General features: G+C 36.4%; 3 protein-coding genes and 2 non-coding genes across 18 annotated transcripts; 3 read left to right on the forward strand and 2 right to left on the reverse strand.

Annotated features, from left to right (window-relative positions):
- The first annotated feature begins 17,152 nt into the window (after positions 1–17,152).
- Slc10a6 (solute carrier family 10 member 6) lies at positions 17,153–40,040 on the forward strand. Its single transcript, XM_020184041.2, has 6 exons — positions 17,153–17,855; positions 29,221–29,339; positions 31,141–31,229; positions 34,620–34,795; positions 37,108–37,265; positions 38,778–40,040. The coding sequence occupies exons 1-6, from the start codon at positions 17,479–17,481 to the stop codon at positions 39,002–39,004; spliced, it is 1,146 nt and encodes a 381-aa protein (XP_020039630.2). The 5' UTR covers positions 17,153–17,478; the 3' UTR covers positions 39,005–40,040.
- Positions 40,041–40,090: 50 nt separating this feature from the next.
- Ptpn13 (protein tyrosine phosphatase non-receptor type 13) lies at positions 40,091–238,754 on the reverse strand. 14 transcript variants are annotated; one of them, XM_074041816.1, is made up of 50 exons: positions 238,308–238,754; positions 209,064–209,164; positions 208,623–208,739; positions 196,331–196,450; positions 178,618–178,796; positions 162,748–162,813; positions 161,802–161,987; positions 158,072–158,159; positions 146,816–147,382; positions 133,294–133,389; positions 132,717–132,810; positions 128,472–128,694; positions 122,568–122,642; positions 122,270–122,444; positions 118,286–118,439; positions 117,288–117,426; positions 116,436–116,588; positions 114,210–114,392; positions 110,992–111,154; positions 105,567–105,984; positions 105,332–105,426; positions 103,737–103,793; positions 96,402–96,491; positions 96,007–96,114; positions 95,717–95,848; positions 89,635–90,098; positions 88,540–88,686; positions 87,247–87,340; positions 86,480–86,565; positions 85,590–85,746; positions 83,102–83,316; positions 82,885–82,983; positions 80,047–80,408; positions 78,984–79,164; positions 76,759–76,917; positions 75,711–75,882; positions 75,405–75,615; positions 68,114–68,184; positions 65,676–65,737; positions 63,251–63,341; positions 62,425–62,562; positions 61,853–61,941; positions 58,881–58,924; positions 56,019–56,122; positions 54,464–54,612; positions 52,860–52,950; positions 51,172–51,533; positions 50,321–50,536; positions 49,266–49,328; positions 40,091–46,024 (listed from the first exon to the last, which is right to left on the reverse strand). In XM_074041816.1, exons 4-50 carry the CDS (start codon positions 196,443–196,445, stop codon positions 45,929–45,931), a joined length of 7,479 nt encoding a protein of 2,492 aa, XP_073897917.1. In that variant the 5' UTR covers positions 196,446–196,450; positions 208,623–208,739; positions 209,064–209,164; positions 238,308–238,754; the 3' UTR covers positions 40,091–45,928. The 14 variants fall into 14 exon arrangements, with proteins under 14 accessions (XP_073897917.1, XP_073897916.1, XP_073897918.1 ...); XM_074041815.1 differs by lacking the exon at positions 208,623–208,739; XM_074041817.1 differs by lacking the exons at positions 208,623–208,739; positions 209,064–209,164 and having other exon boundaries at positions 88,555–88,686.
- Positions 93,842–93,950, reverse strand: LOC141411118 (U6 spliceosomal RNA). The gene has a single exon (XR_012435959.1). It is a non-coding gene; the product is annotated as a U6 spliceosomal RNA (small nuclear RNA).
- Positions 157,121–157,632, forward strand: LOC109699379 (small ribosomal subunit protein eS24). The gene has a single exon (XM_020184039.2). The coding sequence runs from the start codon at positions 157,156–157,158 to the stop codon at positions 157,555–157,557; it is 402 nt and encodes a 133-aa protein (XP_020039628.2). The 5' UTR covers positions 157,121–157,155; the 3' UTR covers positions 157,558–157,632.
- On the forward strand, positions 230,626–230,766 carry LOC141411103 (U4 spliceosomal RNA). The gene has a single exon (XR_012435945.1). It is a non-coding gene; the product is annotated as a U4 spliceosomal RNA (small nuclear RNA).
- Positions 238,755–288,358: the final 49,604 nt, after the last annotated feature.

The raw sequence follows: 288,358 nt of genomic DNA on the forward strand, positions 1-288,358 counted from the left end.
TGTGTCTCAGAGGTCTTGGATATTGTGGTTGTAATTGTTTTTCATTTTTCTTTCTGTCTTTTTTTTTTTTTTTCCTATACTGGGGCTTGAACTCAGGGCCTTCACCTTGAACCACTCCTCCAGCCCTTTTTTGTGATGGGTATTTTCTAGATAGGGTCTCACAAACTATTTGCCCAGGCAGGCTTCAAACCATGATCCTCTTGATCTCTGCCTCCTGAGTAGCTAGGATTACAGATGTGAGCCACTGGCACCCCGCCTTTGTTTTTCTTTATTGCTATCTGAATGTAAAAATTCCTCAACCTTGTCTTCAATTCCTGATGTTCTTTCTTCTGCCTGTTCTAGTCCATTGGTGATGCTTTCCATAGAGAAGAATAGATTTTTTTTTCTTCTGTACCATACGTTTTTTAGAGCTATTTTTCTGTTTATCTCTGCCTGTCATTTAAAAAACTTTCACAATGATCTGGGAGTGACAAAGTACATGACTTAAGGAAGTGAAGGTGGCATAGCTAATACAACTCTAACCCAGGAACCTGGAAGAGGTAGAAATCATAGAAAAGTGAGTGGAAAGGATGCGAGTGAGAGAGAAGGAGGAATCTAGGATGACTTCCAGATTGTGGGCTTGGGACATGGAGTAAATAGTATTGTCACAAAGTAATGTAGAGAATCGGAAGGAGGAAATATATTTTGTTTTAAATATGTCTGTGTTTGAAGCTCTTAGCACTCGGCTTTTCAGGTATCTCTCAGCAAGGAGAGAGTAGAGAAATGAAAGCTTAGACTGCCTTTGAGCTCATCCAGGGACAGTGCACAGATTAAAGGGAAGGGACAGTCAATATTCTAAAATATTGCTTGTCAACATAGAAGAGGTAGACCTTTTAGGAAAAAAATGGACTGAATACTAAATTCCAGGGAAATTTTGTGCTATGACTTTTTCAGTTAAAAAAAATTCAACATAGAAATATACTAGTGAATGGTTGGGTTTTTATTTATTTTTATTTTTTTGAGAAGGGTCTCACTGTGTATCCAAAGCTGACCTTGAACTTGTGACCCTCCTGCCTCAGCCTTCCCAGTGGCTGGGAGAATGATCAGAATTTATGGAATTTTTTCATTTTCAGTTGACAAAGTGTATCAAAGTTCCCTTGGTAAAAACATTTTATGTAGAGACAGAAAGAAGAGAAGAAAGAAAAAAAAAATTAGTAGGAACTCCTTTCAGTGTCCTGTTTTTATCCTTCAGTCGTGATAGCAATTCTGCAAGGGAGAAAGAGCAGGGTCATAACAGCAGAGTTCTAACAGTGGAAGGGGTCTGGAACAGGGCAGGACTTAACGTCAATTGCTGATAAGTCAATAAGGAGGGAGAAAAAGCCCCTCTCTTTGCTTGTGATAAACATTTTAGGGGCGTGCTTTCACTGGATTTCCTTAACTTCTTCAATATTCTGTCTTTTTTTTTTTTAATTTTTATTTTATTCATATGTGCATACAATGTTTGGGTCATTTCTCTCCCCTTCCCCCTCCCCCTCCCTTCCCCCCCCCAGCCCCCTCCCTCTCCCCACTTACCTCTCGCTACCAGGCAGAAACTATTTTGCCCTTATCTCTGATTTTGTTGAAGAGAGAGTATAAGCAATAATAGGAAGGACCAAGGGTTTTTGCTAGTTGAGATAAGGATAGCTATACAGGGAGTTGACTTGCATTGCTTTCCTGTACACGTGTGTTACCTTCTATTTTCCGTCCCATTCCAGTAAACAGTGCCATTTCCATTCCATTGCTTAGGCCAGAAACCTAGGGGTCATCTGTGATTCCTTTGTGGCCCCCACCTCCTCTTCAGTCCAGTATGCCTGCAACTCTCCTGGGCTCTACCTCCTGAATACATTCCAACTGTAATTCTCCCTCCACCTCTGTCACCTTTGTCCACACTTCCACCATCTCTTGTTTGCAATATGGAGAAAGACTTAGTCAACCTCTGAGATCCCATTCTTGGTCTATCCTCCTCAGCCAAAGTGATCTTTTTGAAATGGCCATAATGTCAGTGCCAAAAAGGTTCTGTCTCTTCCCTGAGTAGCATCCCTTCCGATGGCCTATGAGCCCTGTGTTCTCTGTCTCTTGCTTGCCTCTCTGATCAAATTCTACCTACATGTTATCCAGCCCCATTGGGTCTCCTGCCACAGTCCTCTGCCACATAAATGTGTTCCTGTCTTGGAACCTTTGCACTTGCAGTTTATTTCTTCCATGATTCTCTGCCCACAGAGTTTTACATGCTGCCTCCTAATCATTGAGGATTTTCCTTGAATAGCATCTTCTGAGGGAGGCAGATAAATTGACCTTTTCTTTACATAGTCAGGTAAAGGAAAGGTGTTGTCCTTTCAGTGACAACAGCTGGATTTTTTTTTTTTTTTTTGAGATGCTGGAGGTAGAACCTGGGGCCTTACACATGCTAGGCAAGTGCTCTATCAGTAAGCTATACTCTCAGACCCTAAGTTAAAGAATCTTCTTTTTTATTTTTAGGTTTTTTTTTTTGGAGACAGAATCTGGCTATGATGCTCATGCTGACCTGGAACTCCTGGTCTCAAACTATTGTCCCATCTCAGCCTCTTCAGTAGGTAGGACTACAGGTGCCACCACTGTGCCCAGAATCACCCTACTTTAGTTTCTTTATGGCACTTCAATCACTATCTGCAGTGATTTATATGCTTACCTGCTTTTTTGATTATTTCTCTGAGCTGTTTTTACCCATAGTAGCCACCCTTATTACTATTTGTTGAATGAGTAACTGTATTACCTTAAAAATTACCAAAATTGGGTTGGGTATGTGGCTCAGTGGTAGAACACTTGCCTAGCATGTGCAAAGTCCTAGGTTTGATTCCCAGAACTGCAAAAAAAAAAAAATATATATATTATATTATATTATATTATATTATATATATATATATATATATATATATATATATATATATATATATATATATATATATATATAGTAAGGTGCCACTTTTGGAAGGAGTATTTAGGGAATTTGATTCCTTCCCTATATACATTCGACATGCATATTTTCCAGCTTTATTGAGGTGTAATTGTTACATAAACTTACATGTTGAAAGTATATGATTTGATGGGTTTTGACATATGTCTGCCCTCTAGGACCATCTTCACAATGAGGCTAACGAGTACATCTGTGGCTCCAAGTTTTCTGTGTCCCCTGTAGTCTTATCCCCTAACACTACTCTTTCTCTTACCCTGGCCTCCAGGCAACTATGATCTGTCTGCTTTCTGGTACCATAGGTTTCTTTGCATTTTTGAGAATTGTATAGAAATGGAATCATTCAGTATGTGCTTCTATTTATTTTTTGGTCTGGTTTCTTACGCTCATTCACATTTTATGTATGTTCCTTATTATTGCTGAGTAGTATTCTATTGTGTGGATATGTTACACTTTGTTTATCCACGAACTTCACCCTAATTCTCAACATTTCTGGTTAAATGTGCCAAATATTAGAATTTTGAGGGGTACCAAAAATAATAGCCTTGCTCCTTCTGTAGGGTACAAAACATATGGGATAAGACAAAGGCAAATAGCAACCCCAAATAATCAGTTTGGTTACTGAGCAAGCTAAGATGGGATAATAGAACTGGTTTGGGGTAGGTAGGCTCCACATTGAAATTTGGAGTAATATAGATTTCCCTATAAATCTCTGACAGTAGTGGGTTATGGCAGCCTTCTTGGCTCTAGGGCCACTTCTAGGAAGTATACTAAAACCTATAAAAAGACCCCAATGATCTTAGCTTACTTTATTTATAACAATGGGCATTTTCTATTACTGTTTTTGTTTTTTTTTTTTTTTTTGACAGGGTCTCCCTTTGTTGCCCAGGCTGGCCTTGAACCTGGATCCTCCTGCCTTAACTGGGATTACAGGTACGGGCTGCTGTGCCTGCTTGTCTATTAGTCTTAATTGATCTCTAGAGAAGGAAACAGTTTTATAAGACCCTCTCACACAGGAGCCTCAGGCTCTATTTTGAGATTTTGTTCTCTAATAAATTCCTGCCTTCCATTCAAATACACTTTTAATGTCAATACCCTTCCTTTGCTTTTAGTGGTCCACTTCCACTCTATAGACTTGCTTTTTACTTCAGAACATTCACAGCATTGGAAGGTAATGATGTCTAATCTCCTTTTCAACTCTGTCAAAGCAACTTCTTCCAAGCAGCAAGCAGACTCTTTCTCTTATTATTTTACAGATTGCTCCATCTGGATACTTCCTGTTGTAATTTAGCTTGCTGCTCTCACCAACTAGGTAGAGCAGGTAAGACAAGGAACCCTGAGCCCAACAAATGAACAAACATTTCCTGGCCTAGGTTACCTATACCACCTCCTTGCCCAGGTGCTCTTGTATCAAAACTGAGATATCTCCAGGAGAGTGACTGCCAGAATTCTGCTACTGCAGTTTAACAATATTGAAATTACTTTACACAAGTAGTGGAAATAGCCAACATAATTTTCTTCAAATAATAGGAGGGATATTTCCTTTCTGCATGAGATAGTCTGATGATGAATAAATATATATTTTTTATTTTCTCATGACCTTTTTAGTACCTGAAAGGACTTTCTAAGTTTTATTAACAAAAGATTTTGAGAAACAAATCAGAAAATTGAAAGCAGGAGCAGAGGAGAATCTACTTTTTTTTTTTTTATTCTGACATTACTTTTTTGGGTTCAATGTAACAGATGGTATTAATAACAACAAGCATTATAACAGCTAATATTTATTGAACACTTAAAAGGTCCCAGGCATAGTAGTTAGAAATGATCAAAACAGAAGGCTGGGGTCATGGCTCAAGTAGTAGAGTACTTTTCTAGCATGTGCAAGTTTCTGGGTTCAATCCCCAGTACTGGGGGAAAAAAAAAGGGCTGAAAGTTTCCACCAAATGCCTGGGATTTAGCCTGATTTTCCTATGAAGTCCTGGGACCCATAAACACTCTTTATTCTGATTAATTTTGTCTACAGTATAAGCAGCATGTATTGAAAGTGGAAAAAAAATAGTTATGATCCTTTGTAGCCTTGTCTTTAGGGTTTAACTTCTGGTTGAAAGTGCACAAGGAAAGGATTGAGTGGCCACTTTCACAGTATGCATTGCCAAATATTTGACTTGCTCTGGTTCCATCTGTTGTGTTTGTTTGTTTTTTTTGAGTAGTTGGTTGACTTGGTCAAGGATCTATTTTGTTTATGTGTTTTATTAGGGAGGCCACTATAAAGTAGATTAAATTCTATGGAATAGGAAATACTTTTTACGTTTAGGATCATGAATGTTTGACATAGGTAATTACTCCAAAATAAAAAGAGTTACTTATGGTTCTTTGAAAAGATTAAGAAGATTGATAAATCCTTATCCAAATTACCCAAAAGAAAGAGAAGATACTGGGTGCCAGAGCCTCACACTTGGAATCCTAGCTACTTGGGAGGCTGAGATCAGGAGGATTGTGATTTGAGGCCAGCCTGTGGAAATAGTCTGTGAGACTCCAAAATAACCAGAGGAAAATGGACTGGAGGTATAGCCCAAGTGGTAGAGTACCTTTGTAAGTGTGAAGCCCTGAGTTCAAACCCCAGCCTGCATCCCCCCACAAAAAACCCCAGAAGACCCAAAGTAATAAAGTTAGAAATGAAAAAGAGGACATTATAACAGATACCAATGAAATCCAGAGAATCATTAGGGAATGTTTTGAAAAACTTATATTCCAGTAAATTGGGAAATTTAGAAGAAATGGATAAATTTCTAGACACATACAACCTACCAAAATTGAACCAAGATGAGGTAAATAACAAACAGATTTACAATCAGCAAGGAGAGGGAAGCAGTTACAGTTTTCCAACAAAAAAAATCTCAGAAATCAGAGAAGAGGGTGGAACAGGTTCTGCCTGGAAGCACGGGGGTGGGCTGGGGGAGGTGGCACAAACAATGTAACATATGTAAGTAAATATAAAAATGATAAAAGGAGAAAATAAAAAAAAAGTAAATCTCAGGACTAGTTGAATTCGCAGTTGAATTCTTCTACCACACCTTTAAAGAACTATCCCATAAAATAGAAAGAGAAGGAATGCTACTAAACTCAGTCTGCAAAGCCAGTTGTCCCTGGAAAAGGACACAACAAAAAAAAAAGAAGGGTAGAGACCAATTTCCTCAATGAACATAGATGCAAAAAATTCTTAATAAAATACTTGCAAACCAATTTCAACAGCAATGTGCCATGGGCAAGTTGGTTTCATTTCAGGGATATAAGGATTGTTCAACATATGCAAATCAATAAATGTAATAAAGCACATAAATAGAATGAGGGACAAGAACCACTTGAGCATCCTCATAGCTGTGTAAAAGCCCTTTGACTAAATCCAGCATCCCTTTGTGATAAAAGCCCTGAAGAGACTAGGAATAGAAGGACCACAACTCCACATAATAAAGACCATATGTGACAAACCCATGGCCAACATTGTTCTAAATGAGGACAAACTTTAACCAAACCATTTCCCCTAAAATCAGTCAAGGGTCACCACTCTCTCCATTTTTATTCAATATAGTGTTTGAATTTTTAGCCAGAACAATAAGATAAGAGAAACAAAGGGGGATACAAATAGGAAGGGAAGAAGTCAAATTATCCCTATTTGCAGATGATATGATCTTGTACTTAAAAGACCCCAAAGACTCTACCAAAACACTTTTGGATCTAAAAAACACTCTCAGCAAAGTAGCAAAATACAAAATCAACATACAAAACCCAGTAATTTTCTTACACACCAACAATGAACTTTCTGAGAAAGAAATCAGGAAAACAGTGGGGTACAGTTGCTCACACCTGTAATCCTAGCTACTTGGGAGGAAGAGCTCAGGAGAATCAAATCTCAAAGCTAGCCTGGGCAAAAAGTTCTTGAGACCCACCCCCCATCTTAATCAACAAAAAGCTGAATGTGGTGTCGTATGCCTGTGATCACAGCTACATGGGAGGTATACAGAGGAGGATTGCAGTCCATGCTTGGCCAGGCATAAAAGGTAATAAAGCACATAAATAAAGGTAATAAAGCACTATTCAAAAAATAAAACCAAAAAGGGCTCGGGTTATGGCTCAGGTTGTAGAATGCCTACTTGGCAAGCATGAGTTTAAACCCTAGTACTGCCATAAAAACAGGAAAAAAAAAAAAAAAGCAGGAAAAAGATCTGATTCACAAGAGCCTCAAAAAATATGAAATACTTAGGAATAAATCTAACCAAGGAGATGAGAAACCTCTACATTGAAAACTGTGAATCATTAAAGAAAGATAGACTTCCCACGTTCATGCATCAGCAGAATTAATAAGGTAAGGGCTACAGATTCAGTGCAATATTCATCAAAATCCCAATGACGATCTTCACAGAAGTAGAAAAACCAATCCAAACATTCATATGGAACCACAAAAGACATCAAATAGCTAAAGCAATCCTGAGTAACAAAAGTATTACTGGAGGTATCACATTACTTGACCTCAAATTATACTACAGAGCCATAGTTACTAAAACAGCATGGTACTGGCACAAAAACAGGCTAATGGAACAGAATAGAAGACACAGAAATAAAATCCATGCATCTATAATCTCTTGAAAAAGATGTCAAAAACTTATGTTAAAGACAGCTTCTTCAACAAAACTGGATATTCACATGTAGAAGACTGAAACTAGATCCCTGTATAATAATCAATTCAAAATGGATCAAAGACCTTAATATGAGACCTGAAACTTTGAAACTACTAGAAGAAAAAAAATAGGGAAATCATTTCAAGATATAAACACAGGTAACTATTTCCTGAACAGGACCCCAACAGTTCAGGAGATAAGAGCAAGAATTAACAAATGGTATTGAATAAAATTAAAAAGCTTCTGCATAGCAAAGAAAATAATTATCTGAGTGATAAGACAGCCTACAAAAAAGGGAGAAAATCTTCACAAGCTATACATCTGAGAATAGATTAATATCCAGAATATATAGATTTCCAAAATTAAACACCAAGAGAATAAATAACCCAAATTATAGGCAAATGGATTAAACTGGTGGTTTACGTAAGAAGTACAAATGACTGATAAACACCGAGGAACTGTTCAACATCCTGGTCACAAACAGAGTGGAAATCAAAACAGCACTGAGGTTCTGTCTCCCCCTAATCAGCATGGCTGTCATCAAGAAAACAGCAAATGCTGGCAGCCGTGTGTGTGTGTGTGTGTGTGTGTGTGTGTGTGTGTTGCATGGGAGGAACCCTTTTATACTGTGGGTGGGAATGTAAATTAGTACAGCCACTGTGGAAAGCAGTATGGAGGTTCCTGAAAAATTAAACATAAGAACTACCTGCCTACCTGCTCTACCACTCCTGGGAATATATTCCAAGAAATGAAAGCATACAACAGTCATACCTGCACATCCATGTCTATTGCAGCACAATTCACAATAGCCAAGTTATGGAATCAGCCAAGGTGCCCATCAACTGATGAATGGATAAAGAAAATATGGTATATATACACAGTGGAGTATTACTCAGCCATAAAGAAGAGTAAAGTTATTTTATTTGCAGTACAGCATATGGAACTGGAGATCATCTTGTTAAGCAAAATAACCCAGACACATAAAGGCAAATACCACGTGTTTTCTCTCATATGCAGAATCTAGATACATAACTGTAAACAAAAAGTCATGAACCTAAACAGAGGAATATGAGAGGGAGAGGGGATGAAGGTGGGAGGGAGACAAAGAACATTATTACATGCATGTGTGGAAATGTCATAATGTAACCCTTTATTTTGTACAATTAAAAAAAATGGAAAAAAAAGTTACTCAGACTCATAAATCAGGAGATTTTTCCTTTTTTAGCATGAATATTATCTTTTAGAATGTCAGCATATGCACTGTTCACCTGCATTCAGCCAGCGTGTCAAAGGTTTAAAAAGGATGATCAAGATGTGGTACCTAGTTTGAATAGCAGGAATTATACTTTATAAAAGTGAAACTCATGAATTCTGTGGGTTTTTTTTTTTTTTTTTGGTGAGACTGCCCTTTGTGTTTACAAAGCAGGAGCTCTACCACACTTCTGGTCCATTTTGCTGCATTATGTTTGAGAAGGTGTCTCAGAAACTATTTGTTGGAGTTGGCCTTGAACCTCGATCCTCCCAATTTCAGCCTGGCAAGTAACTAGGATTACAGGTGTAAGCCACCATGCCCATCCTCGAAATCCTGAAATCTTATTTATTTTTGGTAGTGTAGAGTTGGAGTCAGCTTCTATTGTCCTGCCTTGCTGTTCCCTGGCATAGCCCATGGCAGGCTGTTGAATCTCCATGATCATTTCTACACTTATGGGAAATGAGAGTAATAATGGCACCTGCTTGTTGGGGCTACTGAATGAGATGCACAAGGGACCCATCACAGGGCCTGGGACAGGAAAGGAATCAATAAACGGTGGTTGTTATCATAGAAAATCAGGATCAATAGTTTGCTCTCATGGTTGACAAACCTGACTAACCTCAATTACTACAACTTGTCATGAAGTTTCTTCCCATAATTCCTGGAAAATTTGTGGTTATGATCTTAATAACATGATCTGTAGAGCTGAGGCCACACATAGTTGCTGGGTAGATGACAACAAATACTGTTATGATTGGTATGCTGCCAGTGCAGAGTGAGCTGGCTGGTTTTGTTCACAAGGTGCTTTCTCTGTCCTTGGGGTTATTTTGTCCTGAAGGTGGAACAGGTGCTTTTTCAGGGGAAACACCTTGCAGTCCATTACCACCCTCTGTAGACCCTGACCTGGCCTATCAATCCTCACATCTTTGCATTCCATTTTTCTGCAGGTGTCTCTTACCTGGAAGCATTGGTATTTGTTAGTCTTCCTTGTAAAAATGTAAGAACAAAGACAACAATTGAGTCCTTTCAACAGTCTGGCTCCTCACGACTTATAAGTCATCAGGTTGTTATCAACTTTGAGGGAGCTACTTGAAATAGCTACAACTCCTCTATTTTTACTCCTTTTCCTTCAGTTCCTTTTCTCTTGGTTATAAAAATAGTGATGGATAACTATTTCAAAGATGGTATATAGTATAAGAAATACAAAGAAGAAAAGTCAACCAGGTGCGGGTCACTCAAGCCTGTAATCCTAGCTACTTGGGAGGCTGAGATCAGGTGGATTACAGTTTGAGGCCAGCCCAGGCTAATAGTTCCTGAGACCCCATATCCAAAAACATGAGGAAAATGGACTTGAGGTGTGGCACAAGTGGTAGAGTGCCTGCTTTCTAAGGATGAAGCCCTGAGTTCAAACCCCCAGTCCCATCAAAAAAAGTCATCAGTAATCTTTCAGGTTGAAACACTCACCATGAATAATCTGGACTCTTTCTATTTTATTATTAATATTACTTGTGTGTGTGTGTGTGTGTGTTGCTAGGAATTGAATCCAGGGCCTTATGTATGCTCAGCATATTCTCTACTACTGAGCCACACCCTCCTCTCAACCTGTGTTTATTATTTTAACAAAATTAGGAGATTCTGCCCATATAATTTGATCTTGATTTTTTTTTTGTTGCTGTACCCTGGGCTTGAACCCATGGTCTTTACCTTGAGCCACTCTGCCAGCCCTATTTTTATGAAGGGTATTTTGAGATAGGGTCTCTCGAACTATTTGCCTGGGCTGGCTTCGAACCATGATCCTTCTGATCTCTGCCTCCCGAGTAGCTAGGATTACAGGCGTGAGCCACCGGTGCCTGGCTGATCTTGATTTTTTATTTAACCATTGGCAATCATAAACATTTTTCCTTGTTAAAATTGTTTCCTTTTTTGTGTGTGTGTGTGTGTGCACAAGATTTCACACTTGCCAGGAAAGTACTGGACCATTTGAGCTCCACCCCCAGCCCACAGTGTAATATTTATATTTAGACCCATGGTATTTCTCAGGCTAGTTTTGCCATAATTAGTCTGCATGTGGGCATTTGTTTCCAATTTTCTGGGGGTTTTTTGGTGGGACTTACTAGGATTTGAACTCAGAACTTCATGCTTGCAAAGCAGGTGCTCTACCACTTGAACTACACTTCCATTTTGCTCTGGTTATTTTGGAGATGGGGGGGTCTTATAAACTATTTGCCTGGGCTGGGCTTGAACTGTGATCCTCCTGGTGTTAATCTCCCAAGTAGCTAGGATTATAGGTGCAAGCTACTGGTGCCCGAGAGTTTTTCTGTTTTTTTAAATGCAGTGCTACTATAAATGAGAATGTACTTTTAAGTAAAAATAATATTATAAAAGGAATATCTGCCTCAAAGAAGAACAAATACATGTTCGGCAATATTGGAACTTAAATTTATTACGACAGTTTCTTAGACTTATAGTAACAAAGAGTACAAGTACATATTTCCAGACTCTTAAAATATATGAGTTTTCAGTCCTGCTTTATTATATGGCAATGTCTCATTTATAATAGGTACTTAAAATTGCTTTTGCTAAAATGCAGTGACTCCTGACTTGGGCCCATGAATTAATGAAAAGCTTGACATCTCTGTCTCCAGTTTTGTGTCTTTCTTTGCTTTGAGCTATTCACCTTATAGCCGTTTTGGGATCCAGGTAGGACAGGACTGATGAATAACATCTTTACAATGAAGGATGGAGGATACTGCTCCCAAGGAAAAAGAGCAGAGCTTCCACAGGACAGGACAGGCTTCCCGCCAGGCAACAATGATTTCCTTATCCAGACCAGGTTGCTCCCCTCAAGTACTAACAGCAATAAGACCTCTCTAACCACTTGATAATGATCAACCATGTCACTTTGACCAAGGCTATTTAATAATTATGTATACCTTTCACCACCTGTCTCAATTCTTCCTCTATTTAACCTAAAGCCCATGCCTGAAGATGGGCTGAGATACTTACTTTGCCTTTTCCTATGGACAGGAAGGCATAATAAACCTTCTTTCTCTGCCCTTTACCATTACTTCTCTCTGGCATATTGGGGCAAGTGGCTGGTCCTGACATGCAGGGCCCCTGGAATTTGGGCCTGGGGCTTAAAAACTCCAAGTTCGTTTTCACTCAACTCTTCCCAGCAGGAGATATTTACCTTAAAGTTTTCTGAGCTGCATCCTCAGGCCTGGTTTTGGTGAATTTTCTTTTCAATTATCATGTCCTTCTCTCTTGTGAGGTATTCATATTTCCATTTCTGAGGTTTGATTTTTTTTTTTAAATATTGAATTAGGCTTTCTACTTTGTGTCCTATTTGAAAAAACCAGTCTAGTTTTTCTATTACTGCCAATTTCCTATGAGATTTATCTCCCATGAATTCACCTAAACTCATTTTGAACCTATAGGGTTTTTATGTTCTTCAGTTTCTAGAAGTTTCTCCTAGTCTGGCTAACAACCCCATGGCCATGCTTAGTCTTCCTTTTTGCACTTTCCCATCAGCCTTTGCTTTCCCATCCTGAAGAGCCCAGCCCTTCTGTTGGTTTTCCTGAGGACTATCTTTCACTCCTTGTTCTATTTGCAGAGAAGAACAATACATGAACTATTTCCTGTTATTTTTGTAGAACTGGCTTCTCAAAATTAAGGTGCAAATACATTGAACATATTTTATGTGCCCTTTAAATTTGTGAATCTAGAAGAAAAATTAGGGATTAGGGATTCGTTGGTTTATTTCTCCCTCTTTGTAGACATAGGTGTTTATCCCTGGGTCCTTTTCAATATGATCTCTTAGCGACTATTTTTCATTGCTCCTACTTCATATGCTTCAGGGGAATTTGGATAGTCTGAGAATTAGACTAATATTACAATTTTCTTGCTTGATAACCTTGGACACAACCCCTGGGCCTTTGTTTCCTTATCTGTAAAGTGGGGAAATGCAGTATTACAGCAGAGCCTAACTCTAGGGTTTCCACATGTCAGGTCTAGATTCTTGTCCCAACATGCCAAATAAAGAGAAGTAGAGAAAGGAGATTACGTGGCACAGGCATGCCAAGGGAAAAGGCAAAGTAAGCCCTTCTTAGGGGTGCAGACATAAGCTTTAGGTTTAAATAGCGGAAGAATTGGGGCAGGGGAGAGAGGTATGCGTAATGAAACAGTCCTGGTCAAAGTGTGGCCTGGTTGATGATTATGTCAGTTCTAGTTCTGTGTGTGTGGGGGTGAAGGGGTGGTCATCTAGAGAAGTTATCTTTGTCATCACTTGAGGGGAGCAATCTGGTTCCTATGAGATGATTACTCCTGCTCCAGGTTGTAGCTGTAGCCTCATCACTGTAGATAATTGTCCTCATTTGAGGGGTGGTCTGTCTTTTGGAGGCTCCGCCAATCCTTTCCTAGAGGGTATTTTCAGCTCTTGTAGTAAGATGTTATCCACTGGTCCTGTCCTTCCTGGAACCTGAGGTGAATGAAGAGAGAGAGAGACTTGAGGGTAAAGGAGACAGATGTGAAATGGAGGCGGGGGTGCCAAAATTTTTTCCTACTTTTAGTTAACTTTTGGGCTCAAGCGTGGAGTCAGTATTTTTTTTTTAGAAAAAACAGTTTCTAAGGACCTGTTACAAGGCCTTTGAAATTTTTCTCATTAATCATGTGAAATCCTACATGCCCATAGGGGCAACAAGTGTAGGATCCCCTCTTTGAAGTCTCCCTTACAAACTACCAAGAGTAGTTTGTAATCTCTTCAAGGAGATTCCTCCCCAGCCCCAGATGGGGAGAACTTGGAAAATGATGGGCCCTGCTTTCAGCTCCTGGTTTGCGGTACTGGAGTGTGAACTCAGGGCCTCACTTTTGTTAGGTAGGTTCTCTACTACTTGAGCCACTACATCAACCCTGTTTTGTGTTGGGTATTTTCAAGATAAGTCTCGGGGCTGGAGGTGTGGCTCAAGTAGTAGAGCACCTGCTTTGCGAGCACAAGGCCCTGAGTTCAAGCCCCAGTGCTGCCAAAAAAAAAAAAATGTTGGGGGCGGGTTAAAAAAAAAAGATAAGTCTCATGAACTCTTTGGGCTGGCTTTGAACAGTGATCCTTCTGATCTCTGCCCCCTAGTAGATAGCATTACAGGGTGGGCCACCTGCGCCTGGCTTTTTTTTTTTTTTCTCTCTCTGTGTGTGTGCATTTTTTTTTTTAAGTAAATCTTTTGTTGTTGTGATCCTATTAGCCCAATGGGCCTTTACCTGTTGTCATTAGCCCCTGTGGTCCCATCCTTGCACACAACTTAATGGTGCCCCAGTTGGGCTCTCAAGGTTACTTCTCTTCAGGTCACATTCTCACACTCAACAGATGTGCCTTGTCTCAGCCTGTGACGTCTGTGCCAATGTGACTGGGTCCATGGGAACTTGCATCTGTCAAGACAACCCTTTCACTGATAACCAGAATATACAGGGAACTTAAAAAACTAAATTCTCCCAAAACTAATGAACCAATAAAGAAATGGGCACGTGAACTAAACAGAACTTTCTCAAAAGAAGAAATTCAAATGGCCAGAAAACACATAAAAAAATGCTCACCATCTCTAGCAATAAAGGAAATGCAAATTAAAACCACACTAAGATTCCACCTCACCCCTGTTAGAATAGCCATCATCAGCAACACCACCAACAACAGGTGTTGGCGAGGATGCGGGGAAAAAGGAACCCTCTTACACTGTTGGTGGGAATGTAGACTAGTACAATCACTCTGGAAAAAAATTTGGAGGCTACTTAAAAAGCTGAACATCGATCTACCATTTGATCCAGCAATACCACTCTTGGGGATATACCCAAAAGACTGTTACTCCAGAGGCACCTGCACATCCATGTTTATTGCGGCACTATTCACAATAGCCAAGTTATGGAAACAGCCAAGATGCCCCAGCACTGACGAATGGATTAAGAAAATGTGGTATCTATACACAATGGAATTTTATGCAGCAATGAAGAAGAACGAAATGTTATCATTCGCTGGTAAATGGATGGAATTGGAGAACATCATTTTGAGTGAGGTTAGCCTGGCTCAAAAGACCAAAAATCGTATGTTCTCCCTCATATGTGGACATTAGATCAAGGGCAAACACAACAAGGAGATTGGACTTTGAGCACATGATAAAAGCGAGAGCACACAAGAGAGGGGTGAGGATAGGTAAGACACCTAAAAAACTAGCTAGCATTTGTTGCCCTTAACGCAGAGAAACTAAAGCAGATACCTTAAAGCAACTGAGGCCAATAGGAAAAGGGGAACAGGTACTAGAGAAAAGGGGACCAGGAACTAGAGAAAAGATTAGATCAAAAAGAATTAACCTAGAAGGTAACACCCACGCACAGGAAATCAATGTGAGTCAATGCCCTGTATAGCTATCCTTATCTCAACCAGCAAAACCCCTTGTTCCTTCCTATTATTGCTTATACTCTCTCTACAACAAAATTAGAAATAAGGGCAAAATAGTTTCTGCTGGGTATTGAGGGGGGGAGAGGGAGGGGGCGGAGTGGGTGGTAAGGGAGGGGGTGGGGGCAGGGGGGAGAAATGAACCAAGCCTTGTATGCACATATGAATAATAAAAGAAAAATGAAAAAAAAAAAAAAAAGACACCCCTTTCTTTCCTGGTGGTTGTCATCTTTTCCTGACAGTAGACATCAGTTAGAAACATCCTAATTCATTTGAAAATTAGTGATAAATTGCAAAAGGGAGGTGGCCAATGTCATCCCTTCCCCAGGCTCTTTAGGGTGCCTAGACAAAATTAGCTCCCTCCTCCCAGCTGTCAGCACTGTATACTCAGCAAATGACAAAAGTTCCTATCACACCATCCTCATTAGGAAATGGGGCCTTACTAAGCTTAAGTTTGTGTGACAAAAACTTATTCAAGGAACCAAGAAGGTCTGCTAAGGGATTTTTTTGCCATCATTCAGACAGAAGCATCAGACACCTTCTCTTACTAAACAAGTATTTAAAAAAAAAAAAAAAAGGTTCTGCTTCACTAGACACAGCCACCCATGTGTGAAGTACCTAGCACACTCTTGCCACCCACGGGTACTCAGAAAACATTTTCTCTCTTCCTCCCCCATGCCTTCTCAGGCCGACCACATGTCTGTATCATTCAAGCTGGGAACACACAGCTTTCCAGAGACCTAACTCACTCCTCACTCTCTGCTAGGCTCTCGGTAAATACAGCCTTGTTTACCTCTGATACCTCCAGAGAGGTTCTATGTTAGGGCTGCTTTCAGAGTGTTTGCCTAGAGTAGTTTATCCTTCAAAAACTTAGAATTTATTTTTCACTTATTTTAACTTCATTTTTTTTCAATCAACCCATGTCTCCCCTTATTTTTTTCTTTTTCTTTTTTAATTAGTGTATATTAATTGTGCAAAATAATGGGTTTCATGTTGATATTTTTATACATATATAATGCCAACCTGTATTTTATTGGAGCTAACATGCCGTGAGCATTTTGTCATGGAAAATATTTGCTAATCCAAGAACAAACAATGCATACCTCCCTCTTAAGACAGGCCTGAAGAGTTGATAAAGTGCCTTGTTACCACCTGTGCACCACAAATAATGTCTGCTCTCTGTGAGAAAGGGTGTGGTACCTACTTTTTAGGCAGTTTAGTTTCAAAGAACCATATTGTCCTTGTCTGGTTTCACCAAGGTGCCTGGTGAGAACCACAGAGGGCCCCCTGGGGCATTGCTGTTAGAGGCTGTCCTCAGACCCATCTCCTGATCCCAGACCAAGCTGTTTACTGTCTTCCCTGCAGTATTCACAGATTTCTTCAGGTGACCCCAGGGTGTGACAGCTCAAAGCAGACTTGAATCTCCAAAAGAAAGTGGCAGATCTCTTGAATTATTTTGGATACAGAAACGAGTTACAACTTGTTTCATGAGACATAATCAAGTGCTTAACACCATGTTATTCTTGCAGGTGTTTAATTATTGGTTTTAGACAAAAATTCTCACCAAGGGAAAAAGAAGAAAAATTGAGGCCTGTTCCAAAGGTCTCTTGGAATTCTTTGTACCTCCGGACATTTCCTTAATTAGCCTCATTTTGCTTTAATATTTCCAACAGAGATGCTTTGCGAATGTTTCTAGGCGTGGCTTTGGCATTGCTGCCTTTGTTTTTTCCGGATTTAGCCTTTCGGTCCACATAACATTGCATCCTGGCTCTTTGAAATCCCTACTGAATTTGGAGAGAAATTATGTCTGGCATCCAGCCTACTTTCCTGGAACACAATGTGATGCTGACGACAGCCTGGTCACTCCACTTGATAATAAGTTTGCTTGTCTCTTTCTGCTTGCATATTCAGTAGTGAATAAGAACAGAAATAGAAAGCCTTGCTTACCACTGGTTATTCTGTGTTCCATGACTATGTTCATTATTTTTATAATGCCACTTGTGAATGAATTGATCAGATTAGGATGAATCACTGGCTGGCCAATAGCGATTGGAATTGTTTTGTTATTACAAAACGTGACAGGCTAGACCTGCCCAGCCATCGTTGCTGATGCTCATTTGTAATGCTGTCTTGAGGAGATGAGGAGATGAGAACAAATTGTTCCAGCAGCTCAGCCTGCCCTGCCAATAGTTCAGAGGAAGAGGTGCCTGGGGGTCTGGAGGCACATGGGAACCTGGAACTTGTTTTCACAGTGGTGTCGGCGGTAATGATGGGTCTGCTCATGTTCTCTCTGGGATGCTCTGTGGAGATCCAGAAGCTCTGGTTGCACATCAGAAGACCCTGGGGCATTGCCGTGGGACTGCTTTGCCAGTTTGGACTCATGCCTCTGACAGCCTATCTGCTGGCCATCGGTTTCTCTCTGAAGCCAGTCCAAGCTATCGCTGTGCTCATCATGGGGTGCTGCCCTGGGGGGACCATCTCCAATGTCTTCACTTTCTGGGTTGATGGAGATATGGATCTCAGGTAAGTTACACCGGGGAAGAAAGTCTTCCTTAGACCCTGCCTGGGGGTAATGGACGCTTGTGTGTTAAATACTCCTCCGATCTTTTGGTGGACTCCAGTGGGGAACATTGTGGAGACTTGGTCAGCCATGAAGGACTTCCCTCTCTGAGCTCCAGGCTGAGTTTGCTGTATTTTTCTGTGCTTTATGGGCATCTACTATTTTTTTTTCAAATTCTTTTTATTCATATGTGCATACAATGTTTGGGTCATTTCTCCCCCCTTCCCCTCACCCCTTCCCTTTCCCCTGCCCCTTCCCTCTCCCCCCACCCCCTCAATACCCGCCAGAAACTATTTTGCCCTTATCTCTAATTTTGTTGAAGACAGAGTATAAGCAATAATAGGAAGGACCAACGGTTTTTGCTAGTTGAGATAAGGACAGCTATACAGGGAGTTGACTTGCATTGCTTTCCTGTACATATGTGTTACCTTCTAAATTAATTCTTCTCAAACTAACCTTTTCTCTAGGGGCATCTACTATTCTGAGCAGTGGGATTTGGTTCCTATGTAACAGAGGAGGCTGCTCTCCAGCTCACCCAATGGGCCTTCCTAAGCATGAACTCATTCCCACCCACACCGGCATCTTTAACCTCAGTTTCCTAGGAAGTCAACTAAGAATCCTACATCATTAATAACAATGCTTTGGGAGCAGTCATAGTGGTGGTGGTGATGGTGACAAGTGGCACACACAGAATGAACTCTTTGTAGCTTTCCTCAGTAAGTGCTTTCTGAGCAGTTACCTTGTGAAATAAAAATTTGGAGGGACTGATGGAGCTTTAGTTCTTCATTAAGTGCTGATGGCAGCCTGTTGATTGACTTAGGGAGCAGCATGAAGGCTCCTGTGATGATTTTAATTGTTCTTGTTGCTTGGCAGGTGCTTTGCACTCCTCACGACACTTGTATTCTTTTCATTTAAGCTGGTGATCTTATTCTCAGTTGTGGTACAGATAAATTCCCCAGGAGACATTAAACTTTACTATTTATTTATGCTTTAATGATGATAAGGGTGAATTAATCATATACTCTTTGGAATAAATGTTTTGATTGGAAAAAAGGTATTTAAGGAAAGATATCATTAGTTGGTTTTCTACCCAGAAGCAATATTTCTGGGTCATATGGTAGTACAGCTCCTAATAGAGAAATCTACATTCTCATGTACACTGCAGCATTAAAAAAAAAAAAAAGATAGATGGGTCTATTCAGTATTGGGAAAAAGAAGAGCTAAAAACAACGATCTTTCTAGGTTCTTTGCTTACTTACAAACACACTGTTTTACTGTGTGCCCAGGGAAAGAACTACAAACACATTTACATCTTTGATCCATGTGTATGTCATGTAGTTGAGATTTACTGCACAATGGATGCTGAAAAAAACTAGAGCTGATGACTGAGCTGGGATCGACATCAGGGAGTCAGCAGCAGATCTGGGTTTCTAGTTTCCTGCCTGTGCTGAATGTTGAGTGCACAGAAAATATTTCACCTGTAAACTTTAATGGGTTCATACTACTCAGACAAATAATTAACTTTCATATGGTGATGGTTTTTAGTTACCCACTTATGAGAAATTTGAAAAGAAATTACTTGATGAATTTTGTATCTTATTACTGAGCCACTAATAATGGCAAGTTCAGTAAAGTTGATCATTAACCAAACTGGGAAATAATAAATATTATTTTCACAAAGTTATCAGTGATAAATTCCAGGTCCTGGAAGGTTTTTTTTTTTTTCTTTCTTTTTTTGTTCCTGCAAGTTTTTGAAAAGAAAAAGAAAACTAATAATTTATTAAGTACCAGGATAGGTATAGGCTAGAGTTTCTCATACATATTCTCTTCTTGGTTTTCCTAGTAACCTTGCAAGTGACCTTTCATTATTCTAAATTTTACAGCTGAGAAACTTGTGATTCAGACTGGTTAAGTAGCTTGCCAAGTGCTACAAAGGAGTGTGGCAGAACTTGCATTTGAATTCACATCTGTTTTACATCAGTCTGCAACTCAGGCACTTTTTCTCCATGACATTTCGCAACACAACTAAATGTTCTGTTTTGAGTAGAAGCATAAATCTTTAAACAGTGTTTTGGAACACTCTGCATGGGAAGGAGAGCAGTTATTGCCTTCATCTCTTGTTAGTCAGCATTGTTATAAAACCAGCAATGGATAGAAAGTCTATGAAAGATAAAGCTCATTTTACTTCCCTTTACCAACTCTATCCTTAATTAGCTTTTAACTTTGGTCAAATTGTTCTACCTGTTTAACGAAACAAAACAAAAAGCAAGCAAAGAAATAAACTGTAGGAAATGAAACTTTATAAAGACTAAAAACAATCTTAACTCTCAGTTAAAGTTTCAGATAGGAGAAAATTCATATTGTTGAATGAAACAATATCCACGTTCAATAGATTGCTTCACAATTGATTATCAAGAATAATCACATTAAGTAAAATGTAGTCATGGATAGGAATCCTATCTGTTCATAATGCCGGGTAAAATCCAAGAGCATTTAATGCAACACTTAGTGCAAATGACCCCAAATATGTAGTGCATTCATCTGCTCGTGGGTTTCAATGAGTTCACCCAAAATGGGCATTTCAGAATCCACAGGCTCGAGCCAGTGTCTGTATTCCCCCTATCAGATGGTGACGCCAGTCACTCTCCCAGGCCCCTGGGCTTATTATCTTTGCATTTCTCTCTGCTTCCCATCCTACAGCCTGCCCTCATGCTATGCTGCTCACAGTTCTCAACTCCTGTCTTTCTCCACTACCATTTCCTCAGGTCAGGCTCTTTCTTGGCCAGTTGCTCTGTCTTCATAGCTGTTCTCTGCACCTTCTTTCTCTCTGTTATGGTTTTGTAGCCAGTGGATAAGGCAGGCTCTATGGTCAGATTGCTTATATTCAAACTCTGACTGTGGGTCTCTGCCTCTTTTCTTTAACTGGAAATTGTAACACTTCCATCATAGTATCGTGAGTAGAAAATAAACTTGTTATAGTTTGTGTAAAGGTTTCTTAGCATCTACTAAATTGGGCAGAAACTGCCAAGCCAGTTTACCCACTTTTCCAGGTATATTTCCTAGTAACCCATTAGGCACAACTGATCTATAGTCAAAATGGACAATTAATTGTTCTTTAAACACATCCCATATTCTTCACATACCTTCATTTCCAACTAGTCTTATTTTGTCTCCTCCAGTCATATGATCCTCCTTAATAACTGATACAGAACGCAATTGGCTGGTATATATGAAAAACCACAGACATGATTTTCTGCCCCTGGGCTGAGTTCAGTAATCTTGGCTGCGTTTTTTTCCATGTTTGGGAACTGGTTAAATGTAGACTGGTCTTGTATGGCCTAATATTGCTTTCATGTATCCATGTGTTACAACCCATGTTGATTCAACTCTAACTGATCTTTACATTGGTTCCTGATCCCCTGCTCATGATAACCTCTGTCATTTTAAGGTTTCTGTATTAGTTCCTCTGGAGTGGGGACAGTTTCCTTATTTATAAAGGATTTTCCAAAGTCCTTTTTTTTTATATTGTTGTGAAACACATAGATAACAAAATTTATCATTTGAAAATTTTTAAGTGTGTACAGTTCAGTGGTATTAGGAACCACTCACATTGTTGTGCAACCATTGCCACAGTTCATCTGTCTTCAGAACATTTTCATTTTCCTAAAGTGAATGTTTCTATTAAACAATAACTGCCCTGGCAACTGCTATTCTGCTTTCCCTCTCATGAATCTGGTTACTCAGGGTATCTTATGTAAGTGGATTCATATAAGGTTTGTCTTTTCGTGTCTGGTTTATTTAACTTAGCATAATATCTTAAGGCTTATCCATGCCATAGCATTCTGCCAGATTTTTTTCTTTTTAATACTGAGTAGTATTCTATTGTATGTGGTTTTTTTTTTCCCTTCGGTACTCAGGGCTTACATCTTCAGCCACCAGCTCTCTTTTGTGATGGGGTTTTTTGAGATAGGGTCTCATGAACTATTTGCCTGGGCTGGCTTCGAATCACAATCCTCCTGATCTCTGCCTCCTGAGTAGCTAGGATCACAGGTATGAGCCACTGGTGCCCAGTTTGCATATGTTGTGTTTTATCAGTTCATTCCTCAGGGGACATTTGGTTTTTTCTACCTTTTGACTATTGTGAATAATGGTGTCATGAACATGGGTATACAGATACCTGTTTGTGTTTTAGCTTTTGGGTATACACTTAGGAGTGGACTTGAGGTGTTTTTTTTTTTTAAGAGTATTTGTGACTATAGGAGAAGAACAGATTATAAAGTTTAAGTTTCTCCTACTCTAATTTTTTTTGTGGCACACTATTGGGGGTTGAACTCGAGATCTTGTGCTTTCTAGCCAGGCACTCTGTTACTTGCGCTGTGCCCCCAGCCCATTTTGCATTGGTTATTTTTGACATAGGGTCTTGCGTTATATCCAGGACAGCCTGGAGGACCATGATATTCCTATTTGTGTGTGCTTCCATGCATAGCTGGGTTGACAGGCATGTACACCACAGCCAACCATTGATTGAGATGGGGTCTTAAGAATGTTTTCCCCAGGTTGACCTAGAACCTTGATCCTCCTGCTCTCCACCTTCCAAGTAGCTAAGATTACTGGCTTGAGCTACTGCACCCAGTCCCTTACTCTAATTTTAATGTTTCATCTGAAACTGTTCAACAGAGCTGCCTTTCTCTCTGTCTTCATAAAATACCAAAAATGTAACTCTTTTTCATCATCTGTTGGGAAGGCATTGCAATCACTGCAACTTACCTGCCTCACCCACCAGGTCTGTAAGCTACTGGAAGGCTTGTTCATTTTTGCCTGCTCAGTGCCAGCCTGGGGTGGTAGGCACTTGACAAAGGTGAGTGAATGACTGAATGGAAGTGTGTGTTGCCAGTGAGAGCTACACCATCTATTCCTGATGTGTAATTCATTTATTAGTGTAACTTGGGACAGCTCAGCTTTTGCTTTCTATGAGGGCCATTCTTTCCCAAGGATGTATTTTTATCATTAGCTGCAGGGAAAAGATTCTGACCATGGGTGGTGGTGGAGTCTGTGGAGTTCAGAACTGATTTTGACCTCTGAAGCTCCTTTGAGCTTTAAAATAAGCTTTGGAAATAAGACTTCTGATTCTTCAGGTCTGACATGGCCCGGAGAACTGAAAGTCCTCTGAGTTTAAGGCTTTGGAGAAAGAACTGAGATTGAGTCCATGCAACCTTATGTAAACTCCCATAACACTCCAAGCCTCTGTCAAATTTCACAAAGTGATTGTGCAAGTGAAAAGAGAAAAATTAAAATCACAAGGCGTAATACAGAACACATAGTATTCAATAAGTGCTCGTTATCATTATTGGGAGGCAGCAGATAGGCTACACTGACATGTGGGATAGAAAAATCAGACCTTGAACTCTTTTCTATAGTCACTTCTATGGAGGTGACCATACAACACCCTTCATGTTTGTTCATTTAGCCAGATAATTCTTTCTTTCTTTGAGGGGGAGGTAAGTGTATACTTTTGAGAGTTACAGGTCCTGATTTTATGGGCTTAAAATTAAAATAATATCTGAATAATTTAAGCCCCAGTTGCAAAATGTATTGACACTGCATTTTAATGGGACATGTCTATATATAATTTTTCTGTTTTAAGGGAGGTTCAGGATGTACCTGTTTGTCCTGACTTGCGGAATCTGTCCTATTAGCCTCTGCAATAGTAAGGGGATGATGACGCCATCCTTCTTAATGCAAGTGGAATCTTGTTCTACTGAAGTCAGATTGCCAACAATTTCCTACATGTGAACAGTCAGGAGATCCAGTTAGCCACATCCTCTGATTATGCTATCCTGGAATTTTCATGGGAGTAAAATGAAAGGTGTGACTTTCCTCTGTACTCATCCACATTCTCTATGCTTTTCCCACTTGACTGGTATTTATAATGATTGGCAAAACACCTGGACCTTGTTGCTGTCTTTGGCTACTATCCTGAGGGCCATGGCTTGGACTATTGCATAAAGAATGAAAGCAATAACTCAGGGAACCAAGTTCACACAGTGGGATACAAATTTTACACTTTGCTTTCTACAATTGTAAATCTTAACCTTTCTGCTATTTGAGTCAAGTCCATTTGAGGGGGTGTGGGTGGGGGGCGGGGACGCCATGCTAGATCTCCATGTTCGAGGTTAAAGTGATGCAATATGGAATTCCTTCCAGGACTTGACATATGAAGAGCCAAGGAATGTAGCACTGTCATAGCAGAAGCATTTGGAAAGGCTTCCCAGATCCCTCCCACTTTATGGATATGGAGGTTGAAGAGCTGTAGCAAAAATATTTTTCTTCCTTTAATCTAGCTAGGAAGAAGTCTTTGCTTAAAGCAAACATTCTTTTTTTTTCTTTTCAATGCTAGGGATCAAACCCAGGGTGTTGTACGTGCTAGGCAAGCACTCCACCACTGAGCTACATCCCATTGCTAAAATACAAATTTTCAAAGAGGCAAATATATAAAATAGCAAGTTACAGAAAAGTAAAAAGTAGGGGGCAATATTTGATAGCCATCAGAATGGGGGGGAATATTTTTTGTGGCAGTTCTAGGGATTGAACTGAGGGCCACTCCTTTGCTAGGCAAGTGCTCTGCCACTTGAGCCATGCCCTCAGTCCAAGAAGTGGGGGTGATCTTTAATAAGCCAAACAACAACATTTAAAAAACACTAAAAAATAAACACTTTAAATTAAAAAAACAACAGCTTTGACTATTTAAATTTTAATTATGAGAAACGTCATAGCAAGATCAAAGATACACAACAAGCTTGGTAAAAATATTTGCATAATACATGATGATAAACTTCCTGCATCCTAATTTTAAAGAGCCCCTACTAATTAAGAGGAAAAAGTCAGAAGATTAAGACTGTTTAGAAAAGAGGACATAGAAGAGAGTAAAAACTCAAAAGAAAGCACCGCCTCAGAGAGCCAAGTGTGTCATAAAAAAAGTGAGATACATTTTTCAGTGCTCTCAGGAGACTTAAGAAGACATTGATTGCATCCAGAGTAAGCAAGATTGTGAAATGCAACCGTCTTTTTGGAAGGTAATCTGGAGTGTTTATTAAATAAAAAACACTATGTTTGAAACATATATTTGGCATAGTGATTCCGTTTTGGAAATCTGCTCTAGGGAAGTAAAAGTATCAGTTCAAGTGAAATGCATCCAATAGAATTTCTTATAACAATATTTATAATGGCAAAATCTAAAGGTGACTGATGAAGAGGTTGAAAAATTATGGTGTACTTAGATTATGAAGAAGTCTGCAGTTTTCATTTTATTTATTTCTTTATTTTTGCAGTACAGGGATAAAACCCAGCACCTTGTACATGCTAGGCAAGTACATTGAGCTACACCCCTGGTCCATCTATAGTTCTTTGAAAAATGGACAGTCTGAGGGGATGTCTATGACACATTAAGAAATTAATGAAAGAAAAAGTCCTAATCATTGAACAAGCAAACATAAAATTCAAAAAAAAAGAAAAGGAGAAGGCGCTTATACAAACACTTGTGAATTATCTAAGTCTTAATTTTGGAATAGAGCACTGTCAGCTAAATATTTCCTCTTTAAAATTTTACTCACATCTGGGCTGTAGCTCAATGGTGGAGTACTTGCCTAGCATGCACCAGACCCTGCATTTAATTGCTAGCACTGTGAAAATATTTTTTTTTACTAAGTTTTATCCTTTACAAGTATGATTTTTGTAGAAAGTCTCTCTTCTGAAGAGCAACTGGGGGTGTTACCATTTGAGTTAAATGTGAAGGAGTCATTTCACTAAGATTTTACTAAGGCTTACCTGAAAAAATATGATCATGAGGAAAGGAAGGCAGAGAGAATATTTTCATAGCACCAGTGCATTGACCCACTGGCTCATGCTTTGATTTGTACATTTATTCAATATGTACTTAATGAACTCTTCCAATGTGCTGCAGCATGAGGCTGTGTAGGGCCCAGGGATGGGGAGGACATAAGGTTCTTGCTTCTGGATGCTCACATCCAGGTGCACAAGCACTCACATAGGCTACCATATGTGTGTCATTCAGGAGGTCATGGAAAGTGTCCAGAGGGCGATAGACTCAGACTCCCAGAGGGAGAGTCTAATTCTGCCTTATGTTGCCAAGCTCTCTCCATGGTGTGTGGTTTCCACTGTGCTCTCAGGCAAGAGTATTTTTAACATCATTGAGGTGAAATGGCTGCTGCTTTGCCAAGAGTACAAACATAGTTCTGGCAGAAAATGATTGTTTAGCAGGCAGGGTGAGTAGAGGGAACTGTTGGTGCTGCATATTATGAGGAAGAACGATGTATGACTCATGGACCCAATGATGTCTAGAAGGCCCTCCTATCTCTTCAGAAGACCTTACATGAACGAAGGGTCTCCTTCCCCTGCTTTGTGGTACAACATTTACTATGCGCAAGGTGGTCTGATGTAAGAATTTAAAGCAATGAATATTAAAAAGTTCTCCAGACTTTCTGGGCTTGGCGTCAAAGTAAATAAACTTGCTTTTCACACTGGGTTTGTGTTGTGAGGTTCCCTTATTTGGTAGAGCAGTGCTGACAAAGTCTATGAACAGTTCCCAGCTGCCTAAACCAAATGTGTATTTTTTTGCAGCAATTGAAAGATAACATATTTTATTGGTCTGAAGGGTATCTCATTTCTGTTTATCTTATTTTTCCTAATTTTACTCATATATTCTTTCATTGGTTCTACCACCCAGATAGCAGCCTGAGCTTGCAAGTTGGGAATTGGGATAAGAGGTGGACAGAATAGATTTGGGGTGGAGGCACAAAAAAGGGGGTGAAATTGAATGCTAATAAATCTACTACTTGTATTCTCATCCTTCCTGATCTTTTGCTGGCATTTAGACATCATTTAGAACTCTCTCTTTCTCTTTTAAAAAAAGATTTCATGAAATATAATCTAGTTTTCTACTGATTAAAAATTATTTTGACAGTTAAAATTATATATATATTATATATACATATATATTCTATTACAACATGTTGTTTTGTCAGCTCACTTCTCTGGTGTTTCTTTACATGCACCATGGGCTCGTCTTCCTTTCCACATTTCAGAGGAAGGAAGACCTTTCCAAAGTTATGTATTTTCATATCTTAAATTTAAAATATTTGAAGTGCTAACTATTAATGTAATCAAATACTTTTTTTCCAATTTAAAGTGCAGAGTCAAGGCTGGGTGTGGGGACCTGTGCCTGTAGCTCCAACTACTTGGGAGAGTGAAGCAGGATGCTCACTTGAGCCCAAGAACTCAGGGCCAGACTGGGCAGCATAATTGCAGCATAATGAGACTTTCATTCAACCTCTCCCCCTGAAAAAACACCCCAAAAGCGAAGACTTTAAAACTGTATATTTGAAAAATCTAAAAACATGCTGTATTATAAATTTCTGAAGCAATAACTTAGTTCATATAATGCAATAAAAGTACAGCAATTGTCTTTGTTTCTTGTTGCTGTGATACAATACTGAAGCCTGGGTAATTTATAAAGAACAGAAATCTGTTTCCTCACAGTTTTGAAGGCTGGGAAGTCCAGAATCAAGGCACCATCCTTTGTTTAGTGAGGGCGTTCTTGGTGCATACTCATGGTGTGAGGTAAAAGGGCAAAAAAGGACTCACTTCTTCCGTCAAACCTTTTTCTATTCAGAAAACCTTAATCTTTTCAGGAGGGCAGAGCCTTTATGACATAAGTGCCTCCCCAAGGGTCCCACCTCCCAGTCCTTGCATTGAGAACTAGGTTTCAATGCATGACTTTTGGACACTTTCAGATCACAGCAGTAATGAAGATACAGAGTCTTTGAAGACTCTAAACCAAGGGACTCTTCTCCCTGACACATTAGTACTCAAAAATTGTTAAAATCCTTTTTACTGAGATAATTAATCTCAACAGTGAAAGTAAATAAACCAGTTGTCTATGTGGAGTCATTCCAGGTTTGTTTAACAAATCCAAGACTCCGTTCTGAGGCTTTCATTGGTTTTCCTGGTAAAGCTATGCTACATGACCCTTGGCTGTCATTTTGCTTTGGTTCACCCAGCTCATGATCCCACATTTACCTTCCCGAGGTGACCAGGTTCTTGTCTGTAGTGACGATGGTGGTGCAGTACTGACTTGTCCTTTGCCACTTCCAGTGGACATTCCATGACCACCTCTAACTTAACCTGTGCCTTCAAACTGATGCTAAGTGACTTGGTTCTTCTTTCCATTACAGCATTTTATTTGAAGCCCAGAAATCTTACTTGTTACTCATCACTCCACTTCAACTCCTATTTCTAATCATAGGACCACACAGTATCACAATTGGAAGAGAAATTTTAACTTGGTCCACTATTTCTCATTGATTTCCTTTCTCTCTGGTTCTGTTCCCTCCCTTGCTCTTTCCAGCTTGCTCTGTCTGAGGGTCAGTGACTATAGTGTCTGTTGCATACAATGGAAATTTTACCATGTGTGGTATTTGGCAATGTTTTCTTGATATTTAATAACACTTTGTTTAGTCAGCTCTGTGTTATTTTAACTTGTCCTGTTCCCCCTCCCCACCCTGAACCAAAACTAGACACAGATATCACAAGAAACTACAGACCCAATATACAAAAAATCCGCAACAAAATAACAACAAACTGAATCTAAGAAGAATAAAAGGACCACACGCCACGTTTAAGTGAGATTCATCCAAAATGCAACGTCAGCTCAATACTCAAAAATATTTGCTTTTTCTCTTCTCTTCTCTTCTCTTTTCCCTCCCTCCCTCCCTCCCTCCCTCCCTTCCTTCCTTCCTTCCTTCCTTTTTTTTCTTCCTTCCTCCCTCTCTCCTTTCCCTTTTGAAATACCAGGGTTTGAACTCAGGGCTGTGTTCTTGCTTGACAGGTGCTCTACCACTTGAGCCACATTCCCAGGCCTAGAGTTTTTTTTTTTTTTTTTCATGGAAGTAATGCTGTTATTGCACAGTCTTGTGACTATACTAAAATGGCTGAATACACTTTAAACGATATGGTTTATGAATAAAAACAATTGAATATGAAAGAATCCTATAGCATTTAGCAGAATATTTAAAGCAAGTAGCTGCTCAAATAATCTGCATGAATTGGTGGGTGACAATGACTGCTGGAAATGAAACAATCATTTGCTGAATAATAGAAGAGAAGCAAGTTCCAAGTAGCTTACCCCATGTAATCTCTAAGAAACTGAATCCCAGGAGTTGCTTTTGGTAAAGACTAATTTCTTAATATTGGCAAAGACTAAATTCTTAATTTCTAACTCCCCTCTAACCATCATCTTAATTTTACTTTCAGCATCAGTATGACAACCTGCTCCACAATGGCTGCTCTGGGAATGATGCCCCTCTGCCTTTATCTCTACACCTGGTCCTGGCATCTTGATCAGAATCTCACCATTCCATATCAGAACATAGGTATGTATTTGGCTTGGGAAATGGAGTAGAAAGAGTAATGGTGATAACTGGTATTAATTCTAAGTATCTCCTTATGCAGGATTTTTTGGTATTATCTAATTTAACTCCCCAAATAACCCTACAGTACAGATTGTATTGCTGGTCCAACTTCCTAGGTTTTTGGACTTAGAGAGGTTCAGTAACTTGACCAAGAGTACGTAACTCGTAAGTGTAGAACTTGAATTCTAATTCAGGAATCTAACTGTGAAGTCCAAACTCTTGACTTCTGTATATCAGTTGGCTTTTTGTTATGACAAAATACCTGAGGAAAGCTACTTATGAAGAAGAGAGGTTTATTTAGCTTACAGGTTTGAAGGCTAAAAGTCCAAACAGCATGGTACAGGTACCAGTGAGCCCCACTCCTTGGCTGCTTTGTCTCATGGTGGAGAGTAATGACAGTAGTGCGTGCACGAGAAAGCAGTCATGTCTTAACAGAAAGTCAGAGAGAGCTCTTTATTGATCCACCTCGGTCTAGTGGCTCTGATCACACCTTCCTTCCCCCAAATCACCTTCATGTTGCCTCTGAGTCTTGACTTTTTCTTACCAATTGAACATAAATGATTCCTACTGATCAGTCAAGCTTGTCCACATGTCACAGCCAGATGCAATCTTCTGCAAGTTATTTCTCACTAAACTCCACTCTTTTTCTAAAGATCTTTGTGGAGTTACTAGGCTTGGAAATTTCAGTTGGAAGAGAAATGTATTGAAGTGATCTGCCTGTTCTAGTTTGGTCAGAGTCTTTGGAGATGAGATAGAAACAGTGCATTATATGCATGTATGGAAGTGTCATGATGAAACTCCTTACTATGTATAATTTAGTATATGCCAATAAAAAGAAATTATCCCCCTAAATGAAACTATGATTCTTAAAACTCTGGAGTATCAACCTGTAGTCTCAAATTGGCACCTTCAGGATTTACATTGTAGCTCACAGTTTCAAACTATGAACAGAGACATCTCTTGATAACAGCTAGAGAGCCCACCGGATTTGTAAAATTTGAGTGTAAGTCTTAATTTAGAAATTAAAATTTTATGTGCAACTTTTCCCAGCCAGTAAGTTTATTTGACATATTCTGTTTTGGCATATGTTCTAAATGACACTAATAAATAACTAAAACATGAAATGTCTTGAGCAACTCATATAGATTTGGAGCCAGTATTGTAGGCATTTGGCCAGATCTGGCTCTGGAAAATGCCAGTGTGTGAATTGTATTGGCAAGTGGACAGTTACCTCTGCTTTACTGAGCCTGACTCAATGCCTTTATGTACTTGTGCTAAGTTACAAAGGTATTTTTCCACTCTTTGTGTTAACCTGGCTACACTTAGGAAGATTAGAAATTGCTTTGGTAGTGTAACAAATGACCTTTTATGTCTGTAAAAGGAATTCTTTACTTTGTGAAGCAAATGACCCACTAGCCATTACAGCTATGTAATTATAGAGGGTGGCACTCATACATTGTGACCAGACAGTTTCAGGGACTATACTTTTCTAATGTTTACATTTCCTGTTGTCTCTAAAATTCTAATTGTCCCAGGGCTTCTGAGAGAGACATAGTGGCCTAGGTATGGTGGCATGCCTTACTATCATGATCTTCAGTGGCTATCTTTCAAAGGTTGTTTTCCTTTTTATTTTCAGATATGGAGACAGAAATAAAATGCAGCTTTCACTGAAAAAGTTATTGGATTGAAATAGAAATTGTTGGGAAGGTCTGGGTGGTTAGGGTGAGAAGCAATGGTGTCTGATGATTTTTCTTCTCTTTAGGAATTACCCTTGTGAGTCTGACCATTCCTGTGGCCTTTGGCATCTATGTGAATTATAGGTGGCCTAAACAATCAAAAATCATTCTCAAGGTGAGCAACTCCACATCACAGTTAGCACAGCCCTAGATACAAAGCCTTGAAAGACAGGAGTGGGCACTGGCTGGGACAAATGACCTGACCAAACACAGCCCCACAGCCTCCAATTTTCCAGACCTGTTCTGGCTTGGTATTCCTCACATTTCCTCACCTCTCTATACCTTGCTCTGTCACTCCCATGGGCCCATGCATGGACTTGTGACACCCCGGAAAACATGGAACTCTTAGAGACAGAAAAACTAAGACCAGAGTGTGGATACAGAGAGCCCAAGGCCTGCTCACTCACTAGCCTTTGCAGAATTGCTTTTGAGACAAAAACTCTTTAAGCCCAGTGTTTAGGAATATGGCTGCCTTCTTGGAAAAGTAGAATGAAGGGCTTTCTTGCTGAAGAACACCACGAACGTCATAGTTGGTACATGTGAACAAGGGCAGCTGGGGACATGAATAAGACTGTCTGAATGAAAGCATCCAAAAGCATTGAGGAATCTGGCACGGAATGATAGGAACCAGAATCTCCCACCTCCTCTTGACTTGGCAGCATTTTCTTTTTGTCTTTTTGCTAAACAGGTTTTTAAGATACCTAACTGAAAAGGAGGCGTTCTTAACAATGAAGTCAGTCTCCTAGGGTGTTTTCCATTTTTAAAGTTATGTATCACTTTAGAAGACATAAGAATGAAATATGAACTGCTTCGTGAAGGTTTAAAAGTGTCAGTTATACTTTACATTTATAAAGAAATAAACATTTGGGGGTTAACTGAAGATTGGGTGGGTGTCAGATTTTTTAGTTTGGAGTTCCTGGTTTGGTTCAGTTTAAGCTTTTGCTCTTTGACTCTGCTTGACGAGTGGATGCTGCTCTCCCTGTTTACATAAGACCAAACAACTCCCCCTGCTCCTCTGTGGACATGAACAGGAGAAGGGGGCTGACGAGCAGACAAGTCATCTGGACACAGACAGCTGGAGCAGGTTGTGCACAGGTGGCTTTAGCATTGATAGACTTGATTTCTCTCTCTTTTTCAACTGCACTCGTGGAATAAAGCTCCTTCCTTTTCACACTTGTTTTTGTTATTTCAATAGGAGAAAATTTCCAGTGGAGTGGTGGCAGTTGTAATTTTGTTTACAAAACAAAGAGAAGAGAGTATGATTATGGAAACCTTCTTAACTTTTCAAGTACTTTATCTTCGATTATTTTTCTTTAAAGAACATTGGACAACAATGCAAGGAAATCCCGATCTTAGTCTCTATCCTTTGCTAGTCCATCAGTGTCAGCGAGAAGCCAGTTTTGTTATCTGTAAAGTGCACATTTAAATTTCTTCCGTTGACAATTCCATGGGATTTGTGGCAACAAATATTGAATAATATGCATGAATATTCTAGAGCACCTTAAGTTATTTTAATCATTTGAGTTTTTCTTCTCTTCCTCCAGCTCCTCCTCCTCCTTTTTCTAACAGGGTTTCTCTATGTTGCTCAGGCTGTCCTCAAACTCACAATCTTCCTGCCTTAGCCTCCTAACTGCTGGGTTTACAGGTGTGCACCATCATACCTAGCTTGATGTGTCTTCTTTCTCTGCTTTTGGTCTTATTTAAATTTTAGGTTTGATATCTTTTCTGAACAACTTCTATTTCCTCATCTGCTCCTGATAGATTTTAAATTTTGAACTCCCTGTTTGATAGAAAGAGAAAGAATGGATTTTATAATCAGAGGCTTTCTTTGTGTGTTTCAGCATGTTCCTATTAGGTAGGGCCCCAGAATGTCTCTGTATTTGAATGATAAAACTGACCTCCAAGGCCTGTAGTCATTAGTTGTTTTGTTTTAACCTATTTTAATTTTTCTTCATGAGTCCACTCACATCCCAAATCATTTCAAGCCAAGATGGGTGTTGTAACTGGGTGCACAGCTGGTCATCCACGTGAGATGAGTGGGAGCGTACATGATTGCCCCAGATGGCCTATGATCTAAAACTCAGACCATCAGAAAGTTTTGGTTTGTTGAAGAACAGGTGAATTCATTTGGGGAACACAATGATTGAAAAGGTGGTGGGAAGTGAGGCCGGATGTCAGGCAGGGCAGACCAGGTGTGTGTAGGGGTGTTGGATGTAGTTGTGGTTTGTCCCCCGAGAGAGGCTTCGTCTCTAGTGTGGCAGTGTTGAGTTGGAGCCTTTAAGTGGCAGGGTCTAGTGCAATGTAGTCAGGTAATTCGAGCACCATCCTTGGAAGGGATTAATGTAGGTCTTGATGGTCGGAACTAGTTCCCGTGAGAACGTGGTGTTGTAAGTGAGCCTGGCACCTTTCCCAATCCCTCTGCCACATTCACTACTCACCATTCCTCACATTCTCCAACCTTTGCGATGTCCACATTCTCCAACCTTTGCGATGTCATCTGTCATGATGGCCATACCAGAGCCAAGCAGAACTGTGAGCTAAAGAAACTCATGTCTTTATAAAGCACCCAGACTCAGGTATTTTGTAAAAGTATTAGAAAATGGACTAAGATAGATACTTGTTGTCATGGCCTACTTATTTTACAGATTTTTAGTCTCCATTCAAACTCTACCATCCTATCCTTCTGGTCAGATCCTCTCCTTAAAGGGTAAGAAGACTTCAATTGGTGTCAATCCCACTACTTTGTAATTTAGCTGAGTCATGACCACTTTGGACCTCAGGTTTGCCCTCTATCCCATAGTCCCCTTTATGTACAGTTTTGCTTTCTTTGGATTCAGTGATCTGTAGTTGGCTACAGTTCAGAAAAACAGTAGGTGGAAAATTCCAGCAATAAACAGTTCACTTGTTTTAAATGGAGCATTCTTCTAAGTCGTGTGATGAAATCTTGTGCTGTCCTGCTCTGTTTGGCTAAGTCTGCCACATCTGTGCTGAATACGCTGTGATGACAAAACACCACGCTACCTTCTAAAGCTGTCTAAGAAGGCTTTCCTGCAGCCTCGGCTCATTGGGTCTTCCCTCTTGCCACCAGAAGGAGATCCGCCATTGTCCTTGGTGCTGGTGTTTGCCAATCTGGATTGCCCAGGACATCTTTTTCCACTGTTTATAGTATTAATTTACTATGTGCCATGCTTATGTAATTTTGTTTCCTTACATACTCACTGTTCATGGTCAGGAGACAACTCTTAATCTTCTTTATCATTGGTCAGTGTGTACAGGAAAGAACACAGAATCCATAGAATTCATTGCTGTCTGCGGTTTCAGGTGTCCACGGCGGGTAGTGGGACTTATTCCCCGTGGACAAGGGAGGGCTACTGCAGTGTAAAATTAGGTTCAGTGGTTTCTAAGTTCTCTCTTTGCCTTTTGGAGCCATGATGGACTTTGCATCATAAACAAGAAAAAAATATCCAGGTTGTTTACATGTGTTTATTTTATTGGTTTGCTTTAGATCGGGACCATTGTTGGTGGGGTCCTCCTTCTGGTGGTCATGGTTGCTGGAGTGGTGCTGGTGAAGGAATCTTGGAATTCAGATATCACCCTTCTAAGCATCAGTTTCATCTTCCCTTTGATTGGCCATGTCACTGGCTTTCTGCTGGCACTCCTTACCCACCAGTCTTGGCCAAGGTACAGTTAAATTTTTCCATAAGCTTTTTGCCTGTGTGTGGTGGTGATAGGGTTTGAACCCAAGGCCTTGTCATGCTGGGCAAGTGCTCTACCTCTGAGCTACCTCCTCCAGCCCCTATCTGCTTTTCTGAGGAAGGTAAATCCCACACATTGCCCTGGCGGGCTCTACTGCCTTGGCTATGTCAGGAGCCAGAAAGAATTTGAACTCACATGGTGTTTGGAATAGGACAGATCAGCAGAAGTGGGTGGAGAGACTGTGGAAATTCTTTATGTAAAGTAACACAAAGGTCCTAATGATGGGAGCTGATAATTTGAGAAATTAGGATTGGGGTTGTAATGCCAGGTGTTGCGATCTGGATACATTTGTCTTTGCCTTCCAATAATTAAACAGAAGGAATGAGGGTATTTCACTAAATATAGAGATCTTCTAAGGCATTAACAAGTTTCAAGAAATTAAGTCTTTTAGCCAAATTTTTAAAAATTACTAATTATGAAACTCAAGAGGAGAAAGACAACAAACAGTGAAAGCATAAGAATTTGTCTTAAATATTTTCATTAAAAGTTGGGGCATATTGTCTATAAATATTGTGAAGTATTAGAAGTGATATCACTCTAGGTTGACATGCCTATATTGAGATAAATGTGGTCATACAATAATGGGGAACGAATATTGGTATAAATTTTCTAGAAGGCAATTTAGTGTTGATATTTATCAACAGCCTAATAAACATTCATGGTTGCTGACTCAGTAATTTTGCTAATTTATTTATTTTTTGAGACCTATCTTAACTTTGTAGCACAGACTGGCCTCAAACTTGTGATCCTCTTGCCTCAGCCTTCCTCACCCGGAATTACAGACATGTGCCACCACATCTGGCAGTAATTTAACTTTTAAAGCTAGCTCTATCATTTATGCACATGAATATTGAATGCTAAGATGTTAATTGCAGTTATTAATAAATATAACAATATATTAATAAATATAATATAATAAGTATTAAATATAAAAGTGCAGCAAGTTTAATGATTTTGGAAGATATTCAAGAGATAAATTTTAATTAAAAAGTTTACAAAATAATATTTATTTTGACTTCCCACTTTGTGGAAGAAAGCAAAAACATTTCTGTGGATGGAAAAGTACTGGAAGAAATACACCATATGGTAATTTTGACCAGAGAGAGTAAGGGTAGTTTTAGTTTTTTAGTGTTTTCTAAGTTTTACAATGAGTATTATAAAGTTTTTATTAAATAAAGTTTTGCAGTAAGCATTGTCAATATGTTCAAATTATTAAAGAAAAGTAAATCATGTTGCTGAATACCAAAGGTGGGGGATGGGAATGTCTTGGTTTGCTTTATCCAAACTACTTCCCTTCCAGTGTGGAACATTTTGTTGTGTCAGCACTGGGAAAGGCTCCACCTGGTACACCTGGCTGACTTCTTAGGACCTTGAGAGGGAGGGGCTGTCACTACCCTCATTCCACTGATGAGCAAACCCTCCAGAGCAGTCCAGCATCATAACCAAGTTCCTAGAGTTTGGATTTGACCCGGGTTTGTTTCCAAAGTGAACAATTAGGAACACAGACTGTGGAATGGTTGCGTTTTGCAAGATGTGGAGAGAAAGTCCTCCTATGGTGAGGTGCAGTCAGCACTCCAGGCTTTCTCACACCTGATGGCCTGACAAAGATGAGTGCTGAGCTGTCACACTTCTCTTCGAGAACCTCCGTCACTCCTTAATTCCTGTGTGTAAAAGCCTGCAGACTTAGTTCAGCCCCCAGGCTCCTGCCCATGCTTCCTTTTTCTCTCCTTTGTCAGTTTTGCATCTGTTTCCCAGTGTTTGGCTTGTCCTGTTTCACACTTCTGACTCAACCTCCCTTTCTGCTGTCCTCCAGGGCTCCCTCCATGAGACTAGCTTGCAGACGGCAGAGCTCCTGCACAGCTGAACTCACACCTGCTCCTGGCCCTTTAGTTTCTGTGGCTGCCCTCCTTCCATCCTGTGCTCCCATTCCTCCACGAAGCCTTCTTCTCTAACCACGTCTGCACCTTGCTTGAATGTCCCCGTCCCCCAGTTATGCTTTGCCTTGTGCAGTTCCAGTGCCCTTCTGGTGTGTCTTGTCTCTGTTCACCAGAACCCCAGGGCAGGGTTCACAAGGCCTGGACTCCACTCCACAGAGAAGGCACCCAGCACACAGCTGTTGACACACAAGCCCTTTCAGTGGCCTGAGCTCCTATCTTCCATTTATTATGGCACCTAGGAGGAAGTTGAAGCCTAATCTTAGGGAGGGTTTGCAACTTTCGAGCTGTTCTCCTCTCCAGGTGCAGGACGATCGCGCTGGAGACCGGTGCTCAGAACATCCAGATGTGTACCACCATGCTGCAGCTGTCCTTCTCTGCGGAGCACCTGGCCCACATGTTTTACTTCCCGCTGGCCTATGGGCTCTTCCAGCTGCTCGATGGATTCCTTCTTATCGCAGGTGGGTGAGCTTGGGCTGGGTAGACCTGACAAGTAGAGTTGAGTCAGTTTCACACTTGACTGAAAAATCAGTGGACCTGTTACCAGCCCTCACTTTTCAATGCAAACTCGCATGAGTTGCTCCTGGCACTTTGGGGACAATAAAGTGCATAAACAGGCTACTTTGATGAAGTGGGAGTTTCACAGAAAAATATTTTAAAAACCTGAGCAACAGGTTACATTTAGAAACAAAATATGCTTCAGTGTACTCTTGGAACTTAATTCCAGGAATTCTGAAGACAAGGTCTCCGTGAGCAATCACTGATCTCAAAAATGACATTTGGGAGGGGTGTGGTGGCACACACCTGAAATCCCAGACACTTGGGAGGCAGAGATAGGAGGATAACAGTTTGAGGCCAGCTCAGAGAAAGAGTCAGAAAGACCCCATCTTAATAAGCAAGTTGGGCATAGCATAGATAGGAGGTATGGCATAAGTAGGAGGATTGTGGTTCCATGCAGTCAGGGCAAAAGTGCAAGACCCTATTTGAAAAATAACCTAAGTAAAAAGGGCTGAGGGCATGGCCCAAGTGCTAGAGCAAGACTGAGGCCGTGAGTTCAAACCCCAGTAGCACCTCCTGCCAAATGACACTCAACCAAACATAAGCATTTATTTGTTGTCTCTTTAAAAGCCTGGGGGTTTCCCAAATGCCAAGTTACTATGGTGTTTCTGTGACTAAGATTAATGCTAAATGGCTATGAAATAGTTTTCAAACACAAAATACACTTACAAGCACAGATACTGAGATTTTATGCACAAATGAATGTATTCAGAGTTTACCTAGCTGTACAGCCAAACATACATTATTTTGGATGTAATCACTATGTAGGTTTGCAGAAGGTAAATTAAAAAGTGTACGTTTAGATATATGCATACACATACACATGTAAAATATACATCCATATGTATATTTTAGTCTTGGGCTGTCGTAAATTTTTATTGTTGTCAGGTAACAGCTCTGAGTAAGATTGAGTGGTTACTGATATAACCGATTATGTACAGAATACTGATTTTTATATGCTGATTACTGATACAATAACATAAGAACACAAGGGATGCTTGGAGTTTAGTGTTTTTTTTCTCTTATGAGGAAAGAGAAAAGTTATCAGAATAAAACTCTTGGGCTAGACCCACATTTTGGGGAAGTATCACGTCAGACTAATTTCCAGCTGCATCTGAGCACCTAGGCGAGTGCCTGCCTCACAGTAAATGCCCCACAAGGGTTTGCTGAGTGACTCAATGAGTGAATGGATGCTGGCAAGCGACCTGATGAACTGTCTCAAATCCAGACAGAAAGAGCCATTCTAATAGACTGAGTCATTTTGTTCCACAGCTTTCTCTTTCTCCTTCTTTACCTATGATTTATCCGTAACGGTGCAAAACAAACAAACCCCCAAAGTACACACAGTATACAATGTCCCCAAGTTGTACTCTTTGCTAAAGTGGTTTTGAACACTTGTCTTTTTCATCACCCAGCGTATCAGGCATGCAAGAGGAGACGGAAGCGCAAAGACAGGAGGAAGCCCCCAGCCTGCACAGTGGCCCACCACGAGAAGGAGCCCAGGGAGACCGGTGCTTTCCTGGAGGGCAATGAAGAAGCTGCCGTAACTCTTGGGCCACCAGAGCCCACGTGCTGCCATGGGGCCCTTGAGCCAACTGGCCGCAGCACTCCTTGTGAACAGGAGGGACTTGCTGGCCGGTAAAGGTGGTGCAGACTGGTCCATGCATCTGGTTGGCAGGGCTGTGTGGCCGTGTAAGGGTAAATGTCAGAACAGTTACGTTTTTGCCTGGATTGTGAGCTGTGCTAGGAGACTCTCTGAGCAGGTGGCCTCCCACGAACAAGCTCTTCCGGGGGTTGGCACATGTGCCAGCTGCTGCAAGGGTTCTTGTCTTCCAAGCAGTGAGAAGTGCCCGGCAGTAATGGCCTTCACCATGTGAAGCGGGCCTCGTGGCCTGGATCTTAATCCACGAGTTAGGACTCTGGAGGAGATGTCACCTCCCCTTGCAGGGCCAGGCAGAACCGGGATCCCCGAGACTTCTTGGTTTTGGCCAGGTGCTTTGGTGCATGAGGGAAGAAACATGCAGCTTTTGTGAAAAAGGGGCTTATCTGAGTGTGAGTTTTGAAAGTTTGTGTCTGTTTTGATGATAGATGTAATACAGGATTAGAGGGAATTTAACAAAAACAAGAGGTTAAAAAGTGAGGGTCCTGTACCTTCACTCCCTAGACAGACACACAGATGTCCCTTGAATCTACACATGCATGCTGAATCATTCCCAGACATCGAGATTGTTCCCTACACACTGCTTTGCAGGTCACTTGGTGACATATTCTGGAATGTCTTTACATGTCAGCCTGTGCTCCCCTACCTCATTTGTTAATGGAAGTATTGCATTGCACAGAAGGACTGTGACTTATGTAAGCCATCCTTATTCGTGGGCATGCAGATATTCCTGTAGAGACACGGAGAGCCCTGGTCTGGCTGTGGCTCCCTCCTGCCACTTGTGACGCTGGGCAGGTCACTCTCTGGCGATGTTGCACAGCTGTCCTGAGAGGGTCAGATAAGTCTCACCAGTCTAAGGAATGCTGCTGACCATTTTGATTTGTGAAAACATCTCATTTAAAATTACATTTTCAAAATTGTGAATGAATTAGAACATTTTTCACGAGCACCTCCTTACTGTGTCCTTCGCCTGTTTGTCTACCGTATTTTTCACTTTTATAGATTTTAACATGCAAGGGTAGCAGCTATGTATTTGCCCTAGGTATTGTCAACATTTTATGTACTCTGTCTCTTATTTCTTGTTTTCCTATGTCTTTTGCTGTTTTGTGTTTTACATAATCAGCTTTGTAAGTCTTTTTTTTTTTTTGAACCCAGGGCCTCACACTTGCTAGGCAAATGTTCTCACACTGGAGCTATGCTCTCAGTCTGCTTTACTAGTCTTAAAAAAAAAATCTTTTAAAAATGCCAAATGTTAGAATATTTGTGTTTTGTGTGGAACATGAATTGTCTTATGATCCCTTTTGGAGAATGTATTTGGTCCCCTTTCATGGAGTTCTTTTGGGAACTCACACAACATATTTACTGCTGCTGTGTGGACTTTTTGTTTTCCTCTGCAATAAACGGTGCCTGGCAGTGGGTAAAATCCACCCTTCTCTATTGAGCCATTATCAAAAATATTTTCCCATAAATTTTTCTATTATTCTCATGGACAGAATATGTACAGATTTATTCCATTTTGAATCTATTTTTTAGTATGGTGTGTTAAAAATCTAGTTTTTATTTCAACATCATATATTGAATCCTTCATCTTTGTTCCCCTAGTTGGAATGCCATCTGTAGCACTTGACTTCCTGGATAACATGTTTTTATTGGGACTCTGGTTCCATTTTGTGTCTATTTTTATTTGTGAGCTTTGAAATGTATGAGAAAGCGTACTATCTGGTATTTAATGCTTTTCAGTTTTGTTTCATAAGTATTCCCGATAACTTGTGGGTTTGTATGATGTCTGAATATTATGGCATTTATAATTCAGAACATCTTTGTATAGATGGATCCCCATTAAGTCTTGGAGTGACAAGCACCTTTTGTGTGGAAAAGGGCCTCCTTGGGGATCCCCACTTGTCCACTCGATAAATGCTTCCTGAGAAGCTAGTCTGTGACACGTACAGGAACACGGGACATACAGCAGTGAGGCAGAAAGAGTTCTTGCCTTCAGGAGTCCAGAGTCTAGGGAAGAAATGGGCCACTGCAAAGGACATCATGATAGCGCTGAGTTGAAGCAATGCTCATGAGTACAGAAAATGAATTTCTAAATAGTTCTCTACATAGACACCTCACACAAAATGGTAAGCTTCAATGCTCTATTCTGGAAGTGTTGATATGGTTGATACCCCACCTCTCTCCATCAGGATAGGGTATCTCTAGGAAGAAGGACAGGTCTACCAAGGCCCCCTTTAGGCTAGAAACAAAATCAGTGTCAGGGCTTGCAATGTCCCTTAGAAGTCTGCCATTCTCCAGAGCTTGTGGACTGTCAGGAAGAAGAACTGGAAACATCAGGCTGCCCAGGAGGCCACACATGGTCATAGGACAAGGACAAGGAATTTAACTATAAGAAAGCTCTAACTGTGTCTTAACTGATCCGAATAATCAGTTAATATAATAATACTAAAAGCTGGGAGCCAAGTAGAATTCAGAAGTGAGTGTCCTGGGCAGAGGGCTAATGTGACATGGAAGGAGTCCAGCTCTGTGTCTGGGAGAGCCAGCTGGACTCAAGGTGAGGCAGCAGGTGGAATGAACAAACATGAGCTGCCCAGGGTGGCCACTACGTCATGTGAAGAGCTGGCAGCTTCTGGAGCTGGGTGGAAGCTGGCCAACCCAGAGCTGAACTTCCCCTGATCCTTTGCATAGCATTGGGCGAGTCCAATCCCCTGGGCTTCAGTTTCCTCTCGCAGGAAGGAGGTAACAAGGGGGTCAATCCTGACCCCCTAAAACATAGGTAGTATGAAACACCTGTATAACAAGAGGTCCACCCCCTTCTCTTGCTCTGTTTTACGTGTGCTCTTTCTCTCAGAAATACTGCTTATACAGACAGGGTCATTTAAGCTGGCCACACTTCTGCCTCTGGGCCACCTGCTGATCAGCCTTTGTATCTGGACCCATCAGACCACATGGTCTGTCAGTGTTGTGAGGGTTTGTGTAGTGCAATCTTGGGACTACATCTCATTTTGTGTGGATGAATAAAACTGTTTCCAAACCTATAAAACAAGACTGCTTTCAAATCTGTATCTACAAACTTCTCCAACAGTCACAAAATTGGATGCTCTGCATTCATATCTTAAAATATTGACACAGAGTTGATATGAAGGAGTGGAAGAGACTGAGGTAGAAATGGAGAGGCACACTACTTGCTGCCACCCAGCATCAATGGCTTGCTTTGTCCTTATTAACAGAACCAAGATTTCACGGTAATATGCCTAGCTAAAAATAATTTTCTTGAAACCAGTCACAGTTCTTCGTAGTAAGATAGATGCAGAAGTCTGCTTATGTTGTCTGAGAAACCCTGCTTTCTTGCCCTAAGCACTGACTGACTCTTCCTCCTATTTCCTTTCTGGAATGTGGATGCAGCAGTCATTTTCACACCACAAAGGAATGGCCAGAATGATTACAGAGCTATTAGCATTATTGAGTTATAGAATCTGTGCTAGCAATGGTCTACATTTGAACTGGCTTTCTTTTTATGGGCAGCACTGGGGCTTGAACTCATGGTCTCATGTGTGCTAGGCAGGCAGTCTACCACTTGAGACACTTGGTCAGCCCCTGAACTATTAAGGAAAGAAAATAAACCTAGTGGCTATTTTTTTTTTTTTTTTGGTTACCTGTACCCAAATGTAATCCCAAATTGTTACATTAAATTTTCTTGGTCTTAAAATTTTATGCTTATGTCACATTTAGCTCCATCATAAAAAGGTAACTTGAATATTTCTGAATTAAAAAATGGGAGCACTTTCTTTCATTAGCAAGTCCTTATCACTGGAACACAGCTGTGGCAAACTGTTCTTTTAGTTTCTTGGATTTTCACATTACATCTCATTAACTAATTATTTTTAAACCGAGAGATATGGAAGCCAAGCAGGTCAGGCTATCTGGAACCACAGATGTAAAGAAAAAGGTGTGATCTTTTCCTAACACCCATGTCCCTCCTGTGATCATGATAAATTTTATGTTTCTAGTCCTACAATGCTCATGACTACACTAAGATACCATTCTTTAAAAAGAATTAATCTATTAATTGTACACGACAGTAGGATTCACACTGGTATTTCTTTATATGCACACAGTATGCGTCAATCATATCCATCCTCCCTTCTTCTACTCTTGCCACTCTCTCTTCCACCTGCTCCTCATCTCCTAATAATCACTATTCTTTCAGGTCTACTTTTTTTGGTTTCCACATATGAGAGAGAGCATCTGATACTTGTCTATTTCTACCCATTTTGCCACAAATGACAGGATTTCGTTTTTCTTCATGTCTGCATAAAACTCCATTGTGTATATCTGCTATATTTTCTTAATTCATTTACCTGTGGCTGGGCACCTCGGCTATTGTGAGGAGTGCTGCAGTGAACAAAGGTGCGTGAGGCTCTCTTCTGGTGCTGACTTTATTTCTTCTGGGTGGACGCCCAGGAGTGATATAGCTGAGTCACACAGGAGTTGGGATTTTTTGTATTTTGAGGAACTCTCACACTGTTCTTCATTATGGCTATTTTAATTAATATTCCCACCAATAGCATATGAGTTCATTTTCTCCACCTGCTCCCCAGGATTTGTTATTTTCGAATATACAAATTTGGTTCAGTTTTACAAATATCTTTTTTTTTTACAGTTTGTGCTTTCACTCTGAAGCCTGGAGTTGCCATAGGGAAACAGCTGCTGGGCAAGTATGTTTTCCAGCTTTCTTGTCCTCAGGGTCATCACCTGTCTAGTTCTCAGTATGGAATGACTGGCAGTGCTGTGCCTCACTGTCAGGCCTGGCCTGGCTTGGTAACCTCTCCACATGTGGTTCTTGGTCCTCCTTCCCCTATGACTGGGAGAATGAAAATTCCAGGATGACCTTGAAAACTATGTGTTGACCACAGAGCTGCCATCAGCCTGGGTTCAGAGCTGCCCTGCTTGGCTATTCACTTGCCTCAAACTGTTACCTAAACTAGAACTAAACTACCTGTGTGAGGCCTTCTTATATTCTTTGCTTTGTGAGTTCTAGTGCTCGCTAATACAAGGGCTGTTTGGGCAGACTATGTACTTAGCCATTTGCGTGGCGAAGATTTGAGCCTCCATGCGCCACCCCAGCTCTATGGCCTCACCTTGCTTTCCACCCAGAGTGGCCCTAGCTTTTTATGGTGGTGGAGCCCGATCCTAGATGAGGGTGATGATATGCTTGTAATAAGGCTTCTATCCTGGGCTCTTAACCCAACCTGCATTTCTTTCCAGTTCCATTTCCTAGCTACCTTCTTTTCAGAGAAAGTCTGCTCAGCACTGCGTGTTCTCATCTCTGCTGGCTTCAGATGTCAGCTTGTCAGTGCAGCAGTGCTGGCTCCTGGGCCCTGCTGGCCTGGCCTCATTCATACATTCTGACAGGGAAGCAGGCCTCATGACTCCAGTTAACCCACAACAGTGTTTTCAAAAAAATTTTTTTTTCTCCCAAATGATAATTTTGGCTACAGCTCAGCCTCTAAACATTCTTCTGTTTGAGGTCGGAATGGTGGGGGAGCTTCTCTCACCAGATTCAGCACTGGTTCTGAGGTAGCTTCCAGACTCATTGCCTGGTGGAATCAAACATCTCACCATGGAGCTTTCTGTCTTTCCTTATACTGTCTTCTGCCTTCAAATAGCTGCAGTTCCTCAGAAACGAGACCTACCAAGTCTCTGCACTTCAGTAGCTCAGAATTGTACACTCTTGGGAGGAGACCAGCAGTGTCTAGACTCTTGGAATGGTATCACTCAGGGCTGAATGGAAACGCTGTTACAACGAGGAGTTAGTGAACCCAGCTCAGAAGTGGAAAAGGCCCCTAAGCCCAAGTAGGCTCTTTGAGGATAGTCTATTTCCTTTCCTATTTGGCAGAACCAAATATAAACCTCTCAGGTAACATGACAGTGCTTTCTTTGATTATAGCTGAGCATTACTGAAATCAGGACTGGAAAATATTCTGATTTACTTACTAGCTGGCAGGCAGAAGGAAGGGACACACTCTGAAGTTGTAGCTCCTATAAAAGCAGGCACGACCCTCACGTCAGCCCTTCATGAAGATCTACCAGGCTTCTCATTCCCACTCTGTGGCTGGCATGACTGGGACCAACTGGACAGATGACAAGTTGGGGGTCTAGAGGTTTCTGGTTTCCCGGAAGGCTAAGTGTTGTTAAAAGATAATGTACTGAAAAGGTATTTTTGTTGTTGTTGTTTTATGGTGCCGGAGATGAAACCCAGGGGCCTTGCACATGCTAGGCAAGCACTGTACCACTGAGTCACACCCCCAGCTCAGCACTGAAAATATTTGTTTGCACAGTTTTGGCTTGTTCATGTTTTAAAGTGTATTTTATTTACAAAGTGAGATGATGCAGTTACAAACAGTATCTGATAACTCCATTTTCATGAAAAAGTATATAAATATATTACAAAGAAATTCTATATAGTAAATATTAGAAATTGATACAGTAAACATTTTCTACTTTTTTCTAGGCCAGTATTATCATCATTTAAAGCTTAAATACTGGTTTCAAGTATCCCCTATAAAATAACTCTACTTTATTAAAATACTGGGAAAAATTTTTGCTATAAACAAGACTGGTACATTGGAAATAGATTCAGCGCATCCTTGTAACAATGTCCTCTACAATCAAGTTCTGCCATTAGCCCAAAGAGTGGCACCGTCAGTGAGTGGTGAAACAGTTTTTAATAGGCTAAAGTAGCTGTAAAAATACAGCACTTTGATGTTATTTATTGTTATGAAGAATACCCCTCTAAGGTAGAGAGTACGACCTTGCTGCTCTGTGACCTGTATTTTAGTACAGCAGGAGTCTGGTGGAGGTTACGGCGAGACGTGGAGCCACCCGAGCGCTGCCATTTCCACGTCAGTTTGGAAGCTGAGGCTGCTCTTTCTGTTCTTCTTTGGCTTGAAGACGAGTCAGGACATAGAGGATGACTTGATAGCAGAAAATATATTGATCCTATAGCAGAGAGAGAGAGAGAAGGAGGAAGAGGGAGAAGGAGGGTGGGGGGAGACTTTAAGTGCATACTGTAAATATTGTATACATATATATATATGATGTTTGAGGAGTTTTGAAAATATGGAAAAATTTTGTTTAAATGTATGTAAAAAAACAGGGTATAGAAATGTGCAGTATCATAAACATTATAAATAACAAAAGACAAAAAGAGGAGGGGAAAAAGCATGAGGTTGAGAGTAGAATTACTTCAGAGAGCTAACCAAAATTATCTCTGATCAGTGCACTATTTCTATTTTTGTGCTTTGGTGATATTTCATGGAAAAATAAACTTCCTACAAAATCTCTTGTAGATTTATTGAACCTGTATTGTTTTAAAGTGTTAAAAAACCTAATGGCTAAGAAGCTATTGTTTAAATATTTTTTAACAAAATATACAAATCAAAAATTTTTGAAATAAATATTTAAATATTTAAAAATTAAAAAGAAATGCAATAATTTTTCTTTCAATATCCTAGAACAAAGGAAAAGGAAAATCAAAGATTCTTGAAGATGAACCAATTTGAGAATGAAATTATTCTCTACTAAGTACAGTGTCGGGATTTGACTGTTTTCTGGTGTTATTTGGCAAGGAATTAATGAGTTTACAAATAAATACAATAAATTACAGCATCTTCGATGTCAATTAGTGAGACGTTAAGCACCGTCAGATCTCATTTAAAGTAGCTGCCCATATGTGTGAGTGTGAATGTACACGCACGTGTGTTTAGCACAAACAATGTGAGACCATCTCTTGAAACACTGACAACTTGACAGGAGGAATACAGCTGGCCTTCCAACCTCTGTTTTGCTCATCTGTATTCTAGCTTTTCCGTATTTCCCACGTTTTCCCATGACTCCGTCTCTTACACCATATACAACTCATTAGCAAATCTACTTCATCTTTCTGTCCACACTCATCTTTGGGCCACTCCTGCTTACCACCTCACTGACTTCCCTACTTCTGACCCTGCATGCTCCTCCCAGATCAGGTCTCGTTTTCACAGCAGCTGGGGTGGCCCTTTAAAATATGAGTTGGACCAGGTCACTCAGTACTGCTCCCTGGCAGCTCCTGTTTCACTCAGAGGAAAGCACAGACCCAGGCCCCCTCCTCTGCCTTCTCCCCCAGCCTTTCCTCCACCCCACCCCACTGGGCATTACCATGCCTTAACACACTGCTCCCACCTTGGACTCCCACATCGGCAGTCCACTCTGCCCCAAAGCTACTATAGGGATCTATGTGACTCCCTCCTTCAAATTTTTGTTCAAGTGTCACTTTCTCAATGGTTGCATAATTTTAAAACCCCAGAACTGCTTCCCTTCACTTACTCTTGTCTAAAGCACTTGCCCCTTTCAGGGCTCCTGTGCAATTTACTGTACATATTTAATACATTTTATGGCCATCCTCATCACCCCCTACATTAGGATATCTTCATTACTGTAGCTGGGGTCTGTGCTTTATTAACTGATGTGATCCAAGCACTTAGAAGAACTTCTGATACCCAGTAGGCACTGAATAAGATATTTGTTGAATGAGTAAATGAACTTCCTGAGTATAAAAAACTGCTTACAGATCAACATTTTTTTTTTTAACCTAAAATGCATGACTGTTGAAAATCAGCTTAATGCTTAGAAGACTTAATTTGAATGAAAAAGGTATATGAAGGAAAAGTGGGCAAATTCTTATTTTTTATTTTAATTTTTGGTGGTAGTAAGGTTTGGACTCAGGGCCTCATACTTGCTGGGCAGGTCACTACCACTAAAGCCATGCCCTCAGTCCTTATTTGCTTTAGTTATTTTTTTAGGTAGGATCTTGTGTTTTTGCCTGGGGCTAGTCTTGGACTGGGATCCTCCTTCCTACAGCCTTCCCCAGAGTTGGGATGACAGGCGAGTACCACTATGTCCAGCTTATTGGTTGAGATGGGGTCTTTTAAAACTTCTGCCTGGGCTGGCTTGATCTCCACCTTGAGAGTAGCTGGGATAAATGGCACAGCCATTGCACCTTCTGGCAAACTCTAATTTTAAAGACAGTGTCTATATTTTTCAAGACAGACAAAGATGAATCTGCATACAGACACATGAAAATAGTTTTTGCATTCCCTATACCTTCCCAACATAAACAAAGAAGAGAGCGAAAGGACTCAGTGAAAATGGGCACCCTGAATAATGCTCTTCCCATTAGGGATACAAACCACAACCACAGTTGGTGGTGATCTAATCCATGGTTCAGTTACAGGTATGAAAAATGAAAGTGATGCCTGGTGCTGGTGGCTCATGCCTGTAATCCTAGCTACTCAGGATGCACAGATCAAGAGGATTGCAGTTCGAGGCTAGCCCAGGGAAAATAGTTTCATGAGACCCTATCTTGAAATTACCCAACACAAAACAGGGCTGGTGGAGTGGCTCAAGTGGTAGAGCAACTGCCTAGCAAGCATGAGGCCCTGAGTTCAAACCCCAGTGTGCCAAAAAAAAAAAAAAAAAAAAAAAGAAAAGAAAAGGAAAGAAAATGATCAAAGAGGATAAACGGAGCCATCCCTCGGTCCTCTTGCACAGTGCCTTCTCTAAGCCAAGCCGCCCAGTGTGCCTCACTGCTGCTCCCTTCCCTCTGGGGGAACTTCTGTTCCCTTTGTAGGTGGGAAAATGCCTACGAAAAAACCCTTGTAGGCTGGATGATTTTAATTACATGGTATTTTGCACCATTCTTATGTGCATCCAACATGCTATCTCACTCTTTGTGACCTATTCAGTACAGACACTGAATTTGCTCATTTTTAAAGTTAAAATTAACGTTTTTAAAAGATAGTCTGGAAATATTTTAATTTTTTTCAGACTTAGTCCTTGTACTTAAAAACCATGCTCTTCATGGCAATAAATGTTTGGTTTTATGTTGTAATGTGGGAACCCTCAGCTACTGGGGAGGCTGAGGTGGGAACATTGCTTGAGGCCAGGAGTTCCAGGTCAGCCTGAGCAACACAACAGGACCTTGTCTTTAAAAAAAAAAAAAAAAAAGTTAATTGAGACTTTAAAAATATTAGAATCTTTTCAAAAATCCTCATTTGACCATACCAATTCAGTAATCTCAGCATTCAGGAGGCTGAGGCAGAAGGATCACAATTTTATGGTCAGCCTGGTCTTCACAGACAGACCCTGTCTCAAGCAAAACAAAGAAAGAAAAGCAAACAGGACCATTCAGGCCAAGTCTCACCTCCGTCTGAACCATGCCATGTCTTTGTAGTCTCATGCAGCGCACTAAATCAGAGATGTCAAACTGCACAACAAAACAGAACATATGTGTTAGACGAAAAGGGACGCTGAATGTAAGCCCCATGATCATGGAGACTGGGTGTATATAGAATTCTGCATCTACTCTTCTTCCCCTTCTCACAGTTTTGGGAGCCTGTCTTGTACAAAATTGACTTGGCGAGCTGACTTTGACGTCATTAAATATTCTTATTTATCTTTCTAAGAATTAGATTAGTTTATTCTCTTTGAAAATCTTCCACAGAAATTCTCTTCCTCTGAAATCTGACAAATTTGTTATAATTTAAAAGACAATATAACAGTATTTTCCTAACATATTGCTTTTCACAATAAAATTCCAAATTTTTTTGGTCATACTGGGGTGTGAACTCAGGGCTTTGTGCTTGCTAGGCAGGCGCTCTGCCACTTGAGCCAGACCCCTCGTCCCCAATCTTTTGATTTTAGCTGACATTTAACAATCTGATACAGGGAGAAATAGATTATTTGGTTTTGTCCTATTTAAATTATTATAGTAAATACAATAGCATTTAAAGTGCAAGATAGAACTGCTTTTAACTAAAATCCTTTAAGAGACCATGATTTTAATTTTTCTGGCATTTAAAGTACATTTTATATTAATTTAGGGTCAAAAGTTATTTTTTGACTGTTATTTGCTTGACTTATTTCATAATATTTTTAAAATTGGGAGTAATTGTTTAGAGGTAGATTATTTAGCATTAATTTATATGACAAAATATTCATTCCTTACTCACTAGGTAACAATAACGAGATTTTTTATTTCAAAAATAGATTTTCTTTTGAACTTCAATATTTCTATCCCTCATGTGTGATAACACTGACATCATCTTACTCACATCTGCAGACTAAAGGATGAATGTGACACTGCATCGACACTGCACCAAGGGCTTCTGAATATACCACTGAAAGATACATTATTAGGCAGCAGGTTCTGTCATCATTTCTGGTCATGTGCTCATTCAGTGTCTTTCTTGTACTCACCTCAAGATCTTGACTGATTAATCCTAGAACCACATCTATGCATATCAGGGTCCCTGAACGTCCAATGCCAGCACTGCAATGTGTGATGATTGGGCCTGATCTGTGGATGTGTCTCATGTATGAGATAAAAGTGAGCAAGTCATCTGGCTGAGAAGGTGTATCATGGTCTGGCCAGGAAGTGAAATTCAGATGAGAAACACGTCGCACCTCTCCAGTCTGAAGTTGTAAAATAAAATAAGAACAAAAAGTCATGTCATGTTGTTCATATATAATTAGTTCTTAATATTATTCTGTTCTTTCAAATTTTGAGTTGTATATTGAGTTCACAAAAGAGAAACAGAAGAGATAAAAAGATTCCATTAAGAAAATTGAGGCTGGATATAGTGATACAGGTCTGTAATCCCAGCTCTGAGGGAGGCAGAGATAGAATTGCAGTTTGAGGACCAGCCTGAAACCTTACAGAAAAATAAGTAAAGCAGGAAGGGCCAGAGGTGTGACTCAAGTAGTAAAGCATTTGCCTAGCAGGTGCAAGGCCCTGAGTTCAAACACCAGTACCAAAAAAAAAAAAAAAAAAAGAAAAAGAAAAAGAAAAACACACAAGGCTGGGTATAGAGTCCCATGCCTGTAATCCCAGCACTCAGGAGGCTGAGGCAGTAGGATTGTGAGGGTAAGGCCAGCCAGGGACAACACAAGAAGAGGCTATATCCTAAAAGAGGAAAAAAAAGTTCAATGGGAACCAGGAAGTCACTGGTTTTTATCTAAAAACACATTGCTAAAACCATGGAAGGGGCCAGGCCTGGTTTCCACTGAGGAAATAAGCATCACTAGAAGAAGAGATGCAATTCACTTGCCTGAATGTCTTCTAGGGTCATTGCCCTCACCACAAAGCCCTTTAGTTGCTGCATTCTCACAAGAGCCAGGCGCAGCCTGTCGTTGGCCATTGTTGTTTTGCCTAGAATGCTTGGCCAGTAGCGCTGGCATTTGATTTTTTCTCCTTCTACTTCTTGAGTCATCATGGCTATCACTGTGGATTTCTGCTCCCAAATCATCTGCCAGAAATCTCCCACAGTTGTAGGGAGAGGACCCTGACAGGCGATGTAAACAAACTCTTTTTTCCCCACTGGAATCCTGATGAAGCTGGCATTGATGTATCCACCTTCATCGCCAAGAGGCACTCTTGTAGCGTCATCTGTGAATTTCCACCAGGAAACCACTGATGTCAGGCATTGTTAAATGAGAGGGTCACAAATAACATGAGTAAAGATCACAACAAATTCCTACACCCATAAATGAAAAACAACTTTTTACTTCTCCATTGATATTTTAATGCTAATGACATAATAGTACAAAATGACAATGCTAAACACTATCTCATAAACAAAAACTAGTATTATAGTGACACTATAAATTATATTTCTTTTTACTAGGCAGCCAAAACAATAAATTAACACAATAAATAAAAAGGTAGCTCACTTGTATGTATGCCTTGTTTCTGTCTAACTGTAATTTTATATAGTCAAACTGCAATTTTTAAAATTAGGCTGCCCCAATGAAAAGTATATATACGCTCTCCCTTCCTGAGGTTATATATTCTTCAATGGTTTATTCAAGAGAATAAATTTGTATACATGTATACATTAGTGGTTATTTTTATTTCAACTATGTCAATTTAGTAATTCTGGTAGTTATCAAACTAAAACCTCTAATAATAGGTTTCAGAATCATCTATCAATTGCCTTTTATTACTTGACTTCTGTCTCTTAGTCTACACTGGATGTTTCATGGAAATGAATCCACTCATTAATTTCGTATTTATAGCTTGTCCCATTCAGACTTTGAGACGTGAATCTGGCCATTTTTTTCAGCCTTACATAAATCCTATTACTTCATGTTAGACCATGACCTACTACATTTTAAAAATACTTTTTAAGATTCACATCTTATAGGAAGCCCTGCAAAATGAATTTTGTGTCTTCCACCTTGATTGGAAAAATGTGGTTGCATTATCTATGATTTGTCACTATTGGGTTTTAGTATTAATAGGGTCAATGTATTATAAGTTGTAATCCAAAGTGCTAATACATAAGTGTGACTGAGGATAAGTATAAGAAGTTGGTAGAGGTTAGATTTTGGTCATCTCCATGCTCATACATAACTAAAAAAACAAAAACTCACACTGTTGATTGTTGAAAAGGGTAAAAATGAGTTAAAATATTACTTTCGTTTCCTTCTGGAATCTGAAATGACTCAAAATCCAATGCAGCCTGGTAGTATCACTGATTAATTTCTAATATAATAGTAAAAACTTAGGACTATCTTAACAAATATTTAAGCTTTCCCTAATTGATTTTCAGAATGCATAGATAATTTAAAAAGTAATTTGCATTGTATATCTGAGATGTTACTGATCTAAATCTATGAATTTGTGTGTATACAGATGCTTACTTGAGGGATAGGTAAGTTAAACTAGCATAAAAATTTTAAATCAGTTCAAATTATACTGAATATACATTTGATTTAAAGTTAAATTGGAACTTACAGGGAAGTATATTTTTATATCTGTTTTTCTTTCTGTTTTCTTTAGTCTGTCCAATAAGACATTGATCCAAAGGTTTTAACTCTTGAAGATTCTGTAAGCAAAACAAATAAAGATAAAAATAAATAAATAAAAAATAAAAAGGAAATAAAGTTAAATTTGTTGGGAGGAATAGTAATTCAGTAAATGGAGGTGCTTTCAATGTGCAGGATGTGAAGTTGTTGATCAGGGCTGACTCTGAGTGCTAAGAAATAGAGATGTCCTAAATAAACCTAAAATCAATACTGCCTAAACCAGTGTGAAAGTATATGACTGCATGTACCTTTAATCAACCAAGTTACAATCAACTAATTCTATTAGATAGCATTTTGTGTTCTAAGTTTTAATTTCAGTTTAAAAATATCTATATGTTCTAGAAAAATACAACTTTGTTTTGAAGTAATGACCTGGAACACAACTTCTTATCAACATTGTCTGTGGGGTCACAGACTATTCCATGTGGTATGGTTGTGGTCAAACAGTTCATTGACCTAACCTCAACTGTTTCTCACATTTCAATCATTCTTTCTCTCAAAAAATATATACTGAATACCTATTATGTGCAAGCACTTAGTAAGTGTTAAGTATATAACACTGAGCAAAAAGATACAGTCTGGCTCTCACGGAGCTTACAGCTTATTGGGAGAAAGGAATAAAGAAGTTAACAAGCAATACTGTAACATATGTCTTGAAGAAATTAATAAACTGCTGTAATAGATGAAAACAAAGATCTAGTTTACAGGTGTTGTGATGGGAAGTTCTCTGATGATGATATTTAAAACTAAGGCCTTAGGCTAGAAGAATGGCTCAAGGGGCAGAGAGCCATCTAGCAAGTGTGAGGCCTTGAGTTCAAAACCCCAGTACCACCAAACAAACAAACAAACAAACAAGCAGCCTCCTTAAAACTAAGACCTTAAAGAAGATATCATCTCTGCAAAATTTAGGGAGAGGAAGAGTGTACCCTAATTACTGAGTTTCAGTTTTCAAATCTCTACAAAGGAATAAACATTGTGAGGAAAGTATTCAAAGCAACAGCACAAAGCAGTAACTCTCAATAAAAGTGAGCTCCTTCCATGGCATCACAACTCAGGAAGCGGGCAAATAAGCAGAGGAGTTGAAGGGGAGGGGAGAGGTTACTGCCAAATCACAGCAGGGTTGTGTTTCTTGCCTTGTGGTCAATACAGATGGTGCCACAAGAGTGGATGGCTGGAATTGATCTTCCTCCCTCCCTTCCTCCCTCTCTTCCATCTTTTTCCTTCCATTCCTTTTAAAGCCTTTTATCCTTACATATGAGACAGAGAGTATAATCTTCAGGGATTTATCAAGTTCTGAGTAGTTAATGTGGTCTCTTTAAATCAATTCTATTAGGTGCCTACTTGGAAAAATTAACTTACTGATAGATGATGACTCATAGTTGGAAATAAGCTAACTACAGGTAGACCTGGAAAGTAACAGACTTTTTTCAAAATTTTCAGTTTTTCCTAACCTTGGGCCAGAAAGGACACATTTCCTTACAAATGAATGCGTAAAGTTTGTTTGGAAAAGAGCTATCGGCAGATGCCACTTACCTCCAGCTCCTTGGAAGGGATTCCCTGGTCAAGTAAACCCCGCAACATTCGAATGACGGATTTTAACTTGGTGCCTGTGTACTTGCCAGATGGAAGCACTCTGACAACAGGGAGGGTGGCAAGCTCCTCACTCGTCAGAAAGAGATGATCTGGTGGGAGGTAGATGATTCTTCAAAATGAATTTTCTCCAGAATTGATTCAATCTACTAGTGAACTAATGTTGGCCTATTCTCACCTCATTTATTTTTACAACAGGGGGAGTCTTCAAAAATGAAAGACTGAGTAAAGCAATAGAACCGATAGGCTGATGACCATAATCAACCTAAGAAGTCTGCCACAGCCTGGCTCCTGTACCCCATTTTTGAGGAGACATCTCAGAAATTCTTGTGGCTCAGGACTCAGTTATTTATATGTTTGAAAGGAGTTTGTTTTTTTGCTTCTCTTGACTTTAATGACATCATCAGGAAGTCATATTTCATTTCTAAGTACACAGGAAAGATAGAGAGATACTTGAGAGATTCTGCGCAGTGGGAGGCTGCCCTAGGGACACCTGGCATTTGATAGCATTCTCCACACAGACGACAAATTCCTTTGGGGTCTTCAGTAGTTGGGTGCAACAACTCTCTTGGAAGAGCCATGAGTCTTAATTTAGTACCTTTTCTCTATGGAAATTACTTGTAATAGAAGGAAAAATTATACTAGAAAAACATAGGAGAAACTTCTTGCTATAGCCTGCACAAGTATAGATTTAAGTCAATCAGCTGATTAAATGTTTTGATAATGGGGCTAGTATGTAGGCAACAATATGCTGGGCACTTTGAGGGATACAAAGCAGGACAAGGCACCTCAAGCAGCTGGACATCTGGCTGGGGCATGCTAACTGGGAAATTCCTGCATGTCCAAAGTCTCAACCCAGTAGCAACTGCAAAGCCTGAGTGGCTGGGCATGGGCACTGTGCACACAGCAGTCTGCCCAAGTAGTGAGTCAACCAATTGGTTTAAAGAAACCAATTAGTTTCTTTAAAGAAACTGACAAAACCAGTCTTACATTACATTAATGTAACATTTAAGTATATGAAATAAGAGAAACGAAACACTGGATAAAATGTTATTTCTCCAGTGGCTCAGTTATAAAATGAAAAGGATAAAAATGGTGAAACAGATCAACTGATTTGTTCTTAAAAGATGAGGCTGGGAGCCAAGGCTAATAATACTTTCCTACCTCTCAGCCGGTCTACCCATTTTCCTACAGATGAAAATGTGCTGCTTGATTTTTCATTCCACAATGGCAAAATTCTTACTTTTTGTTTCCATTTAAGATATTTAACATCTATTTATGTGTCAAGCCACTGAGAATTTTAGACTATAACTGTGCAAATAATTTGGTTATATAACTGAATACTGATGTTGTCTATGTGATTTAACTTCCCATATAAAACCAAATAGCAAACACATATAGTGAAATAACATACCTATATATATTCTAAAAACTGTCATTTTGAGCACTTAATTTTCCTATCTATTATTAATGAAAAAACTGCTAATAAAGTTCTTGCCTTCATCAAAATCTTCATGGTTCGCAGTCTCAATTGGCAATTCGCCACTTCCCCATGTCATTTCATCTTCATCAGATTTCCTTTCTTGTGTCTTCTGAGTTAAGCTATGCCAACAAAACACATTTGGAACATTTTATCTTTGTCCCCAAAATAAAGTGAAGTATTATGGCCCTGTACCACATATTCTATCAACAATTACTATAGTATTTAACATAGATTTTTTTCTGATAAAAAAAAAATCCCAAATCCAAGCCAGGCATAGTGGCAGGTGCCTGTGGCTACAGCTGCTCTAAAGGCTGAGGCAGGCGGATCACCTGAGCCCATAAATCAGGGACCAGCCATGGCAACATAGTGACACGTTGTCTCAAAAACAAACAAAAACCAAATCAAAGCAAACCAAAACCCAAAACAGAACACCCCTATAATCTATAATTTTTGATATTTGTTGGTAGTTTAAATTGAACTGGGTATACAATAGCTTAATACAATTCAAATTTATTTGTAAAGAGACTCAAAGTCTTTGAACTTCAGATTGGATGGAGAAGATAAAGGTTTAATTTCTATCCTTTAGCATGGCTGAGTGATTACTTCCAGCAGCTGTCCACTCTTGTGGATGTATCTTAAGTTATTTAAAGAAGTCATTATTGAGGAACACAATCTTTTGTTACAGTTAGAGGTCAGTACAAGTTCTCCTTGCTCTAGGTGTGCATAGCAGATGCCATCTGCTATGGTTTAGATCTTAAGTGTCCCAAAAGCCCAGATACTAGGCTTGGTCCCCAGCTGATGGTGCTATTAGGAGCAGGTGGAACCTTTAAGAGATTGGGTTTAGTGGAAGGAAGTGAGGTCACTGGGTATGTGCCCTGGATGGGAATATTGGGACATCAGTCCCTCCTTTCTCTTTGCCTTCTGACCAACTTGAGGTGAGCAACTTTCCTCTACACGTGCTATTCACCATGATATTCTGCCTTGCTACAAGTCCAAAGCAACAGGGCCCAGGAACCAGGAACTGAAATTTATGTAACTATGAGCCAAAAAACTTCTTTTGTCCTTTAAGATGATTTATTTTAGGTACTTTGTTACAGTGACAGAAAGCTGACTGACACACCATCCTTGGTAAGGGAGATGGTTAGAAAAGAGGAACTAGGTAGAACAATAATGTTTGGTGTTAAGGTGGGATGAAAAAGGATTAAGTACAATCTGAATACCTTTTTAACTTTCTGATAGTCAAGGGAACTAAATAGCTTTTGTCTGATGATAGCAGTATATAACATTAAAGCAGGACATGGACTAGTGCTCCCAAAATGTCATTAACAGGGAAGCAGTTATGTTGCTTTTATGTTTGATATTTTCCTCTGCTCCACCTCACTAGGGGTCACAATGAATGCTTTCTTTACAAGCTCTGTAGCTATGAGGTTGGTTTTGCCTTCTAGTACTTTTGTCTTTGCCTACAAGGATTTATTTTGGGGATCCTTCCATCAGGCATTTATTACTTTCTCATTCTTTTGAACAGCTGCTCAGTATTTCATTGTATAATTTCAACCAATTTATGTTGCTTTTATGTTTGATATTTTCCTCTGCTCTACCTCACTAGGGGTCACAATGAATGCTTTCTTTGCAAGCTCTGTAGCTATGAGGTTGGTTTTGCCTTCTAGTACTTTTGTCTTTGTCTACAAGGATTTATTTTGGAGATCCTTCCATCAGGCATTTATTACATTCTCATTCTTTTGAACAGCTGCTCAGTATTTCATTGTATAATTTCAACCAATTTATTGTCCCTCTTATGGTGTTTTGCTACTGTAACAATTTTAGTTACAGTATTTAGTTATTTTATAGTAATTAATATTCTATGAGAACATGCTGTGGTAGAAATGCACATATATGGGAGTAGAACTGATTCTTCAACATTAAATTGTTAGGTTGAAGGGAATATACCTCATTTTTATTTATTACTCCCATCTTTGCAAGATACACTATTATTTTGCTTACATTAAGAAATAATAATGATTGTGACTGTAATACCCTTCATGATTTTAGTGAGGTTAAAACAAAAACAAGTGCATTTAAGAATTAGTAATATGAAAAATTACATTTTAATAAGTGTTTCCAATGGTCTCCCCAAGAGATAATACTAATTTATCTTTCCTATTCTTCCCCCTACCTTTCCAACAAAGCATAAGATAATTTCTTTTTGGGATATTTGTTAATCATTCATTATAAAACTGTATTCATTACTTTATTAATAATATGTACCTCCTTATCTAACTTAGTAAAAATTTCAATGTCAATCTTCATTTCTAGAAAAATGTAAACAGCTCCACTGACTGTGTAATTATTATCTAATTGAAGCAAAATTTATGTATAATAATTTTGCTAGACAACAATATGTATAACCTTTCCCTAATACATACTATTACAAAAAGTCTTATTTATATTAGAAACTATTTTCAAAGAGAAATTTTTTGTGGGGTTTAAGTTTCTTAACTTCTTTGCTTTCATTTTCTTCTAATGAAAATTAAAAAAACATTAAAGTGTAGATAAACAGACAAAATGAAAAAAAATGAAATAAACTACTTGTAATCCTAGCAGAAGACAAATAATTATCATCATTGTTGGCCAATTCTCTTTTTGACTCACTCTTTCAATCATTTTTTTTTAACCCAAGTTAAGAATATATTGCTGTTTTTGGAGCAATAGTATAATAAACACATTTTTACATGTAAATAGAACTTGGAACAAAAATTTGAGAACAATGTTTCCATAATTTACTCAAATTTTACTTTATTAGAAAAGAAAAGGAAATCTTAAGTCTTCAAAAAGAGAATGAAAATGTTATAGACACCTTGAAAAAAATCAATTTCTTACCTTTCACTGTTTACTTTTTCTTCATAGCCATTCATTTTAGCAGACTATAATAAAGAGAAGACAAAATCCAAGTGTCCATTGCAGCAAAAATCAAACAATTCATGTTTATTTTTCTCTGTGAATTATTTCCTATACTTACTGCTATTACTCACCCTCATATTAAAAAGACACATTTGGCTGTCAAATAATACACTCCACAGTGGCTGAGGCATCTGAGGTGGCCCAAAAATTCTTGCTGTTCCTGTTCACTCATCTTCGTACTTATCTTTTCTTACCATTAGTTAAATTTGATTCTAAAGCAGACATCCCATCTACTCAAAAAGTGCTAATTTATTATTTCTGTAGATGGACTGCTCCAAAATGTTTGGTTTTAAGCATCATGTATTCTAGGGCATAAACTTGCAGGATCTATGTATACTTTGTTGGGAAGACAAATTATGTAATATTCCCTAATAACTATTAGAAATATTCTCCCTCTATGAACTTGAAATTTTTAGATTTTTCCTGGTTTCATATGCTAATTCTTCCATGTGAACTTTAGAAACAATCATTTTACCAGGCACCATGTCTCTAAAAAAAGGTGAAATATTTTAAAGGGGCATGTTTAATTTATAGATAATTTCAGGGAGAATTTAAATTTTGGGTTTTTTGATAAAAAAATAAACATTTTTCTTTAATATTTCTTTTATACTCTTTTGTAGAGTTTTATTTATCATAAGGCAGGTCTTGAAGATTTTTGGTTGAATTTATGCATAGAACTTTGTAACTATTATGAATGAAATTTTACTTAATATTTCATAACATATTTTTATAAATAGTTATAAAATTCATAGGTCCAAGCCCTTATCCCCAGTGTGGGTGTATTTGGAGACAGAGACTTAAAGAAGGTAATTAAAGTTAACAAGGTCAGCCAATGGGGTCTCTAAACCAATGAGACTGGTGTTTTTTTAAGAAGAGGAAGAGACACCAGGAGTGTATCCACAGAGAGGAAAGGCCATGTGAGGGCACACTCAGAAGGTGGGCACCTGCAACTTAATGAGAGAGGCCCTGTCAGAAACCAAACCCTGTTGGCACCTTTGTCTTAAACTTTTAGCCTCCATTAACTGTGGGAAAACAAATTTCTGTTGTTTAAGCCACTCAATGTACGGTATTCTGTTAAAGCAACCTGAGCAGACTGAGATGGGCTGAAAACTCAAAAGCCTGCAGGGACCAAATAATATAAACCCATGAAATGCTTGGGAGAGATGGGATAGGACACAGAAAGAAAAGTTGGAGTTTATGAAGAAGTGGTCAAACTTCAGGTCACTTGAATTTTGGAAAATTATTTCTGTCTTGTGTTAATGCAGAGTTTACAGTACAAAGGCAGAATAATAAAACAATAAAAAAAAAAGAAATTAAAAATTGACTAGTAGATGGCCAATTTAATCAAATCAATGATGTATATTAATAGAACAGAGTAATAAAAATGCATCAAGATGAGGTAAACTTATGTGTACACATGTAGAAAAAGGATAATCATCTATTATTAATTCAAAACCAAATTTTGGATGATGTAATAAAATGTGTATGAAAAATTATATATGTAAACAATATCCATGCTTTCATATGTATAATTGAAGGGTAGAAACCAAGTTTTAACAACGGCTACCTCAGATGACTATGGAGGATAAAAAAAGGAATTTACATTTATAAATAATTCTGTTTGACATATCTTTCAGAATGAGATATATTTTTCATTAGTTCTATTTTTTGGGGGTGAGTTTTGAACTCAGGGCTTCGTTCTTGCAAAGCAGGCACTCACTAGAAGGAGATATAATTTCAAAATCAAAACAAAATGATAATGTGTTTTCTGACATCAATTTTTGTTATAGCGTAGTCCTAGTAAATAAGAATCTAAATATTAAGAGTTTTTCCTATTTTTAAAAGACATTTGACATGACCTTTTTGAAATGGCAATTAAAGATATTTATTCTCTTTAATTAGTTAAGAGACTTTAGAACCATATTTTAAGTGGCAAAAATATAATTCAAGTCATTATACTTAAAATGTTCAGAAAACCTTTTCCAAAGTGCCTGTTGTTAAAATTATTAATATTCTGAGAATATGGAAGAATACTTTAAGCAAAACCACTAGGGAATAGTATGTTTTGGGAAATTCAATATTTGTATATTATATATTTATAGTTTAAGAAATAGTAGACATAAGCCTTCTTGTGTATATACATATTGTCAGTGTTTAATGAACATAACCGTGTATATAAGATTGTATCAAAGTCTAAGAACCCAAAGCTGTGTAGTTTTGACAATTTTGAGGAGGTGAAGTAGAAACTAATAGGGATAGTGAGAATTATTTTAGAATAATAAGCAAGATCATCATCAGTAAGATGATGATGGCTTTGAAGAAACTTCATAGGGACCCACTGTTTTATGCCTTTCCCTAGCACGATGTCCCAGAAGATCACAAGTTTTCAGGTTTTAAATAGGAAATTGAAAAGCTAACCATCACAAATTTTTAAAAACTAATTATTTCTTTTCTTTATCTTTCTTTTTGGTGGGACTGGTTTTTTAACTCAGGGCTTTGCACTTGCAAAGCAGGTGCTCTACTGCTTGCGTCATACCTCCAGTCCATTTTGCTCTGGTTATTGTGGAGATGGAACTATTTGCTTGGGCTAGCCTCAAATGGCAATCCAATCTCAGCTTCCCAAGAAGCTAAGATTACAGGTGTGATCCATTTGATCTTTGTTTTTAAAAAAATTATTAAAATTCTTTTATTTAAGAGAATTGACTAATGATCCTTTCACTGGAATGGGATGACACTTCAATGTAACAAATAAAAAAATTAACCTACATTTTCCCCATAAATATAATTTGTCAGTAAAACAAGCAACGGACTCAGATTATTTTACTTTGGGGTTGAAACACAATTTTAACAAGGTCCAGTATCCTAGGCCATTTATCTAGACATTTCCTTACCTCAGTAAAGTCCTCAGGTAAAGGTGAACCATCAAAGTCTGTGTCTTCTGCTTTTTCTTCTGATAACATGCCATTCATTTTCAGTGTACCTAGGAGAGAAATATACAGGTCAACAGGAACTAATGAAATTATTGAAGCAGTAGGAACATTTTCATTTGCCCAAAAAAGAAGGTGGTAAGTGGACCAATATCCATAAACAGTTTCAATGTTCTAACTGGAAAAGTTAGTAATAAGTGACATGGTACATGTCAGTGTAAAATTTCTAGTTAAACTTATCTACTAAAGTTGCAATGCCTTGCCTCAGTTGAAGGGAAAATGTTTGGACTGATACTTCTAGAAATAAAAGCCATGATGTTAGTCATATATTTTAAATCTCACTAATGAAGTAGCCTTTATTAGATTTACCTACATATATAGGAAAGGTGATAACAAACCCTATTTTATTTCTGAAATACTAGCGAACAATTGAGGAGTAGAAAAAAAGCTAATATATTTCATATTTACTGAAAAAAATTCCTCAGAGATGTTCTTGTACTCCTTAGTGTACTGATTGATTCATCTGATTCATCTACCTGGAACACAGGCACCTTCCACTGCATTGTTCTGCTGGAAAAGATTTTGGGCTTCCTCATCCACAACATCTAGCAGAGACTGGATAACTTCAGCTTCTTGAGGATCATCATAGATGTCGTCATCTTGTAGATCAGGTTCTTGAAAAACAGTCATTTACATGTGGTTTTACTTAAAAATACTGACATGAGAAGGGGACAAAGTGTGAATTGGAACATGGTAGGTCCTTTTAAATTTTAAGCATCTACTCTAAAAGGCACCGTGGTCACTAATACAACCCAATCACTTTTAGAATAACTCTGGCACTATGACAAAAGACCACACAAATGCACCTTAGGAAGAATAAACCAAAATCAATGTTGGAGATATACCTTTCTGTAAGTCATTAGTAATTTGATGTTTATTTTCTTAAATCAAATTAATCTGAAATGATTAATTCATGAAAGAAACACAAAGAAGTTATGTTACAAAGTTTAAGGCTCGAACAGGTCAGATGAAATAATCTCAAGTGGATTTTCTAAACCATTAGGTAGCCTGTGAAGCATTGCTTCACAGAATACAAGAAACACTGCTGACTTTGCAGCTTTGTGTTTCATTACTTAGAAGAGTCTCACAGATGAGTGAGAACAGATGCAGGACATGTGTACATTAATGCAGTCAGCAATATTAGTTTCATATTCTTTTTATTCTTTCATTTCTTTGAACACTAACCTTTCCTTGTAAAGCTACAGTAATACATAAGGCATAATGGATAGGGTAATGAATATTGCTTGGTTACCTGAACATTAGGGTATTTAGATTACTTAGATGACTTATTTGGGAAACTACCTTTGGACTCAGTCAAGTTTGCTGACCCCCTCATATGAGAAGAACATTTTCCTTCTGTGTACAAAACTTCAATTATTTCTTCTCCATTAACCTAAGGCATAAAAGCAAAGCAAATCATCAGATTACTATTCTGTGCCCTCTCTTCTTCAGTACCAGATCCACTTTACATCTCCCCAACTTACAAGGAAATATCAGTACAGCGGATCTGCATTGACATCATCGAATAATATCTGGAAACACTATGTTTAGTAACATTAAATCAATTATTTTTATTCTAGGAATTTTCACAACATTTACTAATATGAAATTTGAGTTGTTAAAAGAGGAATATATTATGACTATTAAACTTATTACACTACAGAAATCCCTTACTTGAGGCATAGTTCATGAGATTTGTCTTCCAATGAACATTTTAGAGAAGTTAAATAGGACTACAAAAGCTTAGCAGTTGAGATAAAAGGAAGCAAAAAAAAAAAAAATCAACTTTTTTCTTTTTCTTTTTTTTTTTTCACACATCAAAGTTTTTTATTATGCATCAACTTTTTTTCTTTTTGAGACAGGGTCTTATAATATAGCCTGGACTGGACTGTCTCAATTCGTGATCCTCTGGATCTCCATCTCCCAAGTAGCTGGGATTATGGACTTGCACCACTGTGTACAACCTAGAATATAACTTTTTAATGCAATAATAATTGTGAGGCACTTTATGAAGCATATTCTATAGAAATAAAAATGTTGCTGTGATGTTGCTCAGTGGTAGACTACTTGCCCAGCATACCTGAGGAACTGCGTTTGATCCCTAGCACTGAAGAAGGAAAGAAAAGAAAAAAAAGAAAAGAAAAGAAGAGAGAGAGAGAGAGAGAGAGAGAGAGAGAGAGAGAGAGAGAGAGAGAGAGAGAGAGAGAGAGAGAGAAAGAATGAATGAATGAATGAAAGAGAAAGAAGAAGATTTGGGCAATTTGTAAAGTTAAGTGATTAGGATAAAGTAAAATAAAAGGTTCTGATTTACTCTGAAAGCCCCCTTTTTATTAAAATAAAAGGACACATACACAACAGAATTATTTCTTCATTAAACTAGTGAATAATAATGTAAAAAAGCTTCACTGGAATGTGAAGTCCCATTTTTCATGAGAAATTCATAGTCTAGACATTTACATTCAAGGATAAAACACTGTCAGGAAAACTCCCAGAAGATCTTAGTTCTAACAAAAGATGTTGGCAGACACAACAATGAAATTCCTGGTTTTTAGAGTTTTATGTCAATTGAGAAACTGTACACTTCTTTCATTACTATGCTCCTATTAAAAAGAAAATAAGCATGATATATCATGAATAACACCTTAGAAATGCATGAAAATTCAGTTGCTTCAGCTATGTGAAATTGAAGACCTTCTGAATAAACACAGAACAGTCAGTGTTGTAGTTTAATCCAAACATATACTAAGAAATTTTATTTTTGTGTCACAATCATTTCTGCAGTAACATTTTTTCTGCTGTACTATCTTTTCAAGGCTTGCTAAACTAAGTCACAAGTGTGAAATAATACAAGAAGTTGAAAGGCACAGAACTATTGGCTTCTGGTCACTAAATTTACTTCCTCCTTCTATACTAAATTGAGCTCATGTCCAGGATCCTGTTGAGATGGTAACATTTTTCAGATACTAGAAAAGCAATGTACTTTATGTAGGAAGACATCTTGCATTTATATTATGAGCAGGCATTTGTATACTGAGGTTCAGAATAGATGTATGGGATGAATTTAGGGTAAGTATTCCAATATTGTGAAAATCCAGCTGTGAACATCTCTGAAAAGTTCATTACATGCCAGAAAGAAAAATCATAAAAATAAAGGTTAACTAATAAATGGGCAGATTCTAATCAGACCTAGAGAACATGAAGTGGAATTTATTATGTGTTAAAATAATTTTGTTAAATTATTCCCAGATTTCTCTGTGCTAATCTTAAAAATGATTTAAGCTCTCATTTTATGTATAAAATATTTCCTGAGTCTTTCAAAAGCAAGTAAACCTATTTTTCCTCACTAGTAGTACATATTTAACATTTGTGGGTCACTCCTGGTCAATGCTAACCCAAAGAAGAAATTCTATTAAATTACACTTTTTTTTTTTTTTTACTGTGACCTAATGGACAACTGAAGGAACTGTGCACATGAATAGAAAAATCTCAACACCAATGTCATCTACTTAAGTGATTAGCTTATTCAGAGCTGAGAATGCCAACAGATGTAGGTTTACTTGTATGAAGGCTCTATGTTGTGTAGTTTACTTAGCAAAACTTACCATTTCCCAAAATATTTATTGTATCTTAAAAAATAATTAAATATGAAAAATTTGGTTCAAAGCACAAACAACCTGGTTATTTAGATAAGGGGATATGACATGAAAGAATGTGGTTTTTTACTTGCCGTGGAGAATGAATTCTTAGGAGTGAGGGCAGGCTGGCCACAAGGCTCTACACTATGATGGCCTGAAAGGAAAACAGAGAAAGTGAGGGGATGAGCAGGACAAAATAATGATAGAGATTTGTTCAGGATGATACAAATCTCTGCCACACTGAAGCTATAATTCAATTAAGAATTCTGATACATAAGAAAATAATTAAAGAAAGCCCACATTTCTGAGGGTGTCATAATTTTTATTAGCATACTAAAAGAGGTCACATTACAAAGTGATATAAACCAAGTAAATGGAATAGAATATTAGAGAAGGGTTTATCCCAAAGAAAAAGCCAATTTCTTTAAAGAAAATAGTTTGTAAAGAAGCTCATTTGGGGCTGGATGATTCAAGTGTGAGATACTGAATAAAAATGACCCTAATTGAATGGGACAGACATTCTTGTGCTGAACTCTATTCACTTCTCTATTGAAAGGAAGATAGCAAGTGCTCATCTCATTGTATAGACTTTAACACAGGAAAATATGTTGTGCATGCAACTCAAAAGAACTTTATATTTAAAAGCAAGTGCTTATTTTTAGCTCAAAAATTCAGCATAAAAATTTAGTACATATTATAAAAATGAGTATATTCTGTTTCTCTTATGGTTAAAAAATTATATACTTAAACATAATTTGATTCACTAAATTATATTTTTAAGAGATATGAAATGAAATGGCAGAGTTTGGAAAAATTAAAACAAACAGGCACATGAGTTCAAGGACCTCTATTTGAGAATGGCCTAAAAATAACTCTGTCTAGGAAGATGACAGTTGAGATGGAATTTTTATGGATAAATCTCCATAATTTTATAGTTGATATAACAAAGAATCTAAAAATGTCTTTTAATATTACTTAAAAGCAATATAATATTGAACCATTGGTTCAAAAAAACTGTATTGGAATGGAGTAAGACATAATAGTATATTATTAATCTCTACTTTCTGTGCCCTAACTGCCTCCTTTTCCTTTGTGTCCTCAATCACTAATCTGCTTTCTGTTCCTCAAATTTGCATTGTCTAGAATTGTGTATAAGTGGAATTGCAGAGTGTGGACTCTGCTTTTTTGGGGGGCAGTACTGAGGCTTGGACTCAGGGCTTTGTGCTTGCTAGGTAGTTGCTCTACCTCTTGAACCACCCCCCAGCCTTCTGTATGAGTTAAAACCTGTAAAGAAATTCGTTCCATGGGAATTAACTCAGAGAATCTAGTAAAAATCTAGCAGACAGAACACTAGGTGGTTTCCACAAGGGTGCAGAACACTGGAATGTTACAGAAAGGAGCCATCCTAGAGGTTACTAGTAAAATCCTCTTTTTTTTTTTATTTTGGGCAGTACTGGGTATTGAACTGAGGGCCTTGAGCTTGCTATACAAGCACTCTACCACTTGAGTCATATCCCCAGTCCCTAATAGTTTTATGAGATAGTCTGGCTTTAACATGAACTCAGTGACACAGAGCAGCAAAAAAAAAGACTCCTACATTCTAGCTTTTAGAAGACAAATGACTATAATGCAAAGCCTTTTTAAGCTACTGTTGGTATTTAGATACTATTGCCTGGTAACCTAAAAGATTAGTGATACCTGAAGTACTGAATTTACTTTTTGAATGCACTAATTTCAACCACATTCCTTGATGTCTAACATTCCTATTATCTTGTACTAGCAATAAAAGCTACATTTATGGCCCCTGATTACATAAATTAATATGGAATGAGACTTTCTGGGTTTAAATTCTGGCTCTACTTTTTATTAACCCTGAGAGCTTGGGCAAGTTGCTAAATTTCTCTGTGCCTTGGTTTCTATAAAATGATAATAGTACTACTAGAATTATGGGGTTATTGTGATGATTAAAGCACTTAGAAGAATTCTTAGTCCAGAATGAGCATTAAAGACAACTGCTACCACAATTATTACTACTGCTATTTCTATTATTATGCTAGAATGTAAGATAGATACCTGTTTGCATATTGCAAACATAAGTCCACAGTTCCTGGCTCAGAGAAGAATTTCAGTAAATGTGTGAATAAATTACTATGTAGCAAGCATGATGGTAAGTGCTTCACATATACTATTTATGCTTCTATATAACTTTATAAGATAGATACTAATAATTTTCTTATATTGATAGGAAATAGTGGCTTATATTTGGATCAAGCAACTTTGCTAAGGTTACACAGAACTTAAAAACTCAGGTTCATTGGGTTGCAAATTTCATGGTCCACTCTATTCTTCAATTTTCCTATCATATATTGAATTTCAGAGATGCTTCCATTTAAATATAGTGTTTTTTCACTAGATCTTGCAAACATTCCGGAAGGGCAGTAAAAACATTTTAGTGACAGCATCCAACCTTGCTGTCCAGAAAAAAAAAGTTACCATAACTACTTGTATCATAAAATCAATGTGCCCTTACCATTGGCTTTGGTTGACTTTGGTGCTGAAATGGCAGATCTCTTTGAACTGGGGACCACTGGATGACCATCTCTGTGTATAAAAAAAGAAAGGACAATTGCAAAGATTTAAGATAATTTGTTTAAATATCCTTTGAAGCATCTGTCAGCTAGTTTCAGAAGTTTTATTTTGCATAGGCTTCAAGTGGTCTAGGTACCCTCTGACGCTGTAGTCAAAATTTATGAGTCTTCATGTATGGATTTCTAGAGGGAGATATTCATGACTAAAGAATGACTTCTTCATTCCATGATGTAGCCCAGGATGGCCTTGATAGCTAGATCCTTGTGCTTCCACCTCTGGGTGCTGGGAATAAAGATGTGTATCACCATACTTGCAAGAATGACTTCTCTCATTTAAGTACTGACAAGGCCCAACCCTGCTTAGCTTCTGAGATCAGACAAGATTGGAAGCATTCAGGGTGGTATGGCTGTAGACAAGAATGACTTCTTTACACAATCCTTCTTTGGATTTTAGTTTAACATATCACACTATTTCCATTACCATTTAAAAGACTAGTAATAGCTGAGATACAATAACTTAGCTCACTGCCACTTAATAGATAAACTAACTTAGAAGTCATAGTTGACAAAGTCCTTGAATTTGTTTTTCTTTTAGAGTAAAAATCTAGATAAAGTATTTATAGTCAAAGGATTATAAGAATAGTACCATCCAAAATGAAAGGTAGCCAAAAGGATAACACCTTGGGAATGGGGACTGGTATGTAATCTTATTGTTGCTGATGCTTGAGGGAAAGGGAGGTTGCCCAAAGTATACAGTGTTGGCAAAAGCAATATGCCACAGGCTCTAAGTATCTCTGTATGTTCTTGCTGGATAGCTCAAAATGCAAAGCCCTGACTTTTTTTTATCTAGGCCATTTCTCTAGGTAGGGGGATGAGGAAACCCTCTCCCCAAACAAACCAAACCAAAATAAAACAAAATAATAATAGTACCAGTTCTCCAGGCTGCTCTACAATATTCTTCTCCTGTAATAAAACCCATCGCCTATGCAGGAATCTACTAGATCCACATACATAATCTCCATGTGCTTTGGAGGATCTGTGGAACTAATACCCACACCATGCACACCATGCTCATGCTGCTTGCTGTAGCATTAGTAATAAAGTCTTTAGTCTCTGATTTAGGAGTTTATGTCCTCTGTAAGAATCCATGAAACAATAACAAGCTAGGTTATTAGCTTGCAAGTAGGGTAAAATCCAACACCCTTTACAGTTCTTCAATACAGATAATTACCACAAATATACATGTCTCCATTATTGCTACCCTGTGGAGTTTGAAGATAACAGGGAATACATACAACAGTAGAGAGAGAGCTGGAAGAATGAAGAGGAAAGTAATTGTGATTACCACTATAATATCTTTAGTACAAAGGCAAAAGAAAGTATCTGAGGGCTATGTGAAGAGTGGCTACTGACTTTGAGGCAGAGCATTCAGACATAAAGTTAGCAGAGATGTTAATTTTAACAAAAATATTTCCATGTTGTTTGAAGACTTCCCTTCCCCACTAATTATCAGTCAGCTAGACTTAAAAAAATAACTGCATGCCAATTCAATTTTTTAGAAACACAGAGTCAAGGATTATATTCAAAGAAAAAGTGCATAATCTAATTTAAAGATTCAGAAGGAACAAAAAGTTTATCAATGATTTAATTAACAAATCTCCAAACTTTGAAAGAAATAATTCACAGACACAATGGTGGATTTTCCACTCATTTAACTTGGCTTATTATCTTGAAAGCCTGGATTATATATATTGTAATATGCAAAATGATGGCCCTCTAAAGATGTTTATATTCTAAAGATTATGCTCTAATCATTGGAACCTCTGAATACTGTTACTTTATAGGGCAAAGGAGATGGGGAAATTATCTTGGATTATTAGGATTCCACTGTAATCACTGGGGTTCTAATGAGTTAAAGAGGAGGCAGGAAAATCAGAGTCAGGGAGTGCAGTGATGGCTGCTTTAGGACACAAAGCAAGTCTCAACAAATTCAAGAAAACTGAAATAACCCCCTGTATTATATCAGATCACAATGGAATAAAACTAGACCTCAACAACAAAACACATGGAGACTGAACATTATCTGCTGAATGACCAATGGATGACCAAGAAAATAAGGGAAGAAATCAAAAAGTTCCTAGAATCCAATGAAAATGAAAACACAACCTACCAGAATCTGTGGGATATAGCAAAGGCTAGGGAGAAAGTTCATAGCTACAAGTGCCTACATTAAAAAAACCAGAAATGTCTCAAATAAACCTAATGATGCACCGTAAGCTCCTAGAAAAACAAGAACAAACCAAACCCCAAACCAACAGATAGAGAGAAATAGTAAAGATCAGGGCTGAGATCAATGAGATTGAGACCAACAAAACAAAACAAAACAAAAAACAAACAAACAAAAAACTATAAAAAGAATCAATGAAACAAAAAGTTGGTTCATCGAAAAGATCAACAAGATCGATAAACCCTTAGCCAACAGGACAAGACAGAGGAGGGAAAAGACCCAAATTAATAAAATCAGAGATGAAAAAGGGTACATAACCACAAATACTAATGAAATCCAGAGGATCCTTAGAGAGTACTTTGAAAACCCATATTCAAGTAAACTGGAAAATCTAGATGAAATGGATAAAATTTATAAATGCATATAAACAACCAAAATTGAACCAAGATGGTATTAACCACCTAAATAGAATGATTACAAGCAATGAAGCTGAAACAGTAATAAAGAGCCTCCCTATAAAGAGCCCAGGACCTGATGGATTCATGGCCAAATTTTGCCAAACCTTTAAAGAAGAACCAATACCATTACTCCTCAAACTTTTCAGGAAATAGAAAGGGAAGGAACACTATCAAACTCATTCTATAAAGCCAGCATTACACTCATTCCAAAACCCAATAAATATGCAATCAAAAAAGAGAATTACAGACAATATCCTAAGTGAATATAGATGCAAAGATTCTCAACAAAATAATGGCAAACAGAATTCAACAGCACATGAAGAAGATCATACAATATGACCAAGTGGGTTTCATTCCAGGGATACAAGAATGGTTCAACCTATGTAAATCTATAAGTGTAATAGAATATAGAAATAGAAGCAAGGACAAAAACCACATAATCCTCTTAATAGATGCAGAAAAGCCTTTGATAAAATTCAACACCATTCCATAAAAAAGGTTCTGAAAAAACTAGGAACTGAAGGAATGTTCCTCAACATAATAAAGGTTATTTATGACAAACCTATAGCAACATTATACTAAATGCAGAACAAATGAAACCATTCCAGCTCAAGTAAGGAATGAGACAGGGATGTCTACTTTCCCCACTCCTATTCAATATAGTTTTGGAATTTCTAGCCAGAATAATAAGACAAGAGCAAGAAATAAAAGGAATTCAAATAGGGAAGGAAGAAGCCAAACTATTCCTGTTTGCAGATGACATGATCCTATATCTAACAGATGCTTAAAAAATCTACCAAAACACTATTAGAAATTATAAACTCTTTTGGCAAAGTAGCAGGATATAAAATTAACATACAGAAATCATAGCCTTCCTATATAACAACAATGAACAGACTGAGAAAGAAATCAGGGAAACAATCCCATTTTCAATAGCCTCAAAAAACAATAAAGTACCTTAGAATAAACTTTTTTTTTAAATAAAATTTTTATTAGGATATATTCACTATATGGGGGGATTCATAGTGACAATTCTAATTAGACTAACCTTGAAAAAAAATTAACAAAGGAAACCACAGACCTTTTTAATGAAAACTGTAAACCACTTAAGAGAGAAATCAAAGAAGACCTCAGAAGATGGAAAGATCTCCCATGCTCATGGATTGTTAGAATCAATGTTGTGAAAATGGCCATATTACTGAAAGCAATCTACATGCTCTATGCAATCCCTATCAAAATTCCAATGACAGCCTGCACAGAAAAAGAAAAATCGATCCTGAAATACATATGGAAACACAAAAGACCTCGAATAGCCAAAGCAATTCTGAGCAAAAAGTCCACTGCTGGAGGCATCACAATACCTGACTTTAGTATTGGCACAAAAATAGATAGGTAGACCAATGGATCAGAATAGAAGACCCAAGCATAAACCCACACATTTAAAGACAACTGATCTTTGACAAAGAAGCCCAAAATACACGATGGAGAAAAGACAGCCTCTTCAAAAATGTTGCTGGGAAAACTGAATATCCACATGTAGAAGACTCAATTAGACCCCTGTCTTTCACCCTGTACCAAAATCAACTCAAAGTGGATCAAAGGCCTTAGTATAAGGCCTGAAACTCTGAAACAACTTCAGGAAGTAGTAGGAAATATACTGGGAACATATAGGCTGATGGAATGAATTCCTAAGTAGAACTCAAAAGGCTCAGTATCTAAGACAAAAAATGAACAAATGGGACTGCATCAAACTAAAGAGCTTCTGCAGAGCAAAAGAAACAGTCAGTAGACCCAAGAGACTGTACACAAAAATGGAAAAAGTCTTTGCCAGTACTCATTCGATAAGAGACTATCCAGAATCTACAGGGAACTAAAAAAACTCAACCCCCAAAGAATAAACATCCCAATGAAGAAATGGGCACATGAATTAAACAAGGAATTTTCAAGGGAGGAGATACAAATGGCCAGTAAATACATGAAGAAGTGCTCAACTTCCCTGGATATAAAAGAGATGCAAATCAAAACTACACTAAGATTTCATCTCACCCCATTTAGAATGGTCATATTCAAGGTCAATAATAACAATAAATGCTGGTGAGGATGTGGCGAAACAGGAACTCTTTCAAGCTGTTGGTGGGAATGCAAATTAGTACAACCACTATGGGTATCTACCAAAAGGAACATAAGTTGGGACACCTTACACTGATGTTCATTGCAGCACTATTCACAATAGCCAAGCTTTGGAAACAACCCAGGTGCCATACAACTGATGAATGGATCAAATAATTGTGGTATATGTACACAATGGAATTTTACTCAGCCATAAGGAATAATGACATGTGGTTTGAAGGTAAATAGATGCAACTGGAGGACATTATGTTAAGTGATGTAAGTTAGGCTCAGAAAGACAAAGGCCACATGTTTTCCCTCATATTGGAAGATAGATTCAAAAGATAAACGTATACACAAAAACAAGCATGATTATATACAAATTCATAAGTAGAACAAATTTGTAATAGTGGAACTACTCTATGGAACTCAGGGAAAGAGGGAAAGAAAAAGAGAATGATAGAGCATAAGTAATATTGTAAAACATTACATCTATGAAGGTAGAGGATATAAGGATGTGTATTGAAAGCTGTTGAATAATGGGGAGTGAGCGGTAAAGGGGTAAGGGAGAGCAATGGAAGGGGCTGAATGGACCAAAGTAAAGTATACCCACAGTGGGGCTACCGTGAGAAACTCCTTTGAACATCAACTTAAATATTAATTATGAAAGTCATGACTGCAAAATAGGTACAGTGTGTGTACGTGGGTATTGTTGGGAGGAGGGAGGGTTGAATGAAAGAGATTAAAGTGAGGGTATGTGGTTGAAGAACTTCATATACCTATATGAAATTATAAAAGAAACCTCTTGCAATTGCTTTAAGTGGGGTGGGGAGGGGGTTGGGGGGACAGACGATGGGTGATGTAACTAATGTACAATATAAGCCAAATTAGAATTGTCACTATGAATGTCCCCTGTACAATGAATATATCCTAATAAAAAAATTAAAAAAAAAGATTAATAAAACAAACAAAAGGTGATGGGGAAATTATCTTGTATTCTTAGGATTTCACTGCAATCACTACAGTTCTAGTGAGTCAGACAGGAGGCAGGAAAATCAGGGTTAGAGAAAGAGATGGGACAATAGCAAGCAGGGAGTACAGTCATGGCTGGCTTTGAAGACAGAAGGGGGACAAAAGTCAAGGAAAGTGGTAGTCTCTAAGGTGGAGAGTTAAGGAAAAGGGTATTCTCCTAGACCTAAAGCAGGAATGAAGCCCTGCAAACACCTTGATTTTATCTGCTAAATTCATTTAACATTCCAGAATTGTTAGGATAATAGTCTTGTGTTGTCTTAAACCACCGAATTTATGGTAATTTAGTACATAAGCAATAGCAAACTAACACATATGTTTTTTAAACTTATTTCCACTATAAGGAACAGTTATTAGCATTTTAATAGTGTAATTATGGTAGTTCTATGCCTCCTCAGCAGCAGACCTGAGGTTCCAGTTGGACTGAACCATCCTAGCTCTAGGGATGGGCCATGATTGGCTAAAGTCAACCAATTTATTACTTTTCTTGAATTAATTAATTCTTTCTTTTTTTGGGCAGTGCTGGGGTTTGAACTCAGGGTTTCATGCTTGCTAGGCAGGCATGCTATCATTATGCCACTCTGCCAGGCACCAATTTACTTTTATCCCTTTGTCTCAGAGTTCAGGGAATAACCTTAATTTAGGTCTCAGGCAACTGGTATATACTATCCATTTTACCACTGGTGACTGGTGAGATTTCTGTTTGAAGGTTGCTGCAGATGGTGTGCAAAAGTGAGGCATAAAATTGATACGGTCATTTGACTATCATAAACTGGAGCCAAGTGTGGTGGTGCATGCCTGTGATCCCAGCTACGCAGGAGGGTTGAGAATTCAATGCTAGTTCAGGCAAAGTTACTAAGACATTATCTCAAAAACAAAATATAAACAATAGAGCTGGGAGTGTGGCTCAAGTGGTAGGTGAGGCCCTGGATTCAATCTCCAGTATAACAAAACAAATAACAAAAATAAAACAAAAACAAAACAAAACAAAAAATGACAAACTGATGAAAAGAGCAAAGAATAATGGAAAATAATAAAGAAACAGAACCAGAGCTCCTATCAAATTTCACCCTGACCATCTTATCTCTAGATTTTTAAAGTCGTATAAATCAATACATTCCCTTTCTTGTTTAAACAAGATTGAGCTATGTTTTCAGTTACTTGCAAGTGAAAACATTCTTCCTGATCAATGTGTTAACTACCCTATTAACTGGAAACTTGTTTCAAACGCCTATCCATTTAATGTTATTAGACTCTCCTACAGGAAGTCTGTTCTACCTTTTCTAAGTCCTGCCAGTTTAATCTGTGAATGGCCAATTCAGCAATACCCTGTAAGAGTACATAAATACAGTCAACAGCTTGAAATGCATGCACACACATAAATGAAGACCACAAATTATGGCAGAGTACCTCGTTGCCTTCAGCACCACTGAAGGAAGTGACATGTCTAAAGCTCTGTTAGCTTCTTCCAAGGTCATTCCTTGTGTGCTAACTCCATTCACATAATGGATGATATCCAATAGCTGAAGATTACCCTCAAAGGCTGCAACTGACCTTGGATTAATATCACTAATATAGATCACTTGTTGAAGACTGTTGTGACCTCCAGATAAGGTAATACCTTCAAAGAACAGAAAATAATTGTTTTCTTAGACATAAGAGTACTTTGAATCTAGCCAAAAAAATTTTACTGAAGAAAGCTTGAATTTTCATTACCCAACTCCTCTTTGCTACATGTTAGTATAATGTCAGGTAGTAAATGAGGCAACACTGGCATCCTGGGAAATTCAAGAACTCGTCCAACAACTAATCTCACTGTCTTCGGTGCAGCTCGGAGCAGATTCACTGCATCTGTGTGAGTCATATTGGTAACATCTGTGTCATTAACCTAAAAAATGAGAAAGGGGAAAGATTATAATTTTTAGACTAAGGAGGCTAGACTGTTAAAAACTACAGTAATAGCCTAAGTTTTATATAGTAATGTATTAGCTGGTAAGAGATTTATAGCAAAGAGTAGTCTCTACCTTATTAGAATCTCCCTTATTTAAGAAATCATAAGGACAACGATCAAGCCATTACATATAAAATAAAATAATAATGTAAGATCCCTAACAAATGCATCATTCTTTAGCCAATATAGGAAATTTATCATCTTAGTAATTTAAGAAACTTTCTGTCTCTGAGATTTGAGACAGCTTGTTTCATGGCCTGAACTGAGATTAAGGAACTTTCAAATTAAAAAGGCAATTTGAAGTATTTCTCAATTAACTAAAGAAAGGTTTTTATTTTTAAGTGGTGGAGAAGGAAAATGTAAGCTAAACAGAGAATGAGAGTGTTAGATTAATTCAACCTCTTCCTTCTCCAGCCCTGACTTGCTCTTTGGTCACTGCTATGGTTTATGTTTATGTTGCAGTTTGGTCTTCAGTCTGGTAACAGAGCCTTTAGCCTTTAAGTGATTAAATCTGGTAGAAGGTCAGTAGGTCCTAGGCAGGGGGAGTGCCCTCAGAAGTTATGGGACCCCAGCCTCTTTGGCTTTCTATTTTGAGATTTGATCTCTTTCTCTCACATATGCTCCCACCATGACACCATGATGTCATCACTAGGACTGAGCTGATGCCAGTGCCTTGTCCTTAGATCTCTAAAGCTGTTTTAGAGGTTTTTTTCTTTATAATAAAGTTAGACTACCTTGGGTATTTCACTATAGTAACAAAAAATGGACTAAGTCACATTTGCACAAATTTGCCATTCCTCTTAAACATCTCACCTTTATGAGTCGGTCCCCAGGCTTTAGCCTCCCATCACTTTTGGCTGGATCCTGTATGACATCATGAACATAACAACCAATACTCTGGTTTCCTTTGGTTACTGTAAAACCAAGACTTCCTTTTTCTGATTTAATTAGGGTAACAGGGAGTTCTACTTCCTAGAGAAAGAAAATAGTGATTTTTTTAAGGTTATCTATTTTGCCCTACCAACAAACAGAAATATGAATATTACTTATCTTGATTAATAGAGAAGAAAACCAAACCTTAAAAGTTTATTTAACTTGATCAAATGAACCACGTCTTTCTAACCCAAGAAAGACTGTTCCCTTCTTCCAAGAATATTGTTTGTAATTGTTTTTTTTTTTATTTTATTATTCATATGTGCATACAAGGCTTGGGTCATTTCTCCCCCCTGCCCTCACCCCCTCCCTTACCACCCACTCCGCCCCCTCCTCCTCCCCCCACCCCCTCAATACCCAGCAGAAACTATTTTGCCCTTATTTCTAATTTTGTTGTAGAGAGAGTATAAGCCATAATAGGAAGGAACAAGGGTTTTTGCTGGTTGAGATAAGGATAGCTATACAGGGAGTTGACTCACATTGATTTCCTGTGCGTGTGTGTTACCTTCTAGGTTAATTCTTTTTGATCTCACCTTTTCTCTAGTTCCTGGTCCCCTTTTCCTATTGGCCTCAGTTGCTTTTAAGGTATCTGCTTTAGTTTCTCTGCGTTAAAGGCAACAAATGCTAGCTAATTTTTTAGGTGTCTTACCTATCCTCACCCCTCCCTTGTGTGCTCTCACTTTTATCATGTGCTCAAAGTCCAATCCCATTGTTGTGTTTGCCCTTGATCTAATGTCTACATAAGAGGGAGAACATATGATTTTTGGTTTTTTTGGAATTGTTTTTAAGTACAACTTAACATGTTTGTCTAGAGATAGAAAAGACAGAACTTACTTATCCTTCCATTCTTTGGGGGAAGGGGAGTGCTGGGAGTTGAACCCAGGGCCTCCCACATACTAGGTGTACATTCTGCCACTGAACTACACCCCCAGGCTCATGCATTTTCATGATAAACAAGGACATAATAGTGGGTATGCTTTAAAGGTGAAAGAATACTTTGAGGAAAATTTTTCATGTATTTCTACATTACCAAGATAGAAGCCAAGAAACACAATAGAAAGTTTTTGTTTGCTGTTGTTTTGGTAAAAATATGAAGTCTTTGGATGATTATGTATTAAAACTTCATTAAGATGTATGAGCAAAAGTTTAAAAGATTTCAACTGAAAGAGGTTGCTTATGTGGATGATGTCAGATTTCTAAGAAAATCACTCAAAAGTTATTTTTACTCTGTTGCTAAGAATGAAACTGAAGTTGTGGATGCTATACACACACACACAGGCAAAGAAAACATCTGGAAAGATTGATTCTGAAATGCTTATGGTTTTGGGTGGTAGATTATAGGTGGTTTTAATCTTTTTCTGCTTTATAATTTTTTTACAATATACATTTATGATTTGGATAATAAACAATAATAATATTGAAAAAAATCTGGCTTTCAATTCATGTAAATAATATTAAATTTGGAAATTTGGTTTCCAAACTTGATTTGTAGCCTTAGAAGTTCTAAAAGTTACTATTACAATGCAAAGTTTCCAGCTGTGAAATCCACAGAGAAAATGTAGAAGACAAAAACTATAATAAATCTTAAAAATTAAACAGGTAAGCCATTGGAATTTGAGAAATACACAAAAAAATATTTACTAGGTGTCTAGTCTGTAGCAGCATCTAAACACTGCACTAGGCACTTTCCATATGGAATTTCATTTCCTCTTTACTATAACCCTGTGAGGTTACTAACCCCACTGTAGAGTAAAGCTACTAAGAATTGGAAGAATTCAGTTATTTGTCCACATATGCTGCCAAGTGCCAGCAGGCAGTGGTAGAGCCAGATGTGCCCAGATCCTTTTTTTTTTTTTTATTCTTTTATTCACATGTGCATACACTGTTTGGGTCATTTTTCCCCCCTGCCTCCTGGCCCTACCCTGTGCCCAGATCTTTCTATTGCTTTTCCTAATTCTCAGCAGAGAAACAGATCAGATATATTACCCACTTATTGGATGTAGATACGAAGGCAACTTTTTTTCTGACTAAAGGAAAAACTGTATGTGTCTACATCTTCATTAAGAAAATGTGGATTTTTTTTTCATACAGAGGAAATAACTTACCAGCTCGAAGTCTTCAAGGTGGTTTTCCAAGTCATTTGTCAAAGTCCTCAAGTTTTCTTGTCTAGTAGGTTCAGATGAGTGATGTGTATGGTATTTACCCACTGAATGAGAAGCAGGTTCTGACTGGGGTTGACAACTTTGCCCAGGAGTCACATCCAGTGGTAGAGGGGAAGGAGGATTGCTACAGAGAGAAGGAACAAGACTATTTTCAAATACATTTCAATGTGAATATATAAGATTGTGCCACAACAGAAAATGCTTAACAAATATTCCTGTCTGATTTTTACTGAGATGATAAGTTAGTTTTTGTCTAGTTTTGAACTATGAATTTATTCAATGTGTATTATAAACTAACAATGTCAATATTTATTCTCAGCCCAGGTTCAATTTTTAAAGTTCTTTAAGCTGTGTAATGATATAGTATACAGGTTAAATAATTGTATTGTATTTTGATTCCTAGTTGTTCATTCAAGGCTGAAGCTAATGTTATCAGAAGGCTAGTGTGTATTTTAACCTAAGAGGGAAAAAAAAGAAAAGGATAAAAGTCTTCTTACTGTGATTACTTTGGATGATAGTATAAAACCTTGAGCAAATATGTTTGGACCTGGATATGCACAAAGACACGACCAAACAGTAAAATGAAGGAATAATTATTAAAGGTACAGATGTAGTCATTTTCTTCTTATGCTTTGATGCTTATAATCACTTCTTTCCCCCTCTCCTGGTTCTAATATTTGCAATCTCTCCCCCAACTTCCCTTTGTAATTCTAACTTCCCACTGTATTTCTATGGATATCTCTTTTCTTTCTGGTTAAACAGTTTTGAGAAAGAACATCCTCAGTTGCTAGTAAATATGCTCAAGAGAGAAGCAAGGTATACTGAGTGGCTAGAGAGCTTACTGACTTACTAACTAAAATTGTCAGTCACAATAGCTAGAGTTATAGAGTTATCATTTGCCTAACCATTCTAAAGTTCACAGATGGCACATTCCATTGTTAAAGAAATATATGATGCTGGATTGTTGCTGATATCACCAGTTGCTTTGAGTGTTCCACACTCATACCTGTTCTCAAATTCTGGCTTATTGGGTATTTTCTGAGGGTAGTAAAACATGGTACAGATCATATCTTCTTGACTCTTGGGTGTCTCGTGTTGATTCTGTGCCTGTGTCATCATGTTACTTAGAGTCTGATGCAAAGCTGTACTCCAGGTCCTATTTGAGATGTTTGGTGGAGCTTTCACCGAGTCATCTTCACTCCCACTGCTGTCACTATAACTGTCTTTTCTGGATGGGGACTTGCACTGCTTCTTATTTTTGTCAGACATTTCATTTTCATCTGAGCTGGTGCCTTGTTCCATACATGATGGCTGGGAAGTGTTTTTATTGCTGTTTGGAAGCATTTGTGCTGGAGAGTGGAGTGGGGTCTGTAAGGGACACATTTAAAGAGATCTCAGGGTGAAAACTTACATTAAATTTAAAAGCAGTCAATTGAAAATAAACCTGTTGTAATAGCACTTTCTAGCAAAACTTATGCACATTAAAGAAAAATCATAAAGATTATAAAATAACAATTGCTAATATTATATGACATTTTAAATCAGAATTAGAGTTATATTTTGTACTTCATATCCTACTTTCAAAATTTAGATTTCTATTGTACTTTCTGAAGTCCTTAAATATGCTTTGGGAGCAATTTTAATAACTGTGTAATAGTCCTACAGAAGGTCATACCTTTATTTCACCCTTCAGCTTTAATTGGCTATAAAATTGTTTCTAGTTTTATACTATTAACATAAATTGAGGAGAATTTGTTTGAATGTATCTAAATTTTCAGCTGGGTTTCTTCTTCCTTGCAATTTTTTATACTGTCAGAAATGGGGTTTTTTTTTGGTGGTGCTGGGGTTTGATCAGGGCCTTGCACTTGCTAGGCAGGTGCTTTACCACTTGAGCCACTCCCAGTCATTTTTGCTTTAGGTATTCTTCAAATAGGGTCACAGGTTCCATGATCCTCCTGTTTATGCCTCCCATCTAGCTGGGATGACAGGCATGTGGCACCATGCCCCATTTTTATTGGTTGAGATGGGGGTCTTGATAATTTTTCTTGCCCCAGTCGGCCAGGAACCACAATCTACCTGATCTCTGTCTCCATAGTAGCTGGGATTACAATGTGAGCCAGCAACTGAGTAACACAGGGTGCTTTTAAAGGCTTGCTAAATATTTCCAAATTGCTTTCCAGAAAGATTTTACATTTTTGTCTTCACTAAAAGAGTTCCATTTAGTTTATCCTATCTGGTGCCCCAAATCAGTATAGTCTCTTAAAATGTTATCCTAAAGCATCTTAGAGAAAAGTTGTTTTTTGATTAATATCCTCCTAAAACTTTCCTCTCCCAGTATACGGGTTAAAGCTTCTGGCCCAGATACTCCTGCCTTCTGGCCCCAGGAGACACAATTCACTGGTAGTGGAACTATTTGAAGTACACAGGTCAAAGGCAGACTTTCTTTGTTTCTTTTTTTTTTTCCTTTTTTTAGCTGTACTGGGGTTTGAAGTCAGGACCTCACACTTGCTAGACAGGTGCTCTACCACTTGAGCTACTCCTCCAGCCCAGCAGACTTTCTTTAATTATATTAGTGGTCATCTGTGGTTAGCCTCCTACCTGTCAAGATGCAATCTGTGAATCATCATCAAAACAGATTTTGGTCCTTTATCCATATTCCTTCACATAAGAAAGGGAAACAAATATATCCCTTTCTCTGACTTCTAGTGTTTAAAAAAAAAGCTGAAAATCTTAAATGATTTTCATTTTTTATGCAAACAAGGTCAGCATGAGAATGACTGTTCCTTGTTTGGTTCAATGAAGAAAAGGATATTAAGTTTATCTGTATCTATCTATCTATCTATCATCTGTAGTAGTTTCTATGACATAAATCACCCAGGAATGAGGAAACTCCCCAAGCTAAGGAACAGCAGCGAAACCTGCTCAGATGAGAAGAAACAGGAAGAACAATAGCTAGTGTATGCCAAACTCAGACCTATAGGACCCCCCCCCTCCCCCGCCCCCCCGCAACTTCCTTCCTTTGTGTTAAAGTAGCTGTAAGTAGCCCAGCTCTCCCACTCTCAGGGGCCACCCTGTTTCCGGACCCTGCTGCACGTCTCTCTGTTAAGCCTTTCCCTATCAATAAAATTTCTTTCTTGCCTGCAACCCTGGTGCTCTGACCTCTTAATCATAAGAGAGTTTGAGAGCGAGAGCCCTCTGACACGTCTGTGGACTGTGCTTGCTGGGCAGGTGCTCTACCACTTGAGCCACATCCCCAGCTCTGAGTTGTTGTTCAGATAGGTTTTCGTGATTTTGCTGGGTAGGTCTGGATTGAGGTTCTCTTCTTTAGGCCTCCTAAGGAGCTGAGATGAAAAGTGTGTGCCACAATGCCCAGTTATTGGTTGGATGGGGGTCTCAGTAACTGTTTGCCCAGGCTGGCCTCCAACTGCGATTCTCCCCATCTCCACATCCTTAGCAGCTATGATTACAGGTGTGAGCCTCTGTGCCTGGCTTATAAAATTTTTATAACCATCATTTCATATCTTTTTCATTTAGACTTAGAACACAGTTTCCAGAAAGAAACTGATTGCAAACATGGGAAGCACTCAAACAGGTTGAGTGACACACACAAGATAACACCTCCTTGCTACAGAAGTAATTAGGGTGCTGGAGGCATGGTGGCAAGCCTACCGAGCAAGTGCAAGGCCCTGAGTTCAAACTCCAGTAATGACAAAAAAAAAAGAAGTAAATAGGTATGAAACCTAGTGGGCAAATACATGATGAAATGTGAAATGACTAAAGCTGAGTTAGCAAATCCCTAAACTGATATTCTACAAAAGTAGAAACTACTTTTCATAGGACTTACCAAAAGAGCAGGATCAATTTCTGGTAGCACACCAGGTAGAGGTCTACAGAGAAGCAAGGATACTTCTGGAGCTGTTCCCCTGAGAGCTGATATGACTTCCTGGGGGTACCATGAATGACAAATGAAGAAGCAGTTAATCCAGCATTATGCAACCATCCTGAAAGGCCAAACCAGCTATCACTACTTTGAAATGTTACCCTGCACATGCTAGGCTCACCTGCTGAGACAGTCCTTTCAAAGAGGCTCCATTCACTTTCAAGATAACATCTCCCACTTCAATCTTTCCACTTTCTGCAGCTGGCTGTCCAGGGAAGAGCTTTTTAACCCGTACTATGCAGGTATTCATCTGCTCAGGTATGAGATTATCTTCTCGAGAAAAACTGAATCCTAAGCCTGAGCTATTTTTAAACAGTTTTACCTCAAATGTATTTTCTAGAGAAAAAAGATAGAAACAAATGTAAATATTATAAGACTGTATATATCTATCAGCATGTAAACATATATATATACACACATATGTATTAGATATACTTTACAAAGTGTATTTTCCCATGATATTAAGAACTCTATACACATTTATTACATCCTTATCCTAGTCAAATATTATCGTACACTCACTCTTTTCCTATTGAAGGACTGAAGGACAGACAGCGGGAAGTCCCAAAAGGGTGATAAGTGGTCAAGGAGACACTTCTCCTCCCTAGGAAACGCCTGTTTGCATCTGAAAGGCATCTCCACCCTCAGGCAATGCAAATAGGCTATAAAACCCCACTCCCCACCCTGACCCACAGGATCACCGGTTTCCGGGTCCCCCTGCATTCTCCAATATGCAGTCTTTCTCTTCTCTTTTCTTCAACTAAATTCTCTGCAAATAAAATCTTTCTGACCTCTGCTGTTGGAGTCTGCCTGTGCTTTCATTCTCAGAGCAGGCTCAAGAACCCTGAGCATCTGAAATTCCTGCACATGTCATCCATGCATTACTATCAAGAAAACTTAATAAACTAATAGCGGGAACTAAGGTGCTTGAATAGTAAAGAGTTCTAAAAGAAGGGTTCTAAAAACAGAATTGTGCTTCAATCCTATGTGTTTTAAAAGACAGTATGACAACAAAACAAAAACAAAAACAAAGAAAAAGTCTATGGAAAGACAGGTACAAGAGAAGTTTAGGTATCTAACAGGAAGAGACAAATGTGTGAGAAAATAAGTTTACATTGTAATATTTTGGTGAGATCTCATTTAATACACACAAAATGCAATATCATTCCAATAAAACTCTCACTAGCAAAATTAATTAAAAGATCAAAAACCAGAAAAGAAAAAAAAAACACATTTAAGGAAAAAGTAATGGGAAAGAAAAGTATGATTAGGTAGGTACATTATAATACAGGCTGGACTGTTTTTCCTCCCTTATTTTTAGGACTGATTCACAGTTGCTAACATTTCTGTCATCAAATAGAAATTTAAAATAAAAGACAAAATGGTGGGGAGTGGATTATGAGAAGCCTATGAGAACTTGACATAAGCAGAGTTGTGCTGAGTTTGGCATGACCCTAGCTGCAGAAGGGGGCAAAGGCAAAAATGAAGCCCAGCTGCTTTTCCTAAATTGTTTATGTTCAGAGAAGTAGGAATGCAGGTTTCTCTTGTTACAGTATCACACTCCTCCCTGAGAACTGTTGCTCCACCTCCTTGTTTACTACTGGATATAAAAGACTTGCTGAAGGACACAAGGTTTTTTGATGGGGGATGGACTGATTGGTTGGCAGCTGGTAAGCGGGACTGCTGCTGCTGAGTTATGCTAGAGATTAGAGGAAATATGGGACAGTGCAAGTCTGTGCACCAAAACGTTAAGAAAGCTAAAGAGAGAATGTGGGACAAGACTCTAAGAAAGATTATACTAAAGAAAAGCTAGAGAAAACATGGGACGGTGCGAGTCTAAGGCAAGAGAGTAAAAGAAGGGAATAATAGAGAAAAGAAGTAATGAGGCTGTTGTGTGTCTCCATCTGAGTGCCCAGTACACCTGGCCTCAACTTTATGCATATCTGTCTTCTATTGTTTGTCCTTTCTGCATCTCCAGTCGCCCCCAGTTAGGTCAGGAGGAACAATGGCTCGTGAGAAAAATAATCATTGTATACTATCACCATCATTTCTAGAGTAAAGAACAGTTAAGCCCTTAACAGAGAGACAGCTGGAATCTCAGAATACCGGGTACTGTAGTATTATGAGCACATTTAATCTTACGAAGAACTCATTAAACATCATTCTTAATTATGGTTTGTCCATGGGCTGGCAAATTTAGAAAGACCTGTATTTGGGTATTAGGTGGATTTCTGTTCAGGGTTACCTTTACAAGTCCATAAAATTAAAAAGAAATACAGAAATTTAAGGGTCAAGGTTTCACATGGGTCTGAAGTCATTCTCAGCAATTGATCTATACTAATTTTTTTCCCTTACCAAATTTCAGTTTGAATTTTAAGGCATTATTAAATAACCATGATCAGACATGCTTCATTATCCAAAGAGTTTCAAACTCTCTGAGCAGCAAATGTTTCTGTTTTTTATTCAATATAGTGCTGTGTCAGATCATTATTTATATTTGACAGGAATAAAGAGGCTAGGCCATGAATTAAAATCTCATACATGAAGATCATATTTTGAATAAACTATAAATAATTTCACAGAGACATGATAGTCTGGCAAGATCTGACCTTCTGTGACAAAGCTGTAGTCTCTGGCACAAGGTTTCTTCACTGCTTTTTCAGGAGCCTGACCCTGGGCATCCTGGTCTGGAAGGGCGCACCGTGGGGCTACGGGGACATCCTTTGATGCTGGTGACTGCCCCTTTTCTAACAAGAGATGAACCACCTGGACAAACGGAACAGGCTTCATTAGTTAACAAAAATGATGAGAAAATAAGCAAAATTTTAGGATTAGTATAGTTGGGGTATGAAAGGCTTAAATTCTTGGTTCACTAAAATATAAGTAGAGGAGGAAAAAATAGAAAAAAAAGGGAATTGAAAGTTTCAAAATCAAGTTTTTATTATTTTGTATATAAAAAGATAATTAAAAAGGAAAAATCTATTATAAAATACATTAAAACTCTATGATATATCATAAATGTGTTATAGAACATTTAGGTATTACAGAAAAATTAACACCATACTATAATATGAAAACCATTTAAAATAATTTGGCAAACTCCTTGAACCAAGACGTATTTGATCACAGTGGGTTCAGTTTTTGAGTTGAAAAATGACTACAAATGCAAATCACTAGAAATTAGTAAATATTTATGAAATATTTAAAAAATGCAATCTCTACCCCTCCCCCATCAGATCTCTATGGACATATTATGGCTAAATGTGACACAGAATGCCAGCTTCCTCAGTAAAAAAAAAATCCCTTGTCACAATACTTGTTTCTCAATTTGGAAGGCAAAAAACCAGAAAAACCCAACAAACAAAGAAAGAACCCAGAATAGTTACATAAATCAGGCTTGGTGTCTTGAGTAACAAACTTAGAGGTGTCAAGGGATTGCTGTTACACATTCTTATGTTCTTGTAAGGTATCTTAACAGGTTGCTATAATGATCTAGTACCTGTCCCGTGTTTCTCAGTGTTTCCACAGCTTGCTTATGGGTAGCTCCTTCCAGACTTACTCCATTGACAGCTAGCACACGATCACCTATAAATTAGTTATTTTGAAAGAAACATATCATAAAACAAAAGTTCTACAGATTCTGTAACCTAGTATTTCATATTGATTTGAAAAGACAAAACAAAATTATGTTGCATAGTTTCTCTAACATGTTATTTAATTTCTTGCTCATTTCTATGGCTAGTATTAAATTACATTTTAGAATACTCTCCCCTCCTCTTTTTTTGACACAGGGTCTCGCTATGTATTCCAGGCTAATCTCAAACTCAAAATCCTCCCCTCAGTCTCCTGAGTGCTGGATTACAGGTGTCTGCCATCATGCCCAGGTAGAATATCTGTATAAAAATCAATTTAAATCATGAGAAAAGATAAGCTCTAACTATAAAGGTAGAAAGACTGGAGGCAAGTCCCCAGTTGGTTCTTAGAAATGTAGATATCAGTGTTTTTATAAGGGCACTGTCATTTTCCCATTCTCTGGCAATTTGCTTATTAGCAGGTGCAAAACATCCACTCAATCACTGTCTAGATGTTTTCTAAGCTGGAAGAGGAGTTTTTGTTGTGACATCAAGGAGTTTTTTATGTTGGTGTTCTAAGATTGAGTATGCTCTGATTTCATATTATAAATTTAAAGTCTATATGAACTTCATAATTTCTTCTATTTGTGTGGTATTCATTCAAATAATTGTAACATACACACAAACATCACACCTTTGTGAATTCTGCCATCAGACTCTGCTGCTCCCTTAGGAATAACTGCTTTCACATAAATGCCACCATGTCGGACGCTGGTATTCACACCTCCCTAAACAGAAAAAGACAAAGTAATATTTGGGAATTATGAAAAATTCTGTACTCTCTCTTTCAAATCTGGATTCAATTCACCATACAAAGTTGTAGCATTACTTCAGCATGTTCAATTATTTCAATACCCAAGAATACTGTTAGCTAAGTTTTCCAAATATCAAAGCAGTATTTTTTTAATCTAAATTCTTTGTCCAACTCAGAAAGCAATAGTATGCTAGGTGTTGACTACGAGGAATTACTCTTGGTTTATAGGTCTAAATGATATATTAATGAGCAAGCAGAAAGCAAAATTCATCTATGCAAAATTAGTGTGAGAACATAATTATCAGAAAAAAATAGTATCTGGAATAATATACTTCAGATCATATTTGTGAATTTGGAAGCAAACAATATGAGTAAAGAAAAAGAAGTTTCTCTTTTATTTTAAAAGGCCTTAGTAGAGCAGGGATGAGATTTAATAAATCAGTTTTCTGTCTCTTATGGACATGCAACTTTTATCTCCCTCTACCATAAAAAGACAATAAAATTCAAAGAAATTAAGAGCAAGAGGAAAGTGTTATATTTTAAATGTGCTAGAAAATTAAGCTTTGTTTCTGATTTCAATATGTTTACAGTACTGTTTCTTTTTTTTGCCTACTGTTTCTAAACAACTTTGTGTAATTGTTAATATTCTTTGAATGTGATAAATGATAATGCTACAATTTAGGACAGGATATTCATTAGGATAATTCTGTAATAATTTCACTGAGTAGCCTATGTTCATATTTTAAATAAAATATATGACGATGATTCTAAACATGATTATAGTGTATTATGTATTTTGGAAAGAAAGGACATATAAACATCCATAGTTTTTAATTATTCATTATGTCAGGTGAAGATATATCATCTCATTATTCCATGCTCATGAAGAAACTGTCAAATGTATACAAAGCCTACACATTAATTTTATATTTTGCATATCTTCTATTCAGATTAAGCAAGTATCAAATCTGGGATGAAAAAGGCAGCATTTGTCTAATTTTTTTTTAAACCACAAAAAAATGAGTAACATCCAAAATTTAAAAAGATTTTCAGATATTCAACTTTCAAATTTTGGAAATACTTGACAATGTTCCATTTGAAGCAAAATAATTCAAGTAATAAGTTGGTATACAATATGCTGCTGGAAGTGAAGAAGAGAAAATATTTGAAAACCTTGTCAAACAGTACCGTGACACTTATCCCCAAGCTGTTATCATTTTTAGACAGTTCAACCTCAAAGATATCTCCAGGTTTAGGAGGTGATGAAGAAAAAGTTTTAAGATTCATTTTGTTGGATGTATTCATTGAGGAGGAAGATTCCTTAACAAAGAAAAACAAACAAACAAAAAAAGGAATTCTTGTTAGAGTCAAATGAATTATTACTGGAAGACAAATACGTATTTTTCTTAAAGAAATTTTAAAGAGCAAGATACTGAGGAATAGAGTAGAGCGTATTCAAAAATGTAAGGTTTGGAAGAATCTTGAGATCATCTAGTCTATGTTAGTATTGTATGGTTGAAGAAATTAATGCCCAGAGACTGAAGTGCCTGCTTCAAAGGTCAAAAAACTAGACATGGCAGAGGGAAACCTAGAACCACTTAGAAATTAGTTTCCACTTAATCCTAATCCAATGCTTATATTTCCAAGTTTATAAAGCATTTCCATTTTCTTCATAAAATCAATATATATCAAGCAACAGATTTAACCCAAGTATCTGAGGTGAGTGGACTTCATGTTACTTTATGTTTGCAAAAAATATAAACATGAGTGAGACCTTATTAATAAGGCCATAACGCTCTTGCGAGGAATACTGATTTTTCAGTGCACAAAAGACATAAGGTTCCTCTCTGAAACTGCTTGTGAATGTGCACTAAAATTTCTATACTTTCTAGAAAGGAGCTATTTTTATTGTTGTTGTTAATGTTATCATCCATTCAGAACTTCAGAAGAACTATTCAGAAACAAGTTTTCTGCTATTAAAGTTTACTTTTTAATAAGTATGTGAGATGACCAACTTGTAAGAAATCAACTGCAATCTGAGTATAGCCATTTCAGAACTGTATTCAAAGCTTCTAATTTTTCTGAAAGTTAGCATCTAGGGCAGTAGCAGTTAGTAGCAGAAGACAAACTACTCATCCTTTCCAGAATGCTGTAAGTAGCTTTTAGTAGATTATCTTCCTCCATAATATATTTGCTGTTATTTGTTTTGTTAAATGAAACAAACAAACAAACAAACAAACAAGCAAAAACATTAAAATTAAACTATGCCTTTTTTGGTGCTTGATGATCTTGATTGCTGGAATAAGTGGCTTCATCCATGTCTGAATCTCCACGGTCAGAAAAATCGGTTGCATCAGAAACACCTGGATTTTTAGCTTTGCTTCTGTTACTGTCAGAGGAAGTCCTCTTTTTCTCAGTGGCTTTGCATATTACAGTTGGGGAAGGGCTGCCATGTTGTGATTCCTGCCAGGCTCGATCACCTAAATGGCTGGCAAAGAAACCATTGACCTGGCTCTGGGACAAGCTGGCACTTTCAGTCCTGGAATCTTGAGAACTAAGGCTTCCTTCACGCAGGCCCCCAGAGAGCCCAGAGGAATTTTCTGTGTTGTGCCTCGGGGTACCAGGAGGACAGTGGTGATCATGGGAAGAATCTATAGGATTGTCTTGCATGTAGGAAGGCTTCTTCATGTAGTTTTTCACTCCATTGGCAAAATGCATAGGAGTAGAAGGCACTAAAAGTTAAGATTCAACAAGGAGAATAACAAGTCAGTGACACACAAGTCTGTATTGACACACATATTCAAGGTTCCCTCAAGACTGCTGGGAGGACTTTACAAAGCTATTACATGCAAAATACCCACTTCAGACCTTGAAACCACTGAAGGGTTCCAGCAAACAGTAAATTCTTTGTGTTTACTTTGTTCCTTCTTTGGTTGTCCCTGCAAGAACCTGTATTAAAATGCATACCTTTTTTGCCTTAACTCCCATTTCCATTCTCCAAGACCCATTTCAAACCAGTCTGCTCTGTGAAGACTTTCCAAATTTCAGAGATTATTTATATCTCCAATATTCTTGATCCTTTTACTTTCATTCATTTATTTATTGCTGTGTCAGGGATTGAACCCAGGGCCTCACACAAACTAAGCCAGCACTCTAGCACTGAGCTATGCCCTCTTGGGTTTGCTTATTTATTTAATAGTTATTTGTATACTTGTTTTATATAATCCTACTAGACTGCATTTTTTGGACTCCAAGTAATTATCAAGGAGGAGAACTCTAAATTCCTTCTGTACAGTTCTTATCAAAAGCCACTTATGATAGTTGACTGAGTGGTTCAAATTGTATAGTACCTGCCTAGCAAGCATGAGGTCTTAAGTTCAAGCTCCAGTACTGCCAAAAAAGAAAAAAAAAAAAAAAAGCCACTTACGAAAGCTTTCTTAAGACACAAACCATAGAAGGCATATGAGAAGGAATTACAGAAGTGAATTTATAAGAATATTAAAAGTTTTATGTAGCAAGTGACTCCAAGGAAAAAACTAAAAGAATAGTGAGCAATAGCAATTATTTGCAACAACAAAAAACAATCAGTCAATATTCCTAATATACAAATGGTTTCTACAATAAGAAAAAGATTTTTAGAAACTCCTATGGAAAAAAGGACTGAAGTAAAGTTCAAATAACCAACAAATATATGAAAAGACATTCTCACTATGATCAGGGACACAAAATTCTCTACCTACAATCATGAATGCTGACAAAAATAAAAATGACTGCTATTTCTACCATTGGAGGTATGAAGTGGACTGCTATATCTATTTGGTTAGGCTATCCATAACCTTTTTGTAGGGCAATTTGGTAGCATTTGTCAAATTTTTTATGTATACACTCTTCTATCTAATTCTAGGAATCTAACTTCTAGAAACATTTCCAATATTAAAAAAAGCATATTTGTAGAAGCAACATTTGTAACAGAAGTATAACTAACCTGGATATATAACAATATAAGAAAATCAGAAATGAATTTTGATATGTCCATAACATAGAATATAATGCTATATTAAAAAGGATGTGCATACTCATGGAAGCCCAGAATATAATAAGAAACACACAGAATGATTTGTAGAGTATGAAAATGATATATAGAGTACTTTTATTTTAGTAAAAGATTACATGTGTGTTGTTTTATATATAAATATATATCACATAAAATATGACTATCACATACATATATGAATATACTTATAAATACATATGTCACATAAATCACATAAATATCTGTAATATACAGAAGGCTATCTACACTCCAGATAGTTTTCTTAGGAAATGGAGTGAGAGCCTATGGAAAAAAATCAAGTCCAAACAAGTCAAAGTTCTTAATGTTAGACATGAACCTCAAAACTACTTTAGGAAAACACAGGAAAAACTAAAAGATAAAGGCATACATAATTATTTTCTGAATAGGACTCCAATTGCCCAGAGCAAGAATTGACAAATAGGCCTGCATCAAATTAAAAAGTTTCTGTATATCAAAACAATTACCAGAATCAAGGGACAACCACAGAATGGGAGAAAATCTTTGTCAGATATTCAATGGATAAAGGATTACATTCATAACCCACAAAGAGATAAAAAAATGAAATAGTCAAAGAACAAATAATCCAATGAATAAATGAGCAAGCCAACTGGACTGTTTTCAGAAGAAATATAAATGGCTAATAAATACATGAAGAAATGTTCAACATCCTTAAGTCACAAAGGAAATGCAAATCAAAATTATAGAGATTCCATCTTGCTCCAGTCAGAATGGTATCATCAAGAACACAAACAGGAACAAATGCTGGTGAGGATGTACAAAAAAGAACCCTTACACACTATTGGTTGGAATGTAAACTAGTGCAATTGCTATGGAAAACAGTATGGAGGCTCCTCAAAAAACTGAAAAACAGACTTATGAAAAACTAAAAATAGACCTACCAGACTACTCTTGGGCATATACCCAAAGGAATATAAATCAATATACAAGAGAGTAACCTGCAAACCCATGTTTATTGCAGCACTATTCACAACAGCTAAAATGCGGAGTTAGTCAAGGTGCTCAACAACCAATGAACAGATAAATAAAATATGGTATATATACACACACACACACAAAAACACACCATGGAATATTACTCAGCCATAAATAAAATGAAATTAATGTCATTTACAGGAAAACGGATGGAACTGTAGTTCATCATGCTGAGTAAGATAAGCTAAGCTCAAAAGGCCAAATATCACATGTTCTTGCTCACTTGTGGAATCTAGTCCTAAAATGATGATGGTGATAATAATAATGGAACATTAATGTGAAAGGGGGCCTCTCTGGGGGAGAAGAATCAACAGGATGGGGAGGAGAAAAGAAAAGGATACTAAGGGGTGAAAGAAATGAAGATAACACAATGAAACCCATCAATCACTGAAAAAGGGAGGAAGAGAAAGGGGACTGGTAATATAATGGGAGGGATAAACTGGTTCATAGTACATGATATGCATGTATGGAATTATCGCAATAAAATCCCCTCATATTATTAATGTATGCTAACTCAAAATTAAAATAAAATAAAAAAGAAAATGGAGTGAAAGGATTTTTAACTCTTTCTGAAGGGTTTTGTATAAATAAGATTCATTTTAATGTTCGTATACATTCTGTACTTTAAAAGAAATTAGTAAACAAATAAAAATAAAAACTGCTGTGATTTGAATATGTCCTCCAAAGTTCCTGTGTTGGAGACTTAATCCTAAACAAGACCGTGTTGGGAGGTAGATCCTAATGGGATGTGTTTAGGTCAGGAGGTCCCCCACTCATGGACAGATTAGTGCTAACTTTAAAAGGGCTCGACTCTGTGAGCTCAACCTCTGTTGTGTATGGCTCTTTTGCCCTTCTGCCTTCTGCCATGGGATAACGCAGCAAAAATGGCCCTCACTAGATGCAGTCCTTCCATCTTGATTTCCCAGCCTCTAGAACTGTAAGAAATAAATTTCTGTTTTTTTATAAATTACTCAGTCTTGGTGATTCTGTTATAACAGCACAAAATGAACTGATGACTGATAATTGAGAGGGAGAGTCTGGGACACATGTTGGTAATTTTCTAGGTTGTTTGAGTTTTACCTCTTTTCAAGTAACACTACAAAATAGCTATAGACCATGATAAAATTAATCTAGCTTCTTGAAGACACAATTTCACACTTTAACATTATGCTTTTAATTTCTGTTATGAATGGATAGTAAAAAAGATAAGCACATGGAGTTCTGCTGAGAACTCATTTGACCCCCACCATCATATAAAATTCCTCGTTACATGCTTTGACTTCTTTTCTTCTTCTTCTTTTTTTTGGTGGTACTGGGGCTTGAACTCAGGCTCTCACACTTGCTGCGTGTTCTACCTCTTGAACACTCCTCCAGCCTTTTTGGTGTTGGGTATTATTATTATTTTTTTAAAATATGGAATGCTTCACGAATTTGCGTGTCATCCTTGAGCAGGGGCCACGCTAATCTTCTCTGTATTGTTCCAATTTTTTAGTACATGTGCTGCTGAAGCGAGCACGGTGCTGGGTATTTTTGAGACAGGGTCTTGCTTTTGTTGCACGGGCTGACCTTGAACCACAATCCTCCTGATCTCTTCCTCCGGGTGGCTAGGATTACAGACCTGAGCCACCAGCATCCGGCTGACCTTTGACTTCTTGCTAATACTTATAGTTATAATTAAAGATGTACTTGTCTAGTCAGTTGCTCAATATTTGTTCTCCTGATAAAACATAATCTCCATGAGGACAGGGGTTTTATGTCTTGTACATTCCATACACTCAAATATTTGAACAAATTAATGAATTTTCTACAAGATATCTATTGAAAACAAAATTAAAATCCTTTAGAGGAAGATTAAGTGGAAAGACTTATTCTGAATTCATATGCTTTTTTTGCTAAAATAATGGTGATTAATGGAATCCAATGCCATGTTTTTTTTAAAAAATTGGTCTTGGTTTCTTGAAACTCAGAGTTATGCTACAGTAATTGCAACTGTAGCTGCTCTCCTTTGCCTATGATGGCTAGACATCAGTTAGGGTATAAGCCTCTTGTGATTAGTGGGAGTATATTTGTTGTGTTTGTTCACAGAAAAATAATTATCTTACATATTGTTTACATATGTACATATTGTAGATATAACATATCTGTAACATTTAGTGACTGTAAGAGAAAATATGGACAGAATGACTCATCTGTGTAAAATTTAAGAAATTTTGTCATATTCTATAAAATAATACTCATTTTTAGTTTTACATAAGCATCTAAAGTTATGCCTAAAATTCAATACCTAAACTTATTTTTCAGCTAATTTTTAATTATTTTTCCTCCCTTTTTTATTATATTATTGTTGTACTGGGGATACATTGTGACATTTTTAATTCTTTAACATATTTCCTAGTATCCTGAAGAACTTACACATATCTAGCACTTCATTATTTAAAAAAATACTATTAATGACATTTTAAACACACATTTAACTGCTTAATATGTAACAAACATGTACTAATTCCTTATATGAATTATGTGATCTCTCAGCACACTGAGGCTTGGTAAGTGCAAGGAATTTTTGCCTGAGGGATAGTCTTAAGTGGTGGAGACAGAATCTGACACTGGACACCAGAGCCCTTGCTACTGTCCACTATACAATTCTCCACATGGGCTATGTGTGCTTCTCCGTGTACTGTCCTACTACCTGATCCTTTCACAACTCTGGCAGGGCAGACAAGGCCAAGCAGAATCTACTGTCTCCTCTTTAAATGACAACATTGTGGCTCTAGATGACTTGATTCATATTAGTAAGTGACACAGGCAAAGCTCACATTCAGAATTTTTGATCTTCCTCATGTGATTTTTCTCCCACAACATGCTAATAGCAAGGATAATGGGACAACTGATATAGTCTTGTTTTCAAATTTTGTTTTTAAGAAAAGACAGGTATTGAACAGGACTTCATATGTAACTATTATATAACCACACTAACTATATAATGATTAAGTCATTGGACTAAGAAGAGACGGAACATACTAAGTAATCAGAATTTACTTAGGTGACATCAATTTGGCACAATTTAATCCATTTTGGTGCATATATTATAAAGAAGAGTAAGAACATTTGGGAACCAATATATAAAAAAGTTATACTGATGCATAAAATTAAAATAATTACAAATACATGTTAAACTACCAGAAAGGAAATAAGGGGCTTAAATCCAATTTTTTGGGTCAATATATCGAAGTACTTGAAAACAGTGAAAAAGAACACATAACCAAGAGACATTCACATTACCTTTGGATATTTTTTCTTTTGGCTGAGAGATAACAAGTGTTACATCTTCAGGTGCATTTTGCAAAATTTCAATTGCAGCATGGTGGCTGACACCCTCCAGACTCACACTATTCACTGATATTAAACGGTCTCCTGTAAAAAACAGACAATCCAATATTTTCAACAATAAAGAGAAATTCATTCCAACTCTTAAAAATGTCATCCCTTCCTCAGTAGTTTTGTTTGGCTCAAGTTCTACTTTTGCCCTCTGTGCAAATTCCAAAGTAGGAAATAACCAAAATGTAATGTACCTGGCTTTAAGCAGCCATCCAAGTCAGCTGGTCCTCCAGGGGTAATTGAACTGATAAATACACCTAGATCCAGCCTTCCCATTTTCTCCCCACCAATAATTTGAAATCCTGCAAAACAGCACATTTTTAAAAAGGCCTTCATGATACTGGTCTTTCAAAGACTAATGATTTGTCTTCTTGAAACACAGAAATGTGGAGATTAAGATTAAATGTAACTAATAGAGAACACATGTGAGATAGGACCAGTTACTAAATTTGGCGGTTAGGATGATGGGTTCTGGGTGGGCAGTCAGTATTTTGAGCAGAAGTGGGCTGGTGTCTCAATGCCAACGCTATGCTTCAGACATTTTTCCTTCCAATTCTCATAGACCTTCAAGAATCTCATGGTCACTCACCTAAGCCATACTTTGCATCTTTTTTCAGGTTCACCAGTGTGATTTCTCTTTCTGGTGAAGACACAATGCTCCATCTTTTGTGTAGTACATCTATTGGAAATTTGTAATTGTAAAAGAAAATAAACATAACATGCTCAGCTTGTTCAGTCATCTTAAAATATGTATTTTAAGTTTACTGATATGACTCATTTTTATTGTGATTTATAATTTATAAAAATGACCAAATATCATAAATATTCCTCATAAAATGTTCCTTTTGAAATAGTTTCAGTTATAAATAAGTAAGTTTCAAGAGGATAAATGATGTGAGCAGGTTAAGTTAGCACAGAAATGAGCTGAACCTTCAACTTAGGTTTTCTTTCTTATATCCAATTGATTCCCAGAATTTGGTAATCCTCAATAAATGGTTAACATTTAATTTATAAATAGTAAAATACTATTAGTAAGTTCTTGAGTAAAACAGCAATAAGAGCAAACTGAATCTATTTTTAAAAATCCCATGAATAATGACTTGTCTAGCATACCTACTTTTAAAAGGTTTTCAATGACCACTGTGCAGACAAGGAATAATAACAATATGTGACCATTTCAACATTCTAGCTGCTATCATTGCCTGGAAAAATGCTTGAAGTCAGTACTTAGTAGACACTAGTGAAGTAAATTAGCTAAATGAATGCCACATCAGAACTAAAATTTACTTTTCTAATTTTCACTTGTTTTTTTTAAAGTAGGCTAATCATTCACAAATATCTTCTTAAACCAATAAATATGACATTTAATTGTCATGTTAATCAAGTTAACTCTTGTACTTAGCAATTAAAGCATTTAAATACACACTCAGAGTCTAAACATCAATTACAATTTGTTAGTGCAAATGGTCTACATATGAAAATGGTACTAGTGGTGAGTTCACATTCTGAAAAGTATTTCTGAAAACTGAATCTTCAAATTCAACTCTACATAGTTCTTAAGCACCCTGAAGCTTTTTGAAAAGTAGAGATTTTGAACTCATTAAAGTGTAGCCCAGAATTTCCTTAAACCTTCATCCATATTTTTCTAATAATCAAAATCATTATGAAGACTTTATTTCCATATGTTCCAAAATAACACCATCCATGAACTTAAAATTGTATTAATGTTATAAAACAACAGATAATTTTGTTATATAGTATGCATCGATGCCTAAGTGATGTAAATGTGATATTTCATATTCTAGAAATAAATTCCTTTAGTTTGAGAAAGCAATAACCATCATTTCCTATCAGCAGTGAATTAACCTCGGATCTTTTTTTCTTTTTGTTTTTGTGGTATTCCCGCTGAACTCAGGGTCTCCAACCTGCTAGGGAAACACTCTACCATTTGAGCCACGACTCCAGTCCTAACCCTGGATCTAAAGCACTGTTTTAATACAAGTTTGTTAGCTCTCCAAAATGCATATGCTACCATTCTTTTGTTTCTTTTTGACCAAAACTTAGTTATAATCCATGAGTAGCAGTAATTCAGTGTTTCTGATGATTTGATTAATGAAATTACAAGACAATCACTGGATAATTGTGTAAAGAGCCTTACATATTAGGTAACCCTAAACAAAAGACCATCCATTATTTAATGTTCAGCTTAGTGACATCATTTAAATATCCATGATTCTTTTTTCCAGAGACAGGCAATTAGCTCTAGTTTTCAGCTGGAACAAATACAGAATAACACAGAAGAAAAACCATAAAATAAATTAAGGAGCAAGGTTACATTAATAATTAAAACCAGGAAAGTGCTTACATAAACATAGTTGATGAGTTGGTAAGAGAACAGATAAAATCAAAGTGCTCGATTGCTTTGAATTTTCATCCCCTCACCCCCAAGTTTCAAATTTAAGCATTTGGTATTTAGAAATTAGGATATATGGAAATAGATTAAATTTCTTATTTTATGGTACTTGGTAAGTCCAAATGCATGTAAAGCAAACAAATGCAGACAAGCAAAGAAAGAGAAACATTTGGGGGAATAATGGCTACTGAGTTACTCTGTTCCTTATCCCAATTTAGGGACAGAAAGGCACCTAACCTTGCTACTAGTCTTTAAATACAAACTTTTGTCACTGTTGTAAAGACAAGGAGTACTTGAGTTATACTGAATGTTTATGCCTTTGATTAATATTTTTTGTTTTTGTTTTTTTTTGATTCTGGGGGTTGGACACTGGGGTTAGGCTTGCTAGGCAGGCGCTCTACCACTTGCGCCACTCTGCCACCTGAAGATCAGTATTCTTAATGGTCACGTGAAATATCTGTTAAAAGTCACATGTCTTCATTCAAAGAATAAAAAGAGCATTTTTCTCTATATTTCTAATATGTGTGCTAACAGGATTGGTTATTTATATTACTCATCTGGATAATAAGTATATGTGTGTGTGTAATTTGCATTTTAATTTTATCTCCTTCACTAGAGTTAACAGAGCTCTCTATGTTGAGGAATCACTGCCATGATTTCAGCATTTATTCAATTGTTCTTCTATCCTTCAAATCTTTATCAAGCAACTTTCCTGCCAAAGTCCATCACTAGACTCTGGGGAAATAAAATGAAGTAATGAATATGAAAGCTGCTAGCATGGCAAATATGAGAAAGCAAAGATGTCACTTCAGTGTGAAATCAAATGCTGTTAATATTGTCAGTGAAATAGCTGCATTAGGAAGGCATGCATCAGACCTAGGGGAGGGGCTAACAAGTGCCCAGCAGTTCACAGAGGTGAGAGGCTTCTTCCTGCAGGAAGTAAAGGAGGAGACACATCAGGGAAGTAGGTAGGATCTTAACAAGCAGAACACACGGATGCCTAGACTACAAGTAAGACATTTGCTAAAGGTGAGATGGCAAGACGGCTCAAGTGTTCTGGGGAAGTGTCTACAGAATAAGATTTGAGTAGGCAGGAGTTGAATGAATATTTGATTAGAAAGGGAAACTTTGCCATCCTACTTTTTTTAGACAGGGACACTCTTTCTGCTCCCTGTCAGCCTTGGTGATACTTGAAGTGATTTATCAAAAGGGAGCACAGAAGGCAGGAAGGATGTTGGTGTGCAGCTGCACGATACTAAACAACACTATATATACACTGTCTATTTATCTTCAATTCTCGTTACATAGCAGATGTTTGAGATATTTTAATTGGGGGAGGAAATATCTGGAAGTCATATAGTACATGGCAATCTATGTTAACTTAAAAATATTTTTAAAATTCCTTGAGGACTGAATACAGTTTATGAATCTCTGTGAGGTAGCTAGATATTTTAAGTACCAAGACATTTCTGAGCTAATTATTATATGAAAACAAGCATTAATATTCAAGTTGTACTTAATTTTAAATCCTTAAAATAATTTTCTTTTCTCATTAATAGCCACTGTAATCACTGCAAATTTTGCAAATATTTTAAAATGAAAAAGAACTCTAACTTGAAATTTCCAGTTCTTTAATATAAGCGGGTGCCACTCTCAATAATGTTTACCTGGGAAATAGCTTAAGAAGGATTGAACAATGTATCATTTACAAATTCTAGGTATACTCTCTGCATTAGAGACTGATGTTCTAATGTTGTCTTGCTTGTCTTCTCATGAAGTTCATGTGAAAGTATGCAATCCTCAACTAGAATGGCTGAAGTAATAGTAATGATGGATATGTCTATAAGTAAATTGAATTGCCTAGTAAGAGCATGGTTCTGACAGTGCCAAAGCTATATTGGAAGAGATTTTAATAAGTGGTATATAGAGATGGCTATACAGCAAAAACTAAATCAATCTAAAAGGAGGAACCACTTTATTTTTTTAGCAAGAAAAACTAATTTTCAGCTGGGTGCTGGTGGCTCATGCCTGTAATCCTGGCTACTCAGGAGGCAGAGATAAGGAAGATTGCGGTTCTAAGCCAGCCCAGGCAAAATAGTTCATAAGACCCTCTCTCAAAAAATCCATCACAAAAAAGAGCTGGTGGAGTGGCTCAAGTGGTAGGTCCTGAGTTCAAACCGCAGTCCTGCAAAAAACAAAACACACCTAATTTTCTTGGTGATAGACATAGACCCTAGTCAATATCAGGCAGTTTCATACCATCCATTGGTAGAGTTGGTAGAGGACGCTCCAGTAGGGGAGTCAATAGAGAAGGCTTTAGATAAATATATCAGTTACTCTTAGGAAAAAGACCTATTTCAAATCTTGGGGATGGTGGGCCAGTGGCACCGTATCGGTATAAAAACAAAGGGAGGTACTTTTTAGTGTTATGCTACTTAAAATGCTATCTACTCTGGTGGTGGGAAAGGATATCATAACTGAAACTGTTTTATTTCTGTACCAGCACTTAATCATCCATAGAATAAAAAGGCTTGGCTTGGATAAGTTCCTTTTGGTCTTAAGTTTATTTAACTAATCTTTTTTTTTTTTTAGTTTGGGATATTTATTATTTTTGCTGTAATAACATTTATTTAATTGTGCATTTAAAAAATTTTATTTTTAGTGATGGCTATATTTAAAAACCAGTTTAGAAAATTGATCAATCTGCACTCTTGATCTAGTACGAGTAAGCTATCACATCTCTCAACCTAGACCTACTACTTATTGACTGGTTGACTTTGACTAGTAATATCACTGCTAGAATCCATACTAAGGAAATTCTCTAAATTAGAAAAGCACAAAGATTTAACTAATCTTTTATATCTAGCTAATTCTCCTATTTGTTCAATCTTTAGGGGCACTTTGGACTTTTAAAAAAAATTATAATTCTCAACTTTGCAGGTATTCTAATTACAATTTAGTGGGAGAAAAATCAGTATCTGAAATTATAACGGTCTCCAATATATGTCTAAACAAAGTGTTTTAAAATCTGATTTCTACTTGTATACTTTATTACTTGGAATTAAAAATGGAATTAATTACTTGGAATTAAACATTGCTTATAAAAATAATTATATTTTAATATTGGAAAAAGTGTTCATTTCAGAGTTTGTACTATGTTACTGTGGACCAGAATAACCTATTTTTTTTGGGGGGGGTGGAGGATGGCGATGCTGGGGTCTGAACCCAACCTTCACACTTGCAGGGCAGGCACTCTGTCACTTGAACCACAATTCCAGCAAGAATAATTTGTCTTTTTAGGAATTTTTTGATTTTGCATTTTGTGTTAAGAGTCCTGTGTTTGGCCCCATAAAATATGAGTGTGTATTTTTGTGGTTTGGATACATATCATGAAACAGCATGATAAATTTAGTTGAAAGTTACTTTCAATTGTACTCTAACAATTAGAGCAAAAGAAGAAACATTAAAAATCAACATTACATAATTCTTGGATGTTTTACATTTTTTCAGTCTTTATTCTCTCATGAAAAAAATACTATAAGAAGTATGCTTTTGGAAGTATCTTTTTGGAATCATAATCAAGAGTTTGGAATCCTTTCCATATCTCTGTTTCAAACTGTGGGTTTAGAAGACTCATGACTTTTTTTTTTATATATTCTTACATGTTTCATATTCTTTCAGAATCTCTGGAGGCCACAGAAGGGCAAATTTAATACATTTGCCCTTCTCCTAACTGATAACTTATTATTATAAAGTGATAGCCATTTACAATCCTCATCTAATAATCCTGGTCAACAGGAAGAAAGCTAAAATGGAAATAACTTGTGGGCAAGTAATTTAACTTTCTGATCCTGTGTTGCCTTATTTGGAAAAACATGTTTGTCATGCTCTGTATTATGTGGAAACTAGATTTTCAAGAGCACTAATTTAGCCTCCACGGGCACAGTCAAAGAGTCCTGAGGAACCATAGCTTCTTCTGCAGCTGATTTGGGCACACCTCCATAGGAAGGTGGAATGGCCCTTCTGAATAGGCCAGAGGGAAAGGTGAGGCATCTAGTGGTTTAAACCCAGAAACTTTAAATCTGCACATGCTTATTGGATATCCAATGTAAGTTCTTATTCTTTCCTATGAAACCTAAGTTAAAACCCACTGCACGGTCCCATCCCTGAACAGATTATTATCCAATTGCTTTTAAAAGTTTACCAGGGAGATATAATACTACTAATGATTAGGAGGCAATCTGGATTAGATTAAGGTGTGGGCTCTGGAAACAGACTGCCTGCATTCAGCTGAGGACTCCACAACTTGCTAGCTCTGTGACCTTCCATATAACTGAACTTCTCTAGGTTCTGGTTTCTCATTTGAAAAAGAAAATAACATTAGCACCCAGCTGATTGGGTTGTTGTGGGGAATTAATGAGAAATAAATGTACAGTGCTTAGAACAGCGTTAGGACATAATAAGCACTCAATAACTGTTAAGTCTATAGCTATTACCATTATAGATAATGTTAATAGTAAAACATTCTTTTACATATACAGGGGATCTAAATTTAGCCCACATAAGAAATTTGGTTATCAGAAATAGGGTCTTAATAACTTTGGTTCATGTATATGATTAGTAATTTTTTTCTTTAATGATATGCCCTCAGTTTTTTTTGAGGATTCATATATCCAAAATAGGGTGAAAAAAACTTCTTCAGTTGCCACTAGTATTTAAGACATCCTATGTATTTTAATTTTGGAAACAATTTTACTTCTAAGAAAAAAATTCCTGTTTCGAAGAATTAGTATGTGTATTTTTATTAGAGAATAAGACATATATAAAATAGCAACTTTGGTGCCTGACAGTTTTGACTTAAAAGCAAAAACCAATTCCACATGATTCAACCTTACTCTCATACCTTTCTTTTTGCATTCACTATTAGGAAAATTAGAACAAACTTAATATCAAGTTAGGTGTATCAATAATTGATTAGTATATTTACTTCTTTCTCATCAGGCTTTTGATTAGCTCAACTTTCAGAGACTGAGGATAAGACAAACATTTTGTAGAAAAGTAATGTATAGGTAATATTAAAACATTCTTTTGCTCATGTCTCAATGCCTGTAATCATGGTATGCCCTTGATCTACAATGCTGATCTTGCTGCTCTGCCTGAGAAAATCTTCATTTTAAGATTCAGCTCAAGCATCCCTTTAAAATAATGGCCAAAGTTAAAACTGTTTTTACCCAAAATTATCTCACCTGAAAGTGCTATCTTAGCTTTCCAACTAGAGTCTTTATTTCTAATTTGTCATTTATCCACTTCATCAACAGTAGCCTAAATAACAAGTCCCATCACATTACCATAATTTTGGAAAATACAACTCTCCTTTTATTCCAATGTAAGGTCTCAATCCTTGGCATGGAAATGAAGAATCGCCATGGTTACGTGCAAGACTACTGTATAAGGTACCAAGAAAGAGAAAGATATGATGGATATGAGGGGAAAAACATTTTGCAAACCTACCATTCTCTTTTAAGGGTACTTGGGATGAAGGATTTCCAGAACTATGCATAGTCATTCCTGTGGTATAAATTAAATTATTAGACATTTTATAAAATGATTAGATACTATAAAAGTAATTCTTCTGACAAATTCATAAAAATCAATAAAACATTTTCCTTTATTTACAATAAAAAATATGTCTTCTTATGATGGGCATGTTTACTATTTTTAAATAGTAGGTATGCATAATTAATTTGTTTTGAAGCATAAAACTTAAACACAAATGTGTTGTTTCTAACAATGACATTTAACATGTCTAATATGAAATGATATTTATAATGAAATGAGCATTAAAAGCATGTGTCAAAATGTTAAAAGAAAATTCAATATTTGATAAGAGTGAATAATTTAATTAAAAGTATAGAAAATAAATTTCCTTTTATCAGTGAGTTTTACTTTATGCTTTTCTACAGAATATTTACTACTCTTCTAATATGTGGTGAATTTTCTTGTCAGACAAAGTCTTCTTAATGAAAATAGTTTACAATGTATGAGATCTCATTTCTATGTAAACATACTTTGAATATTATTTCCTAAAACACTAATCAGTCTCTCATACTATTTTCAATAACATAGTGTTACTTATAGGATAAAATCTTGCTTTTTAGCTGCTTCAATTTTTTTAAATGATTCAATTTAAACTGATGACAGTATATTCTCTGAAAGTTGTGGAACTGTACATTAGTAAAGTAATGTTGCTTCCCAAAAATATTTATCAGTTAGAATGTAGAGTTCTCTTCTGACTTCATTTATTCCACATATCTCCAATCCAATTACAAAATGAAAAAACTTTTCGGGTAATCAAGGCTAAATTTTGTTTGTAGTAGAATTTGGTAAAACAACAGGAGAGGGCATCCTTGCTCCTTTTTGTACTTTTAGTTGCTTCATATTTTCAGGAATATTTCAGATCTCTATGCTCACATATCTACTCTTCTTAAATATTTGAGTTTACTGAATTTCCTTTTTAAGATGTACAAAGAACAATTTATGTTATAAAGTAATGTGTATAAATATGCATACACACACATATACACATACCTACACACACACATACATGCATAAAACATATACAACTTCTATACTTAATAGTTTCCTAATAGCTAGCTAGGAGATTTTGAGGTATCAACTAAGAATTTCTACCTGTCAATCACAGCACAATTCATAAAAATCAAGTAAGTTTTTTAGGGACAATTCCATTTATTTTAAGCTGAAGGCAGCCTAAACCTTTAAAAATATGTCATTATGGGGTCCACTCTCACAGGCTTATGAGGAAAAGCCACAGGAAGGCGATCCAAAGCACTGTACTAGACTGTCTGGGCCCTCTCAGTACTCCTGCCATGGCTACCGTGACCAAGAGGAAGCTAAGCAATACTGGCACCATGAAGCAATTCTGTGTTAGATCAATTTTGATTTTACTTTGTGCATTCTACATTCCTATTCACAGTTTTGGCGATTAGGACATGAAGCCAAAACAATTTCTTGGTAATTAATAGGATCCTGTTCATTCACTATGAGCATGAGGTATGGAGAAAAAAGGTAAGCTTGTTTATGCTGACCTATAACATATGCTTGATCAGGGTCTTCAATGGATGAGTCTGATTCATGTTTCCTCCTTTCAGGACTTCTATTTAAACTTGCAACAGACTTTGAACTAAAGAGGGAAAAGGAAAGTAGGAGGGGAAGTGTCAATGTAAAAAGAATATGGTGAAAATAAAGCGTCGAAACAAAAACAAATATATGAAATGTAGGATTTACAAATATGTTGTTTGGTTTAGTCAACTATGTTCTTACTTATTAAGTTTTGTGAGTCCTGACAAAGATTCTGTATCAGATCTTGCCATCTGATGAAAAGGTTTTCCCACCATCTCCGCACCGGTTTGTGGTGTGGATTCCATATTAACAATGACATTTTTCCGATGAGGATAGAGAGAGGCCTGACTGAGATCATGGTAGGATTTACTCATCCCTCTAGGTTTTTCCTCCCATGAAGCTTTGTCACTCTTCTCTTTTGAACTGTTTTGCAATGGCTGGTAAAGCGACAACTCTGAGCAGGATAGCCTCTTCAGAATTTCAGCTTGAACTGACAAAGGTCGAACGGCAAGTTTGTTCAGGGTGCTGCTGGCCAGACTGCCAGTGCTGATTGCGCGTCCCATATTAAATCCTCTAACAGACTCTGCTTGGAGATTCAGGCTCCTAAACGAAGCTCTCTCTACAAGGAAATAGGATTGCTTTACATGATGGAAACACCGCAGAACCTTTATGAGAAGAGTTATTTTAATAAGTAAAATACAACATGCAGTTTTTAATTATCTTGATTGCCAGCATAAGTAGCTTTCACAGTGAGGCAAACAAGGATTTTAAAAAAAAGGCTTGAAGATCTTGGTTTTCAGACCATCTCTCCATCCTTTTAGCTTTTGTCCAGCCACAGCCTACTCAACATTTCTCACCTCATCTAGCAATTCTCTTTGATATAACAATGTTTGCAGTTAGGTCAGTTCATAGTAAATTCCTTACGGATTGGATATGAGAGTGACATTTAAAAGAGAAATTTTCAACCTTAGTAATGTTTCTGCTAAAATGTCAGTGAACCAAGGATGGGGAGAGGGAGAGATGAAACCAGACGGGCTGACATACCTGAAAAAGCAGCTATGCCAAGTTTTGCCCAGAAAAAAAGACCTTGATTGTTATGCTTCAAAAACCTTAATGTAAACTGTGGTGCTCATGTACCACTTTGTGACTGCACTAAAACCCAATACTGAACTGTATATTTTTACAGTCATATGATATGTAAATTATAGGTGAATAATGCTGTTTTTTATTTTTCAAAGTTTTTAAAGCAAATTCTTTGGTACTTATTTTGCTATTACCCCAAACCCACTTTTCCTACCTTGAGGACTCCATGATTTAACTGAGGTACAGGAGCCTGGGGAGAACCAAAGACTAACCTTCTCTCTATTTTGGTAACTATAAATTAACATGAAGTGAACTGGGGATCTTGGTATGCTTGAATTCCTTTCACTACTAAATATACATCCAAAGCCTTCTTTTAGAGATTAAATTTATGAATATTTATAAGCAGTCCTTAGCTATTCTGATGTCATAGCAGGATTTTAACATTTGAGGCTGTTACCAAAAGCATTTTGACACATGTAGATAAAGAACTGGGAGCACAAAGTTTTGCTTGATTAGTTGTTTATGAATGAAGCAACCCATATCACAAATCATTCTCACTGGTCCCCTGTGGAAAGTAGCAATTGTGTGTTATCCTCCATTTGTAGTAAAGCTTGACTACTATTTAAAACATTTGGAAAAATTTCCTTTTAAAAAGAAAATGTCAAATGATTAGAGCTTTAGATTCCACTTCGCTTGTCTTCTAATTCCTAGGAAAGTTAGTAATATACCATTTCAGGTGGACAACAGGTAGGAAAATACTGATGATTTTTAATAGTCGTGCAAGAATGAAATTTAAGTAAACATGTCTCATTGTTACCAGAAAGCTTCAATGTCCCTTCTCTAAAGGGGAAGTGGAATTCAAGCTAAAACAAGGTCTTAAAATACACCTTTGTTTAGAAATTCCTCGAATCATCTGAAACTTAAAATATGGGGTTTTTATTAGGGCAGATAATACTATTTCTATTTCCTTCAAGAGCAACCTTTAATCAAAGATGGAAAGTGGAGTCTTAAGCAGATTCAATTAGAGGAAATATCTTTATACCCCATAGAAATCTTCATCCTTAAGGAAAGTGTAGAGCAATCTTTGGCAGCTTTAAGGGCAAAGGTAGTTCAGTTTGGCTTTATCTGTTTTGTGAAAATATCAGGGATTATGCTATTAAAATCAATTCACAGCCTACTTTTGGATATAATTTAAAATATTACACATACTTATGGGAGAGGAGCATAAACCATCCGCTTATCTCAACTGTCCCTCTGCCTTCTACCTAGGAAGTCCTCTAACATGACCCATCAGTACAGCAAAGGACATCAAAGGGGTCTATATCCTAATACTAATGTTTCAAATCCCAACCAAAGCCTTGCTTGTTCACTCACAGTCAGCAATCCATACTTCCTAATTTCTATTTCTGCTCTTGTTCAGTCCTTTGTACCATTTTGTACTACCTTATATTGATAATTTAATCTCATGTGCTTTTGAAGAAAGGAACTTCATTTGTCATCCCACCATACTTTATTACTTAGTCAGTGCTCAATAAGTGATATTTCTTAATTTTATTTCAGAAAATCAGTTGTTTGTAAACACTTTGAACAGAAAGAGTACTAGATTAGGAATTAAGAGATTAGGATTCCACCACAGTTTAACCTCTATCTATGAGGTTAGATGAGACAATGTCATCTCTAATCTGTTTTCTCATTAGTAAAGTTTGCCCTTACTGGTCTGTAACATTCTTTCTAGCACCAACTTTCTATGAGGCCAAGAAGAAGCATACATTTATTAGCCCGTCAACCTCTTATGGAGCTAAATAGGCATATAGCTACTTCTAATCCAATCCTAAGTAGGATATAAATCTTCTTTGAAGGTTCAACAAAATATGGAAAACATATATGTAATACCATCTTAAAGTGCTTTCACAACTTTAAGGATACATAGTTATTTTGATCTGAGGGGCTAGCCTGTGAGATATGTAGAGCATTCTACCTTTATGGATGAAGAACATGGAACCCTCCTGAGTTACTTTCCTGAGAAGGTAACTGCTACCACCGAGTAGCACTGCTACTACTTCTACATGGTATGTGGTATACTGCAGAATATACATAGTAGCTTTTATTTCTGTTGATACTACTACTATTACTACCTAGTAGTAGATATATACTAAGACAATGTTGATGATGGTGACAATAAAAGAATAATGAATACCTACTGAATTATCACTCTACTGGGCATTTTTATTTTATTTACTTGTTTATTTTTGTGGTGATACTCTGGGGCTCACACATGCTAGGCAAGCACTTTATCACTAAGCTACATCCCACCCCTGCTCTCCTGACCAGGGTTGTATTTGTTTTGTTTTTTTTTTGAGACAGAGCCTCTCCGTGTAGCCTCAGCTGGCCTAGAACTATGTAGACCAGGCTGACCTTGAACCTATGATCCTCCTGCCTCTGCCTCTTGAGTGCTGGGATTATAAGTGTGTACCATAACACCTGGCTGTTGGGCACTTTTAAAGTACTCTACACATATGAATTCATTTATATTTTGCAACAACATTATGATGTAGGTATTATCATCATGATAATCATTATATAAATGGAGAAACCAAGGCAGAGGTTTAAGCAGCTTGCCAAAGGCTGTAAGGTTCATAAGTAATGCAGCCTGGTTAAAACACAGGACTACCTATATCCCTAATTTGAAAATCTAAAATCCAAAATACCCTAAAATCTGAAACTGTTTGAGTGCTGAGTTGCCATGACACAATAACTGGAAAATTCAATACCTGACCTCATGTGATAGGTCACAGTCAAAACACAAGCACACTAAAAATACTGTACAAAATCACTTTCATACTCATGTGTATAAGATGGATATAAGACATAAATGAATTTTGTGTTTATACTTAGTTTCCATACTTAATATAGCTCCTTATGTATGTGCAAATATTCCAAAATCTGAAAAATTCTAAATCCAAAACACTTCTGTACCATGAATTTTGGACAGGGGATGCTCAAACTATATACTATATTACTCTTTAGCATAAAAATGTTGAGGGGGTGAACTTATTCAGGGCACAATGAACACATGGAGTTATCACAATGAAATCTTCTCATATTATTAATGTATTATAATTTAAAAATAAAATAAAGAAATTAAAAAAAACAAAAAGAGCCCCCAAAACAAAAAAAATGTTGAGGAGGGAATATCATCTTCATATTTTTGACTTCTGACTCTTTACTATATCATACCAAAAATAATACAATCTTTAATTGTTCAATTCTGGTTTATATAGGATAAAATATTAGCCCAAGTAGGAATGCTGATAGCACTATTATGCTTGATATTTCACTATACTTTGAATATATATAAGCACACTTAAAATTTTTAGCACAGAAAAGTGGGGGAATAAAAATATGATTACTTTATAGCTATAGTTCAATTTTAGTACGAACAAAAATTACTGAGGAAAGCCAGTTAAAATGCAGATCCTAGGGACACAATTTCTAAATATTATGATTTTCCAAGTTTCAGGTAGGTTCCTTGAATCTTCATTTTTAAATAAGTACATGGTTTCTCTCCACCCTTGACTATGAAAGGATGAAAACATCTATTCGTAGGTTGCCATTACCCCAGTTTGATTAATTGGGAAAATATTTTCTGTAACATTTCAGAATGAGAGGAAGTTCAGAGAAAGGGTTCATAAACACATGATCGTCAGTGCTGTCATTAAACTTTTTAATCACATACTTCAGTGTTTCAATTAAGCCTATAAGGATTTACTATAAAGAAGTGTTTGTATCACTTTAATGTCTACACGTGGTCTTTTTTTCAGTTCTCTTGAAATATTTTGTCAAAGCTAAGCGATTTCTTTCAAGCTGGCTCCTTTTCAGAAAAAAGTAAAGCTACTCTCCTGACCATCCACACTGGTACTGTGATTAGTCATCTCAGGCACAGAACAGGGATGTTCCCAAGTGAAACCAACAAACAATAAATCTGTTTCTTCTCTGTCCTGGGTACAAACTCCCATGTTCTTTCCCTCATCTGGAAAGCCCTTCCATTTATCTCTAAACTATTTAAATTATTTTATTCTTCAAATATAATTCAAGTGTCACCTCTCCAGTCCTCTTGATCTTTCTCTTCTCTTGTAATATAGATGGTAGAACCTATATGATATAATCTGTCAAAATTTGAACCTTATTGTGCATTATTGTTTCATTTATACAGATATTAACCTTCCCAAAGAGTGTGTAAGTTTACTGTGGATAGAGAACATGACCTAAACTTTTTAATATTTACATCAAAATGCTTATTGCTAAGTATGAAATAGACACTTCAGCAAGTTCTCCTTGACTTATCTGGGGTGCTGTTTTCAAAATAAACCAACAAGTTGAAATTTTGACTTCATTTATGACACCTTTAAAAGACTTGACTTGTCATTTAACAGCTGTCATCCTGTAAGTTTTCATGCTACACATCTTTTAAATTTCTTTAAAATTTGTGGCAAAAATCATGCATATACCCTGGAGTTACCAGAGATGGTTGGCTTCTCCTTACCAATGTCTTGGGCATCTTGGTTGCTTTGTCTTGCTTTCATCTGTAGCTGGAACTTATGCTGGGAAGAGCAGAGGTGCAGCAGGTACTCACATACCTTACTGTTGTCTGTCTGGAAGGCATGTTTTATTCCATCTGATGTATTCTGTAATGTGATTTTCTTTTTCTATAACAATAAGAGATACTTACAATTAGGATGCCTTCCTATGTCTTTTTTATGACCAAATAATCGAAACTATAATCAATAAGTAGAGATATTTTTTGTATTTCCCATTATGAGGCATGAGTGTTCTTTAACCTAAACTTAATATAAGTACAGAAAATATAATCCTCTGTAATTATAAACAAATTCAGGAAATAAATTGTTTTCAGAAATTGTAGTAAAAAATTGTATCCAGCTATCAGTAAGGGAAAATTTCATTTAATATGATTGTTGATATTTTGAGTTGATAGCAATGTTTACAAATACTAAAACTATTTAAAAAAGAAACTAGAAATATATGTTCTACTCCCTTGGGTAGAAACTGAAATTCAACAAGAATTTTTTAAAATTAATATATAATGAAAAGAGGTATGATTCAGTTAAGTAGAATCTGGGTGGCAGAAAGTCTAGGATAGAGGATGTAAGAAATTAAAAGAAAATGTGTGGAGCTGGGTGGGGTGGTGCATACCTGTAATTACAGGTACATGGAGACTGAGGTGGAAAGATCACTTGAGCCCAGGAGTTCAAGACCAGCCCAGGCAATATAGCAAGACCCCATCTCAGGACAAAAATTTTAAAAAGAAAAGAAAAATGTGGGAAAGGAGTGGTACCAACATAATTACTGGGTTGAGAGATGAAATGCTTTGATTAGAGATAGCTATTAGCAAACTCAGGGAAAACAGGAAAATAACAAATCAGTTTAATTTCCCTAATGATTCTTGAAAAAATGGTGTCTTTTCTAACAAACAGCATCCCAAAAATGTGACTTATAGGATAAGGCTTGCAGGAGATCCACATGCCTTCGAAGAGGAGCATTCAACATTGCATTGATCTAAAATTAATGTTTGTAGAGAATTACTTAAATACAGTTAGATCCTACTCTAGCTCCTAATTACTGTGCAAATTATTTCCTGTACTTCATGTCTTATATTTACTTCAAATACAGAAATAGGCACTGAAAAGTCAAATTTAGTAGGATGACAAAAGATATAAAAACAGAATATTACCTAAATTTCCCATCTTCATAAATTCTGGCCTTTTTATAAATTTATAAATTGACTTTTCTAACTTATATAATTCACATTAAAGAATTATTACCAAAATTATAAATACAAAGCCAGTACCATTGCCATATATAGAACCCAGCTATAGAAATAAATTATAATTTTATATAATTTAAAATTATAATAAATAATATTGTTGTCAGTGAAACCTATGGGACTAAACTTGTTCTCTCTTTGTTAAAAATGGAAACTAGTACACATTAAGAGGTATTAAAAAAAATAGCACCAAACTACTATTCTGATTATCAGTAGTATAGCTAGTAGTTCATCAAATAGTTAGGACCTTTTTTCCCTAACAAACCTACTTAACTACTGTCAAGCAAGTCACAAAAACACTGAACTCCACAGCTATAAATTTCTCTTACTGATTGAAGCATTTATATAAAAGACAGAATCTCCTTAGTTAATCAGCCAAGAGTTACATAACTAGTGTCTATGATAAAATATCCAAAGGCAAGAAAAGGGGATTGGAAACAAAAAAACCCCACCATAGATAGGTTAGAGGTCCAGTATAATCATGAAAAGTGACATTATACGTGACTTAAATCAAAGAAAGATGTATTGGTTTGAAATAAATTAGAATATTTGTTTCTCTCTAAGAATTAACTGATGGAATGGATAAGAAATGTGCTTGAGGGATTTCAGTTGTGAAAAATACAAAGGGTAAAGGGTGACTTTCATCTCTCAGAAGGTATTAGAAGAAATGAGAGTTTAAAAAGAGAGCTCTTTGTAAGAGAAAGAATTTCAGGATATATGAATGCAGTTAAATATAGGGAGAGTTTGCACGGGAATGTGGTTAATTCTCTATTACTGCAGTTCTTTAAACATGAGGTTGTCATGGCTTTCTACAGGGTTGTATATATAGGAGCTGGTGTGATAGCTTGGCAAATGACAGAATTGGATGTTATTATGACTCTGTTGCCTTTCCCAAACTTGTCCATATTGGATTTGTACTTAATTCAAGAATTCCTTCTGATAGTTGTGCTGCCAGAATTTGTACTGTGGGAAGTTAAATTAAATCCAGGTAATTTCCTGGTGTTGAAAGTTGTGGGAAGATGAGATTGATCTGGACTTTCCTGAGAGAAGAAATTATTACCTGGTTATGTTAGTGGTACCTCTGGGTCTCACACAAACCAACCAACTAACCATTAGGCCTAGAACTGATCTCAAAAGTCCCTAGGGTGAACATTATCCAGAGTCTATTATGACCTTGATATTGTCATAAATATTATTGTTGAGAACATATTTCAACCAAGTATGAATTAAAGATATCAGTAATCCCTGAATATCATTAGGAAAATAAATACTTGACATATTTGTTTTTCACATCTGGGATTTGCCAATGGCACTTCAACATTCAGATACTCTTATGTGCAAAAATCAAAATATGTGTTTAGAGCTGACTCTCTTCCATAAACATATTATTTTCTTAAAGTCACTTTTCTAACTTTATCTCCATAGAAAGCATACACTGTAAACCTAAAACTATAGGTAGTGATGGGACTAATTTATAAAACCCAGGAAATCTTTGGACTTTTGAGGTTCACAATAGTTGCTATGAGTGATCCTTTCTTGAGGTACATAAGTTTTATTGGGATTAAAATACTTACCTACTTTAAAAAGATTAGAGGAATTTTTCTATGTGAAAAGTTCCAACCCTAGAATATATTTGACTTAATAGAGAATTTAACATGGTTGTAATTTAACTCAAGTTTACTGAGCATATAACTAGCCAGGAATATATCATTCACATTGAAAAATCATCTACTGAGAAATCCAAAAACAAAATCTCAAAAACACCTCCTATAACTGAGGAAGAGTTAAATAGTATTAAGACACATTAGCCTTACTGAATGGTATATTCTAAAGTTTATATAAGGAACGTCACTATTTTTCATTAGAAACTGATAATACCCTTTCAAAAATATGATGAAGAGAGGTTAAAATGGACATACAGAAAAAGCAATCTTCTTTGTTTCCCTCCATGGAAAGCGAAGGACCAATGTGCGAACTCCATTGTGAACTTCAAACACAAGGACACCTTTAGAACAGACTCCAAGCAATATTCCTGTTTGTGACTTTTTCTCAGGGTGCACGCGGTGAAAATGAACTCCATATTCTGTCAGTCTTTGGCAGACCTGTTGGAACAATACTTTACCATAACAGGGCTGTTTGACAGGTAGTGACATAAGTTATAAAAGTTGTGCTTGCATGAATGTAGTTTAATGGGGAAAGGGTAGTCCTTTTCACAAATGTTGCTGGAACATTTTGAATTCACATGCCAAAAAATTAATCTCAATACTTTGTTCACATGATACATGAAAGATAAACCAAAATGGAGGCAAGAGCTAAATATGCAAAACTTTGAAAATCTCCGCAACCTTAGGTTAGGCAAAGATTTCTTAGATGGGACATGAAGAACATGAGACACAGAAGAAAAAATTGGTAAATTAAAATTTCATTGGGTTTAATCCCCAATACTAAAAAAACCCAACAATTCACTTTAATAACATTAAAAACTTGCTTATCAAGAGTCAATGTTAAAATGTAAAGGCAAACACAGACTGAGAATAATACATGCAAAATGTATTATCTGAAAAAGGAATTGTACTTCTCATGTATAAAGAAATAGGCATGGTGGCCCATTTCTGTACTCTTAGCTACTCAGGAGGCAGACTGGGAGGAGGTAAGCCTGGGTAAAAACTTAGCAAAACACCATTTAACAAAAAAAGCTGGCTGTGGTAGCATGTGCCTATCATCCCAGCTACAAAGGAGGCATAGGTAGGAGGATTGTGGACCAAGCCAGCTGGGGCAAAAAGAAAAAGAAAAAAAAAACCAAACCAAAACTAAACAAAAACTGGGAGACCCTACCTGAAATAACTAAAGCAGAATAAAGAGATACAATCAGATGGAAATAAAATGGGCAAAAAGTTTAACTAATGAATGGCAAACGAAACTGAAAAAATGCTCAGTATAACTAGTAATTAGGGAAATACAAATATCTCTAATGTAATTCTCTATAATTTCCCTGAAATGATATACCACTATTCACCTACTGCAAAGGCTAAAGTGAAAAAGACTGAAAATACAAAGCACTGTGGAGGATATGCAACAACTGGAATCTCACACACTGCTGGTAGGAAGACAGCAAAATTGTACAACCACTTTGGAAAACAGTTTGGTAGTTTCATAGAAAGTTAAACATATGCTTACCATAGGCCCCAGCAATCCTTTTGTTGGTATTTGTTCAAGAGAAATAAAAATTATGTTTACACAAAAATGTGTATTAGAATGCTTATGGCACTTTATAGCTATCAACTAATGAACGAATAAACAAAATTATAAATCTGCATAAAGGAAAACTACTCAGCAATAATAATAATAATAATAATAATAAAGTACTGATATATACTACACAATGGATGAATCTCAAAAGTGTTATTCTAAATGAAAAAAACCTGGGTTGGGATGTAGCTCAGTGGTAGAGCGCTTACCTAGCATGTGAGAGGTCCTGGGTTTGCTTCCCGGTACACACACACACACAGAAACAGACAGAAAAGCCAGACCTAAGAAATACTGTAAGATTTTTTTTTTGTGTATTAAATTCTAGAAAAGAAAAATCTACGGGAATAGCAGATTATAGTTGCTGAGGGGTAGGGATGGGAGTAGTAGATTGCGTGCAGAGGGACAAAGGGAACTTTTTTGTGAGGTGGAAAATGACTGTATCAGTGCTTGGAAAACTTTTTTTTTCTTTTTTTTGTAGAGGGCCAGATAGTAAATATTTTAGGCTTTGTGAGTCATAAGATCTCTGCTGTTGTACTATAAAAAAAAGTACAGACAATATAGAAACAAATGAGTGTGTTTCACTCATTTGAGTTCCAGTAAAACTTTATTTACTAAACAAGCAGGTCATAGTTTGTTAATCCTTGTTCTTTCTCATGATTGCAGTGGTGGTTCCCAAATTGTATATATTTTTTAAACTTATTGAATTTAACACTTATAAGTAGCAAATTTTATTGTATGTAAATTATACCTCAATAAAGTAGAAGTCAAGTTAGGAATAAATGATGTTAGTGCAAAGTATCAGTTATTGGCCCCCAAACTTTTAGCTATGTATCCTCCAACACTTGCTTATTTTGAAAAAGTTACAATGTTTATCACTTGTAGTCTTGCATGCTTACCTTTAAAAATTCTAACTCTGTCTCTTTTTCAGAGGCTCCCACATAGGTATTATGCAATTTGGGTAACTCTTCTTTAATATAGGATAAATCAAGTTTCTCCATCACTCTGGCAGGCAAATAATGCTCCAGTCGAAAGTAAGACAAACCATGAATCTAGAAAGGAGAATTTTTTTTAAGTGGTTCTATTTGTTTTTTGTTAGAGTGAACCCTCTTCCTCTTATCTTAAAGTTCTTGCGTTAGCCAAGAAATACTTACATTTCTATTTCTCTCTCTTAGGAATGAGTTTTAGAGGAAATGTATTAATTAGCCTTTGTCTTTTATCCAGTGAGAATAACTGAACTGACTGGCAAGCTTCAGGAGAGTAATATTCCAGAGCCTTGTCACTTTAGCTCAGGATTAATGTTGGGAAGGATCTGCTCAGGTTGCATAATTTCTAGTCACTTTATTTCCTCTTAGATTGCTTCCATGTAGGAACATCAGGCTTTGCATATACAGAGTTCTCCATACTGTAAACTCTGCTATGCTCCCAACCCACCTTTGTGTGGATTCATGGAAGGTACAAAATTCTTTTAACCCATATTTGGCTAATAACTCCTATATTTAGTCTTTATTAGTTAGAACATGGGAGAAGGATGGGTTAGTGTTAGATATTCCTAAACTTCAAAATACAGTAATTTTAAATAGAAAAATAAATTCCATACTTTATGATTGTATATAGTCAATGTACTTGGGGAACTTGGATTTTTTGAGGCCCCAAACTGGCCTCAAAAATCTTCAGCTCTAAACATTTCAACAAGCTTTACTTCTTCATTATATTAAGATAAGAATACCAACACACACAAAAAATCCCACCTCTGGTTGATAATCTCCATACTCAGCCTGGAGAGCCAAGGATGCTAGCAATAAGGAAGTTTCATCATCACAGTGTATCCTCTCCTCCAAAATATCTTTTCGCAGCTGCAGGTAATACTGGTGACAGGTTAGATTATGTCTGAAAAGAATAAATATACACACAAATGTCTTGGATTTTGATCTTGAATCTTGGGGCGATTTTTATTCTAGGCATAGAAACTTAGCTTCCAAAATGGTTTATTGTTCAGCTTGTTATTAAGCCTTTAAAAGGCACATGAATTTAAGAAATATCAAAGTCTTCCTTTATCTTTAGGGGATAACACTCCATGAGCTCCAGTGGATGCCGGAAATCATGTATAGTGCCAGAATCTACATATACTATGTTTTTTTTTTTCATATATACCTATGATAAAATTTAACTTATAATTTAGGCACAGTGAGAGATTAGCTACAATTTACCATGAATCTTAGCAACCTTAGCATATGATTTTCTTATGCTAAGGTTTGACTTTGACTTTTTCACTTAAAAGAAGCACTTTACAGCTTCCCTTTAACATATCGGAATTTCCAGTATCACTACTCTTATGCTTTGGGACCATTATTAAATAAGAATTACTTGAACACAAGCACTGCAATATCATGGCAGCCGACATGATGACCAACACAGCTACTGTGACTAACAGGCAGTAGTGTATACAGTAGAGTTACATAGGACAAAGACACAATTCATGTCCTGGGCAGGATGAAGCAGGATGACAAGTGAGTGCATGCAATTGAAAAGAGATGAATTATTTGTTTCTAGAATTTTCCAGTGCATATTTTCTGACCACAGGCAACTGAAACTGTGGAAATATAATGATGGATAAAGAGGGACAAATGCATTTATTTTACTATAAAGAAGAAATTATCATTGATTAGAATCAAATCAGTTTTAGCAGGCTTTAGGGTCAAAAGAACAGGAGCTAAGAAGAGCAAAAGAGAAACTTTTGTGTACTCACTGTATTAGACTAACATCATCCATGAAAAATTTAATTCGGAAAAACAAAGTAAAATTAACAGTGGCTTTGCTCTTTTTCTTTGGTTCTTCTTTCCATCCCTCTGGGGCCACTTTGGTTAATTTTAAATCAGGATCAATAAAGAAATATTCATTTTCTAAAACAGAATGAGAAAAACATCTAGATAAAGTGAAAAGTTTCCCTTTGATATTTTTTCATTTTTCTGTTCAATAGTATCAGAAGAGAATAAAGCAAGACTGTGATGAGGGATGGCAGGAAGCTCTAAGGCACTGCATATGGATGGAGTCAATATGTAGTTCAATCTTTTAAAAATGGGGGCTCTAAAGACAAACAGACCTGGATTCACTCCTGGTGGTATCATTTACCATCTGTGTGACACAGAATAAATAATCGAACTGTCTTTTTTTTTTTTTTTATTCATATGTGCATACAAGGCTTGGGTCATTTCTCCCCCCTGTCCCCACACCCCTCCTTACCACCCACTCCGCCCCCTCCCTCTCCCTCCCACCCCCCCAATACCCAGCAGAAACTATTTTGCCCTTATTTCTAATTTTGTTGTAGAGAGAGTATAAGCAATAATAGGAAGGAACAAGGGTTTTTGCTGGTTGAGATAAGGATAGCTATACAGGGCATTGACTCACATTGATTTCCTGTGCGTGGGTGTTACCTTCTAGGTTAATTCTTTTTGATCTAACCTTTTCTCTAGTACCTGTTCCCCTTTTCCTATTGGCCTCAGTTGCTTTAAGGTATCTGCTTTAGTTTCTCTGCGTTAAGGGCAACAAATGCTAGCTAGTTTTTTAGGTGTCTTACCTATCCTCACCCCTCCCTTGTGTGCTCTCGCTTTTATCATGTGCTCAAAGTCCAATCCCATTGTGTTTGCCCTTGATCTAATGTCCACATATGAGGGAGAACATATGATTTTTGATAATCGACCTGTCTTGATATCAGTTTTTCTGTCTGAAAGATCAGGATAGTGCCAGTTCCTGCTTTATATAGTTATGTAAAAATCACATGACATAATAGATATTGAACACTTGGGAAATCAAATACTGAATGCCACTACTTCAATAAATGCTAGCAATTATTATTGAGTTATTTAGCTGAACCTAGGAGGGATAAAAATCATCATTTTAATTTTATTTTTTGACACAATTTTAAACTACTATTGATTCTCTCCAAATGAAAGGATTATTTAATAAATGTGACTTGTACTGAAGTTTTAAGGAATCAGGCATATCAAGACTGACACAGGTTACTCCAGAGGCACCTGCACACCCATGTTTATTGCAGCACTATTCACAATAGCCAAGTTATGGAAACAGCCAAGATGCCCCACTACTGATGAATGGATCAAGAAAATGTGGTATCTATACACAGTGGAATTTTATGCAGCCATGAAGAAGAACGAAATGTTATCATTTGCTGGTAAATGGATGGAATTGGAGAACATCATTCTGAGTGAGGTTAGCCTGGCCCCAAAGACCAAAAATCGTATGCTCTCCCTCATTTGCGGACATTAGATCAAGGGTAAACACAACAAGGGGATTGGACTTTGAGTACATGATAAAAGCAAGAGCACACAAGGGAGGTGTGGGGATAGGTAAGACACCTAAAAAATTAGCTAGCATTTGTTGCCTTTAACGCAGAGAAACTAAAGCAGATACCTTAAAAGCAACTGAGGTCAATAGGAAAAGGGGACCAGGAACTAGAGAAAAGGTGAGATCAAAATGAATTAACCTAGAAGGTAACACCCACACACAGGAAATCAATGTGAGTCAATGCCCTGTATAGCTATCCTTATCTCAACCAGCAAAAACCCTTGTTCCTTCCTATTATTGCTTATACTCTCTTTACAACAAAATTAGAAATAAGGGCAAAATAGTTTCTGCTGGGTATTGAGGGGTGGGTGGGGAGAGGGAGGGGGTGGGGGCAGGGGGGAGAAATGACCCAAGCCTTGTATGCACATATGAATAATAAAAGGAAAAAAAAAAAAAGAAGAATTGACCTAGAAGGTAACACACACACACACACACACAGGAAATTAATGTGAGTCAACTCCCTGTATAGCTATCCTTATCTCAAGTAGCAAAAACCCTTGTTCCTTCCCATTATTGCTTATACTCTCTCTTCAACAAAATTAGAGATAAGGGCAAAATAGTTTCTGCCAGGTATTGAGGGGGTAGGGGGGAAAGGGAGGGGGCGGAGTGGGTGGTAAGGGAGGGGGTGGGGGCAGGGGAGAGAAATAACCCAAGCGTTGTATGCAGATATGAATAATAAAACAATAAAAAAAAATCAGGCATATCAAGTAGAAATTCTGATTAATTGAATATCTTTATGTAGACAGAATTACCTAATTAGTATAAAAATGAAATTAGTGAAGTAATAGAACATTACTAGGTACTAATTGCATACTTACTAGATGACTCCACAAAAATGTATTCATTTTTAAGGCACAAATATTCAACAAAATATGTAGAAGGAACTATTTCCTTTAGGAAAAACTAGATATCGGACTAGAGGTGTATCTCAAGTGGTAGAGCACCGGCCTAGTAAACATGAAGTCTGAGTTCAAACCCCAATACTGAAGAAAAAGGAGAAGGAGAAAGAGTAGACATGACCTTGCAGAGTTTCAGGATCATTTGAACCTTTGATTGTCATTTATGATCCTCTATTATCTGTACTTTTCTAAGTTACATTTTGAGAAATCTGAAATACTGAGAGTAATTAATAAATATGATTTACTAAGGAATGAAGATAAATTCCAAAGAGCTTCTTATTGCTACAGCAACTTTAATTGACAAACAGAAGAGGAATTCAGTGGATGTAAGGCTTAATAAATATGTGATATAACCATTTTTAAAAAAGACACTATGACTTTTAATATAGCAGGTGAAAATTTATAAATAAGGTCCTTCTATTTTAGAATGAAGTATGTGTGCATATACCTTACAGGTAGATATATATATATATATATCTATATATATATAGATATATATATATATACTCACACATTTTTTACATATATATGCAGCTAATATATAAAATAATATATAAAATAATATATATATAGATCTATATATAGATCTATATATATAGATCTATATATAGATCTATATATATATATAGATCTATATATATATATACTCACACATTTTTTACATATATATGCAGCTAATATATAAAATAGACCCTAAAGTGTCAAAATTAAAATCTATTTTATTTTTAATCAGTGGTGCACATCTGTAGTGTAGTGGGGAAGCTGAGGCAGGAGGATTTCATGAGACCAGGAATTTGAGACCAGCATGGGCAACACAGTAAGATATTATCTCAAAAAACAAAAACAAATCAAAACTATTTTTATATGGTGAGAGTCAAAGAAAAAATTTTCATAGTCAGATACAGAAGATGCCTAACAAACACAGCTACTAAAATAATGAATGATGCTGGTGGCTGAAGCCTGTAATCCTAGCTACCTTGGATTGGGAGGATTGCAGTTCCAGGCCAGCCTGGGCAAAAAAATTAATGAAACCACATCTTGATAGGAAAAGCTGGGCACAGTGGCACATATCTGTCATCCTAGCTCTGGTGGGAAGTTTAATATAGAAGAATCTCCATCCAGGATAGCCCAGGCAAAAAGCAAGACCCTATCTCCAAAATAACCAGGGCAAAAAGGGCTGGAGGCATGGCCTAAGTGGTAGAGCACCTATCTAGTAAGTATAAACCCTGAGTTCAAACCATGGTACCACCAAAAAAGATAAAAAAGTAATAATGAATAAAACAAACAAAACTGCCCAAAACTAAGTGAAAGAAGTTGGAACAAGTTCCTAACTCACTTCTATTTCTCAATGCTGAATTTTTCACTAAGTTAATATTTCCCCAAATGAAGTCAGATATGATAACAGATATAGGAAGTCAGCTTGTTTTTAAGTTTCTATTTTGTACTCTGAATAAAAAATATCTTGGTACCTTTTAGGGTAGCTAAAGCAAATAAATGATGCTCTACTAAGCCAATATGGGCTACAACCATATCGAACACATCTTTACATATAGTTTTAGTATCACAGGTCAGTTCCAATCGCTGTCCATTCAGAAGCATTATATTTATTTTTCTCCGATTATCCTCATTCTTCCCTTTCTTGGTCTACAAGTGAAAAAAAATTAATGGCCATTTATTAAAATAAGCATTGCAAATAATTCAACTGGCTTTTGACAACAAAACTACATAAATTATTTTCTAAGAGAGACAAACTGTTTTACTACTTACAAGAATAGACCGTGGCAAATCCAAAGATATAAATGGTTCAATTGTCATTTTCACAAACTCAGGGCCAAAGAAATTCTGCAAATCACAAAAACTGAATGAATAGTTTTTATCATTTGTTCTAGCTCTTTCCTTAAAGGGAAAATAATGCAATAATAAATAATGTATAATGTGACTATATTAGAACTAAGTGATGCAAAATAAGTATAGAAGCTTTCAATGAAGGAGTACAGTGGAATCTGCTAAGAATAGACATGGAATGTGCCTTTAAACATTGTGTATTTCCTACCAGTGATGTCATATACAATGCCTAGGTTGACACAGTTTTATTATTTTACTAGATTCCATTATTTGAACTCCAGATAGACTCAGATTTGTTAAAAAAAAAAAAAAAGTAATCAGGTTAGGGGTGGAGGGTTCAGCAGTAGAAACCATGCTTAGCATGCCTGAGGCTTTGAGGTTGATCCCCAGTACCATAAAAAATAAAAATTAATTAATGAAAGTAAAATGCCAAAAATGGGGTTATCAAGCTCAGGTGAGGACTCATTTTAATATTACTAATGTGTGAAGTAAGTGAACAGAATCTCATTGTTTTACACAGTGATATTCCATCTAAAATGAGTCACTGTTAGGGCTGGGCAAGGTAATATACGTCTGTAATCCCTGCTAAACCCAGCTCCTTGGGAGGTGGAGTGGGAGGATTGAGGTTTGAATGAAAAGTTAGTGAGACCCCATCTCAACTAATAAGCTGGGCATAATGATTCCCACCTGTGATTCCTGCTATGAGGGAGGCATAGGTAGGATTGCGGTCTGAGGCTGAAAACAGGAGATCTTATCTGAAAAACAACTAAAGCATAAAAAGTGTTGGGTGTGGCTCAAGTGGTAGAACTCCTGCCTAGCAAGCTTGAGGCCCTGAGTTCAAACCCCAGTACTGCCAAAAGAAATAAGATAAAATAAGTCATAGTTAAAGGATGTCTACTTTGTGACTACATAATATATGTCTGTTTGTAATCATGTTTCTAGAACCCTCATGGATCGGTAGAACCAACACAGTGAAAATGGCTATACTACCAAAAGCAATCTACATGTTTAATGCAATTCCCATCAGAATCCCAATGACATTCATCACACAGATTGAAAAATCTACCCTAAAGTTCATTTGGAAACACAAGAGACCATGAATAGCCAAGGCAATTCTCAGCAAAAAGAGCAATGCTGGAGGTATCACAATACCTGACTTCAAACTATATTACAAATCAATAGCAATAAAAACATCATGGTACTGGCACAAAAACAGACATGAAGTCCAGTGGAACAGAATAGAGGACCGGGATATGAAGCCACACAACTATAACCAACTTGTCTTTGACAAAGACGCTAAAAATACACAATGGAGAAAAGACAGCCTCTTCAACAAAAACTGCTGGGAAAACTGGTTAGCAGTCTGCAAAAACTGAAACTAGATCCATGTTTATCACCCTGTACTAGTATCAACTCAAAATGGATCAAGGACCTAAATATCAGACCTGAAATTCTGAAGTTAGTACAGGAAGGGGCAGGAAACACTCTGGAAGTAATAGGTATAGGCAAGGACTTCCTCAATACAACCCCAGCAGCCCAACAACTAAAAAAACGGATGGACAAATGGGACTTCATAAAATGCCCCAGTACCAACAAATGGATCAAGAAAATGTGGTATTCAAAAGTTTATTTGGAAACAAAAAAGACCATGAATAGCCAAGGCAATACTGAGCAAAAACAGCAATACTGAATGTATCACAATACCCAACTTCAAGCCATATTACAGAGCCATAGTAATAAAAACAGCATGGTTCTGGCACAAAAACAGACATGAAGACAAGTGGAACAGAATAGAGGACCCAGATATGAATCCACACAGCTATGCTCACCTAATCTTCAACAAAGGTGCCAAAAATATATGATGGAGAAAAGACAGCCTCTTCAACAAATGTTGCTGAGAAAAGTGGTATCTGCCTGCAGAAAACTGAAACTAGCCTGTCATCCTGTACTACTATCAACTCAAAATGGATCAGGGACCTTAATATCAGACCTGAAACCTTGTGGTTAGTATAGGAAAGAGCAGGAATACCCTGGAAGCAATAGGTATAGGCAGGGTAGTAGAACTCAAGTGGCTCAGCAGCTAAGAGAAAGGACGGACAAATGGGACTACATGAAATTTAAAAGCTTCCGCACTACAAAAGAAATGGCCTCTGAATTGAAGAGGCCACCCACAGAATAGGAGAAAAATATTTCCCAGCTATCCATCAGACAAGGGACTGATAACCAGAACACACAAGGAGCTCAAAAAAACTGAACTCCCCCAAAATCAATGACCCAGTAAAGAAATGGGCAATTGAACTAAACAGAACTTCTTCAAAGGAATAAGTCCAAATGGCTAAGAAACACATGAGAAAATGCTCACCATCCCTGGCCATAAAGAAAATGCAAATCAAAACCACATTAAGATTCCACCTCACTCCTGTGAGAATTGCTACCATCAAGGACACCAACAACAAATGTTGGTGAGGATGCAGGAAAAAAGGAACCCTTATACATTGCTGGTGGGAATGGAAGCTAGTACAACCACTGTGGAAAACAATATGGAGGCCTCTTAAAAAACTTAAAATAGACCTGCCATATGATCCAGCAATACCACTCCTAGGGCTACACCAGAAGGAATGTGAGTCAGGTTACAACAAAGACACCTGCACACCCATGTTTATTGTAGCATTATTTACAATAGCCCAGCTATGGGAACAGTCAAGATGCCCCACCACTGATGAATGGATTAAGAAAATGTGGTACTTTTATATGAAAACAGAACTAAAAAACCTCTTACAATTGCTTTAAGTGGGGTGGGGAGGGGGCTGAGGGGGAGAGATGATGAGGTAATGTAAATAATGTATGATACAAGACTAATCAGAATTGTTACTACGAACTCCCCCCACATAATGAATATATCCTAATAAAAAATTTATAATAAAAAAACAAAAGAAAAGAAAATGTGGTACTTATACACAATGGAGTTTTATTCAGCCAGAAAGAATGAAATTTTTTCATTTGCAAGTAAATGGATGGAACTGGAAAACATCATCTTAAGAAAAGTTAGTCAGGCTCAGAAAGCCAAAAATTGCATGTTCTCCCTCATATGCAGATTATAGACCTAAAACAAATACAGTAGTATTATTGGACATACACTAAGGGGAGACTGCCCACGGTAGGGATAGGAAGGAAACCTAAAACTTGAATGTGGTTGATGTGCTCGTTGTAGAGGAGTGATATAGGAATCTTAAACTGGCAAAGGTCACCATGAGAAGGGGACTAGGAAGTAATGAAGAGGTCTGGTAGAGATGAACCAATTTGGGTTGTAACACACATATGCATGGAAGCAACACAAAGAATCTCTCTGTATAGCTATCCTTGTCTCAAACTGGCAAAAATGCTATGTTTTTCTTATTATCTTTTATGTTTTTCTTCAACAAAATCAGAGAATAAGAGGACAGAACAGGTTCTGCTCAGAGGTAGCAAGGTGGGGAGCGGGTTGGTGGCTCAAGTAATGCATACACATGTAAGTAAATGCAAAAACAATAAAATAAAATTAAAATAAAAAACATTAAGGGTTTGTTAATAGTCAATGAACCAATAGAACATGTTTTAAATTAGACTAAAAATAGAATAAAATGAATGAAGATGATTTGCTATGGAAACAGAATCTACTAAAAGATCAACTAGGGTGTTATAACATGAACAAATAAAAGCGTGTCTGCACCAAAAGGAGAGTAGGTAAAAATTAAAATGTATATTTTTGGAAAGAATATTAATTTAGTTGTGAAATTGTTCCTCCACATAGCACTACCCCTTTACAGCCTCAAAAACAGAACTTTCTATGCTCTTCAGAGAAAAAACACAATGTAGTCCTTTAATGACTACATTAGTATTAGTTCAAATTATCTAGTCACTGATACTATAGTTTGCTGGTGAAGATATGTTTGCTTTGATATAGCTAGAAGTTGACTGCCTATAAAGGAAACATAGGTTTTCAGTGAGATAATGTGAAATAGTGGCATATGTAAAGGCACAATCTATAATTTATGAATTGCAATGAACCAAAGCTCTCTGAAACTATGGTTTAGGAAAAAAAAAGTGTGGATATGTGTGTGCTCTGTATGCTGCTCACAGGATTATCATATTGGAAGCTCACATTATTCTGTATGTCACACTGCTTATTGTCTAATTTTGACATAGGTGTTGGTTATAGTGATAAATTGTTGAAGCCTTATTGTGTTTCTTCCTGTCCAGTTTAAAATATGAGTATACTTTATTAGAATCTAAAAACTTTGAATTCGGACAGTGTCTTAGATACTGTTCCACAACTGAAAAATCAAGACAATGAAACACAAAGGTTTTTAAATTTATACATCATCACATAACAACAATCTAAGGAATAGAGTTCAAGACTTCTAATTTCTTAGTGCAGAACTAAAAAGAAAAAAAATCATTATCAATTATATCACCTTTACTAATATGTTGTTTGCTTTTGAAGAATTATTTAAAGTAAAAATGAGACACTGCCTCACCTATCAAGTTGGATGATAAAAAAGAATGATAAAACCTAGACTAGGTAAGAATACAGTGAAACACATATGATCATAAGAAGCATAAACTGTTACAAAGTTTTGAAGGACAACTTGATAATATGCTTAAATGTCTTTAAAGGTGTCTGCCTTTGAGTTGGTTTGAAAGAAGTTATCTGTAAAGATTTAACTATTGGGATGTCAATCAGAGCATTGCTTTCAACAAATTAGTAACAGCGACAATAATTAAAATAATTTTAAATGTCCAATAATTAGAAATGGGGTTAAAGATTACAGCACACAGTAAAGACACAAAATGGAGTATTTTGTAGTACTAACAGAAATCGTAAAATGTCCATGATATTTTAAAGAAAAAAAGTCCATGTTCATTTTGAGCTTATGTTCATAAGAATGTCTGTACGTTTAAAGAAAATTCCCCTAATAGAAGAATATGCACATTAAAAAACCTTCTCACAAGATATAATATGCAGACTTGTTCCTTCGTGACTTTGGTTACTGTAATGAGAGGATATGAGTTTGGAGCTAAATCAGTCATCTTTTGAGTAGAACGAGAATTACTGTCAACATTCGGAGAATGGCAAAACTGAAAGATAGAGTGCACTTGGTAAACATTCTTGAGTTTCTGAATTAACCCTGAACTCTGATATAAAATTTCTTGATATTAAAAAAAATAAATTCCCAAAAAATACTGAATAAAGACAGTTAATCTTAAGGACTGTGCATGTATTTTTACTTTTTTTTTAATCTCCAGTACCAAGGATTGAACCCATGCCTTCATGCTTGCTAGGAAAGAGATCTACCAATTGAGCTATAGCTCTATTTCTGTTGTTTGCAGTTTATTTTAGATAGTGTCTTGCGAACTTTGCCAAGCCTGGCCTCAAACTTGCAATGGCCCTGCCTCTGCCTCCCAAGTAGCTGTAATTACAGATGTGAGCCACCATGTCTGGTTTATTTTGACTTTAAAATTTTTCTTTTGAGATGGGGTTTTGCTGTGTTGCCCAGGCTGTCTGTCAACTCCTGGGCAATCTTTCTGCCTCAGCCTCCTGAGTAGCTGGGACTACAGGCACATGTTACCATACCTGGCTGTATACACTTTTAAAACATACAGTTAAGATATTCTACATCTACCTAATGCTATGTTAAAAGGTGAAATAATGAAAACAGCTAAATATTTATTTCAGTATCAACCATAAGATAGTCCCAATGGAAACTAATAGAGAATTTTTATTTCATTTATGCAACTTGTTTTAAAAATACTCTACCTAATAGTAGTAACTGAGAATCAACTTACCCTCAGTTTTCTCTGGGTCATGGCTGTTTCTAGGGCAATTTCTCTTAATGGATCCCTTGTGATATCAAGCATGGAAGCCTTGATAGTGTCTCCTGGATACAGGCTCAGCCGGGACTGTCGAAGGGCCATTCTGGCTTGCAGCTGCATCATTTCCTCTTCTTGCCGTTTTAGCATGATCTCTTGATTAATCATGTTGCCTTCAAGGGGTGTTTCATATTGTTTACTACATTGAAAAGAGGAGAGAGGTAAGCTCTGGAAAGAAAACAACTGTTTTAAGGCTAATGAAGACAACTCTGTGTTAAGTAAAATAACAAGGATTTAAACAAATTTTATTTTTTATCTTAGAAGAATGGTAGAAATATGGGGAGAGAGGGTAAAGGAGAATGATGGAGGGGGTGACTGTAACTAAGATATATTGTAAGCACTGTTGTAAATGTCACAATATACCCCCAGTTTAACAATAATGTGACAATAAAATTTTTTAAAATTAAAAAAAATAGGGGGCAGGGGAAAGGGGGGAGTAATGACCCCATCATTGTATGCACATATAATAAAGGAGATTAAAAAAATTAAAAAAAATAAAGCAGAATGGTAGCATCTCATGGTACAGCATGATATATGTGATGTGTATAATTACTACCTCATATATTAGACACATATTGCTATAGGTATTTATCTTTCTAAATCCTCTGAAATTTGCTGAGAGATAGGGATGATCAGAGAATCTTATTCTAATATTTGGTCTTTGATCCTGGTTCCTCTCACACCTCCTAAAAATCTTGTAATTTCCTGGATGACAGGCCTGTTTTTGTTTTTTTTCTTCCTGACACAGAGCTTTTAAATTCCTCTATACAATAGGAGTTTCTTTTGTTTTAATTAAGAAATCCTTGGTGGGACCTTAGATAATTTCTGTTAGGGGAAGACCCAGAAAAACCAAGTCTTAATTAGAAGCCTAGAGCTTTCAGCTCTGACCCCACCAATCCCTTGGAAAGGAAAAGGGGCTGGAGACTGAGTTCAAAATTGGTCATGCCTATGTAGCCAAACCTCTGTAAGAGCCCCTTGCAAATTATCAGATCTGAGGAGGGGACTGTGAGAACTAATTAGCATCTGCAGTGGGACTGAGTCCTTAACTTGTGGGAATTTGATGCTAACTCTATACATTTATTTGCCAAATTAAATTGTGGGACGTTCAGTGTCTAGAGACTTGGAGAACTGGTTGTTGATGTGAACAACCCCCTTCCCTGTATGGCTGATGTCAGAAATGTTCTATGGATAGTAACAGATCCTAGTACACAGCAGCATTCAGTTATTCATTTATGTATTGTATAATGATGTTCTTTGGGGTAGACCTAAATCCTTCACCTCCTCTCTGACCATTTTCAGCATCTTCTGAGGACTGTTTCCCCTGTGGTTCTCACAGATAGTGGGCTGTTTTGTTCTTACAGGCCTGTACCATTGAGCTTAGAGGTGGAAAGAGATTCTCCTTAATTCTTATTTCAGCTTCCAGACCAGTGTTGAACCCCCAGTTCTCCTCAGTTACATAGGATAAAATAATATCTGCTATTCTACTTTGTTGTAGATATTTATTATCCTATCAGTCACTCTCTCTTATTAAAGATTCAAGTACCTGACTCAGTGTTTTTTTTTTTCCTCCATCACTACTTCTGTCATCATTTGTGTGCTGATACATAGATTCAGAATATGTGTATCATCTATGTGTGCTGATACATAGATTCAGAAGTCTCCCAATACTCTGGCCTCCTCTTTATCTCATCCCAAAACTTATTCCCATCTGGTCATGCTGGCATTAACAATACCCATCTCACCTCTAAATTTTCCTATTTCTCTTCTCCCATACTCAATATAATCTCATTTTTTCTAACTCACTCTTTCTAATACCCTCTTTCAAATAATTCACGAACTGTACTAATAATTTTAATTCATGGACCCTACCATTTTCTTTCTGGCTATTCTTCTCTTGCCATATGTTGCCTGGATCCTAAGGTTCATCATTAAAATTATTCCTTTGCATACAACCTCAGTGCACACAAAACTGCAAAACCCGGTTGACTGATCTCACTGGGCCCTCAGCACTGCCTGGTGACTCATTTTTCCTAGAGAACTATTTAAGGTCTTCCTCTTCTTGCCAAAGCTCCAATAATACTCTCTCCTTCCACTCTCAACTGATGAATTTTCCTTGCTTTTTTTCATTAAAATAAAAATATGTGGGTGTTTTATTGGATGTTAATATACAGTTAGCCTAATATTTCTAAAACCAAATTCTTAATGCTTTTTCCTGTCTGTATCTCAATCATTTACTAGTTGCTTAGGATACAACTTGGAGTCATTCGTGTTTTCTCTTTCTTACAAATAACGCATCTAACTGAGCAGCATTCCTCAAAGCACAACCTAGAAGATAAGCATATCGGACTTTTCTCCATCAGTGACAGTCAAGTCTGTACTGTCCACTCTAAATAGAGTAACTGTCTCCTGACTGGTCTCCTTCAAAGAACAAACTGGGTAATACCATTTTTATGTAAATTAGACTTTGGCTCTCATGTTTTTAATCACCCAAAGGCTTCTCATTTCACTTAGAATAAGATCTTAAGTACTTACTTTAGCCTCTGTGGCCTGCCCTGCTTTGAGTCCTGGTTATGTGATTATTATCCCTGCTGTAGCCACACTACCCTTTTTGCTATTCCTCCAACAAGCAACATATCTTCTATACCTTAGCATCTCTGTACTTGCTTTTCCTGCTGACATCTGCATGGATCACTCCCTTCCTTTAATCTGTTTTCTATTTAAACTCACCCCTTCAGAGAGACCTTCTCTGATCATACTACCTACAGAAAATAGAATTCAGAAATCACATCTGTATACTCCCTATTCCATTAGCCTATGTTACTTTTTACCAAACAACTATGTTGACTACATTACTTCTTTTTTTTTGGTAGTTTATTGTGTCGCATTTTTAGAAAGTCACTTGAAGGAGTTTTTCTATGTTGTTTTTAACTCTGTCCCTAGTACCTAAAAGTATTTAGAATGTTGTGGGTGCTCAGTGACTTTTTGTTAAGTGAATGACTAAATATAACCTAATGGCTCACCACTGCTTGAGGTAAAGGATGATAAGAACTTGAATCCATACATTTTAACTTACATGTGGTATTTTCATCAATAGGTTAGCTTTCGTGCTCAAATTATTTTCAATCAGATCTACTCACAGATAGCAAAAATGATATTTCTTCTCTTCCAATACAATATCTGACAGAAGTTTCTATAAGGACCGAAATGTTTGAGAAGCAAAACCAAAAACAAGCCCCCCGCAAAAACCCAGAAAAATCGTCTGTATCACTGAAGAATGGATAAATAGGTTGTTTGAAGTTAGAAAAAAATGGTCATCTCAACAAGTTGACAGGCTCAGAAGCAGTGGGAATATGCCATGTATAATGTGTACTTCAAAAGTTAACAAAGAAAAAGGGCTTAGAGATGCTCTTTGGAAAGTTTTGAATATCCTTTTTGGTCAATGAAAGAAACTTTTGAATAAATAGCTCAGAATCCAAAAGTTATGCATTCTTCTGCATCTGACTCATAATTTCCTGTTAATCTCTGTGCTCACCCCCAACCCATGAAAGAAATCAACAGCACTATGTGGATTTGTTTGGCCATTTCATTCTAGCTAAAGGGAATGGGAATTTTTTTTTAAATAAGCATGCAACATTTATAAATATAGTACTGTTCATAGGATCTCACAAATATTTGACCTAAAGAACAAAACAGGAACTCCTGATGGTGTGCTAGCATGTTGAAGATATTATCAGAAAACTGTCCACATTTAGGAAAGTTTGCACTTGCTTGAGGAATTCAGACTATTTTAGTTAATGAGCATTTCTGTGGGCAGGAAATAAATGAAACAAGTTAAAAGAAGTAGGGTTTCACATACACACACCAAACAATTATTTGTCTTAAAAATATTTTTCTCATTGAGCAAAATGTTTCTTCATGTGAAATACTGGGGCTCAAACCCAGGCCTCATGCATGCTAGGCAAAAACTCAACCACTGAGCTACATCCCCAGCCCAATTTTTGAGAACTTAAAAGAGAAGGGAAGCCAAGAGAAAGAGAAGAGAAAAGTAAAGTGAAAAAGAAAGAATAATAATAAAAAAATTCTAATAAAAAACAAAACAAGATTTAAAAACCGACACCTTTCACTAAAAATCTATTATTAATACGTTTTCATTGGCCATACCTTGGTCTCTGAAGCTGGCCCTGACTTGGGGTTTCATCTACTCCTGGGAGACCACTGCTGGATTCAAACCTCTTTGAAGCTTCACTTCTTCTCACTGATTGTGAATAAAAAAAGGAATAATGGCACAGGTGAGAAAAATATGAAAGCAATCTTATCTAAAACTCAAGCATTTCACAGACAAAGAAGATAATTTATACAAATCATAATCACACAACCAAATTAATAATATAATGTTATTAAACTCTTTTGAGGGAAGTCATGTCGTTTTTAAAGACAATGACTTCCTCCCATAGGATGAAAATGACTATATCCCTGTTTGATGAAACTGGTATTAAGCTCCTGTAATGTTATTAACATGAGCAAATAGAAGCATTTTATAATTTTAAAACTTTTTTTTGGCAACTTTTTTTTGGCACTATTGTGGTTTGAACTCACAGCCTCACACTTACTAGGCAGGTGCTCTACCACTTGAGCCATATCCCCAGCTCTTGACAACTTTTATTTCAACACTACTGACAAAGAATAATCATGATTTCCTAAAAACATTAAACACTTTGCTTATTTTGATACCTCTTACCTTGTCTGAAATCTGATTCAGAAGAAATAACAGATGGGCTTTCACTGGAAACACTAAAGATATCACTGTGGTAAGTTTTGTATCTTCGAACTGGTTCTACAGGGATTAAAACAAAAACATTAGAAAGTAAATTTATGAACTGTTCTACTCAAATATGTTTAATCTTGTGGGATCAGTACATGTTATGCCTTGCATTAAACTTAACAACTGCTGGACTATTTTTAAATAATGAGGTTGTATAGGCTTGCTCCTCTCATATCACAGTTCACACTGAAAATCAGATCATAACACTGCATTTCTCAAATTCTTTCAAACAAGAATCCTTCAAGATCTAGTCTAAAACTCCTGAGCTTGGTATTCAAGGCCTTTCATAATCTAGTCCTCATCTACATTTATAGCAGCAGCTTTTCATGCTTTGAAGCTACAGATTCATTTGTGAGAATCTGGTCAAAAGTGTAGGCCTCTCTCCAACCCCCCCAAACTAATATATACACAAAAATTTAAATAGAAATTAAAAGCTACATTCAGGTAAAAACCTAATCACTGCTCATTTCCTCAAATTCCACACTCACATTACTCAATTAGCAGATAACCACAGCATATAAACTTTTAGATTCCTTCTTAGAAGAAACTTGCTCTATCACAAATGCTGCTACCTTTCTGTATCTGAATGCCTTCTCCTTTTCCTTTGAGAAACCTCATCTTCTCTTTAAAAGTCTTTATAAACAACTAATGGTTGAGTTAGACGTTGCTTCTCTCACTTTCATATATTCTTATGGTTACTTAACTAATTGCAAGTGTTCCACTACCTAGTAGTTCTTGCTCTTTTTAGATCAACCTCTACCTCTAGTATATAGCACATTCCTGGTAAACAGCAAGCACAAAATATTTTCAGAATGAATAAATGAATACAAGGATTCCATAAAGGAAACAGATGACCACCAAGAGAACATTTTCCACTGTACAAACAGGCCAGAAACCAAACCAGAGAGGGTCAAAGAATGCTAGATGGTAAGAAACTGAGAAAATGAGTTTACATTATTCTTTTAAGAAGTTTGAGGGTTTGGTAAAAGAAAGATAAAAACAGAGAGTACTGGTGTCTTTTTTGACATAGCGTAATGTCTGTGCATGAGTTCAGGTACTTGATAGTAAATCTTTTTTGAAGTTGCAAATAGTAGTGGGAAAAACTGAAAAAAAAATGTGCTGAAGGAATCAGGAGATGGAAAAAAAAAAAAAAAAGACACATGGGATGGTTAGACATGCCAAGAGGAGGACCTGTTTCTTCTTAAAAGAAATGATGGACAAGGAAAAAGCCTGGTAATAAAAAGTGAATCATTTCCTGGGAGGCTGTTTGGCAAGAGGCTTGAGAGCTGCAAAGAAATTATGTTGTGAAGAATGTGATAAGGGTCAGCAAAAAACACATGAACTCTTTCATTTGGCCACAAGGATTTATGTAGGCTAGAATGCATGAACTTCAGCAGAGCTGATCAGAATTGTTTTGTGGCCTTTTCCTGCACTGGAGAAAGTAGTCCATGGGACTATCTAGAACCAAGGAGAGGCACAGGCTGTATTGCAGCAGATAATCCAAGCACAAGAGGGATTCTCTTTCAGTAGTCTGCAAACTTGAGGGTAGTGACTTCACACAATGACTTCACAGCTTTGGTAGAAGGTGTTCAACAGAGATTGTTAAGAAAAATAAGTTAATGAATAAATGAAATAGTAAAATGGCACTATGAGAACTAGGCTTGTGGTACTAGGATGAGAATGAAGAATGATGGGCTAGGGGAATTGAGAGTTCATGCTGAGACAAAGCTTTTTTATTTTTTGAAGTACTGGGGCTTGAACTCAGAGCCTTCACCTTGAGCCACTCCACCAGCCCAATTTTTTGTGATAGGGTCTCGTGAACTATTTGCCCAGGCTGGCTTCGAACCGTGATCCTCCTGATCTCTGCCACCTGAGTAGCTAGGATTACAGGTGTAAGCCTCCAGCACCCAGCTGAGACAAAGCTTTAAGTAAATGGGAGAAGTAGAGAGGTAGATGACTAGTCATGGACTTATTGAAAAGAAAGTTGTGCATTGCTCCGAGGATAATACTTACCCAGAAAATAAGGCATAATACAGACTGGTACTTTGTCCAGTTTTGTGTATAGTGAACATAAATATCAAGTAATACTATAATTAATCAAAAGTTTTAGATTTGAAAATCAAAGTACCTTACCAGTATTCTCTAAATGACTGCATTCTACCACAGAGAAGTCTCATTATAAAATAATTTTTCAAATTCTCTGGTTTAATATGAATGTGATTTGAAAGGATTGTGGAGGAGTGAAAACAATAGTTTCATCTAATACCAGCTTATATTTAATAACACAGGAAAAAAATGTTGTTTTTCAAGGGATACCAAAGTACTTTTATTGTTACAAAACTTTTATGCTAATGTTTTGTGTGGCTTTCTAGAGAAAATATAACCAAATTAACAAACCTAGAGTTGCAGCCTACAGGATGGTAAAAACAAACCAAAGATAAGACCAAAACCTAAAAAGGTCATGTGGTTTTAATATTGTGCAAAGAAAAGTAGGAAGCCACAATAAACCTATTCAATAAACTGAACAAGAGAACTTTCAGTTACTTGGATGTTATGCCTTGCAATAACAATTTCACACACTATCTTAAGCAATAAATGAATTTTCTGTTTCATAACTATTTCTTCTGTAAAATGGGCATAAGATCACAAGTAAATTTTAATCTGAATTTTGGTTCATTGGTGCTACTTTATAATACTTCTTATATTGTTTTATGTGTCCATTATTTCCTTTCTCTTACAAGTGTATGTTTTGTCTTCTTTTTCTTCAACTTACTGATGCTAGCAAACTTTCTTCAATCTCTGAGTTCCTTCGGTAAGACAAATAAATGCAACTTTGATAAACCCTCTTAAAAACTTAGCAATGAATTCATCATCTTCCCTTGATGAACTCTTGGTCTGTAAATGTCCTCAGTACCACACCTGGGAGGTGGGAGGTATTCATTATGAAGCATACAGTTTTATATAATAGAGGATTATCACTCTAGCAACACAAAATAGATGATTAGTTTTGCCTGTTATGGGTAGGAAGATTTTTTTTTTCTTCTTCTAAGATTAGGGAAGGGGTAGAAGTATCTGTATCTTCTTTGTAAGCTTCTTGTATTCTACAGTGTATTTTAAAAATTGTTGTTAGCCATGATTCTTTTATGTAATGGCATGATGGACATAACCAGATTAAAATTCCTGTCAAATATTTACTACTTAGCCACGCTTATAAGAAGGTTTTAGTCAGATTTAAAGTTCTAAGCCAAAATTTACCACATTGTCATGCTTACAAAATTATCCTTTGGAAGTGTGGGTTATCCATTTCTAAATTGAATGGTGAATTTAACTTGTTCAGGAATTATAAAAAATTATATGTGCTTTACCAAGAGCATCTTGCATTGGTAAACATGGAGAAGCCACATTTTCCATTCTTATAGATCATTTGGACAGGAACATTTCTTGGCTCTTTGAGATAACCTATATATATGTATAGAGGTTTCTAATAGGCACCAATCAGACAGATGTCATTTTCTTCCTCTTAAACATGTCATATTTATGGTATGCAGTAGAAAAATAATACCTGATTTTCAATGTAGTAACCTTTCTTTTGGAGTATCCAGGACAACAAATTTTTAAACTATATTTGAATGTATAGCCCTAACACTTTGGATTTGATCCAGATCCCAGAAATGTGGTATTAAATGAATTATTTAGCAAAACAACAAAACCACAGCCTGATTATTATGAAAACTTCCAAACAGACACAAAAACAAATAGTATCATAAATCTTTAGGTACCCATTTCCCATTATAAACAAAACTCTGTGATTTATTATTTTAGCTGGAAAGTAATAAGCTACTTTTAAAACCAAAGGATGATTCTCCGTATTTAAAGAATATTATAAACTTTTCCAAATGCTAAAATTTTTGAGTCATGTGCAGTAGACCAAATACACATTTTTAAAAAATGTACATGTACCTTAAATGCAATGTTATAACTATAGTAGGAAAAATTTGAGCTTTCACTATACAATTGCAGAATATATTTGCCTTTTGTGGTATAAAATCAGCCTCAATATCTGATTTTTTGGTTTACAACTTTCATTTTTCCTCTAACAAATATCTAGGCAAGTGCTCTACTACTTCAGCCACTCCTCCACCTTCCACCTAACAAATATCTAAATGAAATTTAAAATGAAAAAATTGATGTACTAGGATTGACGGGTCCATTTAGAGTTGTGATTATTCTTCATTCATTAGAAAATTTCCTTCTTTCTGACTTCCTATGAGTATTTAATTTTCAAATATAGAGAATGAAGTTTTAGGAAAGAATCACAGTGTTAGAAATAGTAATGAGTGAGAAAGAAAATGGGAGGCTAAAACCAGCTCAGTCATATGTCATCTAAAAAGAAGCACCAAATTGGGAGTGTGAATGTATGTATATAAACGAAACATATATAAATATATTCTCTCCAAAAAGTGTTTTATAGAATAGTAATGAGAGAATGAAAACAATAGGAACTAAGATTTGGATAGGTGCTGGTAGACACTGTGTAGTAATACATATGGTAATTTGAAAATTGAAGAGATTCTTTAATTTCTAGAACTGTTTTGTCATAATTAAGGACATACTTTTTGCCAGGATATAGGGTATACAAACCTGACAAATATTTTATTGCCTTTTAATTATAACCTCATTTGCTGAAAAAAACTCACACCAACTCTTCTATCTTATTGACCATTTATACAGCAATAATGAAAAGCAGTTTTTCAGGACACTGGGTTTTTTCATAAGTTCTATACAACTAAATTCACACAGTTTCCACTACCACACAACACAGCACTTTAAACATATATATTGTGGCATATGATCATCAACACCATAGTTTAAACATTTAAAGTTTAGGGTATTAGACTCCGATTATGAAGATTTGCATAAGATTCTGGGCTTACATAAAACAATTTTTGCTTATAACTTTTGCAATAAAATGAATCCAAACCAGCACAAACTGTAATCTAAAAACATCCTTTACAAACGACACATATTCAAGCTCAGACAAGTAATATGAGCAAAGTGGGACTCAGCCAACTGCAACAACAGGAGTCAAATAACCACATTTAGCTTGGCATTTCTTTACCTTCAATACGTGACTCAAATGATAGTATGAGTTTTAGAGAGAACTGAAGTGCTTTTGTAGCTCAGAATCATATAACATTTTAAAGCTTTTAAAGGATTTAAGCCCTAATAAATAAAATTCTTCTATTTTCAAGCAAAGCAGAGAGACACACGTAATATCACCATGCACTCAAGAAGTAAGTGTTCTTCTCTATGCTTCCTTTTCAGGGGACTAACTTCTGGGAGATTATAGATTGCACCTTTTATGTGTTCTCTAACACCCACTGTATTCTATTTTATACCACCTATTCTACTTATTCTACTGTGACCAACAGAATAAGATATAAAACCCAAAATCCTATGAGAGCTAGTTAGACACAATGAATAAATTTTTAATCTGAAAGAACAAAGCTCCTACAAGTATGAATATAGGTAAGTGAGGAAGGACATATGGAGAAACTGTCTGTAAAGTGTCAATCATTCACTCTATATGTGTAAAACTGTACAAAGGGAGGCACAGCAAAAAGAATGAATAGTCTCCAATTCCTTGAATGGGGGTCCTGAGTATGAGCAGTGACTTGGGTCTAAGCTCACTATACCACTCTTTTAGCATCCTTCAGGATTCTTTGTTGTTTTGTAACTGTTCCTTTTAAAATGTTCAAAGACTATAAAGTTCAATATGAAGGTGGTTATATTTGCTGTTGGTTGTTCAGCTTAGGAATGTCAAGCATGTAGTTTTACTCTTAGAGTAAACAAAATAGAAATGAAGGAGGTGGAATTTTTCCTCACTATATGCATAACTGACCAGAGAATATTGTTGTATCCTATATCTGAAATAGCAGCACTGTGTGAACTAAAGTTCTTTAACAGCACCATGCTAATACTCAGGTTATGTTAACAAACACTTATTTTAGTACCTATTTTAAGTCAAGTATAGTGGCAGATATAAAGATACATCTATGAATTATAGGGAAGAAATAATCTCTTCAAAAGAAGTAATTTCCATCAAAATATAGGCCATCATTCTAAACTGGGACGGGATGAGAAAGATTCCTGAACTGGCAATGTCTGAAAGTTGGATGGCTACATGAATAAAATCATGGAAATATAAAATGATCCTTAGATAGGTAAGTAAGTAGATAGATGGATATTTCTCTCTATATATATATATGGATATATAAGTACATAAGAAAATACATATTTATATTTTTATGTATAAATATATTTGCATATACACATATTTATTTGTATGTACACACACACACACACACAAAGAGGAGGAAGGGGGAAAAGGGAGGGGAAATGAGACTGGAGAGATACAATCATGGACCGCATTAGGTATAGTGATCTAAGGAGCTAGAATTTTATCCTACTCAGGTGACTGAACACAAATAGCTGATGGCAGAGAAGTGTATTCAGGCTTCCATGACAAAGACACAAATTGTACTGGAGAGACAAAAGGGACTGAGATAAGATGAGGGAATATTTTAGTGGTAAGATTCCTGGGTTTTAAAAATTGTGATGACATCCATTGCTAATTAGATTCATTTATGATATTTCTTAGGATATATTAATCTATGTTTCTCAGAAGGTGACTATTGCCAAATTGCATTTATGAGAATCACACTATGGGTAGATATAAATTAGGTCTCTACTTCCTAATACAGTAAAATAATATTTATGTGGGCCTAAAATCATTACACTATTATGAATATAGGCACTGGAAAGTTTGCATTGGTTTCACCTTTAATTTTACCTAAGGCTTGAATATGCAATTTGAGTTTTTATATTTGGATGTATTAAAAGAAGTAATCTACTGTCAGTTGTATTGTTACTTAAACTGAAGAATAATTTTTTGCTCACTCCTTCATAAAAGCTTCTAAAACCAGTCTTTTCTCAATTAAATATTGGTATTTTTTACTGGCCTAACTTTATGTAGGAATGCACTGTCCAATATAGTGGCTACTAGCCAATTTGAGTGTGTAAGTTAATTAATTAGCTAATTAACTAATCGAGATAGGATCCAGGCTGGTCTGGAACTCATTATGTAGTCCAGACTGGCCTCAAACTTGCAATCCTCTTGCCTCAGCCTCCTGAATGCTGGAAATTACAGGCATGGGCCACCACACCCAGCTTCTGCTTTATAGATTTAAATGGAATAAAATCGTCCCACAGTTGCATAGCCACACCGCAGTTGTTTAATAGTCACATGTGGATAGTAGCCACCAAGCTGGGCTGTGCAGACACAGAATATTTACTCCATTGAGTAAGTTCTAATGGATAATGCTGATCTAAAAAATACATCTATAGCCTTAAAATCTAGCCCTGGAAATGTAAACAACTCTTTCTGACCAAAATGTTGATTCTATCTCTAATAGCATGTTCTTTAAATATACAAAATATATTTGTACCTTAGAGAATAATAATTAAGCCTAAGCTTAATTGCCTAAGCTGCATGAGATGTTAGACTAATATCACATAAAATCCCTGTTTACTGGTATTTACTTTGGCAGAACTGATATGGATGGAATAGAAGATGAATCTTAAAATTATTCACTTGTGGAATAATCTAAATAACAACCCAATCATATTTTTTTTCTTTTTTCCTACACAAAGGGAAATAAGGTAAAGAAATGAAAATTGAAATGGTTCATCTTTAGCAGTTTTGGATTTTAAAAAAGAAAGATGAGTTTGGAGAAAATGTATCTCTCTTTCTGTGAACTAAAGCAATTGTGAACTTGTTCCCTTGCTTTTCTTAAATGTAAATTATATAAAAGTGTAAACTTGTAAATTTAGTGTTCTCAAATGAAACATTAAAGTGCTCAATAATGAGAACATGCTCACATACTTAAGTGTTTACATATTCCAACTGTACAACGCAGATTTTTCAGCTGCATCCACAGGGCTGTCACAAGATAACAAAATTAGGCTAGGACCAGAAGCTGCAGCACTTGAAAGAAGGAAACAATATTTAATTTTAAGGTGAAGTAGGTTGACTAACAGCTCATTAAATAGTGTTTAACCATAACCACTTTGGTGGAAAATAGTTTTATCTGCTCTTCATGTACTGTATTGTGCAGAATGCAGTTCGGACGGTTGGAAGCAAAATGCTACTGAAGGTCCCCACCCAGGGTGTGGGGGGCTGTTCAGGCTATACACACAGTACTGGTTCCAAGTCAGCTCTCATAATGAGCAATCTACTGCCAACCACACAGCAATGGACAGGGTGTGTATGGTGATTACACCACAACAGAGATGGGGTACTAGTCCTGACATTTGTAGATACTCCTATTAAAAAGCAGAGAATTCAGGTCTTAAGACACAGTAGAAAGAGAGAAAAGAAAATGCTGGGAATAAGGAAGAAAGAAAATGAGTAGAACAGGACAGTCTTTTGCTGAGGTTAAAAAAAAAAAAGGTGAACTTGATAGGACAAAAAAAAAAAAAAAGAGGAAAAAAAGAGATCAAAAAACTGGTTTCCGTAAGATAAACTAAGTTATATTTCTACTCGCCCCTTCTCTTCTGCTTTATACAGTTGAAGAACTATCTGGAAGATTAAGTATTAACTTAATAATCACAGTAATAATTTATATTTATAATTTTCAAATTTCAACTACTATTTCTTTCTTGGAATCTTTTTTGTTTCTAACTTTCCCAAAGAAGTCAGAGAAGCCAGTGCCAACCACTGCTTAATTTTACTGGTAGTACTAGGGCTTGAACTCAGAGCCTTGAACTTGCTAGGTGAGTGCTCTACCACTTGAGTTATGGCCCAATACCTTTGCTTTTCAGTTTGCTTTTTGGATAGGGTCTCGTACTTTTGCCCAGGGTGGTCTCAGTGTGTGATCCTCCTACCGCTGACTCCTGAGTAATCTGTATCACCATGCCGAGCCTCCAACCACTGCTTTTTGATAGTTTGCTCCCTATCAGTCATAGGATCAACTACCTTAAGGAATTTCCTCCATGGCAGAACCCCACAAAACACTCCATCCCAATAGAGTGTGTGCCACATTGGAGCTTCATCTTAATCTCTATAGAATGGTGTATTGCAGAAAGAACAAAGTGTCTCATTTTTAGCTTTTCTTTGATAATGCTATCTTATTTCACTGCATTAAAAATTATGTGATTTTATTAAGAGAGACAAGGGGCTTGTTAGGTGATTAGTTGGCTGTCCAACTTCCCAGGCAGGAAAAAATCTTCCCAACAAAGTGAAATACCTGGTCTCTTCTTCATATCAGAGCAGCAAATGGAAATTCATGAGTCAAAATATAGTTCGCTATGAAATGTGAATTATGTATCTCCTTTGGTAAACTAACATACTTTTTCTGAGCCTCTTGAAAATGAGCTGTTTGGCTTAAATGGCACCCAGATCCCTTCCAGTTCCAAATTGGATGATTTAATGTCTAGTATCCTCTCTGCTAGTCTGCTAGTTGATGTTGTCAGGTGAGGAGATGCTATGCAGGTGATTTAGGCAAGGTTCCTTCTAAGAGGAAGGGGCATATAAGGAAAGGGCTATGTGGCTGAGGCTTAAGGAGACAACTATCAGTTTAATGACCCTCCATGTACACTCAAAAGAACAAACTGAAGTATAGCATTTTCTTTTCTTCTTTTTTTTTCAGTGCTGGGGATTGAGCTCAGGCTTTGCACATGTGAGGCATGTGCTCTACCACTAAGCTACATCCCTAGTCCGAGAACACATCTTTATCAAAAAACAAAAAAACTGAAGTAACATCATCTAGTCCTAAAATTACTGAAATCCATTAATAATTGACAGATTTAAAGATTACAAAAATTGTATGGAACATTTGTTTTTTAATATTTTAAAATAGGAAAATTAAGAAGAAATATGTAAAATGTACATTAATAACAAGTACATTTCTCCTTCATTTATCATACATAAAAGGGATTTGTAGAGTCTGTTTTTCATGAGAATTGAAATAAATAGGATTTTTATTATTTTCTATCCTCATTTTTCTTTGAATACTAGTAAAAATCTTCATATTAGCAATTCATACATACCTTTGTTTGCACATCTAACATAAATTACCTAAACTTCAGAAAAAGCACAGCATAAAACCAGCACGTTACTAAACTAAATAAGTATTAAGTTTTATTGGTTTTGTATTGGTATGGTGGCTCATACCTATAATACTAGCTACTTGGGAGGCTGAGATTGGGAGGATTGCAGTTTGAGGCCAGCCCAGGCATAGTTTTCAAGACACCATTCCAAAATAACCAGACCAAAATGGGCTAGAGGTGCTGCTCAAGTGGTAGAATGCCTGCTTTGCAAGTGTGAAGCCCTAAGTAAAAATCCCAGCCCAGCAAAAAAAAAAAAAAAAATTGGTTTTGAATTCTAAACCTCAAACATTCTTTTCAAATAATAGTTTCAGTTTCAAGCAAACATGATTTATTACTACTTACAAATATAATAATGGAGATTTACTTAAGGTGATATAAAAATTTTCATAATAAACTAACATTTTCAGATTTTGTCTATTTAATTGGGTTTTAAAATATCTTCTAGAAAAACATGGGTTTTTTGAAAACTTTGTAAGACTTCAGGATAGAAACTGTCCTGAATCAAACAACTGAAAATATATTTTATTTTAAAAAGAAGGCTTTTCCTTTGCTTCTATCTCCTATAACAAATCTAAATTTTCTAAATCTTGAAATGATATGTCATAACTAGTTATTTGTTTTGTTTGTTTGTTTTTGGCACTACTAGGGATTAAACTCAAGGCTTCATGCTTGCTAAGCAAGTATTCTACCACTTAGCCATACTCCTAGCCCAATTAGTTACCTTTTGAACAAATACGTTTCATACAAACATTATGAATCATCTTTGCAGGTGTATATGCATATCTGAAAACAAACTGTTCTATTTGAGTTTCCTTCACACTTCGCACATGTGCACACATACTACCTGAGAAGGTACAGTAGTCCAATATATTTTGTTATAGGCAATCAAGACAAAATTTACCTATTCAAACAAAATATATTAAATTGACTACTGTAGTATAATTTAACAGATTAATATCCTTCCACTAATGTTAGATCTACTTCCTAGTTAACTCTCAAACCAAGTTTCTTTTTTTTTTTTTCCATTTTTCTTTTATTATTCATATGTGCATACAAGGCTTGGTTCATTTCTCCCCCCTGCCCCCACCCCCTCCCTTACCACCCACTCCGCCCCCTCCCTCTCCCCCCCTCAATACCCAGCAGAAACTATTTTGCCCTTATTTCTAATTTTGTTGTAGAGAGAGTATAAGCAATAATAGGAAGGAACAAGGGTTTTTCCTGGTTGAGATAAGGATAGCTATACAGGGCATTGACTCACATTGATTTCCTGTGCGTGGGTGTTACCTTCTAGGTTAATTCTTTTTGATCTAACCTTTTCTCTAGTACCTGTTCCCCTTTTCCTATTGGCCTCAGTTGCTTTAAGGTATCTGCTTTAGTTTCTCTGCGTTAAGGGCAACAAATGCTAGCTAGTTTTTTAGGTGTCTTACCTATCCTCACCCCTCCCTTGTGTGCTCTCGCTTTTATCATGTGCTCATAGTCCAATCCTCAAACCAAGTTTCAAGTTTCAAAACATTATCCTAAATTTTGCTAATCCATACTACTATTAATTTACCAAGTACTTATGCAAATAATCTTCTGAATCTAGCACATGAGAAAATCAGAAATTATGATTTTGTTTTTAATATTCAGATTTTAAGAAAAAATATTAATCTTCTAAATATTAGAAAGATTCCTCTAGATTGGTATGTATCTGCACTATGTAGCTTTAGGTCGTAATGGTTTTAACTGTTTTAATCACTGAGGACTGTTTTTTTTTCACAACGGATAAAATTTCTTTACATAAATGTCTCCATGAGGACATATTCAGAAGCAGCCCAGGCAAAATTATTGCTCACGTGATAGATGGTATGTAACACTAAATAGGCATGAATATGATTTCCGAAATGAGACTTTCTTCCTTGAACCTACAGGAAGTACCTACTCTTTACTATCACAATTGCAAGAATTTAAAGTGACATGGTGAATAAGCAAATCCCTAAACTTTTATTTCTGTCTCTGAAAGACTTCCAACTTTTCAGATCAATAACATATACAACCATCACCTAAAGGTGACTTTTCAAATGTGTATTATACACAAACCCATAATATCAATTAAAATTCAATAATGTCCTCCATAATTCCAGGTTCTTTTCTAATTTGCAATTTCTGAATTGAAAAAAATTATAAACTTTTCTTTTTACTAGAAATAAAGTACAACTAGATGAGTATTTTTAGCCCTAGAATTATGCTTAAACTAGTGGTAAGAGAAGAGCAGACCTTAGCAGAATACTTTAAAGGCAATCTATGAATTGAAAACATACTGGAATAATGACCTTAAAGATGACTATGAACCTCAATTACATCACTCTTTTTCAAACTTTAGTTAGCTATGTCAAAGGGTTGTCTAGGAGGCATGGGCAATTATAAACCTTTCTTCTTAAACAATATAGAGGATTAATTGAAAATCTATGTTTTCTCTTGTATCTGTAGCTTCTATTCACATATTTAGAATAATCCATTCAACATATTGATTTTTTATGTGAATCAGATATTTTAGAGTCAGAACTTTATCCCAGAATAGTAAGAATTTACCAACTATGTAATTGTTTTTATGCTCCTCACACTAAAAATGTAGGTTTGTTTAATCACTTTAAGCTCATTATCTAATAAATCTGTTGTTATCCCATTTTTATAGATGTGATAACTCAGGCTTGGAAAGATCACCCAACTGCTGAGGTAAAGGTGAGACAGACACTGAATGGAGTAACTAATTCAAATCTAGTCTGTCTGACTGTGTTTAGAAGCACAGATTTACCCAAATAAATCATAATGTCCTGACACTGCATTCTAAGGAACTGGTGGTCCAGGGGGCACTGCACTATCACCATGGTACTCTACCTCCCTTGGGAGCTGATTATGATTTGCTGCTTTTCATTTCCATGAACCAGCAATTTACTGGAGCCACCAATGAGACAGAGCACAAGGTAGAAAACATGAATCCTGCCCTTGAGAAGCTTACAATCTAAAAATACACCTTAAATTCTGAGAGACTATAAAGTACCTGGACTGGGCTTGTTCCACAGGGATGACTTTGGGAAGCAGGATGCTTTGATTAGGGTTTTGATGGAAAGGAGAACAGAAATGGACAGACAAATCAATGCAACCTGGGTACAAAGGCTTGGCAGTGGAAATAAGACTTGTAGAATGGTTTAATAACCCTTCTTTATTTCATAACACAATTTTAAATTTTTGATTGAATTCTCTCTCAGACACACACAAAATTACTAACCTTCTACATTCATGGCTTCTCTCAGAACCTGAAGTTTCTTTTGTCTCTCTCGAATTCGGTCCAAAGCATTTGATATTGCTGAGGAGGTGGGCAATTCTCGAGTGTGATATACTGGATCCATCTTCTGAGGGCCAAAGATATCCAAGGCTATGTTTCCATCTGAGTATCTTGCCTCTTTTTTCCTAGGAGTAGTTGAAGGCCGCCCTGTTACTGTTTCAGGGTGACATCGTTGGTATCTGCCATTTTCTCCAGAAGAGAAGTCTCCATCAGTTGTACAAAGCAAGTCCATGGAGGAAGCCCAAATTTTCTTCTTGGGAAGCACATCAATGCCAGGGATAACTTTTTTTTGTGGACCACTAGTTTTGAAGTGGTAAGGGGAGCAGATATTTTTAGAGTCTTCATTTTCAGAATTATTATCTGATGAAATGTCCTTGAAATACTCTTCCTCATCTTGTGTGTCTCTGATGGACAGAAATCCCATAGATTTACTAAGCCCTTTGTTAAGAAAGGTCTGATGAGAGAATGGAGCCTTGTGTATGTCTAGTACATCAGAAGTAGAGCTTCTTCCTGGAATGATAAGAATCTATCATGTATGCACAGAATTTTTAGAAAATAAACTGGAATGTAACCCATCACTGACAATGAAAGTGGTAGCAGTTTCCTAAATTCTCCAAATGGAAGATCAGGGATATAATGGGCTTATGGTGATGGTGATAGTGGTAATAGAAAAAGGTGTTTCTAGGAAGCTAAGCAGAGTTGGGCCTGGAGGAGATGCTGTTTGCATAACTTTTCATGGTCCAGGGTCTCTCTGTTTCTGTTTCCACAGTGCTCATGATTGAACCCAGAGCCTTGTACATGCAAGCACTTTACCACTGAGCTATATATTCCCACTGCGATGTGTTATCTAATAACGTAAATAGTATATTCAAGTCACCTTTTTGAGTGGTATTATTTTGTCAGAAGTAAATTATTCAGTTTTAAAACAGATAAATTTGCTGTTACTATCTGGTTTGGTAGAATATTTATCCCTGAAATGATTTGGGGGTAATAATAGAATGTGTAATATACTACTATAACTTCTGAAATTATAACTTAAACATATAGTCCCTGGCATAGTCTGGTCTTTTAAATAAATATGTTTATAGGAGAAGCAAAGAATTCTTGCTATATCCTGGATAAGAATAAAACTGTAGTACTTAGAATTCTTAAGTGCAAGATTTTATTATAATTAGACATGTTTTCAGTAATGTTTCTAGTATTTTAAATCCAGATGATTTGACTGCATTTAAATTGTAAAAGAAACCTATTTTTTTTCAGGCAGACAATCATGTACTAAACTAGTATTTTCCCTCTAGAACATAATATGTCACTATTTATAATTATAATAAAATACCATTTTTTTTTATCATTCTTTGTCTTTTGATTTAGTTAAAACCAGGACCCCAATCTCTAGTTTTTAAGGCAGCAGTCTTTAAATGCATTGGAGCACACCAAAAAGGCCCATTCTGATATGAATTTTTTGAATCTAGATTCAACATTAAAAAATTAGGGAGTATAACTCCAGTAAGCTCCTTCCCCCCAAAAAGATGGTAAATTGTTGGGTGCCAGTGGCTCATGCCTGTAATCCTAATTACTTGGGAGGCTGAGATGGGGAGAATTGTAGTACAAGGGCAGTATGGGCAGTTTGTGAAACCCTATCTCCAAAGTAATCAGAGCAAAAGGAATGGAGGTCTGGCTTAAGTGGTAGAGTGTCTGTCTGCTTTGCAAGTGAAAAGCCGTGAGTTCAAACCTTAGTCCCATCCAAAAAAAATCATGTATTTGTTAGCTATTGAAAAAAATAGCAAAAAATATTTTATAGTTATTGATCCAGTAGCCCCTAAATATTGATGATTTCCTATGCTGCCTTCTGTGATTTCTCTGACAACTTATGTGCTGCACAATGTAATGACTAAAACCTCCCTAGTAATAAAATATTAAATTATTTATCAACTCATTTGAAGTTGTCAATTGCCTCTTCAGAGTACAAATCATAAGCTTTAATTCCTTGACTATAAATTTTACCTTAGAAATCTTAAGAGAAAGTGAATTCATCTCAGAATGGCAAAAAATAAATGATTACTTGAGAATGAGATTCAAACATGGTACTTTTCTTGTACCTCATATTTCTCTGAACACAGACCTTTTCATGGTAACATCCACATTTTGGCCCAATAATATAAAGAACATCAGGAAATATACCATGCTACATCTGGACAGAATGTCAAAGCCTCTAGCTTCTAATCTAATCTAATTCAAAAACTGATAAACATGTCTGTGTTACAGTGCTTCTGGTATGTTACATTCTCACACAAACCACATTTTGAAATTCATTAATTTAAAATTTTATTGACTAGAGAACAGAGATATTCTTGGAAATCAATAGACTATATTACATAAAAAATATGAAATGAAAGGATTCAAGACAACCACCTGCCTTCTTTCAATTGCCTTGTCTATGAACAAGTAGTTAAAAATTGGAAAAATTCAAACATGTGGATATTTTGGCAGCACAATAAATTCAGTCAACCACTTTGTACACTCAGTGCAATGTGTTAATAGCAATAGTGTTAACAATAAGCACTCACTTTCCCCAGTGACTTTCACTTTTTTTTATTCTTCAAAAAATCCCACCTTAACTCACTACTGTCTTTTAGCTCTTGATCCTGTTTCACAGTCCACCAAGAAAATAGAAGCTGTCCAGAATGCTTTCTTATCCTTCCGTGACTACTAACTCTACATATCTCTCTGAGTCTGCAAATCTTTTCCTTGTTGTCTCAAAGCATGAATTTTCCAACCACTGAAGGCCAATTCCTAGTATGAATTCTGAATTCCCCTCTCTTTTTATCTTATCAAATCAATTACTTCTAAGATTCACTTTTCTGGATCTGATTACAATTTCATTATTTACTCCCTTTTATTTAGTCATTCCCCTTAGAATACAAAAATAATCTAATTTCTTTCATAAACAAACAAAATCAAACCAAACCATTCTTCTCATTACCACACTTCCCTTTAGCTACTGTTGTCTCTAATTTCTTACTTCCCAGTCATTATTCTATTCACTCTAGTCAGCTTCCAATTACTCCATGCCTTAGTAACCCTCATTGTGTATCACCAATGACCTTCCATGTTGCCAAATCCAATGGATTCTTTCTCATCCTTATCTTACTTCTCAGCACAATTTAACTGATGACTATGCCTTACTAAATCACTTTCCTCTCTTTACAAGTCTGGTTTCCTTTTACCTCTCAGACAGCTCATTCTCATTCTTTGTCTTCTTTTCCTCTACTGTATATTCAATATTGGATTTCTTCAGGTATCAGTTTTAGAAGTTCATCTTTTCACTTTTTCCTCATATAATCCCAATAATAAGGTTTTAAGTATCATCTACACTATGAAAGCTCACAAATTTATATTTTTAGCACTGACCTCTTCTGGGCACTCCAATCTAATATAATTGAAACTTTTGGTAGTATATTTCAGAAGCACCTCAAAGTATACATGCTTAAATCTTACCTCTTGCTTCCTACCTCCAGAACTGTTTGCTCTCTTCCGGTCTTTCCTACTACACAAAGTGGCACCACTATTCAACTGATTGCTCAAAATGGAAATATGGGCATCATCCTTAATTCTTCATCTTCCTTAGTTCCTACATCAGATCCATCATTCAGTGCTGGCTATTTAAATTCTCAATGGTAACTTACTTTATGTGACTATTTCCAATTATACTGCCATCACCTTATTCCCAGTGAACGTTATCACTTTTCTGGATCCCTGTGATGACCCCAGTTAGGCTGCTTCTATTTTCCTCATCCAACTATCCTCATTCAGCAGTCATAATTATTTTTTTAATGTAAATTCAATGATGCCACTGCCCTGTTAAATGAATCTTAAAGGTGTTTTAAATGAAATTTCCTTTCATGTCTGCCATTTGAATCCTTTTTAGTCTCAGTGCTGAGGTTTGAACTCAGGGCTTTATACTTATTAGGCAGGCATTCTACCACTTCATCTATGCCTCTAGCCCTTTTAGTCTCATTTCTATTTCCCTTATTTTACCCAGGCTACAGGTTTTTTCCTGTTAAGCTCTCTTATGCATAAGGGCCTTTGTACATACTTTTTCTCTACCTCAAACACTCTACTCTAGACCTTTCTCATCCTTTAGTTTCATTTTAAATAGGACTTTCTCCAAGTAGTCTACCCTAACTTCCTTGTAAAGTAAACAGGTTACTTTCCAAATGTATCGTAAGTCCATCCCACTTGGAACAGGTAAATGTGTATTCTCTTTTAGGTCATTAGTATTTACTAACAATATACTAATTGGCCATGGTATCTGAAGAGAGCCATGCCTTTGCACTAAGGCCTAAAACTAAATGTTAACTAGGTGGCTCTTGGTTAATGACTGCTTTATTAATGCTGGGTTTTTAATTGTCTTAATGCAAATTAACTACTTGTGAAAATATTTCAGTACATATTTATTAAGAGTCCAAGAAGTTATCATTTCATGTCAAATTCTATAATGTACAAAACCAAAAATAATTCATTTAAGTTTGCAACAGAGCTGGTAGAGTGCATCAAGTGGTAGAGCACCCATCCAGCAAGTGTGAGGCCCTGAGTTCAACACCCAGTACAACAAAGTAATAATAAATAAATAAATAAAAGTTTACAATAACTTTCTGTTCTATTTCCACAAAATGCATCAACTTTGACTGCTGTTCAAGTTGCTAAGTCTAAAAATCACATTAAAATAGCTAACTTAAAATCTCATGAAAATTAGCAAAAGATTATTTTGAGTCATAATTAAGGTCTTTTCTGGTGGCCAAAGGACCAAGAAAGTGATGGTGAAGCAAAAAGAGGAGCAAGAAAGGAAGAAAGATGGGGACAGTAGTAACACATGCGAGGAACTGGGCAAAAAGTTGAAGTATTAAACAAGATTCAAAGTGATAGGTATGTACTTGTCATAGATAGTAAAAATTGTAAGAGCTATGAATCACAAAATTATAAGAGCTATGAATTACAAAAGCATTAAAAGAAGGGACTGAGTGTAGGTGAAAGAAGAAAAAGAAAATGGCAAGAAAGAGATGCTCTGAGCTATGTAGTTTCTCTTATTAGTTCTATTAGCCTAGGACTGCTTTTTTGTTTTTTTGAAAGAAAAAGAAGGCACATTTTTAGGAAGGTACATAGGTGCACAGTAGACAGGTGGATTTCAGCTGGTATAATCGGCTGAAATAAAAAGATTCAAATAACTGATTTTTAAATCAATTATTCCTGTCTGGCAGAAGTTATCATGGCATTTTGTGTTGTTACTGATATGCTATTTTCAACTATACCTAATTGCCCATTTAAGTCCTCAGAGATTAATAAAAATACTGTCTGTAAAAGACATTTCTTTATGTAAAATAAAATTTGGGGGCACCAAATCCCAGCTACTTGGGAGGTGGAGTTAGGAGACAGGCCCCAGGCAAAAGTGAGAAACTCTATCTGAAAAATAACTAAAAAAAAAAAAGAGGGATAGGGGCTACTAAATAAAGTGATGGTATCATAGTCATGTTACGTTGCTAAAGCACTGTGGGGAAAACTTACTAATACAGGAACTCAAAGTAAGAGTCCAAATACAGAATCTGGACATACAAGGGAGGAGAAACATGGAATTCTGTGCTCATATTTATTTGATGCATAAGTTCACTCCACAAAACTAGTGCTATTTAATAATTTGAAACTCAATTGAATGCAACTTATTTAGCTACTTCCCCAATTTTTCTAAACACAGGTTCAGGCTATTTGAATTGTTTTATATAATAGGCAATAACAGCATGGAAGTCATTAATTAAGTACATGTAATTGCTGTGCTCACTACCCATTTTGCTCACAGGACATTAAGCTAACACTTCTGTTGAAAGCAATGTCATTGGAGCCACTCTTGTATTGTTTCAGGTGGAAGAAAATTTTCCTGGTATTTCCCCATCCTGGCATAGTTGCTCCTTCCACTACTCAGAGCATGCTGGGCCTAAAATAGGACATTTGTCTCATGGTATAAAAATCCAGCATATATCTGTCATCATTCTTACTACCCCCAATTCTCAAGTGGAACAATAACATAAAGACTGTGCCTTATTTTTTCAGTTCCTACTAAAACAGATTCCAAAAGAATGAACTGATTATGAAACATTTAAAATTCTTTAAAATCCAATTTAGGTACCATTATTTAACAGAAAGATGACTATCAGTAGACCTGAGTTATAGTTCTACCTTTCTAGTCAATCTGTAAGTTTGGGTAAGCCATTCAATCTCCATGTTTCTTATTTCCTTCATCTACAAAATGTGGATGTAATTTATTACTTCTCTTAGAGATGACAGGATAAGTAAACTAATCCCCCTATGAACTTTTTTGAGTTCTCCTGAACAGGACAACAAAAACTTCAAAATTTTGCCTCCTTTTTCTATTTTTGTTTTATTTTCTTAAGCACATAATTATTTACTGGGGGGGGGGTGAGTGTGTGATTTAAAAGTTCTTTTGGGAGGTAATAATGAAACCAGAGATCAGAATATCTTCCATCAAAGATTTAGATTTACTCTTTAAGAAAAAGTATCACATTGTTCAAAATAGGACAAATGGTGGTAAGATGTGGATTTTCCATCCCTTGAGGAGGCTCTGAGTTCTGGGTTAGTTTGTAGACAATATTAGATTATATACAGTTATAAATATCCAAATTCAAAACAAAATCATAAACATTCACCTTCTGGAGAATGTACAGTTTGCTAAAATCTAAATGGGGAGCAATAAATATATAGTAAAGAACTACAAATAAACTCACACCTGCAGTACTAGCAACTTGAGAGGATGAATCAGGAGAACTGGTATTCAAGGTCAGCCCAGGCAAACAGTCTGTGAGACCCCATCTCCAAAATAGACGAAAATGGACTGGAGATGTGGCTCAAGAACTAGAGTGCCTGCATTGCAAGCATGAAGCCCTGCAAAGCTCAAGCTGCAGTCCCACCAAAAAAAAAATAAATAAAAAAATAAAAAGAAAAAGCTACAAATAATAGATTTTAAGAGCATAAGTCTTCATAATAGAATGCACTCCATTTATTTTAGTTAAACTGGGAAAAAAAAAAACCTCCTTTGCAAAGGAACTATTTTTGTTGTATGTTGTATGTGATTAACATTATCCTTAATTGGATGTCATCATTCACCTTTCTCCTCCCAACACAGACTCCAAGATTCACATCATCTCTTAGCAGTTAACTTCAAACTGACATTTCAATATTTAGAGGCTCATCGATTTTCCATGTGTCCTCACAAACATGTTCAAGTACATAAAAAAAGAAACATGATATTATCACACACCCAAGCTCTGAAGCGCTATCATGCTGATCTGATCATGGTATAGGTTTCCACTGTAAGCTTGGAAGAAATGTTTGATTTCTTTCTGCTTCATGAAGCCATTTTATCAGCACTGGCAGTATTAAGTAACAAAGTAGGGGAAGACAGCCCACTAGTTCAGGCTTTAGTTTTTGTGATAGATTTCAGAAGTAAGACATAAGGAAAAACATTTTTAGGTCATTTACTCATAGTAGAAAGGGTTTATGAAATTTTAGTTGAACAAATGATGGAGGGGGTGAATTCAACTATGATATAGTGTAAGAAATTTTGTAATGTCACTATGTACCCCGAGTACAATAATAAAAAAAAGTATAAAAAAAAATTTTAGTTGAACAACTAAATTCAGTAGATATAAGGTATAATCCCTAAATTTGTTTACTTCTTTTAATCTCATTCTACATCTCATGGACCATCTTGATGTTTTCTTTACTGTATACTGTGGTCAGGAACTTAATAAATGAAGGTTATCACTACATAAATGTTTCAGATTAGTGCCCATTGAAGAGAATGTTTTATCAGCAATGTAGGATGACAGGCTGCTTTGGTGCAAGTGACATGGGGTGAACTAACAGTGTCCAAAAATAACCCAGTGTCCTAGAAGACTATTTCTCTTCAAGAGGAATTTTCTTTTTAGTCTTAAACTTTTAAAGGCATGCCATTGACTATTAGCTGCTGACTGCTTATTAGCAGAGCTATAATTAGATTTATATTGATTCTATCCTTGCAAAAAAAGTTTTATAAATTTGAAAAGGTAAATTAAAAGAGTTGCTGTGCAATACTGTTGTGGAAAGCAATGGCTAACAAGTTCTGAGGAATCATCCTCCATTATATTTGATCTAAACAAGGCTATGATTTAAGTACTAAAAACTTCGAATTCTACCCAAAGATACAAGCAAACAAAATTTTGGTTTATCATGAGTGACGAATTGTAATTCCTTACAAATACTCTAGAGTTTAGCTATAGGGGAAATTTTATTCTACAGTAAAGATTTTATTTTTTTAAAATGATTATTAGAGAATAAAATCAATGGATAGTCTATTGTGGATTTCTTTGTGAATTTGTAAAGTCCTTGTAGTCATTCCTTCATTATCTGCATTGGATAGTATAAATAAGTATTCTAAAGAGGTAGTAAAGAATACCATTAAATCTTTCTTATTATAATAACAAGGTCACAGATAAAAGTAATTAAAATTTGCTTTAAAATTTCTGATGCTTTTATCATTATAATTATTCTCCTTTAACTTTAAAATAAGTTAACTTAAACGATTATGATATGTTTCTTTATAAGATTATTAAAGAATTATATTAGGAATATATATTACATTTTACTGTGTAGTGTTTTTATAAAATCTTTTCTCATACTAACCCAATCAAATATTCATTGAACACCTACAAAAACTAATGTACTTTTATTATAGTCTCCTTGAAAAAAGATTCTCTTAGCTTTGCTATGGAACGTTTATACTTTTCTATTAGGATTCCATTCTAAAACAGGAAAGTGGCTGAAAATTTGATGGATAAGGAAACTGCTGCTATTCAGCACCAAGAGGGAAAGGGATTTTTACTTACCACAGTGTGTCCATATATATGGGGACATGAGTATGGTAAAGAAAACACTTGTAAAAAAGGATTACAAATACTGTAATTGCCATCAAAGTTCTAAGAAGTTAGGCAAAGCCCACCTTGTATTTTTTTACCCACATGTAAATGAATAACATATGTATTAGAAAAAGAAACTTGATGTAACTAGAAATAAATTCATTATCTTGGTGTGAAAGCTAACATGTGTTTTCAGAAAAATAATCCTTACTCATGATAAGTAAAATGAAGCACCATAATGGATATTTAACTGGGCTGTACTATTACAGAATCACCCAATTAGAAACAATCTTACTGCTTCTCTTTGTCTTCTCAAGATAAGCAGTGCACTTTGCTTAGGCACATTCTTTCAGATATGAGAGCGCTGAACTCTGCAAAGCATTTGGTTCACATAATCAAGTGTCTATTTAATTTTCACAAATAGAGTTTCTCTTATGTTTTTAAAATAAGATAGCTGTGTGTTGATTGTCTCATTAAATTAAAAAATATATATTAACTTTTTAATCTATTTTATTAGATTATATCAATTGAATATTTTTATTAGGATATACTTGTTATCATTACATTTGTGTCTTCCTTTCCCAATATCTAAGAATAAAATATTTTACCCATAAGACAGTTTTGTTTTTTTATATTATCATGATTTTAATATTGCTTGATGAGAACAAAGACTATCAGCAAAACCAAAGTTAATTTTATAAACAAGCCAATCCTAATACTTAGCAACTGAAAAATACATTACATGTAAATTTTTATTTCACCTACTTTTTAAGATTAGGATATATTCATTGTACAGGGGGATTCATTGTGACAATTCCAAATAGGCTTATGTTGTACATTGGTTAGATCACCTCCACTGTCTCTTCCCCTTGACCCCCTCCCTATTTCACCCATTTTTATTTCAAATATTTGGTATTTCCATGCATTAAAAAAAATATTTGTATGATCATTATTATAGGACCCATAATTATATAATGCTACTAGCAAATAATAAAATCACCATTTAGCATTCACTTTTGTTTAGTAAGCATGTAATCCAAGGCAGTATTTGATAACTGCAAGTCATGATATTAATTTAGGTGGACTGTGACTAACATCAAAAAAGAGAATGGCAGGAGAGGTAGCTCAAACAATATATACATATGAGTAAATGTAAAAATGATTAAAAAAAAAAGAATGATGCAGGGAGTGAATTCAACTATGATACATTGTAAGAACTCTTGTAGATGTCACAATGTACTCCCATTACAACAATAAAAAAATTTTTTAAAAGAGAATAGAGCTCTTTTCTTCCTGACTGCCTGAGGATCACCCGCCATCATGAATGACACAGTCACTATCCGCACCAGGAAGTTTATGACCAATCGCCTGCTTCAGAGAAAGCAGATGGTCATCGATGTCCTTCATCCTGGGAAGGCCACAGTACCTAAGACAGAAATTCGTGAAAAACTAGCAAAAATGTACAAGACTATACCAGATGTCATTTTTGTATTTGGATTCAGAACCCATTTTGGTGGTGGAAAGACAACTGGCTTTGGCATGATTTATGATTCCTTGGATTATGCAAAGAAAAATGAACCCAAACACAGACTTGCTAGGCATGGCCTGTATGAGAAGAAAAAGACCTCAAGGAAACAGCGAAAGGAACGTAAAAATAGGATGAAGAAAGTCAGGGGGACAGCGAAGGCCAATGTTGGTGCTGGCAAAAAGCCGAAGGAATAAGGATTCTACAATGACTTTAACTGCGATGATTGTGCGGGTTTTCCATGAGGATTAATAAACTGTAAACATCTGTGATGGTTTTGGGCTTTTCATGAGGATTAATAAACTCAACGCTTTCATGAAAAAAAAAAAAGAGAATAGAAAAATAATGTTGCTTTCTAAAACTTTTGTCTCAGTAATGTTTATATTCATAAATATATGTACATGTTTTAAAATGTATTTTTAATATACAATACCATAATAAAGCAAATAAATGATAATATTATTGATAAAACAACATTGGAAAGGTAAATAATTTATTATGGGAGTCTTGACTGCACTAATGTTTTCTGCATACCTTTAATGGATTTATTAGTACAGCAAGTGTTTCTGTCTGTTCCCTGCTTCCACCTTGCATCCTTATGTTCTAACAAATCACAGTAACAGTTATTAGATTTCCAAGCCATGTAAATATAATTTCATAAACAATAAAATAAGGTTAAAGCCTAGAAATTTTCTATTAACATACTCTTACCTGTTGGTAATCCTTTTCCTCTTAATCGGTCTCGAATAGCCTGGCTTCGATCAGGCTTTTGTTCACTGTTACAGGAAAGCTGATCCGTCTGTACATAGGTAATCAAAAATCAAGTTTGACAAAAGAATCTATCTTTTGTTTTCATGGTAATTGTCTACAGAATGACACTGAACAATTTTGTGGGGTAAAGCATTAAGTAAAGGGACTCTACATCTTACTATAATTTGTATCCCTTAAATAAGATTGGCCCTGCACTGGCCAAGTCACCTTCAGAAAATTAAAAGACAAGAAACAATGACCAAAGAGTAATTTGTTACCTGAAACAGTTAACTTGATTAACGTAGTGGTTAAAATAAGTTCCATTTGAAAACAGTAAACTAAGTGTTGTTTCTTTTCCCCAACTGTAACTACTTTCATTTCTCAAGTTTTAAAATTTTAAAAGCACATTAACTTTGGTATTGAGTAGTTATACATTGAAGAAACTAATTTAGATTATTTTCAGTAATACTTTTTTAGGTCTTGTTTACCAGAATTACATTTAAGAAATGCTAAGTCTTTAAACTAAGTGGATACATTGGCAGATGACAAATTTGAATCAATGCTTTTAGTCCTCGTTATAATGAAATGTGTTAGTAGCTTTAAATGTCAATAACTTTAACCAAGGATATTGTTCAAAATAAAACATATCAAGTTAGGTCAAACTTCATATAATAGGGATGAAAAGTTAGGACACTGATTTATTCAGATAACCAGTAGAGGAGAAACATGATATAAAATAGAAGGAGAGAGAATGGTAAGAAGTTCCTTAAGTCTGGCACCAAGAACATGCATTCATGCTTGTTTATTCTCTCTCTCTCTCTCCCTCTGTCTCACGCACACACACACACACACACACAATATTTTAATAGACTTTCTTTACTGAAATTTGAGTATATATTAAAAATTTGTCAATGGTAGTAAATTCAAGGCTCAAGCATTCAAACATAGGTAGGCTGTCTACCTATAAGTAGACTTAAGTGGTAATGTTTCTGAAATAATGTTATCATTTAAGTGCATAAATGATTGTGGTCCACTATACTGTCAGTGATAAAAAAGATAGTAATAGCCTATATATTTGGGAATACCTGCTTTGAGGCAGCTATTAAAAATAGCTGTTGTTTATTGAACAGTTACAATATGCCAGGCATTGCTTGAAGTGCTTTATAAACTTTGTTACTTAATTCTCAGAACTTTATGTGGTAGATTACCACTGCTATTCCCATATTGTAGATAAATTGAGAAATAGCAAAGAGACTGCTAAGGATCTTAAAAAAGCTCAATCCTGAAACTATTATCTTCATTACTATTCACTAATATGAATGGATGACATGTACTAACATTACTATTTTATAGGTAAGTAAAACTGAGGTAAAAGTATTGCAACATTGGAAGAACCAAGACAAGTAAGCTAGCCTTACTTACTCTATACTATATTAATCTTAAGAAAGAACTATGGTCACTCATGGTGACTTTCACAGTCTTAAGAGCCTCATTCTGTGAGCTATTGGAGGCAATAACAGCTGCAGAGGAAGAAAATAGCTAAAAGTATAGACTTTGGAGTCAGAGAGATCCAGGTTCCAGTTATCTGTTATCTACCATGCATGTGGTCATGGACATCCTTCTGGGCCTTAGTTTCATCACCTCTAAAAGGAAGATAAAGTACTCTTCTAGAGTGGCGTTGTTATGATGAATGATTGTGATAATGCACATAAGCCACATAGCACAGTGCCTGGCACTGTGTAGAAACAGCTGCTGGTTTTACTTCTGTCCAGGAGAGTGGGAAGAGCAATGGAAAGGTGTGTATGTGTGTGTGGTGGGGGAAATAAAAGTTCTCTCTACATCTTGATTCTAATTGACCCTTATATACTCCTCTCCCACTGGACAACTGCTCAGCATATCCCAAACCAAACTTATTACTGTTTCCCAAATAGACCCCGCTCCTTCCCATTGCACAGTATTTATTCAGGTTCACTTTTCCTCTGATGAGATTACTCTCTCTGTTCAGTCTACAGGATCTACCTCAAGTGCTATTTTCTTAAAGTATAGTTACAACTTGTACCCTTTCCCCTCAAGTTCCCATATATTTAAAAAATGTTGCTATTAGTTTTCATTGCCTTATTTGCATTTTATAATTAATTATAGCACTTTAGATAAGAACTCTTAGATTAAATATCTTATTGAAATATGTATTTTCTATATGCTTTAGCACAGGTTTCATACACAGATGAGCAATAACTATTATAACAAATTGAACTAAATGCTATTTGGGTCTCATTTTCCTCACCTATAAAAGGCAGTGGTTTTGTAGAATATTAATGTTATGAGACGATCTAAGAAAAAATGACTTCCAGGATCAAGTAAGTTTGAGAAATGAGTTTCATTTATATATCTAGCTCTCTTGAAGTAAGTAATACAATAGTGTATAAAAGACTCTAAGTTTTGCAGTGAAATTACATTTAATGTCCTTTAAATAGTTTTCTCTCAAGCTTATTTGATCACAGAGGAATTTCATTAAGTAAAAATATATTTGCAACAGCATGAGAAACTTTGGTGGGGATAAAGGGCTTTTCATATTTTTTAGTAGTTTCATCATTGTGCAAAAAAAAGGACATGCAGAAATAAAACACGAACTACCATAGGAAAAGAACAGTCAGGACTCCCAATCCCTTGGCCTCTGCTACCTACATTCCCTTCCATTACAGAACCACAAAAATTTAAGGGTAGACAGTTGTCTATCACTACCATTGTCATCTAGATAACCAACTTATCTAGAAGATCTCTGAGCCTGTTTCTTATCAATTGGCAAAGTGAGTGGAATTTGTCTATATTCCTGGCAGTCATGAAATATCCTGGTTAAGATGAGAAACTAAACCCCTAGGGACAAAGAATTAAGAGGAAACCAGAAAAAATACTGTGTGACTGCAACAAATTTGTAGCCCATACAAAGAAGGGACTACCCTTAAGTACCATAACACTAAAGGGTAAGAGCAGATAAAGTTTAGATACAGATTAGATATCAGAAACTAAGAAGTACCAAATGAGGCAAACAGGATGGAACATAGTTTAAGAGACAAAGAACAAAGTGATACTATTTGAGTTTGTTATTCTTGGGATTCTTTATATCCAGGATGAGAGAAAATGGAAGAGTTCAAGTGTTAGAGCAATCTGGCAGCAATACAAGCATGGATGCCTCCTACATACCAGATGCTGGTGTCCAGAGAAGTTGGGAAGGGTTGGGAAGTACCTACAGGATCCAGACAAATGAATGGCCAAGAAAGAGGCATAAAGAAATAAAAAATGCATTTAAATATTTCTAAAACCCATTTTGTATGTTGATACATTTTTCTCTAGGTAATCACGATGATAGAAACATTTTAAGAGTTCGTTGGGAAACGATCTAAGAAAGCAGACAAGAGCAAACTGGAACATATTAATGATTCTATAATCATTAATAAATGATTTCTGGAATAAAGTTCTAAAAGAAGACCAACTCTCACAAAGTAAAGTAATGGGCCCCTAAAATTTAAGTATTGTTTCTTGTATACAACATGAGAACACAAAACTTACTTTCCTGTTCTTAACTTCTTTTCTTTAAGAAAATGCTACTATGTAGTCATCTTTAAAGAAAATCTTGTGATATGCTACTAAATTTTAAAATGTACTATGCTTACAAATTGGAACAGTAGCTTACCCCAGAAATATTCCCCAGAACCAGTTTTACCAACTGTTTCACATAGGAAAAGGAAGGTGCACAGTTGCTGTTCCTAATGTGAGCACTGCAAGCATCCAGGACAGTCCTAACAGAAACTCGAGCATAAATAACATCCTCACACATTCCAAGCAGTATGCTGTTGAGGTGATCTCCAAGTTTGATAGGCTGGAAATAGAGGAAAAGCCATGTTAATAAATGTGACTAAATCTTCTTTCCAGTATGAGAAAAGCCATTCTAGGAATATCAGGAACCACAGCAAATATACTTCATACACCTGTAGGAAATGAATTCTTTTTCTATCAGCATATATACCTTTCTGCATATTGTCTTTTCCTGGTCCAAAAAAAATTATTAACAGAAGACAGCTAACATATATCTTACCAGATAGGAAGTATTACAGAAAAAAAACCTTCTGGTTTTATTATTGTAGCATTTTTTTGTTTTTAAGAAAAAAATGGAATTTTTTGGTTATTCAAATATTTTGAAAAATAGTTCCTGTATATACACTATTGAGGGAATAAACCACTTCCTAATATTCACTAAGATATACTGTAGTCTCTCTACATAAATATAACTTGGTATTTCCACAATCAATTGGAAGATTTCAGATGCCATAAAGGCTCAAGATAATTTAAATACAACTTCTAATTATCTAGTGAAAGAGAGACACTAGTGAAATTATTCTTAGTAACATTTTATACAATATCAGAGTCAAATGGCTAAAAAGCGTACGAAAAAGTGGCCAACATCATCCACTAAGAAATTCAAACAAACACTACAAGAAGCCGCATTATTGTGAACCAGTATAGAAATGCTGGTGTGCCTGATAGCATGCCATAGAACATATGACTACACGAAAGAGCTTTTTCAAAATGCAAAGTTATACAGATGTAAAAAGTACAACAAATGTAAAATACTGACTTACTTGGCTCTGAGGTACTTCATGATCAGCTCCCCAATACAAAGTCATTCCAAGAGAATAAATATGGACCTAGCAAGAGAAATATAAAAAATCATTTTATAGGAAAATAAAATTTAAAAATTAGCAAATAATATGCATTTTTTTGTTCTAAGAAAGGGTAACATGTAATTTGAGAGTATCATCATTTTTGCATCTTGCATAAAAATACCTTAGGGCACAGAACAGAAAATGAGTGGAAATAATTACAATACACTTTTTTCTAATAATGAATCCAATCTATAAACAATCATTTTTATTAGTTTTTATTTCTTTACTCAAATCGAAGCAAATATGAATATATATTCTTATTTTCCCCTTCTTTTAATGAATGTCAGAAACTTTAAAATTTACTCAGTGCCTTGCATTTTTGTTCATTGTTATTATATTGTTATTGAACTGGGGTGCACTGTAGCATTTACAAAGTGCTTGCAGTAAATCTTAAATTTATCTTCTCCACCATTCTCTTTTACCTCTCCTCCCCCCATTCTTAGAAGTTTCAACAGGTCTCATTTTGCCACTTACACGCATGTGTGCATATTTCCACCATACTCACCCTCCTACACATTTCCTTATGTCCTCCCCTCCCATTGTACCAACCCCCAGACAGGACCTGATTTACATTCCTGCCCTGTTTTAGAAAAAGACATTTCTGTTTGTTTAAGAAATCTATACAGAGTTTTACTATGATATTTTCATGTATGTATTATATTCCAAATTGGTTCATGCCCTCCATTTTTCTCCTTTCTCACTTAGTCAACACAATTCTCTGTCAGTGCCTGGAAATCTTATCCTTTTTTACTGCTGCATACAATTTTACTGTGTTCTGTAACATTATTTATATAGTCAATCTATTATCAATGGACAAGTAAGATTTTTCCACACTTTTGCTATTATAAATAATGTTAGGGAACACATTGGAACACATAGGCTTTATGAACAGAACTCCAATAGCACAGCAATTATGAGGAAGTTTTGACAAATGGGGCTGCATGAATCTAAAAAGCTTCTGCACAGCAAAGGAAACAGTCACCAGACTGAAGAGACAGCCTTAGAATGGGAGAAAAATCTCTGCCAGCTATATATATGACAAAATATTAATAACCAGAATATACAGGGAACTCAAAAACTAACTTCTCAAAGACCCATGGAATAAATGGGCAAATGAACTAAACAGACAATTTTCAAAAGAAGCACAAATGGCCAATAAACCTATGAAGAAATATTTGATATCTGTAGCCATAAAAGAAATGCAAATCTAAACTACACTGAGATTTCACCTCACCCCAGTCAGAATGGCTATCATCAATAACACAAACAACAACAAATGTTGGCAAGGAGGTGGGAAAAAAGGAACCTTCATTTACCATTGGTGGGAATGTAAATTAGTACAACCACTATGGAAAGCAATACGGAGGTCCCTCAAAAAACTAAAAAATAGATCTACTATATGATTCAGCAATACCATGCAGCAGGCATACACCTGAAAGAATTTGTCAGGTTACAATAAAGATATCTGCACACCCACATTTATTGCATCACTATTTATAATAGCCAAGCTTTGGAAGCAGCCCAGATGTCCCATGATGGATGAAAATGTACTATATGTACACATAATGGAGTTTTATTCACCCATAAAAAAGAACAAAAATATGTTGTTTGCAAGTAAATGGATGGAACTAGAGAACTTCATGTTATGTGAAGCAAGCCAGGCTCTAAAAGTCACGTTTTCCCTCATATGTGGAAGCTAGATCTATAATTTAAATGTAGATACTATATGATCATATATACATACCATCATACACATACAGTCAAAGAGAAAACAAATTGTATTGGTGAGTCTGTTTGAGGGGACTATGGAAGGCAGGAGAGGTAAAGAAAACATTATAGAAAACAAAATATTGAAACAACCCATCTATATATGAATATAATGCACTGTTACTATAAGTCAATGAATATTAGGGGAACATGGTGATAAAGAACGAGTAAGTAATGGGGGGGGTTAATTTGATTTAAACATGATATATACAGGCCTGAAGGTGAAATCCCCTTGGACTGTCAATTTACACTTTAAAAAAATGAAGGGCAGGAGGGAAAAATAGGCCTTCTCCAGGGGTGGGAATAAGGGTGAATATGGTGGATATATCTTGTATCCGTATATGAAAATAAAAGGATGAAACCTGTTGAAATTGTTCTAAGAAGGAGGGGTCAAAGAAGGAGAATGATGGAGGGGGTAAATGATAAATCTAAGATATTTACATATGTAAATATCACAATGTATCCCTCTGTACAACCTTTATATGTTAATAAAAATAATTTTAAAAAAGAACATTCAGACAATCAAAAAAAATAATGTTTCAGCAAACAATTTTGTGGTATGTCATTTTGTGCATGCCGGTATTCCTCTTGAGTTGGTGCTGAAATTATGTAAAAAGATATACACCTGTAGTTTTGATATGTATTGTTACATTCTCCTATGTAGAAGTTTTATTATTTTACATTCTAACTGGCAACATATAATAGTTTTCCTGTGAGAAGATTTTTGCCAGTCTGAAAATGGAGGGGAAAAAAATCTAACTGCAGCTTTAATTAGCATATTTCTTACTATGAATATGTGAGGTACATAGGAGAAAAAGGTAGGATTGAAGGAGTTTCCTTTTGTATTATTTGCTTCTTAAAGATTGGAGAAATAAAAAACATATTTTTTATACTGGCAGGAATGCTCCAACAGGGAAACTAGAAATGTGGGGGAGTGTGTACACTGCTGGAAGAACACTGTTGAGCAGGTAGGAGGAGAGGGAAGCTAAAGTACAAGTGGAAGGAGGAGCTGGCCATAGAGCCGGTGTAGGCTGTCATCTGTAGTGAGGCAGAGAATATAGGAATCTATGTGAGCAGGCTAGGAAAGGGACTGGAAAAAGTCTCTCCTGATTGCTTTTATTATTTTTTTTTCTGTGAAACAACCAGCAAAATTTATGAAGTGAAAGTGAGGCTGGTTAATCTATCATCTTTCCTTTTTCTCCTCTCTTAAGAGAGTCAGAGCTCAACTTTTAGTTGCCTTTATCAATACTGAATTCTTACCATGTGCTATTTTTTGCACTGACTTTATTCCAGTTTCATCTTATTTTCTTACCTTTGTTTCACACTGCTCCTATTTTTCTCACCTTTATTTTCTAATTCTACGAACTGTTTCAAATTCTCTTTAGAAACTGGTGAGATACAAATAAATAAGAGTGGGAAACCATTCTTATAATCTCACAGCATTTTAGTCTCCTTGGCCACCTACATTTATTCCAAAATTAGAGATTAGAAAAATTATTTGACTTTTCAAATATTTTCATGACTATCAATTTTTAAAACCCCAAATTCTTTATGACTTTCTAGGCTGGGGCTTGCTGCCACCCCCATTTTATAGACAGATGTTTACATTTCCCTTCTGTCATCTCTCTCCTGTCACAACCTAAATCCAGCACTACTAGTAGATATCCACTTGTCCTTTCCACCAAGAATGTTTTATCATTGTCAATGAAAGTTTTATCCACTATTGGTAGTCCAGGGATGTTTTCTATTGTATGTGCAATGTAAATCCTTTCAAGTATAAACTATTCTCTCTTAGATGATATATTTCATTTGTATCTAATGAAGCAGTTAACTAAGACTAGCTTGTGCTACAGTTAGAGAAATCCTTTTTTTGTCTTCTTTGAGGGAAAAGAAACCCTTTTTAAAAAAAACACATCTTAGTATCCCTAAGCAACTAACAAAGAACTTGTACAGAAGAGATAATTTATACATGCCTGCTGAATTCAATTAAATGTGAATGAGGCTCAAGACAGTCTGTGATCTATTTGTTTTATACTTTAGGTTTCATTCCAAACAGCCTTATATATAAACAACTTTTCAAAGAGCCTCATAAAATTTTTTTTTCAATTTTAGAATAAATATTAATTTCATACTCATTGTATTAATTTTATTTGTGATTCTTTTACATATGGTCAGTGCTTTAAGGTTCTTCATAATGTTTGGTTCTCAGTAGGCCAAATGAGTTCCTATATGTTAATAATTGTATACATGACCATATAAAATTGATAAAAATAATTCTTAAAACAAAGTCACGAGGTTTTATGCTTGCTGGTGACCTACACACACACATAGTTATACATGGCTATCTCAATGTGTCAAGCTGACATGGCCACATGAGCTTAAGCATTTGGTCAAAAATTCTGGGTGTTTCTGTGAGGGTGTTTTGGATGAGATCAACATTTAAATCAGCAGAACTAAGTGAAGCAGATTACCCTTCCAAACATGAATGGCCTCTTCCAATCAGCTGAAAGCCTGAAAAGAACAAAAAAGGCTACTCTCCTAAATAAGAGAGAACTCTTTGTGCCTGAGTAAGAGAAAATTATTTCAGCCTGATTGCCTTCAACTGGGACATCAACTTTTTTCCTTCTTAGACTCAAACTGAAACAGTTCCTCCTGCACCATAAACCTGGTAGCCTGAGGACCTCAACATCATCAAACCTACTGTTCTCTGGCTAGAACTACACCTTCAGTTCTCCTTGGTCTCCAGCTTACAGATTTCCCCTGAAGATCTTGGGACTTGCCAGCCTCCACAATCACATGAGCTGTTTCCTTACAGCAAGTCTTTTAATATACATGTAAATGTTACACATGTGCATACATGTACACACATCCTATTGGTTCTGTTCCTCAGGAGCACCCTTACTAATGCATATAGATAAGAAATAGCTATATTGAGAAATACCACAGGTAAAAATGATAATTGCTACTTATTATTAGGATGCCAATTTATGACTTCCAAACTTTAAATAATATTTTTAAATCATTTAAATTTTGTTAACAAAATAACTCTGGGTATGTAAGGGCTTTGTAAAAATAGTGGATAATAATATCATCTGGTATTTAATATTAGTGAGATATTTTATAGAATATAAATAAAAATGCTTTTGTTTTTAAATTTATTATAAGCTACCTGTATTATAAAAGTGTATGATGCTTCTCTATACACTAGTCATAAACTAAGAGTTCCTACTGTTGCTGCAGCCTTCAAAGACACAAGCATAAAGATCACTGATCCCAGAGTGTGTAATACAATAATGCTGACATTGCTGAGAGCGCATAGCTCATCTAGTTGCTAACTGCAGCAGGCATAGTCTACTTAGAGACAAAGTGAAGAAAGGAGGGTCATGCACAGGAAGGACCATTCAAAAACAGGCAAGTATTTGGTCCACTGATTTGCCTTTTTATTTAATGAGATAAATAAAAGAAAAATGAAGTAGCTCAGATATCCAGAACAAATACCTTCAAATAATATTAGCAAGGCCAGGACCCAAAAGAAATCAGGCAGCAGAAGTAGTAAAAAAAAAAAAAAAAAAAAAAAAAAAGTACTGTTCTGCTTCTTTCTTCTATTCTTATTTAACTTCCCAAGGAATCTGTGGTTTTGTAACCTTTGACTGGTCTTTGTGTTGAAGCTCTATGTGCCTTTCTATTCTTGATAGTCAGCAGAAGCTGAGGTACTTTCCTTCCCTAGAGCAGCAGCAGAGCAGACCAGGACAACTTCCTGTAGAGGTAGATGTTTTGGATAGTGATGCTTCATCACACAGGGTTGTATGAGACCATAAAGGAGTTGGTTCTAGAAAGTACACATTTATAGAAAAGCTACTTAAGTACCTATTTGGCCATTAAACATTTTTTCTGAATGTCACTAAGATGGGAAATACAGTAAGAAACAAATACCCCATTCTGCTATCAATACTACTACTATTGCATGCTAACATATATTATTATGTGTGCTAGCATGCACACAGTGCTTACTATATGCCATGCTTATGTTATATACATTTGCTCATTTAACCTTAGGATGAGATAATAACTCACCCAAGGTCACACAGCTAGTTAAGTGGTACCAGCAGGACTCAAACTATGGCTCCAGAGTCCACACTGTTACCTCATAAACCAGGATATCTTACTATCAGCACTAATGACACCTGGGTCCGGTAACTCATTGTCATAGGGAGTGTTCTCTGAGCTGTAGGATATTTAGCACACCTTGTGCCTCTACCCACTAGATGCCAGTAGTATTATTCACCCCTTTCTCTCCTTTGTGACAACCAAAAATGTCTCCAGACATGGCCAAATGTCTCAATTGCCTCTGGCTGAAAACTACTACTTTAATCTGTATTGCTTTTCCACATATTAGAAGTTAACAGGAGAAATATATTAATGTATAGGTATCCATCTATTATTAAACAGATGCACTAAATTTGTGCTAAGGAAATTTGAGTAGATAAGAAAAGATTACCTCTGATTTTAGCAGAGTCAGGAGAATTAAGCTGACACCTGCTATCACTGTGTGTATCACCATCATTGTTTATTTCATTGTCATCATGTGTCTGCTTCCCAGTAGCTTCTTGGTCTTCTGAGAATAGGGGCTGCTTCTAATTCATCTTTGGATCTCCAAGGGCATTTATAATGTGAAACACAATAAATCCTCAATGGATTCTCATGAAAGAAAGTGGACATAAGGCTATAACAGGTGCTATGATGCAAATGTGCAGAACAGTGAAGCCAGAAAGCACAGGACCTGCTGCTTCAGCTTGTGCATCTGAAGGAGATGAAGTAGAAGGTAGCTGGGAGCTTCCCATGGTTAATTAAGGAAATTTGTACGTCACTGGGTAGAGAAAGAGCAACTTGATGAAAGTTTCTGGGAAGAAAGATGGCATGATTAGGGAGGTGGATCTGGGAGCTGTGAAGAAGTGAATGAGTTAGGACGCGACAACAAAAGTCTCAGAGAAGGGAAATTACCTAACCACAGTCCTGTCATAGGGGTGAAGAAGAAAGAAACAGATTGACTATACCTAGAAGTGAACTTGAGAAGTTGAGGCAATTAAGTGCGTATTGGAAGGGGAGGAGTCAGAGATAAAAGCAAAGAAAATGTGACATGGAAAGAAGAGAGTAAAGGGAGCTCATTAATGTAAACTTGTGGTGGATAAAAATGTTTATGTCCTTACAGTTATAATGTGCTAGAATTTAAAGTCCATGAACAGAAGGCTTTGACCTGCTCAACATTCCATCTCTGGATCTAGGACAGTATTTGATATATAATAGTATTTATTTGGTGCTTACTACATGCTGGGTACTGTTGTACTCTCTATTTAAATTTCAAATAATCAAGAAACAAGTAGTATTATTAATCCTTTTTAGGCAAAGCATCTGACAGATAAAGATGTTAAGTAAATTGCCTGAACTTATATACCTTTAATGTGATAAAACCAGAATTCTACCAGAGCCCACATAATAAATATTTGTTGAAAAATAAAATTGGAAAATTGTCATCAATAGGAAACTTGTGGAATAATTTCTGCATCTACCTTCATTCTCTAAAGAGACAGAAAAACTTCAGAAATGTAGCCCACTGACACAAGACAGGCTGGGGGAGATACCACTGTGATGTACAGATATTTCCCACACAGACAGCTCTGTGAAGAAGAGCTGCTTTGTGTGCACCACCTCACTCCTTTAGCCACACCCCTTTGAGATTCTGTGGTTATACATTCAGTAGCAACAAAGCACAGGATAAAAAAAAATCCTTAATTATTTTTACTAGATAAATGTTGGAAGCCTCCTAAGTGCCAGATGGAGCAACTGTTCTTAAACTTTGTCTAAATCAATCAGCTGGGGTCTTAATAAAACACATTGCTGGTTTCCATCTCCAGAGTTTCTAAAGAAGGCTTTCTGAGGCAGAACCTCAGATTTTCTAACTTCCTAAGTAATGCTGCTGGCTGTGGGGTTTGAGTTGGGAGTGTTACATTTTGAGAACTGCTGGTACAGGAATATAGCAGTAAGTAGAACAAGCAGGGTCCTTTCAATATCAAATCTTCAATCCAGTAAATAAGACAAGAAAATATGACATATAAGAGGGGTACAAAGAGAGGTAACAGTGTAAGGGAAAGCTCTAGATTCACAGTAAAAGTTTGTCAGATGAGAGGTGAGCTAAAAGTCGAGATCAAATAAGTGGGTGCAGATATTCTCTACTGGAAGAAGACAATGAACAAAAGAAAGAAGGTACTTGGCACATTTTAAAATAGTGAAGTAAATTCAGAGTGAAGCATAGGACTTGAGATAAAGACTGCTCAGAGTCAAGGCTGGTCAAGTAAGACTTTAGAGGCCATGTTAAGAAGGCTAGAATTCATTTACCAGAAATAGAGAAGCCAAATAATTTCAAGCAGGAAAGGGACATACCATATATGGGTTTTTAAAACTGCACTGATTCCAGCAGGTAATATAAAAAGCATTTGTGATACTGGTCATTGTGATGAACTGAAATAGAAGCAATGAAAACTATCAGAAATGGACAAAAGAGGTACAAAATTAATCACTAACAAGATTTTGAAATGAAGGTCTGAGGTAAATGAAAAGTCTTGAATGCTGTTTTAGATTTTTTCCTTGTAAATTGGGGAAATGATGGTCTATTTATTTATAGGAAGCATGGGGAGGAGAAAGGTTTCAGGGTAGGAGAAGGAAGAATGTGTTTAGTTTTAGATTTATTGAATCTGTGATACCTAAGCAGTAGTACAGTGAACATCTCTAATAAGTGGCTGTTTGAAGTCAAGAGCTTTGTGTTACAAACACACATAAAGTTGAGAGTTGTCAGCAAATAGTCACTGAATTTTAGCCTTTTTAAAAGAATCAAAGTCCTGTGTGCAGAAAGCTACACATTTTTTTCATGTGAATATGTTTTTTGAACTTTTAATGGCCTCCTGAGCCCATTTCTTTGATTTCTGAGGCTACTGTAGAATGTGGATTAAGCAACCCTGATATGACAACTGCACAAATTTACTTGGCCATGTTTTTGTTTTGTTTTGTTTTTTCCTTTTCTTTTCCTTCTTTCTTTCTTTTTCTTTTTTCTTTTTTGGCAGTACTGGGAATTGAAATCAGGACCTTGTGCCCAAGAGGCAACCCTCTACCACTTGAGCTACACCCTCAGCCTTGTATGCTTTGGCCATTTTTCAGATAGGACCTTGCTTTAGCCAGGTCAGCCTGGACCAAATGTTGGAAATGTAGGCCCTAAAAGTGACCACGTGGAGAGGAGTGATCTGGGCAAGAGATTCTTTATTGCCAGGTGGGAGAGGGAGAGAGCCAAGAGAGAGAAGCAGGAGGGGCAAGGACTTAAATACCCCTCAGTGGGATTCAGCATGATCTGATTGGTTAGGATCTTATGGTTCATGCTGATTGGAGGTTGGGGCAGAAGGAGGATTCAAGCTAGACTTGAGGCAGGACTGTGACCCTGGAAAACAGAAGCTTAAGGGTGCAGTAAGAACTGAAACCTATCGGCGCCATTATTGCCAACACCACAAGCCTTCTATTTATGCTTTTTATGTAGCTGGGATAACAGGTGCATGCCACCACCCTGGCCATCGGTTCACATGGGATCTTGAGAATTTTTTTGCCTGGGCTGACCTCAAACTATGATACTCCAGATCTCTGCCTCCCAAAAAGTTAGGATGTCAGGCATGAGCCACCATGCCTAGCCTCTTTCTCCCCCCCCACCCAGTGTTGGTGATTGACCCCAAGACCTTGAGCATGTTAAACTGGAGCTTCACTACTGAGCTACCATGACACCGCCCACAACTTTTTTTCTTTTGTTATTTTCTGTGGAACTAGAGAAAAGGTTAGATCAAAAAAAAAAAAAAAAAAAAGAATTAACATAGAAGGTAATACACACGCACAGGAAATCAATGTGAGTCAATGCCCTGTATAGCTATCCTTATCTCAACCAGCAAAAACCCTTGTTCCTTCCTATTATAGCTTATACTCTCTCTACAACAAAATTAGAAATAAGGGCAAAATAGTTTCTGCTGGGTATTGAGGGGGTGGGGGGGAGAGGGAGGGGGCAGAGTGGGTGGTAAGTGAGGGGGTGGGGGCAGGGGGGAGAAGTGACCCAAGCCTTGTATGCACATACGAATAAAAAAAAAAAACCTCCCCAAATTATTTTAAAAGCTCAGAACAGGGGCTGAGTAGTAGTGTGTGCTTAGCATGTGTGAGGCCCTGGGTTTGATTCCTAGCACTGTCCCCCCAAAATAAACCCAAAACGAAACCCTCAAAACAGTTTGCCATTTTCTCATTTTAAAATTAACCTTTCTGCCCACTCATTATTTTTTAACATTTCATCACCCTTTACAGATCTAAGAAGTACACTTGCCTGGTTTCTGAGATGTGCCCAAGTATCTTAACCATGTTTGTGACAACTTATTGTATCTCAGCTATTGCAGGACTAGGAACACTAGAATACTTGTCCTACAAACAAAACATGTTTTCATGCTCTGGAGGAGACTCATTATGGTAGAATGACCACAGGGATCTACTGAAGTAAGGTGCTTTAGGTATTTTATAGGGTCTCCTCTATCTCTCTGTCATTGAACTAAGTTACCATCATAAGAATTCCTTCAAGTTAAGATGCTCTAGCATTCGCAAGTCCCTTGGTTTGCAAAGTTAAGATGCTACATATTTAAAGACTGATATAATGAAAATATGTCACGTGATAAGACTAACACACTGAGGCTCTACAATTAATAACATGACCAGAAATTAGTTTATTTGCTAGTGTATCACAGTGTGGTGAAGTACTAAAGAGCTGGGAACTGAATCAAATGGTACCTCAAGCACTACAACTTACCTACACCCCTAGCTGCAAGAACTAAATTCCTAAAATACTTTTGTGTCTCTCAAAATCCTATTTGATGTCTTTTTTATTGTGATTAAAAACAAACACATAACATTGATTTTTAAGTGCACACAAAATTGCAGTAGTGTCAAGAATATTCACATTGTTTTGAAACAGAGCTCTGAAACTTTTCCATTTTGCAAAACTGAAACTCTACACCCATCAAACAATTTCCTCTCACCTCTCCCCACAGTCCTTGGTAATTGCCTTTCTACTGTCTGTTCCTATAACTGTGATTGCTTCAGATACTTTGTAATAGTGGAATCACTTAGTACTTTTCTTTTTGTGTTTGGCTTATTTTACTTGGCATAAGTCCTTAAAGTTCATCCATGTTACGCGCATGCATCAGGGTATTCTTTTTCTTTTAATGGATGCATGATATTCATTGTGTGTATATACCACACTTTCTTTATTCCTCTGTTAATGAACAATTGGATTGCTGCAATGAAAATGGGTGTGCAGGAGATCTTGCTCCAAAATCTTTTGAATATATACTCAGAATTGAGATTGCTGGATCATATGATAATTCTATTTTTTATTTCTTAGGAACCGCTATACTATTTTCTTTAGTGACTGTATAAATTTATATTCCCACAAATAATGCACAGGGTTCCAATTTCCCTGGATCCTTGCCAAAAGTTGTTGTTTTCTATTGATAGAGGCTATCCTAATGGGTTTTGGGGTGATATCTCCAGAATCCCAGCATTTAAAAATTTCAATTTATTGATAGTCCAAGGGGGTTTTGCCTTGGTACTTCAGTTCTATATATATCGTGCTTTTATCAAATTAACCTTCCCTCTGTTACTTACTTATTCTCTATCACAATGCTCCTATACTATTTCCAGAGCTTACTGTATAGTGAATTGTATTATATTCACATATGGATGAGTTGTTTCAATATTTTTCATTCTCTAATATTTTCTTTCTCTCTTCCCCTTGGACAATCAATATATACTTTAAAAAAAAAAATGAAAGGCAGGAGGGAAAATAAATCTTTTCTGGGAGTAGATACCAGTGTGTGTGTGGGTTGGGCATAAGGAAAGAAGAAATGAGGGTGTATATGCTGGATGTGTTTTATATCCATATATGAAAATAGAAAAATGAAACCTGTTGAAATTGTTTAAGAAAGGGGGAGGGGCAGGAGGGGGAACGATGGAGGGGGAAATCAAACTAAGATATATTTTAAATACACATGTAACTATCACAATGTATCTACCATACAACTATTATATGCTAATAAAATCATATTAAAAAAATTCAATTTAGTTATATGGCTATGTGTCAGATGCTTTGTCAGATGTAGACAAACAACACTAAAGTTTCTCCTTCAGTGACTCACAGAGTCCTGACATGTAACAAATATATTTGTCAAAATTATGAATGAACAAATTGAATTGGAAGGCAGCGAGAAAGGATGGATCAATAAGATTTAACAAAGACTAAATTTAGTACCACGTATGATTAAGGGCATTCAGTCTTTTTCTATCAGATTCAGTGGAGACTTCTGTTAAAGTTGAGGAAGTCATGCACAAGGATGGTGAAAGTCACAATTCATGAGATTTAGACTACACATTCACGGCAATCAGTACTTAAACTAAGATTCCTTTAGTTTATCAGAAGGATAGGAAAAATCCCTATTGCATATTAATAGCCTTGAGAAGAAGATATAATTGGTTCAGATTCCTTGCCATTGAAATGATTTTAAAAGAACCATCAGCCTGGCGCTAATGGCTCACACCTGTAATCCTAGCTACTCAGAAGAGATCGGGAGACAGCCCAGACAAAGGGTTTGTGAGACCCCATCTTGGGAAAAAACCTTCACAAAAAAGGGCTGGTGGAGTGGCTCGAGGTGTAGGTCCTGAGTTAAAACTCCAGTACCACAAAAACAAAACAAAACAAAACAAAAATTGTAAAAGAGAAAGCAGGAAGTAGAAAATTAACCAGTAAAAGGGGAAAAAAGTCAGAGGATCAAAAACCAGATTGTAACCTGTATAAACCTGTGAGTTATTCAAAGGGACATGCTATCTTGAAAAGTCAAAATTTAAGGTACATAAATGAAAGTGCCTACTTACATAGATGGTAGTTGAGTAAATTTTTTCATACAAATGTGCACCTACAGCTTATCAAATATTTTTAAGCACAAGTCTCATGGAACAAAGGAAACATTTTCATGTATCAAGATCTTACTCAGCACTCATGATTATTCACAATTCAATGCTAGGCAGTGGGCATTCATACAGGCACACGTGCATACACACACACCCCTCCTAGTATAATTTCGCTCATCTTTAGGTTACTTAAAACAACTAACAAAATGTGAAGGCTACGTAAATACTTGCTATACTGTATGGTTATAGAATAATGAGAAGAAAATCTGCATATGTTCCATAGAGACAATTTTTAAATTTTTTTCTGTCTAAGCTGGTTGAATCAGCAGATATGAAATCCACATATAAATGTGAGAGTGCAGGAATATATATATGTATGTATATATATACATATGGTGATTCTCCTGACCTTTGTATATGCTTATATTATAAACAGAATAGGATTTTAAAACAGAAGGCTTGCCTTTGATTCTCTGTGTGTTTAGATTTACACTGGCTCTGAGGTTAGAGTTCAAATTAGACTACAAAGACATCAAGTAGCAGTAATACCAACATTCCCACACCCACTCCCGAACACTTAGCTTAGTAACGGAGGAGCGGCTTCAGTCACCTTCCTGAGAAGGCAGTCTAACTGCTGCTCCTAACACCCGGAAGTTTACTTGTTTGGGGATCTTGATCTCACAGCGCAAATTGGGAAAACTCTTATCAAAGCCCTTGTGCATCTGAAACTTCTATTAAGCACTGTTTTCTTTATTTTTTCTTTCCTTCTTTCTTTTATCTTTTTTAGGCAGCTCTAAGTTTGAACTCAGAGCCTTGTGCTTGCTTGGCAAACATTCTACTGCTTGAGACACTCTCTCAGCCCTTTTTGCTTTAGATATTTCTTCAAATAGGGTCTCTTTGCCTAGGGCCAGCTTTATATCGCAATCCTCCTACCTCTGCTTCTCACATAGCTGAGATTACAGATTTTCACATCCAGCTTCTTTGTTGAGATGGGGATCTCAATAACTTTTTGCTTGGGCTGGCCTCAAACAAGGATACTTTAGATCTCTGCCCCCAAGTAGCTGGGATTATAGATATGCACCACCACTTCCAGTCCTGTTTTTTCTCTTTTTTGTGTGGATTATAAATGTCTTACAGAAAGAATTCTCATAGATATCTATGATAATAATAATTCAGTAGAGATTTTTAAAAGTAAGATGTCCATGTCTTTACTATAATGCAGTGGTTTTTATTTTTTCTGAAGTCACCAGACCCATTTAAGAAACTGATGATATTATGGACATCCTCTCCCAAAAGTGCTCACTCACACTACCATAAAAGTGAAAAAAAGTATACTATTAAATGAATCATACAGGATACAGAATGAATGCAGACTGTTAAAATAATAATAATAAATAAAATAATAAAAAGGAATAACTAAGAATATATGGTTCAGCTTAATAAAACAGTACATTGAATACCTTTATGAATAATGGCCAAGACTATATACAAAGTGTTTTTCAAATACCTCATGTCAGGCAATAGGAAATGTCTTAGGGCTAATGCCTTAAGCATTGTGAGACCAACTGATTGCTTATACCTCTCAAATTTCTTATGTAGTTCTTGGATTTTAATGCACAATTTTTAGCCTGGATTTACCCTATCAATTCTCGTCAGTCTTTTTTTCAGATACAGAGTTGATGGCCCAAATCAAGAGCCCTTCCTCCAGTTTAACCATCTTTCTCTGAAAATGGAAATGTGATTGCCGGTGGACAAGTAAATGACTACGATTCCTTTAGATGGCAGTAAGGCAGTATGTACCAAAAGATAAAATGTGCACACTTTTTGATTTAACAATTTTACTATCAGGAAATTGTTAGGTTATTTTTCACTTACATGGAATGATGCGTCAAAAAAAGAATGTTCAGAGCCAACTTTGGATTTTCCAGAGCTCCGAATCTAAATTGCTCCCCGTCTTCTGTACTATGCAATACATATTTTTTCATAGCTTTGACAATAAAAGTAGATCTTATTCTGAAGTTTATGTCATCACCACAGTCAGATTATGTTTCTGTCATAAATTCTTCTTTCTTTATTGTTTGATCAAATGAATTATCGATCTTTGCCAGCTTTGCCTCCACTGTATCCTCTTTATTCACTTTATATTACCAATGTATTATACTATTTTCAGTTCTTTTTTCCAGATTATTAAAACTCCCCAGTTAGATTCTCAGGAAATCTAGTATCTCCCCAAACTACCTACTTTGGTCAAACTTAACCTACAAAATCACAAATCCCATCATATCATAGTCCTATAAATGGGATAGATTCCCCAATATCTTTAGGAGAGAGTTTCAAGTCCTGGCATTCAAAATTTTCCTTGAGGTGACCTATAATTTCCTTTTTTTTCTTTGACAGCAGCTCTCCAGACAGCTAATCTTCTAGTCTAGCTGTTCTATCGAACCATAGTGAGTAGCACTAGAGTTTGAACTCCAGGGCTTTGGATTGTTAGGCAAGTGTTCTACCACTTGAGCCATGCCCCCAACTAAAGTCTACTCATTTTTCATAGCCCAATGTACATGCTACCTTCTCTGTGACAGCACTAAAACTTAAATGTTCCTCTTTAAGACTCTCAAATACTTTATTCCCTTACATAGCATTTGTTTCATCCTGCTATATATTATAGATTGTTCCCTACAGTTAATCAGTTATTTTCTAGTTATTTTGGTATCTTCCCATGAGCAGTGTTTTATATACAGTAGGCATTTCATTATTTGTAAACATGAACAATGGCTCACCCTTTTCAGTATTTTTTCAGATCCATCAATTTTTCTAGAACTGTTTTTGAATTCTTAAATAAAATAGACACAAATTTCCTGAAACACTTGATTATTTTAAATTCAATGGATTTTTTTCAAGGGGCTGAGGTAGAACAGCCCATTGTCTTAATTTGCTCTACCCACATCAAAATGAAACACAAAATTTTAAAAAGACTTAAGATTTAACAGTTACCTTTTCAACATCTGAGAGGGAAGTCAGTGATTGATTCTGAAGAACTTCTGGTGCAGTGAAGGCTCGAAGGTCCTGATTAGAAATATTTGCATCTGTAAATGACACACTACCAGACGGCAGCAGCAGTAGTGACCATGGGGAAATGATAAAGCCAAGGGCGGCAGGGTCAACTGCGCTTACTGGTTTGTAGTCACACCAAATAAAAACAGAAAAGACAGATGGTTAAAATTAGAATCCGAGCGACCAGCACTCACATTAACAGATAGCTCAACCTATTTGTATATATGTTAATAAGCATTTATACAGACTGAATCGACATGCTAAAAAAGGAGAGCAGGTTTCTGATAAACGTAACTGCTAGCATTGTTAACATCAAACACCTTGATTTGGCTTAATTATTCAAAACCTGGAAGGCAGATTCTAGAAACTAGAAATACGTAACTTTCATTATGGATCATCAGAATTAAATTTGGTTCATTGTTTTATCATAGTGACATATAGAAATGAATATGGATCATGGATTCCTTTGAGAAATTGGTGAAAGCTACAGTCACTCTTTCAAGATGTGGCATGTACAGTATAAGTAAATAATTTTGGAGTTCATAGATGCACATATAGCCCATTTATGGACCCCAGATTCCCTGGTTTAGATTAGAATGTTCTGAATCTAATAGATATCAGTTCCTTTGAGATTCTCTCAGATTTGAGATTAATAAGGTTTCTAACTACAATGAAAGGTTTTTTTTTCTTTTTGAGTCAAAATTTATTTATTTGCCAGGCATGGTGGTATATTTCTATAATCCCAACACTTGTGAGGCTGCGGTAAGGAGGATTGTAAGTATGAGACCAGCCTGGACTACACAGTGAGACATTGTCTCAAAAACAAAAACAAAACAACAGCAACAACAAAACGCAAAAAACTATTTTTGCCTGAATTTGGATTTTGTCTCATTTGCATTTGTTCATTATTTCACTAGAATTTCCGACAGCTTGTTCTATATCAGTAATGTGATATAGAAAATTAATCGATTTCTTAATTTTTTGCTTTAGTTTTGCTTGTCTTATTGCTTAAGAACTCAATACTTAAGAACATTTAAAAAAATTAGTTCTTTAGCTTTAGCAGGTCTCCTCCTAAAATTAAAGCTATACATTAGGCCCAACAAAACAGACTCATTAGAAGGAACTTGGTTTTGTCCTCCAATATTAAAAGGGAGTTAATGTAGGTTTTAAAATAATTGCTAGGTGAAGTGGGTTAAAGACTCAAGAAACTGTTAAAGAAAAGTCACAGAAAGCCTATGACTGTCAATTCCATTATTCAATCTGAATGCATTATATTGAAATCACTCTAGGTTAAATAAGAAGAAATTACAAAGACCAAGGAACATTTCATCAAAAAAACTATCTATACTTTTCTGAAAACAACTCTTGTTAGAACTGCATCATTCTTTGGCTTACCCTCTATCAATGGTCAAGATGCTTAGAATTTGACTTATGTAACAAAATATTAAAATTCATTCCTTCTTTTGAAGGTTAAAATGTCCCTGCATTTTTATGAGACACGCCTTTAATTACTGTGCCAAGGAGGCAAAACATGCTTGTGTGCACGTCTCAGTTAGTCAGCACATCTTACACTGTGTTGATGAGGAGGGAGTACATATCTGTGGGTCTTCACAGCCTCAGTCGACTACTCATTGGAGTGCTGAAATAAGTCAGTTACAACAGCTGGAACTCTTAAGTATACTGTTGCCTTCACAGCCACTAAACTCATTTCTATTAAAAACTTCCTCTTAATGTTTCATGAACAATCAACACACAGTCCAGAAAAGAACTCAGACAAGGAAGAGACTATTCAAAATCTTGAGATTTCATGTTAGAGATATTATAAAAGTCTAAAGTCAATTCCTTTCAAATCATTCACTAAGGAGATCCAAGTCTAGGAGACTGGTTCAGAAGCTAATGCATTAATACCTGGTGTAAGATGATGATGACATGCAACCAGGGCGATAGCAGCAGAGGTGGTAAGAAACTGCTGGAAGCTGAATGAATTTTAGAGGTAGTGAAAACAATTTCCTGACAGACTGCATATAAGTGAAAGAAAGCAATTTGGATGATGTCAAGATATTGATTTGACTAACTGGAAAGATGGAGGGCAAACACTTCTCCTTTCACTCACCACTTCCAATCTCCACCCTATTATTTTAATTAATTCTTCTTATTAGGCTTTCTGTCCCAGTACCTAGTACATTGGAGGCTGGAATTCTAACTCTCACAGCCAATTTTGTCAGTCCTTAATTTGGGGACAGTACTTATGATTTCTGGTTTACCTGTTACTGCTTCAGATTTATGAACTATTGAGGATCACATCTAAGACAGAGGCCTGAGTGCCACCCAGAAGTTTGAATATTTTATCAGTCTTGCTATCATGGATTCTGGTATCCACACAAAACAGAAAAGGGCTTCCTACACTCTTCCTCCTCATTCTTGGCCACCAACCAACTCTCTCTTGTTTTCAACATGATAGTATCAACTAGAAACTGTTGAAGATGAAAGGAATCCATCATTGCTTATCACTTCAAAACTAAGAAATTTATTCACTGACACAACCAAAGCAGTAAATTTACTGTTAATTTGGCAAAAACTGTATTTCATCTTTTGTTCTATACAATAGGCTTTTATTTGTACTTGTTTTTATGAAACTCCTAAGGTACATCATGGTTTTAAACACTATACATATTTACATAATCTCAACATTATAGGGCATTTGCTAATAGAATCCAAAGTACTATTGGGGAGATGAAATCTGTACATAAATAAATATAAGATAGCAAGTATAAAGTAAGAGAAAAACAGATAATACAAAGGGGAGTTTTGAGGACAGCCAAATTACCTTAACTGTAATGACTAGATTATCTTTCTTTTTTTCCTTTTTAAATGTATGTGGCCCTTTAAGAGGGTAACACTTGACCATAGCTAAGGGTAGTATTCCAGAGAGAAGAAACAGCCAAAGCAAAGGCTTGTGGTCATGAAATTTTTAAGTCTGAACAGGGAAGAGCAAGAATTTTGGAAAGAGAAACAATGGAGAGCACTGAGAAAGAATTATGAAGGTGGGTTATAATTTTGCCTTTAAAAAAAAAAACAGAAATGACACAAATGTTTTCCAAGTGATTTTTAGGGACATATAATAAAGCTAATGCAATTGTGACCACAAATTACATTGCTGTCACATTTCCAAAACACACACATGACGTACATTTGGGTACTAGATTCTTGAAAAAATATAGTCAAACCACAGAATATATTTTAAAATAATTGTAAAGAGTTACGCAAACCTCTAAGTGAGGAAATCTAGAATTGTGGTTAGAATCAGCCTTTAATTTTCCCTACTTGACAACTTAAAGGAAGGAATATAAAGCAAATGTTTGTAAAATTCTTCAAAGAATGCTAACAAAAGAATATTTAAAAATTAGATTCCAGGAGCTTTTAATTTTATGACCTCTGTTTTAATTGTGCACTGACTGCATTCAAGAACGCTATGCTTATGAAAGAGTAAACTTGGTGTAAATTGATTCCAGTAGTCAAGTGATTCTACTTAGAGACTTCTGCCAACATTCCACACAAAAAATTACTTAGAATTTTAAGTAGCTAGAGGCAAAGATAGAAATAAGCAGAAATTTGATATGCAAAGAAACATCTTAAAGCTTCTTTCTTAAACTTAAAACCCACAGACTACTTAACATTTAAGCTTTTTTGTTTCTCTCCCTGAGGATTTTGCCATTTCCTTTAGAGTTCCCTCTTAATTTTTTTGTCCCCGTTTATAGTATAAAAATTTAGAGCTAGCCATAGTGGTGCACACTTGTAATTTCAGTACTCAGGGGGCTGAGGCAGGAGGATTGTGAGTTTAAGGCCAGCTTGCACTACACAATGAGACTGTGTCAAACAAAACAAAACATGAAAAAAAAATACCTATAAAAATGACCATAACTAGGTAACAAACATGATAAGGGAACACTACTTAAAAGAATTAAGAAATCATTTAAAGTCTTAGTACAAAAACAGCACCACTTTGACTTCAAGAAACCTACAAGTCCTCCTATTTTATGTCTATACGGGTGGTTGGCAAAAATCTATGCAAGTGTGACTGTTCTAAAATCTGATGGATCTGATGAAGTCATTCTTTAATACAGAATTCTCTCAAAAAATTCAGTTCATATATGCATAAGAAACACATACATTGTTACCTGGTATAACAATGCACAAAAAGAAAAAACAGTTTGGAACAGTTCACTTATATTTTAACATTGATATAACATTTTATGATAAATTATTTTAGGTTTACTGACATTATAGTATATCCTACAGTTTGATTCTAAATTAAAATTTTAATTAATCCCTAAGTTTGGTTACTACTTTTAAAAACTTCACCTTTTCTAATATGAAACATGATAGAATAGCAATCCCCTTTCAAAAACAAAATTGTGTAAATGACTGGAATTTATGTCTATAATAATGTAAATTGATAGAGCTGTTTAAAGACATTTTATATCATGTAAGTTTTCTTGATATAGTCAATCGCTCAGGGAAGGGAAGGGGAGGGAAGGGAAAAGGAAAGAGAAATGCCTTCTCTGAACACTGAAACAAACATACTTACAAAATGTTACACTTTGGAGGTTTGAGATAATTAAGAACCCACCAAGATTTTTGTATGAATTCTAGAGATAGGGCACAGGTCTCTGCAGTCTATTTTGAAAAGCCTTCCTGGGGATTTAGATGTTCATACCAACCTACCCTACACACAAACAGGAAACACTGTCCTAATTTAGGGGCATTAACCTTATATCGTCAGCCAGGTATGATGGCTCATGCCTTTAATTCTAGCCACAAGGGAGGTGTAGGTAGGACTGTGGTCGGAGGCCAGCAAAAGTGAGTCCCTACCTGAAAAATAAACTAAAGCACAAAGGGCAGAGGATGTGGCTTAAGTGATAGAGCGCTTGCCTAACAAGTGTGAGGCCCTGAGTCCAAACCCCAGTGTACCACCAAAAAGTCAAAAAGTACCATAAAAAGATGGTATCACAGCTCAATTAAGTTACTTCTTGCCCTTTTACCTATTTCAATTCCATGTCAATTGGTAAGTTCATTCAAAGATGAAGTATGTATAACTTTATATATTTCTATCATGTTTTCAAATTATATTTTGCAGTTTATAAAGCTACAAGTGAGGTAAAAACAGGAGACAAGCCAGAAAGTGTTACAAGCAACTGTTTCACCCAAATTATTATAAAATCATTGTATCAGAAAAACAGAAAACGATCAAATAACTTTACACTAGAAATCAGAGCTAAATAGCTCTCCCTGTTTATAAGGAGGAAGCTGATTACATGACATCCAACTGAGGATATTACTACCTTTAGAAATAAACTGCTTTTCCCATTGATGGAGTTCAGGCCATGCTATCCTAAAGTATTGGCATTTAAGAAAACTGCAGAAGCAGAGAGGCTATTCTCTGATCTCCTGACCTTCTTCCCTAAAGAGATCATAAGATCCTCACTGAAGAGTTAGCTTCTCTACACCGGGAAGAAAGGAACATCCTTATCTCTAAAGACAAATGGATATGGAGGAGAGTCTGAACAAACATGCCTTCCTTAGTACCCTTCAGTTTTCTACCATTAGAAATTTATTATACAGGAGGCTACTTAAAAAGCTAAACATTGATCTACCATATGATCCAGCAGTACCACTCTTGGGGATATACCCAAAAGACTGTGACACAGGTTACTCCAGAGGTACCTGTACACCCATGTTTATTGCGGCACTATTCACAATAGCCAAGTTATGGAAACAGCCAAGATGCCCCACTACTGATGAATGGATCAAGAAAATGTGGTATTTATACACAATGGAATTTTATGCAGCCATGAAGAAGAATGAAATTTTATCATTCACTGGTAAATGGATGAAATTGGAGAACATCATTCTGAATGAGGTTAGCCTGGCCCAAAAGACCAAAAATTGTATGTTCTCCCTCATATGTGGACATTAGATCAAGGGCAAACACAACAAGGGAATTGGACTATGAGCACATGATAAAGCAAGAGCACACAAGGGAGGTATGAGGATAGGTAAGACACCTAAAAAACTAGATAGCATTTGTTGCCCTCAACGCAGAGAAACTAAAGCAGATACTTTAAAGCAACTGAGGCCAATAGGAGAAGGGGACCAGGAACTAGAGAAAAGGTTAGATCAAGAAGAATTAACCTAGAAGGTAACACACATGTACAGGAAATCAATGCGAGTCAACTCCCCGTATAGCTATCCTTATCTCAACTAGCAAAAACCCTTGTTCCTTCCTATTATTGCTTATACTCTCTTTTCAACAAAATTAGAGATAAGGGCAAAATAGTTTCTGCTGGGTAGCGAGGGGATGGGGGGGCAGGGAGGTGGCGGGGGCAGGGGGAAGAAATGACCCAAACATTGTATGCACATATGAATAAAAAATAAATAAATAAATAGAAAATAAATTTGTTTTTAAAAAATTCTTCACAACTATCCACTTGTCTACCAAACTTAGCACAAAAAAGCATGCAGGGTGGTTGCAGCGGGGTGTAGCTCAGTGGTAGAGCAATAATTGGCATGTGTAAGGCCCTGGGTTCAATATCCAGCCCCCAAACCAAATCAAACCAAAACATATACAGGTTTATTGTTTCCTGTGCCACCCAAAATGTATATTAAATACATGTTTACACTTTCCTATTGGCAATCTGTCTTCACTATAGGAGACAAAGCTATAAACCTAGAAATGAGTAAGACATTTTCCCCTATACCACCTAATAATATTATCTTCATTTGTCTTTTTCTATCTTGTTCCCAAAGTAAAACAAAGAACAAATGAACTTCCTAGGCATTTTGTTCTTTTCCATTTATTTAGATACTATAAATCTAATAAATATCTGTATTTGGTCTGCTCAAGCATTGGGATGAATATCTTTGACCTCTTCTACCCTATTTGACATATGAATGTGTTACTAAGCACACAACCAGTACCTAGGAAATGTCCTTGGATTAATATAAATTTTTATTCCCCTGAGAAGATCCAAACTTTGAGATTAATGCTGTTTCATATTTAATATTTAGGTTACAGACTTTAAAGAAGTTTGCTTGAGGATGGTTTCTTTAAAAAATGCAACAATCTTATCTTGCTTGACCATCTTATTTAATGGGGCCAAATGGGGCCAAATGGGGTTGAATGGCTGAGTGGCTCAAGTGGTAGAGCATGAGCAAGTGTGAGGCTCTGAGTTCAAGCCCCAGTACCACAAAAAAAGAAATGTTGTGAATGGTAACATCTATTTGAACAATTAACTTTATTGCTAACTTTTAACAATTTTGTCTAAGCAATTTTGGAATTAAGCATTAAGCCTCTCAAAGTACTGGCATTTCTATTGTAACCTAACAATGTCATAATAAGCTCTGTAGATCAAACAGCTGTCACATTATATTTTGCCAGACAAACTATTACAGGAATAATTAGTAATAGAAATAAGTTTTGTGGTAAGGGCCTTTTATATAGCAGTAGACTACCGTGAACAGGGACTGAAATTACTTTGTTTTTGCAGAACTGAATGAAAGGTCAATGAAGATTAATGTATATTTTCAGTCTCCACAGAAAGTAATATCAGTTTTCCAGAGAACTGGCTCTTTTATTGGTGATGAGTTGATTCTGCACTTGAAAAACATTTTCCTGATTCCTAAAGCCTTTCATTCTTGGGTGTTCTTTAGAGAATACTTACACTGTAGAGACCTGTTCCTTCTCAAAGAGAAAAGAGGAAAGGAGGACTCTTTGAATGGTGAACTGTTGTTTTTTTTTTTTTAAAGAAATATTAATTATATATAGCTGTAACTTACATTTATATGTAATTATAAATATATAGTTCTTTTAAAACTGCTAACTATAACTGATATACATGACCCCAAGAAAGTAAAAAAATCTTAACTAAAGGATACAAGGCAGAAAGCCTCTTTTAAATTTCTATACTTGAGAAAAGAAATTGAAAACATTTATAGAATATTTCTATTAAAAAACCTTAGACACATAATAGGAATCAAGCCCACAGTTAATTTTTGTACTATAACTGCTAACTGACCAGAATAATCTTCGAGTTTGAGAATATAAGAATGTCAGTTAAAACTGAAGGAAAAAAAAAATCCCACAACCAGAAGGCTGAGTAAAAAGAAGCTGAACATAAAAGAGTTTATGTTGAGATGAAGGATGCAGCTCAGTGGTAACTCAGCATGTACAGGCCCTGGGTTCAATCCCCAGTACTGAAAAAAAAAAAAACCAAAAACTATTATGTTGTATGGTTCTTTTTATATGATATTCAAAACTAGAAAACTAGGTTAAACTTGTCTATGTGATGCATCATAGCAGTGATTACCCTTGGGGACCAAGGATTGACTAAGAGGGAGCTTGAAGTTGTATTCTGGGTGCTAGAAGTGTTCTATATCTTGATCCGGGTGACGGTTATATGGGTGTGTACATACATTCAGAATAGTTAAGATATTGCTGTTTACTGTAGATGGTATACCTAATCATTTAAAAATTCCTGTAAGTGTAAAAATTAAAACATACCGCAAGTAAAATTACATTTACCACCAAGGATGGGAATATAGAACACAATCTGAAGCAACATTTCCCTCTAAAGGTGTGATTCTTTAAATTTAAAAAATTGCTTAGAACATTTAAAGTCAATTTCAAATTAAAACACAAATTGTTTGTGGGGAAGGGACTGCTAACCAGGAGTGCTTCATATACTTGTCAAACAACCTACATTATTCATTTCAATAGTGCTATATATAACTTTAATTTCATGTTTTGTAGTTTATTTCCAGAGAGCAAATGGAGTAATTTATCCAGTTCAAACACATTTAACTTGAAGGACCTGTTGATTCTGGCTTTACAAATGCAGGGCAAGATGCAGCATGTCAAAGACAAGTGATACACCCTCTTAATCAACAAAATTATGACTGTAGATAATTAGTAATATAATGAAAAGGGAGTAGTTAGGATCTGATCTTTTAAAAGCTGGATATACTCTCCAAAGATTTACTTTAAAAAACCCTTTTAATCCATGAAAACTTTCTAAATTTTACTGTTTTTTTAAATCCCAGGAAGCCAATTTGAAGTTCATTATAAATGTGGGTTTATTTCTAGACTCTATTACATTCCATTGATCTGTTTATTTTGATTACTGTAGCTTTATAATAAGTCTTGAAATTAGGTGGTGTGAGTCTTCACATTTTCTTCTTTTTTAAAGTTGTTTTGACTAGTGTAAACCCACTGAATTCCCATATGAATTTTAGAATGGACTTCTCAACTTCTATAAAAATAAGGCCTGCTGGGTTCTGTACTGAATATCAATTTAGAGAAAACTGACATCTTATTAATATAGTCTTCTGACCCAGGAACAAAGCAAATCTCTTCATCCTTTTTAGGTCTTTAATTTCTCTTGGCATGGTTTTTAGTTTTGACTTCATATCTTTTGTCAGATTTATTCCTAATTTTTCAAATTTTAATATTTCATATTCTTTACTTTTTTACCTTTCCCACATGTATTTGAAAATTTAAATTTCTGATCATTTGTCAAAATTATTCCTAATTTTTCCTATTTTAATATTTCCTATTTTATATTTTTTACCTTTCCTACACACATTTAAAATTTTCAATTTCTGATGTTCATTGCTACTATACAATTTTTGTATGTTGATCTTCTATCCTTCAACTTGCTAAAGTTATTAATTCTAGCAGCTCTTCTGTAGTTTTTATCAATTTTCTCTGCACATAATGTCATATTCAAATTTTTACTTTTCTTCTAATGTGGATGCCCTTTATTTCTTATTCTTGCCTTACTGCACTGGTTACAGCTTTGAATGCAATGTTGAAAATAATGAGAGCAGATCTTGACTTATTCCTGATGTTAGGGAAAGATTCAATATTTCACCACTAAATATAATGTTAACTATAAAGTTTTCATAGATGCCTTTATCAGATTGAGATAGTTCCTTTATATTCCTAGTTGGGAGTTGTTTTTTTAAATCAGGACTGAATGTAGAATTTTATCAAATGTTTTTTCTGCATCTACTGAGGTGATCATATGATTTTCCTCTTTTAGTTTGTTAATATGATGAATTGTATTGATTGATTTACAAGTGTTAAGCCAATTTTGCATTCCTGGGATACATTTGACCATGATATGTGGTCATTTTTATACATTGTTGGATTTGATTTATTAAAAGTTTTGCTAAAAAATTTGGGTCTACCCTGTAAGAAATATTGATCTAAGGTCTTATTTTCTCTAATGTCTTTCATTTTGATATCATACTGATTCTAGCCTTATAATATGAGTTAGGAAGTATACCTTCCTTTCCAATTTTCTTTAAGTGTGTAGAATGGGTCTTCCTTACATTTTCAATGAAATTCCCTAGTGAAGTGATAAGGACCTCAAGTTTTCTTCATGGAACATTTTAAAGTACAAGTTTCATCATAATATAAATGGGAAAATTCAGGTTGTTTATTTTTCTTCAATAAGCTTTAGTAGTTTGTGTCTTTCAAAGTGTCTACTTCACGTAAGTACATTTGTAGTCTTCTCTTATTAGTCTTTTAGTATCTGTAGAATCTAAGACAATGTCACCTGACACTGCTTGCCAAGCATACTATTGGGAAAGCTATCAATTTTAAAACCACTGTCATGTGCAAATGAAGCCATTTCACAGTTCTAAACAGGTACTGAATATAATGAAACTTTACTTTAAAATACTTTACTTTAAAACAGTTACAGTATTTCTGCTTTGTCAATATTAATAATTATAGACTATTTAAATTATACCTTGTTTCTTTGAGTGATTTACAATTAAATTGATAAGTTGTAAAATGGTTCACTAAGTGAAAAGATTCAGATCTCATCAGCTCCAAGTGTTTGAGTCCATTAGAAAATATACATATGGCCAGGTGGCTCACTGCTTTAATCCCAGCTACTTGGGAGGCAGAAGCAGGAGGATCACAGTTTGAGGCCAGCCAGGGCAAAAAAAGTTAGTGAGACCCTATCTCAAAACAAAGAAGTCAGGTGTGGTAGTTTACGGCCTGTATTCCCAACTACTTGGGAGATGGAGGTAGGAGGATTATGGTCAGAGTTCAGCTAGGCAAAAGAGTAAGACTCTGTTTGAAAACCAAACTATCAAAAAGGGCTAGGCCTGAGGCTCAAGTGGTAGAGTGTTTGCTTGGCAAGTGTAAAATCCTAAGTTCAAAACTCCAATACCTCCAAAAATAAATAAATTATATATATACACACACTCATGTGGTTCTAAGTTGGTGTAGTCATTTCTTCTATTTTTCTCCTTTTAACAGCAAGAAGTTTCTCCCAAAGTAGTTATGCAATAAAAGCAATTTTATGTAAAACTAAGAGAATTTAATATTTCACTGAATTTTGCTGATAAAATAACAGATTATTCATTCTCTAATAAGATTTTTTAAAATAAGTACCTACAAATTCTGATTTTTAAATACTTTCTAAGGACTGAAGAGGAAAGAAGTTTGATATTTGCCCTGGATATTTGAAGTAATTTGTCATTTTCACTCATGACTTTATAATCAAATGGAGCAAAGGATTCTATACACCCTCTTCTCTGCCACCTTGTCCAAATTTATTTGCCAAAAACAAGAAATATCGTATGGTATTCTCAAATTTCCCAAGATACTTGGTGATACCTCGCTGAATTTTTTTTTCTTCAAGGATTTATTTTAGTATGACAGGATAAAGTATAGACAAGGGGGCAGGGAGAGGAAAAGAGAAAGAAACATTTCCTTCTTAAACAAGGAGGGAGAAGTGACCACTTAAAGAGATTTACATCCTTTCCAAAGAAAGTGAGATTTAGCACCAACTAATCAACCACTGTAACATCTTGAAATCCCTCAAATTTTCAAGAGCTGTTTTCTGCAGAGGATAAAAGCTAAAAACAAACCACAAAACATTTTGGGCAATTTATATAATTGTAAGCTAAGTTTTCCAAGGTAGAAATGATCTTGCTTCTAAAAATCATCCATAAAAAAAGCATAAGAATAGCATTATTTTTTATTATCTAGGACCACTAAATATCTAGAATTCATCTCTGATATAAATCTTAAATGTGTGTTCTGAAATGTAAAAAAAAGACAAACTCAACAGGCCCCTGTGACCAAATGCATGGATTCCGCCCCCCCCACCACAAACACACATACCAATTGAGAAGGCAGTTATGCAGTACACAACAAGTTCATGTCCTCTAATTCAACTCTGACAGTGTCTACCTAGAGACTGCTCCCACTTCAGATACCAACTGCAAGTAATAGGTGTCACCTATACTTCTGACTGGTGGGCTATAAATTGATGTTCCTACAAAAACCTCCTCAGATTTGCCTAATTTGCTAGAGCAGCTCAGAGCTCAAGAAAACACCTTACTAACACTTAATGGTTTATTGTAAAGGAACAATAAAAAGCAAGTTACAGACACAGAGATGGAAGAGATGCACAGGTTAGGGTATGTGTGAAGGGACTGGCACTTTTATGTTCTCTCTGGGTACCCTACCCTCCAGGGACCTCCATCTTCATTTATTTGAAAGTTCTATGGAAGCCTCATTACATAGGCATGACTTAAGCTTCAACCCTCACCTCTCCCTGGAGGTAGGCAGGTGAAACTAAAAAGTCCCAACCCTTTAATCCTCCCTTGGTCTTTCACTATCTAGGGGCTGCCAGCCACCAGTCTTTAAGGACTTATTTTTATGCCAGGAAATGGGGGTAAAGACCAAGTACACATTTCAAAATGCCAAAATCCACCCGCAGGCTTGGAACATGGACTCCTTACATCAATTCTATGCAGCCATGAAGAAGAACGAAATGTTATCATTCGCTGGTAAATGGATGGAACTGGAGAACATTATTCTGAGTGAGGTTAGCCTGGCCCAAAAGACCAAAAATCGTATGTTCTCCCTCATATGTGGACATTAGATCAAGGGCAAACACAACAAGGGGATTGGACTATGAGCACATGATAAAAGCGAGAGCACACAAGGGAGGGGTGAGGATAGGTAAGACACCTAAAAAACTAGCTAGCATTTGTTGCCCTTAATGCAGAGAAACTAAAGCAGATACCTTAAAGCAACTGAGGCCAATAGGAAAAGGGGAACAGGTACTAGAAAAAAGGTTAGATCAAAAAGAATTAACCTAGAAGGTAACACCCATGCACAAGAAATCAATGTGAGTCAATGCCCTGTATAGCTATCCTTATCTCAACTAGCAAAACCCCTTGTTCCTTCCTATTATTGCTTATACTCTCTCTACAACAAAATTAGAGATAAGGGCAAAATAGTTTCTGCTGGGTATTGAGGGGGGGGAGCGGGAGGTGGTGGAGTGGGTGGTAAGGGAGGGGGTGGGGGCAGGGGGGAGAAATGAACCAAGCCTTGTATGCACATATGAATAATAAAAGAAAAATGGAAAAAAAAAAAAGAGTATTTAGAACTCAAAAGATACTGGTATATTACTAGAATCCAATCCAATCATTAATAATTAATCCAATCTATCATCATTCGGTATGAAAAGGTCATTCACATTTGCAGACTTCCATTTGATCTTGTCAGGTTCCAAAGCAGTAATGGTCTGGAAAACATAGCTTCACCCTTTCAGGCATCTTTTATAATTGAGCTAGAAACAAGGCCATCTCTTGCTCTGTGATTCTTTCAGAGTATTAATGTAATATTGGATTTCTCTCATATAACCCACTTATTCATTGTTTTGCCCTCGGCAACTATATTCCTCTTTCTCTCCATTAATATCCAAACCTTTCACCTTTGTAAAGGATATTAAAATTGTCCACTGTGTAGGTCTAGATTGCAGGCAGTAATATTAGTCTACCAAGTTTCTCCCTGTCAGTCAACCACCCCAGCTCTGGGAAGGGAACAGGGGATGAAGGTTAGTTAAGTTGGTCAGTCATGCCTACATGATGAAGCTTCCATAAAAAAAAATCAAAGGAATTGGGTCTGTTGCTCCCTAGACCTATACTTTTTTTTCTCTGACATAAGCTATGCTTCCCAGTAAGTTAATAATATGGAACTGAGGCATATGATTAGGAAGTCATAATGTATTAAGACTCTTAATAAAATTCTTCCAGAACTTTTAGTTCAGTGATCATATTTAGTTTTTTAATAAAAGAAAGTAGGTAATAAGAAGTAAAATCCAGGGTTGGGGATGTGGCTCAAGTGAAAAAGTACCTGCCAAGCAGGTACTAGGCCCTCAAAAAAAAAAAGTAAAATCCATGTCTCTAGTATTTATAAAACATATGTAAGTTACAATATAGAACATGTAAAAATAGAGGACAGAAGAAAGACATTAGATAAAATGAAAGGAACTAAGGAGACAATGTTAAAAGCAGACTAGAGAGAATTTAATGCAAAGTTGTAAAGAAAAAAGATCCAGTCCACTTGTATGTCAACAATTTTATGTATAATAAAAATTACATGAAAATATATAATTACAGAAGACGGATAAAACTGTAATAATAAAATCACAGAAGATTTTAACTATCTCTAAGAATTTTTATAGATCAAGTATAAAAAGTAGAAAGAATATAAACAATTTTAAAATCACAACAATTAATAAACTTAAGTTATACCCTGGAAACAAAAACTACATTTTTTTTTCAAATGACCACAAAATAATCAACAAGCTCATAAGAAAATTCTCAAAAAATTCTAAGTAGTAATCATATAGCTGATATGTACTAATGAACATAAGGCAATAAAGCTAAGACCCTTACAATAAAAGGGGAATCAACTACCATCTTCACCATCATCTAAGTGTTTGGAATTGCAAGTTTCTTAAAAGTTTTACATCTTTTGCCAGACGTCTATGGCTCATGCCTGTAATCCCAGCTACTTGGGAGGCTGAGATTGGGAGGATCGTGGTTTGAGGCCAGTCCGGAGAAATAGTTCTCAAGACCCCATTTCCAAAAAACCAGAGTAAAATGGACTGGAAGTGTGGCTCAACTGGTAGAGCACTTGTTTTGCAAGTGCAAAGCCCTAAGTTCAAACCCCAGTCCTACCCAGAAAAAAAAAAAAAAAGGCTTTACATTTAACATTTTCCTTTCTCTGAAGAGAAATTCATTTTAAGATAGTGTCTTTAGCAAGTTCACACTTTGACATCATCATTCTATGAATAGTAATTACAAAGATTTTGTTTTTAAAAATGTCAAAAGCCCAAAATAGCTAGGAGGTGCAAAAAAGATAAAGGAATAGATAATATTCTTGATCTTTGTTCAATAATCTCCCAGTGGAAATGTCTAGAAATATCAACAATTTGCTGCCCATGTATACTGAAAAGGCCACGGAAGCAATAAACAAGTTCAAGACAATGGGGAAAGCCACTGACAATGAAAGATTTATATATATAGCAGACACAGAAACACAAAGCTAACCAGGATAGGAAAACACATTTTTGAAAAACAAACTTCTTGGAGGCCACTGTATTTAACTGCTTCCCCCTAACAGTCCTAGTGTTACTCATAAGAGTGTGTACTAAAGGATCAAGACAACCACAGTTCATCCAAAAAATAACAAACTAATAATTATTTTATTTCAGTTTGTCACAAGTCAAGAGAACTTATAGTCAAATGACACTGCATTATCAAACCTAAGGAATGAAAGCTCATAGATTTTATATAAATCAAATAAGCATTTATTTCTTCCAATTAAATAGAAATTTCCAATTGGCAGTGTAGTAATTGGTAATCTTCCTACTGCCAAAGAAGCCAAATATAATTTGTCTATAATACTGATACTATTCTGTGACTTAGACTGAGCTCCCTTTGAATAGTATATGATAGCTGCCTCACAATGAACTTTATACCACATCCAATGTGCTATCTGATAATTGTCTCTCAATAACAAGAACTGTAAATTCAGGTATTCAATCTCTATTAACATTATGAAATTTGAAAGAAGGAAAAACCCTTAGTAATTTACAGTAAACAAGACGCTTTTTATTCTATGAGTCATAGCCTGGGCAGTGATCCTGCCATCAGTATAATAAAAAGAGGTATTATCTCTCCCTCCTCTGAACATTTGTAGTAGTTATTGTCTCTCGTTCATCTGGCACACTGTTTTGAAGTGGTAAACTTTTCATAGGCATCTGTCTGATCTGAATAAATCCCTTAAGGGCAACAGTGACACCTTCTACTTATTTGGATCATTCACACCTAATGAGTAGGTATTTCTACAACATTAATAGACTGACTATTGTTAATTGTTAATTAAGTGAAGAATGTCACACGATATCCTTCCTTTAACACCTTTGTAGCATGGCTATTTGCTGTATACTCTGGCTTGCCTATACTTTTGAATTTTCTGAAAAATTAAAGTGAAGCAAGCAAAGCAATGCTGTTTAAGATAACCTGATAAAAAAATAAATTTTTTAGATTAACCTAGCTTTAATCAAAGATGCTCAAACATCTTAGCAATAGGTGTTTCAAATACCTACGTAATGAACAGTAATAGGTGGGCCCTAACACTGTTTTGTCCAAGTTCCAGTCCCTGGATTGGAAAAAAACAAAGCTTTACTGTCTGTCCCCAAACACTCTTTCCCTGTGCTCTAGACTTTCTTGTAATCAGTGGTTATCCCTACACCTTTTCAAAACGTTCCCGTGGCTCCTGGTCTTTAGTAACTCTATCCTCAAACTGTAGCACACACCAGAATGTCCTTGAGGGCTTATGAAAACACAGATCACTGGGCTCCACCCCCAGAGTTTCTTATTTTAGTAAGTCTCTAGTATGGGCCCAAGTATTTGCATTCTAGCAAGTGTTCACATGATACCAACACTGTTGGTCCAAGTACCATACCTTGAACACTATCACTACCCTCAATCTCACCTATTTCTCTCAAGTTTATTGTGTCTGATTTACTTATTCAATGTAGTTGTAAAGACTAATTCTTCCATTAGATAAAGCTTGGTTTATTCTCTTAATTTTCTAAAGAGATACTGGGAACATTATGTGAATGATAAACACCATTTTCACGTGGACCTTTTCAGTGTGATAGCAAACGGTTTTGGACAACCAAAGGATGACTAACTTTTTCAGATCCAAAATGCCACAGAACCACTTGGACCAAGTGACCACCTACAGGGAAGCACCAAACCACTTATTCAGCCTACACTATCCAGTTTCAAGTAACAATTTAGAATAGGAATGCACATATTATTCTCTCTGTCAAGAATTTTTCTCCCTTCCTCTTACCCAGTTAACTTCTACTTTTCTTCCAAGTTTAAGCTCAGGAGTAACATACAGGGAAGTCTTCTTTTTTCTTCCCATGACCAAGTCAAATCCTCCTATTACATGTTGTCACAGAGTCACTGAACCTCTTCCTTTGTAGATCTTGTCATGGTAGCATTTTTACATGGACTGTAAGTTCCAAGTAGACAAGGAATGGTTTTTTGGTGGTGGTGGGGTGCCTGGTGCAATATCAGGCACATAGAATATGTAGACAAAATCTGAGCACTTTTAGTCCTAAGAAAGGCAAGGGCAAGTGTCCCTGTCCATATTCTGCCAAAGCACAAGAATACTGAAACAAAATCTAATTTCTATCCTATATCTCCTGTTTACCCAATATGCGAAATAAAAAATTTTATTTTGAAAATGACTTACCTTTTCTGAATAATTCTTGTAGACTTTCAGCACTTTGGTTTAATACAGCCCATATTTCTTCCTCCTGAAGTGGTCCGCCCCGAACCTCCAGGGCCTCAGCTAGTGACACATGCATATTACCTGGAAACCAAACAGATGGTCTATGTACTGGCAACTTAACTGCAACTTTAGTAATAAAAGCTCTGTATCAATGATAAGAGATTATGAGCCTAATGTCTATCTAATTTCTCACTATGGCCTTCAGTCTAAATGTAATCCCATAGTCTTAAACTCATGAAGAATAAAGGAATTGGAGGAAAAACCCTCAAAAAACAACTTGCTCTAGCCTAACAGTATCAACCTCAGAGACACAACTGGGGAACAGTGGTGGTGACTACTGCATGAGAGAAGACAGAGAAGCCAGGGTATCACGAAGCACTCAACTACAGATGATGAAACCAGTTCAAGGCCTTGCAGAGTTCATTTCTAAGTTTCATCCTATCCATTACAGATATAAAGAGTAAAGAAGAGTACAGAGGATCCTAAGAGCCATCCTTAGGGGAAGTTGGGAGTCAAATGAAACACATTTCTTCCATTCATTAAATGACTTCTATTATCTCCAACATATACAGTAGACCCTTAGTATTCATGAATATATGATACCAAGGAGACCCCCCCTGAGGAAAAACCACAAATCCTCAGGATGTGTAGAGTTCAGTGCTCTAAAATTACTCTAATTTACCTATACAATATATACAGTTTGTCTGAGCATCCATAACTTGAAACCATATGGAGTCCACCACATTATTGTCACAGAAATTATTGTTGTATATGTTAATACTGCTCACCTAAAATTAGATCTCAGAACATGCTCTTTATCTTGAGAACTGTGGATGCTTGATTCATTTTTCTCATAACACCACCCAACTTTCACTAAAGAAAAATCTACAACGAATCTTTCAACAAATTTTAAAGAGTCATTTTGCTTTTACTTTGCTTTTGGGGAGGCAGATTTTTGTAAAATGAAGGGCAGGGAAACACTCAGCAGATCACACAATGATTTAAACACAACTGACAATAATGTGGGACTAAGAGTTTCTTTGCATCCACTGATTTGTGGAATGTGCACATGGGAATCTGAAATTTTGTTTTTTGAAATTTCTTTTTATTTTTGAAATTATTATTATTGTCATTTTACCACACTTGGTCAAAACTACATGTAAAAAATTTGTAAATAAGGCAGGCTCACTGTAATTGGAAATTTTACAATGAATGGAATTAACTATTTCTAGACCCAGCTTTGATGCCAACTTCCCATTTGTTCCTGAGAAAGAAATTTCATTTCAAAACTCATTTTCCAACTGTGACTTGGGAATAATAACAATAATAACAACAACAATAAATAATAAAAGTAGTGTGGCTATGATAAGGGAAGAGGTTATTCCTATGAATATGCTTAGTAATTTAAGACTCTACAGAAGTCAAATTGATAAAAGTGTCTCTGTGATAATATATTTTTAGGATCAATTTTTCCAATGTTCAATTAAGTAGGTGATATAATGACAAAATTTGAGATTTTCTACGGGGTTCAAAAAATCTATTTTTATTTTGGAAGGGGAAAATGCAGCTAATCAAAATTCTCCCACATAAGTTTTCTTGAATTGACATACCTTGAAAATTGTTCTTTATAGTGACTGCTAACGTTTCTACCTAGAACAAACCAATTTAAGCGTAATATGTAATGTGTATCTATTGGTAGACAGAAACAGATGAGTTTGGAAAAGAAGCTAGCAGGAAATGAAAATCTTAAACATTGTACTTATTTTGACTAAATTCTTCATTAAATTAAAAACATCTAATTCAGACAAAAGTTGACTTTGTTTACTCAACTAACAAAAAAAGCTAGTATTTCATTTTACATTTATTATAGTTCATCCAGACCCAGTAAAAGCCATTTCAGCTACACATGAGGCCAGCCTGTCTTTTCACTTTCTTTTTCAAATATTTACTGTAAACTCTGTAAGCCTGAAGTCTGCGTCTATTTATATGCATAATGTGGATGAAAGGAGCAGACTTACAAGATATTGCTTTGAAAAAGCCAAAGGGTTTATTTAGCTTTTATAAGAAATGTCATTATTTATTCAGACCTCTGTCCATACCCAAAGTCTCCAGGCTTTCATGCTTTATTATAATGATAGCACATTTATTCAAGGGAAAAAACTGAAGCTGTTTTTTCCTAAGAGATATGGGAGTTATTGTCTTCCTTAAGAAACATACTAATAAATTGGAAGTTTCACCAGAGGTAGCAGAGGTACTAGGAGTCAGACACCAACATGATCTGTGAGAAAGACTACCCTGTAGCAAATTTTCAAGGTGTTATGTATGAAAACTGGTTAGATAGCTCCAAAGTCTACACACAATATAAAAAGAAGACTGGATAGGAAGGATTTCTCTGAAGAGAGTTGGGCTGAATTTCAAGTCTCCAAGCCAGGGAAATGGGACCCCTTGGAGTGCTTGCTACATGATCCATAGTTAGGGGTGACACAACAGACCTGATACACGCTTCAGAATCTACAGGTATTGGCTATCACCTTGAGGCAGCAGGAAGAGGGAGGGAGGAGAGGGCACACCAGACAGTCCCACAGGTGGGAGGGAGAGAGGCAAGGAATCAGGACAACCTAAAGCAACACCTAAATTACCCAAGTACTACCAAGAAGGAGAGAGGAGTAAGGGGAGAAAGAAAAGAGGAGGAGGAGGAAGAAGGGAGGAATAGGGAAAGGAGGAAGAATTAGAATTATTACTACTGTAGAATGGCCTGAGAGAAAAGGTGTCTGAGAGTTAGCAGGCATGGGGTAATGGCTAGTAAGAGAAAAAAAATTTCTGGAGTGTAACAGGTAGTATGATTTCAGTGAAGCACTCTGAAAAACCCACCAAATACAAGGGCCAGCCTTAATCATTTTATAATAGAAATGGGATGGGAGTGCCCTGCTCTCTATCTCTCTTCCTTTCCACAGTTTAAATCCTGAGATCAGATATAGCAACTTGCCAGTGAGTGAGCAGATCAACAACAGCAAAAAAACCTAACTACACTGCCTTCCATCTATACCTTAGCCAGAGAAGGGAAAAGTTACAAGTTTTGAACGAAGAATGAAATATTGATGAATATACTGAGTAGGTACTTTTAATTATGGAACTGATAGTATTTTTAAATACTTATTATTTATGATTCTATCTTTTGTATCCCCTTGTGAAAGCAATGGATAATATATGCTAAATTTAACGCTTAAGATACTTGTTTTTACTTATATTTTTAAAGAAATCAGTCTTTAAAATATAATTACTACTTATAAATAAGAAAGCAAAAAGCAAAAGTAACTTCTCATGCAACAGAATTTTTTCAATTTGATTTTTCTATCTATGAAGATTATTAATCATGCCTCTGATGCTTGATTTAATCCATTCTGAATTATACTACTGAGCCTTTGATAATTATTTTAAACAATTTTTTGTCTTTTCAGCATAGGATTTCTATGCATGCCTATGGTTAGAATTTAGAACTCTAAAACATAAAAGGAACATTTGTTTTTCAAAGTGTCACTGAGATAACAGATTTGAATGGTTTATAGCTGTTTTTCTAGGAAAGATCTTTAAGATTTTTAAAAACTGCTTTGCCTTGATCACCCAATCTTAAGGTTTAATGCAGTGCTAAAGCAGCTTTCTAAAAAAACAAACAAGCCAGGCACAGGTGGCACTCACCGTAATCTTAGCTACTTGGGAAACTGAGATTGGGAGGATCATGGCTGGAGGTCAGCCCAGGCAAACAGCGTGGGAGACCTCTTCTCAACCAACAGGTGGGCACAGTGGTATGCACTTATCATCACAAGCTACACAGGAGGCTGAAATCAGGAGGTTTGTGGTGCCAGGACAGTCTGGGCAAAATATAACTCATGAGACTATCTTAATTAAAACATGTGGATGTGGTGGCATTTGCATGTCACCCAGAGAAGGGAGTTAATGTAAAACAGGAGGATTGTGAAAACAGGTCAGCTTGGGCAAAAAGCAAGACCCTGGCTCCAAAATAACCAGAGCAAAAAGGCTAGAAGTGTGGCTGAAGTGGTAAAGCACCTGCCTAGCAAGTGTAAAGCCCTGGGTTTAAACCTGTAGTACCGCCAAAAAAAAACCAAACCAAAACAAAAAAAGCCCAGCAAATTATAATCTTATAAAATTGCCTACCATCACCATCTGTCTTTTGGTTATGTTTACCCACTTTTACTGTAGCTCCTCAAATCCTTAGTTTTGAAACTGAAGAGAAGACAAAGAAGTGAAGGAAACACAAAAGTTGATAAGAGATGCCAAAAGAGCATTTAAAAAGAGAAAAGAAAAAAAGTGAGGGAAAAGAAGGCGGTGTTTACATCAATCAAGCAATAGGTGAGGGAAACATTGGTGAAGAAAAACTTTTAAAGTTTATTATTTTAATTACTGCCTCTAAGTACAGTAGTAGATAAGCTGAGGTATAAATATATGATGGCCATTATTTTGCTATCACAAAGGTTATGCTTTATAATAACCATAACCATATTATTTACTTTTATTTTCTTGAAAGTTATATGCTACATGATAACTATAAAGTTTTTGAACACAAATGACCCAAGCCTTGTATGCACATATGAATAATAAAACAATAAAAAAAAAGAAAAAACAAAAACAAAGTTTTTGAACACATTTTAAGAAAAATTGATTATAAAAGCAGAATCAATATTCTAGTTTTGGATAATGTAGGTTATTATTGGCATGACCTTAAAATAGGTCCACAGAGTTAGACATTGCCACAAAAGAATACTAGCAGATGTCATTTAATCCTGAAGTATTGTGTCACTTGCACATAGGAAGTTCATAAAATTAATTCAGAAAAGAATAAAATAGTAAACAGATTAACTGAATCTAATCAAGTGATAACCTGTCTGGGGACAAACTAATTAAGAATGTTTAACTTGAAGCTAAGAAAACAGGGCTGTAAGAGTGCCCTGTTTCAAGAACAAAACAGCTATAAAATAAAGCTCTGTGTAGGCAACAAGCTTTCAGCAAGGACCTATTCATCATCCTGGCTGAGGACTTCTTTAATCATTAGGACACCATGGTAGCCAGGGGTGGTTGTGCAGGACTGTCATCTCAGTACTTGGGAGACTGAGGCATAAAGATCCTGAAGTCAAGACCATCCTAGGCTACATAGGAAGACCCTTTCTCAAAAAACAAAAATGAAGACAAGCCATAAGTTAAGGAGAGATATTTGCAAACCACATCACCAATAAAAGATTTGCATCCAGAATATATAAAAAATTCCAAAAATTTGGTAATATACTGCTGAAAGTTCCATGGGTTTTCAAATCGCACCAGACAGAAAGATTCAAGAGGCTGAGGTGGAGAAGACTTTTGAATGATAAGTAAGAGATAAAGAAGATGCAAAAGATTATAATTAAGACCTTCCAGGTGGACAAAATAACCTGAAATAGTACCAGGTGTCCAAATTCTGTAAATTATTCAGAGAAAGGGGAAAGAAGACAAAAGTCTATAGTGATAAACATGAGAGTTGTTCTCATGATTTGCTAAGTAACACTGACAAATTTTAGAGCTAGACATAAAATTATGAAATTTGAATTAAAAAATTTTTTAAATTGAAGAGTGGAAGAAGTGGATAACCTGTAAGTGATGGAGAAAGTCATGGGTTTGAATTAATCACTTGGGAAGAGCATATAAAGAAAAGAGCCAAACACAAAAACTGAAATGAGACCAGCATTTAAAAGTCAGAGGAGAAAAAAAGAAAAGTCTACAAAGATAACTGTTGCTGTGGAAGAGGGGATGAAAGAGAAATTTCACAAAGGAGATAAGCAGAAGAAAAACTTAAGAATGTGGATTTTTATGCCAGGTTGTCTGAGTTCAAATCATTAGCTCTATAACTTTTTTTTTTTTTTTTCATTTTTCTTTTATTATTCATGTGTGCATACAAGGCTTGGTTCATTTCTCCCCCCTGCCCCCACCCCCTCCCTTACCACCCACTCCGCCCCCTCCCGCTCCCCCCCTCAATACCCAGCAAAAACTATTTTGCCCTTATCTCTAATTTTGTTGTAGAGAGAGTATAAGCAATAATAGGAAGGAACAAGGGGTTTTGCTGGTTGAGATAAGGATAGCTATACAGGGCATTGACTCACATTGATTTCCTGTGTGTGGGTGTTACCTTCTAGGTTACTTCTTTTTCATCTAACCTTTTCTCTAGTTCCTGGTCCCCTTTTCCTATTGGCCTCAGTTGCTTTAAGGTATCTGCTTTAGTTTCTCTGCGTTAAGGGCAACAAATGCTAGCTAGTTTTTTAGGTGTCTTACCTATCCTCACCCCTCCCTTGTGTGCTCTCGCTTTTATCATGTGCTCATAGTCCAATCCCCTTGTTGTGTTTGCCCTTGATCTAATGTCCACATATGAGGGAGAACATACGATTTTTGGTCTTTTGAGCCAGGCTAACCTCACTCAGAATGATGTTCTCCAATTCCATCCATTTACCAGCGAATGATAACATTTCGTTCTTCTTCATGGCTGCATAAAATTCCATTGTGTATAGATACCACATTTTCTTAATCCATTCGTCAGTGCTGGGACATCTTGGCTGTTTCCATAACTTGGCTATTGTGAATAGTGCCGCAATAAACATGGATGTGCAGGTGCCTCTGGAGTAACAGTCTTTTGGGTATATCCCCAAGAGTGGTATTGCTGGATCAAATGGTAGATCGATGTCCATCTTTTTAAGTAGCCTCCAAATTTTTTTCCAGAGTGGTTGTACTAGTCTACATTCCCACCAACAGTGTAAAAGGGTTCCTTTTTCCCCGCATCCTCGCCAACACCTGTTGGTGGTGGTGTTGCTGATGATGGCTATTCTAACAGGGGTGAGGTGGAATCTTAGTGTGGTTTTAATTTGCATTTCCTTTATTGCTAGAGATGGTGAGCATTTTTTCATGTGTTTTCTGGCCATTTGAATTTCTTCTTTTGAGAAAGTTCTGTTTAGTTCACATGCCCATTTCTTTATTGGTTCATTAGTTTTGGGAGAATTTAGTTTTTTAAGTTCCCTGTATATTCTGGTTATCAGTCCTTTGTCTGATGTATAATTGGCAAATATTTTCTCCCACTCTGTGGGTGTTCTCTTCAGTTTAGAGACCATTTCTTTTGATGAACAGAAGCTTTTTAGTTTTATGAGGTCCCATTTATCTATGCTATCTCTTAGTTGCTGTGCTGCTGGGGTTTCATTGAGAAAGTTTTTACCTATACCTACTAACTCCAGAGTATTTCCTACTCTTTCTTGTATCAACTTAAGAGTTTGGGGTCTGATATTAAGATCCTTGATCCATTTTGAGTTAATCTTGGTATAGGGTGATATACATGGATCTAGTTTCAGTTTTTTGCAGACTGCTAACCAGTTTTCCCAGCAGTTTTTGTTGAAGAGGCTGCTATTTCTCCATCGTATATTTTTAGCTCCTTTGTCAAAGATAAGTTGCTCATAGTTGTGTGGCTTCATATCTGGATCCTCTATTCTGTTCCACTGGTCTTCATGTCTGTTTTTGTGCCAGTACCATGCTGTTTTTATTGTTATTGCTTTGTAATATAGTTTGAAGTCAGGTATTGTGATACCTCCTGCATTGTTCTTTTGACTGAGTATTGCCTTGGCTATTCGTGGCCTCTTGTGTTTCCATATAAATTTCACAGTAGATTTTTCAATCTCTTTAATGAATGTCATTGGAATTTTGATGAGAATTGCATTAAACATGTAGATTACTTTGGGGAGTATCGACATTTTTACTATGTTGATTCTACCAATCCATGAGCATGGGAGATCTCTCCACTTTCTATAGTCTTCCTCAATCTCTTTCTTCAGAAGTGCATAGTTTTCCTTGTAGAGGTCTTTCACATCTTTTGTTAGGTTTACACCTAGGTATTTGATTTTTTTTGAGGCTATTGTAAATGGAATTGTTTTCATACATTCTTTTTCCGTTTGCTCATTGTTAGTGTATAGAAATGCTAATGATTTTTCTATGTTGATTTTATATCCTGCTACTTTGCTATAGCTATTGATGATGTCTAGAAGCTTCTGAGTAGAGTTTTTTGGGTCTTTAAGGTATAGGATCATGTCGTCTGCAAATAGGGATATTTTGACAGTTTCTTTACCTATTTGTATTCCTTTTATTCCTTCTTCTTGCCTAATTGCTCTGGCTAGGAATTCCAGTACTATGTTGAATAGGAGTGGAGATAGTGGGCATCCTTGTCTGGTTCCTGATTTTAGAGGGAACGGTTTTAATTTTTCTCCGTTAAGTATAATGCTGGCTGTAGGTTTGTCATATATAGCTTTTATAATGTTGAGGAACTTTCCTTCTATTCCTAGTTTTCTTAGAGCTTTTATCATGAAATGATGTTGGATCTTATCAAAGGCTTTTTCTGCGTCTATTGAGATGATCAAGTGGTTTTTGTCTTTGCTTCTGTTAATGTGGTTTATTACGTTTATTGATTTTCGTATGTTGAACCACCCCTGCATCCCTGGGATGAAGCCTACCTGGTCGTGGTGGATAATCTTTTTGATGTGTTGCTGAATTCGGTTTGCCATTATTTTGTTGAGGATTTTTGCATCAATGTTCATTAAGGAGATTGGCCTATAGTTCTCCTTTTTGGAGGTGTCTTTGCCTGGTTTTGGGATAAGTGTAATAGTGGCTTCATAAAATGTGTTTGGCAGTTTTCCTTCCCTTTCTATTTCATGGAACAGTTTAAGGAGGGTTGGTATCAGTTCTTCTTTAAAGGTCTGATAGAATTCAGCAGAGAATCCATCAGGTCCTGGACTTTTCTTTTTGGGGAGACTCTTGATTGCTGCTTCAATTTCATTTTGTGTTATAGGTCTATTCAGGTGATTAATTTCCTCTTGGTTCAGTTTTGGATGATCATATGTATCTAGAAATCTGTCCATTTCTTTTAGATTTTCAAATTTATTTGAATATAGGTTCTCAAAGTAGTCTCTGATGATTTCCTGGATTTCCATGGTGTTTGTTGTTATCTCCCCTTTTGCATTCCTGATTCTACTAATTTGGGTTTTTTCTCTCCTCATTTTAGTCAGGTTTGCCAGGGGTCTATCGATCTTGTTTATTTTTTCAAAGAACCAACTTTTTGTTTCATTAATTCTTTGTATGGTTTTTTTGGTTTCTATTTCGTTGATTTCAGCTCTTATTTTTATTATTTCTCTCCTTCTATTTGTTTTGGGATTTGCTTGTTCTTGTTTTTCTAGGAGTTTGAGATGTATCATTAGGTCATTGATTTGGGATCTTTCAATCTTTTTAATATATGCACTCATGGCTATAAACTTTCCTCTCAAGACTGCCTTAGCTGTGTCCCATAGGTTCCGGTAGGTTGTGTTTTCATTTTCATTGACTTCTAGGAACTTTTTAATTTCCTCTTTTATTGCATCGATGATCCATTCTTCATTAAGTAATGAGTTATTTAGTTTCCAGCTGTTTGCATGTTTTTTGTCTTTACTTTTGTTGTTGAGTTCTACTTTTACTGCATTGTGGTCAGATAGTATGCACGGTATTATTTCTATTTTCTTATATTTGCTGAGGCTTGCTTTGTGCCCTAGGATATGATCTATTTTGGAGAAGGTTCCATGGGCTGCTGAGAAGAATGTATATTGTGTAGAGGTTGGATGAAATGTTCTATAGACATCTACTAGGTCCACTTGATCTATTGCATATTTTAGATCTTGGATTTCTTTATTGAGTTTTTGTTTGGATGACCTATCTATTGATGATAATGGAGTGTTAAAGTCTCCCACAACCACTGTGTTGGCGTTTATATATGCTTTTAGGTCTTTTAGGGTATGTTTGATGAAATTGGGTGCGTTGACATTGGGTGCGTACAGATTGATGATTATTATTTCCTTTTGGTCTATTTCCCCTTTTATTAGTATGGAATGTCCTTCTTTGTCTCGTTTGATCAATGTAGGTTTGAAGTCTACTTTGTCAGAGATAAGTATTGCTACTCCTGCTTGTTTTCGGGGGCCATTAGCTTGGTAAATCTTCTTCCAGCCTTTCATCCTAAGCATATGCTTATTTCTGTCGGTGAGATGAGTCTCCTGTAAGCAACAAATTGTTGGATCTTCTTTTTTAATCCATTTTGTCAAACGGTGTCTTTTGATGGGTGAATTAAGTCCATTGACATTAAGTGTTAGTACTGATAGGTATGTGGTGATTCCTGCCATTTAGTTATCTTAGTTGTTTGAAGGTTTGATTGTGTGTACCTAACTTGATGTTACTCTCTACTGTCTTGCTTTTTCTTATCCTGTGGTTTGGTGCTGCCTGCCTTTTCATGGTTAAGTTGGGTGTCACTTTCTGTGTGCAGGATCCCTTGCAGAATCTTTTGTAATGGTGGCTTTGTGGTCACATATTGTTTTAGTTTCTGCTTATCATGGAAGACTTTTATTGCTCCATCTATTTTGAATGATAGCTTTGCTGGGTAGAGTATCCTGGGGTTGAAGTTATTTTCATTCAGTGCCTGGAAGATCTCACCCCACGCTCTTCTTGCTTTTAATGTTTCTGTTGAGAAGTCTGCTGTGATTTTGATGGGTTTACCTTTGTATGTTACTTGTTTTTTCTCTCTTGCAGCCTTCAATATTCTTTCCTTAGTTTCTGAACTTGTTGTTTTAATGATGATATGTCGTGGAGTAGTTCTATTTTGATCTGGTCTGTTTGGTGTCCTGGAGGCCTCTTGCATTTGTATGGGAATATCTTTCTCTAGATTTGGGAAATTTTCCATTATTATTTTGTTGAATATATTACGCATTCCCTTCGCTTGCACCTCTTCTCCTTCTTCGATGCCCATGATTCTCAAGTTTGGTCTTTTGATGGAGTCGGTGAGTTCTTGCATTTTCTTTTCACAGGTCTTGAGTTGTTTAATTAATAGTTCTTCGGTTTTTCCTTTAATTACCATTTCATCTTCAAGTTCTGAGATTCTGTCTTCTGTTTGTTCTATTCTGCTGGATTGGCTTTCCGTTTTGTTTTGCAGTTCTGTTTCGTTCTTTTTTCTGAGGTTTTCCATATCCTGGCTGTTTTCTTCTTTATTGTTGTCTATTTTTGTCCTGAGTTCATTTATCCATTTATTCATTGTGTTCTCTCTTTCACTTTGGTGTTTATACAGTGCTTCTATGGTTTCCTTTATTTCTTCTTTTGCTTTTTCAAATTCTCTATTTTTATTGTCTTGGAATTTCTTGAGTGTCTCCTGTACATTTTGGTTGACCCTATCCAGTATCATCTCTATAAAATTCTCATTGAGTACTTGTAGTATGTCTTCTTTTAAATTATTCTTGTGGGTTTCATTGGGTCCTTCGGCATAGTTTATCTTCATTTTGTTGGAGTCTGGCTCTGAGTTTCTGTTCTCTTCATTCCCCTCTGGTTCCTGTACTAATTTTTTGCTGTGGGGAAACTGGTTTCCTTGTTTTTTCTGTCTTCCTGTCATTGTCCTTGGTGTTGTTACTGTCCCTGTACTGTGTGTAATTAAGTATTTTCTAGCTTGTAATAATAACAATGGTAATATTGAGAACGGAAGAGTGAGCTGAGATGGAAAGCAAGAAGTTAAAGAAAAGGGGAAAACAAATATACAGACAAGAGGGAGAAAGCAGAACAAGGTATCAGACAAGAGAGTTTCAAAGGTATAAACAGGGAGTGTTAGTGTACTAATCGACAGTAAGCTGAACAGACAATAGAGAGACAGAGAGAGGATTGAAAATCAAAGATAAAATAAATAAAAAATAAGTATATGAAAGTAATATCTATTTATAAAAATGAATTAAAATAAAATGGAAAATAGGAAATTAAAAAAAAAAAAAAAAAAAAACCAAAAAACTTCCAAGTTTATATGCAATGCAATTTCAGTCTTAATAATTTGGATGTCCGTCTTAATCTCCAGTCCTGGAGTTGGTGCCTCAGATGTTGTTCTGTAGTTGTCTCATCAAAGGGGATGCATAAAGTAGAAAAAAACTACACTCACACACACACAGAAGAAAAAATAAAAAAAAAGCCCCACCAAGTGTCCCCAGTTCAAATGCAATAGTTTCAGTAAGTTTTTCGGCTTGCAGGTGTAATTCGGTTGTTCTCTCATCAAAGGTAGGGAGAAAAAGAAAAAAAAGCGTCTGGAGGCAGTTCTGAGAGTGGTATCTGCAACTGTGGCTTGCCTGCCTGCTGCTCTCAGCCTGTAGCTGGCGGCGTTATTTATGCAGATCTCTGGGGTGAGCTTAGCACTCACCTGGTTCCACAGGCTTTGTTTGCTCAGAGTTCTCCTGTGCGGGGGAGGGGGGCCTCTGCTACAGGCTTTTCCCTTTCCAAGCACTGGGAAAGGCGACACTGTCCCGCGTTGTCAGGCCTGCGTGTTTATTTACAGTTCACGTGGGAAGTGGGTCTTCCCTCCTCTCACAAGCGACCCCGCTCCTGGTTGCTGGCGCACCCCGCTCCCGCCAGAGCCTCTCCGGCCCGCCCGGCTCGTTTCTTTACAGTCCCGGGAAGGAGTCCCTTCCCCCAATCTTCAGCGCTCAGGGCGCCCCACCCTCTTTCCAGCGTGTCTTAACTGTTCTTATTGCTTAGTACTCAGTTTCTCTTTTTTTCCCGGGTGGAGGTCAGTCTGTCCAGGGGGCTATGCTGCTCTGGCCCAGGCTTGTCTGTGGGGGAACCGCGGTACCGCGAAGCTCACCTGGTCCGCGTCTTCCCAAGCCGTATGGGCGCCGGCCACTGGCGGCCCCGGGGGCCTCCTCGGTTCTCCGTTTAACGTGAAGTGGAGATTCTCTGCACCGGCTGGAGATGTGGAGGAGTCAAAGTTATGCCTTTTCTCGGTGATTATGCCTGCAAAGTGTGTCTCCAACGTCTCTCCAAGATTTCACTATAGGAGGGTCGCTTTCTGCTTCCTACCTCTAGCCGCCATCTTGGAATCTCTCTAAATCAGCTCTATAACTTTTGGTAAATTATTTAATATTTATAGGCCCAGACTGTCTCAATACAAGTTATTAACAGTACTTATCTCACAAGATCTTGGCAAGAATTAAATGAGAAAATTAATGAACCAATAAAGAAATAGGCAAGTGAACTAAACAGAACTTTCTCAAAAGAAGAAATTCAAATGGCCAAAAAACACATGAAAAAATCCTCACCATCTCTAGCAATAAAGGAAATGCAAATTAAAACCACACTAAGATTCCACCTCACCCCTGTGAGAATAGCCATCATTAGCAACACCACCAACAACAGGTGTTGGCGAGGATGCGGGGGAAAAAGGAACCCTCTTACACTGATGGTGGGAATGTAAACTAGTACAACCACTCTGGAAAAAAATTTGGAGACTTCTTAAAAATCTAAACATAGATCTACCATATGATCCAGCAATACCACTCTTGGGGATATACCCAAAAGACTGTGACACAGGTTACTCCAGAGGGACCTTCACACCCATGTTTATTGCAGCCCTATTCACAATAGCCAAGTTATGGAAACAGCCAAGATGCCCCACTACTGACAAATGGATTAAGAAAATGTGGTATCTATACACGATGGAATTTTATGCAGCCATGAAGAAGAATGAAATGTTATCATTTGCAGGTAAATGGATGGAACTGGAGAACATAATTCCGAGTGAGGTTAGCCTGGCCCAAAAGACCAAAAATCATATGTTCTCCCTCATATGTGGACATTAGATCAAGGGCAAACACAACAAGGGGATTGGACTTTGATCACAAGATAAAGTGAGAGTACCCTTGGGAGGTATGACTATAGGTAATACACCCAAAAAACTAGATAGCATTTGTTGCCCTCAATGCAGAGAAACTAATGCAGATACTTTAAAACAACAGAGGTCAATAGGAGAAGGGAACCAGGAATTAGAGAAAAGGTTAGTTTGAGAAGAATTAACTTAGAAGGTAACACACATCACAGGAAAGCAATGCAAGTCAACTCCCTGTATAGCTATCCTTATCTCAGCTAGCAAAAACCCTTGGTCCTTCCTATTATTGCTTATACTCTCTCTTCAACAAAATTAGAGATAAGGGCAAAATAGTTTCTGCCTGGTAGTGAGGGGGTAGGGGGGAGAGGGAGGGAGCAGGGGAAAGGAGGGAGAAATGACCCAAATATTGTATGCACATATGAAGAAAAAAAAAGAATTAAATGAGATGCACATGATACCACTGATTTAAGATACCATTGGTTTTAGAGAATAAGTAATCAATAAGTGTTATTCCTTATCATCCATGGAATTGGCTATATGGATAACACAGGTAACTTCATCAAAAGCAGTAGTTAAATGAATGGTGAAGAAGCAAGGTTGATGCAGAGTAGTAAGCAAACAGAACCTTAGGTTTTGTCTAATTTCTACAAGTATGGTTGGTGCTGACATAAGTTAGGATCACAAATTTGAAGGTGGGAGTTAGGTGATGCTTGCTATAGTTTTAAAGATGTAAGGACTATGTGTGTATAGGCTGAAGGCAAAAGCTAATAGAGGTTGAAGGTTCAGGAGGGGGTGAGCGACCAATAAGTAAAAGACAAAGTTTAGAAGAGAGTTTACTCTTTCAATGAGACTTCATCTGGTCCACTGAAGCCAAAGAGAAAAAACATGGTTGTGCATGGAAAAAACTAGGCAGAAGACTTTCTGTGTAGGGTCTCATTGACTGAGTAAGGCAATCCTAACATCCTTTTGCAAATGCTTTACACACATGCCCATTTGCTGACATATCCCCAGAGACTGGCTTTCTTTCAGTATGCATTAAGGAATCTGTAGCTCCCCAGGTAATTGCCACACACAATAATGTCAGAGAATCACTAAACCAAACATCTTTGGATAAAGTTTTAACCCTCAATTCCAATAAACAATTCAATTTTAATCAATTTCAAAATGGGAGTAATCAATGTTAAATCTTCCTTACTACTCAGAAACAAGCCAGCTGAGACTTCCTTACTGTACTCATCCTTGACTTCTAACAACTGGAGGTTCTTGAACTAACAAATGAATAAAGAGCTATTTTTAAGTGGTGTCCTTTCTGTCCACAAAACTGGAAAACTAAGCACAGCAAAAGGACTTCTGGAGTTGTAGTGCAGATCTAGAGACTTGCCCCTTGTCTCGTAATGGGAATACTGGCCCATGGATGTTTCCTGCCTTTCCCTAGAGCCAGAGGTCAGATGCTGAGCTTTCTCATGGTTGCACTTAGCAATCGGCAATTAAGAACAGAGAAGGCCAAGGCTGATGTGGTGGATATGACAGCAAGAGAGTTGAGAGTCACGGCAGAAGTTACTGAGAAGATAGACCAGGGGGTCTAAGGTGGATCAAAAACAAAATGAAGGAGCTGGAGGCAAGGTTCAAGCAACAGAGCACCAGTTTAGCAAGCACAAAGCCCAGTACTGCTCTCCCACCCTTCAAAAATGAAAATAAAGCTAGAAGAAGTCAAATAGATTGGGAGTGAATGGATGGTCAATCAACTAGATTATTCAATCCATTATTTATTTAAGTATATATTAAAACTGTTGTCTGCCAGACATTAGTAAGTATTAAGTTTTATTCAATTAACAAATATTTATTGAATTCCTTCTATGAACCAGACACTCTTTAAGGCACTAGGAATACAACAGCGAATAAACCAGACCAGAAAAATACCTGGTCCTGTGGAATTTACATTCTATTCAAGAAAACGGACAATAATAAGTATAATAAATGGAACATAATATGGTAATAAATGCTATGAAGGAAAATAACTCAAGAAGGAGAGCTAGGGAATATCAGTGTAATTAGATGGTGAACACTTAAAGTAAAATAATCAAAGAAGGTGTCACTGTCATTTTAGTAAAGATCTGAAGGAGATGAGAGAGTAAGCCACACAGATATTGGGGAAAAAAGTATTCTGGGCGGAAAGCAAAAAGCTCTGATGCAGGAGGATGTCTGGAAAGATGAAGAAGAAATGCAGACAGTAAAGGAGAGGAGCAATAGAAGATAAACTATGTAGGGTCTATGTAAGGTTTATTAAGAGTCTTCATTATTAAAGTCTTTTACAATGTATCAAGGACAGAAGTTAGCACATTTGATGTTTCTTGAGTTATTGGGACCTATTGTTTATGACAAAAGAGAATGTGGAGAAGGGGGAAATGAAGGAGAAATGAAGGCTATGATTAATAAAGAAGGAAAGATGAGAAAGAAAAAGAAAATAAAAAATAAATATAGCTTCAGTTTGTCTCTTATGTGTACTCTTATTCATACACAAGTTCTCAACTACTTATAAGAAACTCTGGAGCAACTGTGCTTCAGTAGTGACAATTTCTCACATATTTGAAAGGCAATGCAGTGCTGATACTGCATTCTGAGATATTCCCAGCAAAGGTCAGGGAAGAATCCCTTAATTCAATATTCACATTAAGTGGGATAAATAACAATTGTGAATTCCTTCATATCCTATCTGTTCAACCAGGTTTTATCACCCCAGAAGGGAACAAATAAATGGCAAAACTGCTTTTGCCTTTTTAGACCTTTCTGGACTCAGGAATTACAGGGATTGGGAACACATTTTATTGGAGAGGCATGATAATGTCATAGAAAATTCTATTATCTTTGAAAGTGCTATGCCATAATTCTAAGGAAGTGAAGGTAGAACTGAACCCAATTAAAATTTACAAGATAGAGTCAAGAGCATGTTACAACTTTTGAAAATGCACATAAGATTTTTAATTCTATATACCATCGCTTATTGTGAACACAAACATTTTCAATCCACTAGTTGCCTAGTCACAACACCAACAAAGGATCCCTGTCTCATTCCCACCTTCAGTGTGATCCCCACATGTGTACCCCAATTCAGGTTTTACTTTTTGAGGGTAGAGAACTCAATAAGCCAGTAAGAAACTGGAAGCAAGAGACTAGTTAGAGGTAATGGATAGCCTATATGACAGAGGGCTACACCCCAAAATCTGTGTTTTGCTGAGGAAAAAGGAGGGCTTCACAAGACAATAGATACCTACACAAAAAGATAAATCTTTACCCTCCATCAATTAGTTGTAAGCACTAGGGTAATTAGAAAGAAACAGAGTTGGGGCTAGAAAATAGTAATTGTTATTTGACTCTTTTTTTTTTTAAATTACCTGTAGTGCACTAACTTTGAGAATACCTAAGGTATCTGCAGGTTCTGTATAGCGGGAACAAGACTTAAACACTGACATTTGATTAATGAGCATTGCAGTGATTTAACTATGCTCTGTGTTCATTAACCAAGGAGAAATGTGACCCAGTATATATGAACATTATGATACAAAAAATGCAATGCTTCTAGCCAGGTGCCAGTGGCTCATGCCCATAATCCTAGCTACTCAGGAGGCAGAGATCAGGAGCATCGCGGTTCGAAGCCAACTTGGGGAAATAGTTTGTGACATCCTATCTTGAAAAATCCTTCACAAAAAAGGGCTGGTGGAGTGGCTCAAGGTGAAGGCCCTGAATTCAAGCCCCAGTACCACAAAAAAAAAAAAAAAAAAAAAGAATACAGTACTTCTGATTGCTAATGTTCACATTATATCTCATACAGTGTGAATGATACACCACAGACTATATGGATGAAACACCTTCTAGTACTCACATAAACAAAGGATTTCAGATACCTAATTGGATGAAATGTCTGTCAGATCATTTTCTTAACTTTTGATTAAGGGGACTATGCAAATACCAGAAGAGATAATTCCACTACAGAGTTAAAGAGGTATAGTTTTCTTTTTAAAGCTCTTTGCTCCCAAACATTTCATTTGAAGCTGGGCTTTGGTTGGTCTTAATTTTGACAAATAGTTTATCTAGGAAGAAATATGAAATCACTGACACTTTTTAAAAAAAATCAGCACAAATATTACATATTCGTAAGAAAATAACCACTAGGTTTCTGTTCTCTCTATTCAATTTTACAGAAAAATGAACTTGCTAAAATGGCCAATGAGGAATATTTTCCTGTATCTCCACAAACAAGAAAAGTAATTTTCTTTCTTTCTGTCCTGTTTCAAGAACTTTACAAGTTAGAGAATTTTTTTCTTTAATGCTAAATTGGAAAAAAAGGCAAAAAACAAAAACACAAGAAAGGTATTTTTTTTAACTCAGCTAGTAGTAGTGTTTGATTCTTTAAAAGTTCTTTAGGTAGCATAGGAAATTATCACCTAAATTACAATTGGTAGCTATTTATTATTCCATGTCACAGATGAGGATCTATGGCGCAGAAAATTTCCCATTATTACACAGCTTGTAAATTGTGGTGTTGGAATATGAATCCAAGGACTATAAATTTCTTCATTTGTAAAATAGTGGTTGCTGAGTTAATATATATCTTAAGTCTTTGAACATGTGCATAGCAATAACAGTTGCTTAACAAATTACTATTAAAAATTAAGTTAGTGAGAGATCTCAACAGAGACACAAACGAAATGAACTGGATCTTTACATCTTTGTAGCAGATGGAGGTCTGATAAAGAACAGGCTGCAGTTGCAAGCATACTAGCCTGCGAGGGATTAGATCTTTTAAATATCTAATTTAAAATGTTTAATTTACAAGCAAAAAAAGCATTGCTTGTTGCTTTAGTAAGCACATATACTGAAACTACTTAAAAATACAGATAGTGATTAAAACTAATTCCAGAAGACTTCTAAATCTTGAAGCAACTCTTGAGGCTGATTCTTTCTTGGGAGGAGAGGGAAGAAGAGGAGTGAAGAGTCCAAATTTCAACTTCTATCACCATACTGTATTTCCATACTTAAAAAATGTGTTTCCTAATATCTCTGAGTTTTATATTTGGCTTAAAATAAAGCTTTTCTAAAAGTAATACTAGTGGTAAGAGAGGTCATTTCTCAAACTAAATTTTAGAAAAGCTTCCCAATAGTAAGTTACCCTCTTTTAATTCTCTTCAATATTTCTGATTTGGTCATGAAGAAAGCCCCTGTTTTGGGAAAGTTTGCTTGTTTTACTTGTTTTTCTCTTTTTAACAAACAGAGACTTGTCCCAGCCGGGATTGTTGCTGTACATTTAGTTCACCTTCTGACAGCTTGTATTTAATCACATTTTTGTGTTTTCATGTATCTCGTTGATACTGATTTTGTACTTACCTTCCATTTATGGAATAATCTACTGTTTTTCCATTCAAGGAAATAATACTGATCTTAGATTTTCCTTATGAATAAATAATTTCAAAAGTATAAATGAGACACTTTAAAATATTAAGTAAATGGCATTTGTATTTGGCAAAGATTAAGGGTAGAAATACAGCTTAAGAAAAATCTTAGTCTTAAAAGAAAATGGGGGATTTAGCAAGATGGTTTATTAATGCAGTACATATATTTGTGTAAGAAAGCACAGTAAAATATTCTAGAACCTTTCTCCAAGTTTCATAACCCAGACTGTGTCAGAACCTCATGTCTAAATAGCCAACAAAGCAGGACCTGGTGGTGCATACCTGTAATCCCAGCTACTTGGGAGTCAAAGGTAGGAGTACCACAATTTGAAGTCAGCCCTGGTCTGCAAGAGCCTATCTGAAAAGCACTAAAAGCAAAAAGGGCTGGAAACGGGGCTCAAGTGGTAGGTGAAGGGTTTGCCTGTCAAGTGCAAGGCCCTGAGTTCAAGTCCTAGTATTGAAAAAAAGTCAACAAAGCTGAAATAATGAAGCATTAATACTATACCTCAAGTTTCAAATTTCTTCAAAAAATGTGCTTGTTTACACTTAACAAAAGCTGGTATTTTTACAAGATGCTTTTCCCTAAATCCATGCCTAACTCTCTCTCCTTTCTAATGGATCTAATTTCAGGATAGCCAGTTTTACTTCTGGGAATTACAGAGAATAGACAGAAAGAGTGAGGTGACAGATTTAATTGTATTGAATTTGCCATGTCTTGTAGCTAAAAGACAATTCTTCCTAATTCTCTCTGTGTCTGAGACAAAGGGTGAAAAGTGGGAGAGGAAGAACTTGAAAATGACTTTCATTTATTTATTTACTTGTAATACTGGGGTTTGAACTCAAGGCTATGTGCTTGCTAGGCAGGTGCTCTACCACTTGAGCCACGCCCCCCCAGCTCAACTCTTTCATATTTCATATCCCACTGTAATTCCTTCTACCCCTTCTAATTATGCCCCCTTGAGAGATGTATCTGGGTTCCTCCCCTCCATTGTAAAGATAGTGATTCAACATACAAGTAGATGGTCAGTCATGGAGTTTCTTGCACCTTTGATGTTTTGAAAAATATAAGAAAAATGATATACCATTTATACTTAAAACTTTGTTGATGGATATTAAAATATAAAAATATGACAATTTAATAGAATTTTTAAAATAAAGCATGGATAAATACTTAATGAATATTATATCTTGTAATAAACTCATATCCTCATTTCCAATATCTCACTACTTCTGTCCTTCATACCAAATGTTTCAGAATCCTAGGGCTCTCCAAGTTTTGAAGAACAAAAGGAGTTCATTCTTTTTACTCTCATTCTATGCTTTTTTTTTTTGGGCAGGGGGGTGGGTCCTAGGGCCTTGTGCTAGCTAGGAAAGCACTCTACTACTTGAGCCTATTCCTTCATTCTGTGCATTTAAAAAATATCATTCTGTGCATTTTTTGCACTTGATTTCCTCTTCCCCCAGGTACCTTTACTCCTTATGCTCACTTGAAAGTTGTTGAAATGCCTAGATACAATTAGTCCCTCATCACTTTACTTTTTTATTTTGAGTTCATTATGAATACAAGTTTCTGTGCTATCATTTAAAAAGAGACTTAAGAAATTAAGTTGATAAATGTCAAAAAGCCTTCTTAATTTGGAAGTCTGGGCCAATAAATTGTATTCTCATAGGAAAAATTCATAATATATAGAACTGATGTATTATGAGGAAGATAACAAATAGAAAAAGTTTTTTGGTGGTACTGGGGTTTGAACTCAGGCCTCTTGCTTGCAAGGCAGGTGCTCTCTCACTTGAACTACCCTGCCAGCCCTGGAAGAATTTTTAAATAATAGTAAACGCCACATTTCCAAAGCCAGTGATCATCATCTTATCACCAATCTAACAAGCACGTCAACTTACCAAATTCCAAACTGAATGTGGCAAGCATGCACATGTCCCTGGGCTCAATCCCCAGCACCACAAAAAAAGAAAAGTGAATTATTAATTCCAACTACTAACCCTCTCCTCCACTGTCTTGCCACTTTGAAAGGAACCAAAGCCATTTATTAGGTCACAAACTTTGGAGTGACTTAATTGTTATTTTTTGTCCATATCCTACATCCAATCTGTTAGAAAATTCTTTTGGCTCTATCTTCAAAATATATCTTGAATAGATCTGATTAGTCTCATGGTATCTATTGCTGTGCTGCAATCTAAGATGTCCTGTATTATCTAAATAGTGCTCTCTGATTAACTTTTTGTGATGGATGTATGTAATATTATCTGTTTCATCCAATATACTAAAGCCACAAAACACATGTGGTTATTAAGCTCTTGAAATGTGGCTACTGCAACAAAGGAAATGATTTAAAGTTTTATTTAGTTTGAATTAATGTAAATTTAAGTGGCTATATGTGACTTGTGCCTACTGTAATTGGGAAGGAATGGTCTGGAAAGCTATGACAATAGCATTATAACAGGTCTCTTTGTCTCCTCTCTTGTTTCCTTCTAGTCTATTCCCACTACAATGTTCTTTTTTAAATGTAGTCCCAGTGATAACTCTTCCGCTTATGGCATCCTCTAACACTTAGAATAAAACCTCAAATTCCTGCTCTGGCTTACAGCTCTCTAATGATTTTTCTTCAGGTTCCACTCTACTTCAACTACTTACTCTCTCCCTTTCAGCCCTGACACACTCAACTCCAGACACAGTAATCTTAAGAGATCTTCCATTTGCCTAGAATATTCCTGCTTCAAATATCCACATGGCTTAGACTCCCTCACTTTATTCAGCAGTTTGAGCAATTAATACCTCATAAAGAAGTTTTTCTTGACCACTTCAATCTAAAACAGCAGCATCATCCAATCCCTAATTCTCTCATACCACTATCCAATTATACAATACTTCATAGCACTTACAATACTTGGTACTATAGAATGACTCTTTATTGAATGGTTCTCACAACAAAATATAAAACTCATATGGACCAAGAGTTTGTTTTGTCAAATGGTGTGTCCCATATGGCTAGGACAGTTCCTGGCACAATGGTACATTCTGAATAACTGTATACTAACTGACAAACTCAAAATTGCTCAATTTCACATTCATATGGCACAAGTCATTCCATGCTAATTATCTTCAAAGCACTGCATTAGACAATGTGGGGAATTCAAGTTGAAAGTAGCTTAGTCCTTGTAAATCCTTAGTTCTTTAAGCACCCCAAATTTGACCCCATGAATTAAACTGGAAATACTTAAAACTTCTTCTTGGGGAAGACAGTAAGTAGAAGATATGAGATAACTCTCTTTCTCTTTCTCTCTTTCTCTTTCTCTCTCTCTCTCTCTCTCTCTCTCTCTCTCTCTCTCTCTCTCTCTCCCCCTCTCCTTTCCTCTACTTTCTCTCTCTCTAAAGTCTCAGGTCAATTAATTCTTCCAGAACTTGATATGTTGCCAGGTTGGCCTTGAACTCAGGATCCTACTGCCTCAGCCTCCCAAGTGCTAGGATTATAGGTATATGCTACCACTCCTGGCTATGTCTATTGTCTATCTTTTAATGTTAAAATATTTACCATCTGGAAAGAGTAGTCTTTTTATGGTATTCCCAAGAGAATGCAGAACTGAGATCAATAAATTAAATAAAGTTGGGTAGTTTTACATTTCAATATATAGACTTTCTAATAATATAGAAAAAACTCTTGAGATAATGTCCTAAAGTGGCTAAGAAGAAGAAAGGAAATAACCACAGTAGGCGATGTCAGCAATTTTTCTGTATTAGGTGAGTGGGGTAGTCTTTGAGGACCTCTAGCAGGTTTTCCAAGTCTAACATATTGTGTGCAAAATGCTACCATTTTCTAAGAATTTGCTTCCTGCCTGTTATAAGTAACACTTCTCAAAGCTGACAGACAAGGAATGAAAATAGAATCAAAACAAAGTTAATACACAAATGTTCTACTGAATAATTAAGAGTACTATGTACCTGTGCTTATAAAAAGAAATCCATATACACACCAAATTAAACCACATGAAACTAACAATATTTGACCATCTTTATGGTTTAACTTAAAAATGAATTGTCAGATTTTATTAGTATAGTCACTGTAATTTCTGCATCTGCACTATTAGAAAGTCATTCTTAAAGTATTTGGTTAAGCAAAGCAAAATGAATTCAATAGCATAGGCCTTTTAAATTTTCACTTAGACCAACAAAACCATGGTGAGTTGTTAGTTTCAATCAGTAGAGCACAAGAAAGAGAGTCACTGCCCTTAAACCCTACAACTAATAGGTAAATTAATTCCGATCTTGAGAAATGAGCTAAAAACAAAGTGTACTAAAATATGTGTTAGTATTAGACATGTAGTTCAGTAGCAGATTCAAACTTGTTAGTGAATAATCAGAATCTGGATGACAATTCCTTACTTCAATTGGTAACTATATCTTACATAATAAAAGCAATTATATTCCTAACAGGCTTTTTCTTTTTAATTCAAAAGTAAAACACAAGGGCTAGAGATGTAAGCTCAGTGGTACTTTCTTAGCATGCACAAGGTCCTATTTTATCCCTAGCACTACAAAATGAAACAAAAACATAATTTTTAGGTCTGTTGTTATATAAAGGATATTTCAATTTTCTTAAACCTAAATCTGTACCTTTGCATTCTAATATTAGAGGTATTTCCAAAATCAATAATAGCTTACTGAAATCTGTAGTATTTCCTAAGCACTGAGACTTTTAGATAAGCAGGTGTTATATTCTTCATTTCAGGGCCATTTTATTTTAATGCATGGACAACACAGCACAACTTTCATATCAGGAAATGTATTCTGATTGCTTATGTTTCACTATAAATATTTTATATTTACCTGTGAATTTCAACTGGTTTGGGGCTACTTATTTAATTGACCAATAAAAAAGTATTCTGTCAGATGAAAGTTTTTATGGTTAAAAAAAAGTGATCCTTATAAAAGGATAGTGTAGGCAAAAACTTGTGTGAAAACACTGCAGTATCATAGTTTTTTAAAAAACAATTTCTTTAATGAATCAACTAAGAGCTATTTAAAGTGGAGTTACTTTGTTCTATTTATAAATGGGAGTAATTGGGACTTTTTTCCTGTTCAGTTTACTTCCCAGAATCACTGTAGTTAGGATGTAAGCACCAACCAATGTATTGCCTAGCTTATGGTACTGAGATGGAATCAAGTGAGAGAGGGAAACCAGGAAAATTTTTCCTATTAATGAGATACATGAAAAGAAATGTTTTCATTCCTTATCTAGATGTGCAGAAAAGAATTTAAATAGTAGACCTACTTGCAAAGTTGGCTTTTGGCTGGCATCTGGGAACTTAGACTTCAGGAGGGTTCCCACCACTCCCAGAACTCTTATGAGTGGCTCACTGTGTCTAAATTGTTTGTACAAACAGTGTGGTTTATGTTGAACACCTACTTTTCTTCCGGATATCTTGAATTTTAGGATGTGCTAGTCAGAAGGTGCCCATGTGATCAAACCCCAGTAAAAATTTTGACTACTGAATCTCAAATGAGCTTTCCTGGAAGACAACATTTCACATGTATTGTCACAATTCACTGCTGAGGAAATTAAGCACATCCCTAGGGTGTGTGTGACTCCACACCCTTGGAAGTTTGTGCCTGGTTTCCTCCAAACTTTGCACCATTGCCTTTTCCCTTTGCTGTTGCTTTGGATCCTTTCATTGTTATAAATTTGTTGTGCTAAGTCCTGCTAGCAAATCATGGAACACAGGGGTGACCTTACAGACCCCTGACACTAGGTGGAGGGAAGTGTACAGGCAATACCTGCAACCATGGCAGACATATTTATTGCAACTACTAGAGGATAAACCATAAGAATTCAAGATAATATTCAGAATAGTGGGAGGAGGAAAGCAAGCAAAAAAGAGCAAGGTAGGGACATTATAAAATGTATGACTAAGTCAATGAATAAACCTTTGAACTTCCTACCTCCCAACTTCTTACATTCAACATTTTTAAATAAGATAGTTTATCATTTGCAATGAAATGAATCTTGACACTTTTTAAAGAACTGATTATGTGAAGGTAGGATACAGTCATCAACATTATTCTTTGGGATTTTTAGTTTAATTTTTAAGGAAAGCAAGAATGCAAAAGAAATAAGCTCAGAAGATGTTTCATTTCATAATAACTCTTTAGTAATATCTAAAGTTGGAGAGTACTTGTATTTTAGCAGGTTATTCAGAGCCTTGTCTGTTTCTTATAATTTGTCAGATTTACAGGCAAAAGTTACTGACTTTGGTGCTGTGATTGAATCAGGCCTCACATATGCTAAGCTAACCATGTGTTCTAACCCTGAGCTATACCCTAGTCTTTCTTATTCTTTTATTAAGTGCAAAATCTGTGGTGACATCATTTCTCTGTGTTTTCTCCCTTTCCTCATTAGTCTATTAGAAGTTTATTGACTTGATCTTCTTAAAGACTCAGCTTTAAGTTTCACTATTTTCTCTATTTTTGCTGTTTTCTATTTTATTGATTTCTCCTCCGATCTTTCTTGTTTCCATTCTTCTATTTACTTCTCTGCAAATGTACCAGAACTTGATTTATTACCCATAATGTGAGGTATCTTAGTAAATGATTTCTGGGCATTAGAAAAGAATGTGTATTCAGCTGTTTTGGTATAGTATCCTAAAAATGTCAGTTAGGTGAAGTTAGCCAATCTGTTGTTAAAGTAATCTATATCTTACTGATTTTCTGTTTACTTGTCTGTCAACTACTGAGATTGGTGTATTGAAATCTCTACCTACAATTGTGGATGTGTCAGTTTTTCCTTACAGTTGTATCTATTTTTGTTACTAGGTGCATAAATGTGTGGATTTGCTGTGCTTTCTTAATGACTCAATCCCACTGTCATTTTAAAATGGTATTGGTTTTTACTCTGGTAGTATTCTTTGTCCTAAAATCTACTCTGTGTAGTAGTAACACAAAATAAGTATTAGCATAGTGTATTTTTCTATATTTTTACTTTAAACTAAGTTATCTTAGTCCTTTTGAAGTTTCTGTAACAAAATGTCATAAACTAGGCAGTTTATAAACAACAGAAATTTATTTCTCTCAGTTCTGGATGGTGGGAAGCCCAAGATCATGATGGTGGCAGACTCGATGTCTATTGAAAGCCTACCTTCTTACAGATGGCACCTTCTAGCTATATTCTCACATGGCAAGAGGGTCTAGGTAGCTCTCTAAATCCTTCCCTGCTTTAATGGCACTAATTTCAATTATGAGGTCTCCATTTTCATGACCCAGTCACCTCTCAAAGTCTCCACTGCCTACTGCAATCACCTTGGGTGTCAGGATTCCAATACATGAACTTGGGGAGGCAAACATTAAGACAGCATATATTTGAATCTTGACTTAAAAAAAAAATCTGACAAGCTTCTTCATTTAGTAGGGATGTTTAAACCACTCACATTAAATGTAATTGATTAGTTTTAAGTTTATTACTGTGCTATTTATCTTTCTACATGTCTTTCTGCTCTTTTTAGCCTTTTTAAAATTAATAATAGAAAGTATCATATACATTTATCAATGTGGTAAGCATTTCCAGTTGCTCTCCATTTTACTGTACAGATTTATTTGGTATCATTATCCTTCTGCCTGGACAACTTCTTTTTAACATTTCTGGTAGTACAAAACTGCCAATGATAAATTCTTTAAGCTATCAGACCTCTAAAAACTCTTTCTTTCACCTCTACTTTTGGAAGATATTTTCTTTGAGTAAAAATTCTTTCTCCCAGTACTTTAAAGATATTGTACTATCTTTTTATTTATACTGTTTTTGACAAGAAATATTCTGTCATCCTATCTTTGTTTTTCTGTACATAATATGTTTTTTGATGGCCTTTCAGATTTTCCCTTTATCATGGATTCTGAACTCAGACTCTAGCATTCTACAGGGTTTCATCTACCATGTGCTACGTCCTGGAAACTCTCTCAAAGTAGTAAGCTGGGGCAGCCATAAGGTCTGTCTTATTTCCATCTCTTAGGGATCACTGTCTTTCATTACCTAATGATCAATGTCATAAACACTTATTTCAGATATTTTGTCCATATTTTAGCTATCATAGGCAGGAGGACAAATTTTATTCCTGTTATTCAATTTTGGCTAGAAGCAAAAGTCTCACTAGATTATTATATTTGTTTCTCTGAACTAAACCATAGTAAATGACACCTCAGTTCAATCATCCCTGATAGATTGGGGTCAAATCTTACAAGGTTAAGAGGTTGCCCCTCTAGATTATTTCTGTGGGTCTTTTTACTAAAAGCCGTAAAGGCAGTCATTCTTCTGCTTGAAAAGAACATCTGAAAGAAACAGTATTAAGGCTAAGGAACTGGAATGCTATGGGGAAGAATGTCTGGAAGTTTGTGCAGCTAAGTAAGGCAGAAAGTGATTTTCTTTCTATAGAGTTTCTCTAAGAAGGATTTTTCTTTTATAATTCTTACAAATGAATAGAACACTCATCAGGCAGGAAAAAGGAAGAATGGTAGACCTTGAGAAAGAAAGATTGAGAATAAAATTTTTCTACAAAAAGTTATAAAAATCAAGTACTGATATATTTTCACATAAGATTATCTTCCATACATTTCAAGAACTAGTCTTTTGCTCTCTTTTTTTCATTACAACTTAACTAATATGATAAGGTGAAATATTAATCAAAGCAGACATCTGGAATCGTTATCATCACCATTACTCCTTAATAAATGTCAAAAGCAATATGACAAATCCATGCATGTGTGTGGCTCAGGTAATAAAGGGCACAGGCTGCTCAGTGGTGGTCATGGGCTTTGTTTGGCTTACATACGTGTTTTGTTTGGCTTGCAGAAAAATGGCCCACACCATATTTTACAAAATTGTTCATTTGTAGCCAATACTTATAATCTAGAAGATTTAACAAATTAAAGAGATTTAATATAAAAACCTTGGGGCAAAAATTAGGAGTAGCAAATGTTCAGGTTAGCTAAGGTCTGAGCTCTTAAATTCACTACAATTTCTATCACTCACAATTTATTTCCTCACCACTCAAATGACAGCTCTTCTCTGCCCCTCCAGGAATCTAGGATAGTGACACCTGATCTGGAGTATATGTAATAGTATCCCGACTAATTAACTTTTTTTTTAAACATAGAGAATAACCACCAAAAAAGCATAAACAAAATACCTAGTTTCCTTAAAGGGGAGATAAGACTTCTAGAAAGATTTACTGAAAAGCATACAGTACTTTTCTACCAAAAGTAGGAAAGCTATCTTTGGAACACATTTTTAAACTACAGATTCCTGGGGCCCCAGAAATTATCCCAAAATGTGTTGTTTTTAGTTTGGTTCTTTGAGACAGGGTCTCTCTATAGAGCCCAGGCTTCTCCTGAACTCCAATGCTAAGATTAAAGGTATGTGCTACCACACCTCTCTCATAATGTCCATTTTTAACAAATTCATAAGTAATCCTGATATAGCTTATGCTTGGAGATCATAATCACGCCTACTTCTGCTTATATTTGAAAGGGCACATGTAACAATTACCAAAGTTGAGATGATGTCATCAGAAAATGCACTATACAGTAAGCCCACCTTATTCACAGACTTATTTTACCATGGTTTTGACAAAGCACAGTCAAAAAAATAATAATAATAAACTAGATGCTGATGGCTCATACCTGTGATCCTAGCTACTCAGGAGGCAGAGATCAGGAGGATTATAGTTCAAAGCCATATGGGCAAATAGTTCAAGAAACCCTATCTCAAAAAATTCCCAACCCAAAAAGAAGGCTCAAGTGGTAGAGCACCTGCCTAGCAAGCATGAGGCCCTGAGTTCAAAGCTGTGTAATGCCAAAATAACAATAATAATAATACCAAAAGAAAATTCAAAACCAAAAATGTTCAATTCCCACATGTGTATCTGCAACTCAATTGATGTGGAGAAGCTCTCAGTTAGTCCTGAGTTATCAGGAGTTGTGTTTAAATTGTGTAATCTGCTGTTTTCCTACCCTTTATGTTATGAAAATCTGCCTCCCCAAAAGCAAATGGTGCCCAAAAAGCAAGGCAAAAGTCATGGTAATCCTCTTATGTCAAAAACAGCATGTAACATGCTTACTTAAAGTGATAAAGTAAAATGTTTGGATCGGTTGGAAGGTAGTATGTTTTCAGCATTATGGGAAATATGAGCCACACAACCTCAGTGCCGTACTCTACTCTATGCATCCTCAGCAGTTTCTCCTCAAGTATGCACCTGTGGACATGCTTATGAGGACATCTGTACCTCAAGTCTCTCCTTCCAACCATGTACCTGTGGACACCAAAGGCTACTGTATTTAAGCAGGAAGAAAATCTGACATCAGGTACATAATAAGAGTAATTCTAAACGTACTCTCCAGTATTCATGCTTAAACCAAGAAAACTAAAAGAACAAATACATTTTCAAAAATTGCTATCCACCTAACTTCTTTGCATCTTCATGCTCTATAAAGGAACTGAAATAGATCTAAGTTCCCCTTCAACCACATAATGAACCAACTTCATCTGTATTTCAACTTCAATAAAATATTACAATTGGAAGAACTGCTAAAACACTGAAGTTTGGTTTTATTAAGAGACTTTCAACTGCTAATAAAGAATAGGGTTAATACATCAAAAAACAGAGAAAGTTGTGACTAATGAGTCATTTGAGACAAAAAAACAAAAAGAAAAAACAAAGTGTTATTTAACAGAAAAAGGGAAGACTATTTGGGTAAATTATTTTCAAAGGTGATATACTTTTTATCACAATAAGAGGTTATATATTTATAGTTTATTGTTAAGGAAGACTAAAAACTTAGGTGAGGACATCATTGTTTCTTCCTGGCTTTGATGATATTATGGAAATAAAGGAAACAGTAAAGCACCTCAGGGAGGGAACATGGATGAAAGTAGGAAGATGATTTTACTTTTCAACCTTTACATGATGTGTGGTGTACAATTTTTATCTATTCTAAAAGATAAGATACTTCACAATAAAACAAGTTATATCTACTATAATTACTAAAGTCTACACAAATCATGCCTTTTGGTGAACAGCAGAACTATTTAATAAAAGAACTGCATGATAATCTAAACTATTTGCATGTGGATAGTAGTACATAATTCTTAACTACAAAAAGAAAAAAAATCATGAACAGAGTTGAGGGAAACAGTGATTTTAAGTTTTTCTCTCAATGAACTCTAGGGTACAAATCCACTTGTCCAAGTAAGAGCAAATGTCAACCAACTATATTGTGAATGAATTTTAAAACCATATGATAAACTAAATTATAAACATTTTTCGTACTCCTGTCAGACACTTTTTACCACATTCAAAGCATCAAGCTTATACTGAGTTGATTCAAAGAAGAAGAAATTTTTTTTGCAGTCACCAACAGTCTGGAGCCCTATAAAGAACAGCTGCCAATCAGTTTTTAAAGAACAATTTTTAAATGCAGTAAGCATGGAATAGAGACTTGGTCATAAACTATTCTTAATGAGCTACTACTTAGTAAATAGTTCATTACTTCTAACCCAGAACTAAAAATGAGACATAATTTTCACTGTTAAAATATCTGTGAGTAGCATTTAAGTAGTGAGGCTTTGGAAGCAAACCTCAAGTTCCAATATTTGCTCTCCCACTTACCATCTATACTGTGTGGGTAAATTAATTAACTGGCCCATGTGCCATCATGCAAAAGGCCCTGGGAAGTGCTTCCCATTGTAACTGTTAATCTTGTAACATAGTAAGAAATTATTGGTTAAGTCTTTTTTACATGACTAAGAGGTCCAACATATTTTAATGGATGCTGAGTAAACGAGGAATTAGTTTATATACTAGACTAACATTTCCTTGAGATTTTTTTTTAGAAAAACAGAAAAGTGCACTGGCCACCATTATGTACTTCTTATGAATCAAGGCAACCACCATCCTTCAGATGATTTTGCTAGTTGAGATGCTATTTTAGAGGCCTATGCTAAATTTTGCAGTTTTAACAATCAACAAGGTGACTTTAGGCAATCAACTAAGTATCTGTAAATGGCCAAAGAGTTTCATAACTTTTTTATCTGGAATTTAAAAAGTATGTCAAGTCCTGAGTGGGTAAAATACTAAATGTGTTTTTTGAATTGTATGACACTTGATGGTATACCAGATAAAACACTGATCTGGATTTAAGATGGAAAGGTGGGATTTACTTCAAAACTTTTTAGTAGCTACTTGGCAAGTATAATGCTAATTTTCACTTGAGCCACCCTGCCAGCCCTTATTATGCTAATTTCTCAGAAGAGAATAGAAGCGTTCTTCTGTATTCAAAACAATTTGCAGAAAATATTACCAATTAATTTTAAGCTCTGAATCCTAGTGATCATCATAAGTGAGCATAAAGGCTGACAGCAAAGTCACAGTAATGGTAAATGAAAAACCCAACTATGATGGAGAATATTAAACAGAATGAGATATTGATTTAAACAGTTTTTTTCTGAATTTATAGCTTGGTTGACTCATTTTAAATACAGTAAACCAAGCAGTAAATAATCCACAGAGCACTTACAAACAAACAGCACTCATAGTTGAGGGTCCAGATCCTTTGTCAGTTTGTTCTAACAACTGAAGACAGCAGAAAATCTTTAATTCAACCAATAGTTGGCTTAGGGGCAAATTCAGAAAGTGCTGAGTAAAATGATTTAAATGACTGTCTTGGGAGGTGGGCAGTACTGTGGATTGAACTCAAGGACTTGCCTGCCAGGCAAACACTCTACCACTTGAGCCATGCCTCCAGCCCTTTGTTTTAGTTTGTTTTTTCAGATACAGTCTCAAGATTGTCACCCAGTCAGCCTCAAACTGCCTTGGACTTTGGTCTTCCTACCTGTATCTCCCAAGTAGCTGTGATTACGGATGTGCATTATAAACATCTGGCTTGTTTTTGAGATAGAGTCTTACTAATTTTTTGCCCAGACTGCCTGGAACTGCAATCCTCTTATCTGCCTCCTGAGTAACTGGGATGACAGATGCCTGGGCTTAAAATGACTTTTCACTTCACCCAATCCTCCCAGACTCAGTGGGCAGTTTCTTCATTACCTCAGGCCCCATATTTTACTTGATCATCATAGATTGCAATAAACTCTAAACCTTACTTTCCTTTTTCTGCAGATGTAGACTGATCCCATGAATGTTCAAATTATCTAACTTCAAAATAAGGCCTCTATAAATCATTCATTAATCTCATTACTTTCCCAACTTTTACCTCTCTCCTTAAACTTCCAATTCTTTCCCACTACCAAAATCATACATAAAATCAGACAGTTTTGCCTCCTAGAAAGTACTTTCTAAAGGTAATAATATTAAGTATAAGTTCTCTTATAGAACTTTATTTTCATTTTTATTCATAATAGGACCACATGCATCTTTGTAGCTTTCTGTTCACTGTCATAGAGGGAGGGGCAGGAAGTTGCATCTCTTATTACTTGTAATCACAAGTAACAACTCTACTTATATCTCATTCCTTCCAATCCTGATAGAGCCTCATAAAAGGATATGATTCTTACTCTTTGCCATTTTTCAATTCTTAAACTCATAGAACTTGTTCTTTTACCATCTTCAATCTAAAAAGGGAAAAATTTTATGATCCTACGAAACCTCGCAGAACACTGAACTCTCATCTATTTCCCACCAAATACCACGCTCCTTTACAATTCCTTCTGACCACTTTCCACATCAGTGTAGTAAAAGGGCTCCCGAGCAGATAACAATATCAGCCAATCACACTGTTCTTTTTCTTCTACTTGTCTTCAGTCTTCTTTCATTGGTTTCCTGTGGCATCTGGAACTACTTGTCATGTATTCTTGACTCTCCTATGGCAATTTCTTTAACATTATACTTCCCTAGACCTTTTACTCTTTAGACCTTCCCTTTTCTGTCCCCTTCCTTTTCTCACTTTCACTGTGCCACCTCCAACACTCTTTTTAAACACTTCCTTCTCCTGAATTCACTTACTCCTTCCTATCTGTTTTGCTCTATGCTACAGCATGCTCATTCCCAGACATCCAATGACTTTCAGGCTCAACTCAGCAAGCTCTGCCTCCCAAATGAATCCACTGATTAAGTAAGACACCCGTTTTTCCTTAAACTTTTATTATACTTATCCATTGTTTTACAAAATACAATGGTTCTCTATCTTTCCAGTTTTTGGTTTTTATTTTAACCTAGATTTCAAGGCTTTTGGTAGGTACCATTTTTTTCTTTTTTGACATTTCTCAAAATACAGAAAATAATTCTGAGCAGAATGATTAATCAAATACTTTATAGTTGCATATTAGTTTACACAAGAAACAGAAGACATTCAACACAAAATTAAATTTATATTATCTGTAAAGCATTTATAATTGTGGCTATTTTAGCTACTGTCAAATAATTCTGTGAGTATTTTTCTGCCTATTTCTATATTTTTCACATATTCAAAGGCACCTGGCAGATCTTAAAGTTCTGTTAAGCTGTCAACCCTTTTAGTTCGAATGTAGCCTGTATGTAGCTATTCTGCCTGAAAAGATCTTACAGAAGAAAAAAAAAAATCTGATAACCAAAATGCAGACAGTTTAAACTAGAAGGGCTGAAATTTTGAGTAATAAAAGGTAAGCCATGCTTTTGTCTCAGTGCTATTAAGAGGTTCTTATGCTGCTGTTTCCCTAAGTCATACAGTGGAAAAGTGAAGTGAAAGATAAAGGGTTCTTATAAACTGAGTTGGTGGTCTGTGTCCAATCATTTATGTTTATAATTCAGAAATAAAGCTTGTAAAACCTTATCAAACAGATATTATCAAATAGATATTATTTCTATTTTATGGAATAGGTTCAGACAGTTTAAACTATTTATCCAAAAATCTCTCTATTGAAAGAACTAAATCTCAGCCTGAGGACTACCTAAATTCAACATGTGAACTCTTTCTACTACATTATGTTCCTAACTTATGTTTGAATGCGAATAATCAAACCATGACCCTATCTGGATCCAGCTTTCACAAGAGGAAAACATCATGAATGGATACTAATAGACACTAATTTTGTTAAAAGTTAACACTAACTAGCTTTGTGCAGTGGCAGTATGGTATCCACTGAGGTTTTTCTGAGGTGTGATTATTGCTAATTGAAAATTTTTCCCAATACCCAGCCCTAAGGACTTGCAATATAGTCAGCATTAGCAATTTTTGACACCCTCATCAGAGACTGAATTAAAAAAAAAAAAGTTAACAGTAACTCAATTTAGTATTTCAATGGTAAGTCACGTACTGACTTTTTAAATTGCATGAATGCATCAATTAAATACTGAACAATGAGAAGAATAAAAGTGCCAAGCTAGTTAATGGCCATGAACCAGCTTCATAAAGAACAAGTCTAGTGTATTCAATATCTGCTAAGATAGACCACTTGCCTGTAATCATTTGAGTACTCAGGAGGCTGAGGTAGGAGGATTATGAGTTCGAGGCCAGCCTGGGCCACATATATACATATATAATATATATCTCCACTAGTTTAAGGTCCTTACTAGCATCAACTGTCTGCTAGACATCAAGTATTAAGTTAATAAAACCAAGCTTCCATACCCCAAAAAAGAAACCTAGTATATCATCGAAAATAATTTTTCTATGCTCACTACAACCCAATTCCACTAAATCTAAAGCAAAGAGAGACCAGATACTAAGAAGTAAGTGCACAGAGAACAATAATTGGATCCCCAATATTTACTTTCTTCAGTTTGATTTGGGATGGCCAAATGTCCAGCAAGAAATTACAGTTCTCAGCTTCTTTTACAAGTAGGGTGGCCAACACAAACAAAAGTCATTGGGTAAGGCTTTCAAGAAAAGTCTTTAAAAGGATTTGACTGAGCTGCAAGGCACACTATTTTTGCCATTTTCCCCACTTCCTCCGTATTCTCTCCGCTTGGCAGGACAGATTTTGATGTAGCCATGAGGTCACTTTGAAGATGAAAGCCATACATTTCAAAAATGGAGACGAAAAATAGACGCCTGGTTTCACTGCCATGCCTTGATTGTGCCAAACGTGTTCTGGAGGATTATGCCTGGGTTCTATGATATATTATAGAAAAATCCCAACCTTCTTTAGGCCATTATTGTGCTAGATCTCTTGTACTAGCTACCCACTCTATGTAAATGCTATTTAAAAAGCACAAATAATTCATTGATCTTAGAAAGAGTGAGCAAGTGAGTATCTCAAGCAGTACAGAAATATCTATGTTTTTCAAATTCATCTTAATTAACTGTATCTGAATTGTAACTCAGTAAAATCTTAAATATCCTTTGAAATTAGAAGAACCCTTAGTGTACTAAAATAAACATTGAGAAAGACTCAGAGGAAATCTTATTTAAAAACAGCTCAGGTTAGTCTTCAGTAACACAATGAGTGGCCACATTAAAATATTTTCTATGTTTAAAAATTGAAGGACATTTTTGCTAAATCTTAATATTAAAGAATAATATATTCTAGATTTTTCATTTTGACTCTAAGAATTATATGCTATAAGCTATGAACATAGGAGAATATGTTGAGTTGAGTTAAATTGCATTTAAGGTATTGCTGGGTAACTACATAGTAACAAACACTGTTTTTCATTCCTATACTCCTTAAAGTAGGGCCAGTTTCAAAGCTCCAACTACACGCAACTGAATAATAGACACTTCTATCTAGTTTAGATTTGATAACTAAGGATTCCTGAACTAACATTCCATTATATTTATTGTATTGATGGTTTTAATTTTTCAGATTTTGAAAAGAATATAGGTCATTTTTTTGTATGTGTGGAATCAAAATTTGAACCCAGGGCTTTATACTTGTAAAGCAGACACTAACATTTGAGCCACAGCTCAGTCCATTTTGCTCTGGTTATTTTGGAGATGTCTTGTAAACTATTTGCTCAGGCTGGCCTCAAACCACAATCCTCCCAATCTCAGTTTCCTAAGTAGCTAGGGGTATAGTCAGGAATCACAGGTGCCCAGCTTATTCCAGCTTTTAAAAGTATCGTTAAAAAGATACTTTTCTGCTTTGATAAATTTTCATGCAGTACTTAGAAGACTGAGATATTTTACATATGAATTATTGGTATAAATTAATTCCTTGGAATTAGGCATGGAAAACATCATCAGAATAAAATTAAACGAATGAATTCATTTATGAATGAATTGTGTTTAGAATGAATTTAATTAATATTATGTTCAAATAATTCTATGAAAGTACATATCAGATGAAGTCAGGAAAGTGAAAGACACAATGAAAGAGGGAAATTAAACTGTTATTCAAAACTGAAATTCCTGTTCCAAGATACTGATTATTTCCTTCTTTCAAAAACTTAACTGCATTATTTTTCAGAAGAAATATTTAACTACACTAAATAATGAGTCATCCCCAAGTATTTTAAATATTGTAAAAATTACTCTTTCCTAGAAGAAGCAAGAGTAACACATAGGGCTAAAAGATACTAAACTTCGGTTTTTAGCATCAATTAATTGTAATTGTACAGTGGGATTTAATTTTTATTTCCACACATGCATACAATGTATTTTGGTCTAATTCAACCCCTCTATTACTCTTTCTTAACCCTCCTACCTTCCCCTCCTTTTTAAAGGTTTTAGTATGCTATTTTCAAATATATATGTATATATATACATATTTTTATTACTTCCATCATATTTACTGGCCATCATCCTCTTCTCTCCTGTTCTCCCATGAAATAGTCCCCTTTTTAAAATCATGAAAAAGTAAATTTCTTAAAAGAATTCTCTTATTGTAAAAAAGCTGCAGACTATTTTAAAAAGATAAAACAAAATACAACTTTCAGTATACTTGCTATAATTTCTGGCTATATAATCATTCTAACCTAGTTATTCAACAAGAATGTTTCATTTTTATTCCATGGACCATATTAGAAACCAAGGGGAGAAGCATTAAGACACAAATATGGAGTCAGATGTTATGGTACATACCTATAATCCCAGTACCCCTCAAAAAAAAGAAAAAGACTTTTTCTGGGAATAACACCCAATGTTCTGAATGCAAGCTGCTATTGAGCACTAGAAAAGTGGCTAGTGGGAATAGGGAATTTATTTTCAAGTATCTAACTGTAATTAAGTAAAATATAAATTTAAAAAGCCACACAACAGGGCTAGGGATATTACATTGGAAAATACAAATCTAGAGAACTGGAGAGAAATATCTGCACCCCAAATTCTCACTTAAATAGTAAAAAGTTGTGTAAATTAATTGTATATAGATACTTCTGGATTTAAAAAAAATATCTTACTAGGCACCAGTGGCTCACGTTTGTAATCCTAACTACTCAGGAGACAGACAGCAGGAGGACTGTGGTTTGAAGCCAGCCCAGGCAAATAGTTTGAGAGACCCCATCTCAAAAATACCCAACACAAAAAGGGCTGGTGGAGTGGCTCAAGGGGTAGGTCCTGAGTTCATACCCCAGTAGCATAATAAATAGATAAATAAATAAATAAATAAATAAATAGAATCTTGTGCTTTATAAAGAAGAAAAGATTAAAATACAGAACAAGAATGTTGATGCATTTGTGGGAAACAAATTTTCTATACTCCTCTCCTAGCAGGGTCTAGAATATTGGCTTCCAAGTTGGCTCTATGTTGTACTTTCTTAAGGAGCTTCTAAAAAGGTGGATTCCTGGATCTCATCCCTAAAGATTCTTGTTTAAATGGTCCGGATTGATGCCTGAGAATGAAAATTATTGAAAGCTTTCTAGGTGACTCTAAAGGTACAGCCAGAAATGGTTACCACTAAGCCAGAAAACTAGAAACTATTTGTTAAGCATAGATATTATATGCAGACAAAGACATTTCTTAGTTGACCTTCTGACAATCCAAATTCAAGTCAAAATTTCCTATGCTAAATATAAGTTACACATTCTAGACATTCAGGAATGACTTGGGTAGACAGTCATAAGTTTTTATAATTATTGAATGTTATTTAATTTTGTAAAAGAGATTAACGAGGAAGGAAATCAGCTAATGTCAATTTGCATTGCTAATTTGCATGTATTATTTAATTTCATCCCCAAAATACCTTGGAGGAAGACATTATTCAATTACTTACAAATGAGAAAAGTAAACTTAAAGGTCTCTAGGATTTGGATGCCTTGTCACACAATTAAGTCCTTAACACTCTTCAATACAGAAAGATTCCCTTGGAGGTGACTTGTTTCAAAAAATTTTTACACTTTTCCAGAGTAAAAACAAAACAAAATAGTAAAAGTACAACCCAATGGTGGAACACAGGATAAAGCAAACACATTTAAACAGTGCTGGAACCAGACCCTGCTCTTAAAATTCCTATGCATCAGATAGCAAACTCTGCAGAAACACTTTAAACTTATGATAAAATATACACTAGCCTCTAGACTAAATATCTTAGGAATTGCTATTTTTTTTATCATAAGAAATAAACAATTGATATTCTACTACTTCACAAACTATTAGTAATAATCACACATTTGGGAAGAGGTTTGAAAAGAACAGGATGCTTATTCAGGAAACCAGAATAGAAAGATAGTAAAGATTTTTTTTTTTTTTCATCTTTCTCCAAACCCTTAAAGGATTATTGGAACTCCTTTTCCTACCAAAGCAGTTTTGATATGCCATATTTGCAATGAGTATGAAATTTATAACTTTAACTTAGTCCATTAAGAGTTATATGTTAACTTACTCATTAGGAACTCTTTTAAAAATCCAGTTCCTATCTTAAGCGGAGTCAGCCAGGCTCAGAAGGCCAAAAATCACACTTTCTCCCCCATATGTGGATTATAGACACAAAACAAATGCAATAATACTATCGGACATGGAAAAAAACATATTGGACATAGGTCACACATAAGGGAAGAACACACAAGAGGAATATGGAAAGGAAGGAAACCTAAAACTTGAATGCAGTTGATGTGCACTGTATAGGAGTGAATATAGCAATCTTAAACTGGCAGAGGCCACTATGGGAAGGGGACCAGGAAGTCGTGAAGAGGTCTGGCAGAGATGAATCAATGTGGGTTGCAATATACATGTGCATGGAAGCAATGCTAGGAATCTCTCTGTATAGCTATCTTTATCCCAAACTAGCAAAAACGCTATGTCTTTCTTATTATTGCCTATGTTTTCTCTTCAACAAGAGGGCAGAACAGGTTCTTCCTGGAAGGGGGCAGGGTGGTGGCGAGGAGGGTTGAGGTGGCCCAAACAATGTATAATGTAAAAATAATAAAAATAAAAGTAAGAGGGAAAAAAAGTCCAGTTCCTGTGTTGTCTGACCCATCTTAATTTTCAAATTAAGATTTTTTTAGAAAAAAATGGGGATTCAAAGCAACAGTGTTCCATACGTCCTATCAGCAATTGATCTACCTTGGAACCCAGTTTCTTCCTCCTTTCTTAGTGCCCTACCTTTTAAAATGACATTAACTCAAATAAGTCACACTTGGTTATATCAAAGGCTTGATAGGAGAGCTTGCTATTCTAATTAATGGCACAAACTCTTCCCAAATTGAATTCCAAAATAAGAATATGTTGACAAGCAGTAACGTCTAAATGCACTAGCTTGGAAGATGGTTGTGTTTCTTTTTTATTTCAAAGGGTATTAACTGATTGCACTGTGTTTTGTAATTTATTTTAAAACTGCACACTGTCAGAAGAAGAGGACAAAGGAAAGAAAGAAGAAAACCTACTTTAGCTTACTCCTTTTAGTTCTTTTCTCCAGCACTTTTGGAGTTAGTCAAGAAGATGAGCTGGAAAAATACACATCCAATTGATACAGAAGAAGCTACAATGTTCCCTCATCTAATCCTTAACCTATTAAAGAGGGGAACAAAGCAAGACCTGTTTTCTTTTGTTTTGTTGGGAATGGGATTTGAATTCAGGACTGTTTTTCTTAAATCAAGAATAAATTTCATTCATTTAAAGATGAACACTAAGGGCTGGGGATGTAGCTTAGTGGTAAAGCACTTCTCAAGTATGCACAAGGTCCTGGGTTTGATCCCCAACAATGTAAAAAACAAAAACCAGTTAATGCCTCTCCCCGCCCAAAAAACCTACATAGCATCTGCCCCCAAACAACTGATTAGCCAATTCTCTCACATTGAACTCTTGAATTTAAGAGGCACCTTAAAAAAAAAGATAGTGTGTGCGTTAGTTTAACAAGCCATTTATATTTTTGGATGCTGGTAATCATCCTGCAAAAAGCAGGCTTCACGTGCTAGTAAAAATTTTGGTGGGAAAAATGTAAATTAAAAGATAAACCTAAATAATAGTAAAGGAAGTCATAATTCTCTAAAGGTAAAAGTGAAAGACACTATAAAAGTAGTCCTTTTTCTTAATAACTAACAATAAATGTTTCTCTGTTTTTAAATTCAGACTTCCATCTTCCCCCTCCCCACACATACTCCCACAAAGTCTCTAGAACACTAAAGTTAGAACAAAGTGTTATGAAAAATACTGTAATAAACAGCATCGGATGAAAGGCAGTTCTCCGTATGAGTTCACTAATATATGCATGAACTTAGTAAAAAAGTGCTTCAAGTGATAGTTAATCAAGAAATCATTTGTACCACAGCCCTAGTACAACCTGCCAATAAGAATGAAGCGAGTTTTCACCTTCATCCTGCCAATCCAGCCGTCAAGAATCTGGGAAGATACCTACGCCTATTTCATAACACAGCAACTTTATTTTTCCCACCCTTTAATAAACTCTATAGACATAAAATTTTAAATCTTGCTAATTAATTCCCAGCGTCCTTCAACCCACATATCAGGTGTCCCACATTTTTGTTTAGGTCCCGCCTTGAAAACAAACCCGATTGCCCCATTTTCTGAGAGGTAAACTCAGCTCCAGGCAGCTCCCTATGAAGTCACTGCGTTTGTTGTTGCAAAGATGCAATTAAACGAAAATGACACAAGGCTGTCTAAGAGATTAGTTGGAAGAGTGTGGAGGTGTCGATCATAGACCTGTAAGGCCAATGAAAACTACTACTGCTGTAAATCGCTCTGTGATAATGTGTGTCCCATTCTCCCTTCTCCAATAGATTCACGGCAGAGGGAAGTTAAACTTCCTAGGAATGCTCCGGACTTTGGTTCAACTTTAACTTGCCAGTTTTCTGCACTTACAGTATCATCTAATGAGCAAAGAGGTGGGGGTAAGTTTGCACTCGAGCAAGACGAAAAAAAGCAAAAAGCAGAGCTTGGATCAGGCAGTGTCTCTCTCTGCCTCCTCCCCCTTCCCCCATCTCCACCCCCCCCTTTTCTCTGAGCCCTTTCACATACACATTCTTCTGAGCGGCCTCTAACCACACCATCCCCACAATCATTTACAGAAATGAGAAACAGATTCCGGGAGCCCGTCCCTCAGCACGCACAGCGCAGCGCTGTCTGTACAAGCACGATGGGGCCATGTCACTCCCTATCACCCCACAACCTCTCACTCCCCCTCTGGGCTTAGGTTCCCAGGAATCCGGCCTTCCGCGCAAAGGATGGATCTGCCTAGACGAAATTTGGTTTGTCCTTCCCCACCTCGGTCACCCCACCCCCACTCTACAACCCCCCCAGCCCCCCCCACCAAAACCAAATTAAAGTTCCTTCCACCAGGGCCAAGAGTTGGGTTTAGGGGCTGGCGCCAAAGCGGAGAGGGGAGGAAGAGAACCGGGGCGGGGGACTGTGACCCTCGTGCACCTCCAGTCCCGAGCCCAGGGCCGCCTCGTCCTTACCGGCTCGTGGGGAGCCCGGGTCCTGCTACTGGGGCGCGAGGCTGCAGGGACGCGGTGTGCAGGAGGGCGGCCGGCAGCCGCCACGGGCGCCGAGAGCCACCACCTCTTGTCCCCCGAGCGGCTGCGGGCGTGGGCTGACCGAGCTGGAGAAGGAACCTGGGGAGGGGGCGAAGAGAAGCAGCATCTCCTCCTCCACGCCTCAGAAACAAACACCCCTCGGCCGGCGACCCCCGCCGACTGACTGCCTGACCGCTGCCCTACTGTGCTCGGCGCCCCTTCCACAACTCCGCCACAAGTCTCAACTCCGGCCGCCGACTCGGAGCGCAGCCGAGGAGGTTGGGGCCGACCGAAGAGCTAGGGAGAGCTGCTCGCCAGCACCACTGGGATTTCGAGGGACCGGGCTCATGGTGTGTCACCCTCGCCGCAGCGGGGCCGCCGGAGCTGCTCGCACCACTCCGGCTCCTCCTCGGGCGGCAGCGCCGCCCCCGCCCCCTCGCCCTGTCACTCAACTCTTCCCGGGCTCTGGGAGGACAGCGCGTCTTGGACCCTGCGTTCCACTCCACCTCATTGGCCCGCCTGGCGTCGAGTCCCGCCCCCTCCCAAGGGACGAGGTCGCCGGGGAGACCAGCGCCCCGGTTCCCATGACAACCGGTGTCTTGGGCCTGGCTTTTAGTGCGCCCCTGACGAGCCGGACGCTCAGGTTGATGGCCGAGTCTCAAAGTTCTAAGTCCCTGTGTTGTGGACTCCTATTTGAGGCCAAGTGAGGAAGGCGCCACCTTCCAACTTCAGAAACAGAACTTTATGGGCCTGGGGAGTGCGGGGGAGAGTGGAGAGTGCCTGACTGCCCGCTCTTCCCTAGCTATCTAAATAGTCCCTCCCCTCCCCCACCGCCGCTCCGCCCGGCTTCCGGGCTCTCCCCGGCGATCTGGGCTTAGAAAGGGTGAGGAGAAAGTGGCGGAGGGAGAGCAGAGCTGTGCAGCTGGAGGGGTCGACCAAAACAGCTTGCTGAGTTTCCTACATTGTAAAGTGATCTTCAAAGGTGTGGTAGTAGCACAACCCAAAATGCCCTCGGGAAAACTCAAATGCTCATGTTTTTGCAAAAAAAAATAAGGAAATTCTTGTCTTCTATTTCCTCTACAAAACTAAGGTAATCCTAAAGCTTAAATTTTGTAAGTAAAAGGTTTAACATAATCGATAAAAATCTCCATTATTCTATATACCCTACGACTTGGCGAAAGTATAGCCTGATTGTCATTCCTCTCCTGGAAATTAAAAAGGTTTGAGTTTCAATTATGTACAAAGAAGTCTGGCAGAATCCATCAGCAAATAGTATCCTCTGATTTGAGTTGTGAAAGTTTTGTATCAGAGATGCAAGAAATAACGTGTTCCACTCAAGGAAACACCCCACGCCCCTACCCCCGTTAATTCAGTGTGTGATTCCTACTGTTGGATCCCTAAGTGAACCTTTACTTCTTGGCTGGCTCCAAAATGTACAGATCCTGAAAAACCTATCCGGTTTCCCCAAAAAAGCTGCAATCCCAGATTTCCTAGCCCCAGAGGCTGCCATATGTGTTATGATGAATGAGAGAATTAAGTGATGATTTACTTTTGGCTAGTACTTGAGTTTTCATTATCTCATTTACTAAGTGAATAACTGTGATGGATGTCTTCAGTCAAATATGCTTTACAAGTATACATACAAGTATTGATTATTCACAGTACTAAACACAAGGGGGGAAATGCACAGCAGAATTTTAAGATAAGGTCCCTGCCCTCAAGGAGCTGGGAGAGAAAGCTAGCATGTATGCTTACAAGGAAAGAAAGCTAGCACTCTAGAAACGGTTTGAAAGCAATTGTAGCTAAAATGTTCAGCCAATTTTGAGTTCAACAGCAGATAAGGAAAAGGTATGGAGGAAGGGAATTTAATCTGGACTTTGAAGGACAGGTAGTGGATGAAGCAAAGACAAGGGAAGGCAGTAAACATCTTAAGCCCAACAGCAGCAGCAGCAGGAATGAGTGGTGCAAATGAATAGTTCAGAGAAAGGGCAGCCTAGCTGGAGCAGACCAAGTGAACTGCTGGAGGCCTTCCCCCAGTTTCAAATGTTCTAGTTCTTATGTCAGGGAGGTAAGACAGAGAGGGAGAGGCCAGTTTGGAAAAACATAAACCTTCATGGAACACTTGCCTCTGTTTGCCACTGAAAGAAACCTTATATATTTAATTGACAGAAATGCGGTATCCATAATGCTTGTGAAGTTGTGTCAGAAGAAGGTACAGTGCTGTAAATTTTCGCAAAAGAAGAAAAACTAGTGTTGTGAACATTAGGCCATTTCAGGTGATTGCCCTCAAGGCTTTTTCACCAGTAATCCCTCTGTTTGGGATGAGCTGAAAGGCTGGTTTTAAAATAAATCCAGATACACAGAAGGGAAGTCTACAGGCTAATCTCCTTTGGGATATAATGTAAAGTCAACATAAAATATTAACAAAGAGAACCTACAACTACATTACAAACTGAGAGGAACTATTTCAGGTATATAGGGATGTACAATAATAAAGTTTTTTCATATATTTGACTATATTCTTAGGTCAAAGTAAGAAAAATGTATCAATTGATGCTTGAAAAGATTTTTATAATATTCAGCATCATTCCTAGTAAAAAATATTTCATTTGGAATACATTATTTTGAAATAATGTGTTATATCAAAGTCATCAACTTGCTTTATAATGAAATGCTCTATTTTCTCCCATGGAAGACAGGAACAAGGCACACATGCTTATAATTAGACCATGTAACAATGCAACTGATAGCTAATACAATTAGATATGACATAGAAATAAGAGTATTACAAATAGGTCAGAATTATCATTTGTTTGCAAATGACACAAAAACCTTAAAGAATCAACTGAAAAACTTCTAGAACCAATAAAAGATGAGTTAAGGTAACCAGTTATTAAATTAACATATAAAAATCAAGAGCTTTCCCATATATAAACCATAAACAATTAGAAAATACAATATAAAAAGAATTCTTTTAATAATAACCACAAAAAATCAAGTAATTAAAATAAAAAGTAAAAATTTATATAACTCACTTTAAAATTGTAAACTTATGATAAGAATTTTACAATAAGAGATGTACTTTAAAATTAAATACAAAGATTCAAACATTGTATAATTATTAATCTTTAAAAAGTAATATGTATATCTGGTATAATTCTAATCACATGTCTAGCACAATACTCTTGGGAGCTTGATAAAACAGCTTAAAATTTCACATGGAAGAGGATCATCCAAAAATAATCAAGAATATCCAAAAAATAAAGAAAACAAATGAGAGAAGAGGAGGAATTACATAGAAAAATACTAAACTAAGAATTATTATATTGTGATTATCAGCATAGTAAAGTGATCAACTACATAGAATATATACTAAAAAGAGGATATGAACATTCAATATATGGTATTGAGAAACCTATTTCTTATGTAGATACATAAACACCTACAGATCCTGGCTATTCCACATCTAACACCTTGATTTTTTTTTTTAACTTCATAATATCTCTGATCTCTGTGGTAGATCTGTTAGGAGAATGTAGCTCTTTTGAGCAGTTGGGGCATAATTTATTTAACTCTTCCCTTTTCAGTGGACACATAGGCTATTCCCAAATTTTTGTTATACCTTAAAAATTGAAATACATTTGTTTGTAGTTGGCTTTGACTTACATATGGACTAGATTTGTAGGTCTAACTTCTAAAAGCATGGTTACTGGTTTAAAGAGCAGACATACTTTACATTTTTATAGACAAACTCTATCTGCCCTCCAGAAATGCAGGACAAGTGATAGTTGTCCCAACAAAGATGGAAAGTTTTATAGCACAATGTGTTCCCATATCCTCACCAATACAGCACTATCACATTTTTCTGATGTTTGCAATGTAATAGTCACAAGATGATATCTCATTACAGGTACAATTTTTATTTCTCTTATGAGCATGTATGCTTAAAAGACATTTTCTTTTCTATTATTAAAAACATTCTCCCACATTTTCTTTTAGAACTTTCATGATTTTGTTTTTCATATTTTATTTTTTAATCCTCATGTAATTTATTTTGCTACCTAGTTATCACTACACCTTTATCACATAATTCAGCTTTCTTCCCAGTGGAATGAAATGCTTTCTGTATTGTATACAAATTTATGTGTGCTTTAAGGTTTAGTTCAAAACTGTATTCCATTCAGTAGTAAAATCATAAAATACTAGAAGGTGGTATAAGTGAGTTCATTTACTTTTGAGTTTGTATAGTCTTTCTTCATGTGCCAAAAAACCAGAGACCTTAAAGAAAAGAACTTGTAGATTTTACTGCATAAAATATAATATTTCTGTAGAGTAATGGAAAACAATAAACAGAAAAGATCCGAGCTTTTTAAAATTCCCTTATCCATAACAACTGTACCAAAGCAAGAAAACTTAAAATAAAAACAGGTATTATTTGTAACTACCAAATTGGAAGTATTTTAAGACAATATCCACAATTAGTGAAAATATGTGAACTAAATGTCCTATGATTGTTGGGAGGATTGTAGGTGAGCCTACTGCATTTAGGAATGTAATTTCCATGGGTTTCACAATTTACAAGTTTGTAAACACAAATACACATACCTAGAATACAGTCTTAGGGGTCTGTTGTAGGTGATCTATGAGACCCACATAAAGTACTCTTGACTCCATGTGTCACAAAGACAGTCTCTAAGTGATGAGACATCCTGAGAACCATATGCCATTTTGTGTCCAATTAAGTTTTTTTCCTAGGGAAAGCATCCATACATTTTTGACAAGTTTACAAAAGGATCACTCGCCTCACACAATGTTAAAATCATGTTCTTTAAATGCCAAAGATTCTAAAATACCACCTTTTACCTCAAAGGCCAAAATTAATTCTGTGCTAATCCAGATCTGTAAACAACAGTGTTTTCCCAGCTGGTTTCTTGTGTTCATCTCAATGTGAAATATTTGTATTCTGGCTTGGTCCAGCTATGTTAGTGTTTTTCTCCCCTGTAAGCCCAGAAACATATTATCCTTTCTTGCTTACAGAGTAAGGATTGTGATGGGAACTTTGCCCAGGTGAGAAGCAGAAGCAAGATAAGTAATCCACCAAAACATGAGCAGGTAATTGGAGCACAGCCTCTGACAGTGCTCAAGGAAGACTTTGTGAGGCAGTACTCACACTTCCAAGTGAACCAAGAATTAGCTAGGAGAAAAAATGCTCTGATGGAAACCAGATAGGACTACAATTACCCTCAGGTCTAGTGAATACACAGGCTATTTTCTTTTGGTAGCAGCTGAACCCTCTTTAAAATTTGAGAATTCCCCTAGGATGTAGAGTTACATGACAGCAATGGCATAGATAAGTCTGAATGTTAGGAGGCAGCCTTATAGCCCAGGATACTGAAAAGAGCACAACATTGCACTCAGGAGACCTTAGTACAAACCTTGGCAAGCCACCTAACTTCTTTGACCCTCACTTTCCTCATTTATAAATTGAGGGAAATAAGAATTGCTAATACATTCCATACATGATTGCCTAGAAATACCCAGCAGGCGCACATGTAAAACCTGTATGAAAACTGTATGTAAACTTAAAAGCACTATTTAAAAAAACCAAAAACAACAAAAAAGTTGTATGGATTTTAGAATTAGTGAGCATTTCAGATGAGATAAGTTTTAAAAATAAACTCTAAAGAAAATCTTTGGAAAATGTTTATTAGTTACTAGAATTAGGTAGCCCTCTGAAAGATTAAGTCAGAAATATTTATTGTGGTCCTCCTGCAATTTACACTTTTCTTTGTCAACCAACTTCCTGGACACTTCACTCTCCAGTTACACCTCACTGGTGTAACCCAGAACTAGTTAGTTACTCGGGTTAGGGGTGGTTTTATGTTAGGCTAAATGTGGTCATCTGTTCCTACTTAATTTGCCAGGTGCTTCAAGGCTCTACCTGAGAAAAACAAACAAACAAAACCCTATAATTACAATTTCCTCACCTAAATTCCTTGGCTGGAAATTCTCTTTCAGTTACTAATGAGTAAAACTGCAAAGTTGTTATCTTTAGAAGGTCACAGTTAAAATTCACTTTACTTTCTAGCTTTCTCTCTTCACACATTAATATGGATTGGGTTATTAGATTAGGTAATTGTCACTTTAAGCCTTGAGTGAGAAATACTTGAGCAGTAAATTTTGACTAATGAAGAGCTGAAAGGAAAGAGGAAGCCAGTTTCAGTGATGAGAAAGAAGAGGGGGAGGAATTTGGTGGGAGTGTGGGAGAGGTATGTGGTATGTGGGTGCCCCTCAGGGCTCATGATACCAAGGGAGGGAATGAGGAGGTACATGTAGTACTAAAGGGGTGTGGCACTGAAGTTAAACTGCCTCATTCACAATTTTTACTAGGGTTGATCCTGTCTCTGACTCATTTCTACTACTTGTTCTGGCAAGTTATATAACTGCCTATTCAATTTGGTTGAAGGAAGTATGGCAAATAAGCATAACCCTTTCTATTTTTTGAAACTTAGCCATGTTAGAACATACCCTAAGTAATTTAATATGACTATACCATCATCTAAACCTGGCCCGTGGGGATTTGCCTTACAGTTCATGACTGCTAATCTTGATTTTTAAAAAGCGTTCCTCTAAATGGAGACCAAGAAAGAAACTAAGCTTTCTGGTTTGTGTTCTGTTTTAAAGAGAATACTGTCTGATGGGAGTGAGCTGCTATGGAACAAAGCTGATCATTAAAGGCTTTGTTAGGTGGAGTGTTCAATAAAACAAGGCATTGTCTCAATTATTACATTTCCCTTTTACAATGTCTAATTGAAAAGTTAAAAGAAAAATGGCCTTATATACAGATACTGAATATCATTTTAGGGCCAAATCCAGATTTTTTTTTCCTTTTTAGCATTTTTATTAGCATATATCAGTTGTACAGGCGGGTTTCATTGTGACATTTCCGTATGTGCTTACAATGTACCTTGGTTAGATTCACTACCTCCATCATTCTCCATCATCCCCCACCTCCTTCTTAAAACAATTTCAACAGATTTTATTGTTTTATTTTCAAACAAGTTTATAAAGTATATCTACCATATTTTCCCTTCAGTTTCTTTTATCTTCAGCTGGCCTGCTTGAATCTGCACAGCTCATGCATGCCTTGTGGCTCATGTAGAGACCTAGCCAAATCCAGATTTATGATATTCATTTAAAAGGGGGAAATACTGGACCTCTGTATTTGAAAACAACATAAAGAGAGGAAATTTGTCATAGAGAGTTGAAATGATTAGGATGAGTAGTTCTTCAGTTAAAAGCAAAAATAGGGAACTAGAACACATTATAGACAAATAGCTTAAGCATTTTGTTTTTACTAAAAACCTATCATTACATTCGTTAAATAATCTTTTGATGCTGGGCCAGGGCTTTTTGACCTTGGGTCTGCTGTTGAGAGTTCTAAGTTGTCTTCTTTTTTTTAAAGCATAAACCCTTTCCATAATGCAGAACCTACAATTTCCTGTTTTAGTTTTGTTAAAGGGAATGAGAACTTACAGACACATATGGAAAAATAAGAGGTTAGAATGCTTCTGTCTTATGTAATACATTCCATTTTTTTCTTGCCCTTGGTAATATAAAGCAGTAATTTGCCTCTCCATAGCATTTAGCTTTTTTTTTAAAAAAAAAAAAAAGATAAAATATACATAACATAAAAGTTACCACTTTATTTTAGGTGTTGATTTCATTTTTTAAAAATCATTTTTACATTTACTGACATGTATACATTGTTTGGGCTAGCCTCCCCCCACCCCCGCCATTCCTGGCAGAACCTGTTCCACCTTCTTGTTCTCTGATTTTGTAGAAGAGAAAACATAAGAGATAATAAAAACGGCATAGCATTTTTGCTAGTTTGAGATAAAGATAACTATACACAGAGATTCCTTGTGTTGCTTCCATGCACATGTGTATCACAACCTGAATTGATTCATCTCTTCTAGACCTCTCACTACTTTCTAGTCCCCTTCCCATAGTGGCCTCTGTCAGTTTAAAATTACTTTATTCACTCCTCTACAGCGAGCACATCAAACACTTTCAAGTTTTAGATTTCCTTCCCTTTCCCTATTCCTCCTGTGTGCATTGTCCCCTTAGTGTGTGACCCATGTCCAATGATATTACTGCATTTGTTTTTTATCTATAATCCACATATGAGGGAGAACATGCGATTTTCGGCTTTCTGAGCCTGACTAACTTCACTTAAGATAATATTCTCCAGTTCCATCCATTTATTTGCAAATGATAACATTTCATTCTTCTTTGTGGCTGAGTAAAATTCCATTGTGTATAAATACCACATTTTCTTAATCTATTCATCAGTAGTGGGGCATCTTGGCTGTTTCCATAGCTTGGCTGCAATAAACATGGGTATACAGTTGCCTTTGTAATAACCTGAGTCTCATTCCTTTGGGTATATCCCTGGGAGTGGTATTGCTGGATCATATGGCACATCTATATTTAGTTTTTAAGGAGACTCCATATCGTTTTCCGAAGTGTTTTCCACGTTCCCACCAGCAGTGTATGAACATTCCTTTTTCTCTACATTCTCACCAACATTTGTTGGTGGTGTTTTTGATGATAACTATTCTAACAGGAGTGAGGTAGAATCTTAGTGTGGTTTTGATTTGCATTTCCTTTATGGGTAGGGATAGTGAGCATTTTTTCATGTGTTTTTTGGCCATTTAGACCTCTTCTTTTGAAAAAGTTTTGTTTAGTTCAGTTGCCCACTTCTTTATTGGCTCATTGATTTTTGGGGAGTTTAGTTTTCTGAGCTCCCTATATGTCCTGGTTATCAGTCCCTTGTCTGATGTATAGCTAGCAAAGATTTTTCTCCCACTCTGTGGGTGGTCGCTGCAATTTAGAGTTCATTTCTTTTGTTGTGCAGAAGCTTTTTAACTTTATGTAGTCCCATTTGTCCACCTTGATTTCATCACTTACATTAAAATTAAATTACTTAATTATCTTAGCAAGAATAGCTCACTAAGAATTTAGAAAAATAAAGCAATTTTTTTTCTTTTTTTTTGCTGTGCTGGGGAAGGAACCCAGGGTCTTGTATATGCTAAAGAAAGCACTCTACCAATAAGCTACATCCCCAGCCCAAAACGATTGATTTCTGTGTAAGTTTCATAAGGACAGGAATTTTGTCTGTTTTATTAACTGCTGTAGCCTCAGCTCCTAAAACAGTGCCTGTCACAGTAGGCACTTAGATATTACTAAGGGAATGAATGAAAGGCTCTTGCCAGTGGTAACTAAAGTGGAAGAAGCATAAATGAGAAGGTATCCTACAACATAGCCCATTCGTAAACATTCACAGGCCATGGGCCTGGGTGTTTTATAAAGTGAAGGAGTATATAGTTAATCTAATGGTTTGATTAAGTGGAGGTCATTTCATACAGCTATTTTATTTTTAAAAATTATGCAGACAGTGCTTAGCGGAATATCATGCATGCAGTATGTGTTCAGCAAATGTTAATCTTTGTTGACTGATGTTTTGGAGAAAGAGTAGGGAAAAGCAAAGAGAAAAGATACTAATATCACATACAGAGTCTGGTTGTGGAGGGAAAAAGAGACTTTTGTACCTTGTCAACAGTCACTAAACTATGCCATTAATATAAATTCAGAGAAGAATAAACTTTTATTCCCTTTGATCAGAAAATTACTCTAATAACTCAGCTTTCAAAAAGTATTCTCTTGCTTTATTGTTATTTGAATAACCTTCCTTTCCTTTATCCAGTTTTCTTACTTTAAGACAAGGTCTTGCTGTGTAGAACAAGCTGGACTTGTACTTGCTATGTAGCCCCAATGACTTCAAACTCTCTATCCTCCTGTCCAACCTCCTGAGTGCTGAGATCAGGTATGATTCCCCACATCCAGTTCAATAGCAATTGAATTAGATGAAGAGCTATAGTATCTGATTGCCAAAAATCTCTTCTGTTAGCCCAGATCATCCTCTTTACAGCTTTTATCAGCTTGGACTATGGATTCCAGTTACATTAATAATGCAAATTTGGTCATCTCTAAGCACACACACACACACACACACACACACACACCCTTTCCCTTTTTTCTTTAGCCAAAAGCAAAAAATACTTCTACACTTAACTCAGAATGGATGTTTTGATAGATCACCAGCCTTCCCTTTCAGCAAATAGCCAGACTCTGATAATTAGAATACTTCTGGGGAGGAGGAGAGTAAGTACTGTTCTCCTTAATTAAAATATGTGTGTGAATGTGTGATATATCTATATCTATATCTACCTATCTATGTATCTATGTATCCATCCATCCATCCATCCATCCATCCGTCTATCTATCTATCTATCTATCTATCTATCTATCTATCTATCTACATATATTGTGGGTATCTAATCATGTTTTTCTCAGTAGTGCATGAACTCCTTGAGGCCCATGCATTTAGAAAAGCTATTGGCTCCAAATAATAGATCTGATAAGCAATGGCTCAAACAGACGTTTTTGCTCACATAAGCAGTGAGTGGTAGGTACCTGTTCTCATAATGCAGTAGTTCAACAGCATCTAAGCCACACTCAACTGCAGTTCTCCTTGCCTTTCTCTTACAGATGTGAGAGTACTGCTGCAATTCCAATCATCTAATCTTTAAAGATTAAAAGAAGGCTAGAAAACTGTGGGGCCAGTCTGGCTGTTCCTTTTTTTATAGATAGAAAGTTTTAAAGCATTCCCCCCTAATGACTTCTCTCTAGTACTTTTTTACCTTGTCCAGAATTATTCCACATAGCCATTATAACTTCAAGAAATGCAAAGGAGTAAGTGCTTAACTTTTCTAGCCCCTAGTGAAGGCAGGCATGGGAAGCAGTCTTTGGGAATAGATTCTGGTTTATTTAGGGAGCCATCAGTTTCTACTACTTCAGTGCCCTTAACATGGCAGTACTACACGAGGAGTTAGCATTCAGTGGATAGTGAGGGTAGAGTGAATAGGTTATTCAGACAATAAGACACGAAGGTGTAGGTAAGCAAGCCAAATCTTATGTAAAATTTCAATTTAAGACAAAATTTAAATTTTCATAAAATATTAATTTTTTATCATTTCAAATATTGTATTACATAGTCATATTCAGACTATAACCACAGTAATAATATCAAAATATATTTATAAATTAAAGTGTAAAAATCTTATACATGAGATTAAATTTTATGTTAAATATCATTGGTTTCTCAGCTACTGTAGAAAATTTCCTATTAAATTATTAGTCTTTCTGGGTCCACTGGTTTAGTTCTCAATTTTGGTCTGATTGTCATCAGTGCCAGGCCACTCTCTCTTCTCAACACAATGTTTTTGAATGTGTGTGTGTGTTTAGGTGATACACATGATTATTTTAGTCTTGTTCTAGTTATAGATTAAGCTAAGTAAAGCATAATCACTTCAAGGCACAAGTGACTGTTTGGGAAGTGAAACAAAGAACCTGCAAATGCAGTTGTTTGATACGATCATGAATTAAGTTAAAGCTGTATAACATTAGTTATAGTTAGTAAAACCAAAGATTTGAGTTTATTTTTGCAGGATATGTGCAAAAAACCTTGCTTGGTATTGTGTGTTTCATGCTACTATTGGTACTATTTGCTGAAAAGCATGTATTAACACTAGTAATATGGTATTCTTGCAAATAATGCTCATTTTACACTGTATTTCTGACAAAGCAAACAAAAATTCATTAGCTCATTAGCCTTGGACTTTCATATTAGTGCCTCCTCAGATGAATTTTTTTCTGATTTAAAAAGAGCTAAAGGGTACTTTTGGCTTACCTTTTTTATTCTTCCTTAAATGAATGTTGTATTATTATTTTTATTTTTACAAAAGATAATGAAATATTTCTTGTGCTTTTGAAGACAAAAAGCTTATAAATTCATTTTGAAGCCCCTAAGAATTCCTATCACACTTGTCACTTAATAAGTGATATTTTAACAGCAAATAAATTCCTGAGCTGGGGGTTGGGGAGATAGCCCGGTGGTAGAGATGGCAGTTGTGTCACATGCATGAAGCTATGGGTTTGATCTCTAGCACCACAAAATAAATAAATAAATAAAAAGTAAATAAATTCCTACTTGGACATCAATTATCCAAACCACTGGATTCACATGGTACTTCTGTGTTTAAAGAAATATATATATGATTTATAATATTTCAGTAATTTCCAGAAACATGTTAATGCCATAACAACATGCAGTTTAGTTGATATATCCAATTAATAATCTTAAAAAATTATCAGTTCAAAGATGCATGGATAGAAGTTGTATAAAGAATTTAAAGTCCTTGCCAGACATGACTGTATATGTTTTGTAATTCCAGCACTGAGGAGGCGAAGGGAGGAGGGTCACAGCTTTGAGGCCAGCCTGGGATGCATAAGGAGACCCTATCTCAAGAAGTCAAAAAAACAATTTGAGAGTTCATACACCTCATCATCACCAATTCCCTCCCCCTCATACCCACAATGACAAAGAAAGAAAGATAACTTGGTTTTGCAAAACTGAAGCGTGAACACAAGTTTGTTCAGACCTAACATCTGCTGGAAAACCTTAGTGTAATTAAAATACCATCAATTGAGTTTTGACAAAGTGCTTAGTATTTTCCTTTGGTTTTTATTTTCCTGTTAGTGAACACACATTATTTTCATAGAAGAATCTTGATTTAATTTCCTTAAGACCAATATAATCAACATTTGACTGCTTTTAACCATACTTCTAAAAGTACATTTGAAAAAAATAATTTTTTTTTCAACCTTTGCAAAGTTGGAAGGTTATTTGCCACCTTCTTCCTTTGTATATGGTAGTTTTTCAATATTTCCAATTATTTTACACAGGTAGAAATTTTTTATTTCCCTATTCTGTGACATGGGAGCTGATTTTCCCATTTATTTCTAGAGCTTCCCACCCCTAGACAAGGGTAAGTTCATATGCCTTAAGAAATTCTCTCTGATTCTCTGTAGTTCGCAGCATCTCCCTGTGTTCTGGGAAGTAAGTTGAATCCAGAAAAAAAACAAAGTAATTTCTTTTCTCTCTTGAAATAGAAAAGGCTTGGGCTGGAGAAGTGGCTCAGGTGGTAGAGCGCCTGCCTAGCAAGCACGAAGTCCTGAGTTCAAACTCCAGTATTGCCAAAAAAAAAAAAAAGATCTTCAAAAAGAAAAGACTCAAATAATTTAGTATATACCCCAAAGATAATATTAAGTTGAATTAGAGCAGAAGACCATGCACTCAAAGACCGTTGACCATAAGAGAGTGATTCTCCTGTGGTTTTTGAATAGGCTTAGTTCTCTGGAGGAATCTTGGTAGAATCACAGAGAAACTCCCATTTGCCTTTTATTTATTTTATTTTATTTTATTTATTTTTTTTTCATTTTTCTTTTATTATTCATATGTGCATACAAGGCTTGGTTCATTTCTCCCCCCTGCCCCCACCCCCTCCCTTACCACCCACTCTGCCCCTTCCCTCTTCCCCCCCACTCAATACCCAGCAGAAACTATTTTGCCCTTATCATCTCTAATTTTGTTGTAGAGAGAGTATAAGCAATAATAGGAAGGAACAAGGGTTTTTGCTGGTTGAGATAAGGATAGCTATACAGGGCATTGACTCACATTAATTTCCTGTGCGTGGGTGTTACCTTCTAGGTTAATTCTTTTTGATCTAACCTTTTCTCTAGTACCTGTTCCCCTTTTCCTATTGGCCTCAGTTGCTTTAAGGTATCTGCTTTAGTTTCTCTGCGTTACTCCCATTTGCCTTTAATTTCACATTTCTAGGACAAATCAGCTTGACTGATAAGCCCTAGGAAGAAGAATATTCCCAGGTCGACTTGGTGTATGGTTGTATGTGCTGTGTTTTTCTTTCTGTCCTTTACCAAGCCCTCATTTTGAACGCTATTCAAAGAAATAATGTTTCTATCTGAACTGACCATGTTGCAGGTGGTAGGGAGAAGGCATAACTATCCATACCATCTCAAGCCCCCAATCTCCCATTTAAAAAATCTTTTTGGTTTTATGACACAGTGTTCAACTACGTAGCCCAGGCTGGCCTTGAATTCACCATCCTCCTGCCTCTGCCTCCCAGGTGCTGGGATTACAAGTATGTACCACCATGCCTGGCTTCACATTAAATTTTTGCTGAAGTGAATTAATTTCAATGTGTTTTCTTAAACTTTTAACATTTTAAAATCTTGATATTGGGAATATGTTTTTAAATATGAAAAAAATCCTTGATAAAACTGCATTTTAAAATTTAAGTAATTACTATGTAGAGGCAAAGAAAATAAAACAAAATTGAGTCAAATTAAGACCATTTTTTAACAGTGGAAAATCATAGTAAACTTTATTAAGAGAGAAATGTACTTTCAAGAGACTGAAATCAGGTGCTCTCTGCAATGAGAATGATCTAAGACCATTGATTTACTTTTATCCAAAGGACATTTTGAGGTTTCATTGTGAATTTGTTTCCAAACACACTGCTTGTAAAAGTACAAATTTTCTTTGAATGACTTAATTAGTAACTTTTTAAAAACCTGTAAAAATATAACAAGTGTGCCCCCGATTTAAAAAATATTTTTCTTGGGGCTGGCAGAGTGCCTTAAGTGGTAGAGTAACTGCCTACCAAGTGTGAGACCTTGAGTTCGAACCCCAGTACCAAAAAAAAAGGTCGTCAATATTTTAATGGAGTTATAATTTCTCTGGACTTAAATGATAAATATTTCTAAGATGGCCAGACTTTAACATATTAAGTTTTGTCTGAGAGCTGGAATGTAGCTCCAGGGGTGGAGTGCTTACCTCACTTGTGTGACACCCTGAGCTTGATCCTCAGCACGTTAAGGACAACAAAAGGTTATCTGTAGGTGAATGGGAAGAATGTAGTGAACATGACAGTAGCAGGACAGGACTTTCCACCATAGAAATGTTGATAACTTGTTGCTTTTTGAAACATGTGAAATTACCTAGTCAGAAAAAAAAAAGTATCAAAAAATAGATGTGGGGGAAGAAATAGAAATGGGCAGGATTCTTGCAGATTGCGTTTGCTTTTTCTGAGAGTAAAGAGTGAGAAAATCACAATCCCCTGATTCAGTGTATTGCTATTGCAGAGGCATGAACTTGGTATCTTTCTTCCCCTTTACTGAGAAATAACTTGTTATATTGTTGCTGGTAGAAATATTGGAGTTGGGAATGAGTTTCTTTGTTAAGTTTGTGTTTTATGTATGGCTTTTTAAAGATTGAATTTATGAATTTAAAAGTGGTTATTAAGAATAAAAGTGTCATCCTCATTTTTGTTGCTGTCAACTTTTTTTTAAGGACAATTTCATTGTTCTTCTAGTGTGGATGTTTCTATATATATAATGACAGAGTTGGTAATCTATCATTATCTCATAAAGCTATTTTTTGTTTGCTTATTAGGTTTGAAAGGCTTTACATGGCAAATCTGGATTTTCAGGATTTTCTGAGTGCTTCATTATGTTGCAAGTTGCAACTTGATGTGCAAGATGTCAATCAAGAGAAAAAATTTCTTTTTGTATATTCTGTCCTCTGTGAACATTTTTTTTCTGTACATTCATTACAAAGATTTACTGAGGCAACTCTTATAAACTGCATTTTAATAAACACGCTTAAATGTAGGAAATGATAAACTAAAATAGTCTATGATTTGAATGTTCACAATTATTTTAACATTTGAAAATAGCATATTATAATTATAAGCATATTATAATGCAAACAGTTCTTTAGGTCTTCCCAGAGAACAACTGAAAGGAACAGAAAACCACAAAAACATAGAAATAGTCCACTAACCTTTATTCCCCACCCCAGGTTATCTCTCCTTAGAGGCAATCATTTTCAATCTTCTTCAGTTTTTCAACTCTTTCTTCTAATATTGACCTTCAAGTTTCTAAATAACATCTTTTAAACTGGTATTGAAGGCCAGCATAGTAAAGTCATTAAGAGTTGCTAGGAACACCCATGTTTATTGCAGCACTATTCACAATAGCTAAGCTATGGAAACAGCCAAGATGCCCCACTACTGACGAATGGATTAAGAAAATATGGTATTTATACACAATAGAATTTTACTCAGCCACAAAGAAGAATGAAATTTTGTGATTTGCAAGTAAATGGATGGAACTGGAGAATGTCATCTTAAGTGAAGTTAGCCAGGCTCAGAAGGTCAAAGCCACATGTTCTCACTCATATGCGGATTATAGACCCAAAAGAAATGCAGTAATATTATTGGACATGTGTCACACACTAAAGGGAGGTGTGCATAGGAGGGATATGGAAAGGGAAGGAAACCAAAAACTTGAATGTGGTTGATGTACTCACTGTATAGGTGTAGCAGAGAGGAAGGTCAGAAGAGAAACAGACAGGCCTGTATTCTGATAAAGTAGCGGGGGAGAAGGGATGGCATAGCAGAGAGATAAAACCTAAAGAATCCAAACTTGAAGAAGGTCACGGGGATGAAGTAGCCAATAGAGTTACATTCAACCATATATGGGTTAAACCTTGCTTTTTGCTTCTATAACCTGCTTGCAAGGGTATATAAGGTGAGACACCTTTGTTCTCAGGGCTCAGCCTTTGGATGTGAATCTGCTGAGCCACTGCCAGCAAGCTAATAAATTTTGCTTCTTAAAAAGCCTTGATGTTCCATGTCTCTGTTCAACATTCCCATAACATTTATGGGGGCTCATCCAGGATTTGAAGGAGATGGTGTTTTCACCTCCTTGTCACCAGGATTCAGCCTTCCCGGCTTGTCGGGAGAGTGTCCCACCAGGTGCCAGTGGACCTGTTGATCCAACAGAGGGATTGCCTCTTCTGGTGTGTTGGAGAGCAAGTCTCGTTTGCACAAAGGAACCTGGAGAAGGCTTGGGAACCAGTTGGAAGCCCTGCCTGTCGGACTGGTAAGAACCCAGGTTCAAATTCAGGCCTGAGACTGATCACTTCCCAGGGACCCCCACAGTAACCCTATCTAGGGTGAAACCAGGTCTCTCAGGTTTAGCAAGTGGGGAAAAAGTGTGTGAGACACCTCCAGGAATTAGGGAGATTGAACTTTTCCCAGGAAATAGCTACAACTGAGATTAACTGATGGATAATAAAAAAATTCCGTTCCAAAGAGGGAGACTCATAAGAGAACAGATGCATCATCCCCCCATTCCACTGGATAGCCCTCTGGGTATAATTTAAAAGTTTTTCTTTTTTTGAGAGTGCACTCTAATTGTGTGTGTGTGTGTGTGTGTGTGAGTTTGTTTAAAGCAGTGGGCAAAATTTAATTTGCTCCTGAAATTTCAGCTCATCTTATGCACACTTCAGTTGACATTTTTTTCTGACATGCTTAATTTATTAAACTTTTTTGTGTGTGTATGTGTAAGTATCTTAAAAATGGTTCTTAAACTGATGTTATAAGGTTAATGTGATACTCAAGGTAACAAAAACCAGGGTGTTCATTTTAAAGATCTCTGTTATAAACCGCTTAAGCTTTTTACACATGAATATGTAAACATCTTGAGGATGGTTCTTATTATAGAGTCAATGTAAAAAATTATTACTCTGTTCTTCGGCTACTTTTCAGAAAACAGTTTTTCAAACTTATTCAATCAGGTCTCTCTAGGATGCAGGCATTCAGGGTTTAACACTGGCTCAGACCAGAGGGGGGTGGAAAATAAAAGAAAGAAAAGAGGGGGCCCACAGCCTGCAGCAGGAATCTTAAAATTTAGATAGTTAAAAATTGACCTTAGCCTGTATATATCTATAGATATGTATGGTATTAAGGATTTTTTTAAAAAGATTAAAAAATTCTTTTAAATAAAAAAAAGGAATAAAGACAAGCTCCCCCAGAAGATACAAAAAAAGTTGTCACAAAGATAAAGAGTAAGTTGTCAAAAAAGATGGAGCTTATAAATGCTATGTAAGTGATTCAGTTGACTAAAATTCAATTACATTAAAGGTTTTGTAAGGTCAAAATTTAATGTACTGATGTTAAATTAAAACTTAATTCTCTAAGCTCATAATAATGCAGCTATTTTTAAAATATTATATTGTTCTTGATAACATTTACAAAAAACTGTCTTAAAAATGGTTTTTGTTTTGTCAAGATAACTGTCAGGAATTTTTGGTGCTACATGTTAATACACAAATTTGTCAAGACAAGAGTTTATTAAAACATAGAAAGGCAAGAGGCAGCTGAGCACAGGAAGTACTGCTGCACTGATATGAGGGTTGAGACAGATTTACTTATGTAAAGCAAAGTAAAAGAAAAAAAAACAAAGAAAAAGTGCACCCTCCAGGTAAGATTAAAAAAAAACACAAAAACTCAAAAAAGGAGCACTACACTGGAGGTCAAGACCTACAGTTTTTATTGGAGTCAAGAGAGTGGAGATGTTAGTCCTACTCCTTCTAAATGTCAGGTAGAGGGAATTTTTGACCTGGGATGGCCAGATTAGGCCAGTTATTTTTGGGGGGCTCCATTGACTACAGGTTGATGGGATCCTGCTGTATGCTATGAGCCATCTGTTAATATCAACAATCTGGAATATGATCCCTTGTCAACATCTAAGCTATGATTCTTAGCCATTAGGTTTCCTAACTCCACACTTAGACCCCATAAATATTTACCTGTGTTCTCTGGTGATTTTTGTTGAGGTTTTGACTACTAAGGTAACTGAGTCATGTTAATTTAAGAGTTGGTCTATGTAAAATTTTCTGGATGATCTCATGGTTAAACCACTGTTTTCCTGGGTGATTCTAATGCAGTCAGATTCTAATGTAGTGCTGTGACTGGGCTATTTGGGTTCACTGTTCCCCACACCCCCAACAGATGAGAAAAATTTAAGGTTTTATTTCAAGACCATCAACTAAACTAATATGTATATATAGCCTCTATAGAGCTGTGATGCTGTTGCTGGTTCCTGTATACTAAATATATTTATGTTTTTCAAGTATATCAAGCCTTCTAAAATACAAAATTTAGATAAATGCAGTAACAAAATGTGGAGAGCTGAGTAGGAGAAGCCTATGAGGACATAAGATGCAGAGCAGCTGCTTTTCCTATAATGTTTATGTCAAATAATATGTAGGCTGAGATTTGGCACAGCCCCAGCTGTAGAAGAGAGCTAGAAGGTGAGATGCAGCTCACCTGCTTTTCCTAAGTTGTTTAACTCAGGTTTCTCCTGTTACAATGTCACACCCCTTCCTGAGAACCATTGCTCCACCTCATTGTTTACCACTGGGTATAAAGGCTCACTGAAGGAGGACACCAGGCTTTTTGATGAAGGGAGGCTTTTGGATGAAGGGAGGCTTTTGGATGAAGGGAGGCTTTTGGATGGGGGGTTTTTTGGCTGAAGAGAAATTGCTGGAGGGAGATTGCTGAAGGGGGAAAATGAATTGCTGAAGGGGGAATTGCTGAAGGGAGGATTGCTGAAAGGAAAAGAATTGGTTGAAGGAGAACTGCTAAAGGGGAATTGCTAAAGCTAAAGACAGAACATGGGACAGGGAAGTCTGCACCAAGAACTTTATACATAGGCTTTAGAAAAGCTAAGCAAAAGAAAAGCTAAAGAGAACAGGGGACAGTGCAAGTCTGATGGGGCAGTGCAGTGTCTGAGGGCAAAGACTTTAAGAGAGATTATGCTAATGAAAAGCTAAGAGAAGACATGGGGCAGAGCGAGTCTAAGGAAAGAGACTTTAAAGAATAGAAAAGAAGACTTTTAGAAGCAAGGTTTTAAAGAATTGTAAAGGAGTAAGGCCTTAAAGACTAAAGATAGAGAAAAGAAGCAGAGTAAAGAGAAGAGATTAACAGAGAGATATGAAGCAATGAGACTGTTGTGCATCTCCAACAAAGCGCTCAACACACCTGGTCCCACTTTCTGTCTGTCTGTCTATCCTGTGTCCTTTCTGTATCTCTCATCACCCCCAGTTAGACCCACTTAGGTTCAGTAGTAACAGGAGCAAGAGAAAGTTTGCTCCAACAAAAAGTGGTACTGATATACTGTTGTGTTAGTTGCTAAATTGTCCATCAAAATTTTAACCATAACTCTTTTTTTAAATTTTTGTCATTACAGTTCTGATCCTTCTGGGCTATTTACGATCAAATCCATAAAAAATGACTCTTAGTAACTACTTATGTGTTAACCAGGTTAGCTTTTTAGACCTCTGCTTTTGTTAGAGTTTGTTTTGTATTGTCCTTGTCTAGAAGCCCAATGCCTAACAGCCACTCCTTCTAAGCCTCTTTGTTGCTTAAATTTGGCCAAAAGGGTCTAGTTGGCACTGACTCCCACCTGATCTGCTCATTAGCTCCTCCCTGACATGTGGGACCAAAACCAAGCAAACAAAATCCAGGAAAGAGCAAATTCTCATGATGAGGAAAAAAAATGATCAATCAAGAAAGATCTTCAGTCCATGGCCATATCACCCTGAATGCACGTAATCTGGTCTCAGAAGCTAAACAAGGTCGGGCCTGGTTAGTACTTGAATGGGAGACATATCTTCAAAAGAGACTGCTCAGAGGCAAACAGTTTGGAACAAGGTGGGTGGGGAATACCATCAAAGTTCAAATGGAGTCACTCATGCCAGAACTCTCAAAAATGACCAAGGCGGAGTGGACTGAGGAAATGGTTCTTATACATGTGTGGCTATCTGGCATTAAAGTCTTCCCAGACACAAACTCTTATTTTTTAGACAGGGTCTTCTACTTAGAGACAAAATGACTATTTTAACTGGTCTAAACATGTCCTTTGATACTTAAAGATGGTGGTTTTAACTTTTATTAATGAATTTTCTTGAACATAAATACTGATAATATATTGTTGCCATAGTAATTCTACTTGGTTAAAAAAAAAAAGACATTGTTTGGGTAAAAGAATAAAATGTCCAACCATTAAAACCCCATTGAAGGGGCCCTTTTGTTTTTACCTTGTCTATCCCCACTGCAGTTAAAGTAGCAAAAACTGCTCCCTGGATCCACCACAGCCAAATCAAACCACCCTCTCCAGAGTGGGAGTGTGTCCCTGACACGGCCTCACCATGTAAGATCACCCTCTGGAATGCCTGCACCCTTCCTCAGCAGGACTCTACTTCCTGGGAAACAGGGGACCACAAACAATGAGATGACAGCCCTGCTCTAGTCACTCCAGAAACTGACTAGTGTATGCACAGCAAAAGTGTGAGGAATCAACTGTCAAACAGTAATTTTACTGTAATGCATTGTCACCCCTTATCTGTATTCATTGCTATAGTTCTCACCCTAATCTTCACCATAGGTTTGGTAGAAACCACCCCCACTGACTGGACTCATGGTGAAAAGTTTTTATTAGCTCTCTTCTACCTCTTTTGGGCAGGATGCATAATTACCACTGATAATTATCACTGATGTGGTTTCTCTTCATGGTCCCAGAGCCCTCATCCTATGACCTAGTATGCATACTACTTAGCCAGGAAGTGTTGTCACCAGGACTATCACCTACACTTTCCAATATAATTGACATGATTTTTTGTTTATGTCATTATTTACCCTTTAAAATGATCATGACTGGGTAGTTACTCAAAGCCAAGTCACAGGATTGGAGGCATAACTGAAGTGGTAGAGCACTTGCTTAGTAAGTGTGAGACCCTGGGTTCAGTCCCCAGTACTGCCAAAAAAAAGAGAGAGAAAAAAGAATGATATTATTTCCATTTTATTGATAATATAATGTAAGTAAATAGGACTCGCCCAAAGTGACCCAGTGGCAGAGTTGAAACTAGAATTAAGGAGTCTTTTGTCTCAGCTAGAGAGGGTTTTAAAGGATGATAGCCTCCTTAAGTTTGTCCACTTCAAGAATTATGAATTATCAGTAAACTCAGAGGTTTAAATAAGCAAGCATGGGTTGGCATTGATAAGGAGTTATAGTATTTAGGAGGAAAAAACTCTAAGAATCTTACTGAAACTTAAAATCTCTAAAAATAAAGTACTGTATTCAATTTTTAAGTGTGAAATCATTTTTTTGAAAAGATTTTTCATATAGTATGCAAGTTGGGTGATTTTAATATGCATCTAAAAGATGTACACCAAAATAAATAAAATTATATCAGTGATTATTGGTCAGAACCTGTATAAATTACTTTATATCTGGCGAAAGTGTGTCAGGTACAGAGTGTTTTCACTGCAATCAGTTTTTTTGTTGTTTGTTTATTTCTGGTGACAAATAATTTCCTAAGGGATTCCATTCTATTCTTTGTTTTCCATAGGTCCATTATTATCTTCATATCAACTTTACTTATCAGCAGCAGTATTTATTGAGTACTTTTCACTTCTAGTTTTTAAGGATAAAAATAATAGACATGATCCTAAACCACGGAAGAGGTAATACAGTAAACATATTATACATTATAACATTATTCATTATTATACATTATAACAGTGAATGAATAAAGGAACAATGCCAATAGTAAATGGTGGTACAGACAATACTTGTCAAAGAAGTGTGGGGAAGAGAATGTTCTACAAACATGTGAAAGTGTGTAGATTTTTGGGTAGACAGATGGTTGAGACAAGTTTCCTGGAAGAGGTAACAGTTAAACTACATGTTTAAGAAAGAGTGCAACCTAGGCAAAAGAGAAATAATAAGACACTTACGAAAGGGCTCGGGCAAAGACCTGAAGGTAAAAAGAATGTGGATATGTGTTCATGAGCAATGAATTTGCTAGTTTACCTTGAGCAGAAGTTTTATGTAAGGAAGTAATTGGAGATGCATTTGGAGTGTTAAGAGGAAGGCCAATAAAGGAGTTTGAAATTTTAATGCAGGAAATGATAAGCAGTCCAAAGTTAAGCAAGAAGATGACATGGGGAAGGCAATGAGTATTCTAGGCAAACTAAATCTTTTCTTGTCTTGAGCTGAAGTTTTGAATACTGTTAATTACTTTTGATACATAAAAAAATGTACCTTTTTCATTGTGCTTTATTTTTCTTTAGGTAGGTTTTAAAGTTACATACAATTTTATCTTTAGCAATTCAGAGGACCTTGAAGATCTTCCTGTGTCTCTAATATGTGTCTCCTCCTTCTTTCTTCTTCTTCTTCTTCTTTTTTTAAATCAAGTTTTATATTTTGGATGAACTGAAGTGCTAGCATTTGGAGAAAATCTATGTGTTTGAGAGCATCTTTACAGTTCACCACAGTGTTAGGAACTATTTTATTTACTTAATATATGTTTAGATTTGTATCATATCTGCATTTTGATCCCAGCCCTCAGGAGGCTGAGCCAAGAGGGTCATGAGATTGAGTCCAGTTTGGGATACATAGTGAAATCCAGCCTAAAAAAATTTTTTTTAATAAAAAATTTTTAAAAAGCTACAAAGTAGTAAAAACATTGGAATTTAAAACTTGTAGTTCAACAGATGAACCTTGAAAATAAGTCAACTAACAGAAACCAGTCACAGAAGAACATGCATTATATGATTCCATGTATGTGAAATGTCCACAGTAGACAAACTTAGAAAGTAGGTTAGTAGTTACTTAGGGCTGGTAGTAGGGGACATTAGAGATTGCAAATGGGGATTGGGTTTCTTTTAGGGGGTATGAAAATGTTTTTGAATTAGGTTGTAGTGATGGTGTCATAACTTTTAAATATGCTAAAAAAATTGATTTTCACCCTTTAAAGATAAAACTTGTAGTCATTTTAGCATGATTTATTCTTTTAGCAAAGTGAGAAATGAAGGTATGTATACTTTGAAAATAGATGTAACAAAGATTTGCTCTAAGCTATTAAAAATGAATTCATATATAGATAACATAGATTTGGCTAATGTGTTGTCAGTGCACAGTAGGAGACTGGCCCATCTTCTCTTCTGTCCACACCAACTCATATTCTAAGTAAACATGGGTGCCATCTGGCTGCCATATGTGCAGCTCTCAACAGGAGTGGAATATGTATGAAGAATCTCACAGAAGCACATTTGTAAGGTTAGACTTCTTCCTGCTAGTCTGGGTAAAAATCTCAGGATGCCAAATCTTTAAGCACAGTTTCCAGTGTGGGAGGCTGCTGAACCTCCCTCATCCTCTCTGGCAGGAATAAATGCAGATTATTCCACAAGCCTAGGCAAATACTCCATTGTGTTACTCTCCAGAGCAGTATGACCTTGTATACTTGAAGAATTCCTGCTCAAGACTCCCTTTTCAGGCTTTAAGGTCTAAACACAATGTAAAGAATATTTGCTTAAAATGACTGTGGAAGAGGGGAAGGGGTCTCTCTCAAAGGCCCCATACTTGTCTGGAATCACATAGACTTTTCTCCACTGTGTGTGTGGGGGGGGGGAATGGGGTTCCTTTGGTAGTGTCTTGGTATTGCTTCATCCATAGCAAGCAAATGCTTTATACAATTGTTCCTTATCTTCTTTCTGTGGTTGCCTTGCATTCCTTTTCAGACTTACACTACATTTTAAGGGGAGGTATATATATATACACACATATATATATGTGTGTGAGTGTGTATATATATATATGTGTGTGTACACACACACACACACACACACACACACACATCCCTTTTAGAGACCAGGAGACTATTCACCTCAGAGCTATACAAACCAGAACATGTAGGTTCAAAGTATCAGTCAATCAGAAAAGTTGCCCCAATCCTAAAATGTGTCTAGCTGTTATAAAAATAGAAGACTAAAAATGAATAGATACTTCAGTTCATAAATCTGGCCATTTAATTGTCTAGTACAGACAATGCTACTACTTTTAAAATATTTTATTTATTTTTAAAACTGGTATATAAAGATGTAAAAATTGTTGTTCTTTTTTTAGATACCCAATTTCCTTTCTCTCCTGGAATTTTCACCACTGACCTCAATATCATTTTCTGCACCACCTCCATATTTTATGAATGAATTAAATGTTGATGTGAGAAATTGAAAGTTTCTTGTAAGGAAACTATAAATCAAGGTATTACTATGAATATAATTCCTTTCTTCAACATGAAATTTCAGCCCCATCTCTTTCATTTTTACAAAGCTTTCCATGACTTTTATTTCCACCTACACATTTGCTCTCATCTTCTCTAAACTTGCTTGATCCTCTCATTGTATTCACTCAACACCTCACAAATATTTACTAAGTGCTCAATATATATAAGACACATGCCAGGGGCTATGTGGAGATTTTTATATGCTTGTAAGGAAGAAAGAAATGAGCATAACAATGCTAGGTAGTATTTCAAGGGCACCATAGGAGTGTACAAGAAGGAATGAAAGGCATTTAGACAGAGGGAGCAGTTTCAACTAAAGGAATTCTAGGTAGGCTTTATGGAGGCAGTGGTATAAGAACTTGACTTTAGATGGGTTGGATTTCAGTGGAGGAAATTCTAAACACATGGAGCAGTGTAATCCAAGAAAGAAAAATGGGATTGTGTGTCTCATACACAGGTAATGATTCACCATAGAGTTAAATTTACAGCGTTCATGGGGATTTTGGGGCAGAACATTGATGAGCAGACCAGCACCTGGTTTTAGGAGTGTTGAAGCTGAGGCTGGATTAAGAATTACAACTTTATCACAAGAGTTAATGAACTCTTGAACCTTTTGGACAGGGTAATTATGTAATCAAAGAATTGTAGAAGTTAGAAGGAAGAGTCAAACTGGGAAGAATCAAGTTGGGGTGGGAGGCTTACGAGACTGGAAGACCTTGTGGAGAAGAATGATACCGACCCAAGGATGAAGTGGTAAATGCCCAAATTAGTAGGACATAAATTTAGAATGGGGCAAAAATGAATTATTTGATAAAAATTGCAAAGGAAGAAACAATTTTGGTTTCTTCCAGCTAGATTTTTAATTTTCTAAGATTAAGGGTGATGCTTCCACGTACACACTACATTGCTTGGCATAAAGAATGTTTTGTTTTTTTTTTCATGTGGGAAGTTTTTATTTATTTATTTTTATTATTTTTAATTTTATCCTTTTTACATTTACTCACATATACATGTGTATACGTTGTTTGGGCCACTTCCCCCCCACCTTCCCCACCCCCTGTGCCCCCCCACCCCCATACTTTCAGGCAGAACCTGTTCTATACTCTTGTTCTCCAATTTTGTTGAAGAGAAAACATAAGAGATAAATGAACAATTTTCTTTCTTTACTATGTATTTCATCCACTTTCATATTGTCTGGTTTCAAGTAACTATGTCTTGCTTAGGTCCTATTAATCAATGCACCTTCTTTTCTCCTCCTCTTCCTCTCTCTACATAACTAGCATAACTAGTTTTCCATTAAAAAAAAAAAACACAACACAGACCTCAACAACACCAAAGCAGTGCTTCATTCATTGTGAATCAACAAGGAAAGAAGCTATGAAGAGCTTATTGTGAGTAAGAGGAGGAGGTTTTGATGAATTGCTCTTAGTAAAAAATGAAAGAGCTTTTGAAACTTGGTTCCAATATGCCTGAAGCATATGAGAGTCTGGACTATTAAGGCATGATAGAATGAATATTTGAAATGCAACCACTACTACTAACAAACACTGTATTATTCACATTACGTCATAAAAGCTCATAATACACAGCAACTCACAGAGTTACTTAGGAAATTGAACATGGCTTGTACTACATGTGAACAGAATTTCAGATGCTTCGCTCTATTTCTAACATGGACACAATAGCAGCAAAAAGGCTAGAATCCTTGAACAAGTCATTAATATATTCTATTACATACAAGGACTGCACCGTAGAGAATCTACTAACTGCATGAAAATGTTTTTAAGTCTATTTTAAACTGAGAACAATATTCCAAGACTTCTATCCCAAAGTTAGTAAAGATTATTGCAATTTTCGCTATTTTGCAATGTTGTTTATAGCTTGCTGCACCAGAAAAAGGGGAATGCCAATGTATTGCTACTTAACTACTTCAGATTAGTTGTTAGACAGATAAGGGTGATGAATGGTGCTTAGCCCCAAATGGTGAAATTGACCTAGTTTTAAGCTTCCAGATAGAACTGGCAGGTTTATCAACTACTCCCTAAAACAAATATTTGGGAATATATAACAAATGAATGTAACTGATTTTATCCAAATCTTTGAACAAGAATTCCATCATAAGTTATAATAAATATTGAAAGAAGATGGGTCCTTCTTTTGCAAGCTTACTTTTGAGGAAGCTAGTACTTATTTCCATTTTAAAAGGAATAGATTATTTTTTAACATGTTCAAATGTTATGGTACACATTGGTGGTCTTTGGGAAATATTTAAAATTTACACCAATTAAGATTTGCTAACAACAGGTATCAAGTAAATTCATTTATATTGAAAAGTCTTATCTTCCTTAAAGAATGTATATGTGTTTATATACAAATACTTTACATTCACCAGGATTTAATTTAGCAGAATTTTAAAACAAATGTTTTCTGCTGAAATCATATGATTTGTAATATCCTAAATTAAAAAAAAATAGGCTGACTGAGATAAAAGGGCATGAAATGAATTTAGTGGAGGAGGCCATCATGGGAAAACCCAAACTTGGAATGAGTCCTATCATAGAGATATCTCCTAATAAGCATTTTCATCTTGACAAGGCAAGACAAAAAAACAATCTTTTTGGTGTGGGAATCAAACCCAGGGTCTTGTGTGTGCTAACCACACACTCTACCACTGTGCTACACCCCTAGCCCCTTAACTGCATTTTAAATCCTCTGACTTTTTGGTAAGTTCTTTGAAAGGTAGCATATCTTTCTCCCATCCAAGTAGTAACTAGGCCCAACACTGCTTAGCTTCTTAGGGTGGTATGGCCATAGACAGCATTCTCTTTCTTAAAAAGTGTCGCTAATCATGAGGGAGATGAAACAGCAAAGCCATTAGAGTTGCTTAAGCTTAAGAATAAACTTTTTGGAGAACTTCAAAAAAGGGAAAAATGTAGAAATAAATGACTTGAGGTTGGAAGTGTAGCGCATTGGTACACCACAAATTTGGGGATGGCATCCAGGGCCTCATGCATACCAAATTTGTCTTGCTTTGCTGTTCATTTTGCTTCAGTAGTAGAGACTTGACACTAAACTTTAACAGGAAAAAAAAAAGCATGTGGATTTACTTTAACAGTCAATGCAGAAGCAGAGAAACTAGTTGTAACTGGGTTCCTGACACAAGCCTAAGCCACATGAGTTGCTTCATGAGGCTGTATCATAATATTGCCATGATTTCAGTGGCCTCTGTGGACCCTGACCTGTCCCTATAAATGATCTGAGATTATACTCTACACATTTCCTGAATCTTTCTATCTAATCACAAGTAATTCATATTCTAATTTTCACAGGATACCTACCTGTATATTTAATAGCAACATGTCAAAATCACATCAAAAATCTATTTTGTAGAAAAAAAAAGTCTTTAAAGAGGAAATAATAAATTTTTCAGTGTAAAAGTAATTCAGTTTAACTATGTCCCTAAGTGAGAATCATTTTCTATTGAGGATGGTAAAACATTGACACTGACAGGATAGAGAAACAAAGAGGCCAACCCTGTGTTTATCTGTGAGCAGTTTTGTGGCTCCCATTGGATTTGCCTCAGATTTGTTCTACATCATCTCCAGGAAAATCTTTTCCTAATCTCTTTTTGTCTCCTTTTCTTCAGCTATAAATAGGGGATAATAATACCAACTTGTCTTAGAGGGGTGTGGTGAGAATTAATTAAGGCCCAGAAAGAGTTTCAAAGGACAAAGATGAAAGATGCCATATTAAGTACAAAGCCTCATCATTAGCACTGAAGTTGATAGAATATGAGAACTTGTTTATTGGTGGAAAAATTCTAAAACAGCAAATAAGAACACACTTTTCTGGATTTATGTGACTTAAATTTATGAATTGGTTCATAAATGTGTTTTATTTAAGTGTTCTATATTTAAATTTTCAAACAAGACTAAATGAAAAAATGAAGGAACACTATTATGAAAATCATTTACTTATTATCGCTCCTCCATATGTATCAATAAGAAAGTCAAGTGTTTATTTCAAAAGAATGTAGAAGAGCTTTTTGGGGTGCATAATTAATTGTAACCATTTTACATTAAGTACCAATAATCATCTTAAAGTAACTATATTGCTAAACTGTACCTGAGTCATTGAATCAAGGGAAGTATTTTTCTTTAAAGTACCTGAATTTAGAAGCCAACAGAAGTAGTGCATGAATTCAGCATTTTCATTTTCAGAAATATAACTCCTATTATACCCTCACCCCAAAGATACATTGAGTTTCACGGATGCCAACTGACTAATATGAAAACAAATAAAAAAAGTTCTGATTAATCAGTTGCCTGTAGGTTCTATAGTAAGAAAAATATTACTCACCTATGTTGAGCTGAAACCAAACAGTATTTTAGTTTCATTGACTACAACAGCTAGTAGTAAGTAAATGAACACATTTACTTTTTCAAATACCATTAAATTTATCAGTTGTTTGTGAATGCTTACAACTGGAGTCAATAACATTTTTGGGATATTGTAATGAAGTGTTTGCTCACTAAGACAAAGTCTTAGGTGACATAAATCAGCAAGAAAACTCATTCTTCAGAGTTCTACTTTTCTTTGGTTTTTTTGAAAATTCTAGTTTTTAGTGACAGTCTACAGGCTTTCCTTATGTCAGTTCATGGGAACAATTCATTACCAATGTTTATTTTGCATTGGGTTGGGCTGTAACACTAGTCTACAATAACATTACTTGGGAGGTTGTTATTTTAAAATTATCATATCCTATACTGGTTGTGGTCAAGAAAAAGACAGACTGGAATACAACAGTAGTACATCTTTAAAACATTTACTCTTGCCATTTTTTTTTTAAAAGAAAAGATTTGGTTTCTAGTTCCAATTTCATTAATGGTCTACTTCATATTTCTTCTGTTAAAAACTCATTTAGTCTTTATCCCATGTTTTGAATGTAAACATTAACTGTCAAGGTTGATAGCCACGCAATTAACCAGCTTAATTTTGGTTAGAAGATGAATGATTCACTGCTTTCTTGTGTCTGATGAGTAGGAAGAAAGCAGTATTTAAAATGGGTCTTTCCCAGAGGGCAAATCTTATGGGTTTCACTGCTCAACCTACTCAGAAAAATAAAAGGGAGGTTACAGCAGAGTTCAGGCTGAGCATGAAATTTTAAAGACATCTTATAACTTCATTTTCTTGCCAGTGTTATAAAAGTGGTTCTTATTTTCCATATTGTTAAGTTAAAATTTTTAGAAATTTGAAGAGTCTAGGAAATATTTTCCAAGTTATCTTTTGGTTTAGTTATTTTTCTTTCTGCATCTTAGACTTGAAAGGACTCCATAAATAAATAAACATATTTTTGCTTTCCTCAGCATCTACTTCTTTGCAATCACATTCCTGTGCTCTGTGAAACAAAAATATTTCTCCTTTCTCTAGTGTCTCTTAGTATTATCTGCTTTCATCCCTAATGACTAATTCAGCAATTACTTTGCAAGTTCCTCTGCACCCAGAATTGCCTAGAAATAACTCTATTTATTTTGCTAAATATTACATAAGGACAAACGAAACATTTTTATTCTCTTAGGTGCATATATGGCATGTTTTATTATATTTAATGTAGATAATTCAGATTTCTTCAAATTCCATTAACTTATGGATAAATGACAGGTCACATTAAATATGAAAAAATACACATTCCTCTGTTATTTCTGACAACATGGGTAATCAGGAAATCATTATGTTAAATTAAACAAACCATACATAAAAAACAAGTATTGCATAATGTCACACATATGTGGAATACAAAAATGTTGATCGCTATAGAAGTTGAGAGTAGAATGGCATTTAACAGAGACTCAGGAGAGTAGGGGGAAAAAAAGGTGAAAGATTGAGCAATGGGTACCAAGTTAATCACTAGATAGGAGCAGAAAGTTCTGCTGTGCTATTGCATAGTGCAATCACTATGGAAAACTATAATGTAATGTCTAGTTCAGAAAGCTAAAAGAAAGGACTTTGAATGTTTTCACCATAAAAAAATGATAAATATTTGAGAAGATAGATATGTTTACCTTAATATAGTACCCCTTAAATATATATATGTTTTATATTTTTATGTATCAGTTAAAATAAATTTATATGAAATAATTAAAAAAAACAAGGGCAACAATATTCATATTCCATTTTTCTGACTCATCCCTATTCATGAATTGTTTTTTATCCTTCATTTCCTATCTTAGTATTTCTGAGACAGTGTAGGGGGTATTCCAGGTTGATAAAATAACCAGATAAAATGCAATGGACTGTAAAATGCTATGGCTCAAACTGCTGAAATCCATACTATAATCAGAATATAATCTTTAGGATCTTCTAATTCAAATAGTTTATTTTAGGCTAGGGGTGTATCTCAATGGTGTAATACTTGCCTTGTATGTGTAAGACCCTATATTCACTCCTCAACACCATAAACAAACCAAAACACTCAAGCCCACATTTTTATTTTATTACTGTGGCTCCTGATATTATTACGAGGGATGATTTGCAATATATTTATAGCTAGTCAAATGGTCAGATTTTTAAATTTTTCATGACCCCGATGTATGCGAGGATAATTCACAAATGTTCTTTAACTTTATTTTAACTAGTGGCTTCAGTAGTCTCCCTTATCTAACTTCTTACACTTTTAATAAGGAGAAAAATTTAAACTTTCTTTCCTATGTGATAGTTCATTATGTGAATATAAACAACCATGAGGAAGTTAGTCAAGGAATGAAGGGTTCAAATATTAAAATTGAATATAGAGTAGACAAAAAATTGATACAAAATACCAGTATTTAGTTGCCCAAGAATTGGTTGCAGGCTAAGATTCATTGAATCTTGACTACATAGAATTGAATACACAGAAATAAGTGAAGTTGTAGACCCTAAGAGAGTCCAGGATGGCTTGACAGAGGGTGAACTTTGGCTAGTCCTAAAGACAGAATGAGAATTTGCTATATGCAGAAGAAGAGGAAAGGGCGTTTCAGGCAAAGAGAGCAAAATGTGCAGAGGCATGGGGTTTTGAAAAGATATGTGAGATGCTCATTGTGGTTTGGAACTTAGGGTTGTGGTGGGAAGTGGAAGGAAATGAAATTGGAACAATATATTGGGGTTATATCATGAAGAGCACTGTACCCAGAAAAAAGAGCTTGACTTTATAGGGCAGCTAGTGGGAAATCAAGGAAAAACATTAAACAAAGGGAAGAGTATAATCATATTTGTTTGGTAAAAAAATTATGACCAAAATGTAAAAATATGGATTCAGGAGAGATTGATGGTAAAGATACCACATAGGACAATATGGCATTAGTCTAGGACAAAAGTTACAAAAATCCTGAGTTGAAGATATGGAGAACAATGGCTAAATCTTGAATAAATGTTTGAAATAAATGACAGGATTCAGATACAGATAGTTAAGAAGAGAAGGGACTCCAGAATGACTTCCTTCCTCCATCCCTCCATCCCTTCCTTCCTCTCCTCTTCTCTCCCTTTTTTCCTTCCCTTCATTTTTCCCTCCCTTCCTTCCTTTTTTCTCTCTTTCTTTCCTCCTTCTCTGTTCCCTTCCTTTCCCTTCCCTTTCCTTTCTTTTCCTGGCTGAGTCTTGTTATGTAGCCCAGGTTATCTCAAACTCAATATGCACCTTCTATGTGCTGGAATTGCAGGTGTGTGTCCAGAATGAGTTTCTTTCTTTTGGGGAGACTTGAGGATGTTGATTCCTTTAACTGTGTTGAGAAAGATAGGAATATTTTCAGAGATAATTACTATTTAAGTCTTTTTTAAAAAGTATATTTGGCTGGAATGCCTATGGATAGCCAAGTTCACAAATATTTGAAAAAGTTGATCTAGAACTTGAAGAGATAAATGAACAATTTTCTTTCTTTACTATGTACTTCATAGCATATAAACAGTTTCTAGAATGAGTGAAATATATCTAAAAATGTAGAAGAAACAAGCTATGAAAGATGAAACCCTGGGAGACATAAGCACTTAAGACAATATCCCTCATTCATTTTCAACCCACTCCCCTTTAAAAATAAGAAAATCTCAGCCTACCACTAATCATGGCGTTCAGATAGTTCCCTTGAAAGGCTCACAAGTATCTCCTCTTCCTGCATTTTCTTCCGTGTTTCTCTTAAGAATTTCTGATCTAAGAAATAACAGAAAGAGAATGAAATGACTGGAAAAAACTGAGGGGTAGTTAGAAAAGTTCAAGGACAATCAGGAGTGGATAATATCTTAGAAGACAAGGATCATGCTAGTGCCTCATCGGAACCACAAACCCTGGCCAAATTGTATAAATGGAATCTGGACACTGCTTGCCCTCATGAAACCAAGCAAAATAGGTGACATCGTTGATTGTATGCAACCAAGCATGGAAATTGGGTCTTTCACCTGCCTTTAATTCTCCAGCATACTTGGAAATGAGCATGTAGCTTTCTTCCTCTTGGGAACAGGAAGATCTCAATCTTAACCTCCAATTATCTTAACTTTTTTTTTTTTTTTGAGGTTCTAGGGTTTGAACTCAAGGACCCTGTGCATGCTAGGTAGGTATTCTACCATTTGAGCCAAACCCTAGTCCTACCTTTGCCGTTTAAGCAGCTGAGGTGGGAGTACAAAGGATGGAGGGAAGAATTTGGGATGCTTAGGGAGAGTGATTTTTTGGCAGTAGGCAAAGCACATTTGCTTTGACTTTTAGTGGCCTAACAGCTGCTCATGGCTCAACCAAAACTAAATTCCAGGTTTTGTTGAACACCTTATCAGTTTTGGGGAATCTTTGACCCTTTCTTCTTCTCCCCAGTGGAGAGTGAGCAAAAAATGAAAGCAAACCATCTGGGTGATTTCTTCATTCTTATTTCTTGCCACTCAGATTTTAAACATTCATGAACAGAGCAGTCATGGGGAGATCATTACTTTTCCTATCTGCCCATACTCTTTACCATTGAGTATTCACTGCAAGGTCCTAGGTGTCTTCTCAAAAACCCTAACTCAGTCCTTAGAGTCCTTTGTCCTTTTTCCTTCCAGAAAGCAGTGACTGTCAGCATCTTATTCTTGTTGCCCAAACCTTTCAAGTTAGCTTGCCACAGTTTTGTAGATTCTGGCAAAAGACATGAGACTCCTGGGTCAGAGAAAAAGGACTTAAGTACTCCCAGCACATCAAGCAGCTTATGCTTTGTGTTCATGCCATTTGTTTTCTCACAAGTCACATAGATGGGATGCGCAGTCTCCAAGGTGAGTTTTGTGGCAAGTTTGCCTTACTGCTGAGGGACCCTGAGTGCAGGAAAGCCCAGTCACTTATAAGAGCTCCACGAGCAAACCTGTCCAAACTTTGCCCTGAAGGGAAACAGTGTCTTTATATTAGGAGCAAACAAACCTGCCCTCTGATCTAAAGAGAGATACTCTCTTCTTCTTGAAAAGATAATTCAGGGGCAAAAGTCAGGCAACAAGGTGAGAGATTGCGGAGAATTGTCTCCCAAGGAGGTTCAGAGTTTTCTTTTCTTTTTCTCTCTCTTAAACTCTCTCCTTTCATGTTTCTTATTTTCTCCTGTTTGTTCCCTTCTGAGATATAATTTAATCCATCCAAATTATATGTAACAAATTTATATCCTTTAATGTCAAATTTCAGGAAAAATAAGTATCTACCTTGAAGCCTATGAAAATAAATCCAAGAAGAATTGTAAAGTTTTGTTAAGATTATTCTTGGATAGAGGCAAGTCCTAAAATCACAGAAAAGCTCTTTTTATCAAGCTTTGCCTAGTAAGATAATTTACAGGCAAAAGAAAATTAAAAAATAGACATTACTGCATTCAGTGCACATCATGTGATCATTTCATAGTAGAAGACAATTTTTTTTGTAGCACTAGGGTTTAAACTCAGGAATTTGTGCTTGGTAGGCAGGCGCTCTACCACTTGAGACAAATACTCATTTCTTTTTGATTTGGTTGTTTTTTGGACAGGGTCTTGCATTTTTGCCCAGGCTGTCCTGGGTCATGACCCTCCTATTTATGCTTTCGTGTAGCTCAGGTGACAGAGGTGTGCCACCACACCCGACTTATTAGGTGAGATGGGGTCTTTCACTTAGGCTGTCCTTGAATTGTGATCCTCCTGATCTCTGTCTCTTGGGAAGGTGGGATTATAGATGCGAGCCACAGTGCCCATCTGAAAACACAAATTTTTATAAAGTGTTATTAATGATGGGACTGGAGATGTGTCTCAGTGGCAAGGGCCTGAGTTCAGTCCCCATTGGAAAAAAATAAATGGAATGGTTTGATTTGATGGACTAACACACATACATATGCAGTTTGACTAACTAGCCATCATTTTTACTATAAATATAGAAGAGTTAGGTTAAACTATCCTAATTGTCAAAAATCTGGATATCTGATGCATTACAGGTGGTGTTACTACATTCAGTAAGTCCCCTACTTTCAGGCAAATGCGGATTTTAATTGCCTGCCTTCTTAAAGTTAGTCCCACTTCATGAAATGTGTGTGCAAGCAATCCATGTCACTTCTAGAAGGAAGCATTTATGATCAGTGTTGAGCTGTCCTGTCCATTCTTGTGGGTACTTGTGGAAGCATGTGCTGATAAGGAGATGCCATAATCCTTCAAAGTGGACCAGCGCACAGAGGAAGACAATCCTTGGCAGATTTCATGTGAGCAAAAACTAAACTTTAATGGTATGAGGCTCCAGACATTTAGAGTTTTGCTTTTTGTTTTTCTAACAGAAGCCCATTCCAACTAATAAAATGATGCTGCTACATTTTTAAGATTCTGAATTCTGATGAATATTGGATGTTAAATCAACTTTGCAGCTGTAGAACACCAGTAAGATATATGGATCCGTTGACATAATACCTTAAGAGCGCTCTTTGAGATCCAGGCTCCTCAGGGGTTACCGTATGTTCTTGAGTCCTAAATGAACTAGTTCACCCTGGATATAAGCTTCGAAAATGTTTATGGAATAGATGTCTCTTAGTATTAATTTGCATGGAGAAGTTTCTTATCCTTGAAGCAGGTGGAAAATCTATACACCAGACTGTCATGGCAGCTTGAAAGCTATTCCTGACCAGTATTGATACGTAATAATTTGGAAATTTCGTGTAATATTTATTTATTTTCTGCCCTGAAAAGCTCCTAGAGGCCTGACTTTCATGGTATAATGGGTTTTTTGTTGGTTTTTCATTTTCTTTTTGTTTAATATGATTTCTTCTATTGGGATGTATTTTTGAAGAAATTATTTTGTGTAAGTAAACTTAAAATGTCATATTATAATAATCTTGTATTCTTTCATATTGTGAGTATTTAAAATGAATATTTATAAATGAAAATATTAATGAATGTTCATTAATTATTTTAACTCTTATTGTTGTATGCTTGTTTCTTAAGAACTGTGCTAAGCACTGGGAATACAATAGAGAACAAAACAGACCCAGTCCCAATTTTCACAGACATACAAATAATCATAATAATGAACATATCATTAAAACCTTGGATTGGAGTCTAAAAGAAAGAAAAATAATTTTTGTGAGACTATATAAGGAAGGAAACTAAGTAGGTTGGAAGGTAGAAAAGGTTTTCCTGATTTTCAAAATATGAATGAGGGTCAAGTAGGCAAACAGGAGGTTGGAGAAAAGGGATGGAAGCAATTGTCTAGACTAGGAGAATAGCATAAGCAAAGAGCCTCTGGATAAAGGAGTTTGACACATTTCCATGCAGCAGGAATCGGTACATAGTGGGAGGAAAGTGAGCCAGCAAGTAGAGACTTTTAGTTCTTTTAAAGGAGATTTTTTTTTCTTTGTCTTAAGAGTAATAAGAAGCCATTGAAAGATTTTAGCATGAAGGCTAAGGTGACTAGATTAGGTTTTGGTAAAGAGGATACTGGTAACAGCATGAAGAATGAATTGGAATGGGGCCACATTAGATTTAAAGGAGACCTACTGCATTGGACCATAGAATAAATGAAGGCACTTAAGATTAGGATATCAGTAGTAGGGAGGAATAAAGTGCACAGTTAGAGAGATATTTTTCAGTTTCCAAGGCTTCATGACAGATTGGGTATGCTGAGTGAGGGAAAGGTAATTAATTGTCCAGGAAGACTCCTAGCTCTCTGCCTTGCATGCTGGATGAGTAGTGTGATTTTCAGTGGGATTACAGAAGAAGACAAACTATGTATGCGTGTGTGTATGTGTGTGTGTATTGTTTGTCTCATGGCTGTGACCAAAATATGTGACATAAACAACTTAAAGGAGGAATGATTTATTTTAGCTCATGGTTTCAGAGGGTTCAGTCCATCATGGCAGGGAAGGTGTAGGGGAGCAGAGCAGCTCAGATCATGGTGGGCAGGAAGCAAAGAGACAGAGGAAGGGACAGGGACCAGGTATTATCTTTAAAGGCTTGCACTCTGAGACCTTCTTCCTATAGCTAGCTCCTACCTGCTAATTTTAATAACTTTCCATGTTCACCTGGGGCCCAAGGTTCAACACATGCACTTGTGGGGAGCATTTCATATTCAAACCATAATAGTGGATGTGTAGAAAAACATCACGAATTTGGTCTGAGGCATGAGTTTGAGAGTCCTGTGAGATCCAAAATGAAATGTATACATCTGGGTATATAACTCTCGAGTTCAGGTGAGAGGTCTGAGACTTGAGATAGATGTTTAAAAGGGTATTTTGCACATCATTTATTAGGATTAAGTTCAACTAAGGATGGCAGAAAATCCAAAACAATAAGAGCTCAAAATAGACTTTCCTCATATGAAGGCCTAGTACAGAGCTGTCCAAAAGAAACAAAATGTGAGCCATACACACAACTTAAAATGTTTAGTAGCCCTAAAGAAATGTGAACAGAAATTAATAGTATATTTTATTTTACCAGATATAACTAAAGTGCTAAAATTTCAATGTGTAATTGTTTTAAAGTTGATGAGATAGTTTACATTTTCTCATTCTGATAGACTTTCAAATCTGGTATGTATTTTATAGAGTACAGCTCAGTTTGGATTATCTATGTCTCAAATGCCCAATAGCCACATATATTTAAGGGCCACTGTATGGAACAGCACAGATCTAGAAGTTGGAGGTCCAAGGCTGATACATATAACACTCCACAGTATCAGAGACCTAGGCTTTTACTTTTACAAAGCCACTCCATTACACTCCATTTACAAGTCCACTTCTTAGCTGGGAATGACAAATCCAACACCATTCATCATATCTGTATTTCAGTTAGCAAGGAAAGAGAAAGGAGTGTTTTTTTCCCAAGACCATCTCCTGGAAATGCACACATCAACTTGTATCTATATCTTCTTGCCAAACTATAGTCACATGATCTGAAGACTATGTACTTAACTGCAAGAGAAGCTGGAAATATAAACTTTTATTTCAGGTAGCTATGTGTCCAGACAAAAGCTCAAGAATTCTATTGCTACTGAACCTGTGCAATTATCAGTTTGCTCCTTATAACACCTGATGTCCCTTTAAACTCTTCTTCACATAAAAAATACATTTGCTGCTATCTTTCTTAGAGACAATTCCAAAGTCTCAGTCAAATCCCAGTTTCAAAGTCTATGATCTGAGTCTTTTCCATTCAGTCCAAGTTTAACTCCTCTTGTGACCCACAAATTAAAGAAGCAATTTGCTTCCCTTTTTACCATATTATGGTGGCGCAGGAACAACTAAAATAGAAACCCATTTGGAAATGGGAGATGGGTAATACCCAATCTCCATATGTAGGACCATGGCAGGAGAGTAAGCTTCTTTGCTCCCTACCCAATTTCTATTGGAGGCCCTGGCTCTGTTTACTTGGAGGAAATTCCTTGTTAATAGTCCTGTGACCCCTGTCCCTGACCTCTGGGAGATTCTTCCTTGTCCATTATCTTCCACAGCCACAAATGAGGTAAGTGTTGGAACATGTTCCATGTTCATTACTTTCCACTGGCTCAGGTTTAGATGCTTGAAGTCTGTTCAGAACTTTGATAATCATAGCTTTTTGTAGGCTAGGCTTGTGAGAATTCTTGGCCAATAAATTTCTGTCAAAAATCTAATAGACATTCCATCAATTTGCCACTAGTCATAGGCAAGTTACTCTAGCCAAAATACTTGTTTAGACATAGAATTTTACATGAAGGCTCTGGTCTTTATTGGTAGCCTCTGAGTTCAACTGATGCCCATCTCTCAGCTTCATGATGGCTATGAAAAGAACTGAAGCTAACAGCTGGTTGGAGAATGCAAAATCTTAAATTTGTCTTTTGAAGCAGCCTTGGTACAGTAGGGCACATGTACCTAAGACTGTAGTTCCTCAGACATTGTTTAAAGCTGCTCTGTTGGAGCAGAGAAGGGTTAGCTTTTAAATCTTGGAGGCTCTATCTGATGTTAGTTTTCTTTGCTTATAGGCTACAGGCAAGGCAGGCCTTTCACAGCACACCTGAAGTTTTTCTATCTTTGCTTCAAGTCTGGTTAGCTCTTCTTCAAACTTACAAGAAATTGGTGCAAACAATAAGTACTAGTATTCTGATCTTTTTCTAATGATTTCCCAAGTACTACATTATTGGGAATGTGGACAAGTGGTCTGCCTTCCAAGTTATCATAGGTAACAGTTTTATTATATGCTTTTTAAGACATAAGAAGGTATTGCTACCTTTCCAGCCCTTAGGAAAGTATTCCATGTATGTCAGTTTTCTGTGTTTGAAATACCTCACTTTGTACAGAGTTTTGTATTAGACTGGTTAGATTTGATTCTGATTCACTTGAGTATCAGAAAACTGCAAATAATAGTGACAAAAATAGTTTTTTCTCTCTTTCTTGTAAATATCTTGAAGTTAGTACAAGGTTGGGTTTGTACTCCACTGTGTCATAGATCCAGGGTCTTTCTCTCTTGTTCAACTATATGTGATTCTCCATTCTCACAATCACCTCATGGTCCAAGCTGACTTCTGTCAAAGAATAAAGAGTGAATTAATGATTCTAGTTTATGTTATGCTCTTTGTCATACTTTGTCTTAAAATGTAAATATTTATTAATTGCTCATTGATCTGAAATTTCATTACTGATGATTCTAAACTCAAATTTTTGATACTATAGATATCTCTACTTTTCTCAAGTACAACTTTGAAATTTTCAAAATAAAATTAACTTCTGTGTATTATGTGAATGATTGCAAACTGGCATTTGTTAGCCAGGCACCGGTGGCTCACGTCTGTAATCCTAGCTACTCAGGAGAGAGAGATCAGGATGATCACAGTTCAAATCCAGCCCCAGGCAAATAGTTCGAGAGACTCTGTCTCAAAACAAAACAAAACAAAAAACACATCACAAAAAAGGGCTACTGGAGTGGCTCAAGCAGTAAGAGTTCCTGCCTAGCAAGTGTGAGGCCCTGAGTTCAAATGCCAGTGCTGCCAAAATATAACCAAAACAAAAATCTGGTGTTTGTTAGCAGACTAATTTTTTATCATCTAAATAACAATATTTTGTTCATGTAATATTCTTAATTTATTACTTAGAAAATTGGAGGGGTCTAGAACATGTGCTTAACATCATTGTGTGGCTGTCATAGGCTGTTCATACACTAAAATAGCTATGATATCACTAGGTAATATAATCTTATGGAACCATCCTCATGCATGCAGACTGCCATCGACTACAATGTGGTTATGTGGTGCATCACTGTTATTTTATGATATCACAGGACAAAGAACCTGTGCTCGGAGTGGCCCCTTCTTGGTTTAATGCTCTGTTGTTTGAAAATCTCAATAATCTTGAACAAGGAGCCCTGCATTTTCATTTGGCACTGAGGTAATGGTAATAGGTAGCCAGTTCTACTGCAGTGGTTTGCTTTCACTTTCAAAGGAAGACTAATATAGATACTTTCTATTGTTATAGCTAATATATGGTGATTTTTAAAATGTGAACTTGGTACTTACTGTCTTTGGAGGTACTTGAGTACTGAGGCAAAATGTCCCTGGTCAAAGTTGAGGCAAGAATGTTTGAAGTGCTGAAATGTATTCCTTCTTTCTCTGATCACCTTTCCTTTCTTTCCTGTCCATTAGGGTCTCCCTGCTGCTTCTAGTCCTTCTCCCTGAAGCTGAGATCTCATCACCTGCCCACCACAGAAAAAGAAGTTAGCATGTCTGTTTTTCATTCAGAGACATCCCTATTAAGATATACCTTGCAGTCCTGCACTGTGCAGTCCTCGATGCTATTTTAGTAATTCATCTGAGGTCTTGCCCCATGGCTTTTCCACCATGGAAAAGGTATGGTTTTGGAGGAAATGCTCAAGAGAGCACACACTTGCCATCCTTTCTCTACCCCTATTAAAATGTCCTCTTTATTCTGTTTCACCAACGATCTCCTCTACACTAAGGGTGAGGGGATAGAAAGAAAGGAATGGCACAAAGGAGAGAGCATCTTTGCACATACTCATTTTCAAGACTTGGCTGACACTTTGATACTACTCCTTTAAAAGTTTTTAGAAGGGCGGAGGGTGCAGCTCAGTGGAAGAGAACTTTTCTGGCATGCCTGAGACCCTAGGTTCAATCCCCAGCACTGCCAAAAAAGAAAGAAAGAAAGAAAAGCTTTCAGGTAAGCGAGTTTTTTGCCATGTGTTTTAGCCTATGATGATAACACATGGGCCTTGTTATACTTTTTGGCTGCTTCATTGTCCAATGTCTAAATATTTTGTGTAAGAAAAAGAAATGCTCAGAATCATTTCTGTCATTGTTTGCTTTTTTTCCCTTCTTTCTCTCCCTCTCATCCTTTTTTCTTCCTTTTCAAACTCTTTAGGAAGCAAGTTAAAAAATTTTGTTTCCTCTTGATATTTCATAGGGAAATGAACCACCACCCCCCCAAAAAAAAGCCAAATAACCATCTTTTAGTTTTGAAAGACAACAGTATTGCTGGCTTGTCTCTATCCAAGAAGCTGCTCTGTCAGCAAAAGTTCTTTGTTCACCACAGGAAGCAATCTGGTCACAACAACTTCCTCTCAAAAATTCAATAGAACTATTGTCTCTGAAGCTTATCAGAGAGACCCACTACCAGAAATCCCCAGTACTAACAACATCTAAACGGTTTTTTATATAATCACTAAATTATACGTCTCTCAAAGTAGCTTCATTTACTTTTATTTATATTTTCTATTTTTAAATTTGCTTGTACTGCCAAATTGTGTTATAGTGAAAGATTTGAAAGTGGAGTTTGCAAGTAGGTGAGGCACTGAATTAAAACTACCGAAATTACTGGCAAGAGAGATAGATGACTATTGAGAAAATATCTGCAGCTCCCTATACTGTCACATTTCCTGTGACAATAGTTGGTAGGCAGGGCCTGTGATACAGTCTGTAATGACAGCCTCACTTGCAAGTCAGCATTGTTTTATAACCCCCCAAAAGTTTTTTTTTAAACCACAAAGCACTTAAATGTCTTGTTTATTTATTTCTTTTTTCCAACTTAAATATCTTATTTATTTTTTATTTTTTAAATTGTTTATGCATTTATTCATATGTGTATACATTGTTTGGGGCCTCTCTTTCCTCTGCTCCCTGTCCCCTTCCCTCTCCCCCCCACCCTCCTTGCTTCCAGGCAGAATCTGTTCTGCTCTCTTGTCCAATTTTGTTGAAGAGAAAACATTTGTGATAATAAGAAAGACATAGCATTTTTGCTAGCTTGAGATAAAGATAGCTATACAGAGAGATTCCTAGCACTGATTTTATGGACATGTGTATTACAACCTGAATTGATTCATTTCTACCAGACCTCTTCACTATTTCCTAGTCACTTTCCCATAGTGGCCTCTGCCAGTTTAAGATTACTTTATTTGCTCCTCTACAGTGGGCACATCAAACACTGTCAAGTTTTTCTTGTGTTTTAAATATAAGGAATGTCTATCCTTTCTGTGTTACCTCCTGGTCCTCTACTTCATATTAGAAAATTATTTTCTGCCCAGGGATTAAAATAAGCACCAGAAAGACAATGCATAATCTCTTGGACTAAAAATAATGACTTAATTTCTTGTGGAAAAAACCCTTCTGTGGCATTCTTTGGGGGGTGATAACCTTCTCATTAGAATTCCTCAGTCCTTCCCGAATCCCTCATGCTCTCCCTCCCCATCAGCAACGCTAAACTGGGCAGAGACAAATCCCATTTCTCCTTTGCTTTTCTTCAGTCTTAGCTTAGATGGCTTTTCTGTTGAAGGGATCTAGACTATATCACTCACTGTGGTGAGGTTTTATTTCCTTTAACCTTTCTCCCTGCTAGTTTTTTTTTTTTTTTTGTGGCATAACTTTCATATTCGGGTGTTTTCTGTTCTCCTCTCCCTTCTTCACTTAGTGACTCACTCCATCTCTTTAGATCCCATCTTGAAACATTCCCATTCCTGTTTTCTTTGGACTGAACTTTTACTCCCACGCAGTCTAATTCCCTTTACACTCTCCTTAATGTACTTGCCAAGGTTGCAAGTGTGCTTAATTGTATCTTTTCTGCCTCCAGATTTTAGTTCTTCTCTTTTTAGTAAAGACAAGAAAGCTTTTTAAAAAAAAAACTGTAATTTTTCTTGGACTACATACCCAGTCCATTTCCATTCCATTTATCCCTTCCCCTTAGGTTACAAAGAAAGATGAGCATAATAAAGGGCAGTAGATTTTTACAATACAGAATTAAAGGGCTTAGGGTTCATGTTTTCCTTAGAACCCTGTGAGTTAGGCATATCTTCAGACCCGGGGTAGAGGCTCACATCATGCATCCCTCTGATGCGTGGGGAGTTTGTCTCCAGTAAGCCAGGGAAAACTTCGAAATTCTACATTACAGGGAGAGGAAGAAAATTCCCAGAGGAATTTGTAAGGCATGGATACAAGAATCAAAAAAGAACTATATCTGAGAAAATAAATCATTTGATGAGGTCAAACATAAAAGTATCTGGTTTAGTCTTTAGTGTTTCTATAGCTCCATCTCTGCTCTGTCTTTCCACGTGCATCTAATTCTTCAGGTCCCCATCCAGGTACCCCCATCCGGACATGTGCTGGGAGAATATTGTGCCACATCCCTTTGGACCTCCTTGGCTTTGTGATTAAAGCTGAAGTTGCAAAACTTCTTTCACTGGATCCTGCCATAAGCTGTTCCCTGCCTTTTGGCTCTGGTAACCAACTGCGACTGTGTGAGGAAGCAGTATACTCAGGGGAGTGGGGGCTAGGGTGCCATCCAGGGCTACTGTGTTTGCTTCCGTCAGTTGGTTAAGCACAAGCTGTTCTCTCTGGTGAGAGGCAATGCTGGGTTGTAAAGCGTTCCTTCTGAAAGAGATGGCATCAAAACAAGACGAAATTATCAAAGTGATACATACTGCTCAGAAGCAAAATAAGCAGTATATGTAGTGTTTACTTAGAAGTTTTCTGAAAGTTAAGACTTTCACTGGCATAATTGGGACATTTTATCCTGTCATATGTGTATTTGAGAAATGCTGGGAGTTATGGTTACTGGTCAGTGACTTCTGTGATACTAGAAGGAACTTAACCCTTCATTTTACAGATGAAGAAACTTCAGTCAAGTCTTCAGAAAGACTTACTGAAGTTCACACAGCTTGTCAGTGGCAGGGCTAGAGCCAGCACTCAGGTCTCCTGGCTCTGGATTTAGTGTTCTTTTCATTGCACCACACTACCCTACACTGCTTGTGCCCTATCTGCTGGCTGGCCCAGAATGCCAAAAGATTAAGGTTTACAATGCATCATTTCAATGGAATTAGACCTTCAAATGTTATTTTTCTATCACTCCATATTCTGAATAAAAATATTATGTATCCTCACTATGAAGAATACAGAATTTAGAAACATAAGTGCTGGTGATGTAGTACAGTGGTAGAGCACTTGTCTAGCATGTGCAATGCCTTGAGTTTGATCTTTAGCATCACGGGGGAAAAAAAGAAGGAAAAAAGAAAGAATTTAGAAACATAAAGTAACAACATTTTATAATTCTACTACCTAGATAAGATCACCATTAACATTTTCTTTCTTTCTAATCTTTCTCCGTGTATGTGTGTGTTGTGTGTGTGTGTGCGTGTGTGTTTTTACAAAATTAGTATTCTATATTTCATACCAGCTGGGCTGGGCTTCCTTAGTGCAAATAAAAGAAATTGACCCAGTTTCAAACTTACAGAAGGAAAAGAATTTCTTGGCAGACCAGAGGATTAAAAAAAAAACCACCCAGACCTTGGAAAAATAGGACCCAGGAAATTTCAGGAAGCTCTGTAAGAGAAACTCAGAGCTGCTGTTCTCAGAGGAGAGATTAAATACTGGATAGGCCAAAAATAGCATTGCATATTGATGTCTTCATTTTGAAATTTGCCATCACATCTTGGATGAGTAGAGTAACTTGAAATTTCTCTGTAACTGAAGTCAGTTCCTGGCTAGTTCAGTGTAACTGTCTGTCTCTTCTGGCTATCATTACATTCAAAGTTTAGAATCTCTCAGGGCTGTTTTTCCCTTTCCATCCCAACTTCCTCCCTCCCTGCAAATGTCTCTGCCAATAGAGGGAGCTTATCCTACCACCCTGCCAGCAAGGGAGGTGTATCAAGTCTTTGTGTGACCCCTCCTCCACCCCCAGCAGCAGTCCTTCCTGGCTGTGAAGTCTTGCCTGACATGGATTTTGCTGGTGGGTACGTTCTGGGCACTGAGTAGAGTGCTGCCAGTTTGATCATCTTTCTCTGCTGCTGCTGCTGCAAAACAACTACCTGTGGCTTTGGTATGGGCTTTTCTCATCCTGTACTGCAGTCCTCTTCTACTCTCCTCTCCCCATCAAACCATCAAGCTGGCTGTTTCCTTGTTCCTATCTTCCTTCCATTACCCTCTCAATGAACCATGGCGATTGTGGCTCACTGGTCCCCTCTCTAGTCTTGACTCACTGTCATAACTTTCAACAGCTGCCCTCTGTTATCATTAGGTATTTTGAAAGTGCCTCCTCCATGATTTTTGTGGGGGAAATCTAACAAAAGTACCTCCTTTTTTCATAACATGTAATCTATTTAGAAGGAGATCAGTGTCTTCCACCCCAAGAAGAAGGGATACAATGGAGAACAGAACTCTCAGGGACTTGCTTTTCTTCTTTCTCCAGGCTCTTCCTTGCAGCCCAGAAAGGGAGTTTTTTCTTCTTTTTTCTGGAACTTGAATGCAGGGCCTCATGCTCGCTAGGCACATGCACTACCACTTGAGTTATAGCCTCAGCCCCATGCCTGGCTCTTGATGCATATTTTCTTTATGTCTTTTAACTTATTTTACTGGCTGAGATTTTTAATGAGACAATTATTGGATCAAAATGTTAAAATTTAGTGCTGGGGGTTTTGTTAGGTGGTAGAGCACTTGTCTAGCTTGCATTAAGCTTTGGGTTTGTTCCCCAGCATGAGAGAGAGGGAGAGAGAGAGAGAGAGAGAGAGAGAGAGAGAGAGAGAGAGAGAGAGAGAGAGAGAGAGAGAGAGAGAGAGAGAAAGAAAGAAAGAGAAAGAGAGAAGAGAGAAACTGTGTGGAAAAAAGTTTAAGGTGGGTGCAGTGGATGTGTCTGTTGTCCCAGCTACTAGGGAAGCTGAAGCAGGACGATGATTTGAGCCCAGGCTACACACACACACACACACACACACACACACACACACACACACACATTTCAATTTTTAAATGTTGCAAAACAGTTTCCCAAAATATTTGTTCTCATTTTGAGTTTTACCAATAGTGTAGGAGACTTGTTGCACATTTGTTGACATTGAATAATGATTTAGACTTAGTTTCTCCCAAACTTCACTAACTGATGAGAACAGAAAGGAGTCCTGTTAAAAATGATTAACTTCAGTCAGGTGCTGGTGGCTCATGACTGTAACTCTAGGTACTTGGGCAAAGGAGGTCAGGAGGGTCATGGTTCAAGACCAGCCTGTCAAGAAAGGTTGCAAGACCCTATCTGAACAGAAGAAAGCTGGGTGTGGGAAGCATAAAATAGGATGATCTTGTGCATCCAGCCTAGGCAAAAAGAAAGACTCTATCTCCAAAATAACCAAGTGGTACAGTGCCTGCGTAGAAAGTGCAAGCCTTGAGTTCAAATCCTAGTACTGCCCTCCCCGCACCAAAAAAAAAAAAAAAAAAAGACTAACTTCAACATTGCCCTTTGTCTTTACAAATCTTTTTCTTTTTTTCTATATGGCCCTTCTCCTTTCCTCTGCAGGAGTTCAAACTGGGCTAGAAGACAACTGTGAAAGACAGAACAGGTTGTACCAGTAAAATTGCTGTTTTACTGGGCTAAACTCATTATTCCTAATTTTTTCTTTACAATATGTTCTTTTCCAAGAGGCTCTTCAATTTGCATACAAATAGGTATTTAGCAACCCCACCTTGTAACACTGACCCTGATGAAGATTGGTTTTCACTTAAGGTTGAGGCCAATGTGACTATTAGAGCTTTTCAAAAATATTTTGAGGCTGGCAGAGTACATGCTTAGCAAGCCTGAGGCCCTAGGTTTAATTCCCAGCAAGAATAAAAACCAAACCAAAACAAAACAAAAAACCTTTTTATTTGATAGGTAAAGAAATCGTATCTTGTGGGTATTTAAATTTGTATGTCTTTACTATTAATGAGGCCAGGCCTTTACTATATGTATTTCTAATTTGTGTTTCTTCCATATGAACTGTCTGGACAAGTCCTTTCTCATTGTCTTATGATGTTTTAGTATGATTTAAAAAATATTAGATATATGATTCTTTAAAATTTCATATTATTTAGACATAGTTCCCTTATTTTTTGTCTTGTCATTTTTACGATTATTATTTTGAAGTATTAGCAAGGATTTATTTTCATATAGCAGAATATAAAGTAGGGAGAAATGAAGGGAAAAAGGGAGAAACATTTCCTGATTCTCACTCAGGAAATGAAAGTAAAGACTCTATTATTATTATTATTATTATTATTACTATAATATGTACAAAAAGTTGAATTTTTATGTAGTACTATGTTCATGGATAAGAACAGTAAATGTTTTAAAGTCATTTCTACTCCCAAATTAACTTATAGATTTAATGTAATTCCAACAAAAATCTAAAGAAGTTATATATAAAATCTTAAATGTTTCCTTTAAAAGTTTATAAGAGAAAAGGACTAAAACATACTCTTAATATAAAAAAAGTAAAACACAAGATGCTTTGCCTTCTAGATATTTGAGATTTATTATAAGGTTATAGCAATTAAGACAATGTGGTATTACTATTGGGATAGAATACTCATGTTTGAAAGGATTGGCTAGTCAATAAGTGGGGCTAGGTTAATTTATTACCTATATGCAAATAAAGGAATTGTATTTCTATACTAATCCATGTATAAACATAGATTCGATGTGTATTATAGTTGAAACTGTGAAATATAAAACTTTGAAACTTTTAGAAGACATTACAGAATGTTATCTTTCTGAGTAAGGGGTAGAAAAAATCATACCCACACAACCTGATAGAAAAGTAGCAAAAGACAGGAATTTTAAGTATTTCTTTGGGGGAGTACTTTGAGATTTGATTCCCCATTAGATAGCTTCTCTGTCATTTTGATATATCATTCATCATTTTTGAGCCCTTCCTTAGTTATTGCCACAATTAGATGCTCTATGCTCTGCACTTTCAATGCCCTAGCCCTATAATTAGCCAATGCTGTAAGGAATCCTGGTTTCTTTTGGGGAAAAGTGATATTTAGAAACTAAAATCTACATGCTAGGTACAGCTACCACTGAGGTATTGCTCCCATTCCCTCTCTGTGAACAGAGAGGCTAGGTAATATTTGTATACACACACACACACTCCTATGTTTATTTTCATATATATCAATAATACTGAAAATCATTATATTCACACTCACACCTCCATCTCCAATCTATCATTACAAAGTTCAATCTCATTTTCCTCCTGGATCTCATTGTCCTTATTCATTTACTTATTTGATCAATTTCCTTATACACACCTTACTTGGACTCCAGCATCTTTGGCAGGGATGCTACCATTGGAGGATGGCACCATGTGGATTTCTTCTTCATCTTACCCAGAGTGCAACACCCTGAGCCAGGTCTCCCTAATGCCTTCTCCCCCTGCTCAGTGTCTGACATCCATACCTCCTTCTCAAGCAGATGCTCATCTTACTATCCTGGTTGCAAGTGCTTATTCTACCAGTTATTACTTAATGACTTTATTACTGAGCTGTTCTGGAAAAGAAGGGAAGAGGAAGAGGAAAAAAAAGAGCCACCTCTAGATCTTTATAGTTTCATTTTTTTACTGTTATCTCTTTAATCTGTGGGAGCATAATATGATTTAAAGAAAATTTTATAGGGGCTGGGGAGATAGCACAGAAGTAGAGTACTTGCCTAGCATGTACAAGGCTGTGGGTTTGATCCCAAGCAGTATACATATATATATAAATGTACATACATATAAATATAATTTTACTTATACCAGACTATCACTTACTAAATAATTCTTTATATTTTCATGTAAATATGTTTTTGATGATAATATACAATGTTGAAGTAAATGATCATTTTTATTTTTTAAGAATGTGGTAGAAAGACAACCTTAGGAGTAAGAAAACTAATTTGTTTGAGATTTCATTTACAACTAAAGAAAAATAAACTTGAATATTAACAAGGCTGAATTTTTCTTTTAAGAAGACAATATGTAATGTCCAACTTAGGAGAGTTTAAATTACATAGGGAAAACTATTCACTAAAACAAGAAGGCTCAGGATGAACAAATGTACTTGTGTCTGGGCTCTGTGGCTGCAATACGTTAGCTGCACATGAAGGATTGTTTTCTAGTATCCATCTGTTTCTATCTAGAAAAATAAACACAATGGCCCTTTCTTACCCTTGGCTCCACTTCTTTGAGTTATGTCAAGTAATATTAAACATTGAAAACCCAAAACTGTCCAAAGAGGATTTATTTGAACATATTTACTATTGCAAAGATTATGTAAGAAGACTGCTTGCTGAGTTTTTAAGATTTTTTTTTAAGATAA

The sequence above is a fragment of the Castor canadensis genome, chromosome 9 (assembly GCF_047511655.1).
Source record: "Castor canadensis chromosome 9, mCasCan1.hap1v2, whole genome shotgun sequence".
Lineage (NCBI taxonomy): Eukaryota > Metazoa > Chordata > Mammalia > Rodentia > Castoridae > Castor > Castor canadensis.

Coding starts and splice junctions, on each gene's coding strand:
- Slc10a6 (XM_020184041.2), top strand. CDS start 17,479: ATGAGAACAAATTGTTCCAGCAGCTCAGCCTGCCCTGCCAATAGTTCA. Junction 34,796..37,107: donor ACCCACCAGTCTTGGCCAAG/GTACAGTTAAAT, acceptor TCTCCTCTCCAG/GTGCAGGACGATCGCGCTGG. Junction 37,266..38,777: donor TGGATTCCTTCTTATCGCAG/GTGGGTGAGCTT, acceptor TTCATCACCCAG/CGTATCAGGCATGCAAGAGG.
- LOC109699379 (XM_020184039.2), top strand. CDS start 157,156: ATGAATGACACAGTCACTATCCGCACCAGGAAGTTTATGACCAATCGC.
- Ptpn13 (XM_074041814.1), bottom strand. CDS start 196,445: ATGCATGTGTCACTAGCTGAGGCCCTGGAGGTTCGGGGCGGACCACTT. Junction 79,165..80,046: donor AAGCCAGAATTTGAGAACAG/GTATGAGTGTGG, acceptor TTCTCTCTGTAG/CAATCCTCCTTCCCCTCTAC. Junction 76,918..78,983: donor ACCTTGAAGACTTCGAGCTG/GTAAGTTATTTC, acceptor TTCTTTCTCTAG/GAAGTAGAACTCCCTGTTAC.